The sequence below is a fragment of the Sorex fumeus genome, unplaced genomic scaffold (assembly GCF_029834395.1).
Source record: "Sorex fumeus unplaced genomic scaffold, SorFum_2.1 ptg000063l, whole genome shotgun sequence".
Taxonomy (NCBI): domain Eukaryota; kingdom Metazoa; phylum Chordata; class Mammalia; order Eulipotyphla; family Soricidae; genus Sorex; species Sorex fumeus.
Window position 1 is genome coordinate 54029074 of NW_026606120.1, and position 257430 is coordinate 54286503.

The window sequence follows — 257430 nt, forward strand, 5'->3', positions numbered from 1 at the left end:
TCTCGATGATAAAAACCCTTCACCAAATGAAGTGTTGTTTTGTTTGGTTCTTTCATCTTCCTCTCTCTAACCAAGGATTTTTGAGCACCTCCTTCGTAAGAGCAATCGGGACAAACACTCGGCATTCTCTGACAGCTGGGGAAGCACGTTCCCTTGATCCGTATTATGTTAGGCAGGGGACAGAAGGATCCCCACGAGGTTCCCTGGGACCTCAAAGAGAAATCTTGGTTTTAGGTTTGTTTCTTTCTTTTTTTGGAGGGGGCCACCCCCAGAAATGCTCAGGGGTTCCTCCTGACTCTGCACTCAGGAATTACTCCTGGCGAGGCTCGGGGGACCATATGGGATCCCGGGGATTGAACCAGAATTAGCCAAAAGTGCCTACCCAAACAGCATTTTTGAAGATACTAGGTATGCTGAGCTTTCTCTGGGGAGACTCAGGCTACTGAGCTCAGGGGGACTTAATGAGCAGTCACACGCCTGTTCCTAGGACCACTGCACCCCAAACTTCCGCATGCTTTAGAAGCGAGAGCACCCCCAAGAACTCTGCCTCAGGCACCCACTGCCCCCCAGCATCCAGCCTTCTCCTGCCCATTCCTCCAATCCTACAGGTGCAAGTCTGAGCACGCGGCCCCAGTTGTGGCTCTGAGGGGCTTCCTCTCCTCGCACAACTCTATGAATGCAAACACACCCTGGGGCTCCCAGGGGTATGGCAGACTGCACCTGCCAGCAGGCTCAGCACCACAACTGCACCCCTCCCCAGGAGAGGTCCCTCCCCACACCCACCTGGAGCCCACCCACCTCCCAGGGCCTCTCCTGGACAGCCCCATCTGTAGGAAAGTCCCCCAACACCACTGGGCTGCTCCTGCAGTCTGGCCACATGAAGTCCCAGGTGAGTGAGCAAGAGCATCTGAACAAGGCCAAGAACCCAAGATGGTCAGGAGTCGCACTGAGAACCCGGAGGGGAGGAACTAGCCACACACAGGCCTGTGCCGCTTCCAGGGCTGTGAGAAGAGATGTGCAGAAGGAGCCTCTCGGAGAGGGGATGGAGAGGCCCTCCTGCCCCATGAGGAGGCCCTTCCTTCACACCAGGCTCCGAGCTCCACTTGTCAGGCTCCCGGCTGTTCTGAGTGTCCCTTCTGCATCTGGCCTGCCTCTCCCAAAGGCTGCAGCCACAAGCAGGAGGAGAGACTGAACTTCCTTCCCACCTCTCCCCTCCTGACGGAGGAACCGCCTTCGGAGCTCCCCCAGCCTCCCTGCCTCTTTCCAGAAGCTTCCCCCAAAGAGCCCTTCCTGCCTCTGGGCTGCCTTGCTGGGATGTGGCTTTGCTGCAGAGGTCTTTGGTTTGTGCTTCACTGGAGGGGTCTTTCTCAGCGCTGAGGCCCAGAGCTGCCAACACCCCCCACCTCCAAGCCTTGCAAATGCGTTTCCTCTGCCCCACCTGCCATTCCCTCAGGTGGCTGATTGGGCATCGTGCTCCCACACGCACCCCCACAAGGGCTGAGTTCCAGGGTCCCAGCTGACCTCTATCCCTCCCCGCCCCGACAGGACTGGGAGCCTGAAGGCAGGCAGGGTCTCTTTCTGCAGAGAGCACAGGGCTCCCAGAAAGCTGCGGAGACTCGTCCTGTCCAGAGCAGGGCACCTCGGGAGGAGTGTCGCTGCAGGCAGAGCTGAGCACACACTCTCCCGACTCTGTCGCCACCCTGGATTTAATAGGCACTTACTGGGCACTGGGCGCTGCATGACCACTTTCCACCCATTATCCTATTTACTCCTGCAGAGCCGTGTCCCCTGGACACCATTAGCCCCATGTTCCGACAGGAAATGGGAGACCGGAGGGGTCGATTGGGCTGACCTGGTGCAGAACCCGGTCTCAATGGTCCCTGTGCGCAGCTCTGAGCCACACATGTCCCTGGGGCATTCACACTCCACCTCCAGGCTCGTGAGATCCACCAACCTGGGCACTGCTGCCCTGCCCCAGCTAGGAGGCCAGGATACAGACAGCCTGGGGACACCACAGACCCCATCAAAGGTAGATCATCCGGTCAATTACAGAGTCAATCCCCAGCTCGGAGAAGCCTCACCTGTCAGATGAAAGCCCTTGCCCCAGGAGCCAGCCACCTGCCAGTGTTGATTAAAGGGAGCAGCACAGGTGTGGACCCGCCTGCCTCACACCTGAAACTCCCACCTGTCCACCCAGTAGCACCTCAGTTCTGAGAAATGGGGGCGGGGGGAGTGTGCAGGGCCTCAGAAGCCGCTGGAACTCAGCCCCGCAGGTGCACCCCACCCTGGCCGGCGGCTGCCCGCCCTGAGCCCACCCGTCCTGGTCCCCTTCCTAATCCGCATGCAAGTACATCTTGTTTCACAGGATGTGGGTGGAGGCCACCCCGGGATGGCCTGGAAGAAGAGCAGCCTCTCCTAAGGGGCCAGAACACAGCCAGGCCGGGAAAAGGCCTTGACTGGAGGCAAATGGGGAGATCCCAGGACCACAGACATACACACAAATACATGCATACACACACATACATATGCACACACAATACAAACCCAACCCACATGTAATATACATGCACATGCATACACACACATGCAGACACACATACATATACATATACAATTACACACCACACACATACAGACACACACCACACACACATACATACCACACCACACACACACATACACAAATGCACACTCATCCCACACATACATATACATGCAGACACACATACACACACACATGCAACCGCACATAGACATACAGACAGACACACATACATATACACAGATACATACCACACACAGAGACACATACACCACAACACTTACACCACACACCACACATACATATATACCACACCATACACATATGCACACACGCATACATACATATGCATGCACAAATACACACCCATCCCACATGCAGACATACATATATGCACGCACATGCATACACACACCCACAAATACATACACATTCATTTTCACATATGTACACACACATGCGCACACCATGCGCACACCATGCCTCACAGGCCACACCTACAGAGACACATCCTCCATCTCCCACACACATGCCTAGTCTCATGCACACACCATGCCATATGAGCACCATATACACGTGCACAGACACATATGAGCCATATGAGCACCATATACACATGCACACCATGTACACGTGTACAGACACATACAGGACAACTTCAAAGTCCCTTTGGAAAAGAAGGGTCTTGGGCTCCTCATGGGCCAGGCACTTCTCCTTCTGCACTCGGTGTGCTCCCCTACAAGTGGGGGACCCCCAGGCTGCTGAGGGGTTTAGGCTGCTCCCTGGTGAGGGGCCCAGGTTGGGGGGGGGTGATGGGGCTCTGAAATCATGGCAGCACCCAATTCCCTTCCCACAGTCACCCACCGTCTGCTCACAGCCCTACGAAGTGGGTACGACCCTGAGCATCTTACAAATGAGAAGAGGGGCGTGCAGGGAGCTCAGGCGCACGGGACACAGCCCGTGTGTGGTCACAGCTGGCGGTGGTGGGCAGGATTCAATTAAAAAACAAAGGACCGGGGCTCGGGCTCTGGGCTGACCTGGAGCCGCGCTGAGTCTCCCCAGCTGCCGTGTGAGGCAGAGACCTCAGAGATGGGAGCCGGAGGGAGCCAGGAGAGGTGCCCTCGCGCCCAGTGCGGGTGGGATGGAGTGGGGGGAGGGGTGCCCAGGTCTCTGGACTCTGAGAGGGGTGCCTCAGTGACCTCACCCACCCCACCTGGCCCGGCCCTCCTGCACCGCCACCTCTGAACCCCCAACACCTGGGGATGGCAGTGAGGTGTCCCAGGCCGCTCCTGCACCCGTGTGGCCTTTCTTTCCACCCAGGCTGTCCATTCCTCAGTCCTGTCTGCTCTCCCTGTGGCCCCTGGGTCCAGCAGAGAGAGCCAAACGCGGCCATTGCCTCCAGCTTTGGGGTGTGGGGGAGGCCTGCACTCGAGGAAGCTCTCAGAACCTGCATCCTGAGTATCCTTTGAGCCTCTGTCTCGGCCCCACCCCTGGCTCCCCCCAGCTTGGCTCACCAGCTCACTGGGTCTGTGAAGGGAGGAGAGGGTCCAGCCTCCCCTGCCACCCCCACATCCCTGAGAGCCAGCAGGCTGCACTGAGCTCTGCGGAGGAGCGTGGGGTAAGGCTGCCCCCCACAGGCAGGCAGGGGAGCAGGTGGCTGGGCTCTGCTAGAGCAGAGGGAGGGCTGTGGGAGGGGGCGTCCGGGATCCCTGGCTGGGCTGTCTCTGGGGCCCCTTAGCCTCCCCTCCGAGACCTGAGACTGGGACAAATCGGCTCCAGGAAGCTCAGGAGCAGGATTGGAGTTGGGGGATCAGGGCCGGGGCTCAGCCTCTGAGGGTGGGACTGGGGGATGCGGCACAGAGCAAAGTTAGAGGGCGTGGACCAGCCCCTCCTGCTGCCCTTCAGACAGGCTGAGTCCTTCCTTCCACACCCCAGGCTATGTGGGATCCATCCCAGGGCCATTCCCCGAGTCAGGGGGGAGGAGTGAGGAAAAGGGGTCCACCTCGGGCTCAGGGAGAGCAGAGGGACTCCTCCTGTGGCTGCCTGACTCCTCCCAGCGGTGCATCCCTCACTGGATGTCTGGATGGCGGGTGGCACCAGCCCCGGTAACCCTCACCAGAAGGCAGGTGTGAGTCTCAGAGCCCCTTCACCCAACACACACACACACACACACACACACACACACACACACACACACACACACACACCTCAGAGGTCAGTTCTGCCTGCCCTCCAAAGGCCTCCCATCCCCACCTTTCTGCCTTTCCCCTGAGGCAAGGAGGCTCCTGCCAGCCTCTTCCCATTTTTCACAAGATGAAGTAGCTTCCACAAAGCAGGGGACGGCAGCCTGCTCCCCCGAGATGGGGATGGACATAGGAGCCCCAGTTGCCATGGGACAGAGCCTTCCGTTTGCTTGGAGAAGGTAAATTTCCAGGTGGGGGGGGGGGGGCAGGGGGGGACACTGAGTAATTTTTTTCCGAGACGTGGCTGCCATCCCGGTCAATCTGGGGCCTCGAATCTAAGTGTTGCTCGCAGGAAGTCGGGCATGTGCTCCGGGCTCCTCATTCGCTCAAAACCAGGACCAGGGTTTGAGCTCCAGCACTGCAGGGTCCCAGAGCACGGCCGGCAGCCACGCCCAGCACTGAGTCTGGAGTGGTCCCAGCACCTCTGGGTGTGACCCCCCAAACAAACAATCCTTTGTTTGTTTGTTTGTTTGTTTGTTTGCAAGACTGCCCTGAGTACCTCACACAGTCCCTGTGTGTTTGCCCTAAGACTCCTGGGAAAGGCAGCGCCCCCTGGTGTCTCCACCTCTCACCTGCAGGGACTCACACCCCTGCCCCACCCCCACCCCCCCACCCACCACCAGACTGCAGCCCCCCCCACACCACTGAGGTCTGGGCTGAGTCTCAGGGATCAGAGCAGGGAGCCCCAACATTCCAGAGCAGTTCTGGAGTCAGCGGTGGGAGTTCCTGACGGCCCCTGCCGTTCTGAGTTTCCCACATCTCATCACACCTATCTTGTGCCAGGCCCGCCCCCCCCCACACACACGCCTGGCCAAAACCTCCTCAGGGAAAAAAGCGGGCTCTGTCAGGGGTGGAGAACAGCCACCACAGCTCCCCCTTTTTGACGGTGCCCAGTCAGGGCCCTGGCTGCGTCTCAAGCCCCTCTCTGGGGCTCAGCACTGAGCCCCTATTGCCCACACCCATCTGAGGCCGGAAGCTCTGTCCTCCCACTGGGAAAGGGGGGGGGGGAACCTTCAGGAGGGTTTCCCGCTGAGCCCGACCCAGGGGAGACACATGGCAGCGGATTGACCGCTTCCTCTGGGAGAGCCGGGACCCCTCCAGGAGAGGAGAGTGAGGTGAGTGGGGCCAGGAACTGGCACCAGAAGAGTGAGTCAGTAGTGATTCAGCGGAGAGACAGTAGAGACCCCAAACAGGCCCACCCCCCCACCCCCCCGCACCTACCTTCCTCCCGGGGCAGCAGTGCCCACACAGGGCTTACACGCCCCACGTCCACAGAATGTCCCCACATAGAACACACAGGCACAAGCTTCCTCTCTATACCTCCTCACACAAGCCTGTTTATGTTCTCTGGAACTTGAGCGTGGGTGTATGTGTGTGTGTGTGTGTGTCTGTCTGTCTGTCTGTCTGTCTGTCTGTCTGTTTTGGTTTGGGGACCACACCTAGAAGTGCTCAGGGCTTACTCCAGGCTCTGTGCTCAAGGGTCACTTCCTGGAGGGAATTGGGGAACTATATGGGGTGCCGGGGATTGAACCTGGGTCCTCCCAGGGCAAGTCAAGTGCCCTACACACTGCGCTATCTCTCTAACCCAAGACCTTGTTTCTTTTATCTGCAAAATGGGAGCATAATAGCTCATATCTCAGGATAGTTGTGATGTCAGAAAGATGGAAGAGATGAATCAGATTTTTTTTAATGTAGCAATGGGCTGGAGAGACAGTACAAAGGTTAAGGCACTTGACTAGCATGAGGCCATGGCAGTAATTCTGGTTTGATCTCTGGCACTGCATATGGCCTCCTGAGCACCGCCAGATGTGGCTCCAAAAGAAACAGTGGCAAGCACCTGGCACAGAATAAGCTTGCAGTGTGGGGAACAGTGGGCAGGGTGACCCTTCTGTAAATGGGCTTCTTCTATTTATGTTGAAACAGGATTTCTTTAACCAGTCATCTGTTCTCAGGCACTCAGGTTTTTTTCCAGATTCTGGCTATTGTAAAGAGTGCTGCAATGAACGAACAAGTGCAGATGTCACTTCGACTATACTTTTTTGCTTCTCTGGGATATATTCCCAGGAGTGGAGTACTATGTAGCGGTTAGAAAAGATGAAGTTATGAAATTTACATACAAGTGGTACTACATGGAAAGTATCATGTTAAGCGAAATGAGTCAGAAAGAGAGGGACAGACATAGAAAGATTGCATTCATCTGGGGAACATAAATTAACAAAATAGGAGACTAATACCCCAGAATGGCCGAGATTAGTACCAGGAATTTTGCTCCATGGTTTGGAGGCCAGCCACACATGCTAGGGGAAAAGGCAGCTCAGATAGAGAAGAGAGCACCAAATAAAGAGTGTTGGGAGAATCCTCCCAGGGTGGGAGAAGCATGCTGAAAGTAGACTATAGACCAAACATGATTGCTACTCAATGCCTCTTTTGCAAACCACAACACCCAAAAGGAGAGAGAGAATAGAGGGGAATGCCCTGCCACAGAGGCAGGGTGGGATGGAGGGTATGGGGGGTGGGAGGGATACTGGGATCCGTGGTGGTGGGAAATGGGCACTGGTGGAGGGATGGGTATTTGATCATTGTATAATTGAAATCCAAGCACGAAATTTGTAAGTCTACAACTGTACCTCATGGTGTCTCACTAATAAAAATTAAAAAAAAAAAAAAGAATCAGGAAAACCGGCTCAAAAGGGTGAAGTTCATATTGGTTCATGCGAGGCCCTCATGCCTGCTCTCACAGCACCCCTGGGTGTGGCCCTGGTAGCCCCCACCCCTGGTACCCCAGCCCAGTATTGCTAGAAGTGGGTCCCAGGTCTTACCCCAGAACTGCTCAATTTGCCCTATTATTTTTTTAATAAATTAAAAAATGTAAGAAGAATGGGCCAGAGAGATAGTAGAGTGAGTAGGGCACTACCTTGCACACTGCCAACCTGGGTTCCATCCCTGGACCCCATATGGTCCACCGAGCACCTCCAGGAGTCATTCCTGAGTGCAGAGGCAGAAGTAACCCCTGAGCATTGCCAGGTGTGGCTGGCCCCAAAACAAAATTTTAAAAACCAAACAACAACAAGTGTAAGAAGGGGGCTGGAGCGATAGTACAGCAGATAAAGCAATTGCCTTGCATGTAGTTGACCGGAGTTAGATCACCAGCATGCCCCGAGCACTGCCAGGAGTAATTCCTGAGTACAGAGCCCGGAGTAACCCCTGAGCACCACCACTGGGTGTTGCCCCCACAAAAAAAAAAAGGTATAAGAAGACATACACACAACAAACACATGCACTCACACCCCACCTACACATACTGCAAATATTAAAAAAAGAGAAAAGAATTTAAACCTCAAGCCAACAACCTGGGGCTGTGTCTCCATAATCCACCCCCAGGCACCCATTTGCTTTTGACAGTGCTAGGATTGGGAGACAAAAGAGGAAGAAGGAGCAGAAATTCACCCCCAAGGACACATCCAAGGCTAAGTTTCCACTGCAGCCCACATCCCTCTCCACACGGCCCCCCCAGAACCCCTCAGGTTCCTACCTAAGCAGCCAGTGTGCCCCTCACAACCTCCACCCCAGAAACCAGGAAACCTGTACCCCGTATCCTCCAGATCCTGAACCGCAGGCAGCAGGACCTAGACCCTCTCCACAACAGGTCCCCTGAGTGGCAGGGACTGTATTCCCACCTAGAAAGCAGGGAGGACAGACCACAGGGCCACCAGCGTGCCCAGACCTCCCCCTGTCCCCCGTGCCAGAACCCCATGCTCAAGGCACAGAGGGAGGAGCAGGCAAAGGAGTGAGTGGCCTGAGCAGATCCTGTCTCTTCCCATGCTTGGTCTCACCCACAAACCCCCAACACACACACACACACACACACACACACACACACACACACACACACCCCTCAGTTCCCATTGGACAGATGGAACCACCCAGGCCAGGGAGGCAGAGCGCACATGTGGGAGTCCTGGGCCAGCGGCCCTTCCTCCCCAGGACCAATGCTGAGAGCACAGCAGGTCCCTGCCCTTGGCTCTTGGGGATGTGAGTCTTGGCTGCCTCCAGCCAGAACCGAGCTTGAATCGGTCTCCTGCACGTGTCCCGTCTCTGCCTCCCAGCCTGGCTCCCACCCGCCTCTCCCCCAGACCTGCCTGCAGCCCCTGTCTCCCCAGGCTGCACCTGCCTCTCTCCCCGCGATTCAGCGCTGCTCATGCTGACTCAGTACATTCGGGGGTGGGGGGGGGGCTGGGCAAGGCCTGGACTGGACAGCAGCAGCTTGTGAGACCTCCCCAGAGGCGTCTGTCATGCCATCTTGAGAACCTACGGCAGAACTATGGCTTCAATTATGCCTCAGCCCAGACGCCAGCTCCTTTTCGTTAGGATGGGGGGTGAGGGGCACACCTGGGGGTGCTTTGGGTCCACTCCTGGCACAGTGCTCAGGGAATTAGGAGATGCTGGAGATCAAACTGGAGGCTCCCATGTGCAAAGCATTAGCTCCATGGAACCAGAGCGATAGCACAGCAGGGAGGAGGTTTTCCTTGCACGCGGCCAACCCAAGTTCCATCCCTGCATCCCATCTGATCCCTTGAGCACAGCCAGGAGTCATTCCTGAATGCAGAGGCAGGAGCACCGCCAGGTGTGGCCCCCAAACAAACAACAACAAAAAGCATGAACTCCAGTCTTTTCCATCATTTCTTCCACCCATAATTCAATCTGTGTAACCAACCCTCCACCCCTAGTCCAGACTGGATATCTCCGGCATCAGACAGCAGGTAGGACACTTGCCTTGTATGCTAGAGACCTGAGTTCAATCCCTGGCCCTCCATGTGATCTGCTAAGCCCCACCAGGATGGCCCTGAGCACAGAGGCAGCAGTAAACCCTCAGCACCACTGGGTATAGTTCAAAACAAAACAGAAAAAGAAAATTTAGTGAATGAATGAATGAACCACCTATGGATGTCTTCCCTGCTTCCGCTGACGAGCCTTCCAGGCAGCAAAGGGATTCCAAGTTCCCAAACTCAATCACCCCACTGAGCTTCCCAGCCTTCGACCATGCAAACTGTGACTCATCTGCCTGGGTCCCCCACACCCACCCAGGCAAACCTACCACAGAAAAGACCCCACAGTTAGCCAGGGTACCTCAACAATCCTCTAGGACCTACAAAAGCGTCTTACTCTGTCCTCATTTACCTCCCACCTAGTCTAGAGGTTCAGCAATGGACCCACTGCACAGAACGCATCCTGATCGAAGTGGAAGCCTGAGTTCCCACCACCGATGTCTTGTGTGACCTGGGTCAGTCAAACAACCTCTCTGTGTCTCCATCTGTAACAAGGGGCGCTAAGAGAGGTCTCCTCCCAGAGCTGCCTGGAGGGTGGCCAGAATCCATAGGTCTAAGACCTTAGCACATGCCAGGTGCCAGGAGCAGAGATGTGGAGCATGGCAATGGGCACTGGAGCAGATAAGACCCGATCTTGCAAGGCAGTCCTGAAGTGAGGCCCCGCGGAAGGGAGTATCTGGGCAAAAGTTGACAAGAACAGGGTGTCAGCACTGGGTGTTCTGCCTTGAGCCTCATTCAACCTCCTAGTCACATGTGCCGAAGACACAGAAACTATCACGTAGGTTTCGCAGGTGACACTAACTGCAGCATCTAGCCTTGATTGGGATTGTATAGGATAACAATTGATTTGTCCTTTCTCCCTTGCCAAAAGGAGCTTAGGTTTATCAGGTTGCACCTATCACAGTGCTCCCGAGTCATTCCCATTCCTTTGTCTGTAACCACTTCTTTGTGCTCTCTTCCCCAACCAGTTAATCAGCTTTTCCCCTAATCAGAATCTGTAAGGTCAGATCCTTCTAGGACACTGAACTTGGTAAGTTAATATTGCCTTTCTCCTCTCCTTATGTCTTTTGAATAGTTTACTTTAATGCAATGTCCTTTTTGTAGAGATACAGGAAGACAGTTAATATTATGCTTTGTAACTTAGGATTTAATTGGCTTTGAATATTATTAATTCCCAGGCATCTTCTTTCTCAACTTAAGACTTAGTTGCCCTCACTTCCTAGTGCCCCCAAAGCAGGGCCCCGACGAGGACCCTGGATGGAACCAGGGCAAGCGGTAAGCTATGTGCTACTCTGGCATAGAGATGGGCCAGGCCAAAGTGCCACCATTCTTAACTATAAGTTAGGAGTTTGATCACAGACAAATGCTATCATAATCCAAAAGTAACGACGAGACTAGGACCCTGCTAGGGATAGGAAAGTCTATCTGGCCTGAGCACTGTAGTCTGAGAACGAGATGACCCTAGGAGAGCAATTCTATAAGCTTAAAGTATTTCTTACTGTGTCCATACAAAATGATTTATATTATGTATGCTTATATGCTTGTTGGACAAGGAGAGGAGAAACACACCCAGGGGATTCCATTCTAGGGTGGGTTGATCTGCTAAATGAGAATCTGTCCTAGAAGCGGCTTTCCCGTGTGTCCTGACTAGATTAGATGAGGCTGAACATTTCTCCCCTTCAAACTGCCTTCAGTAAATAATTACAATATATTGTAAGAGGCAGTTTTCCTTTTCTCACAGAAACCTGGCTGGTCTCTGACATGCAGATCTCAGGTGCTAGCCAGGCCTGATCTTTGGGATGTAGATTCCAGGCTCTAGCCAGACTAGTCTTTGGGATGCAAATCCAAGTGCTTGTAGCTTGTGAAAGGTTTCAGTCTTGGTTTTGTGTCTTCTTTCCTGAGGCCAAAATTCTGGCCTGCAGATGTAAAGAAACAATGTATGTTTTGCTGCCTCAATGTTCTTTCTGTAACTCCTTTTGATGACATCACTGCATTGCACCCTTTAGAGGTACCGTGATCTATATAAGGAGATTTCAGGGTTCTCTACAGGGACACAGGCTGAGAGAATCAGGGAACACAGGCTGAGAGAATCTGGGTAACACAGGCCTGAGAGAATCTGGGGGACGGTCTGAGAGAACCGGGGGTGATAGGTCTGAGAGAACCTGGGCCCTCCATGACATAAATTTCTTTTATGGGATATAATAAGACTGTAAGAGGGGGCTGGGGGAGGCAGAGGAGAGACAGGAGTGAATGGAGAGAGGACTGCAATAAACCGCAACTAAGACCAACCAGCCTGGCCCTCGTTTCCTTCCTTCACCTGCCCCATCGCCATCGACCTCCCTGGAGTGGGGAAAATGGCCTGAGACTACCTGAACGTGGGCAGTGGGAGAGATAGACCGCTGCTGTCCTTTTGTGTTTACACAGGATTGGACCGGAGCAAAGCAGAAAAGGTGATAGGCCAATAATGCTGAATTTTATGTGATTGGACCTTCTTGTAAGCCGAGACTCTATAAAATACGTGTGTATCTGGCAATAAAGTGAACGGCCATTAGTTGCTCCTGGAGGGTTTTTCTATGTGCACCCATCATCCTTCACCCTATGTCTGCCCGGACCCAGGGCGCAACGTGTCCAGGCATGTTGGGGAAAAACTGTTTCCCAACATAGAGGAAGTGTTGGGGTGGGAGCATCTGTTATCTGTCGAGGGAGTCTCCACTGGGAGCGAGGCCTGGGAAACCTGATGTATAGTTACTAACCACTGGTCCTCGCCTGTACCCTTGAGCCAGAGGCCTTCTGCTGCGGGTGCCTGGTCCAGCTGCTGTTGCTGTAAAGGCAGCAGCAGGCTGGGCCCAGGCCACCCCCCACTCTGCCAGGTTTTCCGGAGGACACACATGGCAGCTCTCAGCCCTGCTGGGCAGCCTGGAGAAGAAGCCTCTTCTAGAACCTCCAGGGCCCACCCTTGCTTTCCCTGCTCCTCTCAGCCTCCTTTCCCTCCTTTCCCCCTTCCTGCAGGCCCCGTGCCTCCCACCCAACAGCCACTCCACACACACGCTGCCCCTTAAACGGACGAGAGCATCAAAGCGTGAGAAACACTGGAATGGCCCGGCATGATTTCTCTCTGGAGATGATGACTGGAACGTGGCTGAACAAGTACTGCGGCTCAGGAGAAGTGCCTGGCATGTACCTGGCCCCCACTGACCAACTCCTCCTCCCCCGCAAACTGGAGGGTGGCCTCCAGTCCTCCCAGGCCCCTCCAGGCATCTCAGTTCCATGGGGCAAGGCACCCAAGTGTTGGGGGGGGGGGCAGTCAGAAAAAAGACAAAAACTAAGAACTAGAGAGCGGGTCCTTGGTGGTTCACACACCCACACTTTTTTGGTCAATGTCAGACAGAGCAGGGCCAAAGAGATGGTACAGTGGGTGGGGCAGTGAACTTACACAAAGCTGACTAGCGGCCGAATCCCCAGCACCACATATGGGTCCCCAGGCTCCAACGGGTATGACTCAAAATCAAAAGTTTAAAATAGAAGACGCACCTGAGGTGGGGGGTGGGGGGAGTGAGGGGAGATGGGCCCGGATCCTGTAGCAGCAATGACTGCACAGAGCAAGTGGGCCACTCACTGACCAAATCTATGTACAGGGCCAGAGAGCACAAGGGCAAGATGCCCGCCTGCATCCAGTCATCCAGTCAATCCTGTTTCACCCTTGGTTGTGTGGATGGTTCCCCAAGAACCCCCAGGAGAACTCCCAAAAGCACTGACAGCTTCGATGGTCCAAGAGAAAAATAAAAATCACAACAATAAAAACCAAAGTAGACCTCTTTCTCTCGTTATCCCTACAGCCCTGATGGTGGGTGGTCTTCCCTCAGGCAGGACAGACCCCACTCACCAGCCACCGTGGGACTGTCCCAGCAGGCACTGTCCCTGTCTCCACAGCGGACTTCCCAAATGCCACCCCACGACCTTCAGCACGGCCCTACCTAAGAAACCTGACTTTCTCGTTTGCAAATTGGTTTGGATCAAGGTTTCTCGGTACAAGTTTTTAAATATTTGCCCCTGTTGAGGCATCCTTCATATGCCATGCCATCAGCCAGAGTTAGTGTGGGCATTAGGGCATTTGCCCTGCATGCAACAGATCTGGGTTCAGTCCCTGGCACCCCATATGGTTCCCCTGCACTGCCAGGAGGAAGCACAGAGACAAGAGTAAATCCTGAGCCCTGCTGGGTGTGGTGAAAAGCAAAAGCACAAACAAAACCCATCTGTCCTAGCTCATGCTCTTTGTGTGATCTTTGTTAAGGGACAGAGCAAGCCTATTTGTGTTCAAGGCTCCCATGACATTTTTCCAGAACAAAGCTCTGTTGTTCCCGTGGGTTGCCCCCACCCACCTGCTCAGCTGAGAAGCTTTGGGCTCAGACTCCTGGAGACCATCACATCCCACACCCAGGGGATGCAGCACCTCTGGTGGGGTGGGGGTTGGGGGGAAAGTCACTTTTCTCCAAGCCTCAGCCCATTGCGTGAGAATGCAAGCAGTTCCTGGGAGGTGGGGTGGTGAGGACTCACTGGGACAAAGCAAAGGCTGCCAGAATGCTGGGTGGGCGCAGTAGGGTTCTTGAGGTCTGCCCGCAGGAAGGTGCCTGTGCCCACCCCACTCCCACCCTCACCCCAGGGCTTTCTGGGACTCACCCTGGAGGCTGGGGTCACGACTGCTCCCCTCCTCACTCAGAATGGCCAGGGTTCCTGTGCAAACTCAAATAAATGGAACTAATCACGGTTCCCACTTTGTTTGGGTTCAACTGCTCTCAGTTCACATTCAAAGAAACCAAGGCCTCTGATTTTGTTTGGGTTTGATTTCAGATGTGAAAGACTTCCAGTATTTGAGGAACTAGCCATCTGGGGGAAATTTTTTAAGTTCACTCTTTACCTCACTCCACTCACCAAAATAAACTCCAGATGGACCTCAGATTTAAACATAAACAACCAAACCATTTATGTCCTGAAAAAGTTAATTTAGGTGAATCCTAAGGTGTGCAAAACACCTTTCTGAGTAGGACACAAAATGTAAAAACCACTAAAGGAAAGACAGATAAATTCAACAACAGAAATAGTTTATTTTACATGGGGGGAAAATGTGTATATGGGCAAAATTAAAAGAGCAATGGTAAGGTCAAGGAAAGTAGATTTTGTTAGGCATTTCATTTGAAGTCCTGATTCTGAGGGCCTCCCAGTGTTCAGAGGCGGGGGGGGGGGGTCACTGTAGGGATGCTTAGCCAATCTGCATGGATGATTCAATGCAGGCCCCCGGCTGGGATGGAAACCACATCCTGTGCATGCAAAGTTGCACAAGTACCTCTCATCCCTGAACTCTCTCCTCAGCCCCCATGGTCCCCATTTCTTAAATAAGAACTGAAATGAATGAAAAAAATCCAGTTTATTTATTTTGTTCTGGGGCCACACCCAGCATTGCTCAGGTCATACTCCTGGCTCTGTGCTCAGGAATCACTCCTGGCAGACTCGTGATCATGTGGGGTGCCAGGGATCAAATCCAGGTCAGTCTTGGTAGAAGGCAAGTGCCCTGCCCTCTGTACTATTTCTCCGGTCCCCAAATACCCAGTTTAAAAATTGATCAAAGGGGCTGGAGGGATAGCACAGCGGGTAGGGAGTTTGCCTTGCATGCGGCCAACCCGGGTTCAATTCCCAGCATCCCATATGGTCCCCTGAGCACCGCCAGGAGTAACTCCTGAGTGCAGAGCCAGGAGTAACCCCTGTGCATCGCCGGGTGTGACCCCAAAAGCAAAAATAAATAAATAAATAAAATAAAAATACAGAAAAATAAAAACTGATCAAAGAATATAAACAGAAAATTCACAGAAAGGGAAACCAAATTAGTCATTGGGCATATAATAAGATCTTCAACCTCATTAACAAGGAAACACACAAAACCCAGAGTACGGTATGTATGGTTTGTCATCTGTCATTGGGGAAAAGCACTGTCAATTATACTTCAATAAAACTTAGGGGGAATTCTGATTTCAGGGTTTGATACAACTCAATTGGTTCTCCTCCCCTCCCCCAAGAAATGGAGTCTCACCCTGAACTGGTGGGTATATGAATTGAAGAGAAGGTACATGAAGGACAATTTGACAAAATTTAACCCCATAGTTCCACTTCTTGAAACTCATCCTACAGCTATCTTTCCATATGTGCAGAGTGACTCTGGTGCAGGAACATCCCGGATGCATGAGGAGCCCCACCCTTGGGGGGATTCAGCATATGGAGGGTGGAGGGGAGAGACAGAGTTAGGGAATCTCTGGGCATCAGTGCCTCACCTGTACAGTGAAAATAATAACAGGCCCCTGCAACAGAATGCACGGGTCACCTGGGAAACCTGCTTTAGGTGGGAGTCACTTAGCCACCCTGCAATACATACATGTTATTAACAAATGTTTTTATATCTTTTTCCCCCTGGAAGAAGAAAGAAGAAAGAAAGGAGGAGGGGGGAGAGGGAGAAGAAAAAGGAGGACGGAGAAGGAGGAGAAGGAGGAAGAAGAGGAAGAGGAGGAGGAGGAGGAAAGAGAAGTAGGAGGAGGAGGAGAGAGGAGGAGGGAGGGAGAAGGAAAATAAGTAAGAGGATGGAGGAGGGGAGGGAAGAAGACGAGAGAGGAGAAGGAATAAGAGGAGGAAGGTGGTGGTGGAGGTGAAGGAGGAGGAGAAGGGGGAGGAGGAAGAGGAGGGGGAAGAAGAAGAGGACCAGGAGGAGGAGGAGGAGGAGGAAGAGGAGGTTCTCCCACAAAGAAGCCTGAGCAAGCCCTCTTGACTCTGGTCCAGGGAGAGAGTATTTGACAAAGTAGAATTGGTCTGTCCTCCTTTCTAGAAAAATTGGCCCAGATGATGAACGAAAGTGCTGTTTCACTCAGAATAAAAACAACCACAAACTTGTCTGTTGCGGGGGCCCCAGGGGGTGGGGGGGGGCAGGCATTCCAAAGAGGTGCTTGCCTTTAACATACATGGTTCCCCTCTCCCGCTGACTCTCCTGGGCAGGTTCTGATACCCTTGCTGGCTGGAGAGCCTCCAGGCAGGTGCATAGCAGAGCACACACGTGACCTCTGGGGACCTCCCGGTGGTGGCATTTCTCTGTGTGGCCCTGTGGCCTCCTGCCATGGAGGTTTTTGCTGCTTCAAATGTCTGTCCCTGGGAATCAGCCCCAAGGGCAGCAACTTGCTGCGCCGCAGGACAAATCTGGGGTGGGCAGCCTCCTGGGAGGGACATTGGGTATCTAGCCTGCGGGAAGAGAGTGTCCCTGTCCTTGTTCCTCTGTGTCAGAGAAGAAAACGGGTTCAAGGAGGCACAGGCTGGGGCTGGAACGATAGCACAGCGGGTAGGGCGTTTGTCTTGCATGCGGATGATGCAGATTCCCAGCATCCCATATGGTCCCCTGAGCACTGCCAGGAGTACTTCCTGAGTGCATGAGCTAGGAGTAACCCCTGTACATAGCCAGGTGTGACCCAAAAGGCAAAAAAAAAAAAAAAGAGAGTCATAGGCATCCATGGCAGAGCCAGTGTCCTCACTGCTTCCTGTGGCATCTGTCCGTGGTACCCAATGGGACCATGCCCATGGGCCCAGGATGAGGGGAGGTCCCTGAGCACCATCAGGCCCAGGGAAGGCCCGTGTGTGCACCAAGTTAGCACCCCGGACGAGGAGGGATACAGCCCAGGGGAGGGTACACACAGGAACCACACGGTTTCCAGGAATTCTTGTAGTCCCTTTAGCACAAGATAAATGGTTGCCTTGAGTCCATTTCTCCCACCCCCGCCTCCGCCCTGCTTGCCTTCCTAAAACAATCAGAAAACACATTTCTCATCCCTGTGCTGACTCTTTTGTGGGAATCGAAGCTGCTGTATGCCTGAGTCCAGGTGTGAAGTAAGGGAGGAGGTAGATGGGAAGGGCCTGGGAGTCCCAGAGGAGGTCTGGAGGGATGGCTAGAAACAGGCTCCCCGGGAGCAGGGGGCACCGGCCGCTGTCCCCATACATTGTGAGTTCATCCTTCCTCTGCTCAGCTTGTGTCCACAAAAGCAAGCCTGGCAGTGAGAAGAAAGTGGCCCCGGGAGAGGAGGACATTGACCTGTGCACGCTGACTGGGTCATCCCTACCCTTTCTAGCTGCTGTGAGTGCGGGCAGGGTGTTTGTGCTGGACCTCCCCCCAGAAATTCACAAGTCAACAAGCAGAGTAAAACAAAGTCACTTTAAATTGTTTATATTTTGGGGTGTTTCTTGAGCCACGCCCAGAGGTATTCAGGATTTACTCCTGGCTCTGTGCTCAGGGATCACTCCTGGCAGGGACCGGGGGACCATATGAACTCTCATCAACTGCATGTAAGGAAAGTGTTCTACCTGCTATTTCCATTCTAGCCCCTCCCCCCCAAAAAAACACACCACTTTAATAAAAAACAATGGTCTTGGGGGAGTGAATATCTTGGGGAGGGGGGCAGGTGGGCACACGGGCAGTGCTCAAGGTGTATTCCTGACTTTGCACTCAATGATCACTCCTGCAGGGCTCGAGAGACCATATGTGGTGCTGGGGATTAAAACCAGGTTGGCTGCATGCAAAGTAAGTGCCCTACCCATTGTACTATCTCTCTGGCCCCCAAAGACAATGATCTTCATAGAAAACAGGGAATAAGACGCTATCATTTGCTTATTTAGTCCCAGGTCAGTGAAGCGAGATTTTTCTATCATACAGCACCCATTCGGTAGACAAAGAAATGGAGGCCTAGGGGAGTAAAACAACTTGCCACAGCCGCAGCCCACCAAGAGCAGAGCTGGGGCCTCCACTCTCACATGTCTGGCTCGCACGCCTGTGCCCAGGGTGTTCTGTGAGAAGGCGCATTGGGGAGGTGGCGAGGGTGAAGGGGGTGCAGGTCCACGTCAGAGAGGAATGGGGAGGGGCGGGGGAGAGCGCAGAGGGCAGGAGCACTGGCTTCACCCCCGGGAGCCCAGGCCCGATCCCCAGCACCTCCGGGTGTGAGCCACAAGCAAAATGAAAAGGAGGAACATGGATCGAAGTACAGGAATACCTGAGATGGGTCAGGTTTCCCTGCACATTGTCCATACCACTGCTAGGTCTAACCTGAGCCCTTCCTCAGGCATCACGCTTTCCTTTCCTCGGTCGCTCACACCAACAGGCTCTTGGCAGGGATTTGAAGAGGGCCCATTGGCTTAGATTTGCTCCTGTCTCACAGTGCTGGGCACACAGGCGTAGAGAAAGCTGAGGTGACTGAGACAACAGACTGAAGAAGGAACAGGGACTTTTACGACATGCGTCACCTACCAGGTGCTATGTTCTACCCACTTGTCGCATCATCCCAATCACCCCACTACACAGATGAGGAAACTGAGGCCTTGAGAGCCGAAAGTTCCTTGTCCAAGGTTTCCAAGCCTACCTCAAGCCTCCTGCCATTCCTTAGAACTGTCAATAGCTAAATAAGGAGTGACCAGAGGGCATCCAACCGCCCGCTGGGTATCCCGGCTCTGCCTCCAGGCCTCTTGTCTTCATCTCCTGATGATCTAACCATCTGTGTCAATAAGCACAGTTGTGCAGCCCCTGACATGTGGCCAAGTCTTATGGCTGCAGAGGTAAAGAAGAATTTCAAGGGATGCCATTTTCCTATCTAAAAGGGAAAAAAAAAATTTTTTTTTTGCAGGGATAGGTGTTTGAGGCCACACCCAGCTGTGCTCAGGGCTTATTCCTGGCTCTGTACTCAGGGATCACTCCTGGTGGGGACAAGGACGTCATGTGAAGCCAGGGATCAAACCCAGGTTGGGAACTTCCCAGGAAAATTCCCTATCCACTGTGCTATCACTTTGTCCCTCATTTTCCTACCTAGGGAAGTGGGGCCCTAAGACATAGAAAGACTCTGAATGGGTCTGCAGCATTCCTGCGAGAGCAAAGATTGTTAAAGTCTGGGGCAGGAGGCTCGCTCTCTCTCTCCAGGGCCGGAAAATGCAGATTCCCATCCTAAACTGCAAGGGTCTAGGACAGAGTTGTTGAAGAGCTGAGCCATGAAGGGAACAGAGGTCCCCAGGCATGGGCTGTGTGACTTCCCCCTGCTCTCTGAATGGAACCTCTGACACAGCATCTAAGCTCAAAGCTTAGTGGACCATTGGTGCCACTGAGAATTTCGCCAGCTCTGCGGCTGGTAATTCTGATCATGATACAGCCTCCAGTATCTGGGGAGGTTGCCCCCCAAAGACCCTTTGTAAGGTCAGTTCTCTCCTTGGTGGGTAAAGCTCTTGCCTCAACATAAGTGTTTGAGAGACTCCAACCCATAGCATGAATAATTTTAGATGTTAAAGGCTCTCAGCATATTGGTATCATATTTATAATGTTTGAGAACTTGGCCTATTTGACTAGCAAATGAGCCTTTAATTCCCATGTAATTTAGTGATTGACTTAGATTTGTCATTTTTAATTGAAAAAGTGTATCAAATTCATAGGCAGTGCTGGAACATTTATAATGAGTAACTTAGGTCTATTAAAAAGACTTGAGAATCAGAGAGAACTCACTGGGCTGGAGCACATGCACTGCATGGAGAAGGCCAGGTTTGATTCCTGGTACCTCACAGTTCATAGGCACCTTCAGGAGGGATCCTGAGCACCACCAGGTGCAGACCAAGAACAAATGGAAAAGGATGACTTGATTTCTTGGGAAAGCTTGTCAATAATGTGATAATAAACTCGGTACTTAAAATATACAAAACTAATCAAATGATAAATATCTGAAGGTGTTTAAGCGCATAAGTGCCTTCTAAAACTCTTGTTAGGCTTATAAACAGAAACATAAATTTTAAATTAGAAGCTAAATCTTAAAACTTAAGAGTTAGGCTTTTATACAATATGTAACTTGTTTTTGTTTTATTTGTATGGCACCGGGATTTGAACCCAGGATCTCACACATGCAAGACAAGTGCTGTAGCGTGGAGCCCCAGCCCCAGTCGTTACTGATTGACTGATTTTTAAAGGCTGTGAATCCCTATCCTCTGATTCCAGAGTTCAAACTCTCCTTTATTTTTTATTCCACTTCCCTTTTTCTTCAGTACTGCTGTTTTGCTGCTGCTGTGATCGGGGGTCACACACTTGGTTGCAGTTTACAGGATCTCATACACTTTGAAGTGGCACTGCTGTAGGGTCCAGATCTCATTTGGCACACGTGGGACAGTGCTGGGGATCAGACCTGCAGTTCCACACTTACAAGGCGCACACTGCCACGGAGCCATCCCCAGGCCCTGATTTATTATTTTTATGTCCTTCCAGGGACCAGTCCCAGGGCTAGGACCTTACACATGCATGGCCTGTGCTCTACCTCTGAACAATATCCTCAGCCTTTAACTTGTGTAACTTTGACAAATTAAATATTTCCTTCCAAATGCCAAAGTATCCCCTGAATATTTTTCTGAGCATAAACTTGGAGAATTGGGGGCCAAAGAAATAATACAGTGGGTTAAGGTGCTTGCCTGGCACACAGCTACCCAGGTCTGATCCCGGGCACCCCATGTGGTATCCCAAGTCCTGCCAGGAGTAAGCCCTGAGCAACACCAGATGTGGTCAAAAGAAAAAAATCGGATTAAAAGAAAGCTCACATTGACACAGGGACTTCCTACATCTTCCTAATGCTTTCAGCGAGCGATATTATTGAGCTCCATAAAGAGGGGACTTTATTCCGTCTGTCTTCTGAGCACTGGGTGCTGGATCTGAGACTGAACAGGAGTAGCTGGGATTTGAAAGCATCTGTCTTCAATGGATCATAGGTAAAAGGGACAGGAAGCTGGCTTGGAAAGCGCTCACGGTGTTCACAGTGTCTGAGCCCCGGCTTCCCCGCTCAGGTCTTACTCCTACAACTCCACTAGAGCTAGAACTAACTCTAAAACTAGTGGTCTGGGCCTTACCTGAGAGCTGGTTAGATACACAGTCTTGGGCCTTGGCCCTGTCTTTCTGAATCAGAAACAACATTCAGAGGGGGCCAAGTGGTGCGGTCACCCTCCAGAGTTTGAATAGCTCTGCTCTGCAGCATTCCATTATTTTTGTTTTGTTGGGGGAGAGGGGGATGGATGCGTGGATCGTCCACACCTGGCAATGCTCAGGGCTGATTCCTGGCTGTGCACTCAGGGATCACTCCTGCTGGTGCTCAGGGGACCATCAGGGATGCTGGTAATCTAACCTGGGTTGGTCACATGCAAGAAAAGCACCCTACCCTCTAGACTAATGCTTCTGCAGTATTCCTTTGGGTCAGCCTCACTCTACCTGGCAAAACTGCCTCTGCTTCAGGATCCCCTCCCTGCCAATGAAGATCGGGGTAAGCCAGTGCATATAGGAGAGACACAAACCTCCCCCCCCCCACCACCACCACAAGACGCTTTCCAAGTGGAGGAGGCGCTGTCCCCAATCCACCTTCTTCCGCCACCGGCTGCTGAGAAAGGTAAATTTTGCTGAAGTGCCCAAGGCCACGCTCATCTTTAATGATGCTGTTAATGTCGATCTCCCCCAGGTAGCCGTTCTGCCAGCACTTACTGCAGTGCCGGGCTTTAAACAGCTTGCAGATTTCCTGACAGTATTAATGGAAGTTTTGCAAATTGATTTGGGGAGATTAGGAGGAAAGAGGCTGGCGTGACTTGACGTGAAGTCCATTCTAAGTGGCTCTTAGATCCTCATGTCCTTGATCCTGTCCCAGGGCAAGAGAAAGGACTTGGAGACTTGGGTCCCAAACCTGGCTCTTCTCAAGTGGGCATAGAACCTGAAGCCACTCATCTCCTGTCTGGCTCCTTCAGCATGAGCAGGACAGCCCTCCCTTACACCCACTGGCTGATTTCTCCAGGTCTGCATTGCTGTGACCGCTAAGACTTGGGCTGGCAGAATGGCTTATCTAAGGAACCAGGTCTGTCCTTCTTTCTTTCTTTTTCTTTCTTTCTTTCTTTCTTTCCTTCCTTCCTTCCTCCCTCCCTTCCATCTTCCTTCCTTCCTTCCTTCCTTTCCTTCCTTCCTTCCTTCCTTCCTTCCTTCCCCCTCCTTTCTTCCTCCCTCCCTCCCTTCCATCTTCCTTCCTTCCATCTTCCTTCCATCTTCCTTCCTTTCATCTTCCTTCCTTCCGTCTTCTTTCATTCCTTCCTTCAATCTTTCTTCCATCCATCTTTCTTCCTTTCTTCCTCCTTCCTTCCTTCTTTCTTTAATTCCCGTCCCCTCCCATCCTCTCCCCTCCCCTTCCCACATCCGTTGACTTGTTTACCCCTTCACTCTGTTCACATGACTGAGGACCACTGATTCTCAGCAGCTGACATAAGGACACAGAAGGATTCACTGCTAAGGGCTGGCACTGTCATCCTCAGGAAAACCAAAGGCCAGCAGAGCTCAGCATGGACTGGGTTTGTGCGGCATCTGGTTCGAGTACTGTGGCTCATCCTTCATCATGCCCCTGGCTCCAAACCCCCAGAGGAGGGTGGACCAGAGAAGGCAGTGACATTGGGGCAGTTAGAGAACCGACCTTGGTGCCAGGGAGCCTGGGTCTGGAACCCGCTGTGGCTCTGATGGCTGTATGACCTTGGGCAGGTTACTTTCTACTTATCATGGTCAGTTTCTTTGAGAAACAGGAAATGAAGGTGTTGATTCTGGTTCTGTCCTTCTAAGGGAAAGTGGGGGGGGGGGGGCCTTCATTGTACTGATGCAAGAGCTATGTCTCCTTTCTATTAGCAGGAAGTTTCCCTGCCTGGCTAAGAAATCTAGCCACAGGGCAGAAGACCCAGGTCTTGGCAGAACTCTCTCTTACCCTGCCCCTATCTCATAACTGAAAATGACCACAAAGCCTTTCAGCAGTGCACTGGAGACCTTCAGGGTAGAGACCCTGGGGACATGTGCCCTCCACCGAGGGGAACAAGGTCAGGGCCAGAACCAAGACCTATTCCTCATAGGGGACCCTCTGAAGCTTGCCTTGTTCATCCGTGTCCCCATCTTTAAGCTCTGCCACTCTGTCACTGCAGAAAGCCAGGACCTGTCCCAAGTAACCCGGGGATGGAAGATAACTGGTGTAGGTGGTGGGGGAGCCCTGGACCTCCCAGCTCCCCGCTGTGTGAGGCATGTTCCTCGTGCTCGGCTGCCGGGTTCTGCCCTTGCCCCTTGCTGCTGGAGCCTCTTTCCCTTCTCCTCCTGCGCACCACAGCCTCCATGTCGTCACCCTCTGACACGCTAACCCAACACTCCTAAGTTCTGCCCCATACCGCTGTCACCCATCTCCGGTCACCTCTGGGCTCACCCTCTCTGCCCTCGCTGCCGCCAACAGCAAGAAGGGCTCGTGGGCCTGAGTTTGAGTCTAAAAATAAGTTTTCAATTAAAGTTGAGAGGCATGAGAGAACGCTGCCTCAGGCGGGCTGCCCCCACCCCTTCCTCTCAAACAGATGGTTTGTAGCATTTTTAATTAATGAGAGATGTGCAGATGGGGGCCCTTAATAGGCTGCAGCAAAATACAGGGGCTGCAGGGGAGGGGAGAGCAAGAGGGACAAGGATGGCCCTGAGTGGACTGGGGGCCCAGGAGTGATGTGTGAGTGGGAGGAGAGAGAGCCCAGCCGCCTCCTGGTCAGCACAGCTCTCCGCCCCACCCCCACGGGAAGGCAGGCTGACAGCACCCAGGGGCAGCCAGGGGGCTAGTGCAGAACACAGCCCATTCTGCACAAATCACCAGGCTGAAGGGCCCCCTGTAGACCCTCCTCAGGAATGCCGCGCATCAGAGGCCCCCCCAGATCCCCACCTTGAGCGAGTCTTTAATGTCTGAGCCTTAGTGTTCTCCTGGGGAAGATAAGGATTAAAGAATCATAAACCTGCAGGCTTGAAAGGATCATAAAGTCCATGCAATTCAAAGCAGCGGGGCTCGAGCACCTCCCCAAACTGTCAGGCCAAGAGGTGGCCTGGTCTCCTTGCGAGCTCCTCGTGTGACTGGCACTCAACTCTCCAGAGTCTTCCTGAGAGCCAGGTGACCTGACTCTGAGTGAGGCACGATCCGTGTGAGAAGGAAGATGGTGTGTGGCAGTGCTTGGCAAACCGAGATCATTGTGACCTTCTTTAGTGATGGGGACAGATGACCAGGGGGCCAGCAGCAAAGTCAGCAGGGATCAGTCTGAGAAGCACCCCCAAACCCCGCGGTTCAAGCCCATGAGGTGACACCCAGCCTGTTGTACCCAGCCAGGACACAAGGGTCAGATCAAGTAGCTGTGTCCCAGATCAATGCCAGCCACCACTGACGCAGCCAACAGAAGCTCTGAACTAAGTGCTCTAGTCTCTTCCGTTCTGCTGTGGGGAGAGGAACAACAAACAAATCAGCATTCTGATGAAATCTCCAGTGGGGATGAGGGGTCTGAAGGCAAATAAAGCAGATGGTACAGCACGCCGCAGGAGGCCAGGAATTTTTGTTCAAAAAGGAGGGGAGGGAGGGGGATATGCAAGGGTCTGGAGAAAGTGTCTAGACATGAGCAAAGTCCCAGAGAGAAAGAAGCTGGACCAGAGGAAACAGGGAGGAAGTCAGAGTGGCTGCAGGGGAAGGAAGGGTAAGAGATGAGACAGGAAGCGGGATGCCCACCTCAGGGCTCAGGGCTGGGGACAAAGGAGACCCTCCCTGACAAGCCTTCCCCGCCCCCATTCCTGCCCAGTAACACCCCCACTCCCAAGCCCAGGCTCCTCTGCTGCTTAAGGGCTTGCAAGGACACTGAGGTGGCAACGCATCTGTCACCCACTGGGGCACCAAAGAGCAGCAGCAGAGTGGGTGGGGGCTGGAGAGAGCCAACTCCACGGCTGGAGGGACTGAAGAAGGGGGGTTCGTCATTAGCAGAGATGGGAGGAGGTGGGTTTCAGTGGGGAAGGGAAAATGAGTAGAAAATTCAGACAAAGCTTGAACTTAGTTCTATACTAAGATTCTGCCTGGCTATGGAGTTTCTTTCCCTTCTTCCTTTATTTTCCAGTGAACCTATTTCCCCATAAAAAAGGGTCGGAGAGACAGTACAGTGGGTAGGGTGCCTGCCTTGCATGTATCCAACCCAGGTTCAATCCCCTGTGCCCTTTTATAGTTCCCTGAGCCCAAGAGGAGTGACTCCTAAATGCAGAGCCAGAGGTAAACCCTGACTGCCAAAACAAAACAAAAACAAAATAGCACAGCGGGTAGGGCGTTCGCCTTACAAGCGGCCAACATGGCCGACCCGAGTTCGATTCCTCCGCCCCTCTCGGAGAGCCCGGCAAGCTACCGAGAGTATTCGATATGCCAGACACAGTAACAACAAAGTCTCCAATGGAGACGTTACTGGGCCCGCTCGAGCAAATCGACGATCAACGGGAGGGCCTTTACCTTTACCTTTACCTTTAAGGAAGGAAGAGGGTAGGGTGAGGTGGGGTGGGGGAAGCTAACCCGACGCTAAGTTACTTCACCTGCCCAAAAGTCCTGGGAGCACTACTGGGATCCCTGTTTTACAGATAAGGAAACAGAGGCACAGAGCCCTTAAGTAACTTCCTCCACAAGCTGACACTTCAGAAAGTGGAGTCTTCACCCAGGTAGCCAGGCTTCAGAGCCCAAGTGCTTAGCTGTGTAGGACCCAGGGGCCAAGAACCTGGACAAAGATACCTAGAAGAGATGCAGATTGAGCATGGCAGGTAGGAGAAGAGGGGAAGCTAAGGTAACAGATTTTGTTTCCATACTATTCATCTCATAAGGTTCAATCATGATGCTCTCCATTAGGTGCTTGGGAAGTTTACAAAGTGCTTTCCCATTTGAGTCTCTGACTATGAAGTCAACATTATCGCTCCCTCCAATTTACAGAAGCTGAGAAACTTACTATACTATGAAATACAGCATTTAAACACAAGGCTTGGTTATGACAAAGCAATAGTAATTCATCAATTGTAGTAAATAAACAGTAATTGGGCTGGAGAAATATCTCAGCAGGTATAACACTTGGTTTGCATATGGGAGGCCTAGGTTGGGTCCCTGGCACGTGGTCAACAGAACAGCACCAAAAATAAGCCTTACCCAGTGATGCTCAGGACTTACTTCTGGCTCTGTGTTCAGGGATCACTCCTGGCAGTGTTTGGGGTATCATATGGGGTGTGAGGGATTGAACCCAGGTTGGCTGTCTTAATACGGCAAGCATCTTACCCCGTACTATTTCTCTGGCCTCCAACAGGTTTTCTATGGATTCTTTTTATCATATTTTTGTTTGGGTGCCATACCCAGTGATGTTCAGAGGTTACTCCTGGATCTTCACTTGGGAATTATTCTTGACAGTTTTCGGGATTCCATATGGATGCTGGGGATCAAATATAGGTTGACTGCATGCAAGGCAAGCACCTTACCTGCTGTACTATCTCTCCAGTTTCTTAACAGACTTTTAAAACTCTGCTTTTACTCTGTTTGTTGTTATTGTATTATTTTTTTATTTTCTAAATGACAGACTGTGATTTACAATACTGTTAACAGTGGTTTCTCATACATGTAATTCCAGCACCACATTCATCAACAGTATTCCCACCCCTCTCTTCCAAAGACCCTAATGCCTTCCCCTGTTTGTTGAGTTGTATCAAGACTTTTTAATATAAAATTTGACTTATTTTGACGTAATTGTGTGGTTTTGTCCTCCCTCCTATTAGTATGGTCTATGTTACACTGCTTGATTTGGGGGTGTAAAGAGTCACATTTCATTCCTTGGATACATCATTTTTTAGAAGATGCTGGATTTGGCTTACCCTGTTGAGAATATTTTTTCTTTATATCCTATTCTGTGTTTTCTCACGGTGTCAGGAATATTGTAACTTGATGAGCCCCAGCCCCAGGTTTGCTGACTCATTATGAAGACTCAAAGGACTCGTAGCATATTATAAAGCATTATAAAGAACAAAGCAAAATCAGCAAAGGGAAAGGCTCCGAGTTTTCAGTCCAGTAGAAACCAATTGTTCTCAGGGGCTTTCAAGGAGTCAACCTGAACACTCTTAATCCCCCAACAATAAATTGTGACAACTTGTATGGAATGGACAAATCTGGGGATTCGGCATATACTCAGTACCCACAGTTTTTCACTGGAGGCTGGTCATGCGGGTATTTCTACCAGGCTTGTGCCCAAATTCCAGGCTCCCTTAAGGAAAGCAAAGTGCTTGGTATAAATCAGGCTGGTGACAGGTCACCTGGTGAGTTCCTCCTACCTGAGCAGTGAGGACACACCTGAGACCCAAGATGCCAAATACCCACCAAGGAACAACCTTGTAACCAGGCCTTTCATGGGACAGGTCTACTCTGCTAGGTCTTTTCTACAAAATTGCACTTAAAATACTGGCAGGGCAGGGAGCTGAGCAGGGCAGCAGCTACCTCACACAGTCCAGGGAGACCCTGGCTTTAATCCCTAGCTCCACATGACCACCCCTTCACCCCCAACACTGCTGGGTATCTCCACCAAAAAAAAAAAAAATAAGTATAAAACATTCCAAAGAAGTGCACACAATTTTAAGACACAGAAAGTTGACAATGTTTAATACAATCAAATGGCTTTGCTGACTTTTTTTGCCAGCAGTGGAAGGAGCGTTGAGTGGCAGGTCACCGCAGGGCACTGCACACACAACGTCTTTTGGGTACCCACCTGTGTGTCATCAGACTGAATCTCTGAGACTCTTTCTAAAGTCTCATTGGGGTGGAAAATTATTTATTTCGAGAGTCATTCAACTCTGTACTGCCCTGGGAAGTTCTTTCCCTGTGGCCACAGCAGTAGGAGGCTCCCCGCCCCTCCCCCAACACACACACATGCACACACGCACGCTCACACACACACACACACCTCCTCAATCCTGGTCTTGGGTGGAAACTTTGGGGAGAGAGTGCAGGAAATTGACACCACACTCGCCAGCATTCAAGTGCATGAGCCTGACCCAGAGTCTTGGGCTCCATTGGCCAGAGTCAGAAGCTCATGAATTATTTTCACTCTGTCATGAACTGTTCCCCTAACTCTTCTCTGATGATTGCACACCACTGATGATAATACAAGTAGTAACAGCCAAGAGTGGTTAAGTACAAAGTATGGGCAACACGCTTAGGGGAAGCAGCATGTGCAAATTTATGCCCAAAACAATCCTGGACGTTAGGGACAGGTTTCTCCCCCTTGTGTGGAGGAGAAACCTGAGGTTGTTTCAGTGGCCCGGGTCACACAGCTAATAGATGGCAGAGCTGGGGTATGACCCCATGCACGCTGGCTCCAGAGCCAAAGTTCTCCCCTGCCAGCAGTTCTGCTTCATTAGGCAACCCCAATATGAAAGGAATTTCAGCACTGACTCCCCCACCACCTCACCACCACCCCCCACACACACACGCACACCTTTCTCTGGCCTGGACTGCAGGTATGAAAGAAGAGAGTAACGCCCATGAAGACAAAACCCAGGTTAAGTTAAAATGATATTTGGCAGGGGAGCTTTCTAAAGTGTTCACATCCCCTTCACTGGAACCATCTGGAAATACAGGAGCAGTGTCAGCTATCATAAGGACTGGGGCAGTGGAGATGGCCTTGAATGCTGGGGTGCCAAAAGTCAGTGAAACAAAAGGCACCTCTCCCATGCTCACAGAAGCCCCACTGACAAGCACTGCCTCAGCGACCAGCCTTTGGACACAGCCGCAGGGCCCCCAGAGACACGGGCACCAGGAAAGCACCTTTGAAGCTCACTGCCTCCCAGGCCTTAGCTGAGGCACTCTGAGTTGTGAGGAAGCTGCCAGGGAAGTATATGGCCTGAGTCTGCTTCTCAGCCTCTGCTTCTAGAATGATCATCACAGGCAGGGACGGGAGTCAGGTTTGGGCCCACTGGCTATTTGGCTAGCAAGGCCCTCGGCTCCATCCTGGCTATTGCCATGAGTGGACACCGCAGACTTGCACCTGAGCAGTGTTGAGAGAGTCTCAGGAGAGAAACTGTGGGTTTTGCTCACTGTGACTGTCATTAGCTTACCCTGGCCCCTCAAGGGCTCTGTGGCACAGGGAAGAGATGGTAGGTCAGACTGTGGGAAAGCACTTAAAGGTGGGCTCTGGTAGTGATACGGACAGCGTAGAACTTCCCTTCTCTCGACTCCTGCAAAGATATTCCCCTCTGTACAAGCTCCAAGGTAGGGGGTGGAGCAATAGTACTGCAGGTAGGACACTTGCCTTGCACGCAGCAGACATAGGTTCAATCCCAGGCACCCAATACAGTCTTCCAAGCTTCACCAGGAGTGATCCCTGAGCACAGAGCTAAGAGTAAGCCCCGAGCAGAGTCAGGAGTAGCCAAAACACACACACGTACACACGGACACAGACAGACAGACACACACACACACGCACACACACACACACAAAAGCACCAAGACCGCTCCCCAAGTCTTCCTTTTAGAGAATAGCTAATGTTTATGAAATAACTGAAGAGTAGCATAATCAAGAATCCACAATTAAGTCTATATTTCGAGGCAACCTTTATAAATAACTTAGCAGTGTGTATGTTTTGCATTACCCTAAAGCACAAAATCACTGATCTCTAAACACTAAAATACTGATCTTTCCATTTCCCATCTCTGTCCCTTTCCTATGTAGACCTAACATCTGGCCAAGAAAAATATGATTGCATATTAAACCTAATTCATGAGGCACTTGATTTCCTCGTTGATAAGCTTAAAGAGCTAAATCTATACTAGGGGAAGGAAGGAAGATGAGACTATTTACAGAGTCACTGGGGATATCCTTAATGATTTTATCCGTGTTCCCCTAGATCTCTTTGACAATTATATAGGCAGCTGTAAAGGAAGAGTGAATGGATGTTACAAGCCCTTAATACTTAGTGATATTAAACTGAATTATGTTCAAGAGCCAAAACGCGGGGACGGGAGGACAGTAATGTATGACTATCAACCAGGATCAAAACATAAAGCAATAATGATGACACCAATAAAGTAATCTCAAAGAAATAGTTATTGTTATGGAAAGAAGGTTTTAAAAAATAACAGGTAGGAAACTGTTAGGAGAACGGCAGACAGGGATAACAACTCTTGGCTCCTGACACTTTTATAGAAACTGAGAGATTTATGAAACAATCTTAGGATAAGGTCTTTTTTTTTTTAAGGAAACTGCCATGAATTTTTTATATACTTAAAAGCTGGCCACTCTCTGGAAGAGAGAAAAATTTGTTAAATAATTTGCATTAAAAATAGATAGGTCTGGCAATTGCAGCATGTAGCAGATTTAGCTCATCAGGAGAATCCTCCACCTCACCCTCCATTCACAAACAGAAAAATGCCAGATAAAACACAACATGCTTGAAGCCACATGGCTTACCATGAGATGCCATTTCGTACTCATTAGGATGTCTGCTATCAAAAATCCAGAAAATAACACATATGGTTGAGGATGTAGAGTGACTGAAATCCACAGACACTGCTAGCAGGTTCATATAATGGATGACATTTTCTCAAAAATAGCAAAACAGGCTGGGCCAAAGAAGTAGAGCAGGAGGTAAGACGTTAGTCATGCATGCAGCAGGCCCAGATTCGACCCCCAGCCCTGCAGATGGTCCCCCAAGCACCACCAGCTAGAAGTAATTCCCTGAGCCCCACTAAGGTGTGACCCAAAAGCAAACAAACAAAAGTAGCAGACATAAACACATCTGGAGCGATGCACTTTGGAGAAGGGAGATTTTTGTCAAGAGAAACTAACCCAGAGCATGAACTAGAAGCATATGGACATAAGAAAGTAGAGGTGGGGCAAGAAAGATAGTACAGTGGGTGAGACATTTACCTTATATGTGCCTGACCCAGGTTCAATCCCCAACATCCCATATGCACCCCTCACCCAGCACCACCAGGAGTAATTTCTGAGTGCAGAGCCAGGAGTAACCCCTGAGCATCTTCAGGTGTTGCTGTTACCAAAAAGCCAAAAAGAGAAAGTAGATGTATCAAGTTTTTGACACTCAAACAGAAATGCGCAGCCACTTAAAGAAGAGGAGAGTGAGACCCTGGAATCAGCTGCTTCTCCAGGATGCTGGACCAACTCTCCCCACCTGCCAGTGAAGCATAGGGACACTTGCTCTGCTCATCTCTGGTAAGAGCCTCAATATTCTCATATCTCAGGGGTAGATGTCTTTATTGCTGGAGTTAGATAGGAAAATAAGAAAACAAGGTAAAAAGTAGGTCTCCAGTTCTAGAAATTGTAAGCTGGCATAACATTTTTAATAGAAACCAGGCAGGAGTGGTAATACAGCAGGTAATTGCTTTGTATGCAGCCAACCCAGGTTCAATCCCTGGCACCCATTATGGTCTTCCACCAGAATTATTCGTGTGCTCAGAGCCAGGAGGAAATCCTGAGCACCACTGGGTATGACCTAAAAATAAAAATAAATTAGGCACTGGAGCAATAGCACAACGGGTAGGGTGTTTGCCTTTCACACGGCCAACCCGGGTTCGAATCCTAGCATCCCATATGGTCCCCTGAGAACCGCCAGGAGTAATTCCTGAGTGCAGAACCTGGAGTAACCCTTGTGTATTGCCGGGTGTGACCCAAAAAGCAAAAATAAATAAATAATACAAATAAATTAAAAAGAAGAGATAGGAAATATTTATAAGGCTACAAAAAATATACAGTAAGTTCCCGGCATCAATAGGGTGTTGGAAATTACATCTTGGTTGGTTTGTTTTTGTGAGATCAGTACACTGGCCCTGGAAACTACAAATTTGTGAGGAGTGAGGGGGTTCTTGAGCCCCTTATAATGAAAGAGGGATAGTCTCAGAATCATGTTCAGGAGTCACTCCCAGCAATGCTCGGGGGACCATATGCAGTCCCAGGGATGGAACCAGGATTAGCCACTTAATCTCTGTTCCCTCTCTCCAACCCATGGAAACTGTGACTTGAAATAATAACAATGTATACTACGACAAAACAATGGAATATTTCCAAAGTGCTGAAAGAAAATAACAGCTGACTTATAATTCTCCACACAGTTGAACTTCTACTCAACAGGAGGAGCAATAAAGACCTCTTGAAGGAAGTCAAATTGAAAGGATTACACAGATTGGTCTAAAAGGACTCGGGGTACATCAGTAAGGAATAATGCAAACCCAGATGGAAGATGACATTTGCCAGAAAGAATGGTGCTCTGAGGGCACAGCTCTGTCTTAAGCCCTGACTACATAGTCTGAGCAGCCTAGAGCTGGCTGAGTATCACTGGGAGTGGCCCCTGAGCCCTCCAGGCACAGCTTGGAAAACCCTCCCCAAAAAAGGATGATGATTGGGACCAGAGCAATAGCATAGCCGGTCGGGCATTTGCCTTGCACACGGCCGACCCGGATTCAATCCCTGGCATCCCATATGGTCCCCCCAAGCATCACCAGGAGTAATTCCTGAGTTCAGAGCCAGGAATAACCCCTGAGCATTGCTGGGTGTGGACCCCCCCTCCCAAAAAAAAGCAATAAAAAAAGAATGAATGAATGAATGATTAACAAAGACATTAGTAAACAGGGAGAACATATACAATCACTGTCACTATCTTAGGGGAATTGAAAAATAAGATAGCACTGAAATAGTGCAGAATACTTAAAATACGAGAAACCTATATTTTAAATGTTTTATAAAGACTCAACTTTTATTGAAGAGCTATTACTAGTTATGACTTAGTTCATTTACTTGTTAATGACATTAAGCACACAAGTTAAAATGGTTTTACTTGGGCCTGGGGATGGCTCAGTGGTGGAGCATCTACCTTCCTTGCAGGTATAAGGCTGAGAGTACCATCCCCCACCAGAACCTGCGCCGCCCCCATGCCAAGTACCAGGCTGGTACCATTCAGGATTCTTGGCACTTTCACAGAGTGGTCCATCCCCAGCACACCACAGCCAAGCATATGCAAGCACACCCAGCAAAAGTGTACAACCCCGGGTGGACCACCCAACTGAAAGTCTGGGCATTGTATCCAAGAGTGCACATGAAGCAAGGGTAAGCATGAGCACTACAACCGAAGACTGAGAGTCAAGGTCACCACAGTGACAGAGTGGATGGAAGCAGGGAAATAAAATACTTCTAAATTAATAATAAAGGTAAAGGTAAAGGCCCTCCCGTTGATCGTCGATTTGCTCGAGCGGGCCCAGTAACGTCTCCATTGGAGACTTTGTTGTTACTGTGTCTGGCATATCGAATACTCTCGGTAGCTTGCCGGGCTCTCCGAGAGGGGCGGAGGAATCGAACTCGGGTCGGCCATGTTGGCCGCTTGTAAGGCGAACGCCCTACCCGCTGTGCTATTTTGTTTTTTAAGATAGCTTATTTCTAAACTAGTGGAAGAAGAGGCAGGCAGAGGGTACACTAAGATTTAAAATAGGACCAATCCAATAGGACACAGTAAACAGAACAAAAGCATTAAAAAAACAAACAGAAGAAGAAACAACAATGGATCAAAATTACATCGTGGAAATAAAGCCAGTATATCATTTCTCATTAAAAATTAAACTTGCAGGGTGGGGAGAGATATTATAAAAGATAAGACACTTGCCTTGCATATGGCCAACCTGGGTTCAGTCCCTGGCACCACAGACGGTCTTAGTGCGAGCCCTGGTGCTGGTGCTCCTTTGGGCAAGCCCTGGTGCTCCCTGGTGTGGCCCTGGTGCTCTCTAGCATCACAGGGCCCAAGAAATACCACAGGAACAAGCATCACTGTGTCCATAGTCATAGCATTGAGCCATCCAGTGAGGTTGGCCAAGTACAGCCCAGAGGGGCACATGGGCCTCCTGAGCACTGCGTGGAAGACTTCCCCTATCAAAGGACAAAAACATTCTCAGCAGAATAGGAACAGAAAGGAAAAGTCCTAACTTCATATATCCAGCCATCATCACACAGGAAACAGAATACTCAGCTAGTAGAAATAACCCAGTTAAAGATCAGGATCAAGGCAACTGTCATCACTTGCTTCTACCCACTCTTATACACAAAGTCTGGGGCAGGTCAATAAGATAGAAAAATAAAGGTAGCACAAGGGCTAGAAAAGAAAAAAAGGCCTAAATTGTTATCTACTCTCAAGCAAGATAATTCAAAATAATCTACAAACCATTGCACAGAGTTCAGTTTTATAAAATATTAAAGTCCATATATATAAAACTCCACAGAAGACCTACCATATAGCAACAAATAATTTAAAATATAAATTTTGTAAAAGATTCTATTTATACTAAACTTAAAATAAGATACAGAGGAATAAATTTAACCAAAGATGTAACAAAGCATTTTTTCAGAAAAAAAAACTTAAAACTTGATTGAAGAATCTCAGAACTGAGCAGCTCATTGCAGGGAAGACTCCAGACCCCAATTATTTAAATTTTTTACAATCCCAGGAGCTCACGGCTGCTTTTGCAGCCACACAACATCTCGTACTATTTTTTATTGTTGTTGTTGAATCACTGTGAGATAGACCCCTACAGACATCTTATACTATTCATAACAGGCAATACAAAATAAATTATCTAGCATCTGCTTCTGGGACAGGCTTGAGTAGTGGTGGGAAACTTTGAAATAATGGTGGTGGGAAGGTGTAGTGGTGGTTGGATTTGGTGTTGAAATACTGAATGTAATCAATTGTTGTGAATGCAATCAATTATTGTTGAAATACTGAATGTAATCAATTGTTGTGAACAACTTTATGAAAATAAAACTTGGAAATTTGAAAACAAAACATCTGCTAAGTTGAGAAACCAGAACACTGAGTTATAAATGAAGTGATATGAAAATTTATAAGGACCAGAGAGAATGCACAGCAGGTAAGGCTACCTTCCATGTGGCTGAGCCCAGTTCCAATCCCAGCACTTGTTATGGCCCTCTAAAAGCACTGATACTAGTGATCCCTGAGCACAGAGCTAGGAGTAAGCCTTAAGCACTGCTAGATGTGGACCCTTAAAAACAAAAACTAGAATAAAATATTTATGAATGATAAGAATATATGTGTATGCCCCTTCTTTATTTTCTTCAAAACTATTTTGGCTACTCCATGATCTTCTTTTTCTTCTAAATCAATTTCTGGATCAGTTTGTTGAACTATGTAGTTTGGTTAGAATTATGGCAATTTTAATAGATATAGGTAAAAATGTCTGTTTATATGTATAGATGAACAAACCACTTAGAAATAGAAACTCAATGATCAAAGCGGATAACAATATGAATAGGTAACTTTATAGAACTGAAAATGGCCAAGAGGTTTATGAAAATGCATTAAATTTTTTTGGCAAGCAAGGCAATTGCTATTAATATCAGACAAATTTTATACCCTTTAGAATAACAAAAAGTAAAAGTTTAAAAACTACCAAAATTTAGTAAGGTTCTAGGGAAATGGAACTATTATACACTACAGGGGAAATTATATTTACTGGTACAACCAGTAAATATAAAGAAAGATGAGTTGTTTTAAACCCCAGAAATTTTGCATCTAGCTATAATACCCAGAAACTCTTACATATGTGCCCAAGGAGATGTGCAGTCAGAAATCCAATGTAGAGGTGTTTAAAATTATGTAAATTAGAAATTACCTAAAGGTAACTGTGTATCTTGTGATGATTCAACATAAAAAATAAAGGAAATTACCTAAGGTTCATCCAAGGATGCATTATGTTACAGAAATATATGTTAGAGGAATACTCTAAAACACCTACAACAAATGAACAAATAAGTCTCAAAACCATGTTCAGTAGCAAATAAATGCGGCAAAAGTATACATGCCTTTAACTTTTTAACAGCAATTCTTACAGGCTTATGAATATATATATGAAAAGTTTTCTTAATTAGCTGTGGATGGTATGTATTGAATATCAAAGCCCGGAGCGATAGCACAGCGGTAGGGCGTTTGCCTTGCACGCGGCCAACACGGCCGACCCGAGTTCGATTCCTCCGCCCCTCTCGGAGAGCCCGGCAAGCTACCGAGAGTATCTCGCCCGCACGGCAGAGCCTGGCAAGCTACCCGTGATGTATTCGATATGCCAGACACAGTAACAAGTCTCATGATGGAGATGTTACTGGGCCCACTCAAGCAAATCGATGAACAACGGGAGGACCGTGACCATGACCCTTATGTAGATTTTTTTTCCAGTTAAAATGAGTGGGAAACACATATGGTTGGGGGTTGGAAAGTAAAAAAAATATGTAGGGGAAGGTAACGTAAAGGGAAGAGAAATGGGAAGGGAAGAAGATACATAGTCAAGATGGGCTTGAGCGATAGTAAATTGGGTAAGGTGCTGGCCGTGCACATGGCCAACCGGGGTTTGATACCCAGCATCCCATCTGGTCCCCCAAGTACTTTGACTCCTGAGTGCAAAGCCAGGAGTAACTCCTGAGTATTAAAGTGTGTGCCTCCCCCAAAAACAGAAAAAGAAAACATGTAATCAAAATGTTATCACTTGTTGAAGTTAAATGGAAGGTAACAAACATACTTATATTTCTGTTGACAGGTGTTAAACATTTTATAATTAAAATATTCTGCATGGAAAAGATCTGACAATATGCATGGTATGCCATTTTAAAAGTCTTATCCTATAAAATAAATAAGACAGGAGCTCCAAAAAGGAGGATTTTGTTTATAGTGGGAAAATGCTGAAAATTAATTACAGAATAGCCATACATTGAAATGTCATGTAACCATTAAAAATTATAGTTCAGAAGCATAGCAATTAACTTGGAAAGATGTCGACAATATATTAAGTGGCTAAGAAAAAAGGGCTATAAAATTATAGCTTTTCAACTAAGGACATTAAATGATTAAACAAATCTCTCATATGCACTAACAGGCTTAAGTCCTACTAATGCACCTGTCATAGTTTAACCTCTTATCAGCTCGCAAGTTCCCTCGACCCCTTGTCATGTTTGACAGTGTGCTGACAGCAACTTCCAGAACTCAGGGGAACACTTTTACCAGTTTATTACACAGGATGTAAATCAGAGGTTCCCAAACTAATTTGGCCTAGCTTCTCCTTTTCAGAAAAAAAAAAAATTACACAGACACCCCCGAGTCCCAGACATTAACCTTCTCTAAGTAAACAAACAGAAGTTTGTTTACCCATTTGCACCCAAGGCTGCCACCTGCCCCCCACCATGGTTGCAATGTCTCCAGGAGGAAGTGACACCCACTTTGGGGAACACTAACTAGTTACCAGCCTCGGCAGCATCGAGAAGGTCCCAAGCCCAGTTTATGTCCCCACACAGCAGGAGTGTGCCCTGTCCCCACACACCAACATGTTCCCCATCCTGGAATTTCTCCAAAATCCATGGTGTGGGGATATTTTAAGGAGGCTCCATGACATGATTATTTTGTTTGTTTGTTTGTTTGTTTGTTTGTTTTTGAGGTACCAGGGATTGAATTCAGGACCTCACATATGTGAAGCACATTAGTGACTAACCCTTAGGCCCTTGGCCTTCCCTGGAGGCTGGACATGAAAGGGCAAAGGCTGAAAGTCTAATCTTACATTGGTCTGACTGATTTCTGCAGCAAACAGCCTCCATCTGAAAATTGTGCAGGGGCCCATTAAAGCTACTTCACTCATATAAAATAAGATACTCTCATTAATTCCAAAGGTTCCACGGGTCTTAGAAATTCTTATGTCAGGAACTAGGGATTAAAACCAAAAACTATGGGGGTATGGTGCCGCCAGCAGGTCAATCTGTAACTGTGAGGCGAGTGCATCAGCAGCCTGATGGTGCCTTCAAACTTCCAGATACCCCCAAAATTGCTGCTGTGCCTTTGGCCAGACCCAAAAAACTTGGGGCAAAGTTTACCAAGAAAGTAAACGGCCAAAAGATAGGTATGTGGGAGACACACCCACAAACTACCTCCATCTCAGCTATATATTTGGAGGCATGGCCTCTCTGGTTCCTGATCAAAATGCCTAACGGCCATGATTCCAGAGACTCAGAAACAAACCTCGAAACCCAACGGCTTTTGGTAGAAATGCATCCAGTCCCTGCAGTAGGTACAGGTGCTGGGCCATCCCAGGTGGGAATGGGTTTCGTGCCTTGGCCTGTGGCCGCCATTCTCCAGAGGCTACTGGACAGTCAGATTTGGGCCCACAGTGACGAGACATGCAGGGCCTCACAAGATGGGGGTGGAGCCGGCCCTTTCCTCCCCATCCCAACAAGACCCCAAGTCGCCACCCACAAATGGCCTCTCTGGCTCCTGATCAAGCTGCTTAACGGCCATGATCCCAGAGACTCAAAAACAAATCTCGAAACCCAGTGGCTTTTGGCAGAAATGTGTCCGGACCCCACAGTAGGTTACTGTTGCTGGGCCATTATAGGGGGGAAAGGGTGCTGCCCCTCCACCTGCTCCCCCTAGGTGGCTCAGTGGCTGCCATCCTCCAGAGGCCATTGGACAGTCAGGTTTGAGCCCTCAGTGATGAGACATGTGGGGCCTCATGGGATGGGGTTGGAGCTGGCCCTTTCCTCCCCATCCCAATGAGACCCTCAAATCGCCACCAACAAACAGCCTCTCTGGCTCCTGATCAAGCTGCTTAATGGCCATGATCCAAGAGACTCAGGAACAAATCTCGGAACCCAGCAGGTTTTGGCAGAAATCCCTCCAGATTTAATTGTTAAAATTTTGGAATTTCAAAATCATGTGGCCACCACTGTAGCCATGCAACACCCTATGTTATTCATAACCAAAAATAGAAAACAAATTGTCTACTGTTGCCTTTTTAGCAGATCTGAGTGTGGGGGTAAAATCCCAAATAATAATGGTGGGTCTGGTCTCAAAATATTGAATGTAATCAAAGTAGAAAGAGAGTAATATGGAAATCATCTGCCCCACAGGTAGGGGGAGGGTGTGGGATGAGGGCATACTGGGGTTTGGGGGGTGGAGAATGGGCACTGGTGAAGGTACGGGTGTTTCATTGTATAACCAAGACTTAAACCCGAAAGCTTTGTAACTACTCACACAGTGATTCAATAAATAAAATTATAAAAAATGAAAAAAAAATAAGGTGGAGTTCATGCTCAATTCAATCAGTTAACCAGTAGCTGAATAAATAGCAGTACTCCTACATTAAAAAAAAAAGACGTACTGAGTCAAATACTCTCAAATTTGTTAGACTTACATTTGTTCACATGCCTATTAGCAGTGTGTAAAAAATGTTTATGTGTTTGCAAAGTTGAATATTTCAAGACTTTATTTTATAAATTACATAAATGTAAGAAGATGCTGTAGTGAATAATAAAAGAACAAAACTTGGATTTCCCCCCCCCCAAAAAAAATTAAAAAATAAAACCCAAAACTATAACCAACAAACAAAAAAACCATTCCAATCACCCCCATTATTCAGGAAATTACAAGTTTTTTAGACGCTCTGAGTCAGAATAAAGACCAACTCTTACTATTATATTATAAAATCACAGGTATGATCTAACTTTCCCTCTAAATTAGTATTCCTAGGGGAAAATATTTTCATCAGTAATCCTTTACTGTAAAAATATTCCTTACAGTCTTTAAACCTACTATTCTCAAGGAAAAAAAATATGAGACATGCTTTTGAGACTGACCAATAAAATGAAGCTACATTTATTGTGCAAAAATTAAGAATGGTTTTAAACTACAAAACAGTAGCTGAATGGAAGATGCTGTTTCCTGGAGTGCTGACTTGGAACTCATTCACCCTTTAAGAGAAGACATTCCAGCTCGCATAATTTCATCGACCAGGAGAATGTTGGTGGCAATCACGGTACTGAGGAAAAGATGAGAGGGTGAGGAAAGCCTGCCCGCCTTCAGCCAGCCCATCCCGCTGCTCCTCCTGCCCAGGCATCTTCAGCCACTAGAGGTAATTTGCTCTTCAAAGATGTTAGTATGACGTTTCATGAGACAAAGTCATTAAAAATACAAGCATTGCTCCTGTACTATAATTTCCATTCCTTTGCTGATAAAGTGGAAGCCTGATTTTGCATCGTAGTAAAACTGAGCTCAGTTTTAGCACATCATTTGATGTTTTCCCACACTGAATATGGCACTGTTCCTTCTTTCACTTCCCTCTCAAATAAACAGCAAGACTAACATTTCCAATGTTAAAACAACATTGTAAAAGGGACTATATCGTTTGAAAGCTAGTTTTCAAAAACTGAACGTCATGTAGTCATACACTTAACCATTTGCTCACTGTAGCATGGCAAAAAAGGAAAAATGTTGATGTTCTCAATGATGTCCCAAAAAGCCTTTTCTTACTAGAAACTTACCAAGAATGAAGAAGTTGTTTTTTCACACAGTAATTATCCCAAACTCCTTCGTCTGCTGCTATCATTGGTTCACCTACAAAGTAATAAACAAACTACAATATTGACATGTTCTTTTAATATTGGTTGTATGTTTTAAGATTCTTTATCATGCCATCAAAACTACTATTTTCGGGGGCTGGAGCAATAGCACAGTGGGTAGGGCATTTGCCTTGCACACGGCCGACCCTGGTTTGATTCTCAGCATCCTTATGGTCCCTGAGCGCTGCCAGGAGTAATACCTGAGTGTAGAACCAGGAGTAACCCCTGTGCATCATCGGGTGTGACCCAAAAAGAAAAAAACCAAAAACAAAAAAAACACCTACTATTTTCAAGGGGGAAAATATGAGAGGAACTGTATTTCCTGACTACGAATTGTACTGTTAAGCTAGAGTAATCACAACTGTGTGGTACTGGAACAAAGACAGAATCACAGACCAATAAAAAAGAATTGAAAGCCCTGATGTAAAATCTCAGAGATCTGTGGACAATTAACCTATGACAAAGGAGCTAAGTATATGAAATGAAACAAGTCTCTTCAACAAACAGTACTGGGAAAACTGGACAGTCACATGTAAAAAAAATAAAACTGAAACTGTATCTCACATCATTCACAAAAGTTAAAGTGGATTAAAGGCTTCAAGATTAGACCAGAGTCCAAAACATACAATGAGAAAAACAGGCAGATTTCTCTAGGGAATAGACCTCAAAGGTGTCTTCACTGATTTGACTCCAGAGGCAAAGAAAACAAAAACAAAAATAAACAAATGTGATAGAACAAATTAGAAAGATATTGCAGGCAAAAAAAAAAAAAAACCTAGAGCTAAAATAAAGACATCCATATCAATAAGAAAATATTTGTACAAAAAAGACATTAAATAAAGGGCTAATGTGTAAATCCAAGATTTACAATGCACTAACAAAACTTTTTTTTAAAAAAATTCAATAGCCCCATTCAAACACACAGAGAGGAGATGAATGACACTTGCCCAAAGAGACATATGGATAACTAGTAGGAATGTGAAAAGTAAAAGTGCTCATCATGTCACTTATGACATGACAGGGAAATTCAAATCAAAACCAGTGAGATATCATCTCACACTAGTAAGAATGACACTAAAAAATAAAATTTTTTTAGAAAAAGGACTGGAAACAGCTAGTGTTGGAGGGAATGTGGTTAAACAAATAAAACGGTGCAAAATGGGGCCAGAGTAGGAAGGGAGCTTGCACGTGACCAACCCAGGTTCGATCCCTGACACCTGGCCTGGCCCCTGGCATCCCATGTCTATGAAAAGCACATAACACGTGTGATCACACACTCCTGGCTAGCTTTCTTCCAGCTGTACCCCCCTCACCTGCCTAGTTTGGGGTACTAGTAGTTCCTCATCTATTTCCTTTGTGAGTTTCCCACCCCACCCGCCAAAGTCTTTAATGCTGGAGACCTTAGAGGCTCAAATCAAGATCTCTCCTCTCCCTTCCTCTCCCCTCCCCCCCTCATTATGTATATCCCTCCCTCCCCTCAGTACTCTCTTCAATCCTCTGGATATGAACCATAGCCTTGTAGCACTGTAGTACTGTCCTCCCGCTGTTCATCAATTTGCTCAAGCAGGCACCAGTAACGTCTCCATTGTGAGACTTGTTGTTACTGTTTTTGGCATATTGAATATGCCAGGAGGAGCTTGCCAGGATCTTCTGTGGGGCAGGATACTCTCAGTAGTTCTCTGTGAGGGGCGGAGGAATCGAACCTGGTCGGCCAGGTGCAAGGCAAACGCCCTACCCGCTGTGCTATTGCTCCAGCTCATACACGATGGCAACTCTTTAGTTCTTATCTCCAAACCACACCTCTTTCTTCAGCTCCAGGCTTCCACCTCCAATCAAATATACTCTACTTGAAAATCTACACTTTTAACTTGGCTAAAACTCAGGACCTATCACCACAACCTGCTCTAGTCAACCTCCTCTGGAGCAGTAAAAGGAAGAGGCCCTCCCACTTTCCAGGTCTACATCAGGTGCCTCCCACAGCGGAGCCAGTGTCATTTCCAGCAAGCATGCCTGTACCTTGTCACCTGGGGCTCAGAGCTGCTCGCATTCCACTCCAAGTGAGAGACTTTAGACATCCACCTCTCTCATCTCCTTCCCCAAAAACATTGGGCTAGCTATTTCCTCTGCTTAAGACAATCTTTCCTCAGTTACCACATGGCTAACTTTGTTACTGCCTTTTTTTAAAAAACATATTCTCAGTGAGACCTACCCTAACCAACAAGATTGCAACCAACCCCCTTCAAACTCACTTATACTAGTACTCATAATCATCCATATTCTGCTCTTTTTTCTCATATTTGTAATGGCATCTTTACTACACAAGATACAACAACTTAATGTATTGCTTTTTTTTAAGCTGCTGAGGGTGGCTTTTTTGCCTCTGAAGTAACCTGTGTTCTCTCTTGAACATGTATCACTCTTTCTTCTCCTCACGCATTTCTCTAAATTTCTTTCAATAAAACTATTTTGCCTCACTAAAAAATTTAAAATAATAAACTTCTAAGGGAAAATGTTTTCATTATTTACTGCCTATCCTGCCTCCTACAATGTAGGAACACAGGGCAGGGAGTTCTGGCTCTTGTTCTGTATAAATCTCAAAAGCCAAACAACAGGGGGCATGGTGCCGCCAGCAGGTCAATCTATACCTGTGAGGCGAGCGCATCAGCAGCCTGATGGCACCATCAGACTTTCAGATACCCCAAAACTGCTGCTGTGCCTTTGGCCAGACCCCAAAAACTTGGGGCAAAATTTACCAAGAAATTAAACGGCCAAAAGTTAGGTATGTGGGAGACATACCCACAAACCACCTCCGGCTCAGCTATATAATTGGAGACATGGCCTCTCTGGTTCCTGATCGAACTGCTTAACAGCCATGATCCCAGAGACTCAGAAGCAAATCTTGGAACCCAAAGGCTTTTGGCAGAAATGCATCCTGTTCCTGCAGTAGGTTACTGGTGCTGGGCCACTCTAGGTGGGAATAGGTTTCATGCCTTGGCCTGTTTCCCTTGGCGGCCCGGTGACCACCATCCTCCAGAGGACACTGGACAGTCAGGTTTGGGCCTGCAGTGATGAGACATGCGGGGTCTCACCAGATGGGGTGGAACCGGCCCTTTCTTCCCCATCCCAGCGAGACCCCAAGTGGCTGCCTACAAATGGCCTCTCTGGCTCCTGATCAAGCTAATTAACGGCCATGATTCCAGAGACTCAGAAACAAATCTCGAAACCCAGCGGCTTTTGGCCAAAATGCATCTGGACCGCATACAAGGTGGCCACCATCTCAGAGCTTATTTGAAAGCCAGGTATGAGCCAGTGGTGACGGAGCAACTGCAGTCTCATGGGAAGGGGAATGGTACTGGCTCATCCTTCACACCCTACCGAGGTCACGAGTTGCCCCCCACAAGCAGCTCTCCGGCACGGCCATGGCTCCAGAGGCAAATGGACTTAGTCCAGAGCCCAGCAGCTTACAGCAGAAAAGTGAATGGAGGGCAGGGAGTGAATGGTTTAAGTGAATGGTTTAAGTGAATGGCGCCATGCCTCCCCGGGAAGGAAAGGGTTTTGCTCCCTTCTGCCTTTTTCCCCCCAGCAGCAGGGTGGCTGCTGCCTCAGAGCTTATAGGAAAGCCAGGTATGAGCCAGAGGTGACGGGGCAACTGCAGTTTCATGGGGGCTGTACCGGCTCATCCTTCACATCCTGCTGAGGTCATGAGTTGCCCCCCCACGAGCAGCTCTCCAGCACAGCCATAACACCAGACGCACAGAAACCAATCTCATAATTATCTGGCTCTTTGTAGAAATCCAAAATCGTGGCCACGTGACATTATATGATTCTCATAACCAGCTATAGAAAACAAAGTATTTCACAATGCCTTTTCAGCAATTCTGATTGTTGGGGGGAAATTCTAAACAATAATGGTACATCTTTTGTCGAAATAATGAATGTAATCAATGTAGAGAAGAGTTAAGTGGAAATCATCTGCCTCACAGGAATTGAGAGGGGTGCGAGGGGGGTATATTGGGGTTCTTCGTGGTGAAAATTGAGTACTGGTGAAGGAAGAGGTGTTTGATCATTGTATGACCGAGACTTAAATCTGAAAGCTTAGTAACTTTTCCCACAGTGATTCAATAAATAAATATAAGAAGAAAAAAATAAATAAATAAAATTATGGAAAAAAAAAGGTGGAGTTCATGCCCAATTCAATCAGCTAATCAGTGGCTGAATAAATAGCAGTACTCCTACAAAAAAAAAAAGCCAAGTAACAAACCCTGTTTCTTAAATGAATTAATATCTTTTTCTTAAAATTTCAAAAGAAAGCAAATAGGGGTCAGAGAGACAGTACAGCAGGTCGGGTGCTGGTCTTACATGTGGACAACTCGGATTCAATCCCTGGCACCACAGAGATATCCTGAACCCTGCCAGTGACCCCTGAGAGCAGAGCCAGGAGGAAGTCCTGAGCACAATCAGGTGTGGCCCACTGGCCCCCCTCACTACACACACACACACACACACACACACACACACACACACACACTAGTGAACTAGTGATGAAGCTCAGCAATAGAGAGCATTGCGTGTGTGTGGCTCTGAATTTGATCCCCAGTACCACAACGTACAAAAATTTTAAAATTCAAAAGTATGTTAAAGTACTCAACCATTTAAATAGCAAAATCACCTAAGCCAAATCCCCTAACTCTAAATACTAGGTCACTGTATTATTTTTTTGTTTTTAGGTCACACTGAGTAGTGTTCAGGGACTTACCCCTGGCTCTGCACTCAGGGATTACTCCTGACAGGTCTTGAAGGACCACATGGGGTAGGGATTGACCAAGGGAATTGGACCTGCGTGGTAGCATGCAAGGCAAGCACCTTACCTACTCTACTCTCTCTCTGGCCCACCTCTTTTCTGCTTATGCAGCAGTTTTCCTTCACATTCTTACCTGTATTCAAATCTATGCCAACAGCTTGTTTTGATTCTGAATGTTCAGCCTGAACTTTTACTAGTGTTTCCTGCAGGTCAAAACCAGAATTCTGAGCAAGAACCTGTACAATAAAAAATAATAGAGAATGAATTATGAAATACCTTCACATATAGAAATATGCATATATTTGAAAATTGGCACTGTAGCACTGTCCTTCTATTGTTCATAGATTTGCTCGAGCGGGCCCAGTAGTATCTCCATTGTGAGACTTGTTGTTACTGTGTTTGGCATATCGAATACGTCACAGGTAGCTTGCCCGGCTTTGCTGTGCAGCTGAGATACTCTCGGTAGCTTGCCAGGTTCTCAGAGAGGGGCGGAGGAATCGAACCCGGGTCAGTCGTGCCAACCACATGCAAGGTAAACACCCTACCCGCTGTGCTATCGCTCCATTTAATTTTTGAAAATTAAATGCAAAAAAATAAAGGTATTCTTGTGAAATCATATCCATAATAGAACAATCATCTCATTCTGAAGAATTCCACTCCTGCTCTAAATAAAATTATTTTGAATATCCAGTACTTTCATGCTTTCTTAAAACAGATTCCCTAGGTACATTTCCCCTGCCATACTCCACTACATTAATTTTGCTCCTTGCAAAAGAACTAAAAATAAACATGGAAGAAAGCAGAATGATACTATTTTCTTAGCTCCTTCAGTCACCCTCTTTCCAGTTATACCTGAAAGGGAAACATGCATTAACTGTAGCATCTTGAGCTTGTTAATCTGACAAGGAATGAAGACACCTGCATTCTAAACCAGATTTATTTCCAAGTGGTCCCAAACCAAGAGCTGATGAGTGAGAAGGTAGCACTGATATTCAACAGGTTTACCCACATGTATCAACAATGAATTCATTACTTTGCTGCTTTTTAGAGGAAGATAAAGAAAGCTGAATAACAAAGATTACATAAATCATGAATATTTTGAAAGCAAGTAACAAAGAGGCTTTGTTAGCATTATTTTTAATGCCTTGATTCATGGTAATAGCATTTGAAACAATTTATCTGTGGTTCACAATCAAATTAATGCCAGAAAAAAGGAAATAGCAGTTCTCTGATCTCATAATAAAAGGAAAATATACGGTTTGTCATTTTTTTCTAGGAATTACAATGCCAATGACAATGTAAGCAAGTATTTGGAGTTGCTAAATAGCTAGTCGCTTTCCCTTTCCACAATTTAAAATGATAAAGCATTTTATGTCACCAGCAAAATAAAGGTCAGACTAAATTCCAGTTAAATTTTAAGTTCAAAATTCTTCATTTATCATTAGTTATCATGAATAATGATACATGAAGGAAATGTTTAGAGCTCAGAGAAGGAAATAGGGGACAATATCACTATCCATAAAACTCCTACAAGGTTTCTGAACTGCTGTGTCCAAAGTGTCACTACTTTGGTTGCAAAATAGCTTAGATATAAAAATGAAAGAAAAAGTGGAGTTCATGCCCAATTCAATCACCTAATCAATGGCTGAATAAATAGCAACACCCGTGACGTATTAGAGATGCCAAACACAGTAACAAGTGTCACAATGGAGACATTACTGGGCCCACTCAAGCAAATCAATGAACAACAGGAGGACAGTGACAGTGACAGTGACTCCTACATTTTAAAAAAATGAAAGAAAACATTTTAAAACACAAAAACATGTGTTGGAGTGATAGCACAACGGGTAGGGTATTTGCCTTGCCCGTGGCTGACCCGACCGACCCAGGGTTCAATTCCTCCACCCCTCTCGGAGAGCCCAGCAAGCTACTGAGAGTATCTCGCTCGCATGGCAAAAGCCTGGCAAGCTACCCGTGATGCATTCAATATGCCAAACACAGTAACAACAAGTCTCATGATGGAGACGTTACTGGGCCCACTTGAACAAATCGATGAACAACGGGAGGACAGTGCTACAGTGCAGTGCTACAAAAACAGAACAGTTAGGTAAAATTGTGTGAGAAAGAGCAAATAGATAATATGGGACACTACTTTTTATATATAAATAGCACTGTAGCACCATCCTCCTGTTGTTCATTGATTTGCTCGAGCGGGCACTAGTAACATCTTCATTCTGAGACTTGTTACCGTTTTTGGCATATTGAATATGTCACGGGTAGCTTGCCAACCTTTGCCATGCAGGCAGGATACTCTTGGTAGCTTGCCGGGCTCTCTGAGAGGAGTGGAAGAATCGAACTCGGGTCAGCCACATGCAAGGCAAACACCCTACCCGCTGTGCTATGGCTCTGGTCCATATATAAATATAAAAAGAATTAAATTCTTTGACTGTTTAGTAGTTTACAATATTATAGAATTTCAAAGGTTTGGTTTTGTACCTCTATGTGTATATTATACCTCTCCATCCACCTACAAATCCCTCGTTCCTCCCCCACCCAATTCCCTTTCCCTAACCACCATCATTTTCAAGGATGAGGTCATTTTGTGGTTGAATATCTATTGCTTTAGTTACCTTATGTTCCATAGAAGAGTGAATTGTCTGGTCATTTCCTTTCAAATTCATATTTCACTTAGAAATATGGACGGCATCTTATAAAACACTTTTACACTGAACCAGTTGTTCTGTGACCATGGATATAACTATACCTTAGGAATAATAAGTAAAGCATCAGCAAAAGCCTGGACTCCAAGACGAGCTCTTCCTTTTACGGTGTGTTTGTAGGAAATAAGAGCATCAGCTATTGCCACTTCGACTGCACCCGCTCCTGGAACCACACAACCTATTAAGGAAAAAAATAGTCATACAAGTCATATAGAAAAAAATAAAAATAAATGAATAAAAGCAGCTGGCTAATCAAGTATTTTCAATTCTCTTTCCTAAGTAAAAATGTATTATACAGAAGTAAAACAAGCTGTCTCGCTCAGTGATTACTCAGACATCGCATGAAGCAGACTGAATTTATATACCATTAAATAATTAAGCAAGGTACAGATAACGGGCCACAGTTTATTTCATCCCTTATCCTCTGGCAAATAAGAGGAAACATTTCTTCCACTTTTCTCTTATTCTTTTATGACTGCACTTATAAAAGGTAGTTATTTATCATTTATAATGGTGGGTATTAACTGTAATGCCTGATTTGAACATTTTTAGGCCAGTGTAATTAGAACACAGTTTTGGGTTTGGAATTCATGGTACTTAATGAAGTATTTCTTTTCTGTATTAGTGCAGGACCCATACAGCTACCTACAGGGAAAAAAAATTTATGCAGTCTTCTCTTTGTTTTTCCTGGAAAGTAGATAAGTTTATTGGAAAGTGAAAGAAAAATGAAAAGGAACTCCACATGTGGGAAGAAACTTAGTACAGGACTAAATTCTGTGGTCTTATTATTCTAAACCAAAAGCTCTAGTTAGATGCATCAATTTTCACATCAGGACATCAGGACATGACTTTTATACTTAGATGATTACATAATCATAGCTTATATGGTTATATAAAGTTCTTGAACAAGCAAACATGCTTCTGAACCAATCACTGTTTAAAAAAGAAAAAATATATATATATATATATACACACATATATGAAGGGCTGGAGAGATAGTACAGCAAGTAGGACATTTGCCTTGCATGTGGTCAACGCTGGGTAATCCCAGGCACCCATCAGTCAGTCAGTCAGTCCTCCCGTTGTTCATCGATTTGCTCGAACGGGCCCAGTAACGTCTCCATCATGAGACTTGTTGTTGCTGTGTTTGGCATATCGAATACCTAATATGACCCCAAATTCAACCAGGAGTGATGCCTGAGTGTAGAGTCCTGAGAACCATCAGGAGTGAGCAAAGCAGTTGATCACATTAAGTGTACCAAGACTAAGTCCTAGACTGCCCATCACCATGATGCAGGGCACCAGGAGGCCACTCACTCCCACAGCCGCCAGCTCACATTGTACCCCTCAGAAGTATTGATAATGACCTCAGGTAGATTCTTTTACTCAGGCTAATGTTTTCAAGGTCATCCATGTTATCATTTCTGATATTTTTGTGGGTAATATGACTTTGAATGCACACACGTGTTGTTCTATTGTTCGGTTTAGGGGCTACAATCCTTGGTGTTCAGAGGCCACTCTGGCTGTGTTCAGGGGTCACTCCTGGCAATGTTCCCTGGTTCATAATATCTAGGCCGTGGCATGCAGAGTTCATACTCCAGATTCTGAGCTAGCTCTCTAGAACAACATTTAATTTTTCTTTTCTTTCTTTTTTTTTGGGGGGGGGGGTCATACCTGGCAATGTACAGGGGTTACTCCTGGCTCATACACTCAGGAGTTACTCCTAGCAGTGCTTGGGAGACCATATAGGATGCTGGGAATCAAACCCGGGTCAGCTGCCTGCAAGGCAAATGCCCTACTCACTGTGCTATCTCTCCAGGCCCTCTTTTTTTTTTTTTTTAGGAACTGCTTATTTTCCAAAACTCTCCACCAGCACTGTGCAGGTAAAAATTTTTCTACATCTTTGCCAGCATTTATTAATGTCCATTTTTTTATTATAGCCATCATAAGAGTTGTGAAATGGCTGTGGTTTTGATTTTCACTTCCTGAATGATTAAAGAGGTCGAACATCTTTTCATGTGCTTAATAATTCTATTTTAGACATGCTTTGCAGTGACTTATCTGCCCTAATTATGACTTTTAGAAGTCATAAATTATAAGTAAATAATAACTACTACCATTCCTTAAAATTACACTACCCCTGAGATAATGAAATGAGCTCAAGCTGTAAAAGCTTCTCCAGGTTTTCAAAAATAAATTTCTAAAAATAAAAAAAAAGAAATAGCACTATCACACTGAATTTTTTTAACTTCATAAACAGAAGTTAATTAAAAGGGCAGCAATACACAGTGGGGGAAATAGCTCAAAAGACTAGAGCACAGGACTTGCGTTTAAAAGTCCCTAAATCCAACCCTCATCACCACACAAGTCCCCAGACCCCTAGATGCCCCCCAAGCAGCACTGGTTTCCAACCAATGCTATAAAGGCAGCTAAACAAGGAGGGGCAGAATACCATCAAGAATATTCCAAAAGAGGGAGAAGTCAAGGACGGGAATGCACGCTTTGTATGCATGAGGCCCTGGCTTGACATCCCCCCCCACCCCCGCCCAGTACTGCACGGTCTGCCAGTACTGCCAGGAACAATCCCCAAGCACTGAGTCAGAAGTGGCCCCTGAGCACCACTGAGTATAGCCCCCAAACCATAAAAACTATTGTATAGAGAGCTGGGGATGTGGCTTAGTGGAGCAAGCATCACAACTAAAGTGTGTAAACACCACAACCAAATTGTGCAGACTCTGTGAGTACCTCAACCAAGTGTGGAAACTCTGCAAGCAAATGCATGACACCCCCTCAGTCATCACAGAAAAGGTAGCAAAGCAAGAGGAAAAGGGGGAAATGCATTAAAAAATACTGTATATGAACCATGACAAGCTGGTTGCTCCTCCCACATAAGGGGGAGGAGCCAGAGTGATAGTACAGTGGGTAGGGCACCTGCCTTGCATGCAGCCGACCAGGGTTAGATCCCCAGAACCTCATATGGTTCCCCAAGTCCCACCAGAAGTAATTTCGGAGTGCAAAGCCAGGAGTAACTCCTGAGTGTTGCTGAATGTGACCCAAAAATAAACAAACAAAGGGGGAACTAAGGGGGGTGGAGGGAACTGGAGAGATTGGAGAACAGGTGGTCACTTGGCATGCATGCAGCCAACCTGGGCTTGATCCTCAGCACCATATATGGTTCCCTGAGCTCCCCCAGGAGTGATCCCTGAGTGCCTGAGCCAGGAGTAGGCCTTGAGCAAAACCAGCTGTGGCCCAAAACCAAAATTTAACAAATTAAAATATAGAAGTCTTATTGTGTCACAGAAAGAGAGCCTACCATCCTCAATGGCGTTTTTGATGGAACGAAGCCCATCCCTGATGGTGTCCTTGATTTGGGTGAGAGTATGCTTATTTGGTCCTTTAACCAACAAGGTAACAGAACGAGGGTTTACACAGTCCTCAATAAATGTGAACTTTTCTTCACCCTAAGGGATAATCCAAGAAGGTATCACTTTAATACACAATGTCATTATGAGGTCAAGACCTACTTTTAGTATTAGAATCCAATCTTTGTGGAAATTTTTGTTATCAAACATAAATAAATATATGTTAAAAGCAGCAAGGTTATGTTTGAACCCTTGACATTTAAGTAAACTGTAAAAGGCAGCCTATTCAGACATCAAAATGCAACACCTGACCAAAAAGATTTAGTATTTTTTAAATGTATTATATAGCTAAGATAAAGCCTTGTACTTGGGGTTGACATTTATGGTCTGGTGACATTTATGACAATGGGATTGACATTTATGGTCTGATGTACACAGCTGCCTCACCTCAACACCATAAGAGTGTCCCAAGACCTCCTCACCCATATGTTACTTCCCACTACCACCAGCCATTCTTCATAGCCCTGCCCACAGGAATACTCACTAATGCAGACTCATGTACCAGACCAGCATGTCCCAAGTAATCTATACTGAGATCTTCGAGACAATTCACAGCCACTCCACCACAAGCAAGACAGAGTCTGAAATGACATATATGTCACAATAACGTTGATTATGAAATACAGAAAGACTCATTTCTATAGGTGAAAAAGATATATAGTACGGAAGACCACATTACTGCTGTGGGTTTTTTGTAGGTGATGGTGGGAGCACCCAAGGCGTGCTCAGGAGATATTGTGGCCACTCTCACAATTCCTGGTCAACCGGGCTGGGGGCTCAATCCAAGGGCCTGAGGATGTGAAGCTGCTCAGGCCTTGTGGGGCCAGAGATGACCAGGGACACCCCAGTAGTGCTGGAAGCTTACCAGGGCCACAACCAGCAATTCTCTGGGGATGGGGAGGTTGGTCATGTGGTACCAGGGATTCAACTGGGTTTTGGAACATTAAGACATAAATCCTAAAGCCTTCTAACTCTCCCCAGCCCCCGGCTCTAAAAATCTATTTTAAGAAAACGTAAAGCTTCCTTGTACTTCGCAAAACTCTGCTGTAGGTTAATCATTTTTATTTTTGACAGTTTCATTTGTTACTAAAATGAAGAAAAGCAATTTGTTCGTTTTTACTTTTGCTGAATATTTACATAAAAGCTTAAAGGAATACATATGGAATGTTTCAAATTTAATCTGTTAAAAAGCTTAGGGTACATTATTGTCTGCAGGCTTACCTTTCCATATTTCTTCTTTTTGCTCTGCGAAGAGCAACTATGTCGTGCTTTGCAAGAATATCTAAGGAAAATGGATCAATTCCCTATAATGAATCAATTAGTATAGAAGTTACAAGCATGTTTTAAGACAATTGTCAAAACATTCTGTCTCAGCCCTGCTTCAAGCTCTTAAAAGTTAGTTATATAACAGTTAATATTTTTAAAAGTATTAGAGGGCTGGAGTAATAGTACAGCGGGTAGGGCGTTTGCCTTGCACACAGCCGACCCAGGTTCGATTCCCAGCATCCCATATGGTCCCCCAAGCACCGCCAGGAGTGATTCCTGAGTGTATGAACCAGGAGTAACTTCTGTGCATTGCCGGGTGTGACCCAAAAATGAAAAAAAAAAGTATTATAAAAGGGGGGTATTTTAATAACTCTTTCAGATAAATGTGAACATATTTATTTGATAATATGCCAAATCAGAACAAGTAGAAATTCCTTAAAAATTAGTTTCAGGGGTAACTGAAGCAATAGTACAGTGGGCAAGGTGCTTGCATGGCATGTGGCTGACCCAGGTTCAAACCCCAGCAGCCCATATAATCCCCAAGCACCTCCAGTAGTTCCTGAGTGCAGAGCCAGAAGTAACCCCTGAGCATCTCTGAGTGTGGCCCCAAAACAATCAATAAAAAAATTAGTTGTAAAGGTCAGAGAAATCACGTGCTTGCCTCATGTGTGGCCAGCCCAGGTTTGATCCCCAGCACCACACTTGGTTCCCTGAGACTACCCAAGTGATCCCTGAGCACAGAGCTAGGAGGAAGCCTTGAGCATATCCAGGTGTGGCTCAAAACCTCAAAATAAATAAATATATATAAATTTGTCTGAAAATGCTACTCAAAAATACTTAGTCTCAATGTTGAATATAAAACCATTATCAGGGCTGGAGCGATAGCACAGCGGGTAGGGCGTTTGCCTTGCACTCAGCCAACCCGGGTTTGATTCCCAACAACCCATAAGGTTCCCTAAGCAGCACCAGGAGTAATACCTGAGTGCATGAACCAGGAGTAACCCCTGCGCATCACCGGGTGTGACTCAAAAAGAAAAAAAAAACAAAAACCATTTTCAATGTACTTTTCTTACCCTTACATACAAATCCATTTGTGTATCTAGCACTTTTTCTGTTTTATTTTATTACATTTGCAGTCCTGCAAACCAAATCTGGGTCTGACACATGCAAAACCTGTGCTGTATAATTGCTGAGTCACGTTCCCGGTCCTACCTTGCACTATCAATGAATTGTTTACCAATGTGCCAACGTATGATTTAGTTACAACATGGATCTTTTAATCGTTTAGAAAAAGTTCACTGACTTATTGATATGCTCAAATGTTGATATATTTTAATACTATATGACAGAGAAACTATAACATAACTAAAATCATTACTAATATTTTTGTAGTTACTGCCTTTGTTTTTCTTTGGGTTTTTTTTTTTTTTTTTTTTTTTGTAGTTCTAGGGATCAAGCCCAGGGCCTCACACATGCAAAGCTGGTACTCTACTGCTGAGCTCCATTCCTGGCCAGAAAACCTACATAAGTATTGGAAAGCTATCAAGATCATGGTGCTGTACATGTTTTCCAAGGTCTATTTTTTTCTATGAATGTTTAAATGTTATCGGGAATAACAAATACTATTCGCTGTTTTCCTTGAAATGACAGGTCTGCTTTATTCATTTTTGAGAAATATCTACAAAATATCCACTCACCACAGTTGTCTGTCATTCTTGTAAGTAAAAAATGTTCCAGGAAAAAGTGGCCATTTAGATCACAACTAACTCAATTACACAAGTACTTTCCTTCAAGATGAACCATATTTCCAAACTAATCAAGTTTTATGCATAGTTCACATTTTGTCACACGGAATGCCTTATTTAACTATCAAAATGTTATAAAAATCAATGTTTTGTACTTCATTGAGATATTTTTAATGATGGGCAAGGGTGATAGTACAGCATATGGGGCACTTGCCTTGCATGCAGCCGACCTGGGTTTAATCCCAGCATCCCATATGGTCCCCCAAGCCCCCCAGGAATGATCCCTGAGGGCAGAGCCAGGAGTAAGCCCTGAACACCACTGGGTGTGGCCAGCTATGATTTGTACCAGCAGCAGCAGTTTCATGTACATTAGCTTTGCCTCATTACTGCAAATGAAAACACAATGCAAAAGTGATTATGAAAATACTACTGACCTTGGGGCTGGAGCAATAGTACAGCGGGTAGGGCGTTTGCCTTGCACATGGCCAACTCGGGTCCAATTCCCAGCACCCCATATGGTCCCCCGGCACCACCAGGAGTAATTCCTGAGTGCAGAGCCAGGAGAAACCTCTGTGCATTGCCAGGTGTGTCCCAAGAAGCAAAAAAAAAAAAAAAAAGAAAAAGAAAAAGAAAAAGAAAAGAAAAGAAAATACTGCTACTGACCTCTTAGGCTCCCTGAAATGGTTTTAGGAGATCCTAGGAGTCCTTAGACCATGCTTTAAGAAATGCTGAGGAGGGCTGGAGAGAATACAGTGGGTAGGGCTTATGGCACGCACTTGCCTTGCACACAGCCGACCTGGGTTTGATCCCTAGTGTGTATTCAATATTATGTGGTATGGGCTCTCTTGTTATGTGCATTAGGTGGCCATGAGTTGCTTCCCCACCCCGGCCTGCAGCCAACAGATGCATGAAGGAGAGAACAGGACAGCAAAGCTGGTTGGTGATCAGTTGCTGTTTATGCCAATCTCCATCCAGCCGTTCATTCCATTCTCCCCGCGCACCTATTCCAATCTCACTGAGTGCCCCACTTCAGTCTCACACACTGCCCCTCATTCCTGTCTCCTACTTTCCCCATGCTAGTATCCCCACACCCAGTCTTGCAGCCTTAGTCAAGAGCCTAACCTCCAAGGACTGGGGGTAGCAACAACACCCAGGTGATAACACAATCAACATATGGAAAGCAGTTCCTTCCATTAATTCCAGGGAAGCTCTTCTAAGACAAAGAGCTCTGACTGCTAGAAGATCCACTCAAAAGGCATGTTTCTCCTTTCCTTACTTCATATACATTTAAATGGTCATCTTAGATTTACATTTTAGTAATCTTTCTAGTCATTTTGTATGGACACAGTAAGAGATATATTAAGCTTAAAGGGTGACTCTCCTGGGGACATTTCACTATAGATCCCAGAATACAGTCCTCAGGCCATATTAGAACTTCCTAACCATAGTAGGGTCTTTTCCAGTCACTCCTATTTGGGTCGCAACAAAATTTGTCCATGACCATGCCCTAAACTTATGATTAAGTTTTGTGGCACTTGACCTGTCCTCTATCAATGCCAGGGTAGCTCACAGCTTGCGCTGGGTCCATCCAGTCCCTTTGTCAGGACACTGCTTCTGGGGTGCTAGGAACTAAGGACAATTAAGGCTTAAGTCGAGTAAATATGACAGATGCCCAGGAGTAAATATTATTCAGAGTCGATTATCTCCCAAGTTACAAAAGCATAGCATGAACTGTCTTCCTGTGTCTATATAAAAAGGACATTGCTCCGAAGTAAACTATGCAAAGGATGTAAGGGAAAGAGAAAAGCAATATTTCACTTACAAATACAAAATCCAGTCCTTAGAAGGATCTGACCTTAAAAGTCACAGGTCTGATTTGGGGATATAGGTGAAGGTGAACATATGAAGGTGAACAGACAAGGGAAGCAGTGCCCAGAGAAGTTAAAGATAAACATAGAGGAATGAGAATGCCTTGAGAGCACTGTGATGGGTGTACCCCAATAAACCTAAGCTCCCTGAAGCAAGGGAGAAAGTACTAACTAATATTATCCTACAACCAGCATCCTCAATGGTGCCCCGAGCACCACCAGGAGTGATTCCTGATGCACAGCCAGAAGTAACCCCTGAGCATAAACAAGACAGAGAGAGAGAGGAAAAAAAGAAGGAAGGAAGGAAGGAAGGAAGGAAGGAAGGAAGGAAGGAAGGAAGGAAGGAACAACTGCTACAAGTAACCCCAGAGCACAGAGCTAGGAGTAACCCCTAAGCATCACTAGTTGTGGTTCAAAACCCAAAAGAAAGAAAAACAATAAATCATCCAAATCTAAATTTTCTCTTACCTTCTGATTAACGACAACAAATCCTTTATTGGAATGACCACAGACTTTTTCTTTCAGATCCACTATTTTTTGTACTCTATCCTCAATGAATTTCCTTTCTGCTCTTACCAATTTTTCTTTCTCTTGTGCAGTCTTATAAAAGAAACCAGAGCTCACTTCTCTAAAAGATTAATTATAAGGAAAAAAAAGCTAATAAAGGGGAGTACAGGGAAGGAGGATGGATGAAATGGAGTTTACACTAAACATTTAAAAGGGAGGACAAATGTTTTGATATGCTCTTAGAAAAAAAGTTTTGGAATGGATATGGCTCCATGGCAGTTCACATGCTTCACACATGTGAGATCTGGGACCAATTCCTGTTACAAAAAAGGGGGGGGAACAATTTTAAAAGTTATAAAAAGGGCTAGAGAGTTAACCCATATGTGAAGTTTTGCATTCAATCCCCAACATATCCCCCCCACCCACCATTTTCAGCAGTGCTCGGTATGACCTTTGTAAGAAATATTAAAGTTCAGACTGGGAATGTGGCTCAAAGAACTGGAGCACATACTCTGCATGCCAGAACCCCAGGTCGAATCCCTGGCATAACAGGGTTCCAGCGGATATTCCCCGGAACAGTTGGGTTTGACCTCAAATCAAATAAAAATAAGTAAAACTTAAATTTTTCAAAAGCCCTAAGAATAACTTCCATGCTTACGTTTTTTCATATTCTAGTGAAACATTACAAGTAAGAATAAATGCATCTTCTACTCGCTTCTTCATATCTGGATGGCGGGCACCATGATCCAAAACTAATCCTCTGATCAACCTATTAAAGATACATAAAGTTGTTGCCTTTAAATATACACTCTAAGACCAGAGCAATAGTACAGGCAGGAAGGGTGTTTGCCTTGTAAGCGGCCAACCCGGGTTCAATCCCCAGCATCCCATGTGGTCCCCTAAGCACCACCAGGAGTAATTCCTGAGTGCAGAGCAAGCAGTAACCCCTGAGCGTTGGTGGGTGCGACCCAAAAAGCAATAAATGAATAAATAAATAAATATACAAATAAATAAATTTACACTCTAAAATTTGGTACTAATTTAAACTTTAACTCTGAAAGTGGTGATGGGGGGCCTGAAGATAGTACAGAAAACCCAAGAATCAACTTGGATTCACTCCCTGATATCACACGGTCCTCCAAGCATCAGGCAGAGTCCTGAAAACCCTGAGCAGTGTGGGGCATGTCCCTGGAAGCTTCTGAATACCACCATGGTGGCCCCTGTGTCCCCAGCACCACAGGTCCCAAGCAGCATCGCATCCTCAGACTCCTGCAATGAGCCACTCGCCCAGCTGCTGAGAATTGCTGGGAGGAGTCCCAGCTGTCCTGAGCACCACTTGGAGGTTCAAAATTTCTTAAAAATTGTAACAGAACTGCTAGAGTATGTGCTGTTTCTTCATATCTCTTTTAGTTTGTTTTTGTTTTTCCTGGCTTTGTGCTCAGTGACCATTCAAGGCAGGGCTTAGGGGACCATAGGGGGTTTCGGGCATTAGACCCAGGTCAACTGCTGCAATGCACCTGCCCTTTTGCTGTACATTGCTGTACTATTGCTCTGACCCTTAGTACCAATTTTAAACCTAACACTAAATTAGTAAAATTAAGTAAGAGAATCTACTTTAATACGGTTAACATAAAATCACACATTAAAAAGACCATCTAAAATTATTTCCTAAATGATGTGGTTCAAAAATGACAGTTTTTCAAGTATTAAAAAAATACAGTGAGTTTCTTAGAGAATATTTGCTCAAAATAATTAAATGCAACTAAAAATTACAAACTTAAATGCCCAACCATAAGCCATAACTCAGCATATGATTACCAAAATATTTTATTAGAAAAAACAAACTATGTAACAATGTATAAAATATCTACATGAGGTAAATGATAAGCACAGAATGACAAACTACACAAAGATTATGATTATAACACTTTTTCTTAATAAAAAGTATCTTGGCATTGAAATGGAAGGATGGAAGGAACCTAAGAATGGGGTTATGCTGAATGACAAAAATATAAACTATCAGTAAAGAAGGAAGGGGGGAGAATTATTCCCTGGTTTCCAATTGTTCCTTCAGGATTAAACATTTTTTATGCCTTTAAAAAAATTTTACTTTTTCCCAATTTAAGAATATCTCTATGGGGCCCAAGAGATAAGCAGTTAAGTTGCTTGCCTTGCATGCAGCTGACCCTTAATTGATCCCCAGCACCACATGGTCCCCTGAGAATTACTGGGCGCAGCCTTGGAGACCATGAGCACCACTTTTTAGGTGACCCTCAGCATCACAGGGAGTGAGCAGCATTGAATCCTTGGACCCTCACACTGAACCACCAGTGCAGCTGGGTAAGACTCTACAGGGGGTAGCCTCCCAGCCTCAAAATAAAACAACAACAACAAAACTTCTTTTTAAGAATATTTTATTACCAAGATTTGCTTCATAGTAAATAATCTTTTGGTTTGGGAGTCACCCCCAGAGATGGTGGGATGGGAATCATTCCCAGCAGGGCTCGCAGGAACATGTGGTGCCAGGGACCAAACCAGGGGTTCTGGCATGCAAGGCATGAACTCCAGCCCTTTGAGTCACATCCTGAGCCTCAGGGAATTTTGCTGTTGTTGTATTTTTTGACCCCCACCCAACAATGCTCAGAGCTTACTCTTAGCTCTGCACTCAGAGCTCACTCATGATGGTACTCGAGGGATGACATGGGATGCCAGGGATGGACCCCAGGGAGGCTGTGTGCAAGGCAAATGCCCTCTCTGCTGTGCTATGGCTCTAGCCCCAGGGAAATAAATTTTAAATGGTTAATTATAAGGAAGATTTCAAAAATTTAATCTAAATTAAATTAGCTAGATTACTCCAGCTCTCACTGAATGAGAAGACACTTGGGAGAAAATAACAAACTGTTGTTCAACATTCCTCACTCTTCAAGTCTCCTTTATTCATAGCAAATAACCCTGCTTCTAGCAGAAAATAGAAACACCATGCCAGGAATATGGCTTGGCAGGAGAGCACACATTTCAGATGTTTGAGGCCCTGGGTTCAATTCCCAGTACCACATAAAAAATCAAATTAAATATGATCCATTTCTTAAAAAATCAACCCCATCCCATTACTTCCTCTACCCACCCAGCTGCCCTGGACCCTGAGCATCCTATTACTAGGAAAGACCTGAATATCTTCCTCGAAAGTCAAGCCTTCCACTTTGTACTATATCCCCTTTCCTCTCCTGAAACTTCCAATTCCCCATCAATTCTTCCTACCTAGGAAGCCTTCTCATGAAACTTTCTCTAGTAATTCCCAACATCAAAGCAAAGAAATCTTTCCTTCGCCCCCATTCCCTGATTCTGTACTTCCAGGTACTGCCCATTTCTCTGCTGTTCATTATTTATAGCTAAACACTTCAAAGTTGTTTCTACTTGCAGCCTCACTTCTGCCTGAACCATCCTCTTTAAAACCACTAAGTATCTTTAGAAAGCTAAATGTCTTCAGAATCTAACAGTCAGTTCTCAGTTCAAATATTTTTCTCAGTTTTTCTCAACATTTGCACATGGCTGATACAGTTTGATTTCTGGCACCATATATGATCCCCTCAGCCCCAACAGGAGTGATCCCTGAATACAGAGCCAGGGGAGAACCCTGAGTGCAGCCTGGTGTGGCCCCAAAACCAGAGAAAACAAACAACAAAAAACATTTTTCTCAAATGTCATAGCTGATTTTCTTTCCCTCCTTCTTGAAACACTTTCTTCTCATAGCTCCTCTGGCACTGCTATCTCTTGGCATTCCTCCTTTCACACCAACCACTCCTTCTCTTGTCTCCTTTCTGACCGTGCCTCCTCTTAGCTCCTAAACATTAAGTCTCCCTGGGAGAAGGACAAATGCCAGATGATCCCACTTATATGAGAAAGATAAAGAAACAAAGCAAAAAAATATATGTTGCAACCAACTCTTGGACTCCAACAACAGAACTGAGGTTAGTAGGCAGAGGGGAGGGAGTTAGGAGGAATTGGGTGGGCTAAATGTAACACAAGGAAAGTTTTGGTGGTATTTGTTGGTACCTTAACTTCATAGCCCAAAAAAACATAAACATTAACATTAGTGTAAACCAAATTACCTCAATAATGGTAAGATAAAATAGAAATTGGAGCAATTCCTGAGCTCATCATAGCAGCAAATATAAATCCTCTGGGGCTGGAGTGATAGCACAGCGGGTAGGGCGTTTGCCTTGCACGCAGCCTAACTGGGTTCAATTCCCAGCATCCCATATGGTCCCCCGAGCACTGCCAGTAGTAATTCCTGAGTGCATGAGCCAGGAATAACCCCTGTGCATCTCCGGGTGTGACCAAAAAGCAAATATATATATATATATATATATATATATATATATATAAATCCTCTGTATAAAAAGTCACCCCCACCTTAGGTATTAAATTATTTCTACAAATACTTTCTTCAAACCCAATGAATAGCTCATTAGGAAACAAAGAATTGTGAATAAGAAGCAGGAAAATACAATAAACATCAAAATTATACAAGCCAGAATTTTACATACTGTAATTATCACGCAATGTATGTTCAAAGAAATTAAAAGGAGAGGGCAAAGGTATGACCCGAGTGGTAAAGCACTTGCCTCGAGTGTGTAAGGCCTGAACTCAGACCCTGACACCACGTGGACCCAATGCAGCACTGCCAGGCACAGCCCTGGTGACCCTCAGAGCACTGCGGGTGGTGAGGCTGGGGCCGCTGCACTACCACAAGACAGATAAAAATATATATTAGAAAGAAAAGGCAAATTTGGACTGAAAAGTGGCAGGTCCAGACTTGAGACTCCAGTGATAAATAGCAGGCCTTGCATTTTTGAGGCCCAGGTACTGCATGACCCCAAGTATTGCAGAGTGTGACCTTGGTATTCCCAGGACCACCGGGTGCTACCCCCAACAACAATAAAAAGATTAAGGAGCCAGAATGATAGTACAATGGGTTGGGCATTTTCCTTTCATGCTGCCTACCCAGGTTCCATCCCTGGCACCCCATATGGTCCCTTGAACCCGCCAAGAGTGATTCTGAGTGCAGAACCAGGAGCACAGCCTGAGCACTGCTGGGTGTGGCCCAAAACAAGACAAAACAAAATTTAAAATAGAAAGTGGGGGCTTAAGAAATAACTAAATACAACCTCTTTTTTGTTTTGTTTTGTTTTGTTTTGTTTTTGTTCTCTGGCCACATCTGGCAGTGCTTAGAGGCTATTCCTGAAGATGCTTGGGAGACAATGGTTAAACCAGAGCCTCCAGTGTGCAAAGCACACACTCAGCTCTGTACCACTGGGTGTGGCCCAAAAATAAGAAAAAAGAAGAAGAAAAAGAAATTGTTTTATTACCTTCATCGAAAAGTTACTGGTTCATGATAAGTAAGGTAAAGGTAAAGGTAAAGGCCCTCCCGTTGATCATCGATTTGCTCGAGCGGGCCCAGGAACGTCTCCATTGGAGACTTTGTTGTTACTGTGTTTGGCATATCGACTACGTCACGGGGAGCTTGCCAGGCTCTGCCATGCGGGCGAGATACTCTCGGTAGCTTGCCGGGCTCTCCGAGAGGGGCGGAGGAATCGAACTCGGGTCGGCCATGTTGGCCGCTTGTAAGGCGAACGTCCTACCCGCTGTGCTATCGCTCCAGCCCTTCATGATAAGTACCCAATTAATATTTATAAAATGAATTGACTGATATTGAATAAAATTAATGAAATTCGTGAGAATTCGTTAAAAAATATATAATGATAATAGTCTGAGACATTACTGGTGCCCGCTCGAGCAAATTGATGAACAACGGGAGGACAGTGCTACAGTGCTATAATGATAATAGTCTAAAATCTAAGTACTGTCAAAGTTCTTGTGATTTACTTTGTATCTGTTTCTGACTTATGCTTCATCTCCATGATTTCTACCATGAAGAGATCAATAGGATAACCTGGTCTTCTAATAGCCAAAACAGAATCCACAACAGCCTGAAAGAGAAGTAAATGGAAATAGTCAATTAGTTGGTCTACTGAAAGAAACCAACAGCCCAACTAATCTACCCAGACTCCAGGCTCCAAGACACAAGGTAACGCCCCAGAGTATTGCTTTGTTGCTCACTGACAATCCATGCCAAATGACATGATAGAGTCTAGAGGAAGGTCGACATCATCATGCTCACACCCTTATTGGACAGCTACAGAAAATAATATATTTGTGATCTTAAAATAGGACCTTAAGGGGGCTGGAGAGATAATAGGGTACTTGCCTTGTACACAGCCAAACGAGGCTTAATCCCCAGCACCACATATGGTCCCCCCAGCCCCACCAGGAGAGATTTCTGATCAGAGTCAGGGGTAATCCCTAAGCACTGCCAAGTGTGGCAAAATAATAATAATAATAATAAAGTGAGGACTAAAAGTCAATTTTCTTTAACTTACACATCACCGCTCCTTCTACTATACCAACGCCACTCAAACTTTTCTACCAAAGTACAACTTATGGGGCTGGAGCGATAGTATAGCAGGTAGGGAATTTGCCTTGCACATGGCCAACCCTGCTTCAATCCCCAGCATCCCATATGGTCCCCAAGCACTGTCAGGAGTAATTCCTCAGTGTGGAGTCATGAGTAAGCCCTAAGCACTGTTGGGTGCAATCCAAAAGAATGTGTAGTCTAAAGGAAGAGCTCAAATTTGCTGAGCATAACAATGTAAAATTTTTTTAATATATTGGTTTTGGGGTAATATGCAGCAATGTCCATGGGAGTATTCCTGGGTCTTTACTCACAGTACAATCCTGGCAGTGGTTGGGGGATCCTATATGGTACCAGGGATTAAACCAAGCTGGCCATATGCAAGGCAAGCACCTTACCACCTTCCCACATACAATCTCTTTGGCCCCAATTTCTGAGTCTTGCGTTTTATCAAGAAAAGTTTCCAAAAAAAAAAAGAAAGAAAAGGGAAAAAAGTTTCCATGTCATATTATAATATAGTCACGTTTGTTTTAATGTTAAAATAATTTTTTCCTCTAGTAAAGTAGAATTGACATCACAGAAAGATATGGGTCATCTCTACTGTTACATATCCCCAAGGATATACAATTTGAGCAACACAGAATAACACACAGTACTGCTTATCTCAGAAATAAAGAAAATTGACTGAAGAAGTGCTATATGATAGCCATCCTAAAATACAAATAAAGAAAAAAATTTTTTTATTTGTACCTTAGAAAGTTTACCTGATACATGTATTTTGTTTTGGAGCATAACAGGGACTAATGACAAAGATCACTGAATGAGTGAGAATATCAGTGTTTCTATAACTCTAAGAGAATGGAGGGCAAGAGTGATAGTACAGCGGAAGGGCGTTTGCATGTGGCCAACCCGGGTTCGATCCCTAGCAACCCATATGGTTCCTTGAAAACCGCCAGGAGTGATTCCTGAGTGCAGAGCCAGGAGTAGCCCATGAGCATTCCTGGATGTGACCCTAAAAGCCCCCCCAAAAAATTAATAAAAAGATAATGATGGGGCTGGAGCAATAGCACCATAGGGTAGGGCGTTTGCCTTGCTGGAATGTTCAATTCTCAACATCCCATATGTTCCTCCGAGCACCGCCAGGAGTAATTCCTGAGTGCAGAGCCAGGAGTAACCCCTGTGTATTGCTGGGTGTAACCCAAAAAGCAAAAAAATAATAAATAAATAAAAAGATAATGATGGAAGCCCTAATCAGGCAGCATGAAGATTCTGGGTTACTTAATACATGTACTCCAACAGTAAAAAATATACCTAAGTTCTTTTTTTGCTTGTTTCGTCTTGGGGCCACACCCCACAGTGCTCAGGGGACCATGCAGTGCCGAAATGGAACGCAGGTGTCCCCCATGCAAAGGTGGCACTCAGCCCTTTGAGCTCTCACTCTAGCCCCACACCTAAGTCTTCACAGACTCTGCTCAGCAAGAAATTGTCTAATCAACATAAATCCAATTTCTCACATACATTTTCCTATTGTTAAGGAGAATTAACCTGAAACAAGTCAGGTATTCCTGCTCATTGGTATTTGTATTTCTCAAAGTCAATTAGCAGGATAACATTCTGATTTATATGCTGTTATCTTGAGAATTTGGTTTTATGAAACCATCATCATTCTTGACCAACATATGAAAAGCTCCAAAAATGACAAAACCAGGAAACAATATCATACTACAATCATCTGATAAAAACCTTCCCTTGTCCTTTTATATTATCTGTAGGTGTTAACAGAGCAATTATGCATTCCCAGATGTGAATATTATCTATCAGATAAACCAGGCTTCATTGAAATGGTAATTGTGAGGCCAGAGAGTCATACAGGGAATAGGGTACTTGCCACCCTATGATAAATTATACATACCCTTGTATGATAAATTATACATACTGTTCTGAGCATTCAAAATAGGAATGTGTGTATAACAATAAGTGTTGGACTGCTAAACTTCATTTTATATTCAAAATTACAGGAAAACATAGGAAAAAGACTACCACAAGTCAAGCAATAATTTGCTCTCTAAATGCAAAAGTTTAATTACCTACCTCTGTTAACACGTCAGCCAGTTCAGCATGAACTTTAGTTCGTAGTGATGTTCTAGCCACATCTAAGAGGATCTCTCTTTTCATCTCTTTATTAATTTTAACTTCTTCCAAAACTTCGAGTGCTTTAATCTTTGCAGCTTCAAATCCTTCTGTTATTATTCTAGGATGCAGGCCCTATTACATCAGGATAAAGCCATAAATCATGGGTTGGGGTGACAGCTCAAAGGGCTAGAACTTGCTCAGGCATTGCCGTGGGAGGCCCTGGCACTGCATGAACTCCAAAGCTCCACCAGGAATGACCCCTAAGCACCAAGCTGGGAGTGACCCAGAAACAGCTGATAGTTCATACACACGTGCCAGGATGTGTGTTCCTTCTGTCTGAACTTCCCCCTACCCCTCACTTTCATCGCTACCACTCCTCCTCCTAAACATTTAGCCCAAGCCCTATGTCCTCCTAGAGGTTCTTTCTGACTTCCTTGGACCAGCTCTGAACTTCCCTTCACCCTCAATATTCTAGCAGACGCCAGGCCTATCTCTATCACTGTGTCACCACAGTGTTTCAATGTGCATCAATGTCTGTCATCATGACCTCCTTCCTGAAGATCTTTCTCCCTGCAATCTTGTTTATCTGACTCTTCCTCAAGACTTCAGAGGAAGTTGGCCCTACTCCTAGCTCAGGGGGAAAACTCTTGATTCAACTGAGTCAACTCTAAAAATTCTTACTGGCTTTGTTTGGATAAACCTAAGACCAAAACTGGTCATATAAAAAAAAAAAAAGGATTTACATCTTGGGATTGGCCAAATGCCCTTCTCTCTTCCTCTCTTGTAGAGTCTGGATTTCCTTTGGACAGTCTATCATTCAAGGTGAAAATAAACCTTCCAGATGAACAAATATTGTGAGTAGAAGAGCTAAACAAAAGACTCAAGTACCTGATAACTGATATTTTTTTCATCAACCCTGGAAGTCTCTCTTATCTCTTTCTTTAGGAAAGTAATATATTTATTGCTTAAAGTGAATTTTAGCCATGAGCCTATTGTTAACAGCCCGAAGCATACTGAGATAAGTTGCAGGTAATGAATTAATAGACAACTTCCAATACTAAACGAAGCACAGGAAAATTAATTTTAGCATTCTGACCAGCTTAAACGGTCCTTGATTAAATGGTGGGAAAATTCAAATAATGAGACAAGCCCGGTGAGTGATGCCAAGAAATTAAATAAAGGTGTGGAGGTAGAAGTGTGTACAATGACGGAAGAGGCTAGTGAAGCAAGAATTCCAGCAACAGCTGTTTATAAAGAATGTAAAATGAGAAAGGTAGGTAAATTTGCAATATGGAACATATTTACTAAATCTTTTCCAATTATTTTTTTTAATTTTTAATAGTGAGACATCATGAGGTACAGTTGCAGACTTACACATTTTTGTGCTTGGGTTTCAATTATACAATGATCAAATACCCATCCCTCCACCAGTGCCTATTTCCCACCACCACGGATCCAATTATTTTTTAGAGGTTGCTTGTTCTTTTCATAGGGCCACTACCCAACCATGTTCAGGACTACTCCCAGCTCAGTGCTCATGGAATACTTTGGGTGGTGCTCAGGGACCATACTGCCTGAATTGAACCTGGGATTCTCACATTCAAAGCATGGGATGTAACCCTCTGAGACATCTCCCCAGACCCCAGTTGTCTTTTTGGTTTGTTATGTTTGTTTGGTTTCTGGATTTTTTTTCCTCGCCACATCCAGCAATGCTCAGGGATTACTCTTGTCATTGTGCTCAAAGGTTATTTCTGGCAGGCCTCAGGTGGTATGGATCAAAGTCAGGTCAGTCAATTGCAAAGCAAGAGCTTTGCCTGCTGTACTATCTCTCCAGCACTCAGTTGTTTTTTGAAGGTACATAATATGGAGGCTGCAGAGAGGACACAGTTGGATCACACCCAGCGATGCACAGGGGTTACTCCTGGCTCTGCACTCAGGAATTACCCATGGTGGTGCTCAGGGAACCATATGGGGTGCTGGGAATTGAACCCGGGTCAGCTGCATGCAAGACAAACGCCCTATCCACTGTGCTATTGCTCCAGCCCCAGGAGTAGCTCTTGAACTCCACTAGGTATAACCCAAATATTCCACCAAAAAAAAAATGTGTATTGTGATTTCAATTGTTTACTTATGCAATTGCCCACTGGATCATGATTTTTTGTATATATCATTTCATTTTTTTAAACAATATGTAACTCCAATAAAAAGCACTTATTTTGGCAAAAAATTAAATTAGTGGGTGTGATGTGGCAGTGGGCTGGAGCGATAGCACAGTGGGTAGAATTTTTGCCTTGCACGTGGCCAACTTGGCCAACCTGAGTTCGATTCCTCCGCCCCTCTCGGAGAGCCCGGCAAGCTACCAAGAGTATCTCACCTGCATGGCAAAGCCTGGCAAGCTACCCGTGACATATTCGATATGCCAAACACAGTAACAAGTCTCACAACAGAGATATTACTGGGCCCGCTTGAGCAAATCGATTCAACAATGGGAGGACAGTGCAGTACAGTGCAGTGCAGATGTGGCAGTACAGTGGGTAAGAAGCTTGCCTTGCATGCCAATGACCTGGGTTCAATCCCCCAGCATCCCATATGGTTCCCCAAGCACTACCAGGAGTGATTCCTGAGTGCAGAGCCAGGAATACCCCTGAGCACCAGTAGGTATGGCCCAAAAAATAAACTTTAAAAAATCAATTTAGTATTTCCACTTATAAATGTCAAACTAGATCTTAATAAAATTAATTTTTGCCCCCTTAAAATCAAACCATTTTACTAGTAAAAAAATTCCTTCCAAACAAAGAACAAAATGAACATTAATTCTATGAAATCTTAATAATACCTCAGAAATATAAATATCGGCTTGTTTTAGTAACTCTCCAATAATTAGAACATTTGAAGTAGTACCATCTCCTGTAATGTCATCTTGAGCTGTTGCTACTTTGGCTATCAAGGAAGCTGTTGGGTGCTGTATTTGCTGGGGAAAGTAAGGAACAGATTAAAGAGAGAGAGAATGAGATAAAGAAGTAGTTCACTAAAGACAAGATAACCTAAGGGTCAATCAGAAAAAGCAAGAAATGAAATAAGCATCATTCCACAAGTTCACATGTTTTATCAATCCTTTTAAATGTCAAGACCAAAATTTAAAAATTGAGAACTAATGAGGTTTGAACAGCCTATAAGAGAGTTGTTGCTTCCAAATGCAATGACATTTCCAAAATAAGATTAAATCCTTCCATCTTAAAGATTAATATATTTACCAAAATTGCTGAGGAGTTTCTATTTTTCCATGATTACAAAGACTGTAATGCAGTTAAAAGATATAATTTAGTAATGTCCCTGCAAAAATTTAAAAACAAATAAGGGCCAGGAGGAAGAGTACAATGGGTAAGACACTTTTGCCTTGCATGCAGGTGACCTGGGTTTAATCCCCAGGATGGCATATAGTCCCCAAAATCAAAAGGAGAAGGAGATGGAGAAGGAGGAGAAGGAGAAGGAAGAGGAGAAAGAGAAGACAGGGGGAGAAAGAGGAAGAGGAGGAGAAGGAAGAGAAGGAAAAAACAGGCAAAAAAATTTTGGTGAGAGTTAATCCATAAACCTTATCTCAATGACTATATTTAACTGACAACCTTACTTAAAGGTACAGTCTACAAGCATACTATGTTTTTAGCAGAGGCTTACTAATGTTTGGTATAAACAGCTATTCAGTATCTGCTCACCATCTCATGAAGCAGCACATTGCCATCTTTGGTGAGTTTAATGTCACCTGCACCAGAAACAAGCCTGTTCCGAAAAAGTGATGTTATTAACTTCATATGACAAGAGTCAAGCAAGAGGGATGCTTGACAGTCCCGTGTTCAACATTCCTCTACCCTGAATCTAGGGACCTAGGCTAGGAAAACCTCCAGGGGTAGATAGCACAGTAATTGCCAAAATTTGCAGTCCATAGAATCACTTCTTCCCAAACGGACTGCTATAGCAATTTCGTTCTAAAAGGAATATCTAGAAGATTAAGGATAAGAGCAATTGATAGGTTATAAACAGTTGTTTGGTCAAAGGAGAGTGACTTAAAATCTACAAACCACAAATGTATAAACTTCCTACAGGATGTGTGTGTGTGTGAAATGTTATCACTCTTTCCTCTCCTTTTCCCAATATCCATCATAATCTCTAATCTGGCATTTTGGCTTGAATTTCTGAGGAACCTACACGGAATGAACTCATTATCTTTGGAAATGGCCTTGGTTTGACTAAAGGTAACTATATGAAAAGAAATTCACCATATAAGTATCTTTTCCTCTTAAGGAATGGGGCTGCAGCAATATCACAGTGGGTAGGGCCTGGCATGTGTCCACCAGGTTTTACTCCCAGCATCCTTTATGGTCCCCAAGCCCTGTCAGGAGTGATCCTTGAGCACTGAGCCAGGAGTAGCCCTGAGCACCGCAGGGTATGGCCCCAAAACAACAAAAATAAAGAGGGAATGTATTATAGAATGCTGAAACACACACACACACACACACACACACACACACACACACACCATCCTTTTGTATCTTCCACACTCCCACTTATCTAAAAGGCAACTTGCCTCAGCTTCCCTGATCAAAATTCCCTGATCACATTCTCCATCACCTTCAAGGTAAAATTCAAACTGGTTTCCCAATGTGGCTTAATGTCTATTTTTTCTGCTTTATCAAATGAGATTGTGGGGACAAACCCTGTTGTTGCCCTCTTAATAAACCGTGTTGGCTTTTGTTTTTGTTGGATTTACACGATTGGACTTTCTCAAGTCTTGAAGTTACTCTTTCTTGTAAGCCTTCTAGAAAGGCCTTCTAGAAACTTTCAGTGAACTGGCCCTGCCTTTCAAGACTATTATTAGCCCAAGCTCTGCAGTAGAGTGCTAGCCTTGCATACATGAGGCGGCCCTGGGTTTGACTGCAATATATATATATATATATATATATATAGATATATATATAATTATCTGATAAGTTATCCTTTCCTTCTCCCATCAGTAATTAGTCCCTTTTCTCAGTATAATCACAAGTGCCCTCTCTTACCATAAATATTAATTTTGCTCCAACGACTGTATCTACTTGATAAACTTTTGTCCTCACTTGTCTCTTGCCTTCACTCTTGTAAAGGGAATGATCATACTAACGAAATATATATATATATGTATATATATGAAAGAAAAAGACTGAACCGCAGGCATAAAGTTTGTGTAACTTGCCAAGACACCCACTAGGTTGAATTTGAACCCTGAGGCTCTAGGTATACTCTACAACACACTAATCAAAAAAAAAAAAAATAGAATTAAGGGCACTCGTGGTCCCAAAGAGCACTAGCATGAAATGGTCCGTCTCTCGAAGGAGACCCTAAGTGGGTTTTCTAATTGCATGTGCAATCTTAAGGAAATGAGAGGGACCACGAACTGGGGGTCTTGTGGAGTGCCAATTTCAATCTGGAGGCTCTTTCCCGGGTAGGCTTTCCTCCTCCCCAACCTGGCTGGGAAGAGCCAGGGGGAGGCACCGAGCCCGGGTGCGTCCACCTCGCTGCCGTCTCTTGCAGAACTTGCGATCGCTGGCGCGCCCCGCCACCCCCAGCCCCCGCCGCGGCGCCCTAACTGCCGCTCCAACCGCCGTCTCACATTTTCATGGTGCCCTTGGGCCCCAGGTTGGTACGCAGCACATTCTGCAGCCCGCGGGCGGCGCAGATATTGACGGCCAGAGCCGCCTGCGCCCGGGCCACCTCCGCCTTGGAGTTTGCCGCTTTAATCGCAGCCATGGGCGTTAGGGAGGCGAGAGCGGCCGAGCGGCACAGCCTGCAGCAGCCTCGGCGTGCACGGAAAGTCCCGCGCCGCAGCCCCGCGCCAGCGCCTCGGCCAATCCTCGCCGGGACAGGAAGTGACGCCATCGGGCCGCGCCGGGGGAGGCCGCGAGAGTCGCGGCGGGTCGGGCCGCCAAGATGGCGTCGTCCGCCTCGGCTCGCCCTTCGGCGGGGAAGCGAGTGGTGAACCAGGACGAGCTGCGGCGGCTGATGAAGGAGAAGCAGCGTCTGAGCACCAACCGGAAGCAGATCGCGTCGCCTTTCGCCAAGTACAACCGTTTGGGGCAGCTGAGCTGCTCCCTGTGCAACGCCCCGGTGAAGAACGAGCTCCTGTGGCAGACGCACGTCCTGGGAAAGCAGCACCGAGAGAAGGTGGCCGAGCTGAAAGGGGCCAAGGAAGCCGCCCCGGCAGCCAAGAGGAAGTCGCCGGACGCCGAGCCCCGCGAGAGCAAAAGACCGAAGGCCACCCCGGGACCCCAGCCGCAGCCCTCCACCTCCGCCCTCTCGGCCCCCTCGGACAAAGCCGGGAAGGAGAGAGCCGGCCCTGGTAAGCCTCCTTCAGGACTCGGCCTGCTCCCCGACTACGACGAGGAGGAGGAAGAGGAGGAGGAGGAGGCAAAGGCGAAGGGAGGAGAAGGGAAAAGGGGGGACGGGAGCAAGCTGCCGGCGGACGCGCCGGGCAAGGAGCACGCGCTCCCCTCCGCGGCGACGGGCACCCCGCCGGGCCCGTTCCCGGATGCCCATCCCCCCAAGGCCCTTGCCATCATCCCCCACTCGGGGTCCATTGAGAAAGCCGAGATCCACGAGAGGGTGGTGGAAAGGCGAGAAAACACGGCGGAAGCGCTCCCCGAGGGCTTCTTCGACGACCCGGAGGTCGACGCGCGGGTGCGCAAGGTCGACGCCCCCAAGGATCAGATGGACAAGGAGTGGGACGAGTTTCAGAAGGCCATGAGGCAGGTCAACACCATTTCCGAGGCCATCGTCGCCGAGGAGGATGAGGAGGGACGTTTGGACCGCCAGATTGGGGAGATCGACGAGCAGATCGAGTGTTACCGTCGGGTGGAGAAGCTGCGGAACCGGCAGGATGAAATCAAAAGCAGACTCAAGGAGGTCTTCACCATCAAGGAGCTGCAGAAGAAGGAAGAGGAGAATGTGGACAGCGACGACGAGGGAGAACTGCAGGACCTGCTGTCTCAGGACTGGAGGGTGAAAGGGGCTTTGTTATAGCAGCCGAGAGACCCACCGCTCTAACCCTCCAGCTGTATACAAAGTGTCTAATTCTACTGCTCGCTCTTGCCTAGGGGTCTGGTCACTTAAACTGTGAACTTGAGAATTTCGGGAGGTACTGCTTTGGAAACCTGAGTGTTAGGTGCTGAAAGGCCAACTTTTATTTACACACCTTTACTTGACATGTATAGTATAGACTTGTGGTTTGTGCAAGCTGTAAATATTGTACAAAGTTCAGTATATATTTACCTAAGCACTTTTTTGAAATTTATAACCAGGCTGGCAGACAAACTTTTGGTTGAATACAAAATGTGCTATTTGAGATATCTATGACTTCCTTTCATGAAATCGGTAAATTAAACCCAAGAGAATTTGGTTGTGGGGGAGGGATTGGTAATGGTGTTGTGGTATTTTTTTGTTGTTTTTTAAGAACACTTCTCAGAGGTACAACTCACTCTGAACTAATTCTCTAATTTGGGTTTTCTGTTTTAAAAACGTGCGCATGACTATACCAAACATGACCAGTTTCCTTAGCCCAAAGTTTCTCGTAATTAACCAGTGATGCTTAGGTGCAAGCGAAGGTGAAAATAATCTCCAACGCTTTTCTTAAAAATGCAGAAACGCACCTGAATCACATCTGAAGCCTTAACTTTTTTTTTTTAATTGTGCCCAAGCCCTGCCATTAGAAAGATTTGATAAGTCTGGTGTGGCCTGGGTGTCTTGTGTTTTTGAAAACCTCTCGGTTTATTCTATTTATCTGCCAGAGTTGGAGTATTTCTGCCCTAAATCTGGAACTCATTATATTTTTACACACTTCTTTTTGCTTTTTTCCTTTGGGGGGTCAGGAGGGCACACCAGGCGTTGCTCAGGGGTTACTCCTGTCTCTGCACTCAGGAATCACTCCAGGAGACCATAGGGGATGCTGGGAATCGAACTGGGGTGGCCCCATACAAGACAAGTGCCTTACCCACTCTACAGTATGTAGAGCCCCTTGCAGCCCCCTACAAACTTCTTTCTTTAATATCCACAAGTTTACTATCTCTTGTATAAAAGATATACTACCTTTGACTTACCATGCAGACTTAAATGTTATTAAATCCTATGGTAAATTAGTGTTAATAGTTTCAGGTTCTACCTCTTACGGGAAGGATATGTAAGTTGTTCATCCAGTAACATTTGCTATTGGTAGTTTAAACCACTCCTCCCTTTGGAAATAGATATTCAAACAGGATAAAGGAATTATCAGTGTCCTGGAATAGAAATGCATACAACATTAAAAAGTGAGCAGTGGTAGGGAGCAGGAAGGTGGATCAAAGGGTGTGCAGAGGGGCTGGAGTGATAGCACAGCAGGTAGGGCGTTTGCCTTGCATGCAACCAACCCAGGTTTGATTCCCGGCATCACGTATGGTCCCCCGAGCACCGCCAGGAGTAATTCCTGAGTGCATGAGCCAGGAGTAACTCCCTATGCACCATCGGGTGTGACCCAAAAAGAAAAAAAAGTATGCAGAAACTGGGGGCTCCATCTTGGCATTGCTTGGTTCTTGAGCACTGCAGGAAAGAGCCACCAACCAGAACCACTGGGTGTGCCCACACACAAGCAGGAGCTCAAGTGATAGTACAGTGGGTAGGGCATTTGCCTTGATGCAAGCACCTGGGTTCAATCTCCATATGTTTCCCCAGAGTGAGCCCTGAGCACTGCCAGGTATGCTTTTACCTCCCCCGCAAAAAAGGTGAGGGGTAGTAATAATAGCTGGAATTTACATAGTGACTATACTATAGGCCTGACATTGTTTTGTGTGTATTATGAAAAGTTTATGGTTTCAGTGTTTATGTGGGGATTGGAGGGGTGGGCCATACTTGGCTGTGCACAGGATTTATTCCTTGTGTTCAAGGAACTGACAAGAGTCAGCTTCATGCTAGGGAAGAACCTAACCCACTGTATTAGCTCTCCAGCCCTTCAAAAGCCCAGCTTTCATAAAATAGAAACGAGAAGGTACAAAGAGGCTTAAACAGTAGATTAATGATTTCTATCTGCAAAAGATTACGTTGATGTATATAGAATTGTAAAACACGAGGAGGGTGTAGGAAGGGAATAATTGGAAACTAGATTTTACTAAGGCAGGGTAACGTAAGTATGGATTTAGACAAATTTAAGGAATGTCACAGGAAAACAGGGTTTTTTAGTATGGGTGCCTCAAAGAACTGCAGTGCTTATTGAGCAGTTGCCCATTGTCATAAAGTATGTCTTTGACACAAAAATCTGTCCTTGAGTTGGATACCATTTAGAGAGTGATTTTAGTTTGGTAATTCAAAGGCATTGCTCCCTCATATGTATAAAACTTTACTCCATTTTCTATCATTTGTCACTTGTCTTAGAATGTGATTAGGTACGAAGAAAGGTGTGCTTGAAAGTGGGCCCAGTTTCACACTGACCCAGAAGCTGGGCAAATGATCTCAAGGAGTGCAGTTCATTAAAAATATAATGCAAGGGTTGGAGAGATAGTTCATGGGTTAAGGCACTTGCACACAGCCAACCCCGGTTTGAACCCCAGTATCATAGATAGTCTTCCAGCACCTGTGTCCTCCCATTCATCGATTTGCTCAAGCGGGCCCAGTAACATCTCCATTGGAGACTTTGTTGTTACTGTGTTTTGACATATTGAATACATCACGGGTAGCTTGCCAGGCTCTGCCGTGCAGCCTCGATACTCTCGGTAGCTTGCTGGGCTCTCCGAGAGGGGCGAAGGAATCGAATTCAGGTTGGCCATGTTGGCTGTGTGCAAGGCAAATGCCCTACCACTGTGCTATCACTCCAGCCCTCCAGGAGTGATTCCTGAGCGCAGAGTAGCACTTGGTATAGCCCCCAAAGCAAATCACATAAAAATGACTAGTAGCTACATGAAAAATTAGCTTTAACCCAAAATATCAGACTGGAGAGATAGTAGGGCATTTGCCTTGTACATGGTTGACCCAGGCTTGGTCCCCAGCATCCCATGTGGTCAAGCACTACCAGGTGTAATTCCTTAACCCAGTCAGGAGTAACCCCTGAGCTTTGCTGGGTGTGGCCCAAAATCTAAACTAAATGTACCAGTGCTTCACTATGTAATTAATATTTAGATAGTAATGAAACACTGCATTTTTGAAATCTGGGTGTATGTAACACTTTCATTTGAACTGGCCTTACTTCAAGCACTCAAGACATATCACTGTATAAAGGATAGTACAGGTTTTAAAAGAAAGGTTAAAAAAAGTTCAGAAGGTTGTGAGCAAATCTATTTAGAGCAGAGTGTTCATTCTTGATACTAGGAATTATATACTGTTGATTCCTACCATTATAGAAGGTCTTATAGTGCCATGTTAAGGAACATTTGAATATCCTTAAGGAAATTCTTGTAAGTCCTTAATTATTACACCGTTAAAAACCCTAAGGAACTAGAGAGTGAACACATGTATGCAAGGGACCTCTGATCCCCAAACACAACATTGGTCCCCAAGCACCACTGAGAGCTACCCCCAAGTATTGTGTGGTCCCCAAAATCTGCAGATATGACCCAAAAAAATATATAAAGGGTTTAAGTAGTGCCAGATACATGTTGCTACACCTTCAGGAGTAGGCCCCTGAGCATTGCTGGATATGGCTCAAAAAAACTAAATTAAAAAATTCTTCACTGTATGCTCCATCACCTCCATCACGAAGGTGGGAGGTGGGGTGGAGGAAATCCAATTCCTTATTAAGCCTATTTGGGTCTCAGCAGTTGCTAATTTGTGGGAGGAGGCGGTCTGGGGGTAACACCCAGTGGTGCTCAGGGATCATTCCTGACAGGGTTTGTGGGACCTTATACATAAGGATAAGGGGTTATCCTTATGCCAGGGATTGAACCTGGGTCAGCTGCGTGCAAGGCAAGCACCCTATTGCAGTACTATCTCTGATACACATTTACTTATTTAAATGTCTACATCTGAACTAACTAGTCCTGTTAAGAGAGTGTGGGAAAAGGAAGGAAAGCTAAATTACTATATGTGGAAATCACTATTCTGGATTAGTGACCTTCCATGGCCAAATATTTCTTAATTTCTAAGAGAAGCTACTAATTAGAACTCTGTTTTTAGTGAAATCTCAAACCCACGGCCTCTCATTTATGACCTGTCATCTTACTTCAGCAGCTACTCTCTGCCCCTTTGCTCTCTCTGTCCCAGTTATTATTTTCCTTTCCTCAAACATACAATTTTAAAACCTGTGCTTTGCTATTCCTTCTGCATGAAAATTAACTTCAAATAACTTGGCAGTTTTCTCACTTAGTCCTAAAGTCCCTCTCTCAGATGGCATAAACATTTGTTACTTTATCACATCATTCTATGAAGTCATAAATCTTATCACTCTTAAGCCAACTTATTTGTTTGTATATAAATTATGTCTTTCCATCATAATGTAAATTCCATGAGGACCACAGTGCATTTCTTGTTCAGAACCTAAAATAATCAGACACATAACAGATCTCAGTAAATACCTTTTGAGGGACAGATGATAGTACAGGTAAGTATCTTCCATATGTGGTGCCGGGGATGTGGTGCCAATGCAGATTCCATCCCCAGCACCACATGTTGCTACCTCCATCAGCCCCGCCAGAGTGATCCCTGAGCACAGCTAGATATGGCCCCCAAATAAAAGTAATCTAAATACCTGTGAACTGAATCATACCCACACAACAAGGAATTGCTCAGAAAAGTAAAAATGACTTAATTGACCCATGGAATTTGGAACCAGAAAAGAAGTTATCTTGGAGGCTGGAGATTGTACAATGAGTAAGGCACCTAACTTTGCAGATGATTGGGTTCAATCCCCAGCATATGGTCTCCTGAGCACCTCCAAGAGTGATCCCTAAGCACCGAGGCAGCTGTGTGTGCACCAAATGACCCTCACTCCAAAAAAGAAAGAAAAAGAAATCTTTACCTGACTTGAATCTTCCCTTCTCTGGCACAACCCTTATCCTACCCTGGGCGCAACAGCATGGGAAGTACACACAAAAGCCTCCGTAATGGGCCTCATTATGTTTAGCAACTAATGGTAATTCTTCCTGGCACCAAACAAGCAAAGTGAGATGTCCATATGTCAGCAGGAGCTAGTGAGCCACTGTGATTGCCTAAAGGTCTCTTGAGTGGAGAGAAAAAAAAAAAAAGGAATCAAGTGGTTCAGTAGCAGAATAAGATCAAAGAGTCTACAAGCACATGTTGCCTTCCAATTACTCACAGCCCTCTGTCCCCTCCTCTGCCATCACCATTTCATTTGGCTCCTACCTCCTGCCACTTGGCAGCCTGAGCTGTTTCCGAGTGCGTCTTTGCACTCCGTCATCCTTCACTGAAAGTGCTCCCGGCATCTCAGGGGAGGGAAGGAGTTCCATCTGGCTGCACCTCCGTTTCGCTGACAGCATTTGGCGGGCTTCACGTGCACAAGGGAGCCAGCGGTCACCTTTAGTGGAGTTTGAAGAAACCCACCAATTGAGTAGGAGATAGAGGTGGGGAGGTTGTTTGCTTGTTTTTCTGCCAAATGTGGTTATAATAGAGTATCAACCAAGCCAGGATGTCAGGTTGTTATTAATAATTGCTACTATTTACTGAATATTTACTATATGTCTGGCACCAGCCAAGGGCTTAACAGTCATTATCTCAAATCCTCACAACCCTGTAAAGCATAGATCTTCGATTTTACAAATGGGGAATCTTACTCAGAAATGAAATGAGTTTCTCAAGGCAACGAGTATAGCTGGGTGTCACCCAAAAGCCAAAAAAAAAGGCAACAGGCACAAAGTCCCCATTTTGCCTCTTACCCCACATTATTATTCACCATGAACTTATGTGGGCTATGATTGGGGAGTTACCAGGGTTGCCCCCTATGGTGCTGAGTGGAGTGGCATATGGTGTTGGGGATCAAACTCAGGGCTTTGCGAATGCTAAGTGTGTGCTCGACTTTTTTGGTTTAGGGCCACACTTGGTAGTGCTCTATTCTTACTCCTGGCTCTGTATTCAGGGACCTGATGGTGTTCTGGGACCATGTGGGTGCTGGGGACCGAACCCAGGTTGATCGCATGTAAGGCAAATGCCCTACCCACTACACTATTGCTCAGGCCCCTACATGGGTTCTACCTTTATGGTCTAACTTCTGAGCCTTAGTTTTAACCCCTCTGAGGGTTCTATGATTTGTCTGGGTAACTGTCTAAGGACCCTCAGTAGAATATAGAATATCAGCGCTACTATGGTTTGTAATAAGATGCATTTGGAGGGGCCAAAGAGATAGTACAGGGGATAAGGTAGGTTCAGTCCCCAGTACCACATGATTTCCCACCCTCTCCTTGTCAGCATGGCCAGGAGTGATCCTTGAGCACAGAACCAGGAGTTAGCCCTAAGACAGCCAGGTGTGCAAAAATAAATAAATATAAAGTGGTTTGGGAATAAAGCTCAAAAAAACTATTCTAGGAATATGCTGAGTAGTGTAATAAGCATGACCAAGGTGTCATTACTAATCAAAACCAGCTCCTTCCAAATACAACAGCCTTTCGGTCAATGAGTTGACTTTTGGAAAATCCCTGGGGGTAGTACTAGTCACTAAGGAAATCCAACCTTCTTCTGTCACTGTCACTGTTCATAATCGATGTCACTGTTCATCGATTTGCTCGAGCAGGCCCAGTAACGTCTCCATTGTGACACTTGTTACTATTTTTGGTATATTGAATACGTCACGGATATCTTGCCGGGCTTTGCCATGCAGGCGAGATACTCTTGGTAGCTTGCTGGGCTCTCCGAGAGGGGTGAAGGAATCAAACCTGGGTGGGCCAGGTGGCCTGTATGCAAGACAAACGCCCTACCTGCTGTGCTATTGCTCCAACCCATCCAACCTCCTTAGAGAGTTTTGGGTAACAGAGTTTGATCACCAATGGCTAAGGATTCATCCAATCATGTCTCTGTAAAAGAGAGATGGTACAGCCAGTAAGGCACTTGCTTACAAAGCAAATGCCTTACTGGCTGACCTGGGTTCTACCCGAGTACCACAAGGAGAGATTCCTAAGCTCAGAGCCAAGAGTAACCCCTGAGTAACACCCAGTGTGGCCCAACCTCCCTACTTTCCAAAAGAAAAAAAGAGGGCTAGGGATAGTGCAGTGGTTAAGGTTCTTACCTTTACAGACAACTGGGTAGATCCTGACACCACATATAGTCCTCTGCACACTGCCAGGAGTGATCGCTGAACACCACCAGGAGTGACTTCTGAGCACAGAGTCAGAAGTGAGCCCTGAATACCACTGGATATGGTCCTCACCAAAAAATAAGACAAAACACTGGATGTTGTTCCCCACCCAAAAAACAAACAATCAAAAAAAAAAACCATGGAAAGGACAGGGTGTGAGGGTTTCCCAGTCAGTAAACACGTAGAAAAGTGTGCCCCTTCCATAGAACTTGTCCTATGCATCTATTCCATCTGGCTATTCCTGAGTTACGTCCCTTAAAAACTTATCTGGCAATAAGTAAACTTTCCTGAATTCTCTGAGCTATCCTAGCAAATTAGTTAAAACCCAGGAATCCTGGGAACTTCTGGTTCATTGCCAGTGATCAGAGGCATAGAGCTCTGACAACCTGGGCTTGAGACCAAGACTGGCATCTGAAGTTTGAAGGGGGATGGAGGTGGGCACGAAGGGGATTTGTCAGACTAAGCCTCTAATATGCAGAATCTGATGCTAAGTGCACAGAAATCATGTTGGAATTGAGTTCAATTGTAGGGCGCCCATCTGGGGTTACAGTACTGCTTGATGTGTTGATAACTTATATGTCCAGTGTCAGAAGTAAAAGATTACTGGTGCAATTTACTAGAATTACTATAACCATCATTAATGCTGTTGTTGGTGGGATACCCAGAGAGGTCAGGATTGGTAAAAGTCGGTCAGTCCCAACCTCTTACTCCAGTTCAAAGTTTTATCTTCATATCACAGAAGAGAATTTCTAGAGAAGATAGCGAAGTGCAGGTGTTTCATTCAGGGAATAGGAGGTGGCCCAGGGAGATGACTCAAAGACCCAGAGAGCGTGCTTCGCACACAGGAGCCCGAGGTTCAATTCCTTACACCACCTGGTCTTCCTAAGCATCACAGGGAGTGATTCTCACCTGCCCTCCCTCTCTCTGCTCCCCACCAAGTTAGGAGTAGCCCTCAAGCACTGCCAGGTGTGGTCCCCAAACAAAGAAAAACTTGATTTCATTCCTATTTTAGTTTTTAAAATGGAAAAAAAAAAAGTAAGCGGGGAGGGCAGGTGAGGAGAAAGAGAATCCCAAAAGGAAAATCTTACCTGGAAGGAGGACACAGGCACCTGCACAGTGGAGGATGCTAGAGAAGAGATCATACACCCAAAGTTGGGATGTAGGCAGCTCCAGGATGGAATGTTCCAGACCTTTGGGAAGCTGAAAATTTTGGGGGGCGGGGGGGGTGGGATCACACCCTGCGATGCTCAGAGGTTACTCCTGGTGGTGCTTAAGGAACCATATGGGATTCCGGTTATCAAACTCAGGTCGGCCTCATGCAAGGCAAATGCCCTATCCACTGTACTATCACTCGGCCCCGGGAAGCTGATTTTATGGGTTTTTCTTGCCTTGTTTTAGGCAGTGGGTCAGTGCTAGGGCGTTGCCTAGGAAATATCTTTGTTACCCTCAGTCTCATCAGGGCACTGCGCATTTCTGGCTAGCAGTGGCTCCTGGAAGTTAGGGAGGAAGTTAGCAAATGGTAATGGCATGGGAGCATTAGAGAAGGGAGAGCAAGGCTTAAAAATTACTCAGTCTGTGAGGCTCCCAGCCAGGTACCAAATACCAGGCAAGCTCTCTCTCCCTCTGCTACAACCAGGGGGAGTAAGCATAGGTAGGTTCCGGGCAACCAGTGAGGGAATTCTAGCTCATTGTACAATCTTCATAAAATTTGAACATATCAAAATCATGCCCACCAGCCTCAAGACAGTTCATAGTTGCCATGGCAACCCAGATAGTGGCCAAATGTGGTTGGATTCCAGGTACCTCCTACCCAATGGGTCTGAGAAGGAGAGTGGGATGGAATAGCAAAGGAGGGAAATCTGAAACCCTAAAGAAGAGGGAAACAAATCCTGCATTGACCTTTGAACCTCCCCCCCCAGGTACTTGTATGGTCTTTGCTACTTTCTCCCTTTGTTTGGGGGGTGGGGGGGTGAAAGGGTTGGGGCCAAATTTGGCAGTGCTCTAGGGCCTGTTTATGGCTCTGTGCTCAGGGATCACTCCAGGCAGTGCTTGGAGATCAGAGTGGGGTCAGCTGTGTTCAAGGCAAGCACCTTACTTCCTGCAATATCTCTCTGGCTCCTACTTTCTCTCTTCTTTAAGTAAACACTCTACTTTCCTCCAGCTTGTTTAGCTTCCTTCATTTGCCTCCTGCACCTTTGAAGTAAATTTGTTGAGAATCATCATTCTCAGGGACATGTGTGCCACCTCATGCTTTATCATTACACACATGATGTCCCCTGGTTGTTCCTCGATCATCCCATTCCTTTGTCGAGGAAAACAAGAACATGAGACCTAGGAGGCCCACATTTGCCACAAGGGGAGAGTCTTAAGGGCTTACTCCTGGCTCTGAGCTCAGGGATCACTCCTCGTAGGGTTCAGGGGACCATATGGGGTGCCTAAGTGAATCGCACGCAAGGCAAGCACCCTACCCACCATAGTATGTCTCCAGCAACCTCTTGCTACTCCCATCTTTAGATCTAACCCCTGTCTCCTCTTCATTCCTTTAAGATTAGTTGCTGGGCCAGGGAGAGAGATTGTTTAAAAGGTTAATGTGCATGTCTTGTATGTGGGAGGTCTGAGAGGTCCCTGGGGCTCCCCAGGAGTACCATCAGGAGTGCTCCCTGCCCGAAGCAAAGAGCAGAGTAGCCCGTGGGTGTGGTCCCTACACAAATCAAAAACAAATAAAAAGATGGTAACTGTCACTTTGTATTGCCTGGCCACTGTATTTGTTTCTGGTTTTTGTTTTGGGGCCACACCTGGCAGTCCTAAAGGGCTATTCCTGGCGTGGTCCTTGGGGGTCATTTTTGGCAGTATCCAGGGGATTGTGAGGTATCAGGGACTGAACTCGGGCTCTGGTCCCAAACTGAACCCAATCAAAGCATGCACATTAATGTTTTGAGTTCTGGTCATTATATCTAAAACCATAGCTGAACCCCCATTCCTGCCTTACATGGCACCTTCTGTCCTCCTCTGCTTTACTCCGTAGCACTCATCATCATCTTAGTTCTTACCCATTTTATAGTCTATCTCCACACTAATCTATTAACAAAATACGTGGTTTGCAAAGTAGTGTGTGATGTGATTATGTGTTATCAAACAAGACTGTAAAATAGCTCTCTAATAATATATCTTGGCTGATTAGATGCTGACAGAATAAAGAAGGTAGGGATTTTTGTGTGTGTTTTGTTTCAATATAGCATCAAGTTTCTGGAATAGTGTCTGGCACAGAGCAGTCACTCAATACTTGACTGAGGGGCTGGAGAGATAGTACAGTGGGTAAGGTGCTTGCCTTGCACACAGCTAATATGGTCTGATCACCGGAACCCCACATGGTCCCCCAACCTCACCAGGAGTGATCCCTGAGCGCAGAGCCAGGAGTAAGCCCTGAGCACCACTGGGCGTGGCCCAAAGTAAATATTTGACTGAAGGGACCAGAGAGATAGTACAGCCTTGCACGTGGCTGACTTGGGTTCTATCCCCAGCATTCCAATTTTTTTGTTTGTTTTTGTTTTGTTTTGTTTTTTGCTGTTTGGGTCACACCCAGCGATGCACAGTTTCTACTCCTGGCTCATGAACTCAGCAATTACTCCTGGTGGTGCTCAGGGGACCATATGGGATGCCTGGAATCAAACCCGGGTCGGCCGTGTGCAAGGCAAACGCCCTACCCGCTAATACTATCGCTCCAGACCCCCAAATTTTTTTGACTGATGACAGACTAAACTGCAGTGGTATGAATGTACCCAGGATGAGGAATGGAAAATATACCTTTACTGCAACATCTATTAAGCACCAAGCACTTTGTGAGTTAATATCTACCATCTCATTTCACTGTTACAAACCAAGGGGGTAAGGTATTTTGTTTTGATTATTGGGCCACATCAGGGTGCTCAGGGGCTATTCCCAGTATGTTACTTGAGGGATCAAATCTGGGCCCTCTGTGTGTGCTTCAGCCCGCTGGACTATCCCACAAAAGTATTTTTATCTTCATTTCACCATGAAAACTGAGGCCCAAGAGAACATAATCAAAGGTTCTGAACATAATCCAAACCTAAGCCTATTTGATCCCAAAGCCCTGATACTGCCACATTACCTTATTCTCTTGGAAGACAGTTTCTGCTTCTCAAAGGAAAGGCACCTTTGTTCTGCCTTTGCTCACAGTTGTACAAGTTTCCCAGTTGGGACCCAAGTTAGAGACTATTAGGAGTTCTGTGGAATTCTCCTCGGGCAAAACAGACACTTAGAGCCTGAGTTTTTTTGTAAAAGGATCTATCACACACTGTCAAAGACACAATGCAATAAACACCCTTCCAAGGAAGTTTACTTCTCTCTGAGTTTCATCTATTCATTTCATTCACTCATGACTTTTATTCATTTATTCATTAATAAACTTTGTGACCTTGGATTCTGGACTCAACAGGACCTGGAACAGAGATCCTCTGACTGCTTCCCCCAGTCTTCGGTGACTCAGGGATCACACCCTTAAGCCACACCCTGCTGGCATCAGATAATCTCCTCATTGGCCACTCTCCAGAACTCATGGATGTTCCTCCCAGACGGGAGTATAAAAGGAGGCTCCCAGAACCATGCCATCGGGCTCCATGCCAGGCTGTGGGGCAGGTGGGAGCCCTCCCCACACCAAGGGACCCAGCCCTGACAGCTGACCTCCACTGCCCAACCACCACCACGCTCCAGGCCACTTTTCGAGGCCTTGTGACACATTATAAGACACTTCCTACCCATTTATGCCTCTTGGAGAGCCCAGCAAGCTACCAAGAGTATCCCGCCCTCACGGGCAGAGCCTGGCAAGCTCCCCATGGCGTATTCGATATTCCAAATACAGTAATGACAATACGTCTCATTCCCCTGACCCTGAAAGAGCCTCCAATCATTGGGAAAAGACGAGTAAGAAGAGGCTGCTAAAATCTCAGGGCTGGGAGCAATGGAGATGTTACTAGCACCTGCTCGAGTAATTTGATGACCAATGGGATGATAGTGATAGTGATTCATTAATATTTGTTAGGGCTTATAGTGTGAGGTGTATTGTTTTATGTACTGATCAGATAAAAAGATGCATAAAGGCAGGAGAGAGAGCATGAGCTGAGCACATACTTTGCTTGCAGGAGACCCAGATTCTATCAGCACCACAAGCCCTGCACCCCCCTATCACCACCATGCACCACAGTCAATGCCACTCAATAGAAATAAAATGCAAACCAAATATACCTTTCTATACCTATTGACCACCACTATCACTATCACTATCACCCCGTTGTTCATCGATTTGCTCGAGCAGGCCCAGTAACATCTTCATTTGTCCCTGTCACGTGCTAGTGTAGCCCGATGACATATTGGGGGCTCCTTCAGGACCAGGGGAATGAGGACCATTCATTGTTACTGTTTTTGACATATCAAGTACGACACAGTTAGCTTGTCAGGCTCTGCTGTGTGGGCGGGATACTCTCGGTAGCTTGTCGGGCTCTTCAAGAGGGATGGAAGCTTTTGGGGCAGCCTCTAATCACCTTTACAGGTGTTTCTAGTCAGGCATATAGGTGGGTATGATACTCTAAGTAGCCTGACAAGTTCTCTGAGAGTGAGAACTAGAGAATAAGAGGTTGCGCAGCCGCAAATGCGGCCGCGTGCTTCCAGGAGCTTGGCTTTAGAGTCTCTGGATCCTGGCCGTTGATGGAGTTACACGGCAGTTGGTGGGTGTAACTGTCTAGCTACTGGAAGGTGGGGGAGCTGGGTGGAGGAGGCCCAGTCCCGAACCAAGTAGGCTTGGAGATCTCAGCCCCGGATCCCGCACACCTGGGTTCCTCTGCCGATTCCTTGTCCAAGTGTATATATATATTTTTAAAAAAATAATAATAGATGTGCATGGGGAGGAGAGAAAGAGAAGAGAGGGGAGAGGGAGCAAAGATACAGACAGAAAGACATGAGAAAGATTCATTTGGGATCACTCAATTGCCAGTTAGAAGAACTTAAGCCTCTTCTATGGCTTAAGAGTAGAAATTTTGTTCTACTTCAACCAGTGGTATAATGGGGCCAGACAGTTCAGCTAGCTGAAGCTCATGCTTTGCATGCATAATTCGGGTGTTACCTCTCAGGAATTGGTCAGCAACACCAGGTGTGGCCCTCAAAGCAAACAGTGGTATTGTGATCTGAAACCAAACCTAATATATTCAAAATAAAACTCGAGAGCCGGAGATAGGCTTCGGCAGCAGAGCGTGTCAGACCCTATGTTAGATTGCAGGAATCATATAGGAAGTAGCCCTTGAAGCACAGCCTCATGTAGCCCCAAGACAAAATTTGTCTTTTTCCCCAATTATCTTTTTAATTTTTTGGTGACATAATATAGGTTGTTTTTTTTTAAAATTAAACATCAACATTAGGCTGGTTAATTAATCTTATTTATTTATTTTGACTTTTGGGGTCACACCCGGCAATGCACAGGGGTTACTCCTGGCTCTGCACTGAAGAACGACTCCTGATGGTTCTCAGGGGACCATAAGGGATGGTGGGAATTGAACCCGGGTCAGCCGCATGCAAGGCAAACGCCCTACCCGCTGTACTATCACTCCAGCCCACAACATGGTTTTTATTTAAAGAAATTTACTTGGAGAAATGTGAGCAAGCAGAACACCACGTATTCAAGAAGAGAGTGAAAAAAAAAAGCCCTCTTCTTCCACTTTCAGTATTTACTGTATACTTGCTACGTGCTGGTAAGCACTGTGCCGAATGCTAGACGGATGGGCTACAGAATGACACTATACTTGCCTTCCCAGCTCACTACTACAACTTTTATTTATATTTATTTTTTGGTTTGGGGGCCACACTCGGCCATGCTCAGGGCTTACTCCTGGCTCTGCACTCAGGAATCACTCCTGGCGGTACTGGGGGGACCATATGGGATGCCCAGGACCGCGTCCAGCCCTACCCGCTGCACTAAGGCTCTGGCCCTCATTACACTCTTTAGCGACAAGCTCCTCTACGTTGTCATATGAGAAAATCAATGGGGAGTCCTGGAAAGTTCTGTCAGCGGTGCAAGGCCGGGATCCGAGACCCGAGATCACAACCCCAGGACCTCCCAGCTCCGGACCCCACCGGACCCACGTGTCGGGCGGGGGGCGGGGCTCGCCGCGCGGCTCGGCCTGTGCGCCTGCGCGCCGGCGGCGGCCGGGAGACCCGGATTTAAAGAGACAGGCGCTCCAACCGTCGTGGTCAGCCCGCGGCCTGTGGGCTCCAGCTGCCGAGGGCCGCGGCGAACGCGGGAGCCGGGGAGGCAGGTGAGCGGAGGCGCGGAGGGACCGGGCGGCGGGGAAGGGGGCGGCCCTGAGCCCCGGGCTCGGCGCGGCCGCCGAGTCTGCCCTCTGGACTCCTCCCCCGCCCGCCCGCCCGCCCGCCGGGTCGGCGGAGCCCCGGGGCACACCCTCCGTGACGTGGCGGCCCCCCGGGGCTGATGCGCGGCTCCCCGGGACCCCGCCACGGGGGTCTCCGCTTAGCCGGACCAATCCCGACTCGTTGGAGCGCGTCGGTGGGAGTGGGGGAGCCCCTGGTTCTGCCGCCGCCCCTTGTAAGCCCTCGGGCGGCGCCCAGGGACCCCTCCCCCCCCACAGTGTCGACCCGAGCGCGGGGACCCCCGGGTGCCGGCCCGAGCGCGGGGACCTCCGGGTGCCGGCCCACACGCGGGGACCCCCGGTCCCAGCCCGAGATAGGGACCCCCGATGCCGGCCCTTGCTGGGGGGTGTCCCGTGGCGGCCGGTGGGGCCGGGGACAGAGCCGCATTGTGTCTCCTCGTGGCTGCGCCTCTTGGGGCGAGGGTATGGCGCCCGGGTGCGGGGTCGGGGGACTCCTGTGCTGGCCCCGGGGTCTCGGCTCATCTCGAGCCCGAGTTGAGACTAACTTGTCCGAGCGTCGGTCTGTCCGCGAGGGCAGACCCGCGCTCGCACACCTCCCCGCGCGCCCCCAACCAGCCGGTGCCTTTACCTCCCCGCGGCGCCGGGTGTGTGCTTTCCAGGGATCGCAGGGTCCCTCGGCCAGGGCTTCCTTTTCCCGACCATCGCCTGATGCCCTGTTTAAGCAACGTTTCATTTAGAAACAAGAAAACCGAGACTTAGAGGGTTGGGAAAACTTCACCGGAACCAAGACTCCCAAACGGCACCCTCTGCCTCATCAGGGCGCAACCAGCCCTACTGCCCAGCCCCGTGCACATGCATTTTTCTGCAGTCCTATGGCACTGCAGTAGGTAAAGCTCATTAAACCCAGTGGTGATTTCATTACAAAGGAGGGTGCAGATTGAAAATCATTTCCCGTATACTTAAAATTAGAACTGTGAGCCCAGAGAGATAGTGGAGCAGGTAAGGTGCTTGCCTTGCTCACAACTGACCTGGATTCTTTCCCCTGCACCCCATATGTCCCCATTGCCCTCTCAGGTGAGTGATCCCTGAGCACGGAGCCAGGAGTAAACCCTAAGTGCCATCCAGTTTTATTTATTTATCTAAAAATAAATTTTAAAAAATTAGAACTGTGGGGCTGGAGTGATAGCACAGCGGATAGGGGATTTACCCTGCATGCGGCCGACCCGGGTTCGATTCCCAGCATCCCATATGGTCCCCCGAGCATCACCAGGCGTAATTCCTGAGTGCGGAGCCAGGAGTAACCACTGAGCATCACCGGGTGTGACCCAAGAAGAAAAAAAAGTTAGAACTGTAAAGATTTCTGTAGAAAACAGAAATCTAAAAAGACTGTAAAAGGAATATGAAAATAGGTATACTGTGCAGATACATACAATCCTGTTGGATTTTCATGAAGGAGGCCACACCGGGCAGTGCTCAGGGGTTAATCCTAGCTCTGCACTAAGGAATCACGCATGGCGGAGCTCAGGGGACCATATGAGGTGCTGGGGATCCAACCAGGGTTGGCCACATGCTAGGTGAGCACCTTACCCACCGTATTATCTATCCGTCCCGTCCCCTGTTTGAATTGGGGTTGCTATATCCTTCTGCAGACGGTGATTCAAGATGCTTTATGGCTTATAAACAGGCTAATTGCATACCGGGAGCCTCTGCTTAAAGGAAACTGACATTGAAGGCTGGAGCAATAGTACAGATGGTAACAGTACTTACCTTGCATTTTGTCAGCCTGGATTTGCTCCCTGAGAAGTGATCTATCTGCTTAGAGAAAAAAAGAAACTGACAATGAGCTATCATGGAGGCTGGAGCTATAGTACAGCAAGTAGGGCTCTTGCTAAGCCCACTAGCAGTAATCCCTGAGAATCCCTGAGCCAGGGGTAAGCACTAAATACCACCAGGTGTGGCCCAAAACTGAAACAAAACTTAAAAAAACCTAACATGTATTACGTGCCTGCTGAGTACCAAACTCCATTCTAAGGGTTTTACTCTTAGAACAACCTCTTGTTACTATTGTTCATATTATACAGTTGAGAAAATTGAACAGGGGAAGATTGAGGAATTTAGTCAAGATCAGGCAGCAGATGAGGGAGGATCTGAACCTAGGAATTCTGACTGTCGTGCCAGAGAAATTGCCCAGTTGACTGAGCACATGCATGAGGGAGGCCTCAGAGTGACCCTCAACACTGCGTTTATGGTCTCTGAGCACACAGCTGAGAGTAGTCCCTGAACATTGCTGGTGATTCTAGAACCAAAAGAATTATGACTGTAGGTGCCTTTTCACTGCCTCCCCAAATAGGTCCATTTGGTTTGGACCATACCCATAAGACTACTTGTGGATGGCTCTTGCTTAGGGGCCACTCCTGTGATGCCCGGGAACCATAGATGGTGCAGGGAATCTAACCGGGGTCAGCCACACAGAGGGTAAGCGCATTTATCTCTTTAGTATCTCTCCAGCTCTAACTATAGTTGCTATGATTAAAACAATAAAAAGTTCATGAACATAGTCCAGGGATATAGCTCCATTGGTAGAGCTATGGCCTTCTATGTGTGAGGGCCTAGGTTCAGCCCACAGCAAAACACACACACACACACACACACACACACACACACACACACACACACAGAGAGAGTTTCTCAACCTTTTTCTGACCACAGTCCTACCCACTTTGACCTCGTTTCCTTCCTGTGGCTATCTTTTGATATTCTTGGGGGGGGGGGGGGGAAGATCCATAAGGGGCCATATAGCACCTGATTGGGAATACTGTTCTGAGAGATATAGATGTATACATTATACGTTAGTTAATCGAACACCCTTTTGCAGAAAGTGTTTTCCCATATTGGAACTCTTCATCTTGGATGTAATAAATCTTAGTACTTTGGGCCGTGTTGGATTAGTCGGCATGAATTATTTAGGCTTTGGCCTTTGAAGCCATTGAAAACCTGGTCCCGTAGTTTTCTCTCTCTCCCTTTTTGCCTTTCACCTTTTCTTTTCTTTTTCAAATTTTATTGTATACCAGGTGTACAGCGGTTAAGGCTTTTGCCTTGCATGCATCTTTTTTTCCCCCTTGTTGGGCCGCACCCGGCAAAGCTCAGGGGTTACTCCTGGCTCTGTGCTCAGGAATTACTACTGGAAGTGTTTGGGGAACTATATGGAATGCTGGGGATCGAACCCTGGTTGGCCATATGCAAGGCAAACTTCCTACCCTCTGTACTATTGCTCCAGCCCCTCACATCTTTTTTGTTTGTTCAGGGGCCTCACCCAGCGATGCCCAGGGGTTTTTTCTGGCTCTGTACTTAGGAATCATTCTTAGTGGTACTCAGAGGACCCTATGGGATGCTGGGGAAATGTCCTACCCCTAGTACTATATCTTTGGCCCCCACCTTGCATATATCTGACCTGGGTTCCACACTTGGCACCACATATATCCACCTGAGCACTGCCCACGAGTGATCCCTGAGTAGAGAACTAGAAGTAAGCCCTAAACACAGCCAGATGTAATCCCAAAGCCAAATAAGTCAAAATAAAACAAAATCTTTACCATTTGTATCAAGGTACAGTGATTTATAATACATCATGCTTTTCATGCAAATGAAAAACCACACCTATCACCGGAGCCCACTTCTGTCCAAGAATGTCCCTAGGGCCCCACTCTCCTCACACTCACTTCTCCCGCCATGCCAGCACAGTTCTGTAGACAAAATCTCCATTTCCCATGACTTTGACTATTTGCTGTTCCCTTATATATGCTTCTTTATATCCCACATACAAGGGTTTGTTTGTTTGTTTTGCTTTTTGGGTCACACCTGGCGATGCACAGGGGTTACTCCTTGCGGTGCTCAGGGGACCATATGGGATGCTGGGAATCGAACCCGGGACGGCCACATGCAAGGCAAATGCCCTACCCGCTCTGCTATCTCTCCAGCCCCAAGTTTTTTTTTTAATTAAAAAAATTATTATGGAGGTGATTAACACCTACACATGTATAGATGAATTAAAGCTAAGCTCCTAAAATTATAGAAAATTGTGTAATTTGTACAATAAAATTCATTTTTATTTTTTAAATTTTTGTTTTCTTTTGGGGTCACACCTGGCAGTGCTCAAGGCTCACTCCTGGCTCTGTGCTCAGGGATCACTCCTGGGGGGCTGGGGGTTAGGGTGTCAGGGATCGAACCCAGGTCAGCCATATGCAAGGCAAGTGCCCTACCTCCTGGACTATCTCTCTGGCCCTGATAAATTTTTTTTTCAAAAACTGCATATCTTTTTCTTTTCTCCAGGTCCAAATTGAAAATCTCTAGAACAAATAATAACTTCCTTTCACCTTTTTGTGCAGCTGTATGACTCTGACTTTTAAGATCCTCTTCCCACCAGCCCTCCGTGCCCTCGGCCAAAAGGAACTGTGCCTACTCCGGAAACAGCTTCACCGACCTGACGTCAGGCAGTTCCATCTGTGGGCAGAGACAGGTCTGTCTCATGGGTGCTGCCTCTCTCAGAGGAGGAAGCCTGGTCTGTTGTCCCAGGGAGCAAATCTAAGACCCCGGGCCACGCGGTTGGATTTCTTGCCAGGATCACATGTGGGACTGTGCAGTGGCCCCTGGGAGATGGCCGAGCAACGATTCTGTGTGGACTATGCCAAGCGGGGCACCGCGGGCTGCAAGAAATGCAAGGAGAAGATTGTGAAAGGTGTCTGCCGGATTGGCAAGGTGGTCCCCAACCCCTTCTCAGAGTCTGGGGGCGATATGAAAGAGTGGTACCACATTAAATGCATGTTTGAGAAACTGGAGCGGGCCCGGGCCACCACCAAAAAAATTGAAGACCTCACGGAATTGGAAGGCTGGGAAGAGCTGGAAGAGAATGAAAAGGAACAGATAAATCAGCACATTGCAGGTGGGGTGAAGAATACTGCTTTTTCATGCCTCCTCGATTGAGACGTGATTTCTGGCCCCTCTCTCCCAAATACACTGGGGTACTGTATGTAGGATAAGAGGTACAGTGTTGATGAAAATTTAAGTTACTTAAAGAAAGGGAACTGTCTTTTGTCCCCAGCACACTGCCCATCCAACACCCTGTTAAGGTCTACCGCCCCCCCAAGGATTGGCTCCCCAGAAGGCTTGGGGGAAAGGTACAGCAGTAACTCACCAAGCCAGGTTCTAAGAGTGCAATTGGGTAATTCTTTGGAATTTTTCTCAGGAATCTTTCTCTGACCAGTACTTCCCCCTTCTTTTGGATTCCGACAGATCTGTCATCTAAGGCAACAAGCACACCCAAGAAGAAAGCTGTTGTTCAGACAAAGTTGACAGCCACAGGCCAGGTGACATCTCCAGCAAAAGGCACCTCGTTTGTCACCAATACCAACCCCCGGAAATTTTCTGGTTTTTCAGGTAAAATAGATTAGGGCGACTTTCACTATTACGTCTTCCTTTTAGTTTGGCGTCCTATTTAGAATTCTAGGTGGAAGTTTCTGTATGATGTAATCTTAGTAACAATTTGCTTTCATCTGAGCAGCAGTAATAACTATTTCTCAAGGCTCTTGTTTTTTTAGTTTTTTAAATTTTTTTTCTGGTTGGCAGGTGGTTGGGCCACACTGGCGGTGCCCAGGGCTGACTTCTGGTTTTCCTGTGCCCAGGGATCACTCCTGGCAGGTCACAGGGGAACATATGGGGTGCTGGGGATGGAGCATGAGTCAGTGACCACGTGCAGGGCGAGAGCCCTACCTACTGGACTATTGCTCCAGCCCAGGGCTATCCTTACATTGCATTTCTTTGTATATTTTTAACCTCACAGCAAAATGATTATTGTTTTGTTAACTTTTTCTCCTTGAAGATAAAGAGATGGCTCAAAGGATTAGAATGCATTCCTTGCATGGGTGAGGTCCCAGTTTTGATCCTTGCACCACAGGGTCCCCTGACCACTTCCAGATGTGTTCTACCTGCCCCCTAAGCACTGCCAGGCCAAACTGTGGCCTTGTACTAAGCTGTCAGGACTGCAACTCTGGGTTGAGTGTCAGTGGGAGCGAACTCTGGATGGACACAGAGACCATGGGTAGGCTCCCAGTAAAGGGTTTTTTTTTTCTCTCTCTCTTTGAAGAGGCCTCAGACCTCAGTGAGATGGAAATGGCAGCATGTAACTCATTTACCCCTACAGTGTTCTCTTAGGACAAGAGGCAATAGATTCCTGCAATATTGTCATTTATAAGAAATGCACAGGACCAGGGATGTGGCACATTGTTTGAAAAGGGGAAGAGATGCAGGTGAAAAGGAAGGAGGAGGAAGGAAGGGAGTGAAAAAAAACTGGTAATTCAGATCGTTTACAGCTCCCATAACCCTTGTAAATTTTTAGGCAAGGAGCTTGAAGTTTTCTTTTGTTGTGTTAATGAAAGGCTTTTGGAAAGCCCCTAAAGCTGAATGGCTTTTGGGGGAGTTGGTTGATCCTGTGATTCCTGTGAATCAATAGCTGAATTGGCTGCCAGTCCCAATTCCATCCTTCCTGGGAGGTGAGAGGATCTAGAAGTTAAATCAGGCACCAATGTATGATCTCATCATTTGTGCCAACGTTGTGAAGTTCATGAAAACCCCAAAGGAGAGACTCAGAAGCTCTTCTGGGTTGAGACGCCTTGAGGTGTGGGGTTGGTAGCATACTTGAGGCGAGCACAGAAGTTCCCGGGGCTGCCCTTTTCATTTATTTTGCCCGACGTCTCTCTTGCAGCTGTCTCTTCCCAAGTTAGAGACTTTATAGTATATTGGAGTCTAGTAAGTTAAATGTTTCTCGGACTTCTCTGAGCCTCTCTAGAAAACTAAATCCAAAGAGGAGATCATGGCTCGAGCCATTCAAAGGTATAGGTAGGGCTTGAGAGGGGTGTGGCCCCCAAACCAAAACAAGTACAGGTTAACAACCTAGGCTTACAGAGTATCCAGTGAGGAGTTGGGCATGGGAATCTCTTCCAGTCTATAGCTGACCTTACAGAATACGTAAGGATGTAGACTTGCAACTGGCAGGAGCAGAGGCCAGTCCAGGAAAACGGAGCCCTTCACCTGAGAGGTCTAGCACTGTCTCTGAGTATGTAATGTCAGAACTGAGTTGAGTTCTCAGCCAATATCAACATTGTTGATGTCCAAACCGTTCCATGGGTGCATAGGGGAACCCCTCCTCTTTGTTTTTGTTTTGTTTTTGGTACCAAAACCTCTTTAGTTGCAGAAACAGTGTCTAAATTTAGGAGAATTTTATTTTAAAACAGTTGGGGATTCAATCAGCTAATCAATGACTGAACAAATAGCAGTATTTCTATATTATTTAAAAAAAAATAGGTTGTGGGGGCCAGAGCAATAGTACAAGTAGGGTGTTTGCCTCGCACTTGGCTGACCTGGGTTCTGTCTCCAGCATCCCAGATGGAACTCCAAGTACTGCCAGGAGTAATACCTGAGTGTAAAGCCAGTCTGGAGTAAGTCCAGAGCATTGCCAGGTGTGACCTCTGCCCCCAAAACAAAAATGCAAAACAAAAAACTCGGTTTTTATTTTATTTATTTTTTTTTGTTTTTTGGACCACACCCAGTGGTGCTTAGGGATTACTCCTGGCAGTGCTCTCAGGGGACCATATGGGATGCTGGAGATGGGACTTGGGTCACTTCATGCAAGGCAAGCCCTCTACCCGCTGTGCTATCTCTCCAGCCCAGGATTCTGTTCTTGTTGGGAAGAGTTGAGAGTACCTAGGAGTTTTGAGGTACATGCATGCTAATTCTTACAACCCGCTAAGCATTGATGTTTTGGGTATTGTTTCCTAAAATCCTCTTTAGATTTCAGGTTAATTGAGAATAGATTTATAGTTTATATTCCCAGACAAGAAGAAAGCTTACCTCAGCAGCTAGATTGCTAATGGCTCTGCGGCAAGCTCGAAGAATGGAATTTGCTTTGTAAATGGTCATAAGGAAGTAAAGACTCACCAAAGAGTTATACAGTGAGTCCTCAACATCGTCAATAGATTCTTGGAAACTGTAACTTTAAGCAAAACAGTGTAGAACAAAACCAGGTCGGCAGGGAAAAAAATGTGTTAGTCAACACCAACTGGAACTATTTTTTTACTCTTCGATATTATAAAGAAAAAAAAACATAGATCAAAACTAGGTTATTCAAGAGTCTGCTTTTCATAGTTATTTTGGGGTGCTTGGGGGGGGAACTCTGTCCTTTGACTACCTTGTAGTTGGACAGTAGAGAAGTAGAGGGTATTGGGTGGGTGGACCGGATCGTGGAGCATGCACTCGGGGGCTCCAGCTCCCTCCTGTTCTGGTGCTGGCCCTGCCACTGAGAAGGAGAGATGGCCTTGGGCAGCGTCCCTTCAGGTCTTGGTCTTCTCGTCAAAAAGAAGAGACTGAAGGAGAGATTTCTTTTTTTTTTTCTTTTTGGGTCACACCCAGCGATGCACAGGGGTTACTCCTGGTTCATGCACTCAGGAATTACTCCTAGCCATGCTTGGGGGACCATATGGGAAGCTGGGAATCGAACCTGGGTCGGGCTGCATGCAAGGCAAACGCCCTACCCCCAGCGCTATCTCTTCAGCCCCAGGAGAGATTTCTTCAGGCTTCTTCCAGCCAAGCAGTTTGCAAGAGCAAGGATTTCATATTGACTAACATCTTCCTTTGTTTCTGCCCCCTTCCTTATCCCCACTTTTCTAGGATCAGCTTAACAATCACACTTGAGGGGCCAGAGAGATAGTATGGCGGGTAGGGCATTTCAATCCCCGGTACTCCATACGGTTGCCTGATCCTGCCAGCAGTGATTCCTAAGTGCAGAGCCAGGAGTAAGCCCAGAGCACTGCCAGGTGTGCTACCCCCTCCAAAAAAAAAAAAATATCATAAACCTGAGTAATCATTTTCGAGACCTGACCACTCTCATCACAAGGTGGCCTTTGTGTTTCTGAAGTGTTAATAGAGGGAGATGCAGAGCAGCTGGTCCTCTGCTTCTCTGTCATTGGTAGCTGTGAGAGGGGGGGAAATTGCTTCACCTCCCCTCCTTTTTTTTTTTGACCTCTATTTCATACCTGTAAGATGAGCATAATGACATTTTCCCCAGAGGGCTGTTTTGGGAGATAGATGGCTACATATGAAGCACCTGCAGAGCGCCCCTTAGTTTTTTTTTTTTTCTTCCTGCTCAGCAAATGAATTATCCCTGCTATTTCTTTCTGTCTTTCTCTCTCTCTCTCTCTCTCTCACAGCCAAGCCCAACAACTCTGGGGAAGGCGGCGTCAGCCCGACCCCTAAGCCCAGTCTGTCTTCCAGCAAATGTGACCCCAAGCATAAAGACTGTCTGCTCCGCGAGTTTCGCAAGCTGTGTGCCATGGTGGCTGAAAACCCGAGCTACAACACGAAGACCCAGATCATCCAAGACTTCCTGAGGAAAGGCTCAGCAGGAGGTGGGGCCGGGAGCGCCCCGGGTGGACTGAGTGTCCCTGAGAAGCCCCTTTCCCCCCAGCCAGGGCTGGCTTTATGGGCACACACATCACACAGCTGCCCAAGAGCGGTGCTCGGCTTAGCGCTCTGCAATTGCCAGCCTGACATTCTGAGCGACTTCGAGCAAGAAGTCCTGCATTACATTTTGCACTGGGCTCTGCCAAGTGTGCAGCCAGGGCCAGGTCTGCTGGGAGCACAGTGGTAACTCTCTTGCTCTGCCCCGGGAAGCCAGAAGAATCCTCCCGTGTAACCAAAAGGCAGTTTACTATACTACATGCTAGTGCGGTATGTGACCCACACACGCAGCTCCGAACAATCTCCAGGGGCCAGAAGTACAAAAGACAAGTCCCTTGGGATAAGGCATGCAGCCGACCCTGCTTTAGCCCTGGGCACCACATGTGATTTCCATAGCATTGCCAGGAGTCACTCCTGAGCACAGAACCCGAAGTCACCCCTGAGCACTGCTGCGTGTGGCCTAAACATCAGTCTCACCCCCCCGCAACCTCCCCATCCCCCAGATAAAATCTTCTGGCGCTGTTTTGTTCATCTTAACAGATCATCATTGAGTATCTGTTCCGAGCTCACTGCAGGGGACCCTGGAGTGAAAGTCATTGCTTTACCCTGCAGGAATTCTCCCATGTGCCCGAAGCGTCAGACACACAGACTGCCACCTTCTCTCCTGGCCATGAAGTACCCAGGGTGTTTGGGAGCAGAAGCACTCGCAGAGAGCTCGCTTTCCCGACCGTGGGTTTGTGCCGCTGATGTTTCAGTTCCTTTCTTCTATCTCCAGATGGATTCCACGGCGACGTGTACCTCACGGTGAAGCTGCTGCTGCCAGGCGTTATTAAGAGTGTCTATAACTTGAATGATAAGCAGATTGTGAAGCTTTTCAGCCGCATTTTTAATTGCAACCCGGATGACATGGCACGAGACCTCGAACAGGTCCGAGGAGAAGGGGAGGGCGGTGGGGGGCAGAATGTCAAGTGGGGTCTGCGTCTGCATCCCCTTTTTCCCGCTTGGGGTACATCCTGAGCTAGGAAACTGAATCCCACTCGAGCAAGCTTCTGATAAAACGGGAGACGGAAGGTGAAGTGCTGACCCGTTGGTCCCAGGGTGCCGAGGGCTGGAATCGTCACTGCTGAGCCACGAGAGACTCCACTCTCTGGTGCCGGGCCCTGGCATTCGAGTGACCTTCCTCTAACGCGGGCTGCCTTCCTTTGGCTCGCTCACGACTCCAGGATTGGCACTACCCACGCTGCCCCTATTACTGGTCTCTATGGCTTTATGGGAATCAGATTGACTCAGCCCTGGGTTTGTTCTTGCATCACTTGTCAGCTGAGGCAGGCAGACACGCCCTGTGGTGGGTCGAGGTGCCTTTCCCGGGAACTGTGGGTGGGATAGAGTCTCTCAGAAGCAGAGTCTGTAGAGAGGAGTCATAGATGAGAGCAGTGACTTACGTCTCCGATTCATCTGCCGCCCTGGGTGTTGGGGTGATACCTTGGCAGCGATGGAGTCACAGCAGTGTCCTCTTGTTCCTTTTGAACACAGGGTGATGTGTCGGAGACTATCAGAGTCTTCTTTGAGCAGAGCAAGTCTTTCCCCCCTGCTGCCAAGAGCCTCCTCACCATCCAGGAAGTGGACCAGTTCCTCCAGCAGCTGTCCAAGCTCACAAAGGAGGATGAGCAGCAGCAGGCCCTGCAGGACATCTCCTCCCGGTGAGGAGGCTGCCCCACCAGTAGGGAGGGGGTTCTAGAAAAGTCATGCCTTGGAAGAGCGGGATGAGATCTCGAGTGCTCCAGAGCCCCACTGAGCATGCTCCTCCCCTAGGTGTACTGCCAACGACCTTAAGTGCATCATCAGGCTGATCAAACATGATCTGAAGATGAACTCAGGCGCAAAGCACGTGTAAGTACCGTCTTCTCCGGCAACTTAAGCAGGCAGTGGTGGTTGGAACTCTGCAGTCCCAATCTGGATCTGACCTAACTGCATCTCTCCCCTTCCTGTGAGACCCCAGTCCGTCTTGATCTAGCTCAGTCTCCAATTTTTTATTTTATTTTATTTATTTTTTGGGGGTCACACCCGGCGATGCTCAGGGGTTACTCCTGGCTCTGCACTCAGGAATTACTCCTGGCGGTGTTCAGGAGACCATATGGGATGCTGGGAATCGAACCCAGGTTGGTCACATGCAAGGCAAATGCCCTACCCGCTGTGCTCTCGCTCCAGCCCGTCTCCAATTTTTTATACATAAAATGGAGACAGTATCTTTGCAGTCTCTTTACAATGGACAGTATAGAACACATTCAGTATGTGTCTGTGGCCTGCTTGCTGCTCCTGTTCTCTCTTTGCTGAGGTGGCATTCATATCGGCATAGCATCTTGGATAAATTTTCTAAGACCAGGGCCAGAGCAATAATAGTATAGTGAGTAGGGTGTTTGCCTTGCATGTGGCTGATCCAGGTTTGATACTTGGCACCTCATATGGTCCTGTGAGCTGTGCCAAGAATGATCCTTGAGCTCAGAGCCAGGAGTAAGCCCTGAGTACCACCAGGTATGGCTCCAAAACAAACAATAACAAAAAAATTTTTTTTTGTCCATTGCCCACCCCCAATGATTTTTTTCCCAAGACCTTTTTCCTCTTTCTGTGAAAGTCTGTTGATTATAGAACACAGTCCCTTCCCCGTATATTGGGGTCCTCCTCCTCTGTGTGGACAGCTGTGTACCAAAAGCAACAAGATGAAAGGTAGTAGCTTTTGTTTCCCTTGTCCACCTTGGCAGGTTAGATGCCCTTGACCCCAATGCCTACGAAGCTTTCAAAGCTTCCCGCAACTTACAGGACGTGGTGGAAAGGGTCCTCCGCAACCAGCAGGAGAACGAGCCAGGCCAGCGACGAGTCCTGAGTGTTCAGGCCTCACTGATGACCCCCGTGCAGCCCATGCTGGTAAGGATGCCGCTCTGGCCTTGTTCTCAGCTCCTTCCCGAGTCTCTTCTCCTCCTTAGGTGAGACATAATGGGTATGAACAGGGATAGCCCGGGTGGGTGGGCTGGAAGAGTTTGGAGAAGAACGGAGGTGCAGGAAGGGGAATACTGAACAAAGGGGAAGAGAGTGTGATTCGGTAGAATGACCTGAGCTCCAGCCTGGGCTCTGCCAGGACCCGCTCTAGAATCTTAGGTGAGTTGCTGGCCTCTTGGTCCTTAGTCACCTTGTCTGAGTGACACTGAGATCGTTGGGAGCATCTGCAGCGCCTCTGTCACCTTTGCTGAAAGTCAGTGGGTGGATTCCGTCAATCCTGAGGTGGGGTGGCCTCACCCAAAGGAGTCCTGAGAGTTGGTAGCGGAGACAGGCTTGCTATGACAGGGTGATTTGGTCTCCTTTCCTTAGAGAAAACTTAAGCAATGGTGTTCAGCTCTCACTGAGGCCATTGTGGTCTCTGCCCTTTTCATGAGGAATGAAATTCCGTTTCTGCCTTTAGCCTGCCCTAGACCCTGGGCCCTCTGAGCATGCTGCCAGACCCCGTGCAAGTGCTCTACTGAAGTGCCCTAGGGCAACTCTGTAGGCCCCTGTGTAAGAGTGTCTCTGACCTGAGACCTCTCTCCCAGGACTGGACCCTGCGCCCTGCGGCAGTGGCCTTTCTGACTTTTTTGTTCTTCGTGGCATCTGTTCTACAGCTTGGTGGTTAATTACAGTCTGAGTGGCGTCTAGCTTCCAGTTTCACTCCTACTGTTTACTCGCTATGTCATCTTAAGTACTTCTTGACCTTTGATTTTCTCATCTATTAAAAAAAAAAAAAAAGACAACAACAGAATAGTATCTCTAAGATATCCAGTCAAGAAGGAAATGGAATTGTGTGTCTGATGTCATTGAACTACCTCCAGATAGTAGCCCTTGTGGCTTGAGGTCCAGTGAATAAGGGCTCCTGGGTTTGGATGTCCTGACCTGGGGGACCAGATCACTGCCCCAGGCCCTCCTCACCATCATCTGCTCGCCACATGCCTCCTATGTTGGGCTAACCCCTCTGTTTGACTTTGCAGTACAATCCTAGTCTCACTACAGTGAACTATATTCATGCTCCTCAGGGTGCAAGTTCTTGTGTCAACCCTGATAAACATCCGAGGATGGCATTGCAGCCTCCCCCCCACCCCAGCCCTCTTCAGCTTCCTGCTCAAAGCAGCTGACTAGAGTCCGTCCCCCAGACCTGGGCTTCTTGGCTGATCCCACTGAGCAACCCTTCTCTTTGCAAGAGCATTTGCGAGTCTCACCCTACCTCTCCCCACCCCAAGGCTGAGGCCTGCAAATCCATCGAGTATGCGATGAAGAAGTGTCCCAATGGCATGTTCTCAGAGATCAAGTATGATGGGGAGCGAGTCCAGGTGCATAAGAACGGGGACCACTTCAGCTACTTCAGTCGCAGCCTGAAGCCTGTCCTGCCTCACAAGGTATGGGGCTGCCTGTCCGCGGGGACTCTTCCCTTCTGTGCCTGAGTCTCTCCTGGCCCTTCCCGCTTTGTTTGGTATTTGTGAAATCATTAACTGCATTTAGTCCTGTTTTTGAGTCATCCAGTCATAAGAGCAACTCAGTAAGTCTAGCTCAAGAGCCCAGACGTCAGATTAGTTAGGGACAGCACCACTTCCCTGGCCAGTGACATTGGGACAGTGAATCTACTGGAGAGAGTTCTGCAGTGCTTGTTGTGTTTCTGTGTCCTGTGTGTTCCCCAAGCTAGGTTACACTGGTGTCCTGGGGCTGTTTAAATTGGTACTAATTTTCAGGCTGGAGCGATAGCACAGCAGGTAAGGTGTTTGCCTTGCACGCGGCCAACCCGGGTTCGATTCCCAGCATCCCATATGGTCCCCTGAGCACCGCCAGGAGTGATTCCTGAGTTCAGAGCCAGGAGTAAACCCTGAGCATCGCCGGGTGTGACCCAAAAATAAATAAGTAAATTGGTACTAATTAAACAAATTACTGAATTGTTTTAAAATTATTGTTTATGGGGCTGGAGCTATAGTACAGCGTGTAGGGCATTTGCCTTGCATGCGGCTGACCCGGGTTCGATCCCATATCGTCCCCTGAGCACCGCCAGGAGTAATACCTGAGTGCAGAGCCAGGAGTAATACCTGAGCACTGCCAGGTGTGGCCCAAAAAGCAAATAAATAAATAAAAATAAAATTATTAAGTGTTTAGCCTGCTGTATACAACGCTGGGTAATGGACATTCTGCATTAAGACAAAATGGAGGGGCCGGGGAGACAGTACAATGGGTATGGTACCTGCCTTGCATGTGGCCAACCCAGGTTCAATCCCCAGCATCCTATATGATGCCCTGAGCACCGCCAGGAGTGATTCCTGAGTGCAGAGCCAGAAGTCACCCCCTGAGTATTGCGGGTGTGACCTAAAAACTAAAAAAGAAAAAAAAATGGAGGGACAGCTGGAGAAATTGTAGAGTTGGTCGGACACATGTCTTGCATGCGACTGACCTGGGTTCAGAGCCAGGAGTAAGCCTTGAGCACCCCCAGGTGTTCCCCACCCCACCCCCCAAAAAAAATGGAGAACTAGAGCAATAGTACAAGGATTAAAGCACTAGCCTATTATGCAACCAACCCTGGTTCAATCCTGGGCACCACAGCCCACTTATGATCCCATGAGTACTACCAGAAGTGATTCCTGAGCATAGAACCAGGAGTAAGCCTTTAGCACTGTCAAGTGTGACCCCCAAAACCATAAAAGAAAAGCAAAATTGGACTAAAATTCTAGCCCTCCAGAAGTTTTTGCTTTGGAACTGGAGTGTTAGTACAGCTGGTAGGGTGGTTGCCTTGCACATGGCTGATGTGGGTTCAATCCCTGGCATCCCCTATGATCCCCGAGCCTGCCCTGAGTACAGAGTGAGGAATCAGCCATGAGAACTGCTGGGTGGAGCCTCCCCAGCAGCCTCCCAATAAAGGCAAAGATCCACCTCAAGTAGAACTTGGGGTGTCTCAAAGGGCTGAATGGAAGCTTTGGATGTGGGAGCCCCAGCTTCCATCCTCGTGGTCCCCTGAGCACTGCCAGGCATGCCTCCCAACTCCTGGGGGGTAGTGGGGGGAGGACACATGGTACTCCTCGTGTATCCTTCGCTGCTCCGGAAGCAGTTTTATTCTTTCCATCTTCTCTCCAACCACTCTAGTCTCACCTTCCTTGGCCTAGCGCCCGCCCGTCTCCCACTGGCACACGTTTCTGCCTGTCTCTCACTCCTCCCTCCCTACATCCACTCCCGTGGTCTTTTTTCCCTCCAACCTTCCAAACTCTCCTCTGCAGCCCATAGAGAGTGACCGTCCATACCTGCCTCCCCCTGAGTCTGCACTGAAGCACTGACACAGCTTGTTCTCGTCTAGGTGGCTGGCCCAGCCTCGTTCTCTTTGCCCAGTGACTGGTCTTCTAGGGGTTGGAGTCTGGGTTTGTGCTGTCTGTGATTTAGCCCTGGGTCCCTGCTGCCAGTCTGTCTCTTGACTGCAGACCTCTCCTCTTCCAGGTGGCCCACTTTAAGGAATACATCCCCCAGGCGTTCCCTGGAGGCCACAGCATGATCTTGGACTCAGAGGTGCTCCTTATTGACAACAAGACCGGCAAACCACTGCCCTTTGGGACTCTGGGTGTGCACAAGGTATGGGCACAGGGACCAACGGGTGCTGTGGCTGCCTGCGTGGGTGCAGTTTGGCAGTGAACTGCTCACTTACTTAGGTACAGCCATGCTTGCATAAGGAGTTTGGATTTTGACATGAAAAGAGGCAGTGTTAGAAAACTCACTGGTGGTTAGTTTCCAGTGAGGACCATCAGCTGTCTTAGGACTCAGAGACCCAAAGCACAAATAAAACTTGACTTCCGGAGCTTCATCAGAGCTCCAGAAGTGGACTGGCACTCCCGTTTTTTGTGTTTTTCTCCCTTGCCCCTCATTTATCTGTGGCTCTGTTTGCCTTCCAGAAAGCTGCCTTCCAGGATGCTAACGTTTGCCTGTTTGTTTTTGATTGTATCTACTTCAATGATGTCAGCTTGATGGACAGGTGAGGATTCTGTTTCCAGTCCCTGGGTGAAGCAGGGTGGGGGTTTGGTTTGGAGAAGAGAGTAAGGGGCCAGCGCAGAGGCCTCTGTGCCAGGAAGCGGACCGCGGGTGGTAGTCGGAAGGGAACTGAGAGGCAGCACAGTTGCTCGTCAACTTCCCTTTCGGGTGTGGGAGCTTATCTCAGAGGCAATCCAGGTCTGGGCGCAGGTTTCTCGGCTAGAGCAAAGAGACCGGAAACCCAGGCGGGCCTCTCTTCCTCCAGCACTCCCAGGCACAGGCAGGTTTTCAGCAGGGTTTTACTTTCAGAAACTGACAACCGAACGATTCTGATTGTTGTGGGGCAGTAGATAAAACAGTCAGAGGAAGCGTGAACTGCCATGGCTCAGCTGTACCTACGTTCCTGGCCCCTTATGTCTTCTTGCCCTGCGCCCCCCACAGCAGCCCACATCCTCGAGTGCGGGAGAGGAAAGCAGGAGAAGGAAGAAAGAATTGTCGAGGTTGGGAGTTGGGGGTTGGACCGCAGGTCAGGAGGCCCTCAGGTCTCGGTAACTAACTCAAGAGCCAGCCGGACTAGAACATGAAGCAGGCAGGTGCAGGGTAAAAATAAAAAGTCAGTCACCAAAATTGCTATGATTTGTTTGGGCCCCAGGCCCATGTTCCTGTGGCTTGGCTGGAGTAGCAGCAGCAAGTACAGTGAGTAGTGGCTGGCTTCTCCCCATGGCACCCCCCGCAGTCCCTTCCAGGTAGAACGGCTAGACATGTGGGTGTGTCAGCTGTGGCAGACCGTCTCGTGGAGCACGATGACCTTGCTTCCCTCAGAACTCGTGCTGTGGGGGCAAGTGGGGGCCAGGACGGGGAGGTGGGGTGGGAGGGGAGCGGTCCTGGCCTGAGTTCAACTTCACTCTTCCTCTTAGGCCTCTGTGGGAGCGACGTAAGTTTCTTCATGACAACATGGTTGAAATTCCCAACCGGATCATGTTCTCAGAAATGAAGCAAGTCACGGTGAGCACTGGCTACACTCTGAGTGGCTTCTTGGTGGGTCTGAACGCAGGAGAGGGAAGCCCTTGGGTCAGGTGTGACGGGGAGGATGAGTCAGTGATTCCCTTAGGCTCCACCTGGGAGAGTGCGGCTTGGCGCCTCCTTCCCAGAGAGGTCCCAGCTTTTCTTATCGTTTGCTCCTTAGGGTCAGTTGAGAATTTTCCCAGAGGGCACTTGACTGGTATACAAGAAAGGAGCCGTTTCCAATCACCCCATGTTCTTAGACTGTCTTCTTGTCTCCTTTTTTCCTTCAGAAAGGTTCTGATTTGGCTGACATGATAAACCGGGTGATCCGGGAGGGCCTTGAAGGGCTGGTGCTAAAGGACGTGAAGGTGAGATGGTCACTTCCTTTGCAGACAGATTCTAGCCAGTCTTTCCGCAAGTGGGCCATGCTGTCGAACGATATGGGGGGTTTTACAGTAAAGAGGCCTTAGGTTCAGTTGGGGGTTGCTTTGTTTGCTTAAGAAGTAAATTTTCAGGGGGATGAAATCTTTTTTCCTGATAAGGGTTAGTAGGCCAAAGCAACAAAGGCCTGCCCCAGCCTTTCCAGTGCCGACCAGCAGGTGGCAGTGTGCTCTGAGGTGCTGGGCTGGCTGTGGGTGGCCGGGAAGGAGCCCTGGGCTGCTTCTGCACTTGTGGGTGGGGCCCTGGGAGCAGCCTGAGCCCTGGTCTCCTGCGTCCATGCTAATGTGGTCTCTGCTTCTTCTCAGGGTACATATGAACCTGGAAAGCGGCACTGGCTGAAAGTGAAGAAAGACTATTTGAACGAGGGGGCCATGGCTGACACAGCTGACCTGGTGGTCCTTGGGGCTTTCTATGGCCAAGGGAGCAAAGGTCAGGATGGCTTTAGCCCCTTGGAACAGCCTTTGGATGCTCTCTGGAAGTTAGTCTGGCGAGAGGGTTGGCTTTTCCCCTGCCTTGATCTGCCCGCATGGCCAGTAAGGATTCGCAGAGCTCTAGGATCCCCGACTGAACCATACCCACTCTGGCCATGGGCATCTGAGAGCCACAGGCTTGGGCAGAGGAGAGGTCAGGGTCAGGAGAAAAGGTCATACTGGCAGGGTGGCATGGGAAGCACACCCCCAGCTGTTTCCTCAGACTCTGCTGGCGTGTCTGCTTGGTGAAATTTCTTATTTCCTGACGAGAAGGGAAGCCGGGATCTGAGAAACTGGCTCTGAGTCTGTCTGCACTTCTAGTTCCTTTCACTGTTCACTGGAGCCCAACAGGTTGGCCGTGACTGATTTCCTGGAGGAAACTGAGACTCTAGTCAGAGTAGATGAGGAGGTGAACTGGACCTCTGAGGCCGAGGCCCATCCCTTTTTTCTCCCGCTGCCTCTCACTGGGCACATGGGGCTGGCAGTGATGCCCCCCCCCCCCCCACCCACGGCCCAACTCAGCCTGTGCCTCCCCCAGGTGGCATGATGTCCATCTTCCTCATGGGCTGCTATGACCCACACAGCCAGAAGTGGTGCACAGTCACCAAGTGTGCCGGAGGCCATGACGATGCCACACTCGCCCGCCTGCAGAAGGAACTGGACATGGTGAAGATCAGCAAGGTAAGGTGCTCGCTGGACAGGTCATTACTGAGGCTTGTCTGTCTCCTCAGAAAGCAGTCTGTGGCCTCTGTATTCGCCCTCCTGGGCAGCCTCTTGTGCTCTTTCTCTTCCTTTCTCAAGTCCATGGCAAATAGTGAATTAGTATGCCTTGTTCTGGCTTGGGGACAGCCTGGGACAGTGTCCTTTCTCCTCCAGGATCCCAGCAAGATACCCAGCTGGCTGAAAATCAACAAGATCTACTACCCTGACTTCATTGTCCCAGATCCAAAGGTATCTACTGGGTGACCAGGGGGCCCAGGGGGCTGTGGCAGGAGCCTGCAAGCTCTCCGCACCAGGCACCATCATGGATGGTTCACCCCAGGGTGGACATCGGGACCACGCCACCAAGTGACAGACCCAGTCGGTGCTGAGGAACTTTCCCCAGGAGTCAGAGGGTCTGTTGTAGAAGCAGCTAGAACACAGACGGCCTCAGCACCAGGCTCCCAAACCCTGGCTTCCCCTCTGGTCAGGAAACAGACTGCGGGCACGGCAGCAGCAGTGGGACAGAGTTGTTAGTCCCCGGTCCTGGTGCTCCTTTGGTTTAGCCGTTCCGCGTTGCTTCTCACCAGGTGAGAGAGGTGTTGGGGAGTGACCTGCCTGCCTTCTCTCCTGACAGAAAGCTGCCGTGTGGGAGATCACAGGAGCTGAATTCTCCAAATCTGAGGCACACACCGCTGATGGCATCTCCATTCGATTCCCTCGCTGCACCCGCATCCGTGACGACAAGGACTGGAAAACTGCCACTAACCTCCCCCAGCTCAAGGTACCACTCTCAGCTGCAGGTGTCCCCATCTGGGAACATGGGCTCGGGCCTCTTCCCATGTCCTCTGGAGCGCCGTGATTAAGCAGCAGAAAACACCAGTTTCTCTTCCCTGCTGTTTGGCCCCACCCCTCCCGGTTCCCCTGGCAGGGAATGCGGCTCCCCAAGGGCTGCCCTGTCCCTCCCCTACAGGAGCTGTACCAGCTGTCGAAGGAGCGGGCCGACTTCACCGTGGTGGCGGGAGACGAGGGAAGCTCCACGACCGGGGGCAGCAGTGGGGAGAACGAGGGGGCCTCTGGGCCCTCTCGCAAGGCTCCCAATGCCAAGAAGAAGGCAGGAGAGAAGCTGAGCAGCCCCAACAGCAAAGGGGGTAAAAGGGGGGCAGGGGTGGCAAGGAATGCTGGGGGGAGAAGGGGGAGGAGCTTGTGCTGCACGGACCCGTCTCCTGACCCAGGATCCTGCGGCAATGGAGACAGCCTTCTGCTATGTCTCCTTCACAGGGGTGGCCCCGTGCCCTGTGCCCGAACGGACATCCTGGGAGAAACCGAGAGTGGAAGGGCTTGGCTTACAACCTTCCTTCTGACCTGGTGTTTCAGGGCTCATTTTCAGCTCCTCCTAACCCCTGACTGTTGGGGTGTTGGCGGTCTTTGAACCTATGACCCCCCCCTCACTGAGCCCAGGCCACCCCTCCCCTCCTGCTGCTCACCCTGAACTCTCTCTGCAGGGGACAAGTGGAATGCAAAACATGGCCCTGTGAACGCCTCTGAGAAGCAGGCCAGGAAGTCTCCCGTGCGAGTCGGGGAGAAGAGGAAGGCAGAAGCAGCCGAGACCCCAGGCCAGACAAAGGTGAGGACAAGGAGAGCAGGACCCCAGGGGCTGAGGTGGCCGCCCTCTGCAGCCACGTGGAGAGCCTCAAAGGTGCTCTTGGTTTCTGGGGGGAGGGGCGGGCTCCTGTGCCTCTGCCCTACTCCGCCCTATTGTTGCCTTGCAGAGGCGGCTGACGAGGGAGCAGAAAGGAAGGAGAGCTGTGCCAGCAGGCAGGAGATAGAACAGCCCGGCCTTGCCCAGAGGCCACCGGGACCACCCAATTGCTGGTCCCAAGGCACAGTTTACATTAAAAGGGAGACAGTCCAGTGTGGGTGTGGATGTGTGCTCTGGGCAGGAGCAGGACCAGCAGCGTGTAGGCCAGGGGGCACCCTGGTTTAGGGACTCCCTTCCAACATCTCCCTGGTCAGCCTTTGGTGTGTGGGTAGCCACAGCCCTACTCAGGCCAGGAACACGGGTTACTAGTGGGTCAGCCCTGGAGGAGCAGACAAAGGGCTAGAGATCACAGATGCTTGTCACTGTTGACCACCCGCTGGTCAGAGTAAGCACAGGAGCCTACTACCATACCGACTCCAGCCCCCTGCCCCCTTGGGGAGTCCATCCATCTCCTCCCCGAAACCCTCCCCATCTATGTGAGCCAGGCTCCTGCTGCCTCTCCCTTCTCTGGGTCCCCAGTGCTGAGCCTGTCCCCACACCTGCCTCCTCCCCACAGGCTCAGCCCAGTCGTGGGCCATGGCAGTGCCTGGGCCGTTCCCCTTCCCTTCTGCTCACTGCTTCCCTCAGACCCCCGTCTCTGGCCCTGGCCTGCCTGAACGCCTCCTATGGCCTCTGCTCCCCCGGGCAGGTAGAGCCCAGCCTGACCCTGTGCCTTTGCAGGTGCTGCTGGACATCTTCACTGGCGTGCGGCTCTACCTGCCACCCTCCACGCCGGACTTCAGCCGTCTCAGACGCTACTTTGTGGCTTTTGATGGGGACCTGGTACAGGAATTTGACGTGGCTTCAGCCACACATGCGCTGGGGAACAGGGACCAGAACCCCGAGGCTCAGCAGGTCTCCCCGGAGTGGATTTGGGCATGTATCCGGAAACGGAGACTGGTAGCCCCCTGCTAGGTCCTGGAAGGTCTTGCTTCTCTCCTGGGCTTTCTCTTCCCAACACACACACACACACACACACACACACACACTCACTCACACTGCTTGGTGCAGGCTCACTCACTCACTTACACTGCTTGGTGCAGGCTGGGCTCACGGAAGACAGTGAGGATGGGCTTTCTTCTGCAAGCAGCAAGTCTTCCAAACCCACTAACCGTGCATGGGTTCATTCAGACTAGGAGTTAGCTGCTGTGGGTGCTGCTGGTGAGTGAACTCCCCTTACTGGTTTACATAGATCTTTCAGATCTGGGTGCTGGTTTTCTCTTTTTCTTAAAAAACTTAAAGAAAAAAATCCCAGTTTGTTTCTCTGTTCCCTACCTGTGATTTCTCCAGGGATTTAAGTCACTGGGACTTGGAAACTCTATCCAAGGAGCTGATCCCAGGGGATGGCTTCTCTCCTGGCCTGCCCCTTTAAACTATTTAAAAGGCCCCTAGGAAATGCTGCTCATATTTGGCACGATTTGTATTCAGTCGAGCCCCCCCCCCCCTTTTTTTGGCCAGGAATGAAGCTCATTTGAAAGAAAATGAATTTTATGACTTCATTCTGTACTCTCCGATTACAGGGTATATGAAGGGTGGGAACCAGGAATGGGTAGGAATATGAAAGGAGGTGCTTTGGGCTATTCCTTTGGGGGATTCAGGCAGGCCTTGAGGATCTCACCTTTCCCACATCTGGACAAAATCCCCTCTGAGGACAAATCTTCAGTTTGCTCACAGAGACTGTGCCTCTGCCATCAGGCTGGTTTATTTCAATAAAAGGATACTAGTTTAACATAGACTACTGATACTCAATGAACTTTTTTTTCCTTTTTTTATTTTTGGGTCATACCCAGTGATGCACAGGGGTTACTCCTGGCTCTGCACTCAGGAATTACTCCTGGCGGTGCTTAGGGGACCATATGGGATGCTGGGAAATGAACCCAGGTTGGCCGCGTTCAAGGCAAACGCCTTACCTGCTGTGCTACCACTCCAGCCCTAATATTCTGAATTTTCTGCACGGCAGGAGGACCCAGTCAGTCTACACCGTCAATATGGAGCAGCCCCACTGAGCTACTGATCAGTGAAGTGTGACCAGTACACCTGAAGAGTCAAGTGACCGTGTAACAGGCATGGTCACAAGGAGCTCATGTAAACTGACCTACTTTAAATCCCAGACCTGCAGCATAATAGCTGTAACCTTAGGCAAATTATTGAACATCTGAACCTCTGTCTCCCCTAGAGGAAGGGGGACAGGAATTGCACCCAGAAAGGACTGCTCTTAGGAGTAAATGAGCTCAGATATATTATGAGAAGCACTTAGAAAGAACCTGCCACTTAATTCTCTAGAGTTGTTTTCCATCATGGGGTGATACCCACCATCCCTGGCACTGGAATAATCCTGCAGGCAGTAACAAGCCTCGGTGTGATTGGTTGTTTACTTAAAGAAGGCAGATTTTCAGGGGTCGCCAAGTGATTTATTTCTCTTGAAATGGGGGGAGGGGGCAGGAACCTCTGACTTAGGAGATCAGCACTGGTGCCACTCCCCATTAGAACTGTCAGCACTCGAGTCTGCTGGCTTACACTGGCCTGCACGCTGGCTCCTCAGGGTGCTGTCTGAGTAGAGACCGGCTTCCTGGTTCTCAGCTGACTCCTGAGGGTCAGCTTCTCTCATCAGCAAGCTGGGAGGCGTCTGTCCACCTTCGGTGAGTTGGGTCAATGTGATTCAACCTCCAGAACACACTTCAGTACCTGGGCCAGTAAAATCCAGCACCACCAGGCCAGGGAGCTGGCTAAGAGGGCTGGAGCTCTTGCTTGGCACGCAGGCGTCCTGGATTCTACCCCACACGTGGCTTGGTTTCCCAAGCATCGCCCAAATGTGCTTATCGTCCCCTCTGTCCCCCCCCCCACCCCAAAGGCATACCACCTGACTAATCTGAGTACCTACTGGTAAAAACGTGTTGAAGTGGCAGAAGTAGGCAGGCTCTGGCCAAGATACTTGTTTTTAACTGGGTGATATTCAGCTGGCAGGAGCCTTGAAAATAAGACAACTCTACTGTATGAAGACAAAAAGCTGTTCCTCTTCTGAGCACTGACCTAGATTCCTATTCCTCTCCCACCTCCTCATACAACTGGTCAGACTGGGCAGCAGACAAGGCTTTACCCTTGGAATTCTACCAACTGGCAGCACCGTCTCACCTTACCGCCCAGCCCCACCTGACCTCTCATTATTTGCTTACTTGTGCAGCCCTTCAGCCAGTGGGCCCTGTTGTTGCAAAGGAAATGGTCAGGAAATGGGCACTGGCCTTTCACACTGTTACTCTGTGTCCTTGGAGAGGCTGCTCTCTGCTGCTGAGATGGCCAGTTTATATGTGTATCCTCACAAACCCTAAGTCACGTCTTCATTCTCACAAAACCTCCAGCAGAAACAGGAGTCCTTTTGGAAGGCCTTTGTTTCCATGCTGTGGGGGGCTGCAGATAAGACAGGAGGTCTGAGTGCGCATATGGTCAGCCCTCGGGTCCTGTGGCTATCGCCTCTCCTCCCTCTGGAGGGGATTCCTTCCTCTTGGACGCACAGGGCAGGCCTGCACCTGCTCTGGCCCTGCCAGACTGCCTTCTCAGCACTGCTCTCCCCTGAGCACCTGGTGAGGGAGGCATGGAGTGCCCTTAGACTGCCCGGCAGTCTTTCCAAGAGGCAGGGATGGTCTCCAATGGACACCATCCATTCCACTGCCCAGTCACCTGAAGATTTCACTGGGCATGCCTTGTGCCCTCTGATTCCTTTCCACCGGAATTTAAGGCATATTTTTATACCTTGTAGATCACTGATATAGATAAGTCTGAACTGTGTGGTATTTCCTATTTGGCCTTAGAATCTTAGCCTTTTCTGTTCCGCTCCCACGGTTTTCAAGGCTGTTCCATGGCCTCAACCACATATTAGTCTCTTGAAGTTTGCTTATTCAATGAACTACTATGCTTCAGATTCCGGTCTACAGACAGGGCTATTTGATAAAGATCATGTCCGTGCAGCTTCAGAAATAGTGATCTCGAGAGAGAAAGCCCATGGACACACAGCTTGGCTCAGCAACAGTCCACCTTAACTACTGGACCTCTGGTATCCTCACACCAGATGGGACAGGCTTCTATGATGAAACTTTATTACAAAATTATAAAGCAGAGCTCTGTAACAAAAAAAAAAATACATTTGGGTTTGCTTTAACACCCAAGTTAAGTCTATCTTAATATAAGTCACTTGAAGTAACACATTCACATCCAAAGGATTTCAACCAATTCATACAACATATATACAGCACTAATTCCTGCACAACTTAGAAGTTTGGATCCAGCTGCTCTCCAACTTTATAAGTCTCAACTGAAATCTCAGGATTATCACAGCAAAAAGCCATGGAGTAAAGGATTAGGTGCTTCCATGATAATTATGACCAAGGAGGGAAAGGGCTGGACGGAAGATCCAAGGATTAAAATCTAGCTTTCTAACCAGGTTAGATACTAACTGTGATAGGATTTAGAATCCCCAACTTTCATTTGGTGTAATAAGATGACACCCCTCCTCCCAAAGACAAAAACAAATACTCGACACCTTTTTTCTAAATAGAAACCTTCACCAAAAGAAGTTAAAAGACTTAAAAGATACCTTTCTTTCTCCAAAGTCAGTAAATGACATCAGTTCTAACTGTTATCGAGGATATCTTTAATTCATTCCTAGGCAGGAGATTGGGGCGTAGGGAGAGGTAAGGCCTCCGCAAAGAAAGCAATTTCTAAGTAGGGAGGGAACCAGCCCTGGAGTGGCTGCCGGACCCTGGCTGAGTTGCCTGTGTACTATGTAGAGAGACTTGTTTCACAGTGGAATCGAGTAGCTGAATCCTTTGCTGGCAGGCACTGTAAACAATAGCACTTACTAATCCAGCAGAAAGATAAAAGACTATGTATGATGATGTCTTCATGGGAAAATATGATTTCCCCCAATTCCTACCAAAGGCTATATCCCAGAATCAGATTATCCAGGATGAGGTGTAATGTCGAGGTAAGTGGCCCAGTGTTCAGCTGACAACTACTTTATGAAATTATTTTAATCCCCCCCGAGGAGGAACCATGAATGATGGAGGTAACCCTAAGTACGCCTGTACCGATTAACAGGTCCCTTAAGCATTTCCTACTGCATTAGTTCTAGTTTGAGGTCTCGGAGGCGGGGGAGGGTCTGCCAAGGCCCCAGTGTGAAGGATTTGCATAGTTCATCCATATAGTTCATCCATTGATAGTAGGAGCACACACACCTGACTGTGCATGCGTGTGCATGTGTGTGCGCGTGTGTGTGTATTTCCTGGAGTTAAGCTGCTCTGGCAAACTTTACAGAGCTGGTGACCCTCACCCCTGCATTACACAGTCCTTGAAAGGCCTGGAGAATGCTGTTTCCTGACCAGCCTCAACTCAGCAGGCTGACACGGTGGGTTGGGGGCAGTCTGCTCAAGACGGAATCCACCTTCATCCAGTACCTTCTGATAACTGGTTAAGTGTTCTGTCTTCCAGGTCTGTTCAGCAGGGGATTGGGACTAAGTCTGGCCAGAGCAAAGTGAAATTCTTTGCCTAAATATGCCTTCCATAAGACCATATTTAAGATCTCCATGGAAAGGGGTGTGAGGTGCACACACTGTATTTACGGGGTGGGGGGTGGGGGTTCCAGGCTCCTGTCTATCAGGCATGTCAAAGTAGAGTGGGAAGTTAATGCCTTCACCCAATGTGGCCCCTTTTCCTTAGCACTTAAACTAAGGATGGCACCGTCAGGTCCCAAGAGAAGCAGCGGAGCTGCTATAGCCATGCTCCATCTCTCACAGACCAGGAGTCCCAGCACGGACACCAGACACTCTGCTGGTCCCAGGCTCGGTCGGGATAGGCAGCTTCCAGTCCCGGTACGTAAGGAAGTAACTCTTTAACAGCTTCGAAAATGTTCAGTAGCATTTGTGTTTCCTTTCTCACCAGAGAACAAGTTTGCTAGTCCAGGTTCTGTCCTAAGGATGAGCACAATCGGTCTGGTAAACTAACAATATCTTTTTGGTCTAAGATTTTAGGCAATGTAGCGAAAGACTTTTGCAAAGGTAGATAAATAAAAGTCCAGAAAACCGAAGAGGCCAGAAATAAATCTAGGGATAGAAGACTTGTGCTTGGAGAAACACAGAGGCAAACAGCTCAAGGGAACGGGGTGGGGACAGGACGAAGGGGAAACTGTTGTCTAGGTGGCTGGAGGAAGATATGGCAAGTCCTTGAGTCCCAGAAGGGCCTCTCTTCATTCATTACCTTCATTGCCCAAAATCACTGAAAAAGGGGACTTGCTCATGCGGTCAGTACTAGTTCCCAGTGGTCCTGGGCTCTGTTGGCCAACAAGTACACCTCCGGCAGCAGGTCAGGCACACTTGGAGGTGACATGCCACCTGTGCTGGTCCTGGTCTTGGGAACAACACAGATTCTCTTGCTGGCTTGCCCCGCTGCAAGCTGGCCAACCTGGGGCCCAGACACCTCGAGCTCTGTCCCGTAAGGCACTGAAGCAGCTGGTACAAGCCTTCAGGATCGGAAGACGTGCACTGCTCGGATCACATACTGGCGGCAGATGGGACATTCATTCATGCGTTTGCCACACTTGGTACAGGTTACCATGTGGCCACACTCCAGCAGGACACAGTCGATGGGAGAGTCCATGCAGATCCTGCACAGGTTCTCCTCCAGGGCAGGGGGCATCGCTCCTCCTGCAGAGACAGGGCAGGAGAGAGGGGTGGAGTTTGGAAAAGGGAGGCAATTTCCTCCAGTGTACGAGCCAGCAGGGATGCAGGCGGGAGATGTGAACAAAACCCCAAACCCAAAGGCTTCCAAGAAACCATTTCCCCAGTAACCACATCTAGTTGCTTCACCTGCAGCTACTGGTCTGGTGATAGGTTTAGAGACTAAGTCATCTGGGGCAAACACATCCCAGAACAGAACTAAAGAACAATTTGGTTTTAGAGAACCAAAGCTCAAAAGAAATAACTTTTCAGACAATTAAGGCTGTAATTTAGTAACAGAAGCATTTAGGAACCCATTATCCCCCAAGGCAGAACACGCTGAAAAGATAAAACTGGTTCTGGGTAGGGTTAGATAAAAATGAAATTGCAATGAATGGTTCATTAAGGAGCACAAGGATTATCGGCACACACACCCCAACTTGAACAAAGCCAAGGGTCATGGGGAGTGCTCTGGGCCATGCAGTAACTACCCACAAGAGTCCTCTGAGCAGACTTGCTGGGGAAGAACTGCACATCCTTTGTCTACCCCCAAGACTGTATCACACTGGATCCAAACTAGCCCACTAGACTCTGAGCGCCTTCCTTCAATAGTCAAATTTATAAAATTATGTACTTAGCACCTGCTGTCTACGCTCAGGGCAGAAACTCATCACTGAATCGCTGAAACGCCAGTCCTGTGACAGGTGTTCTTGACAGGTCTGATAAACAAATGTCTCTCCACTGAACGGTACAACTCACACCGAGTCTTCCCAGGCCAAAGTCCTAAGAGCTTGACTTGTACCGACATACAGGATCCTCAGGGAAAGTATTAAATAGATGCTCTAACTCATTCCATTCTACAGATGAGGCCCTGAGAGCAGAGAGCTCGGGGACGGGGCCAAGGGTACAGAAACGAGGACTCAATCCTGGACCCTGCGCCAGACAGGATCCAGACAATGCTGAGTGCTCAGTGCACCCGAGTTCTCAGAGGCAAGAGTACTCCTGGGGTCTACCAGGCCAGGATCCTCCCAGTTTAGCTGCACAACTAGGAATAAATGGTGGTGCCCCCACAGGTAGCTGGCGTCCCACCAGTCCCCTCTGCACCCCACCGGGACATTCATTCTCTGTTGCTTCTGTCTCTTTCCTGAAAATACTCAAAATGGCAACAAAACACTCAGTGGTCTGGCTGTGAAGGGCAAAGAAAACCACTTATTTACCCTGTGCAGGTCCGATTTGGCCCATACAAACCCCCGAAATGAACAGGAGTAAAGCATAAAATTTCAACAACTTCTCTCGGGAAGCAAATAAGCTCATCAACTCAATTGCCACCACACTCCCAGAGAATCAGAAAAAAAGAAAAGGAGGTCTGCTGGCACTGGGAATCACGAGAGGGGGGGGAGGGGTCTAGAACTTTCAACGGTTTTTGGAAACCAAGAACTCAACCCCAAGGCTCTTTATCAGTACAGGTGGGGTGTGGGAGCAGTGGGGATGGGGCTGGGAGGAAGATGCATCTTGTGCCCATCTATCCTGATAGGGCTGCTAAGCCTTTCCTGTCGACCTCCTGCCCTCCACCCCCCCAAATAAGGCTCTCAGGTCACCGCCCTTTCTTCTTGGTCTCTGCAAGAAGCTATTCAGCACCCCCTTGTGACTTCCCTTAAGGTGCAGCCAGACAGGCTCCCCCAAGCAGAAGGGGGAAAACAGAACACAGAGACCCTGGGAGCAGAGAAAGCTGATGGAGGGGGCCACGTATCACTACAAGCTTTGCTCCAGTTCATGACCATCCTTCCTAGCAGGACACTGACATGAGAGTCTACTGATTCTGACACCCTGGCTCTTGGAGAACATGCCCATCCCCTCTCACTGGGGACCCAATCTGCTCAGGAGCCTTAAAGTACAAACAGCAGCCGGGATAGAAGGAAGGGCAGGATGGGGTGCTAAGAGCCGAAGCTCGTGCCCCAACAGAAACAGTCACATACCGTTTTGGTCCTCAGCACCACACACTGCAAAGAAAAGAGAAGACACTGAGTATGTGACTAAGTAAGACAATGGGCTACCCTGACTTCCGTTCTGAACCCTAGTGGTTTCCCTATGGGGAGCCAGGCAGCCAGGAGCCCCGCACCCACCTCCTCACACGTGCCCTGTGCTCAGAACTTGCCCTCCACATTCGCTGGGTATCTGGTCTGGTCTCAGAGCAGACCTCACTGGCCAGCATGGCTACAACTGCCCAGAAGGAGGCCACAGGCCATCAGGACATTCTTTCCTGCTGCCGTGAAAGCCATTACACCTACTAGATATTTCGTTGGGCACTGCCTGAAAATGACACTGTGAAGAATGCTTTTGGGAAGTGAACAAGAGGGGAGCCCAAATGCAGGCAGAACAGATACATTCCCGTCCTGCTGTGTGTGCTGAAATTCCACCCATGGCAGAACGCAAGAGGTTGACCCGTGAGGGGAGGATGCGGACTCGGGCCGGGACTGTCTATTCACACTTGGCTCTCCAGCAAGCGGAGTTGCTGGAGGCCTCTTTTTAAGGCTGCTGTTACATACATTTTCCAAGTCCACGCCACATGCTGGCCCACCTCTCCCCAGGATGCCTCTGGTGAGACACAGCACATACGGAAGTGACAGCCCCTCAGTCAAGAGCAGGGGAGACTGCCGGGTGACAGCAAGCCCCCGGCCCTCCCTCACCCAGGTCCTGGAGTCCTTTCTGATCCTTGTACAGCCGCGTCACCCTCTCCATCAGCTCCCACTTCTCGCAGCAGCCCTTGTAGTTGACAAAGTTTCGAGCCAAGATCTCCTTGAGCTGCCTCACGGTGAGGCCTTCGATGTCATCCAGGTCAGTCAGGTCGGACAGGGATGCCCTCCGGCCAGGGACAAAGCTGTCCTCAGAGTTGACGGACTGTGAAGACAAAGACAAGATGGGTGAGCTCAGGGTTTGCCCCCACATGTTCCTCTGAGGACCACAGAGAGCAGGAACAGAGGCAGGAGAGCCGGGCACGGGCCCCTCCTGCCCCAGGGTCCATGCTCAGGCCCAGCAGACACCCACCAACTGGTGGACGCAGCAGGAGCATGGTGGGAGGGCATCGGCCCAACCTGCTCTGGGGAGCACTGCTAAGGAACGGCGGCACGCAGCTCCCCTTGGGGCCCCAGCATGACTCCTGTGCAGACTGACCATCGCGGCAAGAGAAATCACTGGACATGCATGCCACTGGCCTTTCCCTGCCCAGAAGACAGTGGCGCTTTCCCACAGAGAGGAAGATGTCCCCGGCAGGCACACAACCCCCTGCCGCCACCACAGTGCCAGCCTGAAGGCCTTTTCTCTCTCCTCGTGGATTCCTGACCACCTTCCCCTGACAATGGCTCCTGTGAGAAGCAGGAGAACAAGGTGTGCACAGGAGCCTGGCCACTGGCAGCTTGAGAAAAGGGCAAGACTGGAAACAAAGTGGGCCTGCCTAAGGCTCCAGTGTCCACGGTAACCTCACAATTCCTCACTCTTGGGCCAGAGAGATAGTAGAAGGACAGGGTGCCTGCTGTGCATGTGATCGACCTAGGTTTGACCCCTGGGTCTCCCTACGGCCCCTTGAGCCCTGCCAAGTGTGACCCAAAAACCAACCAACCAACCAACCAACCAACCAAAACTTGCTAACAAACCACCTTCAAAGGCACACGGAGGACGGGAGGCTGCCTCTCCGCCAATGAAGAACAAAGGCAAGGCACAGACCCAAGCCGAGGCCCCACCTGGGTCTCGTCCTCAGCAGGAGCTCTGGCTGTGCTCTCCAGGTAGCTGGCTTCCTCTTGGTCCTGAGACACACGGCCATTGGCCTGTGGGGGAAAGAAAGGCGCTATCACAGCCACAGAGACATTCTGGGGGTGCGTGCAGCGCGGCTTCAGCCTGGCGCACCCCGCCTCTGAAACGCGCTCCCGTCTTCCCGGGGCCCTGCACCACAGCACTGCCATGGCTGCTTTGACACTGACTCAGTCATAGAGAGATGTCAGCTCCAGAACAAAACTGCAGCCTTCTGCCCCCACCACCCCGTGCCTGAAATCTCAGCTGGAACGCTACAGGGAAGGAAGCCCACACCATCACTCGGTGGCTGGGCCATGTCGAGCTGCCCTGAGCGTGCCTGGCCTGGAGCCGGGACTGCCCCCACCCATCCCAAGAACTTCCACCCACACAGATCAGTGTCCACTGTTGTTTTTTTTGCTGCCTACGTCAGATATTCCCCTGTAACACACTAAAGTTCCTGGCTTATTCCAATGAGAACTTTCCAGACTTTCACCAGCCTATTCTGTCTTCCCTAATCAAACACCGTTCTCATAATCTAGAATGGGTTCCAATCAGCCAGGCCCACTATTTCTTAGTGCTGTCCCGAAACTCGGCTCAAAACATTTTAATGGCCCTCAGATGGTACTTGTTTCAAACTATAGGAAACAACTGTCCATGCGCAAAGAGTTTCCCTTACTAAGATGCCAGGGCTCAGAAGGCTGCACCTCTTTCTTCCAGCAGCTCTGTCGCCATGGATACCGGCCAGCTGAGTCACAGCCCCCCTTACTAGACCAAGACTCTCTTCACCCATGGTTTCCCCTCCAAAGGGCCTAAGGAGGCCTCCGAGCAAAGAGGCCTCTCCTAGCAGACACTCGAGGAACAATCTGAGAAACCAGTCATTGGCCAGGGGCACTCATGCCAAGTAGGGGACATGGTGCGGGGAGGAGGTGGTGACTATGAGGACAGATCCAAGTAGAAACTTCCACCAAGTGACCAGGGATGCTAAGATGGCATTTCTACCCAACACCTACAGGGACACAGCCCACCAAGTCTCATCAACATTTCTAGCTTTCCCTTAGCTTCTCACACACACGTGCCAGCTGGCAATGACTGAAAGGCTTTCAGAGCCTGTCCCCGAGTAGACAGTTCTTAGCATGTCCTTTTCATTCCTGGTAAGAGACCCAGATCTCATGCTGCAAAGTCTGTTTTGTCTTTGAGTTTGCCGGCTGGCGCCATCAACCGCCCCGCCCCCCGCCATCACCACCACCACCACCATGCTGATCTCCACACTTCCAGCTCTTCCTCCTTGTGACTAGGGCCAGCGAGGACATCGTGGGACTGGGCCTGCAGTACCATCACGCAGAGATTCGTTTTCTAGGTGCCACTCATGGTCTAGGAGTTTTCTGGGAGTCTCACACAAAATATTCAGCCCCCTATTCCTCTTCTGCCTCACAAAATGCAAGTCCCATTGGAACACAGGATGAGCAGACACAAAGGTGCTCTGGAAACATCAGAGGGCACATACCCCAAGAGATCGGGGACAGAGCGTTGCCTGCAGGGGCCCTGTGAAAATCTGGCCCTCTTTAGGGAAGAATCTTTTCTTCCAATACTTCCCTGGCTCCCCACCATCACAGAGAAGAGCTCAGAAAGCCTGGCAAAGGAGGGACATCAGAGCAGAAGGGAAACGACCAGCAGAAAGGGAGTGCTTAGGAAAGCGTTCAACTCCAGCCGGCGCGAGCACGCCAAGGGCGGAGCTCAGTGGGTTTACTGAAGAGGAACTCTGCTGGCACACTGGCAGTTCTGCTTCCGTGCCTGGCGGAAGCGGCATCCAGGGGCTCAGTCCTGGCAGGGGAGGCGATCAGAAACGAGAGGCAGCAGCGATCCACAGCCAGTCCTCACGAGGGCCACGCTAGGATTCTGCCAGCTCCAAGCCACTTAGAGTTGTCAGTGTCAGACATGCAAGCAGCTTGGAGCAGGGAGGGCTGTGGGGACCGGATCTGACTCTGGTTTGCTGCAGGGTGGCCATGGAGTCTGGGATGATTGGGGTGATGCAGCAGAATCTCCTGGGTCTTAATCCCATTTATCCGAATGAAACCCACAACAGAGTGATGGAGGCACCTTACCCTGACCTATGCGCGCTGTGCTCGCCTGCCTTCTCACTCCCAGGGGTTCTCGGAGGACAGAGACCATGCATCACACACTTCTGTCCACCACTCAGCCACCACTGGACCTTGCTCCTGCATGCAGGCCCCCCTCAGGACAGAGACTCCCTGTGCACAGCTGGCTGGCCCCACCTTTCTTGCCAACAATGGCCGGTGAGAGCAGCCCAGCAGTGCCTGGGCAAGGCTGCCCTATTGTCTCCCACAGCCCCCCACTCGCTCCTTTTCCTTTCAAGGTGCCTGGTAACTGAGGTGACTGAGGAACCGAGTTCCCCGTGCCACTAAGGAAGACGCCTCCAGCAGGTGTGTCAGGAGGAAACCAGCACGGGAGAGCTAAATTTGGAGAGGGAAAGGCGAGTGTTCTTAGAATGTTGCTGGAATGATAAAGTCCGTGGGGAGGTCTGGCAGCAAAGCGTGCATGTTAGAGACAAACCCAAAACAAACCAGGCGTGCTGTGCCATCACCTCTGTGAACAGAGCAGAACTGAGCCTGAGATCCAGAAAGCACCGCCCGTACCTCCACAGGGAGAAAGGCTTCCCTGAGCCAAGAGCCCGTGCCTCACTCTCCACCCTCATGAGGCAGGCCGGACAGGAGAGCGACTGGCGGGTGGGCAGCAGTGGGCAGTGGGCCCCAGGCCGTACCTGCTGGCTTTCCGGAGCCTGGGCTGGAGGGCCGGCGGGGGCCTGGGCGGGTGGAGGAGAGAGGTGGGGTGAGGTAGCAGGTGCTGTGCTGGTGTGCGGCTGGCTCAGGAAGGCCTGCTGCTCGGAGGAGTCCGGGGACAAGGTGGGGGTGCGAGTCCTGCTCTCCTGGCCGAGCACCAGCAACACCAGCTCCTCCTTCTCCCGGCACATTTCGGTCGAGATGTCATGGAGACTGAGATAGTCCCGCAGGTCCTTCACCTTCATCTTCATGAGCTCCTCCCGCTGGAAGGCCGTGGCCCGGAATCGTTGGCAGAGGAGACAGAGGCGGGGCCCGTTCCCTACTTGGCTCGAGCAGGTCGTGCAGAAAATCTTCTTACAGTCCAAGCAGGTCTGCTGCTTAAAGCAAGAGGCAGAGGAGATCAGGTCAGTCTGGGAGGACGAGAAAGAATGGGGGGGCTAGCTGAGGGCCCTCTCCCTCCCCAAGCCTCTCCCCATCACTCTGACATTGACTGTGCTACCTCCAGTACCAAAAGGGTGTACCGAGCAAGGTGTGAAGTTGAAAAAGACTCAGTGGGCAGGAGCCCTGAGTGCACCTGTGTGTTGTTCTGCTTTCTGGGGTCAGTCCCAGCAGTGCTGAGAGGACCGTGCAGCGTCAGGGACTGAACCCAGGGCCTCTGCATGTAAAGCATGTGTCTCCAGCTCGTCACATTATCTCCCAGCCCTCATTTTCCTTCTGAGGCTTTCTTTGTTCCTTTTAACTGAAAAGACTACCAGCTTGAGAATCAAAAAGCCTAGATCTTCTCCCTCACTTATTGTTGAGGGTTTGTTTTGGGCCACACCCATCAGTGCTCAGGTGGTACTCCCAATTCAGTGCTCAAGGGTCCCTCCTGGCAGTGCTCAGAGGATCACATGGTGACAGGAATGGCACCCGAGTCCCCTGCCTGTAAAGCCTGCTCTTAGTGCTCTGAGCTCTCCCGCTGGGCCTCACCCACACAGAGCATGTGCTCCATAGGGAGCTACTTGGCTCGAGCAGGTCGTGCAGAAAATCTTCTTACAGTCCAAGCAGGTCTGCTGCTTAAAGCAAGAGGCAGAGGAGATCAGGTCAGTCTGGGAGGACGAGAAAGAATGGGGGGGCTGCAGCCCCCCAAAGACCTGCACGTGTATCAAGACCATTCCAAGTAACTTTGATCATGTAATAGCTTCTCTGCTCCTTACTTTCCTATGCGTAAAACATGTGATACCAGTGTCTAACTCTCCACAGAAGAGCTGTAAATTTAAAGAGAAAACACAGGTGCATATCAAACTTGCAGTACATGCTCAAGAAGTGTTATCTTGGGGACAGAGAAGTAGTTCACGGTTAGGCACTTGTCTCGCAAGCTGCCGACAGGCTTTCGTCCCCATCACCAAATATGGTTCCCCGAACACTGGCAGGAGTGATCTCTAAGCATAGAGCCAGAGTAAGCCTTAAGTACTACTGGTGGTGGCCCCCCCAAAAAACAAAAACAAAACAAAACAAAAAACCCCATAAAATGTGTTGACTAATTATTACTAGGAAATTCAAGTTAATGTAAGTCAAGATTCAAATTCTATCCTGTGACTTTTTTACTCACCACTGAGTTAAGAAAGTCTATGCGTAAAGTTACTGTGGTTGGTGTTAAGATTAATATTCCTAATCTTGCTGAGGTTCAGGTAGGCGCTGAGTTCTATAAACTCCCCACTCATTCTTGATGCCTCCCTCCAAGGAGGTTTTCCTGGATCTCCCTGTCTCAAAGGCAGCAAGGCCAGGAGACATCAGAGTCAGTCAGGGACAGGCAGTGAACAACACAGCTGGGACCCAGCCTCGAGGTCCGTGGGAGGTCAGAGCCCAATACCTACCATGCTGCTGCCGCAGGGTCGCAAAGCACGGTGCAGGCCCCTCCATGAGAATAGCACGCGGCCAGCAGGGGCTGGCTCTCCCATCTCCAAACTGCCAGTCTCCAGTCCCCAGGGGCTGGTGTCCGTCTCCCCACAGCAGGGAGGCCCGCTGAGATTGCTGGGAATTCAGGTGCATAAGAGCCGTGTCCAAGACAAATATTGAGAGGAGCTCCAGGAGGCCCTCTGGACATGATTAGGGAGCTCTCATTTGTGAAAGTACAAAGTGTCTCAGATGGGGGACAAGAACACCTGGCAGGCAAGCTGGTATACCATCACAGGCAACACTGGCTCAACTCACAGGAAGCCGCTTCTCGGCCCCACATGCCCCAGCCTGGGTGAGCAGAGGCGGCCGGCAGGGACGCACCGCAGGAGAGGGCACTCCTGAGCACACTCACTAATCAGTTGAAGTAAACGTGGACAACATGCAGCGACCAAGGCCGTCAGGGTTCTACATCCCCTTTTCTAAGTATAAAAAGCTACGTAGTCAAGCTAAAAAGAGTACTTGCGAGACTGGGCTTCTCCAGTGTGGGGCTGACGTCTGTCTGCGTAGCTGAGCTGTTTAGCTTTCTTGGTGTTGCTCACATCATAAAGGCAAGTGGATGGAATGTTTACTATCCAATCTGACAACTGATTCTCACCTACGTCGCAGAAGGTCATTTTAACAAGCTTCCTTATCCTAAACCCTGTTAGAACCTGACTGTAAACTGTGCAGAGAACTGACTCAGATGGGTGCAGAGCTGTACCAGCTGCAGAACGGTCCTGGGACTCCAAGTGGAGAACGGACGGGGCAGGAGGTGGGGGTAGAGAACCGCTTTCAGTTGGTGGGTGTGTCCCCAGCTCAAGCTGTTCTGCTGGGAAGGGGCTGGCTGGTTTCAGAGGACCCGCTGCTAGCGTAGGTCCTGACACGAACTCAGTCAGTGGACTTTGATGACACAGCTTGACACAACTGAAAAGCCCTGGGCTGCTCAATCAGGCCCATCTAAACACCTCTCCCCTTTCTTCAAACATATGTGGCTCGTGGGGCGAAGATCAGAATGCCAAGACAGGACCTCCCTCCACCCTCTTCTCAGCAGCCCCCTCACTCTCTCCAGGCTCTGGGAGATAAGCCTGGGTTCGGGAACTCGCCTGTGAGGAGGCAGAGAACACTCTAAGCTAAAGTCCCAGTTTGCAGCAGCAAGGAAAAAACCAAAGGAAAATAAAATGGCTATCAGCAAATGTTCACTGAAGGAGCAATGAGACCACCCCTGCGATAAAGTCTAGAAAATGGCACAAACCATGCAGCAAGGCAGCAGCAAAAATGATGGTGGGGAGATGGTGTGCTGGGAAAAGCCGGCACAGCTCATTAGGCAGACCACAGGCTGCTCCCTTTGGCCAATCTGCCCTTTTCTACTCCTGCTTTTTTGAGGTCCCGCCTCTCAGTCTCCCTGCCCTGTCTATAGGCAGTCCTTGCGTGGACCTCAAGGACAGAATAAGCATTAAGTCTTAGCACTGCCTTGCTAAGGAATTTGTAAAAAATGTGGACCTCCCGCTGGCCCGCCACCAAAAAAAAAAAAAAAACATAAAAATCTCTGAAGTTATATAAAACAACGGTTATAAAATCTTGGTGTAAAAATTGAAAACCTTGCCATGTCTTGTGGTATGATCATTGTCAGTCACTGATCAGCCCTATTCCTTCACTGCAAGGCTTTCCCAGCAGCTACCAATCACTCTGAGATCTGAGTATCCCTAGGGGTAGAGAGGTAGCCCAGGAGGTAAGTCACTTGTCCTACATGTAGCCAAATCCAGTTTGATCACCTGAGCACCAACAGGTGTGACCACATGCCCCCTCCCCAAAAAATGACTATCTTATCTATATCTCCATACCAACTTCCTCTTCTTCAAACTAGTCCAACTGGGTTGGACAGATAGTACAACAGGTACAGTGTTTGCCTTGCACACAGTCAGCCTGAGTTTAATTCTTGGTACCATATATGGTCCCCCTAATCCCATTAGATGCGATCCTTGAGCAAAGAGGCAGGAGTAAGCCCTAAGCACAATCAAGTGGTACAAAAACAAACAAAACCTGATACAACTCTCCAGAGCATGGGGACACAGAGGCCAGCTGAGTTGTTGTTATTATTTTTAATTTTTGCTTTTGGGTCACACCTAGCAATGCTCAGGGGTTACCCCTGGCTCTGTACTCAGAAATTACTCCTGGTGGTGCTCGGCGGACCATATGGGATACCAGGGATTGGACCTAGGTCATCCTCATGCAAGGGAAAACACCCTCCCTGCTTGTATTATCACTCTGGTCCTCATAGCTGAATGACTTGGAACACCCTCAGGTTTCCGCATGTTCCACGCATGATCCTGGCAGCTCTGTGATCTCTGGGGTTGTGTGTGTCAGGTGTGTGTCAGAGCCACAATAAAGGGGCACCCTGATGTTAGCCCCCAACAGTGAGCACCACATGATTCACTCCCCTCACTGCAACAGTATCAAGGGAAACAAAGTGGGAAGAGTGAAAGATGAGGGACAGCTGATAGGCAGTCAAGGGGTCAAAATCCCAGGAAAACTGGCAGGGCAACTCCAAGACCACACTCAGGTGTAGACAATATAGGCAGAATGTGTGGCTTAGGGTGCAATTACAGCCTGCCATTTCTCTCCAAGACCAAAGCCGAGGAAGACAGGGTATACATCTGATTTCTATTCTCCTCTTTGCATTCTCATATTGCCTGTGCTTTGTACCCATGGAGTCATCAGAAAATACTGACCACAATGAAGCAAAGAAAAATGATGTTAGGATTCATATCATCACTTCAATTCCACCACTTCTCAAAAAGACATTTTAAAAGCCTCTGCCTGTTAAACCCTTCAGAACATGGTTTTCACTGAAGCATGAAATTACAAATGGAAAGTTCTCATAAGAGAAAGCATCTTTCATAGTCACAAAATTTACTGTGCATCCCACAAAATTAATTCGTATATTTGTGACAAGAAAATACTGCACGAATAACCAGTTTTTACTATCTAAACTGCAACACCCCCTTATTATCTCTCCAGCCCTCCCCTTCACTGTCGCAGATGAAGCTATGATAGCGGGGTCACACATGCCACCTGTGGCACATTCCAAATAACCCCTCCTTTTCTTCCTTGTGCCAAGAAGATGACTCAAAGGGCTGAAGCACATGCTTGTATGTGGGAGTCCCAGGTTCCCTCCCTGGTGCCATACCATATGGTCCCCAGCATTCTGGGCCCACCAGCACTGGCTCAAGCGTCTCTGAGGTGGAGCCCTGATTCCCCTGACAATGTGGGGAGAGTCGAAAACATTTTGTAATTAAAAAATAATTAATAGATTAAGGGCTGGAGCGATAGCACAGCGGTAGGGCATTTGCCTTGCACGCAACCAACATGGCAAACCCGAGTTCGATTCCTCCGCCCACCTCGGAGAACCCGGCAAGCTACCGAGAGTATCTCGCCCGCACGGCAGAGCCTGGCAAGCTCTCCGTGACGTATTCGATATGCCAGACACAGTAACAACAAAGTCTCCAATGGAGACATTACTGGGCCCGCTCGAGCAAATCAATGATCAATGGGAGGGCCTTTAATAGATTAAAAACGTGGGGCCAGAGAGATAGTACAGCAGGTAAAGTGCTTGCCTTGCAGGCGGCAGACCCAGATTCAATCCTCGTCAATCCCCGGCATCCCATATGATCCCTCGGCACCACAAGTAATTCCTGAGTGCAGAGGCAGGAGTAACATCTAAGCACCTCGAGGTGCAACCAATCCCAAAACAACACAAAACAAAATAGATTAACAATTAATATGTCACCGAGTATGACAAAAAATTCACATTAAACACCATCACCTGGATCAGCCAGTTATTCCCTTGACCCGGCTGCTAACTTCTCCCAAGAACACCAGAGCACCTCCATTCCACAGGCTTAGTGACACAGCAGGGCTGAAGGTGGGGGGCATGCCTCTCTTGGAGATCTCCCTGCAGAACCCCAGCTGGACCCACACTTCCCATGTGCCCTGCACTGTGACCACTCGACAAGTCTCCCCCATCCGCAAAATCACATGATCCCTCAACACAGCCAACAGTGCCTAGTGCCAGAGCACTGACTCCTGCACCTCAAGGAGTAGTAAAAGGCGGCCTCCTTTTACTGTGGGGCAGGAAGCACCCGCGTGAGAGGGCTGCGTCTTACTCAGTTCTACCCATAGAGATGCTGCCTCCAGCTGCTCCTGTGCTCTTAGGACAGTAAGGGACCCTCACTGACAACCAGTGGCATCCAAGTGTCAGTCAGCCAGTAAGTAACAAAGAGAAGTTCTCTGGTCTTCTTTTTTTCAAGCAGTATTCAGTTATCCATTCTTTCATTCTTTTGTCTATTTAAAGCACTGTGCTGCCTTCCTACCATGTGGTAATCGCTGATCAAAATCCCTGTTCCTGAGAAGATGGGCAGATCACAAAGATATTTATGTCGGGGACCAATACTCACTATGAAGAAAAACGAAGTATCTTCCCAGGCCAGGGAAATAGCTTGCTGGGCTGAGCACATGCTTTGCACTCACGAGGCCTGGGTTCCATCCCCAGTACTGTATGGGCCCCAAGCACAGAGCCAGTATTAGTCCCCGAGCACAGCTAGGTGTGGTCCAAATACAAACAAAAAGCATCTTCCCATCCTCACCTTGCCATCAGTCTCCTTTCTCTGAAAGTGGCCTCCTCACTTACTCACATTCTCTTTTCTGGCTATGGAATGTCAAAGACTCCCCTAGATTATCTGGTTCTTTCAAGTTTTCAACACATTTGACACACTAATCCCCAAGCCTGGATCACAATCATTATCCTCTTTGCTCTTTCTCCATTTCCACTCTAGACGATAACTGATGTTTTCTGGGGAAAAAATAGGTCTGCTAAAATTTACAGTGTTGCAAGCCAGCATTACCTCAATTTGAGAGAGAGAGAGACAGAGAGAGAAGGGAGGAGTATTTTCCCCTTCCTGCCACTGTTCTTGCTGACTGGGGTTCACGCTCTTTGGAACTTGGAAGGGATCACACACACTTGAACTGTGACGTGCCTGAGAGTGTACACTTCACTATGGAGCCAGGGATCCCTAACAGAGCTGCCAGATTATACTCACTATGTGAGGCAGTGCCAGGGATCAAACTTGTGGCCTTATTGCTGCTGGGATGTGCTGTCTGGAATTAAGCCACATCTCCCAACCCTAAAAAAAGTTATTAACTGTTTTCAAAAAAAAATCACATTACATAGGTAATCATAAAGGATTGATGAATTAGTAAGTAAGGAGTAGGTGAGTCAGAAGGATAGTACGTTGGGTAAGGTCTTTGCCTTGCATGCAACCAACCCATGTTCAATCCCCGATAGCCCATATGGTTCCCTGAGTTTATCACTCGAGAGTGATCTCTGAGGGCCGGAGCGATAGGACAAAAGGGCAGGGCATTTGCCTTGCATGCGGCCAACCCGGGTTCGATCCCTGGCATTCTACATGGTCCCCTGAGCATGGCCAGGAGTAATTCCTGAGTGTAGAGCCAGGAGTAAACCCTGGGCATTGCCAGGTATGACCCAAAAGCAAAAAAAAAAAAAGACATCTCTGAGCATTACAATAATAGTTGGAAATAATCATTTTGGACAGGAACTAAGTGCTGAAAGTAGGTAAAGGGATACCTAATGACCTTTCATTATCTGTACTGCAAACCATAAGGTGAAAGAGAGAATGATAGAGAAAGTGAGAGAGAAGATTAAATTCAATCACGAACAACTTGCAAATGTGTTTATCACTGTGATTCAATAAAAAACAAATGAAAAAAAAAAGTGATCTCTGAGCAAAGAGCCAGGAGTATAGCCCCACTGGGTGTGGTCCAACCTTGCCCTCCCCCCAAAAAAGAAAAAAGCCCACAACAAAAACAAATTAATGTGCATGTCTGCATGTTTATGATCACAACTAATGAGCCTTGTATGTTTCAGATGTTGTACTGGGCATCTTGAGTTGCTTACCTCACTTGATTCTCTACACTACAAAATGAGTTCAGCTATTGTATTCCCACTTCAGAGATGAAAAAAAAAAAATCAAGAGGTGAGGGTGTACCGCAAGTGGAAACAGTTATATCTAAACTCCGATCTACTGGTTCCAAATCTAGAAAATGCTGGGCTTTGCTTGGTTCATCTTTCTTTAATAGCAATGTTTCCCAAAGGGAAGATACTGCACCCCCAGAGAGCATTAGAACAAGTCAGGAGGGTGGTAAGAGCTTCAGGTGCAAGGGGTGGAGGTGGATTCCAGTTCATTCACTTAAAGAGGTAGACTGGGGGGGGCAGGGTGGTGGTGCTGATTAATTTTGTATCTGAGAAGGGTGATAGCCCAAGCAAGTCTGGGACTCTCTGTTTTATACTTTCCCAACAAGCACCTGGCATTCCATCTGAGTTCCCAGCACTGCCCAGGCAACTATGAGATGGCAGTGGGCCCAGGGCCCGAGCAGTCGGCACTCACCTTCCGAGTTGAGTTTGCAAAGTGCATTCCACAGGCCTTGCAGCTCGGTTCCGAGCCTGTCGGGGAAGGGAAAGAGCTATAGCCCGGGTTGGAATAGGCCTGGGTCCTGGTTCCCTGTGGCGGTGACGCCTCCTCAGGCTGTCCATCCAGGCAGAACCAGTTGCAGCAGGTTGCCCACATGATAAAATCTGTGAAAGGGAGAAAAGGGAAGAGGTCAGAGTTAAGACACACCTCCACGACAAGCAGGGATACTCAACCCAGAGTGGCCAGAGTTGAGCTGAAGTAGGACTGTGCTTTCATGGCCACTCAGCCACCACTGCACATGCACAAGCACTGAGTATGGCTGGCTGCCAAGACAACACTCTACTTTTGAACGGCTACTAACTGTTGGGTTTACTACTGTGAGTAAATCTGCTTGGGTTTACTCTAACTTCAAATAAAAATTTTAAAAAATGGCGGGGGAGGAGCATTCAGAGTGACAGTGTAGTTGTGTAAGTCTCACTTTGCATGCAGCCAACACAGGTTCGATCCCCAGCATCCCATATGGTCCACAAGCCCATCAGGGTTGATCCCTGAGTGCAGAGCCAGAAGTAAGTCCTGAGCAACACCAGGTGTGACCAAAAAACCAAAAAAAGGTATTGTTGGGGTTACTCTTGGAGGTACTAGGGAATGCCGGGCCCATTTCAGGCAGATCTAAGAAACACAAGGTGGGTGGTCGGGGCTACTTGGTGCTGAGGTCTGAGCCCAGGGACTCTCACATGCAAGGTATGTGATCTACCACATTCACCACAACTCTGACCTAACAACTGCTCTTGTCTTACCAATCTTATGTGGCATAACACTTTATTTAGGAACATGGATGGACATGCCCTAGAGTTCAGACAGAACTTTTATCACAGATATGTGCACACACCTGTATAATTCCACACTCACAGATCTCAGAGGTGGAGTCTTTTTGTTTAGTTGGGGGAAGGTCTGGGCCATACCCAGCAGTGTTCAGGTGTTCCTCGTGGCTCAGTGCTTGGGGCTGCTCCCAGCAGTGCTCAGGGGACCAGGGACCAAACCAAACCTGGGTGTCCCAGATGCAAAGCATGTGCTCTAGGAGCCATCTCTCTGGAACTGGGGTCACAGGAGAGGTGACCCATGCTCAAAGAAGGTACGGTCATGGCCCGAAGAGATAGCACAGGAGGTGAGGGGCTTGTCTGGCATCCCACTGACCCCAGTTCCATCCGTGGCACTGCATACAGGTTACAAGCACTGGTGGGGTCACTCCTGAGCAAGGAGCCAGCAACAGCCCCTAATCACCCCAACTTCATCCCCGCCCCCAAAAGAAGTCCAGGTCACACAGTTAATATCGAGAACTGAAATTCTGAAAACCCAGGTCTGTGGGCGTTAACGTTCCTTCCCCCAGATCATACTGGTCAGATTTGTACTTCCAATCCCATAGCACCCAACAGCTGCTCCCTTTGCCCCTTGTTGTGCTGGCGGCTGGAGTGGTTGTGGCTGGGACAGACCGCATATCCTTGTCTGCAAAAGCTTTCCTCTGCAGACCAAGGCGGTACACACGCATGTCTCCCTGCGTGAACTCTGCCCAGAGACCATAATGAAACACTGTTATTTCTCAACAACTAGTTCACACCAAAGAAAGGTACTTTTTGCTCAGTCTCAATAAACAATGCCTTTGTTAAAAGATGTGTTTCTCTGGAAGGAGCTGAAAGGTCAACTTGCTTCAGCCTTGGCCCCTTGGTCACTAGGGAAATGAAAGAGTCAGTGGGGGTTCCTGGAACTATAAGCTCAGGCCTCGTGATTGATCTTCCTAGAACAGCCTCCGATACACCCGGGGAAGAATTTACTCAGCTCTGGAGGTGTGTCTGAGTAATTCCTATTTTCTCCTGCCTGGGACCCCCCATGAGAACAGAACCACAATGGTCATAAGGTGTCCAGCAAAAAGTTCAACAAAGGCTATGAATGAATGAATCACACATGGTATTTAAATTTTCACCAGTCATGCTTATTCCATTTTTCACACATCAAAAAACATTTCTCTGACTAACACTTGTTTAAAGACTAAGTTCCCAGAAGACAAGGACCTAACCTGCCTTACTTGCCATTAATAGTTCACATGGAATAATGAAGAAAAGAGCAGTTTGAAAAAGAAGAAAGAAAAAAAGATGAGTTCTTTGTTGACAGGCAGAGTTCTTCACTGGAGACAATAGCAGAATAGGAAGACTTCAGAAAGAGGGTTTCTGTAATTCCTTAAATCCCTTGTTAAAAGCAGCATTTGAGACAGGGTATAGTAACACAAAGGGACTAGGGCCTGCACTCAGAAGACCCCAGAGTCCATGTGCCACTAATAAATTACGCCCTTTGGGAGCTGGAACGACAGCACAGCGGGTAAGGCGTCTGCTTTGCCCGACCTGGGTTCGATTCCCAGCATCCCATCTGGTCCCCTGAGCACCACCAGGAGTAATTCCTGAGTGCAGAGCCAGGGGTAACCCTTGTGCATTGCCAGGTGTGACCAAAAAAGCAAAAAAATTAAAAATTGCGCTCTTTGTGTGTTTCACTTTTCTCCTTTGGACATTCTCTAGGCTGTTAAGATCTAAGTTGGAGGTTCCTGCATTTATTTTACCTACCATACCCTTATCAGAAAAAATTGCTCAATGTCCTCTTGGAAATTAACTTTCAGTGAATAAACACTCCCCTTACCGTACCCCACCCCCCATGCTACCATGGCCAGCAATGCCTGGAGCTTAGTTCTGGTCCTCTGCTCAGGGATCACTGCTGACAAGGCTCACGGGGCCACATGCAGTGGGGCAGGACAGGGTGGGTAGCGCTGGAAGAAAAATCTATTCAGTGATGCGCACGACCCTTACTGAAGCCAATGCTGTGCTGTTGCCAGAACTTTGGTGGCTGGGAAGAATATGTACCCCTAAGTAGGAGTTCAAGGTCTAGGAGGGGAGCTAGGAATGTAACACCAAAAATGGAAATGTCAAGGTAATCAGAGCTTTAGCAGCGTGTACACTGCCTGGGAGCAGGGTATTAACAAAGAAGGAGATGATCAGCTCCTGAGGGTACAAGGGTGACTGCAAGATTGTTCGTAGGAGGCACCACACATATCCTGACGTGGGAGTTAAGTGGGAATTTACCAGAAATCCAAGGGCAAAGAAGTGTTCAAAGGAAAAAAACAAACATGTGCCATGGCATTAAAGAAGCTATAACGCCAGGCTGGACCCAGGGTACTAGCAGAGGAGGAGGAGGAACAGCAAATAAACAAGCAGCCATTGAGAACCGTAGATCCAGGAGCCGGAGTGATAGGACTGTGGGTAAGGTGCTTGACATGCAGGTTCAATCCTTGGGTTCAATCCCTGGCATTACATATGGTCCCTTGAGCCCTGCTAAGAGTGATCCCTGAGCACAGGCCAGCAGTAAGCCCTGAGTATGGCTGGGTGTGGCCCAAACACAAGCAAACAAACAAAACCCCTTGGATCCTATGGAAAGAAATGTGGCCTCTGTTCTACCTTCAGAGCCAGTATCAGGGATTCAGGCAGTCAGGTTCTGTGCTGTGATTTACACTACAGAAGAGCAATAGCAAGTGCGGGGTCAGAAGCAGGATGCTGCTTCAGAGCCAAGGCAAATGATGAGAATATGGGCTTGAGAACACACATATGCATGAGAGAGAGAAAGAGAGAGAGAGAGAGAGTGCTTTGACAGATCTCACAGGACTGCTCATTAAGGGAAAAGGGGGAAAGGGAGAGAACATAAGAGTCTTGGACAAATCCCAGGGTCTCTGAGTTTCAGGACAGGCAACAGAATTGTTAGCTGGGACTAAGCCCTTACAGGATGCATGTGCCTATGTGTGATAGAGGGCAGGAGGGTGGGGGTTATCTTGTACCTGCAAAACATGTTGGTGTACACACAGCACATGGGGGAATGGGAGGATGGTATCAGCTGAGGTTATAAAGGGTTTGGAAACCCTCAGTCTTCAGGGAGTAGGTAAAGCCTAATGGGCCAGAAGACTGATTAGCCACTGTGCTTCGGATAAGAGGAGCCCTGGGGAACACAGGATCCAAAGGGCAAGCAGCAAAACAGCCAACCAGTAAAATAGGAAGTGACTGCTGGGAGGTAGGAGGACCCAGAGTGTGTGTTGAATTACAAGAATCAGTGCTCTCAAATGATCCTGTGAGTAAAATACAATTAGGAATGCAAGTGCCCAAAGAACCTAGTTTGGGGAAGATATGAATGTGCCCTTTGCTTGAATGCTCCAGAAGAAGCTGATTGGTCATCAAAGGTGAATGAGAAGTAAAAGTTTACGGAACTTTGAGGATGAACTGATCTTTTTTTTTTTTTTTTTGGAGGCAATACTCAGCAGTACTCAGGGTCACTCCCAGAAGTGTTCAGGGACTCTCCTGATCTGTGCTCAGTGATCACTCCTGATAGGTCTTAGGGAACCATATGTGGTGCCAAGGTATGAACCAGGTTGCCAGCGTGCAAGACACACACATTACCCTCTATATCATCTCTCTGGCCTAAGAGTTTCTAATTTTAACATTGCTTTTAAAAAAAAAAAAACCTCTAGGAACTTTTCTCTTAGGAATATGTCTTCATCCCTTAGGCCTGGACAGAGAGAAACACACACGTGTGGCATCTGGTTATACTACTAAAGGACTGAAAGCTGAACCCATTGTGGGGTACACTAAAGAATTCTTCTCCCGTGGTGACTACTCGAAAACTTAACTCTCTGATCTACATATCTCTTTCCAATTGTGAAAGAAAATGATCAAATCCTCATGAGGGCTTTAAGATCCCTTCAGTACCCTCATCCTCTTCAGAAAAGCTGAACTTTGTGATTTCATCCTCAAGTACAGGCTTGGCTTTCTTTCCTGAGTGTATTAGAGGGAACAAGACAACTTTCTGTTCTCTGTGGAGGAATATTATGGTGTGAGGCAAGAATGGCTGGCTAGCTCATGGGATTTTATCAACATGCTAAGTAGCCAGTATTTCATGGGAGAATGAGCCCTGCTGAACAGGAAAATTAGAGTGGTAATAATGGGGGCGGGGGTGGGGGAAGCAAATCACCTCGATGGCCTAGTACTGCCGCAGTTAAAGCAAGAGGGGAGATAATGGAATCTATCCCTACTAATTCCTCTAATCCTAAGTAATTTCACGTTAATCACTTCTTCATTTGTCTACTTGTCCAAGGCAAATTATGTTATGTGACTAGTGGCTGTCATGGACTTTTCATGGAAGGAAAAAGGGTGAAAATGGACCCACGGAGAAGAGTCCCAGTGTCAGTGTCCTACTAAAATTAGCCTGCAAAGCAGCTTCAAAACCACTGAGCATACCCCCAAATGTTAAAACCTGTCATTCCTAAATTCCCAGCTACCTGTTCTAGTTATTCATTTATTTGCTTGTTTATTTATTTAGCTTTATAAGTCACACCCGGCGATGCACGGGGGTTACTCTTGGCTCTGCACTCAGATATTATTACTGGCGGTGCTTGGGGGACCATATGGAATGCTGGGAATTGAACCCGAGTCGGCCGCATTCAAGGCAAACGTCCTACCAGTTGTGCTATTGCTCCAGCCCCTGTTCTGGTTATTTAACTTACATGATGCACTAAGGTACTTCTACAATAATAGACTAGACCGAAATCAGGCTACGGTGAATGCACCCATGGCATAGACTTTACAAAAATCCCTTTAAAAGATCCTGTTAGAGGATTGGAGAGGTGGTACAGAGGATAAGGTGCTTGCCTTACTCATGGTCAGTCTGGGCTTGTCTCCAGCACCAGATCTACTCCCCAAGTGCACAGCAGGAGCAAGGCCTGAGCACGGCTAGTGTGCTCCTTCCAGCATTTCCCCACCCACCTCACCAATAAAAGATCCTTTTAGTGCTGGGAAAATGGCTCATAGGGCTAGAGTATATGCTTTGCACTGAACACAGGAGGCGCAGCAGGGATCCCCAGCACTGCATGGTGCCCTAAGCAACTCCAAGGACTGTGCAGGTTGTATAGCCCCTGAGCCCTATCAAGTGAGACCCATCCCCCACCAAAAAAAAGTCCTTTTAAAAGGATTTTACATTCCCAATTTTCTGAGAAGAATCTTTATACCATGGTAAATCAGAAAACAGATAGCTGACACTTAGAGAAGCTTCTCCAGTACTGAGAGCGTTTTGGCTACAGTCACTTTGTTATGCCCGGAACTGTTAAAAGCACCTATGCCATAAGTACATAAAGAAAAGTATTCCATGATGTGGATCAAAGGGGGTGGGGGGGGGATGCTGGGACCCGTGGTAATGGATGATGGGCACTGGTGGAGGGATGGGCACTTGATCATTGTATAACTGAAACCCAACCACAAAATTTGTAAGCCTATAACTGTATCTCATGGTGTTTCACTAATAAAAAATGAAAAAAAAAAAGTACAGAATGGGCTTTGCTTCATCTTGTGTGGTGCCCTTAGAAAGCAAAGTACAACCACAATTACTCTGAAAGGAAACACTATAAAGGCTTATCAATATTGCTTTGCTATGCCTCTGAAATCATTGATAAATAATTGAATATTTTGAGAAGAAAGTACACTTTTGGGGCTGGAGCGATAACAGAGTGGGTAGGGCATCTGCCTTGCATGCGGCTAACCTGGGTTCGATTCCCAGCATCCCCAAGCATGGACAGGAGTAATTCCTAAGTGAATGAGCCAAGAGTAACTCCTGTGCATCACCGTGGGTGTGACCCAAAATGAGGGAAGGGGGGGGGTGGCATGGCAGGAAGGAAAAAGAAAGTAATCTTTCTACACAAAAAGAATGCTTCTTATCTATCCGGTGCTAAACTAGACTGCTACTTCATGTTGTTATCAAATGTGACCTTCAAAACAATTCTGGCACAACTGGTTCTCCCTCAGGTGAGAAAACCAAGTGATTCAGAGAAGAAATTTGTGTAAATTCACAACTAGAAGGCAACAAAATCAAATCAGGATTTTTTTTTTTTATGTTGTCTGTACCAAGAGATCAAACCCAAAACTCAGGATCTCACATACGCAAGGCAAGTTCTCCAACACTGAGCTACACCCTCAGACTGCAAAGCCAGAATCTGAACCTAGGTAGCTTCTAATGGTTTTCAAACCTTGGTAAAAAAGATATTAAGAGCCAGAGCAATAGTACAGCAGGTGAGGTACTTGCCACGCATGCAGCCAACTGGGATTCAATCCCCAGCATTCCATATGATCCCCCGAGTACCATCAGGTGTAATTCCTGAGTGCAGAGCTAGGAGTAACCCCTCCCAAGCACCCCAACAACAACAACAGAAGTTGTTAATAACTTAGACCCCAAAACTGAAGCTCTGTAAGTTATAAGAAGGGCATCCACTCTTTTCCAGCTAGAACCATGGAAGGTGCAGAAGAGAAAAAAAAAAAAGAAGGTTCTTGCTAAGCAAACAGCAACAATCTGAGAAGGAAAAGAAGCTCCCTGATGTGCCAGAAACTCTAAAGAAAATGAAAGAATTTCACACAGCTGATGACTAAGTATTTGAGAAAGAACTTTCCCCAAAGGATGCTTCAAAGGGCAAGAAGAAGCTGATCTATGAAAAAGCATCACAAGGAAGATAGGCAAGGGACAAGGATAATAGCACAGAGATTCGTATGGCCAGGATGGCAAGTTTCACATTCCTGAAGAACCCATATTGTCTTCTGTCATCAGAATCAGAGGTATCAATGGTGGGAGGCCCCAGGTTCGAAAGGTGCTGCAGCTTCTCCACCTTTGCCAGATCTTCAATGGCACCTTCGTTAAACTCAACAAGGCCTTAATTAACATGCTGATTGTGGAACCCTAGATTGCACGGGGGTATCCAGATCTAAAGCCAGTAAGTGAAATAATCTATAAGCATGGTTATGGCAAAATCCACAAGAAGGGAACTGTCCTAATTGTGAGAATTCTTGGTAAATACGGCATCACCAGCATGGAGAATCTGATTCGTGAGATTTATACTGTTGGAAAAAGCTTAAAAGAGGCAAACAACTTCCTCTGGTTTCAAATAAATGATCTTTTCCCTGAGGCAGGACGAAGAAAAAGGCACCCATTTTGTAGATGCTGGCCACAGCGAAGACCAGATCAACTGGCTGATTAATCTGAGATGAACTAAGGTAATTACCATATTTTTGTTCAGTTAATAAACAACAGCTTTCAAACTGAAAAAAGTGTATCCAATCCTATTTAAAATTAAACTGGTAAGGAGACAGGAATGTAGCTCAGCAGTATAGCACTTGGATTATGGGTATGAGCCCCGTGTTTAATCCCAGATGGCAAAAAATAATTTAATAAAAATTAGTTTACCTGTAGTTCATTCCCCTCTAAAGTGACCCTCTAGTGAAGCTTTCCCATTGACATATATACAAGCTCAGTATCTCCTGATCTTACCATTATTACTTTTTGTTTGGGGTCCACACCTGGCTGTGTTGAGGGTTTACTCCTGGCTCTGTGCTCAGAGATCAGTCCTGGTGGGACTCAGGTGATCATATGGTTGGCTGCACCCAAGGCAAGTTCCTTACTCACTGTACATTCACTCTGGTCCCTCTACCAGATTTTTTTTTGTTCCTGTTTTGGGGTGACCCCCAGTGATGCTCAGGAGTTACTCCTGGCTTATCATTCAGGTATCACACCTCACAGTGCATGGGGGACCACATGGGATCCAACCTGGGTCATCCACGTGCAGCACAAGCAGCAAATCCAATATACTCTCTCTGGCCTCCTTCTCTCAGATTTCACTAGCTCTCCCTTGTCTGAAGACAAAAACAAATTACTGCCCCATTGTTTTATCACCAAACACCAAAGACAGATACTAAAAAGTGTTGGTAAGGGTATAGAGCAACTGGATCTCTACTAACATCAGTGATCACTGTCACTGTCCTCCTCCTCCTGTTGTTCATCGATTTGCTCGAGCAGGCCCAGTAACGTCTCCATTGTGAGACTCATTGTTACTGTGTTTGGCATATCGAATATGTCAAGGGTAGCTTGCCAGGCTTTGCCGTGCGGGCGAGATACTCTCGATAGCTTGCCAGGCTCTCCGAGAGGGGTGGGGGAATTGGACCCGACTTGGCCGGGCTGGCTGTGCGCAAGGCAAATGCCCTACCACTGTGCTAATGCTCCAGCCTGACATTAGTGGTAGAAAGGATAAAATTATGAGGTAATTTTGGAAATACATATCCCATAACTTGCAATTCTGCTTCCAGGCACATACAGAAAAACATTCACCAAAAGAATCATACAAGAGGGAGGGACTGAATAGAGAGCTTCAGGGGTTGAGCACTTTTAAGCTTTATATTCAAAAGGCCTGGCTCAATCCCCAGCGCATGGTCCCTAGAGAACTGCTAAGAGCAACCCCTGAGCAATAAGCAGAGTAATAGACTCTGAGCACCATTAGGGGAGGCACCTAAACCAAAACCCCCCAGATAAGGAATTTTATAAGAATATTCACAGCATTATTATTAATAGCCCCATGTAAGAGACAATCCAAACATAGAAGAGCAGAATAGATAAATCAATCATGCACACAAAGCAATGAGAATAATTAAATGACCGATAGACAACAGTACAGATGAATCTTAAAATATACTGAGTGGAAGATGGGCACAAATACATACTTATGTGATCCCATTTTTAAGAGAACCAAACAAAGACAAACTAATCTATGGTGTTAGAAAGTGTTCTTTGGGTTGGAGTGGTAGTACAGCAGGGAGGGAATTTGCCTTGCATGCGGCCAACCCAGGTTCAATTCCCAGTGTCCTGTACGGTTCCCCGAGCACCACCAGGAGTAATTCCTGGGTGCAAAGCCAGGAGTAACCCCTGTGCATTGCTGGGTATGACCCAAAAAGAAAAAAAAAAGTGTTCTGAGTGCCAGGGACCTTTGGTAATGTTTTGCTTCTTCGGGGGGAAGATTTAGGGCCATGTCCACATCTGACTATTCTCAGGACTGATTCATGTCTCTGTGCTGGGGTAGGAGGCAGAATATGTGGATGCCTGGGATCGAACTGGGATCAGTTGTGTGCAAGACCAGTACCTTACTCTCAATATTAACTCTCAGCCCATACTTTATAATTATCTGAATGCTGGTTATACACAGTTATGCTTACTTTGTAAAAACTCATCAAATCACACACTTAGAGTGCCTTATTCTAGTTATATTTCAGTTAAAATATTAGCAATAATGGGGCCACAGCAATAGTACATACAGCAAGTAGGGCATTTGCCTTGCACGCGGCAGACCTGGGTTCGATCCCCAGCATCCCATATGATCCCCTGAACACTACCAGGAGTAAATTCCTGAGTGCAGAGCCAAGAGTAACCACTAAATATTCCCAAGTGTGATCCAAAAAGCAAAGAAAGAAAGGAAGAAAGAAGAAAAGAAAGAAATTAGTGACTAGTACAATATTTTAAGTGTGCAGCCAGAAATACCCATTTGACTCCATGTTCTCCATCTCAGTAAGAGTCCTTTTCTCTACTCTCTCAATACTTAATAATCTCCCCAAATATTTTACTTATTCCTCAACTTCCAAAGTCACTCTTCAGTCTTCTCCAGTCTAGCTTAACCCAACTACTCTGCTCAATCTCTCCTTTTTCATGTTCACTCGTGACCCATAAACAAAGAGAGAGTAGCTAATTTGGATAGGTTAATTAAGTTTTTGAGTCTGCTTTTTCACTGTTTTTGAAAGGTAATGGTAGGGATGCAATAAAATGCTTAACCTATAGTAAGTGCTCAATGAAACACACAATAAGTACACAGAAAAATCTTCATGGGACTGAAGTTCTTGCATGTGTGAGCCCCTGGGTTTAACCTCTAGCACTACCACAACAAAAGCAATAGCACAGAGATATTCAATATTGACTACTGGCTAGAAAGCCCAAAGTGTCTGTCTGTTTCCCTTTGGTCACCAAGAGTCCTCCCACCCGAAACCATGAGCTGGCTGGGAGTCTGCTACATTACATAACTCACTAAGAAAGATTCGATCATTATGTTGAAAACTCACCTGAATTTTAATAAAATCAACTCTTAATTTGGAAGGCTGCTTACTTTTGAAAGTAAGTTGTCTGAAGGAAGCTCAAACTTCCTCAAAACTGCTTAAAACAGAGCCTAATTTTCCAGTGACCCTGCCTGAGGCATGCACCTGACAAGGCATGAGTTGAAGAGTTGGTGATAACACAGCAAGGACAAAATAGGGTTGCAGTGAAGCAAGGGACCTGCAGAGTAAACCATGTTGCTGTCTGGTCTTACTTGACAGCGTGTAAGGCAGTGAAACATTCTCTGTGCCACTGCTAGAATACAGAATTCAGAACACCTAAGTCACAAAGGAGACAAGTATATCGTGTAAGTTTAAAAGCTAAGACCTAAATCAGATCCACAGGCTTGCTTAAGTGTCTGGGCTGGACCTAACAAAGGATGTTTCACAAGCTGGAACACAGTGAAGAAAAACAATTTCTTTTTTTTTTTCTTTTTGGGTCACACCTGGAATGCACAGGGGTTACTCCTGGCTTTGCACTCAGGAGTTACTCCTGGCTCTGCACTCAGGGGACCATATGGGATGCTGGGAATCGAACTCAGGTCGGCCGTGTGCAAGGCAAACGCCCTACCCCCTGTGCTCTCTCTCCAGCCCCAAGAAAAACAATTTCAAAGGCTTCAATCCTAACACACATAGACAATCCTCCAAGATTGTCCTTTGTGAGTAATGGTTAATGCGTATTTCCTAGTTGGAAACTGTATTCAAGGTATACAGTTGCCAGCAGGCCGGGAAACCTTCACTACCTCCACATCTCAGCCACCGCCATGCTCTAGGACGCTTTCTGGACACTGGGGCCGAGACTCACGCACGAGTGAAGCCCCACAGAACCAGGGAAATGGAACTCTGTGACCTTGGACTCCAGGCTCATTGGACCCGGGAACAGAGATCCTCTGCCTGCTCCCAGCAGCCCGGCAGACCTCCACTATCTTCACTACCTCCATGACCCAGCCACCACCACGCTCCAGGATGCTTTCCGGACACCGGGGCTGAGACTCACGCACGAGTGAAGCCCCACAGAACCAGGAAAGTCGAACTCTGTGACCTCGGACTCCAGGATCAACATACCTGGGAACAGAGATCCTCTGCCTGCTCCCAGCAGCCCGGCAGACCCCCACTACCTCCACTACCCAGCCGCCGCCACACTCCAGGATGCTTTCCAGACCGCGTGGCCACTTTACGGCTGCACGACACATCATGAAACACTTAATACAAGATTACCGCACCATATTTGATGGGGTTCAAATATGGTTTGAACCATGGGAACACCCGCAAGGACAATTAGAGATCACCCTAAAAGCCTCTATCCCTCTCAGAGAGCCTGGCAAGCTACCGAGAGTGTCCCGCCCACACGGCAGAGCCTGAGAAGCTATCCATGGTATATTTGATATGACAAAACCAATAAATACAATGGGTCTCATTCCCCTGACCCTGAAAGAGCCACCAATACGGCATCTTTAAGAAGGATGAGGAAAGAAAGGCTGATAAAATCTCAGGCCGAACTAGGATGCCAAAACAAAAAAGGACAAAAATGACTGTATTTTCAATGCATATACGCTGGCATCAGATGCATCCATCGAGAACCTGATGGTATAAGCGTGAAAGATCAAGTACGACATCATTGGTCTGACTGAATCGAGAAGGCATCAATCACATCACACCGTTTTTGACACTGGAGAAGAACTGTTCCTCGGAACATGCAACAAAAGAGGCGTCGGTGGTGTCGGTGTCCTTGTCAACAGAACTTGGCCATAAACACTGATTCATTCGAATGCCTAACAACCCAAATCAGACGATTACACTTGAATAGATGTGGCTCACTGCCAGCAGTTTCTATCTTCATTATCTATGCACCAACATCCAATTATGATGAAGGAGAAATTGAGAAGTTCTACACGGAGCTGGAGAAGTTCTATAAAGAAGACCACACCTTCTACAAGATCATTGTGGGTGATTTTAATGCCAAGATAGGACTGAGAATGGAATGAACAGGGTGAGTGAATGAGTTCATCATGTCGACCAAGACCATCCACGGTAACTCACAATTCCAGAAGGCCGAATCTAAACGTTGGACATGGGAGTCTCCCGAAGGACGGTTCCACAACGAAACTGACCACATAATATTCAATAGACGGTCTTGCCTGACCGATGTCACTGTTGTCCAAAAATTCCAAACAGGATCGGACCACTGTCTCCTTCGTGCAAAATTCTACTTCACGGAGCGGGGAGAAATGGCTGCAAAGTTTAAGAAGAGAACTCCCAGAACAACCACCAACTGGGAGCTCTTTGGCACTATTGCGGCAACATGGGAAGATGTCGTCATTGACAACATTGACGAGGAATATGATCGACTGGTTCAGCACCTCCATGATTGTGCAAAGAACGCCGAGAGAGAGATAGCCACAAAAAGATGCCTGTTTTCAAAAACTCTTGAGCTCATTCACCAACCTGGCTTGGTATAAGCCTCAGGCAACCGCACGCGAACGTCCGAGCTCGCAAAGCAGTGCAGAGAAGCAATAAAGGAAAACCTCAAAGAGAGAAGAGCAGAAGTGCTGGCAGATGAGGCAGAAGCTGGGAAAAGCATTCACGATGCCCCCTTGTCCTTCGCCAACTACAAGATCATGATGACTGCCCTCCAACATCCTGATGGATCTATCACGTCTTCCAGAAGGGCAATGGAGAAGATTATCCATAACTTCTACTCGGATCTCTTCGATAGCCACGTCTACCTGCCCACATACCAAATTCCGCAGGATGGATGTGTCGTTTCCAATGTTCCCCTTCCGAAATCTGACACGCCATTACATCGGTAAAGAAGTGAACAGCACCCAGCCCAGACAAAGTCAGACCCCGACACCTGAAGAACCTGTCATCAGTACTCATTAATAATACACTGGCTCGGCTCTTCACACGCTACCTGTCTGAATGCAAGGTTCTGTCCCAATGGAAAACCAGCAGGACTATACTACTGTACAAGAAGGGAGACATCCATAATATTGGCAACTATCGCCCGATCTGCCTGTTGTCCGTCATCTACAAGCTCTTCACTCGTGTCATCCTTAAGAGGATTGGCAGAACACTAGATGAAGGACAACCATGCGAGCAAGCCCATTTCCAAAACGGATTCAGCACAATCGTCCATATCCACACAATAACCAAGCTCACTGAGGTTTCTCAGCAGTTCAAGATGCCGCTCTGTCTAACGTTCATTGATTTAAAGAAGGCCTTTGATTCTGTTGAGATGGAAGCAGTCATTGAAGCCCTAGCCAAACAGGGCATTCAAACTCAATACATCAGGATCCTCTGTGAGCTGTATTGCGGATTCACTACCAGGATCTCACCATTCTACAGGAAGGTGATCATTGACAACAAGAGAGGGGTTCGACAGGGTGATACCATTTCACTGAAAGTCCTTCAGTGACACTCTTGAGAACGTCATGCGATGACTGGAATGGGAAGGAATGGGAGTGAAGATAGACGGTCGGCAACTACACCACCTCCGCTTTGCTGATGACATCGTTCTAATAACACCAAACATTAGCCAAGTGGCACAAATGCTGGCCGACTTCGACCATGAGTGTGGAAAGGTTGGACTACAGCTCAATCTCACGAAGACAATGTTTATGAGAAATGGTCTCGTTCCTGACATTCCACTTGATCTCAATGGGACGAACATCTCCGAATGTAATAGTTATGTGTACCTAGGTCGAGAAGTCAACATGATGAATGACCTGGCACCTGAATTGTGCAGGAGGAAGAGAGAGGCTTGGAACGCCTTCAAGAGCATCGAAGAAATAGCTAAGAGGACAAAGAACCTCCAGCTACGGGCACATCTCTTCGATTCCACTGTTCTTCCTGCATTAACATACGCCTCAGAGACTTGGGCCCTACGAAAACAGGACGAGAATGCTATTCGGGTCTCCCAAAGAGGAATCGAAAGAGCTATGCTTGGAGTATCACGCTTCACTCAAATGAGAGAAAGAATTCGGAGTTCCAACCTCCATTGACGATCAAGAATCAGGGATGCTGTCTCGTTTGCCAAGGCATCGAAAATCAGATGGGCTGGACACGTAATGAGATTTGGAGATGACAGCTGGACTAGAGCCATTACCAACTGGATTCCACAGGACGTCAAAAGATGGCGTGGCCGCCTACCTATGAGATGGTCAGACTTCTTCATCAAGACCCTGAATGATGGGTTTGAGGCTGTTTATGTTCCTAGAACAAGCAGACGCCATTGGGCCACACTGGCACACAACAGGATGATTGGAGACATTACTGACGTCCGCTCAAGCAAATCGATGAGTAACGGGATGTCAAGTGATCAAGTGATTCAAGGGACTAGAGAGATAGTACAGTGGGTAGCATGCTTGCCTTGCATTTGCCAACCAAGGTTCAACCCTGGCACCCCATATGGTCATTGGAGCCTGGCAAAGTGTGATCCCTGAATACAGAACTAGGAATAAATCCTGAACATCGCTGGGTGTGCCCACCTCCATCCCCCGCAAAAGAACTTTATTAGAGCTAAAATTTTAGAAAACTGGACAATAAAGCAAAAATGTTTTACTTCTGGGGCTGGAGTGATGGTACAGTGGGTAGGGCATTTGCCATGCATGCAGCCAATCCAGGTTCAATTCCCAGCATCCCATATGGTCCCCTGAGCACCGCCAGGAGTAATTCCTGAGTGCATGAGCCAGGAGTAACCCCTTTCATCACTGGGTGTGACCCAAAAAGCAAAAAAAAAAAAAAAAAGTTTTACTTTGATTATAGGCTCAGTCCAAAAAGATCTTAAAACCTGTATCCACCACTGAATTGGAACGAGCTTGATAAGGCTGTCTCTTGACTTCAGTTCTCGAACTTCAGTCTAATGGGAGCAAAGCTGTCTGCCCTCAGAGCTGCATGGGACAGCTGTTCAATAGAAAGGAAGGGCACACCTCCATCAGGCCTTTCAGCCTTACGCAAAGAACAGAAGGCAGTGTGAGCCAGTCAGAGAGCAGTGAGTGTCAGAGCAGGGCACAGCATTAGCAACCCTTAAATGTCTGCCTGCCTCCAGCCAGTTTCCAGCACTCACAGAAACCAAAGGCTTCAAAGACATTATTGCTCAGGTTTCACATGGCCTTTCTCCTCAAACTTAGGCTGCTTTTAAGAACAAGGGCCTCTTCAGCGCTGCTATGTCTCTGCTTGCTTTTTCAGTGTCTCTATGTCTCTGCTTGCTTTTTCCACTCTGGAGAAGGCCTTGTTCTCTTTTAAACAGGAACTTCCTTTCTCTCCCATCACACCTTTCTAAGTCAGATTCAATAAAAACTATATTGCTTCATAAAAAAAAGTAAAAATAAAATGCTGGCATAACCAAAGAAGCCAGGCTCTGAGGCTTCGGTCCATGAATCAGGGTCTTACACCTAGAGGGTATTCCAAGTTCTTTAATTAAATTGGGGTCCAGCACAGTCCCCTCACTGTAGCCTTAGGAATTCAAGAGCCTGAGTACTGGAAAGGCAAGGTTTTAGGGTTTAGTCTAGAGAAGACAATGGGACTCACCCAGGCAATCATCCAGAACAAGTATTTGCTTATTTTTTGTTTTGTTTGGGGACTACACCAGGCAGTACTAAGGGCTACTTCTGGCTCGGGAGTAGACGGAAGACCATATGTAGTGCTGGAGATCAAATCCATGCCGCCTGCCTGCAAAACATGTCACTGTCACTATCCTCCCGTTGTTCATCGATTTGCTCGACCGGGCCCAGTAATATCTCCATTGTGACAATTGTTACTGTGTTTGGCATATCAAGTACGTCATGGGTAGCTTGCCAGGCTTTGCCGTGCGGGCAAGATACTCTCAGTAGCTTGCCGGGCTCTCCAAGAGGGGTGGAGGAATCGAACTCGGGTCGGCCACGTTGGCCGCTTGCAAGGCAAACACCCAAGCCGCTGTGCTATCGCTCCAGCCAACAAAGCATGTATTCAGCTCAATTCTTCCTCTTCAGTCCAGGGAGAATTACCTATCAGTTCCTATTTCCTTCTAAAGATACCAACATGGGGTACCAGCAAACTCAATCTTTTGACCTTTGAGTACCTTGTAAAATGTGTAATACACAGGCAACCATCCCTGGTAATCCCGAATTTTAATTTACAATATATATCCAGTAAGTCATCTGAATTTCCTCCTTATCTAGAGAACTAGTGCTCTAAAGTCCTTAATTGCTATTTAAGATAAATTTCTGTATCTATTTTTGTCCTCATTTGTTCCGGTAGGGGGGAAACATTTATATTTTATTTTTTTTTTACTTAATTGACTCAACTACAACTGCTTGTTACCCTCCTTTTAATGAGTATTTTCACTGCGAACCGGTAATAATGAAACCAAATCCTTGACTCAGAGCCTCTCTCTACCAGCTCCTAATTCCAGCTGTCCTACTGTTTAGTCCCTCAAATGCCAAATTTCCTTCACTTCTGGGAACCTCCCTAAAGTTAGTCTCTGAGTTGTGAGCACTTGCCCGCCCTGCCTCCCTTAGGCACAGTTATTTCCTCAGGGATACCTTTCCTGACCCTCCCTGTGCTGCAAAGCATCTTGCACACCCTGCTGATAACTTTAATTCGCTCCTCTGAATATCTTTTTTAGCAGAACCATCTGCCAAACCCCTGTCCCAAGGGGCATTCCAAAAGGAACACACCAGGCAAGGTCCCTGTATGGCATGGTGATCACATTCTGAGATGAGCATTCTGGAAGCACTCTATCAAATCAATTGGTGAATAATGTGTAATTCTTTTTGAAGCACTCTTCCCCCGTGGTTAGGATATGGATGGAAAGTGAAACAGGAAACAAGAGCAAGTCTACTTTATGGCTCTATCCCCAACCTTAATGCAAGGGAAATGTGAGCAGATATTTTTGGATGTTGTTTGGGGGTGGGAGGAGGCCACACCCAGCAGTACTCAGAGCTTATTACTCTGGGCTCTGTGCTCAGGGATCATTCCTGGCAGTACTCACATACGCAGTATCTGAGGTTGAACTTGAATCAGCTGAACGCAAGGTAAGCAACCTGAGCCCTGAACCCAGGTATTTGTTGATATTTAATGGCAACAAGAATGGCTTTTAAAAACAGGTGGAGGGGAGTGAATGGGAGAGGGAGACAATGGCATGGAAAATATAAATTCGTGCTTAAAAATTTAATTGTGGGGCTGGAGCGGTAATAAGCAGGTACAGTACTTGCCTTGCATGCGGCCAACCCAAGTTGATCCCTGGCATCCCATACAGTCCCCCAAGCATCTTCAGGAGTAATTTCCAGAGCCAGGAGTAACATTTGAGCATCACTGGGTGTGGCCCAAAATCAAAAACAAAATACAAAACAAAAAAAAAAACTTAATTATGGAACCCATTTCCCTGCCCAATTCTAAATTGCATCATTGACTCTAGGATGAGTATGACTGGCAAGCAAATTCTGGGTTCTGATATATAAACATAACAATACCTTTTTAAAAAGGCTGATCTCCAGGGCTGGTGAGATAGCACAGGGGTTAATGGAACTTGCCTGCCTTGCCTGTAGCATACACTTGGTTGATTCCCAGCACTACACAGTCCCCCAAGCACTGCAGGAGGTGACCTCCAAGCACAGAGCCAGGAGTAACCCCTCAGCACACTGGTTATGGCCCAACAACCACCCCCCCCACACACACAGATCACATACATAAATATGCCCACCACACCCATACTGAATGAAAAAAAATACTCAATATGACTTGAAAAAAAGAATGGTAAGAGAATGACATTCTACAAGTAACAACAACAAAAGCTAAAACTTACAGAGTTAAAAACCAGAAAGAGAGAGCCTCAACGAAAACCAAAGATGGCCTTTTCATGCCTACCTTGGGCTCAAAGTTTTCAATGCCCTCTCCGTGGCTTTGATTTCCACCAAGAATTGCAAAGAATACAAATAAAGAACCACTGTCAGTCAAAGAGACATGTCTTTCCCAGCTACACCCAGACCTGCTTTGCCAGAGACTGGAGGGAAAGAGAAACAGAACAGAAGAAACAGCAGTCAGGGACCTTAAGGGGTTAAAAATAATAAGGGAGAAAGATCCACTTTCCATTGGTAATAAATGAACTTTTTCCTGAAGTGTTGTAAACAACTGAAAAACATACATAATAATCACAAGTTATAAATGTTCTTGGAAACTCCCTGGTTTCAACTAGTCTATGACAAATATCTGCAGAGGGATCTCAGCATCTGCCATGAAGTTCAGGAAAAGTAATTCTAACCAATGGAATTGTGCCAAAATATCACCCTGGGGGTCTGACCAATTAAATGGCTGCTTCTTAGTGTGGCATTTAGGAGAGATGACAGATTGAACACTGCAGCAGAGAAAGCTACACCATTTAATTTCAGCCGAGGCATTTTGCCCCACAGGGTGAGTCAATCAGTAAAGAAAGCAGTTCAGAGTAAAGTCTTCTAACAATGCTGAGAACAGAATAAAGGGACCTGCAGTTTAATTACACAGGATCCTCCTTCCATCAAAACTGATGACAAAGCTCATTGAGACTAAAGAGGCTCTGAGCCCCCTCCGATTCTTGCAAAAGAGACAGGATTTACCAGATAGACTTTCTCGGGATCTTCTGACTGAAGTCACTCAAGAGAAGTTATCACAGTTACTTATTAAGGGGTAACCAGGATGGGGAAAAAAAAACACAACAGGGGGTGAATTGGGGTTTCTTATATGCCTTGCCCTGGGAAAAGGTGGTCCCTGAGGATAGGAATTCTGTTTGGATCAAAATTACCAGAAGGTCAGGAGCCAGAGATAGTACAGCAGGTAAAGGAGTTTGCCTTGCACGTGACTGACTTGGGTTTGATCCCCAGCACCAATAGAGTCCCCTGAGCCACCACCAGGAGTAATCCCTGAGCACAAAGCCAGGAATAAATCCTAAGCACCCACCACTGAAAATGGGTGAAAAAGAAAGAAAAAATATTATACAATTTAAGTTGGCTTTCTATAAATAATCCAAAGAAAAAAATTTTATTTACATTTTCCCCCAATCCGCTTTTTCATCTCACGAGTCCCTCAAGGCAGTCGTCAAACAGCACCTGGACCTCATTTATTCTGCCTGGTGAAGGAAACGATCTCTGCTACCCAATTTCTCAGAGAGCGATGGCACCCAGGCTGGAGCAAGTAACTGCTCTTTACAGAAGAGCAAACTCCTGAATCTTACCAGACTTTCCAGATCTATCCCTTTCTTTACAGAAAAGAATTTCAAAAGGAGACGAAGAGTGAAGTAATGGGAAATAAGGGGAAAGAAAAAGAGTAATATATGTGTGGAAGAGAAAACATGTGCTTCTCCAGAGTGAAAAAAACTAAGTACACACTCCAAGCAAGGATGTGGAAAAAAGCACCATATGGTAAGAAAGTCCACATCCAAAGAGGCCACAGGGTAAGAGAAAGAAAACACACAACTCGAGGGAGATATGAGAGATACAGAGATACGGTACCTTTTCCTCTGCCAAAGGAGTTTATCAGTTTTCCCAAAATGCCCAGCCCCCCTTCAGTCTGTTGCTAGGGTGGTTGCCAAGTGGGTGAATTTGGAGTTGTCAGGGTTTCTTTTGATATTCTTAGCATGGCTTTTGTTCCAGTGGTGAAGCCTCTCCTCTCAGGGGGTCTGGCCAAGCTCTAGGCCTGAAATTCTGCATCTCAATGGTTTTCTGGGCTCCTCAGATGGATCTTTTGTCTCAAAGGCTGGTTTAAGTTCCAGCATCCCCCCCTTACTAGGGCCCCCCTATCTCTGCCTGAAACAAAGAGATCAGGCAACGGTGGCTGTACCTCAGCAATCACAAACACCGTTGAAGCACCAGGGACCCAAAAATGCTTCCAGCATCACACTTGCCTGTGTACTGGTCACAGCATCTGGGGATCTAAATTAGTGGTCTCATGGCTAGTGGTCGCCTGTCAATATGCCACATGCCTGGGCAATGGAGGAGTGTGGATCTAGATGCCAGAAAGACTATACAGACAGTACAGCAGGTAGGGCGCTTGCCTGCACACAGCCAACCTGAGTTTGATCCCTGGCACCTTATATGGTCCCCCAAACCCCGCCAGGTGTGATCCCTGAGCTTAGAGCCAGGAATAAGTCCTAAACACCAGTGGGTGTGGCCCAAAATAAAACAAATACACAAAAATAAATATTTGGGCGGGGGTGGGGGTGCAGAGACTTGTGACACCTGATGCTGTATGGTGGACCATGCAGTGCCAGGAATAGAACTAGGGTCAAACACATGCAAAGTAAGTGATTTATCCCTGGTACTGTCTCTCTTAAGGTTCTCCAACATGCACTGGCTCTATCGCTATCAACATGCTTTCTGGTTATTCTTTTTTAAAGCTGTGGGGATACAATATCTCTTTTTTTGGGGGGGGGGGGGTGAGGGAGATACACCCGGCAGTGTTCGGGGCTTTCTCCTGGCTCTGTGCTTGGGTCACTCCTGGTGAGGATTGGAGAACCATATCGGGAGCCTGGGATCAAACCTGGGTCCGCTGTAACTATCTCTCCTGCCCCAGGAAATAAAGTAACTTCTATTTTAATAAAATAGAATCAAGTTCTCCAAAGATTCTCCAAGTACTGAATGATTAACCAGTCCCCTCAGATTTGTAATCCCCGAGGAATTTCAGGGGTGGTCAGAGTGGGTGAGCTTCTGTGCAGCCTGCAGCAGTTGGAATTCTTCCAATTCTAACCCATGTTAATTAGTTTGCCCGTTCCCCACAGTCCAGCCAGTTTTGACTTTCCTCCTTAGATTCTTATGCCCTCTTGTCCTCCAAACTCAAATTCTTGAACTCAAGCTTCTCGCCCTAAGCAGCGCTCCGGGCTGCACTGCACTTAAACCCGATAGGATTTTATGACTAAACCAAGACAAAACCAGGTTGAACCTCTCTCCCCACTCTCCTCTTTTCTAGAGGCCTTTGGCTTGGTTTGGTATTTGATCTGACCCTGAACACTACACTAATTTTCTAGAGTATTTATCTGCTCTGTCAGGACAACATGCCTTAGTTCTACAAAGAAAATCCTTGTATTTTCATCATCTTTCCCGTTGTGAACCACATCTGTACTTTTCGTCAGTCTTCAAGTTTTGTTTTGCCTGTATATTCCACCACAAACTGGCTCCTAGTCACCACTCCCTGACAGATCTGAAGCACCTGCTGACGTCCAGAGGTATCACTGTTCTGACACTGAAATGTGAAGCCACTTGACATATTTCTCCCTGAGCTTACTAAATTTACTTAAGCTCTTTGTAATGTGGCAGGCATACTGACTGCACATACAAAAAAAAAATTACCCAGATATTTACCTGCCTCTTATCAGTTTATGGTTCAAGACTATCAGAATGGACCTGTTCTAACTCAGGCACTTATAATGATTCACAGAGATCCCTAGATTACTCCCCACAGTTAAGTCTATGGTCTCCCCAGCCCCATACTAAACATAATGAAGCAGATTTCATTGTACAAAGCAATGAGGAATGGGAGGGAGAGCTCAGGAAACAAGGAGATGATTACATTAAGATCTTAATAAAAAGAAGGTTGTTTATCAGTTGTTAAGGTTGTTTATCAGTTGAGTGACCCTCAAACAAATTATTTCATCTCTTTTCCAGGGATTTGCCAACAGGCAAAGCAATTTAGCCTCCAAAATGCCAAAAAAATTTTCAATTAAAAAAGTCTGAAATGGGGCTGGAGTGATAGCACAGCGGGTAGGGCGTTTGCCTTGCATGCGGCCAACCCGGGTTTGATTCCCAGCATCCCATATAGTCCCCCAAGCATCTCCAGGAGTGATTCCTGAGTGCAGAGCTAGGAGTAACCCCTGTGCATCACTGGGTGTGACCCAAAAAGAAAAAAAAAGTCTAATAATATGCAAAATATCATTCTCATGAAACACTCAAAAGGTGTGCTAGAAATTATGAACTCCAATCAAAGAAAGCTATAATTTAAAAAGCTAGAAATTTAACAGATACGGGCTAAAGAGATAGTATAGCAGGTAGGTCATTTGCTTGCATAAGTGTTACTAAGATTTGATACCTTGCACCAAATATGGTCCCTGGAACCCCACCAGGAGTGATCCCTGAGTACAGAATCAGGAGTAAGCCCCAAACATTGTCAGGAGTTGCCTAAAAACAAAACCCAAAACAAAACAAACAGTAAAAAGATAAGCTAAGATTTCCTAGCATTACTGAGAAAATAGATAACCAAACTATTTGAATTGCAGATCTACTATAAGAATTTAAGTGGGGCTGGAGCAATAGTACAATGGGTAGGGTATTTGCCTTCCATGCCGCCAAGCCAGGTTTAATCACAGCATCTCATATGGTCCCCCAGCAGTGCCAGGGTAATTACTGAGTGCAGAGCCAAGAATATCCCCTGAGTATCACTGGGTATGACCCAAAAAGCCAAAAAAGAATTAGATGAGTAGTTTATTTTTATAAAACATGGATACAGGGTGGTGTGGTACCATAGAATGGTGACTGGATAGATACCTAGATATGTTTGGGTACCTATGAAGATATGATAGATGTGATTGATATGATATATATGATATCATGTGTTTGGGTACCTATGAAGGCAAAGGCAGTAAAGAAAAAAGAAATTGCTCAAGCCCCTTTTCAACCAAAAACAGATGTCTTGAGTCAAGTCTAAATATGAGATGTCTTAATGTTTTAATCATACCAAGTCACAAGTGTCTCAGTCAAGACAGGGACATCCTGTTCCCACTTGAATTCCTGTTCTGAGTTGTCCGATATCTCTACACTAATGCACCCTAGCTACAAAAAGGTGACCTACCAGAGCCTATAGCTAGTTCACTGTACAGTATTTCAATGATAATGAAATGCATTTACTCTATGAGTCAAACAAGAGTTACCTAAAGCACACCTACAAGCAAACATGAGCCTCTAAAACACTCTGGATTCCCCAAGGCTTCACACTGACATCTAACCTAAAGCAAAGAAGAAAAAGTAAAAACATTGCTTAATTAAGCTCAAATCAAAACTGGAATATGAGGGCTGAGAAAGCAAGCAGGGAAAACTGGAAATGCTTTTGTTATTAAACTTTGGATCCTTTTCAAATGTAGATCTGGCAGAAGAGATTTCTGTCAGCCAGTCCCCACAGAGGGGAACCACCCAGAGAGATCACAACAGCTGAAAGGGCTCTGTGGCCAGAGCAATAGTACAGCAGGGAGGGCACTTGCCCTGCACACAGCTGACCCGGGTTTGATGGATCCCCAGAACCCCATATTGTCCTCCAGGCCCGCCAGGAATGATCCCTGAGCTCAGAGCCAAGAGTAAGCCCTGAGCACCACTGGGTATGGTCCAAACCCCCCTCAAAAGGGGGGCCCTTTTGGTGAACCTCAAAGGCAACCTGTTCCCAGCCGGAGTCTACTTTTCAGTACCGCAAGTGTTCACTCTGAAAGACCAAAAGCTTCCACTTCAAGGGAAACTTGCTTTGCTTTTCAAGAACTGGTGGTTCTCCCTTGCCACATTCTGCTTTAAGAGTAAACACTGGGCAATGAATAACCCCCATTTTAGGACTTATCATTTAGCCTCTTTGTGTCTGTTTTCTCCTCTTGAAAACAGGAAGGCTGAAAAACACTTCTGTCTAATGTTTCTTCCAGCTGTTGAGTAAGCTCGGGGATTCAACACTAACAGTACAAGTAGCCTTCCATGGTTTCCTCCATTATTTCTTGGGTTAAATAAGATGCCTCTCAACATCTTACATCCCACACTATGAATACATCTCTGTTGTACTTCCCAAATATGGCAGGGTCTGTTTTCCCTTTCCCTTGAAAGAAGGCTCAGGGAAGTTTCCCCTCTTGAAAGCAAAGTTCTAAACAAACAAGTTCTTTTTATTAAGATCTCAATGTAATCATCATCAGGTCCCCCCACTGGTCATATGATTCCTGGAGAGAACAGAGTCACAAAGGGATGGAGAAAAGCTGACTGGGCAGCATGTGGTACTCCCACACATTAACTGCTAATGAGGAAAGAATGAGGCAAATCTGGAGAAAGGGAGTGGTAAAGACAAGTTCTGAGTCAATACAGGGGTAAACAGCCAACTGACTAGAAAGGAAACTGGAAAAGGAAGCAGAAAACCAAAGGGTAGAAGTTCAAACCCATGAGCAGGAACAAATGTGAAACTCAGTTTGTCCATTCACTCGTTCATTAATTCAGCCAACAGATATCAGATGCCTATTTTGTGCAAGGAACTAAATCATACACTAGACCAGATGAGCTACTCAGTAAGATTAGGATGCAGGGAGAGAGAAAAGCAAATTTGCAATCAGCTGAAATAATCTACAGAAAGAGTATTATGCCACAAAGGAGACATAAAAGAATTCTCTTTATGAGACCCAGAGGAGAAAGTGATTACTCCCAGTGAGGGTTCAAACAAGAAGGCTTCACTGGAAGGCAGACATTCCAAGCTGGAACCAGAGAGATAGTACAGGGATTAGGGAACATGCAAGACTTGTGTTCAATCCCAGCTGGATCCCAGACACTCTGGTGGACACAGGCCCCACAAGAACCAAGCATTCAAATGTGCAGGTCGGACAGCTAAGATTCTACAGGAGTGGTCCCAGGCCCACTGAGCACTTTTTAGGAACCCAAACACACACACACACACACACACACACACACACACACACACACACCCATAGAAACAAGGACATATAATAATAATGAGGTATAGTAACTAAATTTTGAGTAGGAAGGAGGGAAAGGATGATATCTAGCAACCAAGGGAGCCAAAGGACCATGCTTAAACTAAATAGCCAGAAGCCAAACTGCATTTTCAAAATAAAGAGCTTGAACCTAAATCCGCTACAGGAGGAAGGGCCAATGATAAGCGTTGACAAAAACACACTGGAGGAATTTCATAACCTATAAAATGAAGATATTGAAATGAACATAAAAGTCAATGAGTAGAGGGCCATAGTGATAATACAGTAGGAAGGACATTTGCCTCACATGCGGCCGGTCCAGGTTCAATACCTAGCATTCCATATGGTTGACCGAACACAGCCAGGAGTAATTACTGAGTGCAGAGGAAGGAGTAACCTCTGAGCAACACTGAGTATGACCCAAAATGCCAAAAACAAAACACTTAATCACTTAATCACTTAACTTCCCGTTAGTCGTCGATTTGCTCGAGCGGGCGCCAGTAATGTCTCCATTTGTCCCTGTCGCGTGCTAGTGTAGCCCAATGGCATCTCTTCGCTCCAGGAACATGGAGGGCCTCAAACCAATCGTTCATGATCTTGACAAAGAAGTCTGACCATCTGGTAGGTGGGCGGCCACGCGGTCTCTTGACATCCCGTGGAATCCAATCAGTAACAGCTCTAGTCCAACGGTCGTCTTTAAATCTCATTACGTGACGAGCCCATCTGATTTTCGACACCTTGGCAAATGAGACAGCGTCCCTGATCCTTGATCGTCGACGGATGTCAGAACTCCGGATTCGTTCTCTCATTTGAGTGAAACGTGATATTCCAAGCATAGCTCTTTCTATTCTTCTTTGGGAGACCTGAATGGCATTCTCATCTTGTTTGCGTAGGGCCCAGGTCTCTGAGGCATATGTTAATGCAGGAAGAACAGTGGAATCAAAGAGATGTGCCCGGAGCCGGAGGTTCTTCGTCCTCTTAGCTATTTCTTCGACGTTCTTGAAGGCGTTCCAAGCCGCTCTCTTCCTCCTGCGCAGCTCGGGTGCCAGGTCATTTGTCATGTTGACCTCTCGACCTAGGTACACATAGCTGTTGCATTCGGAGATGGTCGTTCCATTGAGAGCGAATGGGGCGTCAGGAACAAGGCTGTTTCTCATAAACATTGTCTTCGTAAGATTCAGCTGTAGTCCTACCTTTCCACACTCACGGTCAAAGTAGGCCAGCATTTGTGCCGCTTGGCTGATGTTTGGTGTTATTAAAACAATGTCATCAGCAAAGCGGAGGTGGTGTAGTTGCCGACCATCTATCTTCATTCCCATTCCTTCCCATTCCAGTTGTCGCATGATGTTCTCGAGGGTGGCACTGAAGAGTTTCGGTGAAACGGTATCACCCTGCCGCACCCCTCTCTTGACATCAACGATCACTTCTTTGTAGAATGGTGAGATCCTGGTAGTGAATCCGCAATACACGGAGGATCCTGATGTATTGGGCTTGAATGCCCTGATTGGCTAGGGCTTCAATGACCGCTTCCGTCTCAACAGAATCAAAGGCCTTCTTTAAATCAATGAACGTTAAGCAGAGCGGCATCTTGAACTCCCGAGAAACCTCAATGAGCTTGGTTACCGTGTGGATATGGTCGATGGTGCTGAATCCTTTGCGGAACCCTGCTTGCTCGCATGGTTGTCCTTCATCTAGTGTTCTGCCAATCCTATTCAGGATGACTCGAGTGAACAGCTTGTAGATGACAGACAATAGGCAGATCGGGCGATAGTTGCCAATGTCATGGATGTCTCCCTTCTTGAACAGTAGTACGGTCCTGCTGGTTTTCCATTGGGACGGAACCTTGCATTCAGACAGGTAGCGAGTGAAGAGCCAAGCCAGTGTACTGATGAGTACTGACGGCAGGTTCTTCAGGTGTTCAGGTCTGACCTTGTCTGGGCCGGGTGCTGTTTGCTTCTTTACCAACGAAATGGCGTGTCGGATTTCGGAAGGGAGAACGTTAGGAACGACATACCCATCCTGTGGAATTTGGTATGTCGGCAAGTGGACATGGCTATCGAAGAGATTTGAGTAGAAGTCATGGATAATCTTCTCCATTGCCGTTCTGGAGGATGTGATGGATCCATCAGGACGTCGGAGGGCAGTCATCTTGGTCTTATAGTTGGCGAAGGACAGGCGGGCGTTACGAATACTTTTCCCGGCTTCTGCCACATCTACCAGTACTTCTGCTCTTCTCTCTTTGAGGTCTTCTTTGATCGCATCTCTGCACTGCTTTGCAAGCTCGGACGTTAGTTTGCGGTTGCCTGAGGCATGCGCCAAACCACGCTGGCGAATTAGCTCAAGAGTTTTCGAAGATAGGCGACTTTTTGTGGCTATCTCTCTCTTGGCGTTCCTCGCACATTCATGGAGGTGCTGAACCAGTCGATCGTATTCCTCGTCAATGTTGTCAACAATGGCATCTTCCCATGTTGCCGCAATAGTACCAAAGAGTTCCCAGTTGGTGGTCATTCTGGGAGTTCTCTTTTTGAACTTTGCAGCCCTTTCTCCCCGCTCTGTGAAGTAGAATTTTGCACGAAGGAGACGGTGGTCCGATCCCGTTCGAAATTTTGGGACAACAGCGACATCAGTCAGGCAAAACCGTCGATTGAATATGATGTGGTCTATTTCGTTGTGGAATCGTCCACCGGGAGACTCCCATGTCCATCGTTTAGATTCTGCCTTCTGGAACTGTGAGTTACCATGAATGGTCTTGGTCGACATGATGAACTCAGACAGTCTCTCACCCTGTTCGTTCCATTCTAGGCCATGGGTCCCGATGTGAAGTTCTTCAGCTGATCTTCTCGGTCCTATCTTGGCATTAAAATCACCCACAATGATCTTGTAGAAGGTGTGGTCTTCTTTATAGAACTTCTCTAGCTCCATGTAGAACTTCTCGATTTCTCTTTCATCATAATGAGATGTTGGTGCGTAGACAACGAAGATAGAAACTGCAGGCAGTGAGCCACATCTATTCAAATGTAAACGTCCGATTCGGGTTGTTAGGCATTCGAAGGAATCAATGCTCTTGGCCAAGTTTGTGTTGACAAGGACACCGACGCCTCCAACACCTCTTTTATCGCATGTTCCGAGGAACAATTCTTCTCCAGTGTCGAAAACGGCATGGTGAGATTCGTGCCTTCTTGTCTCGGTCAGACCAATGATGTCGTACTTGATCATTCGCGCTTGTACCATCAGGTCCTCGATGGATGCATCTGATGCTAGCGTACGTGCATTGAAAGTACAGACGATCATTTTTGTCTTCCTTCGTTGTGGCAGCCTAGGTCGGCCTTGAGATTTTGTCGGCCTCTCCTTTCTCATCCTTCTCAGTGCTGCCATGTCGGTGAAGCCTTCAGGGTCAGGTGAATGAGACCAGTTGTAGTTACTGGTTTTGGCATATCGAATACACAGCGGATAGCTTGCCAGGCTCTTCCGTGCGGGCGGAATACTCTCGGTAGCTTGCCAGTCTTTCCGAGAGGTATAGAGGCTTTTGGGGTGACCTCTAATCACCCTTGTAGGTGTTACCATATTTGAACCCTATCAAATATGGTACGACAATTCCAGAAGATGGGTATTTAGTGTCTTATGATGTGTCGCGCGGCCGCTTGTGACCGCGCAGGTCCGGAAAGCGTCCTGGAGTGTGGCGACGGCTGGGTAGTGGAAGTAGTGTCAAAACAAAACAATAAAAAAAAGGGGGGGATGAGTAGGGGCCAGTGAGCTAGTACAATGGTTAAGACGCTTGCCTTGCATGTGGCTGACTTGGGTTTGATTCTCATCATCCCATAAGGTCCCTGGAACCGGCCAGGTATAAACCTTGAGCACAGAGGAAGGAGTAAGCCCTGAGAACCAGAGTGCCGTGCCCACTCCCTGCCTTCCCCACCAAAAAAAAGGTCAAGATGTAGATATATGAGACCCTTCAAAGGAAAGGGCCTTCCAAATCAAAATCAAAAAGAGAAAAAAAAAGGCTACAATTATTCGATTAATATAGTTAAAGAATCTGAGCACATCAAAATATGGTCAAAAGAAACAGAAACATCTAGCAGTTGTGCAACAAAAAAATGAGGTATCATCTCCCATCATAGAGACTGGCACACATTCAGAAGAAGGAATAATCAGTGCTGGTGCAGATGCTAGGAGAAAGGGAATCTCATTCACTGCTGGTGGGAATGTTGACTGATTTAGCCTCTTTGGAAAACAATCTGGATATTCAAAGATGTCCAGAAATAAACTAGAAAAATGTAAAAAAAAAAACAAAACTAGGGGCTGGAGTGATAGCACAGCGGGTAGGGCGTTTGCCTTGCACGCGGCCAACTCGGGTTCAATTCCCAGCATCCCATATGGTCCCCCAAGCACAGCCAGGAGTAATTCCTGAGTGCATGAACCAGGAGTAACCCCTGTGCATCGCTGGGTGTGACCCAAAAAAGCAAAAAAAAAAAAAAAAAAAAAAAACTAGAAATTGAGCTACCCAGCAATAATGGGACTCGTGGGAATATAGTTTAGGGGCCCCAAAACACAATCCAGTAAAGGCATCTGCACTCCTATGTACGTTGTAGAACAATTCACAATAGCCAGAATCTGAAAACAACAAATGTCCGAAAACAGATGATTAAAAAAAAAAAACTATGGCATATATACACAAATACTACACAGCTGTTAGGAAAAATGAAATCAGTCATTTCCAAGTATCAGTCCTAATAGTGGTCCCTTCTCTGTCCTAATTACATTCCCCCACCTGCTTTGTGGCAAGCTTCCTACCATGGACCGGTCCTGCCGTCATTTCTATTGTCTTTGGGTATTATTCTCATACTGTATTTTTATATCCCACAAGTGGGTGTGATCATTCTATGTCTATCCCTCTCCCTCTGACTTAAGTCCTGGGCTCACTACCACACAGCCTATTGCAGAGGCTGACATGGAGGCCCATGACGCTTGGGAGACTGGGGCATGCTAAGGGGAGGTGGCTGTCCCATCCTGATGAGTCTCAGTGGGTGACTAGGACTCTGCCACACACAGAAGACAGGACAGGGATGCCAAGGAAGGGTTAGGACCACCAAGGACTCTGAGGAAGGGTTAGGACCACCAAGGACTCTGAGGCTCCCTCCTAACCAACAAGAGGCGGCTTCCCAGAAGGTCCCACCCACCAAGGCCAGCAAAGCCAGGTCTCCAGGCCAGGCCTTTGCCTCCTCTGTCCAACTTCCTCTCTGTTTCTCTCCTCTGCCCTTCCTTCCTCTCTGTCACCCTGAAAGCCTTTGCTACCACCCACGCCACCTCTGCGAAATTTGGCAACCCCAGAGCTCCTCCTCTTTCTCTCTCCACCCTCCATTTGGAACACCCCCCTCTTCCTTGGAAATGACCACTTGCTCTGGATGCTGAAAGGAGGTAAAGTTATATACATGATACCCTTTCAGGTCCAGTATTGCAAACCACAGTTTCTAGAAGAGGGAGAGCTGGGGAGAGACAGAGAAGAAAAAAGTGGGGGTTGCCAGAGGGAAACTGGAAACACTGGTGTTAAGAAATGTACACTGGCGGGAGCTGAAGCTATGGTACAAAGGTAGGGCGTTTGTCTTGCACATAGTCGACCAGAGTTCCTACCAGAATTCGATATCCAGCATCCCATATGGTCCCCTGAGCAGCGCCAGGAGTAATTCCTCAGTACAGAGCCAGGAGGAACCCCTATGCGTCTCCAGGTGTCATCCAAAAAAGCAAAAAAATAAAATTAAAAAAAAAAAATGAAATGTCAACTGGCAAAGGGATGGCTGTTGGGATATTATATGACTAAAACTCAATTTTGAACAAGTCTGTAATTGTGCCTCTCACAGTGACTCAAAATAACTTTTTAAAAATCTAGCCTATTTAAAAAAAAAAAACCTCTTCCAGAATTGCCCAATGTAGAAAAAGGCTAGAGTCAGTAATACACCACCCTATCAGCGCTTTCAGAAAGTGCAAACGGAAACAGTGTATAAGAGAAGCTAGGGGTGCAGACCCAGGGTGAGTAAGAAGGCCCCAATCTCACCAGCCTCCCACCAACTTGGGCAGCTTTTTCATCTGTATACTGAGAAGGTAACGATGCCTACTCTGCAAGAGGAGCATTAAAGATCCTACTGTATGCAACGGCAGAGCCTGGTAAGCTCTCAGTGGCGTATTTGATATGCCAAGAACAGTAACAATAACGGGTCTCATTACTCTGCCCGTGAAAGAGCCTTCAATATGGCACCATTGGGAAGGATGAGTAAGGAGAGTCTGCTAAAAGCTCAGGGCAGGGACAAATGAAGATGTTACTGGAGCCCGGTAGAGCAAATCAATTAACAGTGGGATGACAGTGATACAGTGATACTGTATGCAAAGGATTTAGGACAATATTTGGGATATAGTAAGCAATCAAATCTTACCTTTATCAAAACTGCATCTTCCCTAACAAAAACTATTCTACATGTATTTTTTCATGTTCATCAAGAAAAGTTTGAAATAACTAAATTTAATTTTTTGAGGTTTGGGAACATGCCCCACAAATACTCGGGACTTACTCCTGGCTCTGCACTCAGGAATTACTTCTGGCTGTGTTGAGGGGACAATATGAGATGCTGAGGATTGAACCCAGTCATGTAAGGCAAGACCCTATCTGCTGTACTATCTCTCCAGCCCTCTAAATTTCATTCCTTAGGCTTTTCAACATTAAAATCTATCAAAACTCAGAATTCTGTTTGGGTTGGTAATACAGCAGGTAGGGTGCTTGCCTTGCATGTGGCCAACCAGGACTCAATCCCCATCACCCCCTAGGATCCCCTAAGCCTGCCAGGAGTGATCCCTGAGTACAGAGCCAGCAATAATCCTTGAGCAATGCCAGGTGTGTCTCAAACCGTGGCCCCTCAACCAAAAAAAATTTTTAAATAAATAAACAACAGGTACTAGCAGGTATCCACCAAGTCTACCCCATGCCAGCGTCAATCTACAACAGCCTATTTGTATGATCTTATTCCATATTTCTCCACCTTTTCCACACTCTGCAATCCTACACTATGGTGAAATATTTTCTCTCCGTCCCTCTATTCTTCCTCAGCTCAAAAGTCCCATCTTCTCCACCTTTGCATTATTTCCTTCATATCCCAACATTAAATCTTGCATTAAACAGAACCATAATCGAAATTTACTGCAGATTACAATGGTACCATTCTCCAAGTACAAATTTGCATCTGCCACTCTTTCCTGGGTCCTGCATCAAATGACATACCTCTAGAAGCCTAGCAAGTACAAGCCGACCAACTGGCAATAAGATCCAGCTAAAACAGGAGTGCCTGCTTCAATACAACCACCAGATACCATGGGCTCATCAGAAGATCTTGCCCTACATTACAAGTGCTAGGTGCTGCCCAGTCCTGCCCTCATTTCTATTGTTTTTTGGGTATTATGTCTATTGTCATTTCTGGCCCATTCCCAAGAACTAGCTCTTAGGAGCTCTGGCTGGAATTAAACCTCCCTTCTACTGGTATTACTTTTTAAAAACTGACAGAAATGAAAAACAAAAGCACGTTTAGGAAGGAAAAGTGGATCAAACATTTAATATCTCATTAAGTCTAACATCAGTAATGATCAGCATTATTGTTTAAATAGATCTTCTTTGGGGACTGGAAAATTATATTTCCCAGCACCACATATGGTACCTCAGGCCCCACCAGGAGTAATCCCTGAGAGCAGAGCCATTGAGAAAACTCTGAGCACTGCCAGTGTAGCCAAAAAGCTAAAAAAAATTGGGGCCAGAGGGACAGTACAGCTGGTAGGGCACTTCCCTCTCATGGTCCCCGGCTTACCAGTTGTTCCTCTGAGCACTGTCACTGTCCTCCCGTTGTTTGATTTGCTCGAGCGGGCCCAGTAACATCTCCATTTTGAGACTTGTTGTTACTGTGTTTGGCATATTGATTATGTCATGGGGGCTGGAGCGATAGCACAGTGGTAGGGCGTTTGCCTTGCACACGGGCGACACGGCCAACCCGAGTTCGATTCCTCCGCCCCTCTCAGAGAGCCCAGCAAGCTACCGAGAGTATCTCGCCACTGAGTACTACCAGGAGTAATTCCTGATTACAGAGCTAGGAGTAACTCTAAGCATCACTGGATACAGCCCAAAAGCTCCCCCACCAAAAAAAAAAAATATATGTATGTTTATAAAATATATATGTATATCCTTATATATAAAGACATTATATATTAGATATATATATATAAAGTTTCCATAAGAATATAATAATTGATAAGGCACCAGCCTTCATGTCATTAACCCTGGTTCCATCCTGAGTATCATATGATCCCCTAAGCACCATCAGGAGTAAACTCTGAGCACCACCAGGTACTGCCTCTCCCCCTAAAAAACAAAATAAATTTAAAAGTAAATAAACTGGAGAAGGTAGGCAGAGAGATAGGACAGTGGGTAGGGCCTCTGCCTTGCATGTCACTGACTCAGGTATGATCCCTGGCATCCTATATGGTCTCAGAAGCCTGCCAGAAGTGATTCCTAAGTGTAGAGCCAGAAGTAAACCCTGAGCATCTCTGGGACCCCAAACCAAAAATAAATAAATAAATCTAGGAGCCAGAAAGACAGAATAACAGGTAGGGCATTTGCCTTGTACACAGCCAATCCAGATTCCATTCTTGGCATCCCATATGGTCCCCTGAATACCACCAAGAGTGATCTTTAAGTCAGAAAGAGAGGGACAGACATAGAATGACTGCACTCATTTGTGGAATATAAAATAACATAATATGAGACATGCCCAAGAATGAGCTGGAGCGATAGCACAGCGATAGGGCATTTGCCTTGCATGCGGCCAGCCTGGCTGAGCTGGGTTCGATTCCTCCGCCCCTCTCAGAGAGCCCAGCAAGCTACCAAAAGTATCTCGCCCTCACGGCAAAGCCTGGCAAGCTACCCGTGACGTATTCAATATGCCAAACACAGTAACAACAAGTCTCAAAATGGAGATGTTACTGGGCCCGCTCTAGCAAATCGATGAACAACTGGAAGACAGTGCTACAGTGCTACCCAAGAATAATACAGACAGGGGCCAGGAATATTGCTTCATGGTTGGAAGTGGCCTTATGAGTTGGGAGAGAAGGCGGCTGCAATCGAGAAGGGGCTACTAAGTCAATGACGGTTGGAGGGATCAATCAGGATGGGAGATGTGTGCTGAAAGTAGATAAAGGACCAAACGTGATAGCCTCTCAGTATCTATACTGCAAACTATAATGCCCAAAAGAAGAGAGACAGTATGGGGGAAATTGTCTGCCACAGAGGCAGGGGGAGGGATAGGGTGTGATGGGGGGTATACTGGGGACCTTGGTGGTGGAAAATATGAACTAGAACAGGGATGGGTGTTCAATCATTGTATAACTGAAACTCAAACATGAAAGCTTTGTAAGTGTTGCTTATGGTGATTCAATAATAAGTAACTAAATAAACAAGGTAAAATGCAGGGGAAAAAAGGGTGATCTTTAAGAACCACCCTTAAACATGACACACAAAAACAAACAAATAAAAAGACATACTGGTTCTAAAGAGGTCTAAGCAAGGTGCAACACCATGCTCTGATCCAGTTTTTGGCCAGATGGCTAAACACATCAAGGAGGATAGGGACCATGCATAAATAGGGAACTACTGGGGGTATGGTGCCTCCACTAGGTCAATCTGTACCTGTGAGGTGATTGCATCAAGCAGCCTGATGGTTCCTTCAGACTTTTAGATACCCCAAAATTGCTGCTGTGCCTTTGGCCAGACCCCAACAACTTGGGGTTTACCAAAGTTTACCAAAAAAGTAAACGGCCAAAAGTTAGGTATGTGGGAGACACACCTACAAACCACCTCTGGCTCAGCTATATAATTGGAGGCAAGGCCTCTCTGGTTCCAGATCAAACTGCTTAAGGGCCATGATCTCAGAGACTCAGAAACAAATCTCGAAACCCAGCAGCTTTTGGCAGAAATACGTCCAGTCCCCACAGTAGGTTACTGGCGCCAGGCCACCCCAGGGGGGAAAGGCTGCTGTCCCTCTACCTGCTCCCTCTTGGCGGTTCAGTGGCCACCATCCTCCAGAGGCCACTGGACAGTCAGGTTTGGGCCTGCAGTGACGAGATACACAGGGCCTCATGGGATGGGGGTAGAGCCGGCCCTTTTCTTCCCGCCCCAACAAGACCCCGGGTCGTGGCCCATGAACGGCATTTCTGGTTCCTGACCAAGCTGCTTAATGGCCATGATCCCAGAGACTCAGGTTCAAATCTCAGAACCCAGCAGGTTTTGGCAGAAATCCCTCCAGATTTGTTAAAATTTTGGAATTCCAAAATTGTGCACCCTCCATTGCCGCCGCATAACATCATATGTTATTCACAATCAGCAATAGAAAACAAATTGTCTATGGTTGCCTTTTTGACAGATCTGAGTGTTGGGGTAAAATTCCAAATAATAAAGGTGGGTCTGGTATCGAAATATTGAATGTAATCAAAGTAGAGAGAGAGTAATGTGGAAATCATCTGCCCCACAGGTAGGGAGAGGGTGTGGAATGGGGGGTATACTGGGGGTTTTGGTGGTGGAAAATGGGCACTGGTGAAGGGAACGGGTATTTTATCATTGTATGACCGAGACTTAAGCCCAAAAGCTTTGTAACTGCTCTCACGGTGATTCAATAAATAAATTTATTAAAAGAAAAAAAAAGTAAGGTGGAGTTCATGTCCAATTCAATCAGCCTAATCAATGGCTAAATAAATAGCAATATTCCTACATTAAAAAAAATAGGGAACTATTTGGGACCTCCCTCAGAGGAGGGTAAAAACACTGCAACAAGCCATAGGACAGGTACACTTGCTCTTTCTGAGGCATAACCAAAAGAAGAGAAGGGCCACTGGCCCCATGCACTATGGTTCCTGCAGGAACATGAGACTGAGGCTGGACCAACGATCCCACTTCTGCCAGCACATCAAGTCAGCCATCAGAAGGCTGAAGGTATTGAAACCCCGGTATAAGCAAAGCCATTTCCAACATAGTTACTTTATAAAAAATGGACTCATCTATGTAATAATAAATCACTGTGCACCTCACTTGGCATATATATCCCGTCCTGCCATCTGCCTTTTCTCTCCATCTCAAAATGCCCTCTAATTCTCTACACAATAACAGTTTACACCACTTTGATTATCAGTCAGAAAGAGAAAAAACAACTGTGCCTTATTTAAATCATAACACTAGAAAGAAATTTCAAAGGGTAAGATTAAATGACAACTTCAAAACTTACAAGTTTCATTCTCCTGTTTCCTTCATACCTTACAAGAACACCTAACAGACTCACAAGGACTTGAAAATTCATGTCAGCAGATTTGAACACTACACTAAACACAATACATTAACACAACAAACTGTTTTAAAAAGACAAATACATAGAATAGACTAGCAAACAGCTCCTCATATAGTGACCAGCATAGAGGAATGCTCAGTAAGTACTGGTCTGGTTACAATTTTTAAAAACTTACGTCCATACACATTCAGAAATGAGCTCTCTCTGTTCGGCCTTCCTTTCTCTTGAATCACCAACTTCCTTAACAGAGTGGATGTACTCAGCTTCACGTAGGCGTCACACACACATTAATTTTACTACAGCCCTTCCTCCAAGGTCAACACTCTGGCTCACTGAAGGCTTTTTCCTGTCCTCAACCTTCCTGATTTCCCTGTATGACCTGTCCACGTGCTTCCTGCAGGCTCACAGGCACCTTCTGCCCCTTTGGCTCACAACAGAAGAGCCATAGCTTGATTCTCTGCGACTTCGAGGGTTAATCTTTCTCAATTTCTCTCTGGCCTTCCCGAGCTCCCACTCTTGACCCCTGACTACCTCCCCATAGGACTCTTATTGTAAGTAAGCATTCTTTCATGCCCTAGGGATTTCTTTTGGTTCTACATTTGAGGGAATGCACATCCCCCAGCACCTACCAATGGAGTTCCAACCCTCCCTCCCTTTCTCATAGGTAGTGCTCAGGGAGCCAAAAGCCTACTCACAGCTATACTCAGTCACTTGGGCCAAATGGTGCAGTGCTAGAACCTGAGCTTGAGGGCAGTTCATTGGGCTTCCCAAGGCCATTCCAGAGGTGCCCAGGGCCTCCAGGGCTACTTGCAATGCTGGGGGTAAGGGAGAACTAGCATATGGTGACAGGTCTCATGCACAGGTCTAAAGCCATGTGCTCCCAACCACTAAACTATCTCCCCAATCCCTGGTTTTATCTGTCTTGTTTCTGGGTCACACACAGCTGTGCTTAGGACTTAACCCTGGTTCGGTGGCCAGGCATCACTTCTGGTGGGGCTCAAGGGATCATATGGGGTGTTAGGGATCAAACCCAGGTAGGCCGTATCAAGGCTCTCAGGCCCCTTATATGTCCTTTTTATTTTGCAGCAGCATCTGGCAGTGGTTAGGGGCTGTTTCTGGCTTGCTGCCACGATTTGCTCCCAGCAGTGGTCTGGAACCACATGGTGCTGGGGATCACACCCTGGCCTCTTTCATGCAAAGTTTGCATTCCAGCCCACTGAGCCACCTCTTAGGTCCCAGATTTTACTTTTGAAATAAACTGTACATATCCCATTCTCAGTATGACCATACCTTGCCTTATAAGCTCTGTATTTATCAAATATAAATACTACTAGTTTTCCTTCCCTCTTTGCCATCTCTATTCTCCATCCAGTCACTGTCACTGTCACTGTTCTCCCGTTGTTCATCGATTTGCTTGAGCGGGCCCAGTAACGTCTCCATTGGAGACTTTGTTGTTACTGTGGTTGGCATATCGAATACGTCACGGGTAGCTTGCCAGGCTTTTCTGTGTGGGGCGGAGGAACTGAACCTGGCTTGGCCAGGCTGGCTGCATGCAAGGCAAATGCCCTACTGCTGTGCTACTGCTCCAGCTAAATATGCTCTAGGGGGCCAAAACAATCGTACATTAAGCAGGGATCTTGTCTTGTACACAGACGACCAGGGTTTGATCCCCGGCACTCTATATGGTCCCCTGAGCTCATCAAGAGTGATCCCTGAGCACAGCCAGATGTGGCCCATTCCACCCCTCCAGCCTCACCCAAAAAAACCACCACCGGCTGGAGCACATGCTTTGTATGCAGGAGGCCCACGTATGAGTCCAGCCATTTCATGAACAGCGAGAGGAGTGAAACCTGAGCATCAAACCACTGGGCAAAGTATAAAAAGGTGCTGGGGAAACAACTCGGGAATCAGGAGTATGGCATGAGCAAGGGCCTGAGTTCAATCCCGGGCATTGCATGGACCTCTGAGAACCACTGGTTGTGGCCCTAATGGTCCCACTGAGCCCAAGTAGCAGCCACTTAACTGGCTCCAAGCATTGAAGTAAAGTCACAACCCCCAAGGCCCCTGAGCACTGCTTGAGAAGCCATTCCCCTGACAAAAATGGTAAAAAGTATTCCTATATACTCTGCTAGTTATTCTCTTGCTTTACAGTTGTCAGTGTTTCCCACTATGCATTCCCATCTCCCAATACGGCCTTGTAATGTGGGTCCTGCCTCCCTTTTCCACTTGACCTTATACCACTTCCTTTCACATCACTCTCTTCTCCCGGCAGGTTTCTTTCAATTCCTCAAAAACATCAAACCCCTTTGTCCTCAGACCTACACACTTAACGGTTCTTTTCCTGCCTACAAAATTCTCCACAGCACTTTTCACAAATCTGACTCTCTATCAATTAACTACAATTTGCTTTTCCTTTCACACAGTTGTCTGGCACACGGTAGACATTCAGTAATTGTGGAATGAGCAGATAGCTCTCAGATCTAAAATGTCTGGTCTCAATCTCACCCTTCAGTTTAGGAACTCTGTGGCTTTTAGGTCACACCCAAAAACCAGTTCTCAGGAGCAACTCCTGGCTCTGTGCTCAGAGATCACTCTTAGCAGTGGTGAGGGGGCCATATGCAATGCCAGGGATAGAAGAGAGACCGGCTGAGTGCAAGACAAGTGCTTTAAACCCTGTACCAATCTCTCTGGGCCTGGAATACATTTTTAAATACCTATTAATTAGCCACATCTCCAATAACACACCAAGTACACTCAAAACCAAACCCTTCATCTTCTCCCAAACCAATTCCCTTAATTTTCTGGAATTTACATGAGCAACATAATCCCCACTCTCCACTCCAGTACTATAAATTTCCCATTTATTTGCTCTACTTGTCTAAAATTCTAATCACCCTTTAAAACTGAATTCAAATACCACTTCATTCATTCACGCATTCAATCAACCACTTATTCAAACAAATAGTGAATGCCTTTTAAAATAAGGCACTATGCTAAATAGTGGAAAGCAAAGAAGACCTTTTTGTCTATTATACATCAGTCAAATAACCACACAGATATTTACAAGCTAAAACACTATGAATGAAACAGGGATAGAGCTTATGAGAAAGAGAGGTGAGGCATCAAGAAGTACTCCTTTGATAATGTGCTGACTGAATGTGAGGTAACTTACACCAGGCCGACTAAAGCACGTAGGCCTGGAAGCAGGAGCCAGCAGGCCTATTTTAAGGTCCCTGCCATCTTGTCTTATACATGACATCTTATCTGGATTTGCCTTACTCCCTTCTCCTGCCCCCATTCCTTCATATCCTCACTTGACTGATAGCTACCTGAGAGAAAGGACATTGAGTCTTATTCACCAATACCCTCCGGAGAATACTGATTCACAAGACTCACATGTCTGATACTTGAGGAGGCCACACTTGTAAAAGGCTCCCAGCCGACTCTGTTATACAGCCAAGTCTGTAAACTATATACACAAACTACCCATTCGGTAAACACATAGTGATTGCCCTCTCAGTAAAAATTTCTAAGTGTGTTGGGGTCGGAGCAATAGTACAGCAGGTAGGGTGTTTGCCTTCCATATGGCTGACCCAGGTTCAATTCTCAGTAGCCCATATGGTCCCCTAAGCAATGTCAGGAGTGCAGAGGCAGGAATAACCCGAGAATCGCCAGTTGTAACCCAAAAAGAAAAAAAAAATTCTAAGTGTGGGGGCCAGCATGTAAGGTGCTTGCCTTGCACACGGCCAACCAAGGAACCCAGGTTCTATTCCCAGCACCCCAAATGGTCCCCCAACCCTCAAGGCTGAGTCCTGAGCACGACCAGGTATGGACCCCAAAACAAAGAACAACAACAAAACTATTCTTTGCGGGGGGAGGAGGGAATGGGGAGGCTTATCTCTTAAGCAGTGTTAAAGGGCCAGTAATAATTAGACAAACAGGGGGTACAGTTTAAATGCTAAGGTCCAGCAGTGCTGGTCCCCACCCGAGGACTATCCCAGAGTTGCTCAGGGACCTCCAGGGCCACAATTCTCCAGTGCTCAGAGGTCCAAGTGGTACCAGGGGTGAAAACTAGGCTATATACAAAGCATGTGCACTAGCCCTTTGAGTTATTTCCTGGGTCATCTTCATCTGTAATTATCCTCTCCAGTATGAGGGGAACAAAACTGAATGCCACCTGCTAGTATCTAACAGGGATTGCTTCTAGCCCCTATTTATCATCTTTCTGTTATCACATTCCACATAGTTCCAAATATGTCATGTCAGCACCCCCTAAATTGTTAAGTGCCCAACAACATGATCATTTACTTGAATTACTGTGAAACCTTTGTGCTCTTAATTCTCAGTCTATGTTGTGCTGACTCCTTTCACCCATCAAACTGCCACTGCAGTGTAAGTTTCAACATATTCTAGGTATCTGAAGCACAGATATATAAAGCTTGAAAGGTTGAAATGAGCACGTCATTAATCTCTATCAAGATCTCTAACCATGGTCAGCCAAGGTCTTTCATATTCTAGGTACTACTTTCTCCTTCCTCAATTATGTAGTGGCTTTGTAAAAGGCAAGAGATCCTTAACACCTGCCTATTGAGTAAAGTCACCTTCGCTTGTTGCTTAATATAGTGTAAAACTATTTTTTTGTCTCTGAGACTTACCTGAATGTATGCTTCAGTAACAGAATACCATTATAATCACTGGTAAAATAGGGATAAAAAGACTACACAACACAGGGTATTGTAAATAGCAAGTGAAGTGACAGGGAAGTGAAGAGGGGAAGGGAGATGGCTCAACAGGCTCTAGCTTATGTTCTGCATGTAGAATGCCTAGCACTGTATGGTTCCCAGAGCACCAGGCCAAGGAGACAGCTTAGTGGTCGTGCACTGGGAGCAAGATCACATCATATAGGCCCTTCAAGCACTCCTGGATAGAGCCCAGGAGGTCCCCAAGCACCACTAAGGTTGTTAGCACCACAAGGCCCAAGTAAACTCTGCATTCTTGGGCCCTAGCATTGAACTGCCAGGCCAGGTTGATAATGGCCCATGGGCCTCTGACCACTGCTTGGAAGTCTCTCCACAAAACAGGTGTAATATTTTGCTTTACACTTTGTTTTTGTTTTTGTTTTGGGGTGACACACAGCAGTGCCCATGGGATACTCCTGGCTCTAAACTTAGGAATCAACTCTGGCAGCCTTAGGAGAAATGTTGGATGCCAGGGATCATATCTGGGTCAGCCACATGCAAGAAAAGCACCTTATCTGGCAAGCATTCTACAAGGAAAGTATACATAAATACATAAAGCACCATACAAGGTAAATATACTATCACACTGGCCCATTTAGGAATTAGTTTTTAACAAGCACTATATAAATCTTACAAACCTTCAAATTAAGTTTGAATGGTTACCTGATGGAATGTCTTCAGGTAATATATATCTAATAAACAGTCATGGATTTGAGTTTATCACACAGGACCCCAAAACATGCCTTCTGAAAAGGAGCTTATGGTGGAGAAAGTTCTGAAGAGCGCTCAAGAGGCGGGACCACATGCTTTTCATGCAGAAGACCCTGGTTAGATTCCTGGGATTCCATGGTTTCCCAAGCACCAGGAAATGCCTCTGAGCTGGGAATAGCCTCCAAGTACTACTGGATAAGGATCAGAAACAACAACAAAAGGAGCTCATGAAGGTCAGATATACGTCTCAGCAGCAGAACACACACCCCACATGATGCAGTTAGACCCTGAATTCAATTCCCTGTACCTCCAAAAACAAAAACACAGAAAACACAGCTCATAAATTTTCTAGAGAAGGCAAGACTAATAAGAGAGTTGGATTACTGGTCAGAGAGGTAGTACATCAGCATGTCCTGTGTGTGACCAAGGTGATTCAATCTCCCAAGCTCCACTAGCAGTGACCTCTGAGCTTACGGCCAGGAGAAAGCCCTGATTACAGCCAAGTTTAGTCTAAAAAAAAATTATTATTATTTCATTTATTATTATTATTATTATTTAAGCTGCTGATGGGCTGGAGCAATAGCACAACGGGTAGGGCATTTGCCTTGCATGCAGCGAACATGGCCGACACGCGTTTGATTCCTCCGCCCCTCTTGGAGAGCCCGGCTAGCTACCAAGAGTATCTCGCCTGCACGGCAAAGCCTGGCAAGCTACCCGTGACGTATTCGATATGTCAAACACAGTAACAATAGTCACAATGGAGACGTTACTGGGCCCGCTTGAGCAAATCGATGAACAACGGGAGTGACAGTGACAGTGACAGTGAAGCTACTGATGGTGCCTAAGCTCCAGATCAGGGACCAAGTTCAGTCTTTGGGGCTTGGCAGAAGTACAGTGGCTTTAGAATGCTGCAGATTCAGATCCCTGGTATGCCTCAGTCCCAGCAAACAGTTCAAAAGGCTGAGGCGCATGGTTTACATGCAGGAATCTTGGGTTTCATTATAGCCACCACAAGGCCCTCCTAGCACTGTTGGGAGTGGTCCCCAATCCCTGCCCACCTCCTGAAAAAAAAAATAGTTTTTGAACCAAAAGATACAACTCAAATTCCTTAAGGCAAAAAAGGTAAAATGAGACACCTTCAGCATGTAACAAAGAGCTAGGAGAGCTGTGGGGTCTGCAATAGCTGGAGAATGCAGGCTGTCTCAAAGTTTTTATGGCCAGGGAGAGGGCTCAAAGAGCTGGAGCACATTACTGGTTCCTGGAGCATGGTTTCAAATCAAGCAATGCTGGGCGTAGTTTTGGTGGGCCCCTGAGTATCACTAGGATGTCTTAAAAAAAATTTTTTTTAACCCATCAGGCTGCTTAAATGCTTTTGACATTTGATAATTAAGACAAATACGATGAGAAAAAAAAAATCACACAATAAATAGTACTCCAATATCATCAAAAGGATTTAGTAATCAGAGTTTTAACATATTTAGAGGATATGTAGCATAAAAGGAATGAGCAGAAAGATCAGTAGCTATAATTAACAGCATTCAAACATAGCAATATAAGCAGGTAACAGATATTACACAGGGGAGATAATGAGTTGTTATATATGTGTTGAATTTAAGCCTTTTAAAACTTATGGCAGGCCTTAACAAGTTGGACAAGATTTATCAAGTTAAAAAAAAGAAGATCTGAAATCTGGAAGAAATAGATGGACTAAGACATACTGAGTGTAGCTGAATTAATGAGCACACTTGAATTCCTTGGAGAAAGGAAAAATGAGAAGATAGCAAAGGCAAAGCTTAGAGCATCTTAGGAACAACCCAAGGAGAATAATGAGAATAAAATAGGCCCTATCAATGGGCCCAGATCCACATCTCCTGAGCCTCTGCATGTTCCCCAACACTTCCAGCTTACATTAATCTCCTGGTAGACCTCATGAATCAGGAAGGATTCCTCTCCCCCTAGGTTAGGTCCCAGCAGCCAATATACACACCTCTGCCATATCATCAGGTCCAGTTCCACATCTCCTGAACTGTGCAGCCGCATATGCTCTACTCATCAAATGTCACAATGCTCACAGTGATACCTCTTGGCACTGAGTAAAGATGAGTGAGGATGGAAGAGCAACTTCCAGCTTAACCCCTCAGAGATGCCCAGGGGGCTAACCACTAAGATTCACCCTCAACACAACAGGAGCATCACAAAGCCCACCACACTCAATGAGCAAGAACAATGACACAGGAAGGCTCAACCAGCACCAACCAGCTCTGTAAATCTTCAATGACTTCAGTAACCATGGTGAAGATGTTTAATGAGCTCTAAGAAATGATGGCACAGGTTGCCAGCAAAGAACAAGAAAATAAAAGTCAAAAATGAGAGAACTCCAGAAATGAAGAGTACAATAGGTTATTAAAAAAACTCAAAAGGTCACGAAAGAGGATTCCTTAAAAGACAAGATGTGGCTGGAGTACAGCGGGTAAGGCATTTGCCTTGCACATGGACTTGATCCCCATATGGTCCCGAAACACCACCAGGAGTTAATTCCTGAGCACAGATTGAGGAGTAACTTACCCCTGAGTATCACTGGGTGTGTCCTAAAAAAACAATAAATAGAAGATAAGACGGGGCCAGAGATTGGGGTCTTGGGGTCGGAGCAATAGTACAACAGGTAGGGTGTTTGCCTTGCATGTGGTGGATCCAGGTTTGATCCCAGCATCCCCTATGTTCCCGTGAACATCCACCGCCAGGAGTAATTCCTGAATGCAGAGCCAGGAGTAACTCCTGAGCATTGCTGGATGCTCACTGTCACTGTCACTGTCCTCCCGTTGTTCATCGATTTGCTCAAGCAGGCTCAGTAACACTGTGAGACTTGTTACTGTGTTTGGCATATCGAATACATCATGGGTAGCTTGCCAGGCTTTGCCGTGTGGGCAAGATACTCTAGGTAGCTTGCCGGGCTCTCCGAGAAGGGCGGAGGAATCGAACTCGGGTTGGCTGTGTGGGCCGCGGCCTCGTGCAAGGCAAACGCCCTACCTGCTGTGCTATCACTCCAGCCAGATGCTCAAAAAACAAAAACAAACAAACAAAAAAGGCAGGGGTCAGAGAGATAATACAAAGGGTAGGTGCATGCCTTGTACACTGCCAACCCAAGTTTGATCCCCAGCAACACATTGGTTCCCTTAGCACACCAGGAGTGATCCCTGAGTGGAGAGTCAGGAGTAAGCCCTGAGCACCAAGTGTGGCAAATAAATAAATGAATGAATGAATAATAGGGGCAGAAGAGATGTATAGCATTTGCCTTATATGAGTCCAACCTGGGTTCAATCCTCAGTACCCCATAAGGTTTTCCTAGCACCACCAGGAGTGATTCATGAACACAGAGTCAGAAGTAAAGCACAATCAGGTGTGGCACAATCAGCTGTGGCAAAAACTAAAAAAATAAAAATTAAAAAAAAATTTATATATATATATACACATATATAAAATAAAAAGGCAAGACAAACTTCTCAGCACTTGGCACTGACATTGAGTATGGCATTTATTCATGGTGCTTATGGCTGGCCTCAGATTAAGAAAGATCTATTTACTTCTATCTTGTTAAGAGATTTTATAAATTTTCAGTAACAATGCTTCATTTATATTAATGTTCTACCAGGATTTTTTGTTGTTGTTTTTGGTTTTTTGTGTTTTTTTGCTTTTGGGGTCACACCCAGCAATGCACAGGGGTTACTTCTGGCTCTGCACTCAGGAACTACTCCTGGCGGTGCTCAGGGGACCATATGGGATGCTGGGAATCGAGCCTGGTTTGGCCGCGTGCAAGGCAAATGCCCTACCCACAGTGCTATCGCTCCAGTGCCTCTACCAGGTTTTTTTTAAATATCCACTGAGATTTTTATTGTAATCCCTTACTTATTAACACAGACCCTTAAGCAGTATCTATAGTACTTTCTAACATAAAGCCAATATTCCCTTTCTTAGGATAAAACACACTTTCTACTTTTATAGGCCCATCCAGATTTTCCCCTTAAAGTTTTCATAATGTAAGAAATAAGAAAAAAAATAAAAAAATTTAAAAATAAAACTTTCATAATATTCTTCATTCTTAATAAATTCTACATTTGAAAAAATTTATCTATTTTATGTAAATTGTAAAATGAATTGGCACAGAATTATTCATTTTTTAAATTTATCTTCCTGCTGAAAAATAGGCTCTTAAGAAATGTTTACTTTATCAACATATCATTTACAATTTTGTAGAATTTCAGGATTTTAGCTCCACTCATCTATATATTGTAGGTGTCACCACTTCCACAATAAAAAAAAAAGATCTCTCTATGTAATGGGATAAAAAAGAAACGTAAGGGAAGAACAAATGGTCAAAGTCATCAGAACTGGAGATTTTTGTCTACAGAATTGGGCTTACATTGGATGGACCAGGTGAACAGGTCCCTAAAACATGCTGGTGGGAAGCAGGTTGTCGTAGTGGGTGTGGCAATGGAATGATATATGCATGAAAAGCAGAATTAACAATATTGTAAATCCTAGTACTTCAATTTAAAAAAAAAATTTTAAGACAAGTAATAGAAAGATAGTTTGTAATTTTCGAAGAGACGAGGTAGCCTCAAAGCCAAATCATGAGGGTTGCTGTAGGAGAAAAAAAAATAGTTCCACAATGCCAAGCACTAGGAGAGCTTAAATAAACTGAAAACCGAAACCAGGACGCTGGGTCTGGTAATTAGGAGTATACTTGTAGTCTGGCTAAGGAAAGACTAAGAGAAACAGTCTGGGATTACCTGATTTTTCCTGTTTCAAAACATTGCCATGGCAGAAAGTAAGCTGCCTCCAGTTCCTGCCGCTGAGGTCCTTGGAGCTGAATTCAGATGAGATCATCTCAGGAACCAACAGCAGCGGCTTTCAGGCCCAGTGAATGGTGCCGCCTGGGGATGTATCTTTGGTAAGCAAGATTGCAACAGAGCAGGCAGTTTACCCAGGGCAGTGCTGACTCACGCTAGGCATAACTCGTATTTCCCAAACAACCCAGCTCCAGCCAACCTCAATCAACTGCAACCTGGAAAAGAAGAGGCACTCCACTGATTCTTTACAAACAACTGACTGCCGAGGCCAGGTCAACCTCACTCCCCTACTGCTGGTTACCTGGCTGCCTCTGTAAGCCTTACCTGGAAACTCCAGTGGACACTTTCTGAAATTTCATCTGAGAGCCACCTGGGGTGCAGCACCATGAGATTACTGAATGTAGCACGGTTCACAGTATTGAAGATTTCTCCAAGAAGCTGATAAAGAAGTCACTTTGCACTTACAAATTAGAAGACCTGGATCAGAAGGCTTCAGAACTTACCCAGTGATTCCAGTTTCCTAAATCATTCTGGTGAATTTTTATCAGGTCTAACCAGCTAACTGTTCTTTTTGTTCCTTATAGGCCTTCTCTGTGCTATTTCTTAGATAACTCAGGTTCTCTAATTAAGACAGAAATGCTGAGGTTTTCTTGTCTAATCAGCTGCCACATTCTCTGTGCTAAAGCTAAATTATCCCACCATCACACCCACTAGATGCTTAAGGAATAAAGGAGTCAGTGAATTCACATCATCACTTGCTTTTAAAAGAATAATCCCTAAATTTATATCAATTCCAACTTATTGACTAGCTTATTAGAAAATCAATTCCAGAATAACTGGTTCATCAACAGCTATTAATTATTATTGATTGCCCCTGGGTCTATATTTGGCACTAGTGCTACACAAAGAAAGAGTAAGTCTTTGTTTTCTGTGTGTGTTCACTTGACAAGGAAAAAAACTAAAGTCCCTATCAGATCCTTCTATTCTCAGCTCAAAATCTCCCAGTCGGCAGCGATGTCCCTTAACACGGGCATTTGAGGCCACCATACCTAGCCGTGTCCACCTTCAAGGTCTCCCACACATGTACTCTAGAGCCAGTTCCTCGTTCAGTAATACCGGGGTACAGCTGGAGAGGTAGTACAGGAGGTAAGGAGTTTATCTTGCGTGCACCCAACCCCACTTTGATCCCCAGCACTACTTATAATTTCATGAGTGCAGAGCCAGATATAGGACTTGAGCACTACTAGGTGTAGAAAATAATAATAATAATAAAATACTAGAATAATGTAAAAAAACACATAGAAAAGACTATCAAAATTTGAGGTTTTTAACTGTGCCATTAAATTTATTCCTTTCAAAGGGCTAAACTTGGGGGTTTTCGGGGCTGGAGCGACAGCACAGTGGGTAGGGCTTTTGCCTTGCACGTGGCTGACCGGGTTCGATTCCCAGCATCCCAAATGGTTCCCCTAACATCGCCAGGAGTAATTTCTGAGTGCAGAGCCAGGAATTAACCCCTGTGCATCGCAGGGTATGACCCAAAAAGCAAAATAAATAAATAAATAAATAAACAAACAAACTTGGGGGTTTTCTAACCATTTAAATTTTTTTTATTTTAAAATACATTTATTTTTTGCTTTTTGGGTCACACCGGCAAAGCTCAAAGGTCCTCCTGGCTCTGCACTCAGGAATTACTCCTGGCAATGCTCGGGGACCACAAGGGATGCCAGGGATCAAACCCAGGTTGGCCATGTGCAAAGCAAACATCCTACCCACTGTACCATATTTTGGTCCCTATTATTTTTAATTTTTAACTTTTTGGTTTTGGGGCTGCACCCAGATGTGCTCAAAGCTTACCCCTACCTATTGTGGTACCACTCCAGTCTTGTAGACAAAATCTTTAGTTCTGATGACTTTGACTATTTGTTGTTCCCTTACTATGTTTCTTTTATCTCATATTTGGGATAGGTGGGAGGGGGGTGGCGGGGTGACACTATACAAACAGGTGAACAGAACTAAAATGGAATTCCATAAAAAAATGTAAATCAATGATAAATTAATAAAATGAAATTTTTTTTCAAAAACTAAGTTTTACAGATACACTATTTTTAAATATTATGGATAATTCTGTGATAATACATTTTAAGATTTACATGAAATAAACTGTGCAAATGTAAAATTTAGTAAAAATGAAGAGAATTAAAGAAGACATATGGGGAGAATCTCAACAGGTCTGTCTATCTGTCTATAGAAGTAATAAAAGTGTTTTATCCTGAGAAAGAGAATATTGGCTTTATATTACAAAAGATTGTATAACAGATACAGTTAAGTGTCTGCATCAATAAGTAAAGGATTATAATATAAATCTCAATGGTATAAAATGAAACACCTGATCAGATCTATAACATTCAATATAAATAAAATGTTCATTCTTTATTGTGAATGTATGCAATCCTTTAGCACGATAGTTGGAAACATTCCTTTCTTAATTTAGTACAGGGTAACCATAAGCGCCATGAATAAAAGTCAGACTCAATGACAAGTGCTGGGAAGTTTGTCTTGTCTTTTAAAGAAGCTTCTTTAATATTTCTTGCAAAACTGGTTTCAAAGCTCTAAATTGCCTAAACTGTCACCTATCCCTGAAGCTCTGTATCACTGCTTCAAATCTAAATGATAATTTAGCTGGATAGAATATTCTTGGCGACATATTCATTTAATGACTGTATCCCTCCACTCTCTATTGCTCATAGTCTCATTTGGCAACTCTGTTGTCAATCTTATGGACTTTCCTTTGCATTTAAGTTCCTTATTTGATCTTGCTGCTTTTCAGTATTATCTGTCTTTGGCTTTTGTCATTCTCAGTATAATATGTTTTGGAGTTTTTCTACTTGAGTCTATTTTCACTGGGATCTTTTGGGCCTCTTGGAGCTCAGTGCCAGTACTCCTTAACTCTGGGAAATTCTTAACTTTGATTTCTCAAACTATTGTTTTTTTCATCGAAATTGTCTTCCTATTCTTCGGGGACTCAATTATTCTTATACTGTTTCTCTTCAATTCATCCCATAGTTCCCTTGTATGCTGTTCATTTCTTTTCAGACTTTTTCCTCTTTCGGTTGTTTCCTAGCAGTTTCCCCATCCCAACTTGGAACTCCTCAATCTTCTTCTCAGCTACTGTTCCTCTGCTGCTCAGGCCTTCTATTGAGTTTTTTATATCACCTACTGTACTTTTCATTTCTGATTACAGTTTTCTCATTTTGGTTCTCATTCTTTATTGTGCTTTGCTGACTACCTGTGCCATTGTTTCTTTGAGCTCATTAAAAATCCTTACCATGGTGTCACTAAAGGTGTTATCTGAGGAGTTACTGATCTGGTTGGTAAGGTTGAGCCTTCTGTGTTTTCGCTCACTGAACTCTGAGGAGTTAGACCAGGTACTGCTTTTTTCCTTCACTGCTACTTTCATCCAGTGACAAGAAACATCACTGTGAGCTATGTGAAATTTGATGAGTAGAGCACATGAGGTCTCTTGCTCCAGGAGATCAGGAGGGTTGTCTATTGAAATGGCAGAAGTCAGGTATGGAGGCTGGAGATTAATCTCACCTGACAGTGAACAGACTCAGGAGATGTGGAGGGTGACCTGTTGAAATGGTCAGGGCTATGTGTTTTTTTTTTTAAGTAATTTACACAGCTCCCTTAATTCTCCTTAATTACGCTATTCCAGTTGGATGAGTGAGCTTTTATAAGGCCTATTAAAAATACGGGGTGGAGGGTGGGGGGGAGCCCTCTTTATATTATACCTTTTATTTTCTTCCCATCTGTGCTTTCCTTTGCAGAAAAGTGACTTATGCTTAAAGAAGCTGACCTTCAATATGTGTTAATTAGTCCTTTTCAAATGATGAGAGCATCTTTATGGTAGACAACCCTTATCTCATGTACCACACTTTAAAAATTGTATCTGCAAGCTGACGATAAGTTGCTAACACCCTAATAGGGAACAACTGTCCAGTTTAGTGTATGTACTATATACAAATATCAAGGCTCCTTCAGAAAAGGTACCAGGTTCAATCCCTGGTACCCCATATAGTCCCCAAGGCACTGCCAGGAGTAATCCCTGAGCAGAGGCAGGAGTAAGCCATAAGCATCAATAGGTATGTCCCCCACACCCACCCCACCCAAAGAAAAAGAATAAGCAGGGTTCTTATTGAAAATAATCATTTCCTACCTCAATACCTCTGGTGCTCAACTAGCAGAAATGGAGGAAGGCCCCACATCAAATTTATTTTTATATTTTTCTTTAAAAATTTGTTTTAATTTTAAAGAGTAATTTATAATAGTATTAATGGCAGGGAGGTTTCATGCATACAACATTTCACCATCACCATAGTCTCAATTCTCCCCCAGATATAAATTTTTAATAAACATCTCTCCCAAGCAATTCTTAGGCAGACAAGCTTCAGATGATGTTTCCAGAGATAGGTCATAGCTATGCTCCCTAAGCACATCTTATTTCATTGCCCAGAGTAAAATAAAAAGTTTTTTTTTCTAAGACCACCAAAATGTGTAGTTTCACAAAACAAGGTCTCAGGCTCACCCACAGCAACTGCCTGAACGTAACAGCCAAACTCTATTTTACTGGCTGAACCATTATTTTCTTCAAGCCTCCAGAGACAATTATCCCAACTACGCTTAAGGGGTTTAACTGTCACCCACACATGTGTTAATCTGACACATTTTCACACCCGAGATGCAATACAAGGAGCTTAATGGAATTTATATGGCTGTGAAAATTAAAAGTTCACCTGACTCAAAAGAACAGACAAATAAAGGAGAAAACCTCTCCAACGGCACAAGTTAAACGTAGAGGCTTTTTAACTTCCTAATGAGGCAGTTCTGCATGGAAATTCAGACCGTGGGATGCTACACAGCTCCTATGTCTTGAGAGGACCCAAATGCCAACTTATCAGCACAGCATCAGCCAGCACGGCCCACTGGAACACTCGGAAGCACAAGGCTGCTGTATAAAGTGGCCTCTCCTGGGAAACAAAGGCTGTCACCATGGCGGGGATCATTCCATCTTGGGGCCAGACGGGGCCAGGCAGACTCTTCAATCTTTAACAAGCCACTTTTCTGTTCACAGAGAAAAACAGGCACTGCCCCGCTTTACCACACTGCTGCCCACCAGCCCCCAACCTAAGTCCATCCCCACAGAAGCAGGTGCCAGGATGCCTTCCACAACGCACTGTGGGCACTGTATATACCCTCTGTAGTATAATACCTCAGTACCCAATCTCAGGAGAGCACTGACTGTCAACATCAGAAACAATGAAATATGAAGTCCCTGAATGTCAGGAGTTTAAAAAGCGCACACACACACACACACACACACACACACACACACACACACACACACGAGTCAATGCCAGGAACCTAACTAGGACCTCATGCAAGTGAGGCAAGTATTCCCAGGGGCCTCCTCCCTTGCTCCAATAATTTTATATTGAAGTGACTAGGGAAACACACTCTTTTTTCCCCAGAAACCACCCTTTCAGAACCCAGATTCTGCAATTGGATTTTGGTTTTTTGTTTTGTGTTTTTTTCTTTTTGGGTCACACCTGGCAATGCACAGGGGTTACCCCTGGCTCATGCACTCAGGAATTACTCTCCTGGCGGTGCTCGAGGGACCATATGGGATGCCGGGGATTGAACTCAGGTCAGCCGCGTGCAAGGCCCTACCTGCTGTGCTATCGCTCCAGCCCCTGCAAACTGGATTTTGACGAGCCTTAAATTCCTTATTTCTTTTATAGTATAACCACTGAATTCTCCTCTCCAAACCCCTTTGCCCGCTTTCTGCCCTGCCTCCAATAAGCCAAATTTCCTAAGTTTTCACCCTCATTTCCACTCACAAGATTAAGTTACCTCCTTTCAGATGCCCAAATCTTTGTTGCTTCATATTCCATCTTGACAGGTGATTTTGAGTAAAGTAGCTAAGATTACTGGTTCACCTAGAGTTAACCTTCCAATGGGCTTCTGGAGGCTATGGAAATAAAAGGGAATGACTGCACAGCTTGAATGTCCCATCAAGGTAATCAAAATAATGGTAGAGGAAAAGAAGACAGAAGGAGAGATTTCAAAATAAAGACGGAACTGTGCATTTCAGTAGCACTTAAGAAAACATTCCATGTGACTAAGCAGCTGATGAGTAGACAAATACCCAAAGGACTGTACATTCTCTAAAGACTGTTGTGCTCACAGTTCTTGCTTCCCTCAAGATTCTGCATGAACAAGATCACATCCTAAAACCAGACTTAACATTATTTATAATAATGGTGATAGATACAATTTTTTTTTGCTTTTTTTGGGTCACACCCGGCGATGCTCAGGGGTTACTCCTGGCTCTGCACTCAGGAATCACTCCTGGCAGTGCTTGGGGGACCATATGGAATGCTGGGAATCAAACCCGGGTCGGCTGCATGCAAGGCAAATGCCCTACCCGCTGTGCTATTGCTCCAGCCCCCTAGATACATTCTTATACCCAGATTTCTACTGACTTACTTCCCAAAAAGCTACAAAGCTACCTCTTACCTTGATTCAAACCCATTACAAGGAATAAAATAGAGTTTAGATCTTTCAAAGGTTTCTTTCTCATCCTTTTTATAAGAAAAAAGAAAGGGTTAAAGAAAGGACGTGAAAGCTCTGCACACTTTTTAAAGGCATTACACACCTTTAAAAAAAAATCACAGGTTAAACATCCACAGTATGTTATCTTCTGAAAAAGAGTCACCACAGAACAGCATAGCCTTGAAGAATACACACATGTACAGAATGTGCCCGCATATACAGAGAGGAGGATAAGAGCTCATCTAGTGAGAACTTCAATGGTAGTTAGCTCTGGCAGGAAGAGGTTAACCTTCTGGGATTTTGCTGTTGATTTTTTTTTTACGTGCGGGGGGGGGGGGGCGGGGGGGGGGAAGAATCTCATAGATACAAGGCAAGGCAAGTGCTCACTGAGCTGTATTACCAGCCCCTACCTTCTGTTTTATATTTATTTGGTGCCATTATAATATTATTTTTGCTTTGTGGTGGATGGATTAAACTCGGGACCTCACATATGCCATCTACACAACCACCTACTTTAGCATTTATTAACCCCAGACCAACTGTTGTGTTGATGGGGGTCACGCAAGTAGTACCCAAGGACTTTGAGGGTTATATTCAGCAGTGTGTGGGGGGGGAGGAGGGAATGAAGGGAGAGTCAATACCAGAGGTCAACCATACATTCTTGCAAATGCCAGGCAGTAGCCCTGGGTTCAATCAACCCCTGGCACAGGATGGTCCCAAGCTGGAAACAATCCCCAAGCACCACATCAGGAGCAGCCCCTGAGCACTGCCGGGTGTGTCCCAAAACAAAAAACAAACTGAAAAATGCTGACAATACCAAATGTTGACAATGATGAAGCGAAACCACATTGCTGGTGAGTCTGTAAATGTTATTACTCTTGGAAAGAACTGAGTTTCCACTCAAATAGGCCTGTGGATTTAGCACAGTGGTAGAGCATCAGTCTTCATGCCTGAGGCCAGAGCTCGACACCTGCTGCCACATGTGCAGTGTGCAATCCCTGCAGCGTCACAAATGCACAACCTCTGGTGCGTGGCAACCCAGTGTGTACCATGACTAAGTGTGCACACAACGCAACAAAATGTGTGACCCCTGTGTACCATGACCGAGTGTGTACACACCACAACAAAGTGTGTGATCCCCAGAAATTACAACAGCAATAAAGAGAAGGGAAGGGGAGAAAAGCCTCACTTAAGTCCTGGATAAACATTATATCTACACAAATGTTTACAACAGCTTTGTCTTCAATATTCAGAAACTTAACAATCAAAATGTCCTTTCATAGTTGGCCTGTTTCTAAAAACTGAGACATTCATACCATGAAATACTGCTTAAACACCAAAATAAAAGGACAACTGCTACACGTGACATCCTGGATTCAGGGAGTAATGCTGAGTGAAAAAGGCCAATTGCAAAAGGTCCCTTGCTGTTAGGACTCCATTTCCATAATATTTTGGAAATAACAAAATTATAAAGAACAGATTACTAATAGTAGCAACTGGGCATAATGGGGAAAGGGATATATGTGAGACTGTTAGTGTGCAGTTGGAGCCAGGGAGATGGTACAAAGTGGGATACAGGTATTACATGGGGAAGCCCCAGGTTTAATCCCCTAAGGACTTCCAGGAATGTCCTGCATGCACACACACACACACACACACACACACACACTCAATAAAACAACCAACTATTTACTCATTCCATTATCCAACCATCTTGGGGAACTAAGGAAGGTGAAATTATAGTAAGCAAAGTACCTCTGATATTATTTCATAGTCCCTTCTATGACAGAAAGACAAAATATCAGCAACAATCAACTGCCAGCCAAACAATCTGAGATTCATTTCAGACATTACCTGTGCCTATACATCCTGGTATTTTCATTTGAGCTCACACAGGGCTATGGGCAATGAGCCAGAGGTCTGCAAAAGTAAACCACACAGAACGAACTCACAGCAAGTTCAGCTTAGCTAAAAGTGCCCTGCTTGACAGAAAAAGAATCTGAACTCTGCAGCAATTAGACAAACTGTCAAAGATGTAGTTTCCAGGTCCAGCACCTTAGATGTGGCAGATTTCCTGCAAACAGCTTTTCTTACAAGTCACAGTAGCCATCTACAAAATGTGCAGACAGGCTGAAAAAATTTTTAAAGATGTTTCCTCTGTGATTATCTGAATTGGTTCTCATGAGATCTCACATGTACAGGAAGCAGGACACACATATGTCTCAAACTCAGATAAAGTTTTCCTTGCCCCTTCCTCTGTTGAAGTTCTTGGGCCACAGCCAGTGGTAACTGGGGACACTCCTAGCAGTGGTCAAATGACCATGCAGTACCAGGCCTGGAACACGAGCAACTGTACTCCCAAATGCAAAGCACACAAGCCAGTTCTTTTAGCAATCTCTCTATCTGGCCCCACAAGTTAAACTTTTTTTTTTTTTTGCTTTTTGGCCACACCCAGCAATACACAGGGGTTACTCCTGTTCTGCAATCAGAAATTATTACTCCTGGTGGTGCTCAGAGGATCATATGGGATGCTGGGAATCGAAGCTGGGTCAGCCTCGTGCAAGGCAAACACCCTACCTGCTATACCATCGCTCCAGTTCCCAAGTTAAACTTTTTATACTGATGGGGAATTCTTACTGAAAGTAGTCTTTTTATTATTTATTTCTTATTACTTTATACAATCACCATTTGTTCAATTATCATTTATAACATGAGGTTCCCAGGGGCAAAATCAGTATCTGTGTCTATAGCTATAAATAGATACACCTGGCACCAAATGGGAGAAAACGAATGCTGGCTTATACATCAAACGCACAATTTTAGATTTGGGAATAAATTAAAAAAAATCAACTTTCACTGCTTATAGAAATGTCACTGTCACTGTCACTGTCCTCCCTTTGTTCATCGATTTGCTCGAGCGGGCCCAGTAACGTCTCCATTGGAAACTTTTGTTGTTACTGTGTTTGGCATATCGAATACGTCGTCGGGGGCTTGCCAGGCTCTGCCGTACGGGCGAGATACTCTCGGTAGCTTGCCGGGCTCTCCAAGAGGGGCGGAGGAATCGAACTCGCGTCAGCCATGTTCGCTGCGTGCAAGGCAAACGCCCTACCGCTGTGCTATCGCTCCAGCCCGTTTATAGAAATAAAATTAGGAAAATAAGGAGCACTACTAATGTGTGTGTATATATAATTATATATATATATTTTTTTACTTAAGGGTGACCACCCAAAATTGCTGGGGGTTGGGGGAGATGTGGGCTGCAGGAAGAAGTGCAAGGAATCAAATTCTGGGACTTGCACATGCAAGGCCACTTGAGACACATATAATATTAGCCCCAGTCCAGCTAATATCATCTTTAAATTACATTCCACACAAGCCCAGGGACAAAAGGATAATTTAAACCCACACTGTATGAAACAGAACCTATTTCTAAAAACCCCCTCTTGGGGCTGGAGCCATAGTATGGCAGATAGGGCATTTGCCTTGCATGCAACGAACTTGGATTTGATCCCCAGGACCCCATATGGTCCCCAGAGCACCATTAGAGTAATTCCGAGTGCAGAGCTCACCATCCTGAGTATTGGTAGTGGTGTGAACCAAAAAGCAAATAAATAAATAAAATAAAAACTGAAATTTTTGAAAAATAAAAACTTCCTCTGAACAGTAAAGCTAATAGATGAGCTGAAGGCCTAAGCAATTGCAAGCTAAGCCTATCCAGTCAGTCTGAGCACGTTTTCAAACCCTGTGTGGAGTCAAAAAGACAATACAGCAGGTAGAGCACCTGCCTTGCATTGCTTCATTAAGCCCATAGAGTCAACCTGGGTTCGATCCCTGATATCCCATACGATCTCCTAATCACCAGCACAAAGCCAGTAGTAAGCCTTCAGCATTGCTGAGTGTGGCCCCCCAAAATAACCTAACAAGCAGAAAAGTTTAGAGCCAGAGTAATAGTACAGCAGGTAGGGTGCTTGCCCTGCATTTGTCCAACCCAAGTTCAATTCCTCATCTGATCCTCTGACTTCTGTCAGAAATGATTCCAAGGACAGAGCCAGGAATAAGCCCCAAGCACAGCCAGGTATAGCCCCCACAAAAAACCCAAAATAATAAGTAAATGAAAGTAGAAAGGTTTTACTTGAGTCACCGAGATGCAGCCAACACAGTTCTCCCCTCTTACAGGTTTCCCAGTCATTCAAGGAACAACTGCTGACATTTCAGAATCAGAAATTTATGTTGTTTCCCAAAGTGTTGAGCAATGCTAGCTGGAGGGACAGGGATAGTTCAGTGACACATCACAGGCCTTACAGGCAAGGAGGCAACCCCCAAGAGAGCCCCAAATGCTTGCTCAGCCTTCTGGGATCGCTGAACCAAGTTTGAGACCCCCCAGTCATCACAACAAAGATGAAGGGAAGGAGGAAAGAACAATGCTTATCCAAAGGCCCCCATAGAGTAGTAATTTAGACAGCTGTGGTAGGAACAACAGAAGCTGCATTTTTTAACTAGTATTGCTTCTGAACAATTGAAACTTTCACCAGCCCAAAGTTCAGACACAGGGAGCAATGTTCTGCACGCACATCCAAACAGTTTCATTGTGTAACTACCAAAAATAATGATTTCAATAATCTATCTAATTTGACATTTCATTCACCTAAACAAACCAGGATGTAATAGATGAGTGGAGACTTTCCCCCTACTCCAAATCCACATTTTGACATTATAGGCACACAAACTAACATTATTTACTCCCAGATTACTCATTAAAAGCTTCTAAAAACATAAGCTAAAGTGCCTCAGAGAAACGGCAGGCCACACACACACAAATATAATATATATATACACACACACACATATATATATATACACACATATAATTTGGCTTTTGGGGAGTCAAATCTTGCCGTGTTCAGGGCTTACTACTCGCTCTGCACTTCTGCACTCAGCGATAACTATTGAAAGGCTTGGAGGACCAGCTGAGGTGCTGGGGATCAAACCCAGATCAGCGGCTTACCCTCTATACTACCTCTCCAGCCCCCTCCTCCCTTCCCTTGAAGAATCTGTATTAATATGAATAACAGGCCAAGAAATAGAAAACTCTACAGAGACAACTAATACAAGTTTTTTTTTATCTTTATTTTATTTTTTAAGCTTTACCTGATTCTTTTGGGCTACAGAATCACACTCAGGGGTACTGAGGTGCTCCTTCCACTTGGGGCTAAGGCACACTACTCCTGGCTGTGCTCAGAAGACCATGTGGTACCGGGGTCAAACCTAGGAATCCTGCACGCAAAGCACATACTCAGACCAAACTATCTCCCTGGCTTTTAATTTCTCTTAAGCTCATTTAAGTATTCACCCAAGTATCAAATTTGTGAAACGTAAGAAAAATGAATTAGCAGATAGGTCATTCACTTGAATGTCACAGTAATGTCTACGTATCAAAATTGTTCCAATCCAGAGAGCTCTTTAAGTGATGGGACTTCTCTACCACAGTAGAATGGAACTTCTAAATTGACTGATTGAGTCAGATGGTACAAGAAAATGGTCAAGTACCTCCGTTATCAAGCTCCTAAAATGGCCTCAGAACCCCAGGGAACAAAAGCATTCACTGGATGTAGTCAGACCCTTCATGGAAGCTTGCGCTAAGATAAATTAAAAGACCTATGAAATATGTAAACTATGTAAAAGTTTTTACAGATGTAGACATTACTGTGACATTCAAGTGAATGATTTATCTGCGGATTCATTTTTCTTAGGTTTCACAAAAGTATCTGTTGTCAACAAACTGGAAAAACACGAAGTTGGGGCTTTAGCACAGAGTATGAAATGCACAGGTTTCACACTATTTAGCAGAGCCAATTGAGGGCTGGAATGTAGTCCAGCTGGCAATCACACACTTTGCATGTGTGAGGCCCTGAGTGTGATCCCTGACACACAAAAATATAGAAGAGCCAACCCAGGACTCAACAGTACAGCAAGGTAAGGCACATGGCTGACCCAGGTTTGTTCCACCCCCATAAGATCCCCCAAGTCCGCCAGGAGTGATCCCTGAGCATAGAGCAAACCACAATCCCTGAGCACTACTAGGTGTGGCCCAAAAACAAAAGCAAACAAACATACAAAACACCAAGAAAAGAGCCAATCCAGTCACCGACTGTTGTGAAAGAATTCAGATTCTCCTGACCTCAGTGTTCTATGGCTTGATTTGAAGGTAAGGATAGAAGACCCTTTGGTGTGACAGAACGAAGTAACACCAAAGGAGTCAGAAGACCTCTCTGCCACTCTGCAAGAGCCAACTAGCCAGAGACCCTGGGTGATGATGCATGTCCCGAGCTCTCTGTGCCCTGAATTTCTCCTTTGCAAAATAAAGGCAACCCATTAGTATCTGCCTTTCTTGGTCTTATTATGACTTTTTAATGTGAGTCCTTACTTTTTCCCAGTGTGGTCTGCAGACAAGCTATCTTAAAATCCCCAGTTTCATTCCCACTGATTATAGGTATGAGCCTAAAAAAGCAGAAATCTGTTTTAACAAGCACCCAGGGGATTCTGATCCATACTAAAATTTGAGATCTATTTCAGCAATATGTCATCTTACTAATACCTTTAGAAATTTTCTTTTAAAGTTACAATTTTTACACAATTCCCAATCTATTATTTTAGGTAAGTAAGTATTTTTAAATAAATATATTAAAATGTATACAGGCCAGAGAGCATGCGTGTAAAGACCTGCATATGAACAAGTTTGGTTCATCCCAAGCATTACATATTGTGCCCAGAGCATGGTCATGGATCACTCCTGAGTGCAGAGCCATGAATAGCCCTGGAGCAACTCAAGGTGTGGCACCCACCCTCCAAAAGAGCTGGAAAGCAAATTCTATATTTGGGGGGTTTTGTTTCTGGGTCACACCCAATAATGCTTGGCTCTGGGTTTGGTGGCTGCTTTCTGAGGTACTCCAGTAACAGTGCCAGAGATCAAACACAGGCCTTAGGCATGCAACTCAGCCACTGAGCTCTCTCCAATCCCCAGTAATGCTTTTTCAGTATGTAACAACAAATTTAAAGAAATCTGTGTTTGGGGGCCAGAGCTATAGTACAGTGGGTAGGGTATTTGCCTTGCATTCAGCCAACCCAGGTTCAATCCCTGGCACGTGATCCCCCAAGCACCACCAGGAATAATTCCTGAATGCAGAGTCAGGAGTAAACCCTGAGCATCGCTGGGTATGACCAAAAAGCACCCCACCAAAAACAAAAACAAAAACAAAAAAACCTGTGTTTAGAAAACAATAAATTGATGGACAGAGTGACAGTATAGCAGGTAGGGTTCTTGCTTTGCACATTGCCAACCTGGATTTGATCTCCAGCATCCTGTAAGACCCCCTAAGCACCATCAGGAGTGATCCCTAAGTGCAGAGCCATGAATAACCCCTGCGCAATGCAAGGTATGGTGCAGAAAAAAGACTAAGTTGAGCGATCCGCATCCCACTCCTGCCATGATGTAGGGCCATCTACTGGTCTTGTTCCAGAGACTCATAAATAAATCTTAAAAGAGATCAACAAGCCACAAAAATTTCTCAGATATCCAGTCCCAGCTGAAATCTCCAGAGAGACCTCAGAATGGGGGGTAATTTCATGCCCTACCAAAGTCCTGGCAGTTGCACTCACACCCCAACAGTTGCTGGACTGCCCAGTTAAATATTCTGTATTTTCTGGAGCAACATCTCCAAACTACAATACTAACATCCCAGTAGAAGCACACCAGATTGGATGGGAATGCAATGTAGAAGCCAACTAATCTTGACTAACAAAAACATTTACACAGAAGACTTAACTTGCAACAACAGCTTAGTAAACCCTCAGACAAGGACTTAAGGTTCCCATGGTAAGATACAATCATTTTCACAAATTTTCTTTTACTGAAATATTTCTTGATTAGCCATTTAGTAGCAATAAGCAATATAAAATAAATTACTGGGATCCTGCTATGGGAGCAGGTTTGAGGGGTGGTTGAGAAAATGGAGATCGTGGTGGAGAAAAGGTGACAGCAGTGGTGGGACTGGTGCCAGAATACTGAATGCCTGTAAAAAAAATCATCACGAGCTTTTAGATAACAATGGGTTGTCCTTGTTCCTCCCGCAGGGAGTTTAGGTTTATTGAGTTACTCCCACAACAGTGCCCCTGAGGCATACCCAATTCCATCAAGCACTAATAATCCTATATTGCTTTTCTCTTTCCTTTATGTCATTTATATGGTTTATCTAGCAATGTCCTTTTTGTATAGACACAGGAAGACAGTTGATATTATGCTTTTGTAACATGGAATTAACTGACTCCAAATAATATTTACTCCTGGGCATCTGTCATATTTAGATAAATATTTAGGTAACTGACTCAAGCCTCAGTTACCCTTTCTAATACCCCAAAAGGAGGATCCCAGTGAGGATCCCAAGGATGAACCCAGGGCAAGCTGTAAGCTAGTCTGGCATCAGAAAGGGACAAGCTAAGTGCATAAGAAATATAAGTTAAGAGCAAACTCTTTCATGACCCAAAAAGAAGTAACTGAATAAGTACCCTGCTGGGGTTAGGAAAGACTAACTAACCTGGCCTGAGGACTGTAGTCTGGGATATATAGCAAGATGCCCCCCCCCCCCCCCAGGAAGAGCCAACCTTTAAAGTTAACCTTTTTTCCTTTAATTTCTTTTAACCTTTAATCTCTTACTGTGTTTACGCAAAATGATTAGAAACATTAATAAGAAGTAAATTTACTATGATTGTTTAAATGGATAACTAACTGAGGAAAGGAGAAAGCAATACACCCTAGATAGAATCCTGCCCTAGTAATCTAGAGTGCTGAACCCTCAGATGAGAACTTGTCCTTGAATTAATCTCTTAGAACTTCCCCTGAAAGAGGGGCTTTAGTCTGTTTGTTGTTATGACAACCCCACTATGTGTACCCCCACCCTTCATGATTTCTATATAACTATACTGTAAGGGGAAGAGATGGAACAAGGCTGGTGAAAAGGGAAGAGAAAGGGCAAGGAGGGAGAAAAGAGGAGAAATTATTATGCTACAAGGGAAGAAGTCGAACTATGCTGGGGAGAAAGAAGGAGAAATTACAATGCTGTAAGGGGAGAAATGGAACTATGTTGGGGAAGAGAGAGAAAAAAACTGGCTACCGACCAGTCTGGGGCCCTGTTCCTGTTTTTCTGTTCCCCAGTTCATCTGTCTGTTGCTGTGGGCCGGCTAGGGGAATGGTTCTCAGCCCCAGACACTCTCATCCAGCTTCCCACGCTCCTTTGAAACAATATTGTAAACCACAATATTTAAATAAAATATATTTGTGGGGGGAAATAAATTGTGCATTAATATACTTATCTAATTACATGGAAGAACATTAAAAAGTTGCTTTCCTTGATTTTATTTTTGCAATGCCAGGGATCAAACCCAGGTCTCATATGTTCAAGGCATGAGCTTTACTATTGAACCCTGCCCTAAAAATTTATTTCTGACAAAGGGCTGTGACTCAGTGGTGAGAGCATACCTCATAAGTGTGGGGCTTTGGGTTTGATCCCTGGTACCATATTAAAATATGTATGTATATACATATATATGTATATTTTTAAAATATTTGCTTTGACATGATATTCAGAACTCTTAAATTTTTTACCAATTTAATCCCTCCCAAATAAAACTAGTTGCTTTCCTTTTTCTCCTTTCCTTTTTTTTTTTTTTTGGTTTATTGGGTCACACCCGGTGATACTCTGGGGTTACTCCTGGCTCTGCATTCAGTAATTACTCCTGAGGTTGCTCCTGGGACCACATGGCATACCAGAGATCAAATTCAGCTTGGCCACGTGCAAGGCAAATACCCTACCCACTGCACTATCATTCTGGCCCTACTAATTGCTTATTTCTTATAAAATCTGTGTTGTTTCTGAAAAGAAGAGACAAGGAAAAAGGTCTCAGATGGCAATTTTTGTTTCTATAATTAATACAGCAGGAACGGCTAAACTGAATCTCAAATAAATGCGAAGTCAGATACACTATACAACATATTTTCTTTCTCTTTTTCTTTTTTAAAAAAAATATATAGGGGCCACACTCAGTTATTCTCAGCTTGGTCCAACAAGAAGGTGATCATTTAGCACTCAGCCCCACAATACAATAATCCAGGCCCGGCAGGATATGGTAGCCACAGCAGTGTTAAGCATGTTGTTTCATTTTTAATATTAGTTCTGGTACTACTAAGGGCATTTTAATGTGCAATATAAAAAAAATTCAACAAATAAATTTTAGAAATTTGACAATCATCTGCAGATGAAGCTACAGTACTATCGTCTTTACATCCTCCATTAATAAACTGGTTCACTGTCACTCTTCCTCAAGCTGTTGACCTGCATTTGTGTCGAAAGTCCAGAGAGCTGGGAAGGCTGAACTAGACCAATGGTCATGAGGTCATGACTCAGAGTCACCTGGAGTCCTGGGTCCGGCAAGCCCAACTGTCAAGCTCTGGGAATATCAGGTACCACTTTCCCCACCCAATGCACAGCAAACACTGGCTAAGGTGAACTTTCTAACTCTAATATGTAAAGATTATACAAATGCTTTCTTCCATCTGTGTATGATCTAATATCCTGGTATGCTACTTGAAGCAGTCCAAAAGGTAGAAACAGAAGTAGGCAAGTGCAAAATGAGGCTGAAGGCACCAGGAAGGCACCATGAAAGCCCCAGTCCCTGTACTTATTTCATCCACACATGCCACTTGCACGTTCTAGGCACTGCCTTCCTCATCCTTCCATAAAATACAACTTGCCCAATTTGTATTTTGGGGATCTGATCTACAAAAGCTTCCTTTTTGCCTCCTTCTTCCTTCCTTGGCGAAGGATTCCTCAAAATACCTGAATTTTAGCTACTTTATCCCTGGGAAGCCCTAGAAAATACTCATCTCTTTCCCCAAATTAGAACATTCCTGGGGTCAGAGCAGTAGAACAGCAGGTAGAGTGCACACCTTGCACATGGCAAACCCAGGTTCAATTCCTACCACCCCATATGGCCACCTGAGCCCACCAGGAGTGACCCCTTAATGCAGAGACTGAAGAAAACCCTGAGCACACACACACACACAAAAAAAGTGTGGCCAAAAATAAAGCAAAAAAGAAAAGAAAGAACACTCCCTTTCTCTGTACCTTTTTTTTTGCTTTTTGGATGATACCCAATGATGCTCAGGGGTTACTCCTGGCTCTGTACTCAGGAATTACTCTTGGCGATGCCGGGGAACCATATGGGATGCCGGGGATCCAACCTGGGTCGGCCACGTGCAAGGCAAATGCCCTACCCGCAGTGCTATTGCTCCAGCCCCTCAGCACTTTAAAAAAAAGGCTCTGATAACTCACCTTCCATACCATGGAAGCATGATCAAGGGGAAGGGTAACTAAGAGGCTATGGACCCAGTGGCTCAAGAATTAAGAAAAAATTTAGTTAGTAAAGGCTTGGTTATTACTCAAGTAGTCATCTTAACCATTGTGAAGTTTTTTTTTTTTAAATGAAAGTAGGAAAATTCACAGAAAATGCCAGAGGAACAACATGCTTTCCTAAACTATCTTTAGGAAAAAAAGTGTTTTGATTTCCATGTCACATCTATAGGCATGAGATCAGTACAGATCAGTTACTGGCCAGGCTGGAGAGATTAGAAAGTAAGAGAAAGAGTATAAGATGAGATGGAGAGAAGTACACTCCATTAAGAAAAAGTTTAAGAAAAGCTTCATTTTTCCTTTAAATTTTTTGCCATCATCCAACAGTTGAAATAAACAATGGCACTGATTACAAACACTAACTGCACACGTTTAACCACTCAGAGGTCTACAGTTGGCTTAACTTCCTGTTACTTTCATGAGGACTTTCAAGATGATAAGGCAGTTTTTCTTTAAAGGGATTAAAGAGGGTTAAAAATGTTTTGGCAAAGGAGATTAGCCCAAAATAGTTCAAATAGGGTGAACTTCCCTTCTACTCTTGGAACTGGCTGTCGCAGAGAATCATGACCACCAAAATCCAGAGATAATGAAACCTAAAATTATATGAATACTAGAAAAGACATGTAAACATTAAACTGGAGGGGCCGAGGAGTAAGGCATATGTACAGGAGATAAGGCATCTGTAGTTCAATTCCTAGCACCACATATGGTCCCCTGAGGAATGCCAGGAATGGCCTAAGTACAGAGCCAGGAATAAGTCCTGAACACTGCCAGGTATAGCTCAAAAACCAAAACCAAAACCAAATGAACCCATTAAGCTGGAGATGCAGGTTTCACTTGTGGCACTCAGAGAAGCATTAAAAATCAAGTTAGGGTGCCAGAGCAATAGTACGGCAGGGTGGGCATTTGCCACGTATGTGACCAGCCTGGGTTCGACCCCCAGCATCCCAAGCCTGACCAGAAGTGATCTCTGAGTAAGGAGTAAACCCTGAGCCAGGGGTAAGCCCTGAGCACAACCAGATATGTAACAATTTTTATATATAATCACGATCATCCTGTTATTCGTCCATTGCCTCGAGCAGGCACCAGTAACGTCTCCTTCGCCCTAGCCCTGAGATTTTAAAAAGTGCCATATTCAAGGCTCTTTCAGGGTTAGGAGAATGAGACCCATCATTGTTACTGGTATTTGGCATACTGGGTACACCACGGGGAGTTTGCCAGACTAATAATATATATAATTTTTAAAGTCAAGTGGCCAGAGAGAATATAGAAGGTAATGGACTTGCCTTGCATGCTGCCAACTATGTAAAATCCCAGGCACTGCATGGTCCCCCAGCACTGTTGGCAGTTACCCCTAAGCACAGAGTGGGGAGTAGCCATTGAGCCCCACTGGGTGTGGTTTAAAATATATATATATATATATATATAAACAAAAAAAATAAGTAAGCCTAACTCAACAACAACAACAAAATTAAGTTTGAATTCAGTATATGGGGTCAACGTTATAGTACAGCAGCTAGGGCACTTGCCTAGCATGCAGCTGATCTGGGTAATATCCTGGCATCCTTATGGTTCCTTGAGTATCGAGTCAGGAGTAAGTCCTGAGAACCATAGGATGTGCCCCAAAAATAAATTAATTAAATAAAAGAATAAATTCCGTACAAGGTGGCAGCCCTCGTAAAAGGCTTTTGAGAGACTGAGGTTTTGCTGTATCTTTTTTTCTGGAGAAATGACCAGACCCAAGATACTTTCCATTAAGAACAGAGCAAACCTCAGAGACAAAAACCTGTGTAGGTTTCAACTCCATGAAATCAGCAGCCTGGTAAGACTCACTCAAAGAATGCTTTAAGAAATCAAATGCAGATTAGAGTAATTAAATGTAAAGTCTCCCTGAGAGCAACTTCTGTTCCTGTAGAACTGTTTCAGTGACATATTTATTTTAAAAAAGCTGTGAAAGGATTTGCAGGTATCTCAGCCTTTCCCTCTTCCACATCCAGGCTGGCAAATGATCTAGAAAGAACAGAACAGCAATTGGGCAGGGAATTAAATACTATAGCTTATCAGAGAAAACCACTCCATTCCCTAGCCTTTGCAAAAGTTCAACGCATATGTAACTGTAACGTACTTAGGCATTTTCAAAAATTACACTCATTTCCTCAAAAGAGATATAGGAAAAAATATAATCATGGGGTAAAGGCCAAACATTGTCTCTTCAGAATGTTTAACTAGCCAATTATGTGTCTTAATACATTAATTCTATAGAGAGAAAGAGACTATTACAGGAAAGTTGAATAAGACATCTTTAAAAATGTACCCTGGGGCCTAAGTCCATTCAACTGACAGTAAAATCACCCCTCAAAAAAAGCAGTTTTATGCAACATCTAGTATTTTAATTTCCCAGCTGCCAACAGAAATATAAGGAGCAGAAATTAAACTAATTATGCAGGCAGAGCAGTGAACAAAACTTTAATTGTATTACACATTAGTTAGACATTTGCAGAACAATACAAAGACCCTTAAGGATAGAAACTTCCTTGGAATATAAATGATTCCAATCAATATGACTAAAATTAGTCTGTTTGGGTACTAAAGAGATTTGTAGTTGAGATGCTAAATACTCAACCAACATCCCAATTTATATAAAAATACATAGTATAAGAAGCAAATCTCTAAAATGGTTTTAAATCACATTTGATTTACATATGCTATATTATAAAGGTCATTTAAGCCAGTCTTGTACTAATAAACCCCCCCCCTTTTTTTTTAACATCCTGTTCACAAAAGAAACTATTCATTTGGCTGGGAGACAGGTGTTAGCAACCAGCAACCTCTTTTTGGCTTGGAGTTCCAGGAGGTTGGCCTGCGATTATAGTGGCATGATTGGCAATTTCAAAGGAAGGGCAACTTGAAAGCGGGAAAGAGAAACAAAGGAAACTAGAAAATGGCAGACATGGAAAGAAATGGATGTCAGGTGCTGCCTGACGGGGCACCTCGAAGCCTCAGCCGGCTCTGAGCTCGCTGCCCCTGAGACAGATAAGTAAGATAAATCTGAACCACCTTCACTCATTCCAGAAGAGAGGAACTCAGAACACCGCTTCCACTTCACTCACTTTAAGAAGGGTCTTTATTTTGTTTTGTTTTGTTTGTTTTTAGGGCCACCCCAGAGATGCTCAGGGGTTATTCCTGGCTCTATTCTCAGAAGTCACTCCTGGAAGGGCTTGGGGGACCATATGGGATGCCAGTGGATCAAAGCCAGGTAGGCCACATGCAAGGCAAATGCTATTTTTTAAAAATTAATTTAAACTGTACTATTTTTTTAATTTTTTTTTCTTTTTGGGTCACACCCAGCGATGCTCAGGAATTACTCATGCAATTACACATGGGATGCTGGGGATCAAACCCGGGTCGGCCTCATGCAAGGCAAACGCCCTACCCTGTACTCTGGTCCCTGTACTAATTATTTTAAAATGAGGCTCTGGTCCCTTATTTTAAAGAGTTTTAAGTATTCAATGACTCATATTCCTAATCATATTCTAAGGTTTAACTTTCCCTTCTCATTCTAACTTTATTTTATTGTTGTTGGTTTTGTTTGGGGGGCCATACCAGTGATTGTAAGGCATTACTCTTGGTTCTGCACACAGGAAGTGCTCCTGGTGGTGCTTGGCAGAACAGATGGGATGTCAGAAATCGAACCCAGGTCAGCCAAGTGGAAAGCAAGCACCCTACCCACTGTACTACATCTCTCTGGCCCCTCTAACCTTTCCTTAAAACACTAATAGATATGTAAGGGACCTGGAGAGACAGAACAGGAGGTAAGGCATCGTGGTGGAAAAGGTACACTGGTGGAGGGATGGGTGTTTGATCATTGTACGACTGAAACTCAAACATGAAAGCTTTGTAGCTGTAGCTCATGGTGAGTCAATAAAAAATTAAAAAAAAAAAAAGGACTTGAGGTAAGGCACTTGACTTGCATGTGGCTGACCCAGGTTTCAATCTCCAAGAACACATATACACCCTTAAGCACCACCAAGGTCACTTCTGATCATAGAGCCAGGAGTTCCTGAGCACCTCTGGGTGTGGTTCTGGAACAAAAGCCAACAGAGTAGACATTAATAAAAGTATGAAGGTTCGGTTCCACACACAGATTATCTTCAGTGCTTCAGCTATAATAAAGAAATGAAACAAATGAAACATAACATCTTGGGCCGGAGCAATAGTACAGTGGGGAGGGTGTTTGCTTTGCATGCGACTGACCTGCATTTCATCCTCAGCATCCCATATGGTCCCCCGAACACTGCCAGGAGTAATTCCTGAGTGCAGAGCCAGGAGTAACTCCTGAGCATTGCTGGGTGTGAACCAAAAACCAAAACCAAACAAACAAAAAAAGACACATGACATCTTGCAAAATTTTTTTTCCGATTTGCTCTTGTTGGGGGCCACACCTTGCCAATATATGGGAGCTCCTCCCAGCATGATGCTCCAGGGATCATACCTGGGGCTTCTTCCTGCAAAGCAATTACTCAATCCCTTGAGTTCTCACTCCAAATACAAGTTTTATTTTAAAACCTACAGAGAATACCCTATCAGACACTATCATAACTAAATTCAACTACCTATTCACAGACTTCCAGCGGTTTCCACATTATCATTCATTTGTCCACTCAGGAGAAAGGAAGCTACATTCACCAGCTCTCCCACATGACTCCTGACAGATAAGGGGGGGATGGGGCCTGGGCACAGACTCAGTAATTTACATGAAAGTTATAAAAGCTCTTTGTTATCTATCAGGACAAGGAAATAGGCTATTCTAGCAAATCAAACATCCTGAATAACATAATGATGCTTTTAAAGAGACTATCAACTGAAAAAGAATTTCAAAGCAATGGAACAGTGGCTCCCAAACCTGGCTGCATATCAGAATCACTTGGGGAGCTCTTTGGAAATAGATACATTTTGCAATGTAGATTGTCAGCATCATTTATCCATTCCATCAAAAACTCTAGGAGGTGGAGCTGAGAAACCTATAGTTCTGAAGAATGCCTCGGTGACTCAGCAGCAACCTGCTAGGTAAGGAGTCTTTCAAGGAGCAGCTGGCTCTGGGGAACGCCAAGCAATAAAACACACTAGAAAGGCTAAAGCTGCACTGAAAACAATGTGACCTTTTGATGATTCAGGGAACTTTAGAATCTCCCGATACTTATTCATCATTACTATTAGACAAATCATTGTAGGAGCAAAACCAGAGAGTGAGGAAAGGTTAAGAAATTTTCCTTTTGGTAGAAAACTGGGAAAGCCAGCTTTTGTCTTTCTATTAGACGCAAAGAAGTGTTTTTTGTTTTGTTTTGTTTTGTTTTTGCCCCAGAGGAAACAGCTTTTATGCTTGTTTTGAAAAAGGACAATGTTTAAAAACATCAGTAGGAATCTCTTAGCCGACTGTTTAGCTGTGATTCAGGTCTAAAAGCATCAAAAGAGGGGAGAGGAAGGTTATTAGACAGTAGAGTGGGTAGGACGTTTACATTTACAGGAAGTCAACCCAGGTTCCCTCCCCGGCATCCCAAATGGTTCCCCAAGCACTGCCAGGAGTGATTCCTGAGTGTAGGGACAGAAGTAACCCCTAAACTCCACAGGGTGTGGCCCAGAAACAAACAAACAAAAGTGGATATTCAGTCCAAGTATGAGAAAGCAGAGAAACTTTATGATAGTTAATTAAGAGAATGGAAGATAATGGGCTTAAACAAAGAATGCCATTACAGGATGAAAAGGGGGGGGAAAAAAGCCTTGCCCATGGCAACAGTTAAATCCTAGAAACACAGAGAACAGAGGTCTTTCAACACTTGAGGCCAGTGATCCCTGCTATCTGGCTTTCATGTGGCCCACGGGAAGATATCCTGGGGCCAGAGAGAGTACAGAGAGTAAGGCTCCTTCCATGCACACTACAGACCTGGATTTAATCTTAACTTCAGGATCCCAGAGGGTCCCATGAGACCCTCCATGGAAGTTATCCCTAGACTCAGAGCCAGGAGTAAAACAGGTGTGCCCTCCCCCTCAAAAAAAAAAAAAAAAGATTATCCTAGCAAGAATCCAATTAGTTTAGGATTTCGGGGGGGGGGGGGGGGGGGGGGGGGGGAGATTTTTTTGAGGGAGAGGTCACACCTGGCAATGCTCAGGGCTTACTCCTGACTCTGCACTCAGGTTTCTCCTGGAAGACTCGGGGACCATATGAAGTACTGGGGATCAAACCCAAGTCAGCAGCGTGCAAGGCAAGAGCCCAACCCATTGTACTCTCTCTCCAGCCCCTGCTTTAATGATTTTTAAATTCCATGAATAATAAAGTCTATGCCAAACACAGTAACAACAAAGTCTCCAATGGAGACGTTACTGGGCCCGCTCGAGCAAATCAATGAACAACAGGAGGACCGTGACCGGGACCGTGACATACAAGAAGGGCTGGAGCGACAGCACAGCGGGTAGGGCGTTTGCCTTGCACGCAGCCCACGGGTTCGATTTCTCCACCCCTCTCAGAGCTACCGAGAGTATCCCGCCTGCACGGCAGAGCCTGGCAAGCTCCCCATGGCGTATCTGATATACCAAAAACAGTAACAACAAGTCTCACAACAGAGACGTTACTGGTGCCCGCTCGAGCAAATCGATGAACAATGGGAGGACAGTGCTACAGAGCTACATACAAGGGATGAGATCCAATTCTCTATTGAATAAACGGAGTGCTGTGTGGTGGATGTAAAAGATTATCCTGACAAGCGCCAAAATCTACCTGTAAAACACAAGTAAGCACAAGAAAACAAAAAAGGCTCACCAGCAGCATCCATTACCAAATCAGTAACTATCACCAAACAGCAACAACAAAAACAAAGCAGCTCTTCCCCCTGGGACTTCACCAACAGCAATTTAAGCACCACTTTCTCATTAAACTCTAAATTTTATCTTAGGCCTGTAGAGCAGAGGTTAAATCTTTTCCTCCCAAAATATAAAGACAATACATGTGGAATGTCTCAAATCCACCACTAACACAATACCAGTATTTAATGCACGAGACCTGGGTTTAATTTCCATCACCACAAAAAATATAAAGAGAAAAAAAATTGTGATGGGCCAAGGATAGAGCACTGCTTGCCTTACACATGTGAGGCCCTAGGTTCCATGACCAGCATAGCAAAAATAAATAAGTGGATAAAATAAGATAGTACGAAAGCAGAAGGTCACACTGCTGCTCCATGGCAGTTTCTCTCTCTGCTCCATGATTCAGGGCATGCAGTCACTAGTCCAGTCACGAAGGACAGACGGGTGGATGACAGCTGGGTTGACGGCAAGTTGCCAGCAGCATTTGCCCTTAGTGGCGATGACTTTGCCCCTCAATCCCGAACATTTCCTCAATGAATTAACAGAAAAACCATTAATGGGGAAATTTAAGTTGGGAATGGAGTTCCAGGGCTACCCAGAGTCTGCAGATGGCTGCATGAACGTGCAGCTTGCAAATACAAAAGGGTACAGAGACGGAGTATTGTCTGGACATCTGAGTGTTGTTTTAATAAGGTGTAGTAATGTCCTTTATACCAGAAATATTGAAGAAGAGGAAGAAGATGGGGTAATAAGAGAACAGCGTCTTTGGAGGGACTTTTTTTGGATAGATACTTCTAGACAATAAAGATTTGGTTTTTGGAAAAAATTTTTAAGAAGATAGCAGTATTAAAGATTTGATTATAAGAATGAAAAAAAAATCAAGGCGGGGAACTGGAGAGACAGTTCAAGTGGTGATGGAGCATATGCCTGAGGGCACGTCTAAGCCCTGACTCTGATTCCAAAGTACCACATACCCTCCCCTTCAATGCCCAGCTCCTGGCCCAGCCACAGGTGCTATGAGTCCCTCTGGGTGTGGCCCAGGGCCCCACTACCACCAAAGCACCAAACCAGTCAGGCCTGCAACACCAGGTGAAGCATCAGAGTGTGGTTCCTACTTAAAAAAAAAAAAAAAATCAAGGGATCAGAGAGTACAGCAGTTAAGGCCCCATGTCTGCCAGAAGTGATCCCTGAGCACAGACTCAGAAGCATGCCCTGAGCACTGCCCAGTATGGCCCAGAAACAAACCCAAATAAATAAATAAATAATTTTTAAATTACTTTTTAAAAATCAAGGTAGAAAGGCTGGGGTGTAGTTCAAAGATAGAATGACTGGCAATTGTGAGGCTCTGGCACCACCAAAATAATAATAATAATAATGATAATAATAATAAATAATAAAGGGACTGGTGAGAGAAGGTAGGGGCATTTCCAGTTACATTTTCATTGGAACTGAAAATGTTTTTTTCCACAACTATTTTAAGAACGCTTAAAGAGGCATTCATATTTAAAAAGTGTTAAGCAGTTAACAGAATTGGCAGTGAAAATGTTGAAATTTAGTTTCTCCAGAGGGCTGAAGAGATAATTCAGCAGAGTGCTTGCCTTGCACATGGCCAACCTGGGTTCTGTCCCTGGCATCCCACGTGGTCCCCCAAACCTCATAGGCATGATCCCTGAGTGCAGGATCAGGAGTAAGCCCCAAGCACTGCCAGGTGTGGCCCAAAAATCAAAGAAAGGAAAAGAAAATTAGTTTCTTCACTTTCTGTGAACAGTTGTCACTTGACTTATTATTTTACCAACTGATTAAATCAAGTCAACATAGAGGATTTATTGCCGCTGGCCCCAGTGTCAACAGAGTAACAGCTGGCCTACCTGATCACAGTCCTCACAATGAGAGACGGAAATTAACGAGTGTCTCTGTGTGCCAAGCTTATAGAAAACTTTTCTTGCAACAATCAAATTATTAATCCTGCCAAGATGAACCCCCTGAATGTTAATACACTTTCCCAGTTTAACTCCACCTCAAAATAAACCCTAACTCCTGAGCTGCCCCCCTCTGAAGCCCAGACTTTGCAGGAACTGTGCTTCGAAGTTTCAGAAGTGCCGGCCCACCGCCACCCAATTTCTGTGGGCCGGAAGATACTGAAGTGGAGGGGGAAAGGGCATAGGGGCAAGCTCTACCCGTGGGCTGGGAGGGGAAGCCGCATTGCCAGCCGCCGGGCCCTAGGACTCTGCACACACCCCGGGCCCAGCATCCCGGTGCCCAGGCCTTCTCCGGTTCCTAGAAAAACGGTGCCATCAACGACATTTCTCTGACTTGCACTGAGACGGGGAAACCACCAGGCTTCCTGTAGCAAAGCCGGGCCACACCAGTCTTCTCTGACCTGCATGGAGGTACCCACCGCTCCACCGCTTTCTGGCCACATGTACGGGGAAGGGGAGGGGGCTCAGCATGTCACTGGAGTGGCCTCTGGCCAGAACACAAAGAGGACAGTCATGGGGGAGGCCCACGAGGGGAGTAGGGGAGAGCAGGGCACTCACTTCCTCGCTGATCTCAGTCCTCCTCCCTCCAGCAAATGACAGCAACCTCAAAGGGCGGAGGGGATGTGGTTCTGCCCTAGGACAAGTCACCCGGGGAGGCCCCTCTCCCCCTCCCGGAGGAGGTGCATGCAAGGCCCAACATGTGGTCAACTCCTAAGGGCAGGAACCGGCCCCACTTCAGAGTCCCCGACCTGCCTCAGTGTCCCTCTACGGTGGTGGCGACCCTTGATCCGCACACCCAAAGCCAATCGCGATGGAGGAAGAGCTGGGAATTCGTGTATCCACACACACTCTCAAACACAGACACACACATACACACACAGTCTCACACACACTCAGACACACACACTCACACACACATACAGACACACACAGACACACAGACCCATAAACACACACTCATACACACACATCAGAGACACACAGTCTCACACACAGACACACACACTCACAGACACACACACTGAGACACACAAACTCACACACACGCACACTCACATACACACAAACAGACACGGACACTCACATACACACAGACACACACATTCATACACACTCACACAGACTCATACACACTCACATACACACAGACACTCATACACACACACTCACACACACTGGCTCACACAAATACACACAGACACACACCACGCACACACGGACACCCACAGACACACAGACACACAGAGACACACTCATACACACTCACACACTCACACACACACACACACACACTCCGGGGCACCGCTCCCGGGAGCGCTGTCCGGCACAGGTGCGGGCTCCCCTGGGCGGGCCGCCCCGACCCCGACCCCGACCCCGGCCGCGCCCGGCCCCCCGGCGACCCCCGCCCCGCCGCCTCACCTGCCGGCCGCCGGCCCGGCCCGCACCTGGGAGCGGGGGGTGGCGGCTCCGGGCCGCGACGCCTCAGGCCGGGGGGCTCCGGGCTCCGCCGCGGCGGCGTCTCCGGGGCTGAGGGGCGCCGGGGGGCGGTCGCGACATCTTCACCGGCGGCCCCAGGAAGTCGGCCCCCCGCCCCCCCTCGCCTGCTGGCCCGGCCCGGCCGCTCCCGCCCCTCGCGCGGCCCCGCCCCCGGCGAGGCCCCGCCCCCGTCCCGGGAACGCGCGCCGCTCCCGCCGCGTACCCGCCACCATCGAGAGGGCCCGGCGCGGGCGGCCCCGTGAGCGGCCGGGCCCGCGCGCGCGCCCCCTGGCGGAGCGTCGGTTCCCGACCCGCCCCGGGCCGCCCCGCGGGGACTCGGGTCACGGGGACGCTGGGCGGAGCCGGGGCGAAGGCGCTGGTCCAAGGCCCAGCGGAGCCTGTGTGCCAGCTCCATGGACTTGGGCGCGTAGCTGCGGCTTTCTGAACTCTGGACATAGTGGCCGTCTGGGAAAGTTGCCTCCCGGTCAGCACCTCGTTGCGCAACAAGATGGTTCCCATTCTTGGACGGAGGACACCCAGCTCCGTGGGGAGTCGGGGCTTAGTCCAGCGCCAGTCGTTGGCAGGTCTTAGAACATAAAAACCCATAGTTAGGGCCGGAGAGCATGCCTTGCGTGCAGAAGAGCTGGTTCACGGCCAGGAACAACCTGGGAGAATAAAGCTAGGAGGAGCCCCTGGGCACGTGGGTGGGGCCCCCAGCCCCAAGTTTGTCCTTTCGAGCCTAGCTTTTTCTGATCGTTTAAACCCCTAGAGTTGGGGCTGGAGCGACAGGACAGCTTGCCTTGCACGTCGCCAAGCCAGGTTTGATCTTTGGCATCCCCTAGGCTCCACTGAGCACCTTCAGGAGTGATCCCTGAGCAACTACAAAAAGTTTAATTTTAAAAATAACCCACCCACCCCCCACCCCCGTGTTACCTCTTTCACCTGAGACAGGTGAGGAAGTGCGTGAGGAAGGCATTGGCTCATGAAAATGATTCTCACCTGGCGGTTCTGCAGGTGACTTTCTGCTTCTCTGAACGCATCTCATCCCTTTTCAGGTTGGTATGAGGTTTGAATATGCTCTAATGTATATGCAAGTGCTTAGTAAACTCTAAAGGAAAGCACCAGGGTTACTGAATAAGGAATCATTGGCAGATGAGGGGGGCTGGTTAAGACATCTACTCATGTAGAGAACATAAATAATAATCCTGATAGGTGTCTGTTACCCTTCCTTTCCTCTTGCTTTAGGATTCCTTTTGAGACCTTCCAAGTTCTGAATTTTTTATTTGTATTATTAAAATATTGCCCAGAGAGAGAGGTCAAAAATGGGGGCACTTGTCCTTCATATGACAACCCGTGTTCGATCCCCAGCACTTCATATGATTCCCCCATGACAGGCCAGGGGTGATCCCTAAGCAAAGAGCCAGGAGTAAATCTTGAGCACAGCCAAGTGCTGGCCCCAACCCCCCCCCCCCCCAACACAGAGTTGTCAATGCTACACAGAAGTGAAGGTAACAGTACATGACAACCCTATGGCTTTACAAGCATTATTTCCAGTCTTCATAATAACCTAGCAAGCTATTCTCCCTCCCAGGTTAGTAAAATCTGCAGATCAAATCATTTGCTCAAAGCCACCCCATTAGAAAAAGTCCAAGGTAGAATTCTAAACCAGCACCAGCAAAATGAGCACCAGTGGGCAGAGCCTACCAGAGCCCTCCTGCCTGGAAATGTGGAAATGTGCCCATCTTTCCCTACCCAGCTTTTGGGCTAACGTGTGTGTGTGTGTGTGTGTGTGTGTGTGTGTGTGTGTTTGGGGTCACACCCAGCAATGCACAGGGGTTACTCCTGGCTTTGCACTCAGAAATTACTCCTGGCGGTGCTCAGGGGACCATATGGGATGCTGGGAATCGAACCCTGGTCAGCCGAGTGCAAGGCAAACGCCCTACCCGCTGTACTATCGCTCCAGCCCTGGGCTAACTTTTCTTGATGCAGTTCCCTGTCCTCTGCTGCTCTCTTTTCTCCCCATGAAGGAAGGCAGTCTCCCTGTTTTCCCTCTCTGGTTCCTCAGAGGCAGGACCAGGTTCGTCCTCTCTTGTTTCTGAGATGAATTGATGACTTGTGATTAAGGCACAGCACTCGCCCATCTCGCCTTCTCTGGCTGTTAATTACATAGCCACAGAAAGGTAATAGGTCTAGAACAAGGGCTGGGTGAGACCTAGAGATACCTCTGTATAAGCTTACTTTACAAGCTTCGTGCTGCATTGTGGAGAGATACTACTGCTCATAGGGGAGCTTGCCATGTTTGAGGCCAACCAGATTCAATTCCCCAGACCCCACTGGGTCCCCTGGGTCCTGCCAGGAGCAATCCCTGAATACAGAGCCAGGTGCAGCCCCAAAACAAAACAAAACAAAATACAAGCTGAAGGCTCATGATAGGACTTGTGCTTTACCTACTTTCTGGACTCTCATTATTGGCATCTGGACTCCTGGAAACCTGCAGAAATCACGATTTTCTGAGCCCTCTGTTCCATATTACAGCTAGATCATTGGAGCGCTGCTTACTAATAATGTGCAGATCACTGAAGCAAAGAGATCCGTGTGCAGCATTTAGCCGTACTCCTTTCTCCACCGTTAGCATTAGCACCGTGCTATTTTTCATCTTTACTGTGCCCTTCCGCACAGGCACTCAATAATGTACCCATTGTGCAAGAACTCTGGAATCCTTTACGGCAAGCAGTAGTATTTAGTTGTAATAAAACACTAATTTGTCTGCCAAGCGACATATTTATAGGAGCTGTTTACTTTGACATACTTTTATTATTTCTACTCATTTAGTAAGTACTTTCCAATACATATTTATGAAGCACATGCCTTTCCCCAAACAGCGGTGAAAAAATAAATCACGTTATTTCTTTTATTACCAGCAGCCTGGCTTATAAGTCCTAGTGCCCTGATTTCTGTTACCTCCAAAGAGCAGGAACAATAAATGGTGACTGAGTACCTACTATGTGCCAGAGTCTCTGAGAAAAGCAGCTTACATGAATTCTCCATTTAATTACTCCTGAGACATATATATTTTATTAAAAATTTTTTAATAGTTAGACATCATGAGGTACAGTTGCAGACTTACACATTTTTGTGCTTGGGTTTCAATTATACAATGATCAAATACCCATCCCTCCACCAGTGCCCATTTCCCACCACCCCCTGAGACATATATTTTACCAGGAGGAAAAATGGAATTGCCCTATAATATAGATTTTTACCAAGGAGATAAACATTAACTTTGTCCAAAGAATTCTCCAGAATGACCCCAGTAGAATTTTGTTCATTATTTATTTTGGGGGTGTTATACTTGGCAGTACTCAGAAGCTACTCCTGGGTCTGTGCTCAAGGGTCGTTCTTGAAAGTGCTCAGGAGACCACATAGGGTGTTGGAGATACAACTGGAGTTAGCCATATGCTAGGCAAGCCCCTTAATCCTGTACTGTCTCTCCAGCCCCTTGCAAAGTTTTGAACTCAGATCTTTTCCTGATTCCAGTAATCTCAACTCATCAATGCACTTCACCAGCTCCCTCTTGTGTCCCTGGTAAGTTCTGTAACATATAAAATACTCCTTTCAAGGGGCCAGAGAGAGAATACAGCACTCAGGGTGCTTGCCTTGCACGGAGCAGACCCGAGTTCAATCCCTGAGCATCGCTAAGAGTGATCCCTACACTAATAAAAAAAAAATGATCCCTACATTCAGAGCCAGGAATAAGCCTTAAGCACAATTGGGTGTGGCCCAAAAACCAAAACCAGAAACAACAACAAAATTCTTCCGAGAGAGATTGCATTGTTTACCCAACAATGGAAGTTAAAGCTGAGTAGGCACAGGATGGGAATCTGTTATCTATGGAGAATAACCTCTGAGGGAGTTTGTCCCTAAGAAACCAAAGGTGGTGAGTGGGGGCGGGAGGTACAGTATAAAGGTTAAAGTGCTTGCCGTGCACACAGCTCACCCCAGTTCAGTCCCCTGTACTTCGTGGTCTCCAAAGATCATAGGGAGCAATCCCCTTAGCACTGGCATGTTTGCCCACACACAAAAACAGAGAAATCAGAGGCACAGTGTTTCCCAGAGGGAAGGGCCAAGAACAAGTCCTCAATTCTGGAGACCAGCCTGGCTGGTCTGCAGGATATAGCATAAAATGTCACTGTCACTGTCCTCCCGTTGTTCATTGATTTTGCTCCAGCGGGCCCAGTAACATCTCCATTGTGACACTGGTTACTGTGTTTGGCATATCAAATACATCACGGGTAGTTTGCCAGGCTCTGCCGTGCAGGCGAGATACTCTTGGTAGCTTGCTGGGCTCTCTGAGAGGGGCAGAGGAATCGAACCTGGGTCGGCCGGGTCAGCCACATGCAAGGAAAATGCCCTACCCACTGTTCTATTGCTCCAGCCCAGCATAAAATGTAATATCAAGAATACTGTTCAGGGGAGGGAGTGATAGGACAGCAGGTACGGTGCTTGTCTTGCATGCAGCTGAGCTGGGTCCGATCTCCAACATCCCAGATGGTCCCTCAAGCACTGCCAGAAGTAGTTCCTGAGTGCAGAGCCAGGAGAAACCCCTGAGCATCACTGGGTGTGATTCCCCCACATCCCCCCAAAAAATCAAAAAATGGAACATTGTTCAAAGGCTGGAGCGACAGCACAGCAGTAGGGTGTTTGCCTTGCGTGCAGCCGGCCTGGCCAAGTCAGGTTTTATTCCTCCGCCCCTCTCAGAGAACCCGGCAAGCTACCGAGAGTATCTCACCCTCACAGCAAAGCCTGGCAAGCTACCAGTGACATATTCAATGTGCCAAACACAGTAACAACAAGTCTCACGATGGAGATGTTACTGGGCCCAGTCAAGCAAATCGATGAACAACGGGAGGACCATGACCATGCCGTGTTCAAAGACTATCAAGAATTTCAAGATGCGGGGCTAGAAAGATAGTAAGGTATTTTTGCATGCTGCAAAGTATGACTTGGATTTGACCCCTGACACTCTAGATGGTCCCCCAAGGAGTGATCCCTGAGCTCAGAGGCATGAGTAAGCCCTGAGCATTACAGGGTGTGGCCCATAAATTGAAACCAAAAACAGACAAGGAATTTCAAGAGATAGTCATGGACTGGAGAGATACTACCGCAGGTAGGGTGCTTGCCTTGTACAGAGCCAATGTTGATGGTCCCCTGAGCACCACCAGGAGTAATTCCTGAGTGCAGAATTAGTAGTAAATCCCGAACACCACCAAGTATGACCCAACCTCTCCTCCCCTCCCAAGTCAAGAGGCTACAGCCAGCATTCAACTATGTATAGGGCACTCCTAAGCCCTGGGCCCTGTGACACACTGGTTATACCACGACACTGGCCTTGTTAGTTGAAAAGGAAGCTCTCTCCCCCAGACAGCTGCTTCACAGTGATACAGGGTTGGGCATCTAGTATGTGCCTAGAAAAGTACCAGGTGTTTACTGTAAGCTATGACCTTGAAACTAGCCTATGCTGGCCCCATTCCCCACCTTTCATAGTGGATGAAACAGGTTTTAGAAGGTTCAGTGATTAATCCAATGACACACAGCAAGTGTCAGAGTGAACACTAGGTTAGATACAGATGTCACAAAGCTTGTTTTGTGAGAGATCTCTCGGCAGATTCTTGGTTTTCTGGCCAAGAAACCCAAATTCAAACTGAAGCAACTACACCCGGGTTTTCTTCCTACGATCTTTGAAGACCATGAAGTACAGGGAACTGAACTGGGGTCAGTTGTGTGCAAGGAAAGAACCTTAACCTTTATATTAGAACTCCAAAGAGGTAGGGGAGAAAAACACAGTGTTAGGAGTGCTTGGGGAAGTGAGGTGCAGGGGTGTGACTCCAGGACAGGTGACCCTCTCAGTCTCCCCCATGGGAGAACTTTACCCTGCAAGGGCCATTGTAGGGGCTCCATGGCTTCTGTTCTCCAGGATAGACGGCAACGAAGCGAGACTTCACCATCCTCAAAGGCTAACTGCAGGGACACTGCCTCTCAGTGGTACGGGAGAGAACACAGTTCTCCAGACTGAAGCAAGACAGGAGAAAGAAGATGGTTTTTATCTGATTCACTGCCAGAGGTTCAGCCACCGGCCAAGACCAGTGAAACTGGGAGAGGCTAGAGAGATATTGCAGAGGTTAAGGTACTTGCCTAGTACATAGCTGACCCCAGCTTAAAGCTGGGAGTGACCTCTGAGCACGGTCAGATGTGGCTCAACCCCCTCACACCAGAAAAAAAAAAAGTGAGGAGGTATGTCTTTTTGAGAGTAGCTCTTGCTAATTATATAGCTAGCTCTGATTCTATGTTTTACTTCTGAGCATCACAGAATCTCCTCCAATGCTCTTCTCCAACATAGAGGATTTTTGGATTTTTGTTTTGAGACCACATTGGACTGCTCAAGGGCTATTGCTGGCTCTGTGCTCATGAGTGACCCTTGGTGGTGCTTAGGGGACCATATGTGGTACCCTGGTACTCAGGATTTGAACCAGGGTTGAGGAGATGCAAGGCGAGTGCCTGAATCCCTGTGCTATCTTCTTTCTGACCCCTAAATTTTAAATATGGGGGGTTTGGTCCCCCCAGCTGTGCCCAGGGCTTACTCCTGGCTCTGTGCTCAGGAGTCACTTCTGGCAGTGTTCAGGGGACTGTATGGGATGCCAGGGATCAAACCCAGGTCAGCTGCATGCAAGGCAAGTGCCCTATCCACTATATTATCTCTTCAGCCCAAGAGTTGGATAAATTTAACTCATTTCGTTCTACAGGTCAGAGCACAGCAGCACCAAGTGAGACACATAATTTGGCCTCTTCCCTCTACTTGGCTCACATCAGGGGTGTTTAGATCCAGTTTTCTAGTTTGGTTTGATTGTACCAGGGTTTGAACCCAGGGCCCCACATAGGTAAAGCGTATGCTTTCCCATTAACTACATTCCCAGTCCCAAGGTGCTGGTGTTTTATTCAGTTGTACCTACTCTATTTTTTTTTTTAATGTAGGAGTATTGCTATTTATTTGTACCTACTCTCTAAACCTCCAGTTCACTTTAGTACCAACAGTATCTCCCCTCCCCAAGTTTGTCATTCTCTCCTGACTTCCCCCGGGGAAATCAGAATGAGCAAATAAAAGCTCTGATCCAGCTTTTTATGACGAGCAAAGCTGAAAAAGAGGTTGGGATATTTGTCGCTCTGACTGTTATTAAAAGGGCAAAATAGGAAAAAGCATTTTATGGGAACATTTATATATTCACAGCTGAAGGCAGTATGAAGATGGAAAAACAGCAGGACTTGGGATCAGATAGACTGGAGCTTGGATTCCACGGCTGCCACCTATTAGCTTTATGTCCTCTCTACGCTCCCATTTACTGTCTATAAAATTCAATGAGTCCTCAGGCCACGGAGCTGATTAAGATGTGTGTGAAGGCCCAAGTGCACAAAGGCATTGCTAATTTTGCTTTGTAGATGAGCCATGTCACCCACCAGTACTCAATTCCTCCACACACATCACCTCCTGGCAGCACCTGTTTCTTCGGACAGCAACAACTTGTGCAGAGGGAACAATATCTCTCCACAGTTTCAGCTTCAGAGCTATTTCCTGGGTGGTCTGAGCCCATGGCAAGCACTCCAATTCCTTTGCCACAATTTAGATATGGGTACATGAAGCAATTCTGCAGCAGTGAGACACAAAGTTCTGGTTTTTCCTTGTTCTGAAAAAGCAGTATGGAGGCAATCATGTTTCTGCCTGTTGATATGCTGTATTTGATGCTCACAAAGCTAGGTCTGGATGAGAACAAGCTGGGAGAAAAAACACTCACACAAGAGAACAAGGCAGAAGGGAAATAGCCACTATTAACAAACAGCTACCGAATGAATCAACCTTGAACTTCATTTAACTGGAGATAATGTCCTTGTTGGTATTGCTTTGTGGTGTTTCTATCCTCCTATACAAAAGGCTTAATTTTTACTAGGAAAAGGTAAAGGTAAAGGTAAAGGCCCTCCCGCTGTTCGTCGATTTGCTCGAGTGGGCCCAGTAACGTCTCCATTGGAGACTTTGTTGTTACTGTGTTTGGCGTATCGAATACGTCACGGGGAGCTTGCCAGGCTCTGCGTGCGGGCGAGATACTCTCGGTAGCTTGCCGGGCTCTCCGAGAGGGGCGGAGGAATCGAACTCGGGTTGGCCATGTTGGCTGCTTGTAAGGCGAATGCCCTACCACTGTACTATCGCTCCAAAAAACAAAACATTTTCTGGGAACTGAAGACATAGTGTAGCAGATAGGGGTAACTTACAGCATCTGGTTTCAATCCTCAGCACTATATGGTCCCCAAGCCCTGCCAGGACTGATCCTTGAACGCAGAGCCAGGAGTAACTCCTAACTAAGCACAGCTGACTATACCCCTCGCCAGCCACAAAAGAAATATATACATATACATGTATTTTACATTTTTCCTTTCTCCTTCCCCTTGTCGCAGTGAATGGTGCAGGAGGGATGTATCACACTTGGTTGTGGGGCGGATGTTTCAGCTGCTGTGCTCACACACTTGGCCACAGTAGTTGTATGAGGGGAGTCTGGTACTAGAGTTGTGTTCACACACAGAAAGTGCAGCTCTGAGGGCCTCCGGGACTATGCATATGGGTGACTCTGGGGATCAGGGATGAAACCCAGCCACGTGGAGGTCTCCTGCTTGCAGAGCAGGTGTTCTTTGTCCCCTGGCCCCTGTCCTTGTCCCTGAAGTCTCCTTTAAGCCAGGCTGTTACTCAGTACAGTGCAGTGATACTTGGACCTTTGGCCCCAGAGTTTTGGAGAGCGCAGATGTCTGTCAGATTCGAGCACCCAGTAGGGACTCAACATTAATTCTCTACAGGGTCAAATAACGGGCACACGGGAACAATTTTGTAAAGCAGTGTTTTTAATAAAAATTTAAAATTTTTAAATGATCAAGAATTAAACAACCGGCACACGATAGTCTTCCACAGAAAGGTAAGTTATAAAGTCTCTATCCTTACCTAGATCAAGAAAAACATTCCTGCCTCCCGCCTTTACCATCTTTCAAATGCTGCGAAGTAAACCCATTCTATTCCTGAATTTAATGGCTGAGTTCCATAATGTGAGGCAAGAGGTAGAGAAACACTGACCTGCAGCCTTGAAATGGACCCGGTGGGGCTGATGGACAGACAACGCAACAGGAAGTCACCATAACACCTATCCAATGTTTCTCAATGTTTTCTGGCCATGATCACCTTCCACTCTTGCTTCCTTCCTGCCACCCTCTTCCCCCCAACACACAATCCCAACAGTTGGAACCCTAGTCTTGTACCATGCTCCCCTCCCCCGCTTCTGGATTGGAGTATCCGAGAGGTGCTCAGAAGGACCATATGGCCTCCAGATGATAAATGGTGACCTAGACCCCGCTGGGGCAAAGAAAGGGAGGATGTCAGGGCAGGTGGGCACCGGACACCTAAAGCACCATAGCACCGTAGCACTGTCCTCCCGTTGTTCATCGTTTTGCTCGAGCGGTCACCAGTAACGTCTCCATTGTGAGACTTGCTGTTACTGTTTTTGGCATACCGAATATGTCACGGGGAGCTTGTCAGGCTCTGCTGAGTGGGCGGGATACCGTCAGTAGCTTGCCAGGCTCTCCGAGAGGGATGGAGGACTCAAACCCGGGTCGGCCGCGGCAAAAGCCCTACCGCTGTGCTATCGCTCCAGCCCAGACACCTAAAGCAAAGGGAGCAAATGACTCTCGAGCTGAAGTAGCAGCCAGGTCCTATGGTGAGATCGGAATGGAGCGGGCAGCTGCAGCCTGCAGGGAGAGTTCAAGAGCAAGACAAAGGGTGGCTGAAGGAAGGAGCCAAGTGGAACGGAAAAGCTCTGTGGGAACGTCAGGGTTGGTCTGGTCTGGAGCGGCAGCAAATGGGGCACCGTGGGCATGGCCAGAGCAGCCATACGGGATGAGTGAGGGCTGCGGTGGTCCCTCAGCTGGAGCACACACCACAGCAGGAACCAATCAAACTGTGTGGATGGGGGAAAAAAGGCAATGTGGAGCCAGCAAGGGCCTCCACCCTATCAGAGTTTTGGGCTCCTGTTTGTGCTCCGCCACTGGGACTCTGGGTCTCAGTTGTTTTTTTTTTTCTATTAAAGAACAGGATGGGTTAGTGGGTTAGATCAACGATTTTTTCTTATTTTGGGTCAAACCCAGCGGTGCTCAGAGGTTACTCCGGCCACAGATCAGTGATTGTCAAGCACCATTGGAACAGTGCCAGTCGGCAACTGTAGAAAGGCTGAAAACTACTGGTTTACCACCTTGGTTAAAATTGCTGGTTGGGGGAGGGTCAGAGAGTTGGGGGAATACAACAGATAAGACATTTGCCTTGCATGCAGCCGACCTGGGGTTCAATCCCTGGCATCCATGTGGTTTCCTGAGCCCACCGGGAGTGAGTCCTGAGTGCAGAGCCACGAGTAACCTCTGAGCACTCCCAGGTGTGGCCCAAAACAAAAACACCCAAAAACCTGCCAGTTCATGGACCATATGGAGAACAGGTGCTGGTCAGCAGGTGTGAAAAGGTTGAAGAACACTGGACACCCTTAACAGGGCTCTCAAACTACATTCTTCTAAAATCTGCAGTCAGGTACCAAGCTCTCAATTCCCCCTAGAGAGGAAATATGGCAGAGCCTCCCAGGGTGGACGCCAACCTGGCCCTCCTCAAAGAGCCAACTCCATCTGCCTGCCCGCACAGCTTTCTGGGAAGGCTGCAGGGAGAAAAGCCGCAGAACCTCTGAACCCTACAAAATAGGGCACTTGATCGATTGGTGCTGCCTGCACAGGCTCAGGATGCCCACAAGGTAGAGTGACACAGAATCTGCCATTCCCAGTTTAAGGTCTGGGCTGCCTGATTTGGTGGCAGGGATGTGCCACGCTCTCCCGATAGGACGTGGAGGGAGGGTTAATTTTCCCCTGGGAAAATGGCAGTGAGCAGGCTCCCCAGTGGCAGATCCTGATCCAGAGCTCACTTCCGCAAAGCATCTGGATGGGGTAGGGATGGCAGCACTTAGAACGGTGGATCTTTCCTCTCTACCTCTGTCTCTGTCTGTCTCTCTCTTTCTATTAAGGCACTGTTGATTTATAAACTTACTCACGATTGAGTCTCAGGTGTATGATGTTCCAACCCTAATTCCCTCACCATTGTCCATTTCCCTCTGCCAATATCCCCAGTTTTCCTGGCACCCCCCAACCCCCGTCTGCCTCCATGGAGAGCACCTCTTTTTTGGCACAGTAGTCTACAATAATGTTACTGACAGGGTATCTTGCTTCCCTGTCTACTCTCTTCATTATCATTAAACTTCATCTTCCCCAGGAACTCTGACCTCCCCCCTTCCCTGCAAGCCAAGACAAATTTAATTACACTTCCTGCTCTCTGACCAAGAAAAGCCATCTTCCTGGGGGGTGGGGGGCGGGGGGTGGGGAATGTCACCAGCAAAATCCTGAGCCCATCCCTACTTTGCCTTTTCTTTCCCTCTCACTGGGGTCCTCCTCCCCACCCATTTATTGGTTACAGCTCTCAGAAGGGTGGCTGGCCACCGGGCTGGTGCAGAAAGGGGTTATTTCACACACTCTGGGCACTAGGCTTTGGTGCAGCTGGCTGGAAGAGCAGGGTAATTATACTGCATCTCGGAGCCACCAGCAATGAATTTCTGCATAAAGGACAAGACTGGCCATGTATTATTTACGCCAGCATCAGTTTTCCCAGCTGGCTCTATTTACTGTGCAAATTCTCCTCTGTCTGCTGATGAACAAGGCCAGGGTTCAGCCCTTCTGGTTACTCTATACGGTGGAGAGGCCCGTGGGGCACCGTACATATTAAACAAGTACCTGGATTCACCTCGTGCAGGTCACATCCTCTCTTCCTGTTAAATTATATCCCTGGGACGGCAGGGAGCTCACGTTCTCACCGAGTCTCGGTGATGCACACAGGTGCGCGAAACCCAACCAGCAACAGGAAAAAAGGGAACCACCAACCATTTCTGGGGGCCTCCGTCAGGGCCAGGGCGGGGCGTGGAAAACGGTAGGGGTGGAAATCAGGCTGGTCCAGGGCTAAGGGAATTTTTTTTTCTTTCATGTTTAAGAGTAAGGCACAGATGAAGCCAATCCTTTTCACATTCAAGGAGTGGCTTGCAGTCAGTAACACAGAGACTGTCAAGGAAAAGGAAGCCTCATTTTACAGATGGGAAAACAGAGGCGGCAGAAAGAGGGGAAGGGACTGAGAAAGTGGGGAGGGGGAGAGAGAGGGAAAGAGAGGGAGTATCAAAGTTAAGCTGGAGGCAGCGAGGCCTGACAGTGCTCTGGGCCTCTGTGGGAGTGATGGTTACGGGTTACGGGTGACCCACACGGTCCCTAGGGAGCCTTTGCAGAGATGTGCCAACCCAGGGGAAGCGACCGCACTGGAAACAAATGTGGGAACATGGGACCCCAGCACCAGCACAGCGTGGGCGTCTCCTCCGTAGCTTCCTCTCTGCTGTCGCCGAGGAAGCTGGTGTCTCCTGTACAGCTGGAGAGTGCAGAGCAGCTGTGGGAGGGCTGGAAGCAGCAGCGCCCGGGCTGAGGCTCTGCCCGCCACACAGCCCAGTCAGGCCTCCTCCCTACAGCGTTGGGCTCCGCTCTGTGGTCCCCCAACTCTCCAAGTCGACCACCTCCTGGCATCCTGTGGCCTGGAGACACAGATGGGAGGGGACGGTGAGTGTCCCCATGCCACAGCCCGAGCAGGGAGTCCTCTTGGGTTACAGTCTCAGCTTCCAAGCCTTCCGCCTTCCAAGATCTGCCCTCGGTCAAGACAGCGGCAGGCCCAGAACCCGCCCTCCCAGGCGGAAAGGCCGAGCGCCAGCATCTCCCCGGGGCGGGCTCACCAGACGGGAAGACTTGGTCAGACACGCTGTGCGCTGGCTGCCAGGTACTCCTGCCCCTTCGCTGCCCACATCCAGGAGAATCCGGGTGTTGGGCACAAAACTCCAGGCGCGCCCCAGTGCAGGCTTGAGCTTCCCACTGTCTCTGTCTCGGGTCAGGTGGTTGGTCACCTAGGGGAGAAAAATGTCCCCGAAGATGGAGGGCTCCGTGAGCTGAGACGGAGGGGAAGAGCAGCAATTCTTCCGCTTCCTTTCACAGAGGAGGACAGGGAGCGGGGCAGGGAGATGACCACTCCAAAGCATTCTTCCTCATTCCCACGGGTCTGAAACTAGATGCCTGGGTTCGTGACACTGCAGCTTTTTCCTCTGAATGAAGAGGACCTGGGCGAGACCCACCATAGTAGGGGGTGACAGGGCACACATCAGGCGGCCACCTTTCCTGATGAGATGCCGGCAGTGGGCTATTTTTTAATTCTTCGGGGGGGGGCCGAAGGGGGTGTTAGGGCCACACTGGATGATGCTCAGGGGTTATTCCTGACTCTACCCTCAAGAATCACTCCTGGACGTTCTCGGGGGACCATACAGGATGCCAGGGATCAAACCCAGATTGGTAGCGCATAAGGCCAACACCCTATCTGCTGTGCTATCTCTGAGCCCTGGCAGTGGGCTTGAGTCTCCTGTGCCATGAGAGAAGGTCAAATACCCTTTCCTCACCACCACTGCCAGGCCGAGGTCCCGGGCCAGCGTCTTCAGCTCCCGGGCCAGCTGCATCATCAGGGCCAAGCCTGTGGGGGGAAGAGCAGAGGGAAGAAGGGAGGCAAGGATCGGACTGGCCCTGTGACTGCCAGATGAAATCTCATCTTTCTGATCCCGGGTTCTGGTACTCCACTTACCTTCCCTCTGCTGGCCACCCAGAAGGGGTGACACCACCGCAGCGACCGAGTCCACGATAACTACCTTCACCATGCCCGAAGAACCGCTCACCTGTGGGGGTGGTGAAGGAAGCGACTCCATGATCCAGGGGCTCCAGGGATGCCTACTTACGGAGAAGTGTACTCCTCGATCAGATGCCGCTAAGAACTGGTCCCTGTCCCAAGCATAGTTGCCCAGGAAACACGTTGAGAACCACATTTCTAGGTGTACCAGTTATCCAAAGAACTGGGTGCACAGAGAGGGTTAAAAATCTCAGGACAGGGGCTGGGGTAACAGAACAGCAGCTACGGTGCTTGCCTTACATGCGGCTGACCCCATTCAATCCCTGGCATCCCATGTGGTCCTCCGAGCCCCACCAGGAGAGACGCACATGCCTGAAGCTCAAGGCATGTGCTTTATCTCTCCGAGAGCCTCAGAATCCTCCTGGTTTCTCTGACCTCAGTTGTCTTGTGTGCTTTCCTTTTCTTGCTTTTTCTTTTTCCTCCTTGTATCCAAGTTACTTGCTCATTCCAATTTCTCAACTTGGATATTCATCCTTATCTACTGTCTTTTTTTTTTTTTTTTTTTTTGGTTTTTGGGTGACACCTGGTGATGCACAAAGGTTACTCCCGGCTCATGCATTCAGGAATTACTCCTGGTAATACTTAGGGGACCATTTGGGATGCTGGGAATCAAACCCAGGTTGGCCACGTGCAAGGCAAATGCCCTACCCTCTGTGCTATCGCTCCAGCCCCTGTCTACTGTCTTTTGCAAATCATCTCCCATCTTGCAGTTATTAACTCTAAGCCAGTCAACAATTTGGCTGAGAGAGAACGGGAGAGAGAACAGGAGAGGGAGGGAGAGAGAGGGCGGGGAAAGAGAGAGAGAGAGAGACAGAAAGTGCAAAATAACTAGCCTTTCCTGATTATCTGAGAGGACTGAGATTTCTGGGTAAAATGGGACATACAGTAAGCCTTTAACTGCTTATACTACAGAGCTAGCAAACCATGATCCATACACTTCTAGGCAGTTAAACTTATATAATCCCCTTCCCTTTGTGATTTTTTTGGGGGGGAGGGGACACATCCAGCTGTGCTCAGGGCTAACTCCCAGTTACGTGCTCAGGTATCCCTCCTGGTGGGGGTCACTATATGGTGCTGGGGATCAAACCCAGGCAAGAGCCTGACCTGTACTATCTCTACATGACCCCCACCTTCTCTTAACTGTAAGGCCGGTGACTAATTTCTACTTAATAAAATGTCAGAGGTGGGGAGGGGGACGGCTCAGCAGCAGAACACTTGCGATGCATCTGTGAGACCCTGGGGTCACTGCCCGGCACTGCAGGAAAAATCAAAATGTCAGGGGTGGGGGCCAGAGTGATAGGACAGCGGGGAGGGCGCTTGCCTTACACATGGCCTATCTGGGTTCAATCCCCTGCATCCCATATGGTCCCCCAAGAATCACCAGGAGTAATTCCTGAGTGCAGAGCTAGGAGTAACCCCTGAGCATCACTGAGTGTGGCCCACCCGCATCCCCCAACAAAGGAAAGAAAATAGGCCTTTAAATAAACTCTCTTTAAATAAATAAATAATTAAGATGTCAGGGGTTCTGGGAATGCCCCCTCGCCCCCTCCACCTGAGGCTAGGCCATCTGACCAGGAACGCGTTGTCTGGCTGAGAGTCAGATTTCGCTCCATTAGGACTGTGTATTGCTAATAGCTCTCATCCACCAAGACTGTGCTGGAACAGCCTGAAGGATCCCTTAGGAGGCTACAGCAGGGCCTCCAGGAGTCCAGGAAATATATCCTGCCAGAACCTGAGTGACCTTGTAAGGAATTTTTTTTTTTTTTTGGCTTTTTTGGGCCATACCCAGCGATGCTCAGGAGTTATTCCTGGCTCTGCACTCAGGAATCACTCCTAGCACTGCTCGGGGGACCATTATGGGATGCCGGAGATCGAACCCAGGTGAGCCGCATGCAAGGCAAAGGCCCTATCTCCAGCCCTGCTGTAAGGAAATTCTTCCCTATTTGAATCTCTCAATAAGACAACACAGCCCAGCACCCGAGGCAGAGCTTGGCAGGCTGGATGCCCAGGCTGGGGTTTGACTGCTTGGCTTAATCACTGCAAGGTCCCCAGAGTCTCTCAAAGGGTGGTCTGCCAGCCTCCACACACTGAGCCTGGAGTAGCTCCTGAGCGCTGAGGGTGTGGTCCAAAACACAGAACAGAAACACCTCCCCCTACCCCCCCCCCCAAAAAAAATAAAGAAAAGGAAAATGTCGGTTGGAGCCATAGTACAGAGGAGCATTTTCCTTGCACGCAGCCAAACTGGTTCAATCCCCAGCATCCCCTCTGGTTCCCCCAGCACCACCAGGAGTGATTTCCACGTACAGTGCCAGGAGTGCCCCTGAGCATCACTGAGCCACACTTCCCCCCCCCCCCCCGCCCCACCCAAAAGAACCCTCCTCAGGGACCAGTCTAGCCCAGTGTGGTAGGGCTCTCAGGCCTGAGACCTCGGGCATGCACACACCCAGTGCTGACCATGCCCCCCAGCACCACCACGGGCGTGTGAGCTCCAGCTCAGTACAATCGGTGTGTGCGAGCACAGCCAGAGGGTCTGACTCCAGGTGAGCACAACTAAGATTGTGCCACACCCCCAGTCACCCAACACAACAACAAAAGGACGGGGAGAAATAAAGAGTGAAAAATAATTAAACAAAAGGGACACTGGCAACTGATGCCTGGAGTGGAATGGGAGGCAGAGGGGCAAAGAGTGCCCGCGCCCAGCCCTGCAGATGTGGAATCCGCGTTCCTGCCTCCGGGTTACTCCTGGGGTGCTCACAGAGGAGGGGGCGGGGAGGCAGGGAGGAACAGCGCCCTACTCCCCGCCCTCAGCAGAGCCTTTAGTCCTGGGAGTCAGCAGATTTGGATACAGCTTGATTCTCAGCCTCAAGAGGGGGTGAGGGGCCTGGAGTAATTGTTACAGCAGGTAGGGCATTTGCCTTGCACGCGGCCGACCGGGTTTGATCCCCGGCATCCTATATGGTCCCCTGAGCACTGCCAGGAGTAATTCCTGAATGTAGAGCATTACTGGTTTTGACCCAAAAAGCCAAAAAAAAAAAAAAAAAGATGTGGGTGACTTTGGGTTGCTTGTGGGATTTCGCAGGCCCTCAGTTTTCTCCTCTCCAGTGAAGAAAGGACTGGAATCTACTGGACGTCACGAAGTCCGTGGGGCCATGCCTGGCTCTGACTCTCATCAGTGCAACAATTAAATGTTCTGAAGCTTATACAAATGATTTCCTGGGCCAGAGACAGCACAGCGGGTAGGGCACTTGCCTGGCATACGGCTAACCTGGGTCCCTTTCCAGCACCCCATATGGTCCCCTGAGCACAGTTAGGGTCACACCCCCTGTTCCCCTTTCCCCACAGCACAGCCAGGAATAGCCCCATGGCACTGCCAGGTATGTCCCCCAAACGAAACAGAAATAGACGGGCTTGGAAGATAAATAAAATGTACTGTGCTTTGTAATGTGTGTCTACAGGCTGTTAAAATCCTGCCTAAACCCACAGCAAACACTTCTGGCTACCAAGGCAAATGCCACTGCAAACCTCCGTCCTTGCTGACAGGGCAGGGGCTGTGCTCCAGTGCAGGGCCAGCTCCCTGGCCTTCAGGGAGGAGATACAGCAGCCTGGGCGAGACCAGCAGGAGGGACAGACCCACCAGTGGAGCCCAGGACAGCCCTCACCTACTCCAGACTCAGGGGAGAGAGTGACTCGCCCACAGGATTCCCATGTCTGACACACAGACTCTACCACCTGCAGCTGAAGGCCAGGCTCTCAGGCCCAGCATGGTGGGGGGGGGGGGGGGGGGGGCGGTATGAAGGGAGGGCCTGGCATGGTCCTAGCAACAAAAGGGCCTCTTGCAAGGAGTCACTTTGCATCTGGACTATGCGAAGCCTATGTATCTGGACTTGCAGCCTGGCGGCCGGAGTCCCAGGCCTGCACCTCTGCCTGACCCCTCCGGCTCTTCGGGCAGACACTGTGGGGTGGCTCACCTGCTGGCCCACAGCTCCTCGGAAGTCCTGCAGCACACCAAACAGCTGGAAGATGTCAAAGGCCCGTGCCACCTGAATCCTCCGCAGTGCTGCCGCCTGGAGGGATGGGAGAGAGAGGGGGGCAGGGGGCCAAGCCCCAGGAGGTTCTGAGAGCTGAGAAGGAAGGAGCAGGAAGAGGCACTTGGACACAAGGACTCACAACCCTGGGCTTGGCCTCAAGAGACAATGAGCTGCTTCTCAAACTGACAACTACCTGAGGCCAAGCTGGGAAACCAGGGGGAAAGAGTGTCGAGGATGACAAGTCGTGTCTGCCATGGACAAGAAATGGGACAGGTCAGGCCTCTGCCTTGCATGCGATTGATCCAGGTTTGATTCCCGGCACCACATATGGTTTCCTGAGCCCTTCTAGGAGTACGCCCTGAGCACAGCCCTAAATACACACACACACACACACACACACACACACACAAACACATACACACCTAAATACACCACCCCCCTGCCCACACACATACCCCGGCACTGAATATGGTTTCCTGAGCCCTTCCAGGAGTAAGCCCTGAGCATAGCACTAAATTCACTCTCACACACACACTCTCTCTCTCTCTCTCTCTCTCTCTCTCACACACACACACACACACACACACACACACAACCAGACTTGTATTACCACATATGAGGGGTATGGGTCCAGAAGAGCCAAGGCAGGGGGCAACCCAGTTCTGAGGATGTGTAACTGGGGCAATCTGAAGAGCTCGTGCAGCAGCAATAGGACAGCAGGTTTCAAAGCCAGAATTCGTCAGATGTCCCGCCTGCCACCTGGGGCACAGTGGGATCAGTCTGTGTCCCACGCATAAAGGGACCCTCCCCGTTTGCCCTCACCTGCTCCTCCTCATCTGGAGTCCGGGCTTGAAGCAGCTGGAGGAGGCGGCAGGCTGTCAGCCCTCCGCTGGAATCCACGTACAGGGCCTTCTGCTGCAGGCTGTGGGCTACGTTTGCAGCCACACAGAGACAGACCTGGGCAGACACAGGGCCCAGGGCAAACCCGAGCCTTCAGAGAGGGCCCAGGGCGGGGACTCCCCCCAACCCAGCCAGATCCCATATAGGGCCTGTCCCCCACCACTGACACTCTGTCAGCTCTGAACCCACAAAGCACAGGGACACAGGACTCTGAACCCAGCTCCCCACCCCTCGGACCAGCTTCCTACCTGGGTCTTGCCACTGCCTGGGCCTCCTACAATTTCGGTCACTTCCCCGGTGTAGAGGCCACCATCGAGCAGTCTGTCCAGGCTGCAGGAGGGGAGAAAAGAGAATCACACAGGCCAGACACGCACGGCGCCCTCCGAGCCCTCTCTCTAGACTCGGGTTTATGCTTCTCAGAAATGTTTAATTTTCAGCATATGGCTTTTGTGCCTGCTCCACTCAATTTATACCAAAGCGTTCCATTTTCTTTGCAGCCATTGTAAATGGTCCTGCTTTTAATTTCTGTTTCCTCGTGTTCATCGGGGGCATATAGAAATGCAATTTTTTTTTTTAAATGTGCTGATCTTCGATTCTGCAACCCTGGTGAACTCACTCACTAGCTCGAGGAGCTTTTAATTATTTTCTATTTGCTTGTTTTACTCCGTCTTCCCCATTTGGCTCAGAGCACCCTGGGGCAAACACGGGCCAACATCATTACATCCCCAGCACTCACACACGGCCTGACATAAAGGAGGGGCAAGAAACCTTCCCAGAGAAGTGACCTACACTTGTGGCTTAGTTCCTCTCAGGTCAACAGTCTGGCTGGGGCAGCCTCGGATGAGCCCAAGACAGGTTCAATCAGGCCATTCCTAACCCAGGGTCAATCTCTGAAGCCGCCCAAAATAGGTCCCTAACCCACACATGCCCACCTGAAAGTCCACCTTATCCATCCCCCGCCCTCCCCCCCCAAGCATCACTGATCACCACGGGGCGTCCATCCCTCCTGGGACCACACCCATCTGGGTGGTGGTGTTCCAGCGTGCTCGGGCTGCAGTGCTCACACATGTGCCCATCAGAGGTCAGGTCACACTTCCAGCCTCAGGCTCACTCTTTGTTGCCAGGGCAGAGTACCTTAGTGGTCAGTGATACACACCTGGCCATGTGCTGGGGGACCCTCACTCTGTGCAGCACTAGAAGTATCAGAGAGCAAAGTACTGAGCAGCACCAACTCTCGACTGTATACTTGCACGCAGGAGCCTTAGCCACTGAACCATCCCCTGGGGCCTCAAAGTGGCTCTTAAATATTTTCTTTTGGCTTTTTGGGTCACGCCCAAATACTCAGAGGTTACTCCTGGCAGTGCTAAGGGGACTATATGGAATCCCAAGGATTGAACTCGGGTTGGCTGCATGTAAGGGAAATGCCCTACCCACTGTCTTATTGCTCTGGTACTGACGCTTGAAATTCTGCCCCTTCACAGGCCTGAGCAAATTCAAAGGGTAGGGCACTTGCCGTATCCATATGGCATTCCATATGGTCCCTGAGCACTCCCAGGAGTGACTCCTGAGTGCAGAGTCAGGAATTGCCTCTGAGCACTATTGGGTGTGGCTCCCAAACAAAATTAAAAACAAAAGAAGAAAATCTGTCCCATGACCTCTCTCTGTATGAGACAAGGAGCACCTTGGTAAGCATCCTTAATTTTAAGGACCTCAAGTGTATAACCATAAGTCCCTGCCAGTCAAAATGTTCCAGTTACTGGGGGTATGGTACCTCCAGCAGGTCAATCTGTACCTGTGAGGCGAGGGCATCAGCAGCCTGATGGTGTCTTCAGACTTCCAGATGCCCCAAAATTGCTGCGGTGCCTTTGGCCAGACCCCAACAACTTGGGGCAAAGTTTACCAAGAAAGTAAACGGCCAAAAGTTAGGTATGTGGGAGACACATACACAAACCACCTCCGGCTCAGCTAAATTGGAGGGAAGGCCTCTCTGGTTCCTGATCGAACTGCTTAAGGGCCATGATCCCAGACACTCTGACAAATCTTGGAACCCAGACGCTTTTGGCAGAGATGCGTCCAGACCCCGCAATGGGTTACCGGCACCAGACCACCCCAGGGGGGAAAGGGTGTTGTCCCTCCGCCTGCTCCCCCTTGGCGGCTCAGTGGCCGCCATCTTCCAGAGGCCACTGGACTTTCAAGTTTGAGCCCATAGTGACGAGACACGTGGGAGCTCAAGGGATGAGGGTGGAGCCGGCGCTTTCCTCCCCACCCCAACGAGACTCCCAGAGTGGCTGCACCACAAATGGCTTCTCTGGCTCCTGATCAAGCTGCTTAACGGCCATGATCCCAGAGACTCAGAAACAAATCTCGGGACCCAGTGGCTTTTGGCAGAAATGCGTCTGGTCCCTACAGTAGGTTACCAGTGCCAGGCCACCCCAGGTTGTAATAGGTTTTATGCCTTGGCCTGTTCCCCCTGGGGGCTCGGTGGTCGCCATCCTCCAGAGGCTATGGATCAGGTTTGGGCCCGCAATGATGAGACATGCAGGGCCTCATGGGATGGAGGTGCAGCCAGCCCTTTCCTCCCCACACCAATGAGACCCCAAGTCGCCACCCACGAATGGCCTCTCTGGCTCCTGATCAAGCTGCTTAATAGCCATGATCCCAGAGACTCTGAAACAAATCTCGGAACCCAGCGGCTTTTGTCAGAAATGCGCCTGGACCCCACAGTACGTTACTGTCTCCAGGCCACCCCTGAGGGGAAAGGGTGCTGTCCCTCCACCTGCTCCCACTTGGTGGCTCGGTGGCCGCCATTCTCCAGAGGCCATGGGACAGTCAGGTTTGGGCCCGCAGTGATGAGACACGTGGGGCCTCAAAGGATGGGGGTAGAGCCGGCCCTTTCCTCCCTGCCCCAACGAGACCCCAAGTCGCAGCCCACGAATGGCATCTCTGTCTCCTAATCAAGCTGCTTAACGGCCAAACCAAAAGTAGCATCCACTGGGGAACCAGAGAGATGAGAGCAGGCAGGGCACTCACCTTGTATGTGACTAACCCAGGTTTGATCCCCAGCACCCCAGATGGTCCCCTGAGCACTTCCTAGAATAATCCCTGAACACAGAGCTAGGAGTAAGCCCTGAGCACTGCTGGGAGAGGCAAAAATAAAAAAGTCACATCCACTGGAGCTGGGAAGATAGCTCAACAGCTGAACATATATCTCACATGTGAAGCCCTCAGGGTGTGACTCCCAGTACCACAGGGTACCCTGAGACTATGGGTATGGCCGGAGGGCCCCAGTTCCACTGGGCCCATGCAGCGCTGTAATGTCAGACCTAGGCATTGAACCATCTGCCCTGGAGGGTCAAGAATGGCTGGGAGTGCGGCTGGAGCAATAGCACAGCGGGTAGGGTATTTGCCTTGCACGCAGCTAAACCCGGTTCGATTCCCAGCATCCCATATGGTTCCCTGAGCACCGCCAGGAGTAATTCCTGAGTACATGAGGCAGGAGTAACCCCTGGTCATCGCTGGGTGTGACTTAAAAAGAAAAAAAAAATGACTGGGAGTGGCTCCTGGTCCCCTAAGCATTACTTAGAAGGATCCCCCCCCCCCAAAAAAAAATCAGGTTGCACCCATTCATTGTGTCCACGTTCTATCTGAGGAGTTATCTTGGACTGTTCGTGCCCGTGTCCACTTAGATGCCCGTCTCCACTACCACCTGCCTTAGATAAGAATCACTCGGCAGGGCCTCACTCCTGCCAGTCCCCCTGCCCTGCCCGCCACTACTTCAAGCTCAACTCCTGCCACCTCTGGAAGTGGGCAAACAAGTTGGCGCTAAGTTCTCTGACTCAGGGAGGAGAGAACCCTGCCTTGAAGGGCCTGGCCTCCCACATACCACCGAGCCACGTAAAAGGCCACCACACTCTCTAACAGATGGATGTTTCCACTTTTAAATCTTTTGTGTGTGTGGGGGGGGGGGTGAAGGGGGGGAATTGGGCAGCACATCTAACAATGTTCAGGGATTACTCATAGCAAGTGCCTGGGGGACCATATGGGATGCCGGAGATGAATCAGGGGTCAGTGCAGTGCAAGTGCCCTCCCTGCTGTGCCATCTCTCAGGCTCTATGAGATGGTTCTGATCATCAAACTGTCCCCAGTGACTGGAAGGACACAGGAAACAACACCCTGCTCCACTGGGCACAGAGCCTGGTTGCTGGGAAGCACTCAGGAGGAAACTGCCCAAGGCCCACGGCCCACCTCCATCCAGGAACCCCTGGGGTCCCCCTGCAGTGACCCACAACAGCTGTAACCCTGCTAGTTTGCCACTAGATTGCACCCTAAAATGCTTCCCTCACGCCTGTTTGATCGGCACCCCAAGTCCAATGCATCACCCCCTCCTTAACTGCCCACCCAGAGCTGTGCCTCTGTTTACCTGCTCTCCTCTCCACTGCCCAGCCCCAGACTTCAGGAGTGCAGAGCTTCCCAACCCTCCCCCAATTGTGCCCTGCATGGATCAGCCTCCAGCAGGGCAGCAAGGACTCACTGAGGTCTGCCACAACCTCCCCCTGAGCGCCCAGGGGGTACCCCACCAGTTGGGGGGGAGGCAAAGGGAGTGAGGTCCAGCAGCCAAGGAAACAAGCTGCGTCCAGGTGCACCTTGCCAAGAGGATGTGCTCCGGAAGCAGTGAGGGCCAAATCAATGCAGAGACTGTCCGGGTGGCAGAGCTCTGCTTCCAACTCCACACTCAGGGGCCAGACTGATTTTTCAACGGTGAGGGTGTTTGCCTTGCACACAGCCAACCCGGGTTTGAGCCCTGGCATCCCATATGGTCCCCTGAGCACCACCCCGAGTGATTGATTCCTGAGTGCAGGGCCAGGAGTAACCCCCGAGTATTGCTGGATGTGACCCAAAAAGAAAAAGGAAACAAATAAAGAAAACAAATTCCACACTCAGCCAGAAAAGAGGTCAGAAGCCACCTGCCCTCGACCAGTTGTTTCCAAACAACGTGGCAGGGAGAACCTCTACGATGAAGCTCCCTGGCCCTCCTCTAACCTCTCACTGTAGGATACGGGGGAACAGTCCGAGTTCTGGATCCTGCCACGTACTCCTCCCAGACTCAAGTGGGACCACCCACTACTCTTAACGGTCAGTGTGAGGTTATCAACCTCGAGAAGAAGGGTGACTTGTTCTCTCTTGCCCTGGTCTTTCGTTTTGTCTTGTTGGTGCCATACCCAGCTGTGCTCAGGACTTACTCCTGGCTCTGCACTCAGGGATCACTCCTGGTGGGCTTTAAGGGAGCCCTTGTATGGTATTGGGGATTGAACCCAGATCATGTGCATTCAAGGCGTATGCTATACTATCACTTTGGCTCCTCTTGCCCTCTATTCTTATTGTTGGGGCCTCGAACGTGCTCTAACACTCCTCTCTTTCTTATTCTTGTATATGCGTGTCTTGGGGCTTGCACGGGGGCAGGGGCAGGTGACCTCCTCTGCGGTGGTTAGGAGACCACGGGCCCATCCCAGTGATGCCAGACCCAAGATACGTGGGTCCGATAGTTCAGTGTCAGGGGTTACCAGTGCTATACTCAACGGTGCTGGGGACAGTGGGATGTAGTATGGGATATACAACTCAAGGTCTGGTTCCTGCAAGGCATGTGCTCCAGCCCCCGAGCCCTCTCCCTGTCCCCTCTTGCCCCATGTCCCCCATAGTCTGTGGTGTCAGAGCTTGAACCTGCGTCTCATGCATGCAAAGCACACACTTAATCACCGAGCCATAGCCCTAGTCCTCCTGCCCTGTTGTTTCTAGTTTTGGTTGCAGGGCACTTCCAACAGTGTCCTGCAGCAACTCCTAGCTTAATGGTCAGGGTCACTCCTGGTGGCACTTTGGGGAGGGACCCTGGGGTGGCGGAGATTGAACCCCAGTTCCAGTAAGTACAGCATGTGCTCCTGCTCTCCAAACTATCTCCTTGGCCCTTGCCCTATTCATTTTAAAATTTTCTTTTTGGTGTTTGGCCACGCCCCACAGAACTCAGGGCTTACTCCTGGCTCTAAGCTCAGGGATCATTACTGGCGGTGCTCAGGGGACCAGGAAGTCCTCATATGTGAGGCCAGGAATCAAATCAGGATCAAGTTGCATTCAAGGTATACACCTAATCCACCGTACTATCTCTCTGGCCCCATCCTGGCCCATTAAGTGAAATCGGAGGCAAGGTCAGAGAAGCACTAGTCTGAGCTGATGAACAACGAGATACTGACGTCCTGTAGGGCAGAGCTGATCCCAGTATGTTGTATAGGAGTGCCACCAACAATTGGTGGTGTTTCTGACTGGGGGAGTGAGGTGCTACTGGCATTTAGTGAGCAGAGGTCCAGGATGTCACCAAACACCCTACAAAGCCAAGGACAGTTCCCAATCCCCCCCAATCCTCAACAGTTATGCGGGAAGTGGAAGAGGTGGGCCAGAGAGATCGACCATACAGCTGTTAGGGCCTTTCACGTGGCCAACCCAGGTTCGATTATTTAACATCCTATATGGTCTCCCGAACACTGCCAGGAGTAAATGTGAGTGCAGAGCCTGGAGTAACTCCTAAGCATCACTAGGTGTGGCCCCTCAAAAAACAAACAAAATGTGGCAGCACCCTCAACTCCCAGCAGCTGCGTTCCAGAATCAAGCCCATGCAGAGGAGGGGCCCTGCCTCTCCCCCTGCCCACATCTACACACCCACCTTCCGAGGCCAGTGGACAGGATGGCCATGGAGGTCTTCAGCTCCTCGTACAGATCAGCTCCATTGAAGGGGAAGGCTGAGAACTGAGCCAGCAGCACCCGCCTCAGAGCGACCAGGGCCTGCCATCGGGGGTGGTGGTGGTGGTGGCAGCTCAGAACGGGGCAGTAGTGCCAGAAGGCCAGGGAGCTCCCCCAGGTGGGAGGGGGGCAGCAGGAGGGCACCCCTCACCCACACCTTTGCTCCCTTGCCCCAAGGCATGGGCATTTGGACCCCCAGCTCTGGGGCGCTGGGCACGGCCAGCTCACCTTATACGATAAGCCACATTTCTGGGCTACCTCCTCTAAGTCTGCGGAAACCAGGTCCACCACTGCAAAGAAGACACGTGTTGGGGGGGCTCGAATACAGCGGGTGGGGAGCTGGCTGGCGACCCGGGTTCGATTCCCGGAGTCACACTTGGTCCTACGCGCACGGCCAGGCGTGATTACCGAGTGCCGATGCTCTCAACAATCCTGGGTGTGAAACGAAGCGCGCGGCGGGCGGCGGCGTGGGGGCCGGCCCCGGGGTCCCGGCAGCAGCCCCCTCCCACCTCCCACCCGGGCCTGAGGGAGGGGAAGCGGGGCCCTCCCGGGCCGTCACCTGTCTTGATCCCGTGGCTTCTCAGGAGCTCGACCGTGTCGTGAGTGAGGCCCGGGCACAGCCCGGCCCGGAGCACGCCCATGCTGAAGGCGCGGGGGTGCAGGGCTGCCGGGGTGCCCGGCGCCCTTTAGCCGCCCAGCCCGGCCGGACGCCGCTTCCGGCTTCGCGGGCCCAGCGCCGGGCCTGCAGCGCCCCCTGCCGGCCGCGCAGGAAGTCGCGGTTCCCGCCGCGCGCAGACGCACACCCTCGCCTCTCCCCTGAGTGCGCATGCGCAGCCTCCTGGCGCCTGCCTGGCGTCCTGATAGCTGGGGACCGGAGCTCCGCAGGTTCGAGCCGCTGCGCCGGCTTCTCCCCGTGCTAGAGAGGAGGACAGTGCAGAGGGCTCAACTCTTCCAGATCCTTCCGGAGTAGAGGACTGGTCCTGATCCCCATAAAAAATGCCAGCACACACACGAATATAACTTGGTGCTTTCCCGTGTCTTTCTTTTTTTTTGGGGGGGGGGGGGTGAAACAGCCAGCGATGCTCAGGGGTTACTCCTGGCTCTGCACTCAGGAATCACTACTGGCATTGCTCGGGGGACCACATGGGATGCTGGGAATCGAGCCCCGGTTGACCACGTGCAAGGCAAAAGCCCTACCCGCTGTGCAATCGCTCCAGCCCCCAAGTGGGTTTTTTTTTGTTTTGTTTCGTTTTTGTTTTGCTTCCTCCCATGGAAGAAATGAAAACATTTCAGGGGAGGCAGAACCGTAGTAGAGCCGGCGGAGCACTTGCCTTGCATGCAGCTAACTCAGGGTTCAATCCCTGGCATCCTATGTGGTCCCCTGAGTCCGCCAGGGGTGATCCCAAAGGGACTAGATAGATAAATGATAAAGGAGATGGACAGAATGGGTAGTTTATGGGACCCTTCGATCCAGAATGCTGGCGGGGAGGTGGAACGTTGCCCCGTGGGTTATGTCCTCCATCCAGGGAGGTGTAGGTACTGTTTCTATGTCCATTTCACAGTTGGGGAAACAGGCTCAGGGAGGCAAGGTCTTTCCAAAGGTTCCACAGGCCCTCAAGAGGAGTTAGGCAGGTCTCTATAATCCAAAGGCAGTGTCCCTCACACAACACCCTAAGACCTCATTAGCTCCCAAAGCCTCTCCCTTCCAGGGCAGTTTCCCTCTAGACCAGAAATGGTGTCAGGCCCATGTTTGCGAGTGGGCAGGACGTGCCCTTGTCCCTCAGATGGGAACTCCCTGGGGTGGATGTGACCCATCTGGAATTGGAACTGTGGAACCTTGGTGCTGAGTTGGAGCTGGAAATCTCTGACCATGTCATCTTGGGCCTGGGGCCTGAGGTTTCTGGGGACAAAGCCTGAGCTGGTGAAGACAGTTGCCACACCCAGAGACCACTCCCACTCTGCAGCGGCTTCTGTGCAGGGAGCCCCCAAGCTCACATGCTCAGGGGCTGAGATATTTGTTCCCAGAAGGTGGGGCTGCTGGCACCCAGAACTGCAGGGGTCGCCCCCCTGTGACTCTGGGAGGAGGTAGCAGCCTCAGGCCCGGGTCTGGCCCCTAACTGTTACACTCAGATGATTATGAAGTCAGCTCACCTCACCCTCAGCCCTCCCAGACTCAGGGTGTGTCCCAGGTCTCCAGTTTCTCTCTCTGCTTCCTGTCAGCTTGGTTGTCCTGCAGGGTGGAGGCCGTGGTCCCTTAAAACATATGCGATGGCTTCCGAGGTACCATGCAAGGTGGGAGACGGGGAGGAGACCATGGTAAAGAAGGAAGACCTCCCAGTCCAGAACGCACTGGAGCCGATACCGAAGCACTGCCAAAGCCCCCAGACTATGAAAAGGACTGTCACCACCAAGGGACTCCCACTTTCCTCACGGGGCAGCTTGGTGAACAGCTCGAAGGAAGATTCCATCAGTTTCCCGTAAGCCCGTGGGTCTGTTCCTTCCCGCCCAAGTCAGGCATAGTGGGGTGATCGGGGGGTGTTAAAGAGGCAGGACTTCTGTGGTCTCCATCGACCCACACCTACCTGGTCTCCAGGCAGTAGCACTATATAACTTGGAATATGGATTTCTCAGCCCAGAGGGGTTCTTGGGGGGGGGGGGTGCGTGGGTCTCTCATTCCGGAATGCCTTCTGGGGTTTGCCAGAAGTGTCAGTTCTGCGTGCCCCTGATCCTCTAGTGTCTAAGGTCAAAGCTCTCCCCTCTTTCACCACACCGGACCTCTGCCCCAGTTCACTCCCACTTACTTCTCCTCCTTCAAGTTCTCCCTTTTGGTACCTTTGTTCCCTGATTACATCCTCCCCAAGACCCTCCTCGTCCTACTTGGGTGGAGGGTCACTGCACCTCTCCGTGATCCTGGGTGCCCTTCACTTCCTTCTGCAAAACCCTTGGAAGTACCTACAAAGCATCCAGTCCAGTGTTCAGTTCCAGAGCTGTCAAGGGCAGTGCGAGCCTCCAGAGAGCTCCTACCCTAGGTGTGTGTCTGGGGAAGGAGTCAGGCAGCTGCATAAATAAGATAGTAATAATAGCATTGTTTGTGCAATGCCAGAGGGGCCAGCAAGGAGAGCAGCAGGATAGCTTGGATGGGACTGCAGCCAAGGGAGGCTTCTCAGAGGAGGTGGTATTTGAATCCTGGAGCCAGGGAAGGGGTGTTGGTGTGGGTTGATATGGACAGTGTCATGGGTGTGTGACTTGTGTAGGGACATACAACCCACCCCAAGAAAGGTCCCATGCTTGATTCTTGTGCTGTTTTCACTGTCTTAAAGTACTCAGATTTGTTGGGGCTGGAGAGAGTACAGCAGGTAGGGTGCTTGCCTTGTCAACTGACCTGGGTTTGATCCTTAGCACCCCATGTGGTCCACTGAACCCTGCCAGGAGTGATCCCTAAGTGCAGAGCCAAAAGTAAGCCCTGAGCACTGCCAGGTGTGCCAAACCCTCCTCCATCCTCCCCCCCCAAAAAAAATGTTCTTAAATTTGTTTGGTTTTGGTCCTACAGCCTGGCAAGCTACTGAGAGTATCTCGCCCGCATGGTAGAGCCTGGCAAGCTACCCGTGACGTATTCAATATGCCAAACACAGTAACAAGTCTTATGATGGAGACGTTACTGGGCCCGCTCAATCAAATTGATGAATAATGGGAGGACCATGACCGTGACTGTTGGTCCTACAACTGGCTGTGTTCAGGGACTATTCCTGTCTCTCTGCTCAGGAGTGACCCCTAGTGGTGCTCAGGGGACCATATGGGATGCTAGGGATAGAACCCGGGTGGATCGCGTGCAAGGCAGACACCCTACCTGCTGTACTATTGCTCCAGCCCCCCACTTCTTGATTTTTTTTTAATGTAGGAGTATTGTTATTTATTCAGCCATTTATTCTAAACGTCCACCAAAGGCTGACAGAGGCAGTTTGTTGTTTTGTTGTTGTTGTTGTGTTGCTTTTTGGGTCACACCTGGCGATGCGCAGGGGTTACTCCTGGCTCATGCGCTCAGGAATTACTCCTGGTGGTGCTCGAGGGACCATATGGGATGCTGGGAATTGAACCCTGGTCAGCTGCGTGCAAGGCAAACGTGCTATCCGCTGTGCTATCGCTCCAGCCCCTGACAGAGGCAGTTTGAACTGAGGGATTTTTCACGAGACTCAGGTGTATGGAGCTCAGGGAGTATGGCTTGGCACATTCACAAGAGCGTGAAACCACGTGGAGGGCACCTGGCAGTTGCTGTAGAGCAACCAGCGGAGATCACAGAGGAGGGGAACTAAGACAGCACAGGGCAATTGGGAGCCACCTAGCAGAGGGTGGGCAGGAGACCTGTGCTTGCTGCAGTTCCCCACGCTGCCACTTACTGTTGTGAGGCCCCGGTCCACATGCCTGGCTGCCGGAGGCTCTGTGACTGCTCTCTCTGAGACAGAGCTCTTCCAACAGTGCTTTCAATCCATGGTTGTGCAGGAACTAACTCTAGGGGCCAGAGAGATGGTAACTGCCACAAGGGCGCTTGCCTTGCATGCCAATTACCCCAGTTCAATCCCCAGCACCATATATAGTTTCCTGAACCCTGCCAGGAGTGATCCCTGGGCACAGAGCCAGGGAGGAGTAAGCCCTGAGCACTATCAGGTATGGGCACCCTACCAGAAAGAAACAAACCAAAAAAACTAACTCTAGTTGGTGGAGACTGAGAGTAGAAAATAGGAAATTCCTGAGCACATCACACAGAGTAAATGTTGACTTGTGAAATGTGTGTTTCAGTATATTCAATGTAGTGAATATACTAAGTGGCTATACTCTAGGCCAAGGTCAAAGATTTGAAAGCCAAACTTTTGGGCTTCTGCACTTCATCATTATAAAACAGTTAACCAGTGGGGAAATGCACACAAGCTTTTGTTTTTTATTTGCAAATAATTGGTTACAATAAAAATACTCATGGGAACTGGAGGAATAGTACAGTGTGTAGGGTGTTGCCTCACATGAGGCGGACCTGGGTTCAATCCCTAGCATTCCATATGGTCCCTTTGCCCTCCCTGCCTCCAGCACCACCAGGAGCAATTCCTGAATGCAGAGCCAAGAGTAATCTCTGAGCATCACTGGGTGTGGCCCAAGAAATACAAAAGGAAATTATTTATGGCACTGAAATGCACAGGATTAAAGGCTAAGCAGACTGGTGCGCATACTGCTTTGTGTGCAGGAGGTGTGGGGTCGATACCGGGTACCACATGATCCCTGAGTATCTGGGACTGACCCATCAATCCAGGCCCCAGTAAAAAGCCACTGACCACCTCCAGGTGTTATCCAAACAACCCATCCGCACACACACTAAAATAAACCAGAGCTACAAGTATCAATCAATAACAGATGAATGCAAAAAAATAAAACCCAACCCACTATAGATGGGAAAACAACAACTTACAGCTGAATATGTTACCATTTGAGGGAGAGGGTGTTGGATCACACCCAGTGATGCTCAGGGGTTACTCCTGGCTTTGCATTCAGAATTTATTCCTGGTGGTGCTCAAGGGACCATATAGGATACCAGGGATTGAACCTGGCTAGACTATGTGCAAGGCAAGTGCCCTGAGACCCACTGTACTATTGCTCCAGTCCCTTAAGTAGCATTTTATTTAAATAAAGTTAAAAAAATATGCAGCATTATGTATCTTGCCTCAGGATTACATTCATACATAAGAAGCCTATAAAAACACTCAGTGGATGGTAAGCACATAATTTTTTAAATGTTTATTGTACTAGTTACCTCGGAGGGATGAGAGGCAAGATAAGGGATAGATGTATCTGCGCTTCACACGAGGTTTTGATTCTGAAACTAAATGTTGACTGGAATGGAGGCTGGATATATTGTTCTTATGTGTGTGTGTGCAGGGGGGGTGTACACCTGGATGTGCTCAGGGCTTACTTCTGGCTCTGCACTCAGGAATCACACCTGGGTGATTCAGGATCACACTCAGGAATCACACCCATCAGGGGACCATATGGCATGTCAGGGATCAAACCTGGGTCAGCTGCATGTGAGGCATGCAGCCATATGCCTTGTTATACTATCTATCTGCTATCTATACCTGCTATACTTATCACTGCACCCCCTCCCCATACATTATTCTTGCTGTCTTTGTGGATGTCTGAAATAGTTCCTTCCTTCCTTCCTTCCTTCCTTCCTTCCTTCCTTCCTTCCTCTCCTTCCTTCCTTCCTTCCTTCCTCTCCTTCCTTCTTTCCTTCCTTCCTTCCTTCCTTCCTTCCTTCCTTCCTTCCTTCCTTCCTTCCTCTCTCTCCTTCCTTCCTTCCTCTCTCTCCTTCCTTCTTTCTTTCTTTCTTTCTTTCTTTCTTTCTTTCTTTCTTTCTTTCTTTTTTCCCTTCTTTCTTGACTCTTTGGGTCTACACCCAGAGATGCTCAGAGGTTACTCCTGGCTCTGCACTTAGGAATTACTCCTGATGGTGCTCAGGGAAACATATGGGATGCCGGGATCAAACCTGGGTCGACCACATGCAAGGCAAACACCCTCTCTGCTGTACTACTGCTCCAACCCTAGTTCCTCTATTTTTAAAAGAATTAGTATGGAAGAAACATTTTGAATATTCACGTTTATATTATACATATTCATGTGTATATTTGCACTCTGGTTCATATTAACATGTTATATGCTTTCATATCGTTCATTGTAAAATCCAATTAAATTTAGTAATCACAGAAATTATCGAGCACTAGTTAATGAGTATTAATAAAGTTTCATTTTAAATGATTCAGATCTTTCCATGTCTCAGTAGATCATTGTCAGCATCCCTGGAGTGTTTGTACCCCATTTAAGGAGGACCTAAACATTTTGGAGGGGATTGGAACACACCTAGCAGTGCTCAGGGTTTATTCCTGGCTTTGTGCTCAGGGGACCACATTGGGGTGTCAATGGTTGAACCTGGGTCATCCACGTGTAAGGCAAGTGCCTTACCACTGTACTATCTCTCCAGTCCTATACTTAAACGGGTTGGAGAGAAAGTTTGAAAGGTCAGAGTGTTTGCTTTCCCCATGGGAGCCCTGGGTTTGATCCTGCATCCTATGGTCCCCTGAATACTGCCAGGAACGGACCTTGAGAAGGCTGGGTATGGATCCAAGAGGGGAAAAAAAGAGATTGGTTAGCGTTTCCCAGAGTTGGCTCTCCAACGCGGGCAAGGCTGGTTGCAGCAGCTTCCTCGCCATGTCCCGGCTGGCGAGGGAACCCGTGCTTTTCACTCCTAAGTGCTGCTGGGTGGGAGGCTGCCCCAGGGTGCCTGAGTGCTCTGAGTTGTCAGGTGCTGCTAAGGCAGGCCCAAGGCTGAGGTGGCCTCCTGGGTGGGCTCAGCTGTCTTCCCCTCCTCCCCTCGGCCCCCACCACAGGAAACTGATGCCCCTGGAGGACTCCGAATGCAGCTCTGATGACACCAGCATCTCCCCGCTCTCATCCTCCTTGCTGAATCCCATCAAACTGACCGTCACACAGCCTAACAGCAGCTTCTTTGCGGGGATGCTGGAAGGCGAACTCAACAAGCTCAGCTTCTCCTCGGTGAACAAGGACCCAGAGAAGGGGGACCTGGCCCTCTGCCCCCACCCATCCAAGTCCCAAATCGCCCCGGGGGGCCTGCTGGACCTCGACAACCCCGAGGTGGACACGGACACCTCGTCCACGCACTCAGAGTCCTCGGTGATCATGGACGTGCCTGAGGCCCCTTTCATCTGCGAACACACCGTCAGTGACTCCACAGCTGTGGTGGGTCCCCTCTGCTCCTTGCGCATACGTCCCACCAAGGCCTCCGGGCTGCCACCTCCCCCCTGCTCTCTGCCTGGCTGAGTCCCACAGACGGTGTGCCAATGCTGCCCACTGTGTCCTGCTCTTAAGTGCCTGGGTTGGAAGACAGCGTGTGTGTAGGGGTGTCCAGGGAGAGCTGGAAGGGGCCTGGTGTTGGGAGGTTGGATGAGGAACTGCCAATAATCAGAAAGGAAGATGAGCTCCAGGTGCAGACACAAGCCTGCGGGCCTTTGGTAGCATTGGAGCTGGGCTAAAGTAGCAAAGTTTCTTTTTTGTTTGTTTGTTTTCATTTTGGGTCATACTGGCGATGCATAGGGGTTACTCCTGGCTTTGAGTTCAGGAATTACTCCCGGTGGTGCTTGGGGGACCACATGGGATGCTGGGAATCAAACCCAGGTTGGGCATGTGCAAGGCAAACGCCCTACCTGCTGTACTATTATTGCTCCAGCCCCAGAAGCAAGGTTTTACCTTGTAGCTGTGGGAGAAAGACATTTGGTGGAGGTGCTGGCAGTAGCCAAGGTTCCTGGAGGTATGTGGGAAGCCTCTTTCTCTCACATGCTCACTAGAAATGGGATTCCTGGGGAGAGAGGGAACAGGAGCTTTGCATGAGGGAGTCTGGCAATGCGAGGAGTACCCTTGAGCACCACCTAGTGTACGCCCCCCACACCCCCTGGGAAAACCCAAGTGATGACAACAAAACTGGTGAGATCTGTGGGCCAGGGGAGAGCTCAAAAGGCTGGAAGCACATGCTTCATGCACTTGATCCCTTCTCGCTTGGTCTCCAAGGTCCCTGAGCTCTAGGCTGTGACAGGAGCAAGCCCGAGCCTTTGAGCACTGCCAGGTGTGGCCCCCAAACACCAAATGCAAATGAGACTCCTGGGCCGCCTCTCTCAAGGGTCTCCTGCAGTAGTTCGGGTGGGCTGACATTTCAATTCCCAGATGGTCCTGATAAGTCCACGGTGTGAAGATCACCGTCCTAGCATGCTGGACGGGAGTTAAGGAGGACATTAGTTTAGGTGCATTTTTCTGAGGTCCAGTGTCCTCCTCCAGATTAAAAAAAATATTTAGGCAATGTGATTTACATAGTTATTCAGAGTTGTTTCAGGATTACAACGCTCCAGCAAATTCCACCCCCAGTATCAACCCCCTCCCCCACACCCCCCCCCCCCCCGCTCCCCTTCTCCCATCCCCTCCCCTCACTCTCCTTGGCTGCACGTTTTCAAGTTTGTTTATTGCAGTTTACATCTCATATTTGCAGTAATCCTTGAGGTTCTTTTTACTTTTATGTTTTGTAACAATACAGAACAGCTTTGGGCAAAGCTCTGTATCAGGTGGTGAACAGATTTCACGCTGTCGCTTAGGAAGCCAAAGTTGAAGCCCCATTGTTGGGGGCCGTGAGCAGCATCCTCAACCTTTCGACACCTGCAGGCCGCACCAGTGCTGCACTCTGGTCCATGGACCAGCAGTTAGAACCAGGGCAATGACTCGGGTCTCTTAGCATCTTCATTATCTAGCTCACTAGAATTGAAATCCTGCTGCCCGCCCCCAGATACTATAAGGGTTGGTGGGCGTCAGCAATGTGTGTGCTGGGGTTATTTTTTAAGGGCTTACTCCTGGCTCTGCACTCAGGAATTACTCCTGGTGGGTTCGAGAATGGGGATGGAACCTGGGTCAGTCATGTGCATGACAAGCACCCAACCTGCTGTACTATCGCTCCAGCTCCAATCTTTCCGTTTCTTTTGGGAGCGGCACCTGACAGTGCTAAGGGGTCACTCTCGGTGGCAGTGCCAGGAATCAACCCTGCAAAGGCTGCTTTGATCTCCACCAAAGGACTTGTTTTAACAAAATACTCTAAAAGTATTTTGATAGCGGTGGATGTTTGAGAGCTAAAAGGCCTGGGAGGGGGAGAAATGGGACATGGGAGATGAGGGGAGAGAGCAGCGCCGAGTCTGTAGGGTTTTGAAAACTCTCTGGACCTTTAGCCAGGTTTGGTCCCTGCTCTGGGAATACAAAGCCAACAGCATCCCTGGAGCTGTTGTTTGAACGAGACCCGGGGCCGGCACCGCCCTCTGGGAAACCATGACCCAGGCACAATAAGCAGGGCCGCCAAGTTGCTAAGGTTCCTTTGACTGACAGTTCAAGTTCTGTGTGGAAGGCAGAGGGTAGACCTAGAGGAGAGGGGGCTGCCCCCGGGAGAAGCCTGTGCTGGAGGCTGGGGCTTCCTCACCTGGCTTCTGAGTCCCTTCCCATCCCTGAGTCTCTGCCCATCCACTGTGGCTTTCTCAGCCAAGGCTGGGGATGAGGATGGGGCCTTCCGACCCACAGGGGGTTGGGCCGGGCTGAAGGGTGGCTAGCCAGCTCTCAAAAATCTCCCCGGGGGGCTCTCTTTCCCTAGGTATCCTGGACCTATGCCGTGGGCAAGCAGCAGGTCAGCTTCTACCAGGTCCTGTTGCAGGAGGTGTCCAGGAAAGACAACGAGCAGCTCAAGGCCAAGAACCGCCCGTGGATCTTCAACAAGATCTTGGGGACCACAGTCAAGCTGATGGAGCTGAAGCCGAACACGAGCTACTGCCTCACTGTCCGTGCAGCCAACACAGCTGGCGTGGGGAAGTGGTGCAAGCCTTACAAAGTAAGACCTGGGATGGGGGCTCTGGGGACGGGTAAGGCCCTTAGACCTGCCCACCTCAGCTCCCTGTCGGTTCCTTTCGGGTGGAAGGGGATCAGTTCCTACTCCAGGCTGCTGCTTCCTGGGAGACAGGATTTTAGGCCACGCTAGGCTCCAAGAAGGCAAATAGGTCCAGCCACATCCATTTGCAGATTCTTTTTTTTTTTTTTTTGGCCTTTGGGGGCGACACCCAGGGATGCTTGGGATCTACTTCTGGCTCTGCACTCAGGATTTACTCCTGAAAGTGCTCGGGGGTACCACAAGGGACATAAGGGATAATACAGCAGGTAGGCAAGCACCCTATCTGCTATACTATCACTCTGACCCCAGATTCTTTCACTTAGCAGTTGTGAGCAGGCTGGGCCACATCAAGTCAAGGGCCACCAAGGAAACAGCGAGGAGCCTGGGGACGGACAGGGAGGGGGTGAGCCAGAGGGGTGAAGCCCACAAACACATTACCCATGTCTGCAAACACCCCTGGGGGAGGTCAGGGTCCAGTCTTGGCTCTGGCCTGTTCCTCTTGTGAGCAGGTCTTAAGGTTAAGGTGAAGGAGGCTCTGAGTTGACTACAGAGGGGGCTGGAAAAGGGGTCCCAGGGGGAAGCCTGGGAAGGAAGGTGCTGACGGGCTGGTTCATTTGATTTCAGTTTGCCACTGTGGCCACTGACTTGAACAGCTTTCCAGAGAACAACCCGATTCAGATCACCGTGCAGCGAAAGGAACCCCAGCGGAAAACTGTGTCCATTGGGATGGAGGACATGCGCAGGCTAGAAGACCTGGAATACTTGTACCCCTACTAGGCGGGGGGCCCCGGGACGCCCCCTCACCCACCTTCACTTTGGACCCAGGGCCCTCAGGAACCAGAACCATGACCACCACCCATACTCTGCAGAGCACCGCTGACCACCCTGCCCGACCCTGGCCTGGCGGCAGGACGTCCACCGTGGGCTGGGCCAGACTGAGTCTAGATAGGAATCCCACTTGCCTGGAGAACACCCCAAGCCAGGCCAGGCCCAGCCCAGTCTGTGCCACAGCTGCTAGACCCCATCTGCAGACCTGGGCTGGGTCCAGTTCCCATAAAAGAACTGGAGGTCACTCAGCACTCCTGAGTTCTTCAGGGTGGTCCGGGAGGCCGTATGTGTGAATGGCGGGAAGCAAAGTCAGCTATTACGATCTACCACCATTTCCCCGGGGAGTGTGGGTACGACATCTAAAACAGGCCAGGAGAACCAATATTATGGGCAAGGGCAGCCCAGACCCTGTCACCCTGGAGGCTCACATCTTGGGGTGGGGGGGCATCCCAGATCCCCTGACCCTGGGAGGCTCACATCTCTGTGGTGTGTGTGTGTGTGTGTGTGTGTGTGTAAGATGTAGGTACCAGCCCATGATCCTGGAGACTCATAGCTCGGGGTGTGTATCTGCTGTGTATGTGTGTATGTGTGTGTGTGTAAGTGCAGGTACCAGCTCGTGACTCTGGAGGCTCACATCTCAGGGTGAGTGTGTGTGTGTATAAGATGCAGGTACCAGTCACAGGCATGCCAGGAGGGGCACCGGAGGCACACAACAGGAACTCTTTTAACTGTGGGTTCCCTTCTGGCCTCAGCCCAGAGATGTGCCAAGTAGAGACCCACAGTGAAGTCACAGGCAAGATCGTGAGAGCACAGATGGGGCAGAGTGGGGTGGGGAAAGAGGACATGAGAGGGAAGAAGAAATGCCGGGGTGCTGTGGTGCCCTCCAGGAATGGCCTTGAAACCCGCCTGACCGCCTTTGTGGAGGCTGGTACTCAGTGGAAGCACGTGGACTGAGGGTCTGCACACCTGAAGCCGTGCCCCTTGACTGCCCACCCGCTGCCCTTGGTGCCCAGCGGGGCCCAGCATGTGTGGGCGAAGGATGGGTCACTAGAGCACTGACCCTAGCTGCTGTGACGGTGGCAGCTGCTCTCCCAGAGGGGCCCCACCCCAAGGCACCCGGAGCCAGTGACTCTCGTGAGAGCCTCTGACCTTGACGGCACAGGGAGAGCTGCTCCCCAGCTCTGAAGGTGCGTGGATGGGAGCAAAGGCAACTTCCCACTCAGAAAGTGGTTTTGGGGGACGTCAGTGTCAAGTGCTGAGGGAGGGAGCAAGACTGACTCAGCAATCCTTGAGCTGGGGTTCTAAGGTGAGAACTTCTAACAATGGGGCCAGAGTGATAGTACAATGGGTAGGGTGTTAGCCTTGCATGTAGCTGACCCGGATTCAATCCCTGGCATCCTATATAGTTCCCCCCACCACCCACCCCATCCCCCTTGCCCCAGCACTGCCAGGGGTAATTCCTGAGTGCAGAGTCAGGAGTAGCCCCTGAGCACCACTGCCAGGTATGGCCGAAAAACTGAAAAAATTAGAAAGAGAAATAACAATGGGGCTGAAGGGATAGTACAGTGGGCAGGGCAGTTGCCTTGCTCATGCCTGGCCTGAATCAATTCCCGGCACCCCAAGTACCACCAGGAGTGATCCTTGAGCACAGAACCAAGAATAAGCCCAAAACAATAAAAATTATAACCAGACATAAAAGTGATTTATTTGGTCAACAGCTGGGGCCTGCCCTGGGCAGAGCTGATGGGAGAGAAGGCAGCAGACACCGCCCGGGCCAGCACCTGCGAGGTCCAAGCGATGCCCTCCATGGCCGCCTGCGCCAGGCAGGTTCCCACTGGGGCAGTCAAAGACAGAGGCTTCGTTCTCCAGCCACCTCCTGATCCCAGGGGGAGGCAAGTCCAAGTGTGAGTCCGAGAGAGCCAGAGATTCCTCATCTTCTCCATCTGCGGGCAACAGGAAGAGGATGGGGCTGGTGCTCCAACTGGGACCTCACCCAGGGCCCTCCCAAGGCGGCCTGGCACAAACCGCGGGGCACATGTCTGCTTCAACCATCTTGTCTGCTGAGGTCTGACACTACCCTCTGCCCCGACTTTCAGGATCGTACCCCGAGGGGCACAAGGTCTCAGGATCAAGGCTATAAGCCTCCCCCCAACCCCCCCTCCCCTGCATCTCCCTAGCCCAGTAAGGTCCAGTCTCCCCCTTGCCCTGGGCACTAGTTCCCTCCGGGGCACCTGGGCACTCTAAAGTCCTCCTAATGTTCCACCCCAGAAGGGAAAGTCGCACGGAGCGAACCTAGGGACATCATAGTCGAGCAGCCACCCGCCATCTCCCCAAACTCACATCCGGAGGCATTTGTCCTTGCCCCCACTGGCCACTCTCTGCCCGTCTGGACTCCAGTCCACAGCATACACCTGAGTGGGGAGCAGAGGCCAGTGAGAAGGGCTGTGGGGAACAGGGCTCCAGCTGCCCCCCCAAGCCCTGTCCGCCCATGGGGGTCACCGTGCCTCATCCGCGTGGCCTGGCAGGTCCATGGACAGCTTCTGGGCCTTCACGTCCCACACCTTCAGTGTGCTGTCACTGCTGCCGCTGACCAGGAGTCGGCTGTCGGCCGACCAGGCAATCTGGTACACGGCAGCCACGTGGCCCCGCAGGGAAGCCAGGTACCTGCGCCAGGGAAGAACATTGGATGGCCACTGGAGCTGCCCATTCGCCTGGCGGGGGGCCCTCTGTGGCTGCCATGGGGCTACTTGTGTCACAGTGGCCCTGGAGCGCCCACGTGCCTGTCTCCAGAGCAAGGCTGCTGCTGCCCCTTGCCAGGTCTTGGTGCCTGTGCGACTCCGTGGGCCTTAGGGTCCAAGGTGGCCATCTGTGCAGCTCCCCTGCCCCCACCCAGCAGCTGCCTCCTGGAAGGTGGCAGGGAGTGACGGCCTCAGTTTCCTTCCCCGTCTCTGGTTTCTTGGGGTCACACCCAGCGATGCTCGGGGCTTACTCCTGGTTCTGCACTCAGGGATCACTCTTGGTGGGCTCAGGGGACCCTATGGGATGCCAGGATCGAACCTGGGTTGGTGTCGTGCAAGGCAAGTGCCCTCCCCGCTATGCTGTCTTCTAGGCCCCCAGTTTCCTTCCCAACAAGGAAGCAAAGGGCTTACTTTACAGCCCTGCAGTGTGGAGGGTCACAAAAGAGACGGAGGCCCCCGTTAGCCCCAAACGGGGTTCTCCTAGTCCCCTTCCTCTTGGTGCCTTTCCTCCACGATACTTAGCCCCCAGAGCACTGCATCTCAACGCCCCCTCCCCTCCCAGGGCTGCAAGCAGATTCGCCTGCTGACCTCCCATCACAAGGCCCCGACAGGAAAGCCGGCTGGTGCCTCCCAGTCCTCTGCAGCAGCCCCTTAGGAAAGCGACTGGCATTTCATGGGCCGCATTTAAGAGGACACAGCCGCTGGGAAAAGCCACGTCATCCCCTGCCAGGAGCACGCCTCTTCCCAAACAGCAGTGCCCCCCTCACCCCCCCGACAGCCCACTCACTTGCCCGTCCTGCCATCCCACAGCTTGATGGACTTGTCGAAGGAGGCACTGGCGATGATGCGGGCGTCGGGGGAGAAGCGCACCTGGTTGATGAGGGCCTGGTGTCCTGTCATGCGTGCAAGGGGCTTCTTGTCCTCTGCGGGGGTCCACAGGTATAAGGTGAAGTCATCGGAGCCAGACACCATCCTCTCAGGGCCCTGGCCCTAGGGGAGGCAGAGCGCAAGCCTCTTGGGGCAGGACCCAGGCCAAGACAACCTGCCATGGGAGCCAGGGGGCTGGGCAGTCACCCTCCCTCCCCCCCAGAAGAAAGGGCACAGGGGGCAGTTGGCAAGGTCTCGGTTCCCATGAAAAGGCAAGGCTGCGAATGGCATGATGGGAGCTCATGGGGCTTGTGTGTGTGTAGCTGCACAGCACCCAGTGTACAGACATATTTTTGGCCATACCCTGCGGTGCTCGGGGGCTATTCCTGGCTTTTTGTTCAGAAGAGACCCTGGCAATGCTAAGGGGACTGTACCTGATGCCGAAGAGCCAATCAGGGCCACCGGCCAAAGCAGCTTCTTGCAAGGCAAGTGCCTTCCCTTCTATACTCTCTCTGGTCCCCTACACGGGAACTTCTGAAGTTGACACAAGCAATTGGATGCCTCCAGATAGAACAGAGAGGGCTGGAGCGATAGTACAGTGGGTAGGTCGTTTGCCTTGCATGCGGCCGACCTGGGTTTGATTCCTAGCATCCCATATGGTTCCCCGAGCACTGCCAGGAGTAATTCCTGAGCACAAAGCCAGGAGTAACCCCTGTACATCGCTGGGTGTGACCCCTGGCCCTCCCCTCCCCCAAAAAAACAAGGAATAGAGAGTGTTGGATAACACTGGTATGGTTTGTCCTTGCTCTTCCCAAAGGGAGTTTAGATTTGCCCAGTTACTCCCACCAACAGTGCTCCCGAGCCACACCCAATTCCATCAGGCACTAATAATCCTATATTGCTTTTCTCTTTCCTTTGTCCTTTGCATGGTTGGTTTAGCAATGTCCTTTTTGTATAGACAAAGGAAAACAGTTCATGCTGTGCTTTTGTAATATGTGAATTAATTGACTCAATAATGTTTACACCTGGGCATTCCTCATGTTTACTTGACTAGGCCTCAGTGTTGCCCTTAGTTCCTAACACCCCAAAACGGGGGTCCCTCCGAGGGACAAGAATGGGCCCAGGGCAAGCCGGAAGCTACCCTGGCTTCAAAAAGGGCCACGCTAATTGCCATATGAAGTATAAGTGACGAGCACGGTCATGGAACAAACTCATGACCCAAAAGCAACTGAGTAAGGACCCTGTGAGGTTAGAAAAAACTAACCTGGCCTGAGGACTGTAGTCTGGGATATACGGCAAGACAGGAGGAGCCACTCTTTAAGCTTTAATACTCTTTAATACATCTCTTATTGTGTTCATACAAAATGACAAAACATTAGTATTCAATGGTTGTCTAAATGGATTACTAGAAAGGAGAAAGCAATATGCCCTTAGATGGAATCCCGCCCTTGAGCAGATCTAGTGATCTAGAGTGCTAAACCCCCAGAAAAGATTTTGTCCTTGAGTTAATCTAGAACTTCCGCTGAAGGACTTTACATCTGTTTATTGTTGTGATAATGTTCAACCACATCTATATGTACCCCCCTTATTTCACAATTTCTGATTTTTTTTTCTTTTTGGGTCATACCCCATGATGCTCAGGGGTTACTCCTGGCTCTGTGCTCAGAAATTACTCCTGGCGGTGCTTGGGGGAACCACATGGGATGCTGGGAATCGAACCTGGGGTTGGCCACATGCAAGGCAAACACCCTCCCTGCTGTGTAAGTGCTCTAGCCCCAATTTCTGATTTCTATGTAACTATGCTCTAAGAAGAAAAACAGGCCACTGATTACCAACCAGCTGTGGTCCTGTTCCTTGTTGTCAGCTGGCTGGGAGAACAGTTCTCGGCCAATGAATGCACCCAGTTTGAATTTACAGGAGAGATATGCAAGGGTGAGGGATTCTCACTATCTACCCTGTTCTGGGGAATACACCTGGCAATGTTTAGGGCTGAACCCTCGCTTTGCATTCAGGATCACTCCTGGTGGGGCTCAGGGGATCGAACCCAGGTTGGCTGTGCGCAAGGCAAGTGCCCCACCATCTACCTTTACCTGAAACTCAGACCACATGAAAGAGTCACTTAGATAAATGTCACTTGAGAAAGAAACAAGTAGCAAGAAAGCAAAGCAAAAACATTCCCTAGCATAAAGATTTTTAGGATGGCACACGAATGTACCATCACGCATGTAACTTTCTAGAAAAGAAATCAGAAGACCTGAGTGGGGGGGCGCGGGAGGGCTGGGGACACACTCACCCGCACCAGGTTGTACCGCTTCAGAGCCCTCTCCTTCCACTCCACCACTGTCCAGGCCACCGCGGGGGAGGGAGAGCGAACAAGGCTGATGAGAAAACGGAAGGGAAAGCCCAGCCTGGGCTGGCCCCTCCCCCAGCGCCCCCACCGGCCTTCTCCTGGCACTCACAGGACCCCTGGAGGTCTTGGGGATTGATGGTGGCCTCCGCTGGCTCGAAGGCGCCCGTGCGCAGGGCGTAGTCAGTGCTGAGTGCCAAGGTGTTCACCCAGTGGCCGTGGCCCTGCAGGGTCCGGCACAGCACGCCCTGGGAGGGGGAGAAGGGAACAGCATGTCCGATTGCAGGTGGACGCCCCCACGTGCTCCAGCCCGGGGAGCTGCAGCCCCGCAGGGCGCCCAGAAGAGCCTGGAAGAGCTGGGGCCCAGGGTCAGCGCCCCGAAGACCCAGGGCACAATCTCTGTGATCTGCCACCACCACTCTGGGCCCAGCGCTCTGCATTCGGGAAACAAGGCCCCAAGCCCAGTCCGTAGTCCCTGGAAATGGGGGTCAGGGAAGGAACGGAAGCCAGGACAGATGAAAGGGGGGCCAGGCTGCGGAACGGCAGATTCACTCAGCAGCGCAGCCGGGCTCCGGGCTGCCCAAGGCAGAAATGCTGGAACCTGCCCCTGCAGCCCCCTCCCCCAGGGGCCCCCCCGGGTCATCCCCACCCACGTACGTCATGAGCGCGCCACACTTTGATGGTCCGGTCCTGGGAGGAGGAGTACAGGAGCCCGTCGCCGCCCCACCGGACACACGTGACCGAGTGCGTGTGACTCGTGAGGATGCGCTCGCAGCGGCCGCCGACCGTGTCCCACACCCGCACGCTGCCGTCCTTGGAGCTGCTGGCCACGTAGCGGCACTCAGGGTTGCTGCGGGGAGGGAGGGACGGGGAGTGGGGATGGTGGAATAAGCGTCACTGTGGAGGTGTTCGTTTATCTGGGTGCCACACTGTCAGCACCCAACAGAGCACGTGTTGGCAGGACCAAATTCCCCAGCGGGTGCGATAGTACAGCAGGGAGGGCGTCTGCCTTGCGCAAGGCAGACCTAGATTCCACCCCCCCCCCCCCATCCCAAATGGCTCTTGAGCACCACCAGGAGTAAAAATTCCTCAGCACAGAGCCAGGAGTAGCCCCTGAGCATTGTAGGGTGTGACCCCAAAAAGCAAAGAGCCAGGAAAAAAACAAAAAACACCCCCAAAATCCCAAACCAAAACAACCCAAATCAATTCAGGGCTCCCACACATGCAAAGCACATGCTTCAGCCCTCTGAGCCAGCTGCATGGTGGCCCCCTGTGTTGTGGGGTGCTCATGGCTTATTACTCCTGGCAGGGCTCAGGTCGTAATATGTTGTACCAGGGATCGACGAACCCAGATAAGCACCATGGAGGGCAGGCACCTAACCTGGTGTACAACCTCCCTGGCCCTGTGGCTGTTTTTGTTTCTTACTCCCTGCCCCTGGCTTACTCGGGGATCACTCTTGGCAGTGAAAAGGGACTGTATCAAACCCGGATGGACCAGATGCGAGGCAAACGCCCTGCCCGCCGTGCTATCACTCCAGCACCCCCACTGCTGTTTTTAAGTGTCATTCCTATTCCCCTCCCACCTCCCAATTCCCACAGCCCATACACAGACTGGGATCACACCTGGTCTGGGTCTGGGGGACAGAGCACTCTACCAGGGAACCACGCCTGGGCTGGGACCCTCCTGATGACCCCCCCCCCCCCCCACACACACTCTCGCAACGGTCAGCAGGGGCACTTACATGTGGAGGGGCTCCCAGCTCAGCCCGGTGATCCACTTGCTGTGGCCGGTGAGGGCCCTGCCCACCTGCTTCCCTGTGCTCGGGTCCCACAGAAGAATCTGAAGGGTAGAAGCTCATCAGACACCTTTTCCCCTACCCCCTCAATCTCTCCCTTGTCCCACCGAAGATTCCCCCAGCATTCTTCCCTTCTCCCAACCTGTAGATCCCCGGACGTGGCTCTGGCCCAGGTACCCGGATGGAAACCCATAGTGCTGTCCTGACCGCCATCCACCTGGGCTTTCAATTCCTTTTCACGTTTTTTTTTTTGTTTTGTTTTGTTTTTTGCTTTTTGGGTCACACCTGGCGATGCGCAGGAGTTACTCCTGGCTCTGCACTCAGGAATTACCCCTGGCAGTGCTCAAGGGACCATATGGGATGCTGGGAACTGAACCCGGGTTGGTCGCATGCAAGGCAAACGCCCTACCCTCTGTGCTATTGCTCCGGCCCCTTTTCACGTTCTTTTTGCTATTGTTTTGCTGTTTTTGCTTTTTGGGTCACACCCAGTGATGCTCAGTTGTTACTTCTGGCAGTAATAGGGGGGGTCATATGGGATACTGGGGATTGAACCTGGGCCGGCCACATTCAAGGCAAACAACCTACCCGCTGTACTATCGCTTGGGCTCCTTCTTTTTGTGTTCATGATCCTGGGGCCACACATGCGAGCTCAGGGGCTACTCCTAGTCCCAGTACTGGGGGAATCACTCCTGCCTTGGTGGTGCTCAAGGGACCATGTGGTGCCAGGATCCAACCGAGGCCCACTGCAGAGCGGAGCATGTGCTCTGGCCCTTTCTGGCCCTTGGTGCGCTCTGCGCAGTCTTTTGGCTGCCAGGATGAAACCTGGGTCCTAAGACGTGTGGTACACGTACCTGGCCGTTTTTGCAGCCTGAGGCCAACTTCAGGCCGTCTGGGGACCAGGAAACGGCGAGGACCCAGTGCCTGTGTCCTGAGAAAGGGGAGAGGGAGGCATCAATCTGTGCCCACCCACCCCCGGGGTGTGGCCACACCTGGCACACTGCCAGAGCTCCAACTACTGAGTAAAAAAAATGTGTGATAGAAGCAACAGCATGAAAGGAGAGATGTGGCTTTCTGGGAGGACCTACCCCCAGGGGGAGGCTGCCCCGTTCTGACACCTCCTCAGGTGACACAGCTAAAGTGTGCTTAGGGGACCCCATGGTGCCGGGGATGGAACCTGGTGTCCCATACGCAGAGCCTGTGCTCGGTGCACTGTGCTCTCCCAAGCCCCAATCTTGGCTTATTTCTCTATTAATTCCTCAGGCTCGCTGTGGTTGCTACCCAGGAGCTCAGTTGTCCAGGATGCTAAAGGGGTGGAGTCAGTTCTGCAACCGCTCAGGAACCAGTTGTGAAGTGTGTGTGTGGGGGGGAGGGGTGCAGGGGGGGCTGTTGCATTCCCCCAACCCCCCACAGTAAGCACATACTGACCCTGACATGTGAAGTGTGGCGTCTCTGTGCTGAGATCCCAGAAGCGCACCGTGGTGTCCCCAGAGCCACTGGCCAGGTACCTGGGGGTGGGGGGCAGAGAGTGAGCCTGACCCTGCAGTGAGCATCCTCTGTACCACACCTGGGCACCTGTGCTCCCTACGGTCTCCTGCGAGCAGACTTCCCTCTCTATAGGGTGGGAAGAAGGTTAACACTGGTGCCATTAGCAGACCCTTGGCCCTAGGCCATCTCTCTTCTCTTCCTTTCTAAGAGGAAAGGACAACCAGACTAGATGCCTCTCATCATCCTCATGGGCCTGCCCGAAGGCAGAGGATGCAGCTTCAGGGGAAGGATGCAGCTGGAAAGTCACGTGGCCTGCCTGGATCTTAGAGTACTGAAAGGATCCTCTAAGGTGGGTGTCTTTGGCCTTTGGGGTCCAAGTTCCACCATGAAGTTCTTTACTTGCAATCTGAGCCCAGAGTTTGGGGGTGGGGGGAGGTGTCTAAAAAAAGCCAAGAGCCCCACTGACAGTAACACAGGTTAGTAATACGTGTACCCACCCCTATCGGAGCCACCATGATCCTGCAGCTGTCCTTACTTTCCCGTGGGGCTGAAGGCCACGGAAATGATGGCCTCGCTGTGCATCTTCAGCGAACTGGTGCAGCGGGTCACGGCACGGACCCGGAAGATAGCCTGTGGCTGGTAGATGATGTCCAGAACCTTCTCTGTCTCCACCGCCTGCGACTCCAGTGTCTTTGCCAGTGAGGAGACGATCTCAGCATCGTGGACATAGAAAGCCAATGGCACGGGATCCTCCTGGAGGGGGTCAGCAAACAGAGGGCAACTCCCCGTCAAAGCAGGGGCAGGGCCCAGTGACAAGGAGCTATGGGGTGGGGAGCTTCTTCCAGCAATGCTCCCGGGACACCACAGCACCTCCAGGGCCTTGGAGCATCAGCTTTTAATCCTCTAAAAATTATTAAGACGGGTTGAAGCAATAGCACAGCGGGTAGGGCGTTTGCCTTGCACGTAGCCAACCTGGGTTCGATTCCCAGCATCCCATATGGTCCCCTGAGCACCGCCAGGGGTAATGCCTGAGTGCAGAGCCAGGAGTAACCCCTGTGCATCGCTGGGTGTGACCCAAAACGGAAAAAAAAAATTACTAAGACTTTCACATGACACGTCAACATCCTTCCTCTTCATAAAATACTCCCCCAGTGCCCTATCCAGAGAGACAGCACAGCAGGGAGGGCATTTGCCTTGAATGAGGCTGACCCGGGTTTGATCCCATATGGTCCCCCAAGTATCACTAGGAATAATTCCTAAGTGCAGAGCCAGGAGTAAGCCCCAAGCATTGCTGGAAGTGGCCAAAACCAAAATTAAATAAATACTCCACATAATATGCTTGCTTTGCATGTGGCCCACTAGGTCTGGCATAGTATGCCCCCCTCCCCCACACCAGGAGAGTAAGCCCAGAGCACCACCGGGTATGGCCCAAGAACCAAAAAAAAAAAAAGCAGATTCTTCCTTTGCCTCTTCACCTGGTGTGTGAGTGGTGAGTAGTTTGCACTGGGGTTCAGGTACTGCATTTTTGTACTAGGCCACATCCAGCAATGCTCAGGGATCACTCCTGGCCCTGCTTGGGGACCATTTGGGAGTAGGAGCTAGCTGGGGTCAGTGTGCATGAAACTAAGTGCCTTACCTGTTACACCATTCTTCCGGGTCCTGCATTTTGTTTTGGATCACACCTGGCTTTTTTTTTTGGGGGGGGGGGTCACACCCGGCGATGCTCAGGGGTTACTCCTGGCTCTGTGCTATCACTCTGGCCCCACAACTGGCAATTCTTAGGATTACTCCTGGTGCACTCAGGAGACCATATGGGATACCAGGGATCTAACCTGGTCAGTGACAAAGGCAAACGCCCTCCCTGCTGTACCATAGCTCTGGCCCCTGGACGGTTTTGAGGCCACACGGGGCAGTGCCCAGAGGCTATTCAGATCTTGGTCTCAGAGTGGCCAGCTGCACTGGGGGTGGCTCAGAGACCAAAGCCTTGTTGGGGATGTGATCAAAACTGGGCCTCCCGCAAGCGAAGTTCACACTATCCCTCTGGCTCGGTTCCAGACACTGCTTGTTCATTAATTTACACTGCATTTTACTTTACCCCTTGGGGGGTGGGGTGGGAGGGACACTGCATTTTAAAGCACCATCACCGGCAGCACTTTGACAACACCCGCTTGGAAGGGCCAAGGGTTTGAGTCTGACACTTGTGCTTCTGCAGAAGTCCCATTTCGAGTCTATCACCTACCGCGCAGGTCCCATAACACGCCTCCCGGCCAGGCTGGACTGGACTGGCAGGGGCTGCGGCGATGTTTCCGAAACGCAGCGCCTGTCCGGACACCCACACCCCCCTCCGACGACCCCCTACTGCCCCACCCCACCCCGCCACCCCCGCCAACGGCCCGAGCGGGGGTCGGCACCCAGTGCGGGTGCCCCGGGGCGTCCCCGAGCCCCACCTCCCCCGCGAGTCCCGCGGGGGCCGCGCACCTGGGCCAGCAGGGCGTTGCACACGAGCTGCAGCTTGTCCGGGGTGATGTCCACGGGCACGTCGAACGGGGAGCCCAGCCGCGCCCCCTCCTCATCCTTGAACTGCACCAGCAGCCGCTGCACGTCGCGCACCGCCGCCTCCTCCTGCTCCAACAGGCACAGCGGGCATCAGCCGGGACGTCCCGAGACCTCCCCCGCGCCCCCGAGACCCCGGCCCCGCCGCCCGCTCCGCGTCCACCTACCGCATCCGCCGCTGCCGCCTCGGCCGCCGCCATCCTTGCCGCGTCCCACGTGGAGGAGGAGCAGGAAGACGCGGGCGGGACGGAGCGCCGCCCCCATGGCCCCGGCGGCGCCGCCGCGCGCGCCCTCGCCCTCTGCTGTTGCGGAGGGGAAGTGCAACGTCGCGCCCCGGCGGGAGGCGCGAGGGGAGGAGGCGGTGTGGGTACCCGTAGCAGGGGATGCTGCTTTCACGCTCGCTGACTCCGGATGAGCGCACGATACAGATGGTCTTGGCATTTTCGGAACAGAGATATTAAAATTTTTTTTTCTCCGTGCGTCGTAGGTGAGGAGATCGGAGCTCTGAGCAGGTCACTAATTCCCCCGCCCACACCAATATTTTAGAGGTCAATGAGATTGAACCCCTGGACTGTCAGAACCCCTGCAGCGCGACGGATAACACTATTAGGTCGAATGCTGACCTTGTCTTTTTTTTAAAAATGCATCAAATCAATAGTAATTCTTCATTAATTTAATTATTTTTATTTTATTATTTTTATTTTTGGTCGACTCCCGGCGATGCTCAAGGGGCCCTATGGGATGCTGGGGAATCGAACAGGGGTCAGTTGCAGGCAAGGCAAACGCTACACCCGCTGTACTATTGCTCTGGCCCCTAGTAATTCTTGGATGCATAAAAGCCTTAATTACCTCCTACAGTTTTTTTTTTAACATCTATGGTCAGTAGTAATGATAACGACCATGCTAACGATGTCAGGCATTGGTCTAAGTGCTTCCCAGATACAGAATTTAGTCTTCACTGCTCTCTTCCCTGTTACAGACTAACGGACTAAAGGGATTTCCCTCCGCCCAGACTGTCAGCCCATCCTGAATCTATTTGCTCCATCTACTGCCACCTGCTGGCCTCTCATCTCATTCGATTTCCTACGATTTCCTCCCTGTTTCCCTTCTGCTTCCTCCTTGCGTTCTCCACACTGCAACCAGGCTGACGTCTTTTGTTTTGTTCCCCTGATTTGTTGTTGCTGCCCTCTCTGGGGGTTGACCCCTCATGGCACCGGATCCCGACAGCTGTGCCAGGAAGAAGCTTAGTGCCTGGGCTGCATCTCAAGGCTCCCACTGCAGCTTGTCTGGGGTGATGTTCCCGGGTATGTGGACATCCTGCAGGCACTCTGCCATTGCACGACAGCTCCTGGCCCCATGTGGTGAGGTTTTCAAACCAAAACATTGCTGTGACTCACCAGTCTAAAGTCTCAGTGACTGGAATTACACTCTGGGGGGAAAGTCAAATGCTTGGTGTTCACTCAGCCACACCTTTCCAGCTGTTCCTCTGTCTTTAAGATAAAATCTTTTCAGCTTTCTCTTGGTTTTTCCAAACTGTGATCATCCTGCATCCATGTACTCCCCGTGTGCCTGGATAGAGCTTATAAAGAAGCAATTGGGATTACAAAAGGCCCTCAAGGGAGAAGGCTGTTTCCTCCTAAGAGCAGTTCCTGGATCATCATCCCTTCTCTCTGTAGTCCCACTCAACAGAGATGACACAAAGGCATAGCAAGAAGGTGGCTCTGAACAACCCAGGAAGGTGGTGTCTCACCATTCACAGCCCTGTGGCACCAGATCTTGACTTTGAAGCCAGACAGGTTTAGATTTCATATCTTCTTAAAGCTGAGTATATTCCTTGGTGTGTTTATACCACGTATTTATCTGGTTTGGGGCACTTTTTTATTTTAGTTTTTGCTTGAGCGGGCCCAGTAACATCTCCATTGGAGACTTCGTTGTTACTGTGTTTGGCATATCGAATACGTCGCGGGGGGCTTGCCAGGCTCTGCTGTGCGGGCGAGATACTCTCGGTAGCTTGCCGGGCTCTCCGAGAGGGGCGGAGGAATCGAACTCGGGTCAGCCATGTTGGCTGCGTGCAAGGCAAACGCCCTACCCCTGTGCTAGACACCATGAGGTACAGTTGTAGACTTACAAATTTTGTGCTTGGGTTTCAATTATACAATGATCAAATACCCATCCCTCCACCAGTGCCCATTTCCCACTACCACGGATCCCAGTATCCCTCCCACCCCCCATCCCCAGGGCACTTTTTTTTTTAAATGCTGATCCCTTCTCTATCCTAACTGCCCTTCACCACACAAACACTCGTGTGGCAAGCTTCCAACCATTAACCAGTCCTCCTGGCCCCTGTTTACCCTCACCTTGGATATAAGTCTCATTCGCTACCTGTGCCTCTCCTTCTGACTCATTTCACTCAGCCTGATACTCTCCATGTCCATCCATTTATAGACAAATTTCATGACTTCGTTCTTCCTAACAGCTGCATAGTATTCCATTGTGTAGGTATACCACAGTTTCTTATCCAGTCATCTATTCTCAGGCATTCAGGTTAAAGAACACTTTTTGTTTTGGGCATGCCTGTTCATACCTTCGAATGTAGGTGACCACATCATACTGACCACCAAAGTCCCTCAGTCCAGTCCACCAGATCATTCCTCCCTAAAAAAAATTCTACTTTTCCCTTGGGAACTAGGTTCTGCAGTTAGAATTCAGGGTGGTTTTGATTTCTTTCCTATCCTTTTGCCTTGGTTCCTCTGTCTCACATAGGAATGAAA

At 47.9% G+C, this 257430-nt stretch overlaps 8 protein-coding genes across 12 annotated transcripts; 4 read left to right on the top strand and 4 right to left on the bottom strand.

Moving 5' to 3' along the window:
- Positions 1-40214: 40214 nt before the first annotated feature.
- CCT6B (chaperonin containing TCP1 subunit 6B) lies at positions 40215-71640 on the bottom strand. 2 transcript variants are annotated; one of them, XM_056127712.1, is made up of 14 exons: positions 71504-71640; positions 69573-69636; positions 68696-68830; positions 65818-65991; positions 63141-63244; positions 57913-58023; positions 57216-57375; positions 53090-53172; positions 52353-52449; positions 51760-51907; positions 48491-48624; positions 45860-45962; positions 40848-40920; positions 40215-40345 (listed from the first exon to the last, which is right to left on the bottom strand). In XM_056127712.1, exons 1-14 carry the CDS (start codon positions 71638-71640, stop codon positions 40273-40275), a joined length of 1596 nt encoding a protein of 531 aa, XP_055983687.1. In that variant the 3' UTR covers positions 40215-40272. The 2 variants fall into 2 exon arrangements, with proteins under 2 accessions (XP_055983687.1, XP_055983688.1); XM_056127713.1 differs by lacking the exon at positions 68696-68830.
- A 167-nt stretch (positions 71641-71807) lies between these two features.
- Positions 71808-73233, top strand: ZNF830 (zinc finger protein 830). The gene has a single exon (XM_056127200.1). The coding sequence runs from the start codon at positions 71821-71823 to the stop codon at positions 72907-72909; it is 1089 nt and encodes a 362-aa protein (XP_055983175.1). The 5' UTR covers positions 71808-71820; the 3' UTR covers positions 72910-73233.
- A 14134-nt stretch (positions 73234-87367) lies between these two features.
- On the top strand, positions 87368-110206 carry LIG3 (DNA ligase 3). Its single transcript, XM_056126845.1, has 20 exons — positions 87368-87468; positions 91926-92479; positions 92830-92973; positions 96798-96995; positions 97823-97974; positions 98581-98747; positions 98860-98937; positions 99807-99969; positions 101310-101465; positions 103531-103662; positions 103980-104059; positions 104973-105060; positions 105351-105428; positions 105807-105930; positions 106510-106652; positions 106848-106922; positions 107308-107454; positions 107644-107821; positions 108176-108297; positions 109153-110206. The coding sequence occupies exons 2-20, from the start codon at positions 91930-91932 to the stop codon at positions 109384-109386; spliced, it is 3009 nt and encodes a 1002-aa protein (XP_055982820.1). The 5' UTR covers positions 87368-87468; positions 91926-91929; the 3' UTR covers positions 109387-110206.
- Positions 110207-112372: 2166 nt separating this feature from the next.
- RFFL (ring finger and FYVE like domain containing E3 ubiquitin protein ligase) lies at positions 112373-206048 on the bottom strand. 4 transcript variants are annotated; one of them, XM_056127734.1, is made up of 7 exons: positions 205835-206048; positions 130138-130325; positions 121741-122133; positions 118913-118996; positions 117863-118073; positions 117152-117175; positions 112373-115163 (listed from the first exon to the last, which is right to left on the bottom strand). In XM_056127734.1, the coding sequence occupies exons 2-7, from the start codon at positions 130315-130317 to the stop codon at positions 114982-114984; spliced, it is 1074 nt and encodes a 357-aa protein (XP_055983709.1). In that variant the 5' UTR covers positions 130318-130325; positions 205835-206048; the 3' UTR covers positions 112373-114981. The 4 variants fall into 4 exon arrangements, with proteins under 4 accessions (XP_055983709.1, XP_055983707.1, XP_055983706.1 ...); XM_056127732.1 differs by having other exon boundaries at positions 205861-205997; XM_056127731.1 differs by lacking the exon at positions 205835-206048 and adding an exon at positions 177445-177520.
- Positions 202936-206154, top strand: LOC130035033 (small nuclear ribonucleoprotein F-like). The gene is made up of 2 exons (XM_056126519.1): positions 202936-203197; positions 205991-206154. The coding sequence occupies exons 1-2, from the start codon at positions 202936-202938 to the stop codon at positions 206152-206154; spliced, it is 426 nt and encodes a 141-aa protein (XP_055982494.1).
- A 12402-nt stretch (positions 206155-218556) lies between these two features.
- On the bottom strand, positions 218557-232187 carry RAD51D (RAD51 paralog D). The gene is made up of 10 exons (XM_056127598.1): positions 232086-232187; positions 231755-231816; positions 231450-231568; positions 224989-225070; positions 224663-224797; positions 223781-223876; positions 219711-219801; positions 219532-219602; positions 218821-218988; positions 218557-218625 (listed from the first exon to the last, which is right to left on the bottom strand). Exons 1-10 carry the CDS (start codon positions 232165-232167, stop codon positions 218557-218559), a joined length of 975 nt encoding a protein of 324 aa, XP_055983573.1. The 5' UTR covers positions 232168-232187.
- Positions 232188-233794: 1607 nt separating this feature from the next.
- On the top strand, positions 233795-242822 carry FNDC8 (fibronectin type III domain containing 8). Its single transcript, XM_056128184.1, has 4 exons — positions 233795-234003; positions 238951-239320; positions 241755-241988; positions 242670-242822. The coding sequence occupies exons 1-4, from the start codon at positions 233795-233797 to the stop codon at positions 242820-242822; spliced, it is 966 nt and encodes a 321-aa protein (XP_055984159.1).
- Positions 242823-244617: 1795 nt separating this feature from the next.
- On the bottom strand, positions 244618-254865 carry NLE1 (notchless homolog 1). Its single transcript, XM_056127508.1, has 13 exons — positions 254827-254865; positions 254585-254728; positions 252642-252859; positions 252047-252126; positions 251473-251549; positions 250568-250665; positions 249483-249675; positions 248938-249073; positions 248772-248818; positions 246399-246601; positions 245378-245537; positions 245214-245284; positions 244618-244816 (listed from the first exon to the last, which is right to left on the bottom strand). Exons 1-13 carry the CDS (start codon positions 254857-254859, stop codon positions 244804-244806), a joined length of 1473 nt encoding a protein of 490 aa, XP_055983483.1. The 5' UTR covers positions 254860-254865; the 3' UTR covers positions 244618-244803.
- Between the last annotated feature and the right edge of the window lie 2565 nt (positions 254866-257430).

Excerpts from the sequence above, each read along its gene's own strand:
- CCT6B (XM_056127712.1), bottom strand. The coding sequence starts at position 71,640 with ATGGCTGCGATTAAAGCGGCAAACTCCAAGGCGGAGGTGGCCCGGGCG. Across the intron at positions 69,637-71,503 it reads CCCAAGGGCACCATGAAAAT|GCTTGTTTCTGGTGCAGGTG; the intron begins GTGAGACGGCGG and ends TTTTCGGAACAG. Across the intron at positions 68,831-69,572 it reads ATGTGCTGCTTCATGAGATG|CAAATACAGCACCCAACAGC; the intron begins GTGAGCAGATAC and ends TACTTTCCCCAG.
- ZNF830 (XM_056127200.1), top strand. The coding sequence starts at position 71,821 with ATGGCGTCGTCCGCCTCGGCTCGCCCTTCGGCGGGGAAGCGAGTGGTG.
- LIG3 (XM_056126845.1), top strand. The coding sequence starts at position 91,930 with ATGACTCTGACTTTTAAGATCCTCTTCCCACCAGCCCTCCGTGCCCTC. Across the intron at positions 96,996-97,822 it reads GAGGAAAGGCTCAGCAGGAG|ATGGATTCCACGGCGACGTG; the intron begins GTGGGGCCGGGA and ends TTCTATCTCCAG. Across the intron at positions 98,748-98,859 it reads CTGCAGGACATCTCCTCCCG|GTGTACTGCCAACGACCTTA; the intron begins GTGAGGAGGCTG and ends CTCCTCCCCTAG.
- RFFL (XM_056127734.1), bottom strand. The coding sequence starts at position 130,317 with ATGTGGGCAACCTGCTGCAACTGGTTCTGCCTGGATGGACAGCCTGAG. Across the intron at positions 122,134-130,137 it reads TTGCAAACTCAACTCGGAAG|CAGACCTGCTTGGACTGTAA; the intron begins GTGAGTGCCGAC and ends TGCTTTAAGCAG. Across the intron at positions 117,176-117,862 it reads GAAAGGACTCCAGGACCTGG|TGTGTGGTGCTGAGGACCAA; the intron begins GTGAGGGAGGGC and ends TTTTCTTTGCAG.
- LOC130035033 (XM_056126519.1), top strand. The coding sequence starts at position 202,936 with ATGACTTTGCCCCTCAATCCCGAACATTTCCTCAATGAATTAACAGAA. Across the intron at positions 203,198-205,990 it reads TGGGGTAATAAGAGAACAGC|GAAGTCGGCCCCCCGCCCCC; the intron begins GTCTTTGGAGGG and ends CGGCGGCCCCAG.
- RAD51D (XM_056127598.1), bottom strand. The coding sequence starts at position 232,167 with ATGGGCGTGCTCCGGGCCGGGCTGTGCCCGGGCCTCACTCACGACACG. Across the intron at positions 224,798-224,988 it reads CAGGCAGTGGCAAGACCCAG|GTCTGTCTCTGTGTGGCTGC; the intron begins GTAGGAAGCTGG and ends GTGTCTGCCCAG. Across the intron at positions 218,989-219,531 it reads ACCTCGGCCTGGCAGTGGTG|GTGACCAACCACCTGACCCG; the intron begins GTGAGGAAAGGG and ends TTTCTCCCCTAG.
- FNDC8 (XM_056128184.1), top strand. The coding sequence starts at position 233,795 with ATGGCTTCCGAGGTACCATGCAAGGTGGGAGACGGGGAGGAGACCATG. Across the intron at positions 234,004-238,950 it reads GAAGATTCCATCAGTTTCCC|GAAACTGATGCCCCTGGAGG; the intron begins GTAAGCCCGTGG and ends CCCCCACCACAG. Across the intron at positions 241,989-242,669 it reads AGTGGTGCAAGCCTTACAAA|TTTGCCACTGTGGCCACTGA; the intron begins GTAAGACCTGGG and ends ATTTGATTTCAG.
- NLE1 (XM_056127508.1), bottom strand. The coding sequence starts at position 254,859 with ATGGCGGCGGCCGAGGCGGCAGCGGCGGATGCG. Across the intron at positions 248,819-248,937 it reads CCAAGACCTCCAGGGGTCCT|TGGTGGAGTGGAAGGAGAGG; the intron begins GTGAGTGCCAGG and ends TGGCCTGGACAG. Across the intron at positions 246,602-248,771 it reads AGCGGTACAACCTGGTGCGG|GGCCAGGGCCCTGAGAGGAT; the intron begins GTGAGTGTGTCC and ends TGCCTCCCCTAG.